This window comes from Bombus huntii, chromosome 13 (assembly GCF_024542735.1).
Source record: "Bombus huntii isolate Logan2020A chromosome 13, iyBomHunt1.1, whole genome shotgun sequence".
NCBI classification, from domain to species: domain Eukaryota; kingdom Metazoa; phylum Arthropoda; class Insecta; order Hymenoptera; family Apidae; genus Bombus; species Bombus huntii.
Genome location: NC_066250.1, coordinates 7080951 through 7369308, shown reverse-complemented (window position 1 = coordinate 7369308; position 288358 = coordinate 7080951). Strand labels below are relative to the sequence as shown.

General features: G+C 40.1%; 10 protein-coding genes, 4 long non-coding RNA genes and 1 other non-coding gene across 32 annotated transcripts in view; 6 read left to right on the top strand and 9 right to left on the bottom strand.

Moving 5' to 3' along the window:
• The first annotated feature begins 4050 nt into the window (after positions 1-4050).
• Positions 4051-11978, top strand: LOC126872434 (uncharacterized). 2 transcript variants are annotated; one of them, XM_050632384.1, is made up of 9 exons: positions 4051-9403; positions 9554-9795; positions 9890-10067; positions 10169-10311; positions 10389-10567; positions 10638-10749; positions 10820-11002; positions 11104-11346; positions 11458-11978. In XM_050632384.1, the coding sequence occupies exons 1-9, from the start codon at positions 6319-6321 to the stop codon at positions 11536-11538; spliced, it is 4446 nt and encodes a 1481-aa protein (XP_050488341.1). In that variant the 5' UTR covers positions 4051-6318; the 3' UTR covers positions 11539-11978. The 2 variants fall into 2 exon arrangements, with proteins under 2 accessions (XP_050488341.1, XP_050488340.1); XM_050632383.1 differs by having other exon boundaries at positions 4056-9415.
• On the bottom strand, positions 11922-16960 carry LOC126872444 (39S ribosomal protein L10, mitochondrial). The gene is given in 4 exon segments (XM_050632403.1): positions 11922-12012; positions 12014-12204; positions 12265-12771; positions 16791-16960. Coding segments are annotated over 4 exon segments (759 nt in total). The 5' UTR covers positions 16813-16960; the 3' UTR covers positions 11922-11973.
• LOC126872435 (partitioning defective 3 homolog) lies at positions 13035-16784 on the bottom strand. Its single transcript, XM_050632385.1, has one exon. The coding sequence runs from the start codon at positions 16231-16233 to the stop codon at positions 13348-13350; it is 2886 nt and encodes a 961-aa protein (XP_050488342.1). The 5' UTR covers positions 16234-16784; the 3' UTR covers positions 13035-13347.
• Positions 16961-17007: 47 nt separating the features above from the next.
• LOC126872438 (UBX domain-containing protein 4) lies at positions 17008-19557 on the top strand. 3 transcript variants are annotated; one of them, XM_050632392.1, is made up of 7 exons: positions 17008-17425; positions 17620-17754; positions 17827-18239; positions 18311-18586; positions 18667-18993; positions 19080-19312; positions 19399-19557. In XM_050632392.1, the coding sequence occupies exons 1-7, from the start codon at positions 17344-17346 to the stop codon at positions 19520-19522; spliced, it is 1590 nt and encodes a 529-aa protein (XP_050488349.1). In that variant the 5' UTR covers positions 17008-17343; the 3' UTR covers positions 19523-19557. The 3 variants fall into 3 exon arrangements, with proteins under 3 accessions (XP_050488349.1, XP_050488348.1, XP_050488347.1); XM_050632391.1 differs by having other exon boundaries at positions 19396-19557; XM_050632390.1 differs by having other exon boundaries at positions 17010-17425; positions 19387-19557.
• A 140-nt stretch (positions 19558-19697) lies between these two features.
• LOC126872443 (homeobox protein ceh-19-like) lies at positions 19698-29219 on the top strand. Its single transcript, XM_050632401.1, has 5 exons — positions 19698-22199; positions 22286-22405; positions 26359-26585; positions 28353-28489; positions 28546-29219. The coding sequence occupies exons 1-5, from the start codon at positions 22025-22027 to the stop codon at positions 28757-28759; spliced, it is 873 nt and encodes a 290-aa protein (XP_050488358.1). The 5' UTR covers positions 19698-22024; the 3' UTR covers positions 28760-29219.
• Positions 28063-28135, top strand: Trnam-cau (transfer RNA methionine (anticodon CAU)). Its single transcript has one exon. It is a non-coding gene; the product is annotated as a tRNA-Met (tRNA).
• LOC126872442 (cyclin-H) lies at positions 29087-31109 on the bottom strand. Of its 2 annotated transcripts, XM_050632400.1 has the most exons (6): positions 30870-31109; positions 30340-30564; positions 30103-30276; positions 29802-30027; positions 29611-29722; positions 29087-29494 (listed from the first exon to the last, which is right to left on the bottom strand). In XM_050632400.1, the coding sequence occupies exons 1-6, from the start codon at positions 30984-30986 to the stop codon at positions 29353-29355; spliced, it is 996 nt and encodes a 331-aa protein (XP_050488357.1). In that variant the 5' UTR covers positions 30987-31109; the 3' UTR covers positions 29087-29352. The 2 variants fall into 2 exon arrangements, with proteins under 2 accessions (XP_050488357.1, XP_050488356.1); XM_050632399.1 differs by lacking the exon at positions 30870-31109 and having other exon boundaries at positions 30340-30863.
• A 35037-nt stretch (positions 31110-66146) lies between these two features.
• Positions 66147-108357, top strand: LOC126872335 (uncharacterized). Of its 6 annotated transcripts, none has more exons than XR_007691946.1 (4): positions 66147-66900; positions 80141-81831; positions 90148-98913; positions 105139-108357. It is a non-coding gene; the product is annotated as an uncharacterized LOC126872335 (long non-coding RNA). The 6 variants fall into 6 exon arrangements; XR_007691944.1 differs by having other exon boundaries at positions 80141-89793; XR_007691945.1 differs by having other exon boundaries at positions 80141-90285; positions 90609-98913.
• LOC126872338 (uncharacterized) lies at positions 84565-104700 on the bottom strand. Its single transcript, XR_007691951.1, has 2 exons — positions 100128-104700; positions 84565-98970 (listed from the first exon to the last, which is right to left on the bottom strand). It is a non-coding gene; the product is annotated as an uncharacterized LOC126872338 (long non-coding RNA).
• LOC126872323 (homeotic protein distal-less) lies at positions 106707-220381 on the bottom strand. Of its 7 annotated transcripts, none has more exons than XM_050632141.1 (5): positions 218540-220381; positions 208780-209021; positions 133096-133267; positions 131466-131778; positions 106707-108917 (listed from the first exon to the last, which is right to left on the bottom strand). In XM_050632141.1, the coding sequence occupies exons 1-5, from the start codon at positions 219036-219038 to the stop codon at positions 108752-108754; spliced, it is 1392 nt and encodes a 463-aa protein (XP_050488098.1). In that variant the 5' UTR covers positions 219039-220381; the 3' UTR covers positions 106707-108751. The 7 variants fall into 7 exon arrangements, with proteins under 7 accessions (XP_050488098.1, XP_050488099.1, XP_050488101.1 ...); XM_050632142.1 differs by having other exon boundaries at positions 218555-220381; XM_050632144.1 differs by having other exon boundaries at positions 208780-209003; positions 218555-220381.
• Positions 220382-247973: 27592 nt separating this feature from the next.
• Positions 247974-250516, bottom strand: LOC126872330 (uncharacterized). The gene is made up of 5 exons (XM_050632164.1): positions 250149-250516; positions 249857-250041; positions 249599-249680; positions 248877-248970; positions 247974-248796 (listed from the first exon to the last, which is right to left on the bottom strand). The coding sequence occupies exons 1-5, from the start codon at positions 250195-250197 to the stop codon at positions 248727-248729; spliced, it is 480 nt and encodes a 159-aa protein (XP_050488121.1). The 5' UTR covers positions 250198-250516; the 3' UTR covers positions 247974-248726.
• Positions 250517-256106: 5590 nt separating this feature from the next.
• Positions 256107-260938, bottom strand: LOC126872328 (uncharacterized). Its single transcript, XM_050632162.1, has 2 exons — positions 260778-260938; positions 256107-258734 (listed from the first exon to the last, which is right to left on the bottom strand). The coding sequence occupies exons 1-2, from the start codon at positions 260784-260786 to the stop codon at positions 258006-258008; spliced, it is 738 nt and encodes a 245-aa protein (XP_050488119.1). The 5' UTR covers positions 260787-260938; the 3' UTR covers positions 256107-258005.
• A 4435-nt stretch (positions 260939-265373) lies between these two features.
• The window catches only part of LOC126872321 (glutamate decarboxylase), a 27367-nt gene continuing 4382 nt past the window's right edge, over positions 265374-288358 (top strand). The window contains exons 1-10 of one of the 2 annotated variants that reach the window (XM_050632135.1): positions 265455-265732; positions 266805-266890; positions 267221-267311; positions 271066-271302; positions 279015-279331; positions 279794-280045; positions 280640-280707; positions 286049-286127; positions 287856-288005; positions 288201-288358. The exon at positions 288201-288358 is cut by the window's right edge and continues 37 nt beyond it. In XM_050632135.1, coding sequence (XP_050488092.1) covers positions 266834-266890; positions 267221-267311; positions 271066-271302; positions 279015-279331; positions 279794-280045; positions 280640-280707; positions 286049-286127; positions 287856-288005; positions 288201-288358 — 1409 coding nt within the window. In that variant the 5' untranslated portion in view covers positions 265455-265732; positions 266805-266833. Of the gene's footprint in view, positions 265733-266804; positions 266891-267220; positions 267312-271065; positions 271303-279014; positions 279332-279793; positions 280046-280639; positions 280708-286048; positions 286128-287855; positions 288006-288200 lie in introns of both variants that reach the window. The other variant, XM_050632136.1, reaches the window with a different exon arrangement.
• On the bottom strand, positions 271320-278741 carry LOC126872337 (uncharacterized). 2 transcript variants are annotated; one of them, XR_007691950.1, is made up of 3 exons: positions 278159-278741; positions 277784-277955; positions 271320-271738 (listed from the first exon to the last, which is right to left on the bottom strand). It is a non-coding gene; the product is annotated as an uncharacterized LOC126872337 (long non-coding RNA). The 2 variants fall into 2 exon arrangements; XR_007691949.1 differs by having other exon boundaries at positions 277784-277921.
• On the bottom strand, positions 280717-286025 carry LOC126872336 (uncharacterized). Its single transcript, XR_007691948.1, has 3 exons — positions 284378-286025; positions 282631-282921; positions 280717-282042 (listed from the first exon to the last, which is right to left on the bottom strand). It is a non-coding gene; the product is annotated as an uncharacterized LOC126872336 (long non-coding RNA).

The window sequence follows — 288358 nt, the reverse complement described above, 5'->3', positions numbered from 1 at the left end:
GTTCGATCACCGCAACGGGATACAATTATTTCATGCCAGAAGTGCTGGAAGGGACATTGCCATGTAACGGCTGTCCTGTACCCGTTTCTAATAATCATTTGCGAACGACTACGGCATTTCATATGCAAAACGATCTGTTTCTAGTACAGACTGACACGGCTACCAGTGCATGTTTGTACCTGTATATCAATTTCTGCTAGATACAAATACATTTACGCACGATCGCCAAAAATATACTACATTTTTAACAGTGGATATATAATCGTATTTAATGAAATTTCACAATATTTCTTTTCGATTACACTCGATGGTGTGAACAGAAATCATTTCAATTATTAACTTTTATCGAGTCCCCACGCTCGAACTCATTGAATATGTCATTCATCCTCTTTGTGCTAATTAATATATAGCAAATATAACCGCGTGTTATTAATAATCGTTCACCTTTCAGGATGGCTGTATTGGAAACAAACGCACGTTCGACGACAAACCTGTGTGTTCTATCGACGATTCAACGAAGGACCGCATTTTACCAAATACGCTGGATAACAATTAATTTGATGACAGACGAATAGCAACGAATCGATCACCCCTGGTAGATTGCCCTGATGTGGATGATGATGCATGGACGTAACACGCGTGCTTCATCCCTGATTATTATCCGTGACGTGTGGAGAATCGTTGTTACTGGTAACAAACATCGGGATAATAGGCAGCCGACCTGTTTTCATCGGTAAATAGAACGAACAACGAAGATAAGGGTGATTACGTTCTCTAAATCGGCCACTCGTAGGAGGGATTCCAACTCCTCTAACTCTTGGATCGCTTGCACGATTATCAGGATCGATCTGCTACCGTTTCTGATAAATGACCATTCGGCCGTCTGCTGATCGTATGCGTTTCAGTTAATACTATTCGGGAGGACTAGTTCGGTGATCCGCAGGCGCAGAGCGTAAAACGCATTAAACCATGCCACGAGATTGAAGTGGAAGATTTACCGCGAACCAATTTCATAGCTGATCGGAGCTATCAATATTGTGGAGGAAAAAGCATTCGGAATATCGCACGAAAGATTAAGGCGATGCGTTACTCGTGACATAAAAATTTTATAAGATCCATCGAAATTTCTATCGAACGAGGATCCGAAGACATTTGTGAACAGAGGTTATCCGATTTGTTATCGATCGAGAAACAACGAAAAGAATTTAATAGAATGATAGAGTTTCAACAACGACATCGAATGTATACAATGAAGATTATCTTGATGGGAATTCATCTATCGATCTCTATTTGGCTGTGTTTAAGCCTGCTTTTAATATTATGCTTATCGAAAGGGTAATTGGTTGCCGGCCGAATGTGACAACGTTAAAACGACAGAGAAATCGAATTTCCCGTTGGTATAAAGAGGGTGCGTCGGCCGATACATAATTTATTTCGCAGCATCGCGAAACAAATTTACGCGGCAATGTAATTTGGCACGCGCGTATCAGCGATTATTTCGTGAATCCTCGGCCTGGCTAACACGCCAGCCAGCGTGTGTTCATCAGCGAACAACTGCGGATATTACAGAAACACGTTCACAGCTTGCCGTACGTATGGACATGGAGAAGAGAGAAGCCAGGAGTCTAATTTCACGAACAGTGGATAACTTCGAGAAGACAATCTAACTATCTTGCTCACGTACGGAACAACGGTGTAACTAAGGAGATAGCCAAAGGGTTCGAAAGGGCCAACACACAAGTCGAAGTCCGTCTAAGAAGTACTTTCCCTCACGTATCACGGGTCCTTCTGTTTCCTGGGTTAAGATGAACAGATCGTGCGAAGTACAAGGCTCCCAACCTCCCTTTTCCGCTCCTCTGCGGCTATGTACTTCAGGAAATATCGTTATGACGCAGTAATAACGTTGTTACCGAAATCCATTGAACTCGAAGCGCGCTGCTACAAGTTTTAGAAACTCACAATAATTGTAATGATAAAGCATACATAAAACGATATTTGGAAAATGACATGAATGTTGCGAAGTGTAAAATGTGAGATTAGTAACTAAACTAGTTATTCTTTAATATCGAATACTTCTTGCTTTTTTTTAAGCGTAATTGAACCAATCTATTTAGAATCTAAAACATCGAGTGGTAACATTGTATTTAAATATTACGCAAATCAATCTTCTGTATTTGTAACACAGCGTAAAAAGATCCCTACTATTCTGATAAAATAAAAAAAGGCAATAACGTATATGGCTTGCTTTTGAAAAAAAAATCGACCTGCATTAATCTAGCTTCCAAATAGAGAATATGAATACGCCGATATTGATCTGATGCCGTTCATGTGCTGTTAAATGGGCGACAGTCCTATGTGTACGTTATAGCGTGATAGAATAAAAGTAGAAAAAGATCGAACTGTTCAGACGCACGCCTTTTCCACAATAAGTTCCAGAGCAGGCGCCAATGTGATAAAATTTCCATATCGAACGTTCGCTATCTCTTATCAAACAATTCGAGAATTCAGAATCATCGACGGACGCGTTCGTTTGCACATCTCGTGCAGAAAGAACTTCACGTAGAACTAATGCTTTATATTCTAATGCAACGATAGAAAGGAAAATTTCGCAAAATATGCATACGATCAAATTACCGTGGATATTAAGAAAAATATATCACCAACTAAAAATATAATTAGCCAACCAATATATTTTGAAACTTATTGTGGTAGAGGCGCATGTCTGAATAATACGATCCTTTCCTTTTTATTACTTATAATTACTTTTATTTTATTGCGCTGTAGCGTGTTCTAAGTCATTCTAAGGTAGTCGTCCATTTAAAAAAGGCATCTTTTAATATAAAAAACTTTCGATATCATCAAGTATTTCCGCTTTAATCTTCATTCAAGGGGTCAAAACAAGAAGCGTCGTCTAAATGAAGCGACGTCGTCGCCGGCGATCGACATCCCATTTTACATGGCGGAAAACTTTTCGCCTAGTAAAGGGCGAGGAAAGTCGAGAGAGAAGGGAGCAAAAATTGTCCTGGATCACGATTAATTTGTATCCCTGTTCCCCGGGTAAGCACGACGTTGGCCCAGCGCGTACAGCTGAATAAAACATCATCGCCCGTATCCAACGGGTAACTAAATTTTAAGCAATGGCATGGCGCCGCAGCACCGACCTTTTGAAAGTTCAACGACACATCGTGGCTGGCCGCGACTTGTGGCGCTCTGCTGGGAATCTGGCATAAAAATTGTAAATCGCGGATATACCCGGTGCCCCGATACCGGAGGGAATAATCATGTATTACGATCGGCCACGAAACTTCTCCTCCATCCCCATCTTCGCCGTTTTGCTGGTTGAGTTATGCGAAAGAAAGAGAACTTGACTATGAAGAAACACGAGAAAGAAACCATGAAAGAGATCGAAGGTACAACCACAAGTGCTTCCTAAGGGCTTGGTGCTCGAACGGAACGGTAAGAGAGACAGCGAGAAGAGCCCGATGCATCGTTGACTTCTTCATTAATGGTAATGATCGCGTCCTGAAAGTCTTCGGGAAACTCGCGAAAGGAAACATCGCGATTTGTATTCAGGACACGATATGGCGTTGCTACGTACCGTGGAACCAGGGTTCGAGCCAAGCCGGGGCGGTGGGTGGATTCGCGAAATAAACTCCTGAATAAGAGGAAGAAAGAAGGAGAAAAGAGAGAAGTGGAGAGCGAGAAGAGGGTATACGGGGGTAGTAGTAGACTCTTGCGCTCCAGTTCGGCTTCCGACAATAAAAGTGAGCTAAGACCACGCACACGTTAGCATCGTGGCGTCGTTCGTTCATGAACGTATACGAGAAGTAAGTTGTGAGCGTGTCTAGGTTCCATCGCGTGGAGCACTCCAGGATGCCTTTTCGGAGACTTTATTTGGCGACGTCGTTCGCTATTCGCCGTCTCATTGCTCGTAATAATCGAACGAAATCGAGAACGAATGATAATTTTCAGTGAGAATGTCACAGTTTGGAGCAGATGAGGGAATTGGGGATGAGGGGTCGTATCAAAAACGCATAACTATAACGCATATTCGATATTCTATCGCCAACCTACATACTATTGTTATCGACTACTGTGAATGATAGACGATCATGGGGACGGTGTGCGAGAAACAAAGATAAGAGGGAACTCTCTATAGGTCAATTTAAACGCGCCGTGAAGATGCGAGTATGATCGCGCGAGAATACTGCTGGTTGCCGCGCGCACGGGGTTATTTAACAGTGGCCTTATTTCAAAGGCGTGCAAAGGGTATAAAAAAAATCATATATCTTGTGGTTCCTTTAAATGAAACCTCTTAACGGGAAGCGGGAATGCGGATAGCCGGCGATGCAACTTTGAATGTTGTCGAGTAATTAAATAAAATATAGGAACACCTGGCGTTTTCTACGGAGAGTATCGTCCCTTTTTCCATGGACGAATCCTTTTCACTGTACCCCGGTATTGTGTTTCATCACCGTTTGTGCGAGCATAGCGTAAATGCACGCGAGTGCGTCTGTAGAATCATGGCCGCGCGTGTTATGTTTTCCAGAGAAACCGCTTTGACTTTCGAGATACCTGCCGCGTTATAAACTCTTGAGCAAACATACTTAGGTTGGTTCCTGAGGCTAAAGGCCGCTAAAGGTTAGCTCTCGCTGATGTCTTTCTTCATACTCGGTAATTGTAATTAAAAATATTTGCTTGGTTGATTTCCAAACGGGACACCTCTTTGAAAATCATGTTATCACCGAAAAATTTCATTAACAGCGAGTATGCAGGAACGACACGCTACCATCCCTGGCGAAACTTCTTACTGTGGCATTAATCGCGTTTATGGGAAAACTAACGGCAAAAGAAGGAAAGCGGAAAGCTGTTATAGCGATCTTATAACAGGAGATTATCAGCAGAGAGTCGAAGCGTCAGAATGATCTAAACCAGAAGTTTATTTGGAACTATATCGTTTAACAGAAGAAAATGTAGACCGAAGTATCGTTTGTTTTTGGAGTTTGTAATAAGAAATATTACGGGAAACCGGACGTTATTTTTGGTGGATGGCAAACAAAATACGAGACTGACGAATCGTAAAGGAACTCTGTAGCTTCATATTTGGTCCAACATGTTTCGTGTCTTATATGTGTATGTATATGAACGTGGCATCGAATATCGAATGACGTGTACGTGAGTTTGGATATTTTTCAAAAAGACGACACTTATTTGTTCGTGAGTTGGTATCGGCTAACTCAAAAGCGAGACGCTGATCATCACCATGCTGGTCCATGCCCTCTCACGGGATTAGTCAAATCCCAAAATAATACCGTGGGCGAGAGCGGAGTTTGCATATACCGTGATACAAATCTCCGCGACGGTGTACATCGGATGGTTTAAGCTGTTTGTATATAAATCCGGCGCATGGCCTATTAAGTACCTGCTTCGTTCGTCATATATATTATACTCCTATTTTAGGATATGTCGTCTTTATGTCAGAGAACAGACATATGACAAAAATCTACATCCAATCGTAAAAATCAACTTCTCAAAAGATAATATAATACTTGGATATGTCATAGATACACCTGTTTCACATTCTATTCTCCTGAAATCTAAAGTAAGATTGTCAATTGAAATACCGTAAAAAAGAATCGTTTCTACGAATCGTAAGAATACTCATGAACGAAAGGTTGGTGCTCGTGGTTAAAAAGCGCGCGCGTACGGCCGTATTTCTCTGTTTTGATTTCGGACAGCGAGCGCGCAGACAGCAAGAGTGGACTTGAAAATAACCCACGGCAGGAGAAGGCCCGTCTATTAATAGTGAAGAGTGAGAGTATCTTTGTCGTGCGTGTTCGGCAGCGTCCCCGACGGTTTCGCAGCGAAATTCGTCAGTCGATTTACCGTTCCGCGATACATTCCTCGCACGTACACGCCGGGGAAACGCGTAACTCGATCGGAACACGATGTTCCGCGCAAGTTTGCGTCCGTACCCGGCAGCCGTCGTTGTCTGTTGAATTTCCCTTTTGCTTGGCGTTGGAGGATAGGCGAAAAAACATCGAGAGACCAGAAAATCTGATATACAGAGAGTCAGAGGATAGGTTGAATTAAAACCAAAAGAGAACGTACTGGTTGTAACGCGAAATCAAGAGGTGTGCTGTGTCGGATGAGAACGGAAGATTCTTCGAAGGTTCCACGAGTTTGGCTTTACCTATAGAGACGAACTGGAAGGAAGTTAAAACCACATTCGAGTGATTCTAAATAAAGAACTATGCGGAGCAGTGGATGAGCAGTGGGGCGGAGCTGGCTGCGAGAGGGAATATGCGGTGAGTAAGAATGGTACAGCGAGCCGCATGCAGCATCGAGACGAACACATTCTCCAATGGCGTACGGATCAGCGACCGGGAAGGAAGAACGTCGGACGTCGTCGCGACGGAAGCGTCCGTAGACCACGAGTCGCGTAACGTTCACGAGGCAGGACGTGGCAACGCGAGATTCTCCCTGTTCAAGTGGTTCAAACGGTCCGGTAATCGCGAATCAACGGTGGACAAAAGGCGAAAAACCATCGATAAATACGGAGATAATGAAAACGGCCGGCAACGAAGCGTATCGTCGAGCGCGGAAAGCGTAGACACGTTTTATAGTACCACCACGGTACGTAGTTTCGCCTTTCACACTGGCACCTTGAGCAGTTATAATGGATTATCGTTAGACATACTAGAACAAGCGGCCGAAGTTGGCCCCTTCGCGGCTGGAGCTTCGAAGGTTGCAGTTGGCAACAAAGAGAACGAGTTAGCGGATGTTGCCTGCACGCTACCTACGAACGCTCATTCTCATAGAAGAGACATAACCGCGAGATACTCGCTACAGCCGTCGACTACCTTCAATTCTTGCGGAAATTTACCGCTTCCCGATCGACGATTGTTGGAATCGTTGAGAAGGCTAGACGATCGAAAAAATCATTATAGCGTAAACTCCACCCGTAGAAGGGTACACGTGAAGGGGAAACGACGCGCACCGAATCCTCCAGTGACTTCGATCAAAGCAACAGAGGTAGATGCACGCGAAACATCGAGGAACAGCAGCAGGCGAAAGCGACGCGCGCCGAAACCACCGGAGAAGATCGTCGATAGTAATTCGCCTGAGAAAAAGTGCGAGAATCAGATTACCGATGGCGGAATGGACGTAGAAAAACCAGCAGACACCGAAGACGCGCAAACTCTGAGCAACGACACGCTAGTCCTTCAAGGAGGCGTTCTAATGCCGAAAAGGGAATTGAAACGAAGTACGAAGGAGAAGAACACGAAGGACACGAGTGCCAGTTCGTCGGACATCGCTGTTCTTCAAGACAACCAGACTGTGGCGCCCGGTATTGGGACTCTGAGCACCGCCATGCCACGACCTTGGTATAAACGGAGCGTCTTCGAACATTCTCGGGATTCCGGAGCGTCCAGGAGGGGCGATGTCCTCCGGGGGCCAACAAGCTCGACGATCGAAATAAAAGAAGAATGTGCTGCCACGAACACGGCTTCTTCCACGAGCTACTCCGTGGACGCGTCTTTGTCTAGGCGGAGCTTCTTCCATCGTGGCGGACAAACGGAGGACAGGAAGAAGGAAGCAAAACGAAAATCCGGCCTGTCGATTTTAACGAATATCAGCGAACTTGACAAAGAAGCCGCAGCGATCGTACAAGAAGAACAAGCACGAGCGAGGGCCTCGATGCTATTGAAATCTTCGAAATTCGTAGATGCTTTCGAAAAAAGGAACGATATGAACGAGGAGCTCGTTCAAGACATCGTCACGTCTGCAATGGAAAGTTCGTCGCCCAGACGTGGCACGCGAGCTCTGATTTCCAAGTTCAACGCCATCAGTAACATAACCAAGGTCACGGTGAATGCCAATTTCTTCGCAAGGAACGCCAGGGATCAGCAGCCGGCGAAGTTTGAACGAGACGTGGTGAGAAATGCGAAGGCCTTCGAGCATGCTAATGATTGGAAGGATCATCCGAGATTTTCGGTTCAGTCTGCAAGCGGACAGGCTAGTCACATCGAGAAAGATATATCTAGATACTTTCCACCACAACAAAAGACATCTAGAAATCGGTCAGAGAATACGGAAATGGGTGAGAAAGTTTCGGGAGCAAAGGGTAGTTCGATCAAGGAGCAGAGAGATCGACTGGTCAGTGAAACTTCCAACAGAATATCGTTCTTGCAGAGTCAACTGGCTGCAAATAGAATGAACGATCAGGTTGCTCAGAAGGATAGCGCGATGTCCGTAATGGAGGAAAAAATTAGATCCAGACAGGAAGTCTCCAGTGAAAAGAAGGAAAAGGAAACAAAAGCGAGTAACGAGGACCAACGAAGACCCTTGTTTCCTCGTAGCTCCGTGGAAGCTAAGGAACACACAACTTTAAACATCTTTGAGGAACCAAAGAAGCTGGACAGACAACGTATCGATGGCGTTCAAAAAGAATTCTCGGATATATTCGACGAGATCGACAAGCAATTGCGTATGAAAGAGTTGGAGCTTATTGATCGTAGAGCGGCCCGCACAAATGCGACAGCCACTAATCAGAGAAGTAAAGTTCACGAGGAAGAAGCCGGAATATCAAGTAAGGTAACTAAAGTGCTCGATATCCTAGTCGAGGCGGAGAAAGACGCCAAGACAAAGAGCGGCATACTGCCAGAAAAATCGATAGCCGTCGAGGATACCTTTCGTCCGACCGAACCGAACGCGAAAACGAAATCGACTAAGACCAGGTCACCGTTATTGAACACCATCGAGGATCCAATTACAACGGATTTAAAGGAGATGTTGAAGGAAATGAAACACTCGTTACCAAAGCGTTCGAAGCCGGGCAAGATTGTGACACGTAACACCGACGTGACTGAGAAACTGGCTCCGGAAAAAGAGGTAGCGGCTGGCCCTAGCAAGACTACGTATTTCGTTTCCGCTGTAACGAAGGTCGAGAATATAGCGCTGCAAAATGATTACGAGCCCGACAAACAGAAGGTATCGTGTTCCGTACAAACTAGTGGAAATATACGAAGATTGAATCAGCCTTCTACATCCGCGGAACAACCGTCCACCTCGGGTTGGAAACAAGAAAACGTCCTATACAAAACATCAGGGAAGAATTTAGGTGGTTCAGGATTGGTGAAAAATACGTTCCAGCTCATACGACCACGAGATTTTGCTGAAATCGAAGCAACAAAAACGACGAGAACACCCGCGTTCAACGAAAACACTTACGCTAATGTGATCGAGCAATCGATCTACGCGAATGCACGTGTTACTCCCTCGCCCAAACATACTGGTTCCGAGCGAAATATCGTTACGAAAATTGATAATACCAGTGAAATGCCGAAAACACCGCCCGTAATTGAACGAAAATTCATTACAAAGGAAGATACATTCGAAGGTAGTGAAGAAGGTAACTTTGATTTAGTTGATTGTCCTAGATAGTTGCGGGATTTTCTGAATGAATCATTTGTCTAAATTTATTGCTTAATGTCACGCGTTTTTCCCTGCTACCATTTTAACGCTTGTGCTTTCTCTCTGTTTGCGACAGATGACAATTCAGCGGAAAAGAATATGAACACGCTGGCCATAAACCGATTACTCAGAAAGCTAGAGGCAGCTATTGCATCTGGTCATCACCAACAAGCAGCTGGTTTAGCAAAGGAACTAGCACGGCTTAAGATCCATTGTTCCGTGATTCGGCAACGATCAGCCCGTCTCAAAGATCAGTTGATTAAAGTCAATATGTACATTGAGGACAAGCTTGCTCACCAGGGACCGATACCACTTCAGGTAAATAGCGTTACCTACTCAAATCAAGATGGCCGAGGTTTGCCAATCCATATGACGATATTAAATGCTGTACTAAGCCCAAATATAATAACAGCTGCCCAGCAGAATGACGGTGGCCGAGTTGAAAGCAAAGATACACACGGAATTCGAGATACCGACGAACGTGCAACGATGGATCATTGGTAAAAATTTAGCTGATCGCGATGAGGCGACTCTAAACGAATTACAGGCCGTAAATGGCTCTCCGGTATTTTTGTACCTCGTGGCTCCAGGTAATGATAATAATAATAGGTAAGCTAATAAAATAAATAGTAATAACAATAAGCAAACCAATAAATGTATAATGAAATATTTAATAATTAATTGGTTGCAGAATTAAGACCTGAAAATATGGTACGAGTGGAGAAAGATAATGCTGCAGAAGAAGTATCAAATGTGATAAACGATGATACAAGTACGTCTGCGGAAGTGTTACAAATTGTGGAAGAAGATCCCGAAGAAGTCAAAGAACCTCAGGTACTAAACAATTTCTAGAAATTTGTTTACCTTTTTTATATAGAAATCTTTTCTATAAAGTATAACAAAAATTGCAGGGGACAGAGGAGAGGAATACGCCAGTGGAAGTGAAGATGGATAGATACGAGGAATTAATTTCCTTGGAAAACTGTGACGTCATACCGAACTCCGAACCGATCGAATGTCCCGTATGCTTCGTTACATACGGTCCTCGTGAAGGAGTGATTTTGAGGGATTGTTTACATATGTTCTGCAGGTATACTATTAACTTCTGACTAAATTTGAAATAAAGTTATAACACATTATCGGCAAGTAATTTTTCCTAGGTCATGTATTGTTAATACGATTCGATACTGCGAAGAAGCCGAAGTGAAATGTCCTTACAGAGACTCACAATACACCTGTGAGTCTACTCTCCAGGAACGTGAAATTAAAGCAGTAAGTTAACCATTCAAATTTTGGTAAAAATAAGTGCTTAGAAAAAATTTAATACGATACGATTATTTAGCTCGTTGAACCAGAAATCTATCAGCAACATTTAGCCAAATCAATCGCTCAAGCGGAGAATAATGCTGGAAACAACGCGTTCCACTGTAAAACTCCTGACTGTCCTGGTTGGTGCATCTACGACGACGATGTGAACAACTTCCTGTGCCCTGTATGCGGCGCAAACAATTGTCTCACATGTCAGGTCGGAAAACAAAACTTAATAATTATACTTCGTTCATGAAAAGTGGAATTCAAATACTATATTGCATTAAAACAAATTAGAAAGAAATCTTTTCTCCATAGGCCATTCATACTGGTAAAAACTGCAAGCAGTATCAGCAAGAACTAAGATTATCAAAAGAAACGGATCAAGAATCGCGAAGAACTGCGGAGATGCTCGAAGAAATGGTGGACAGAGGTGAAGCACTCGCGTGTCCCACGTGTGCGGTTGTTCTGATGAAGAAATGGGGTTGCGATTGGTTACGCTGCTCAATGTGCAAGACCGAGATATGCTGGGTAACAAGAGGCCCGCGTTGGGGTCCAGGAGTGAGTAGTCGATACGTGACAATATCATCATTCGATATTGAAATATTAATATATGCAGTTGCGACTCGATTGTTTTGTTTAAATATTGATCGTATTTTGGGCGATTCGCAGGGAAAGGGAGACACGTCCGGAGGCTGTAGATGCGGAGAAAATGGAGTCAAGTGTCATCCTCGTTGCAATTACTGTCACTGAGAACCATCAGAAGATACAATTACCGCAACGACGTACAAAGAACGGTGCATATAATGAAACAAAGGGACTGCAGTGCACCATTAACCAAAATATTTTTATACTATTGTCGAAGTTATTGTATCGGGGCAAACCACTAGTCAAATGGGTTGATATGTATTTAATAACGAGTTTGATAACCGATAAATCTGATACTGATAAGTTACATGCGTATATGTCACACACACGCTGCTTGCTCAACGATTAACCTTATCGCGGAACCGTCCTTCATGGAACTGGAAGTAATAAGAAGTAATAAAGAGGTAGACACCTCAGTTTCCAACAATCTTTCTTATTTTTTGTAGTGATAAAGGGCACGGGAGAATAACTTGTACTTTACTTAATGCTTCGTGTGCATCATAAACATATAATAAATTATAGATACAGGTAGCTTTGCAATTATACAGGCACCGATTGTTCATTTCTTATCGTTGAAGGTTGTCTCATTTGTACCGATCTGTTCCAATCGTGTTACAAGCGTCGTCTGATGATGTGTGAGTTGTCGATTCAGGTTAAGGCCTCCTGCATTCTGTAATGTTTGAACCAAACCCAGCTGCGCCGTTATAATATCCATTTCTCCATATTTCAGAAAATCATCATAGTTCAAGACTTGTCCTTCCAATACTCCCCCTGCAAAAATATCAACTGACTAATAAAATCACTCTGCAATCATATTTCCATATTACGTACCCATTATAAACATTTTCTTGCTTTTCTTGATAATCTTTTGTAAAGTAATCACGTTTATTTCAGGACTGAACACAAACGAAGTATACTTGCTAACTAACGGGGCAAGAGCATTGTAACGTGAATTCTTAATGACATGGTTTATAATATGAGGCCCATAATACTTGTAGTGCATATTTTCCCTGAAAAGTGCAACTTGAACGTCGAATACATCCAGCTGCTTCATACTGTTTACGTGCAAGCAACCAATCATTTTAGAATTGTCAAACCAATTACGAACTTCCCTCGCTATTATTTGATCGTAAGGGCCCAACTGTTTCTCGGCTTGTACCTCTTGTGACTCTATACAAAATTGTTCCAGAGTTTTACCTTTGTTGGGATTGACAAAGAACGGCGTTAAAAGATTGTTCAATACTCTTTTCTTAAAATATATTTTCGGCTTTTTAATGTTTATCTTTCCCCTGTAACGCTTCTGTTGGTACAGTAATTGATTCGGAGTTAACTGAAGTGCTAGAACAGAAGAAACATATATTGTACTTGTAATGAAGATAAATTTCTTTGCCATCTATTTAATTAATGTACCATACCGTAACTCACCCAAGTTTGGCAACATGCTGTTTGTATCGAACATTGCTTCTCTTGGATATAAATTAAAATTTGCAAGAAAATTTTAGCGTTATAAAATTTATAATCGAATACATTTTAAGAGTCTAATGAATATCAATAATAGTTCCCGTTTCGTTAAATTATCGGTTATTCAACTTACACATTGCTTATATTACGTGCATAGTTTTATTTTAAAAATAGATACATGATCGGTACGAATTAAAGACAAATACAAAAATTATATAAGTATATATACAGAATAAATTTTTTTGTTTTGCAATGATATAAGGCACTTTGGAACAAATCATACATATTTAAGTACATAATATATATGTGTGTAAGTACATGTACGAGCGCATGTGCAATGAGTGTTAAGATGTGTATATTTCGTGTATAATATGTGTTTTCTAGGTGTTATGCACAAGTATGTTTATGTATATCTTGAATTCCGTATCTACGTTATAAATTCCCTTTTGTATATTATGCGATATAATTAATCGTTCCACTGCAATAATTACTGGATTCGTGACGAGCTTCTATACTATCACCAAAATTGAGCGATTTCCTATTCTTTCCTAATCGAAGCATCGAACGTATGCCACCTTTCTTTCGCAAACGCTTATATCGATCATCTAAAGCTGAATTGAGAGATGCTTGTTTCACATCCCCCCGACTATTTGGAAAACCCTTGCGATCGTCTTTAAAATTATTGCTACTCCTTATCTCGCCATGTACATCGTCAACAAGCCAATGTTTCCTCGGTGATGTATATTTATTATTACATCCAGGTATAGTATATACGTATTCTGACTGAGCAGGATCTACGGACTTTTCGTATCGTTTCATACTACTCTCACTGGCCGTTCTACCGTCAGTAGTGCCTTTATTTTTATTCTTATCATAAATGTCCGATTTACACCCTCGGTTAGTTGGATCCTCTGACTCAACCGATTGATTCAAATGTTTCTGATTGGTCTGTTCCTGATTCTTATTTTCGCGCCCTTCCCGTAATTTTTTATTTCTCTTATAAGTATCTGTGTTCTTGGCATCTAAGGCGGCGTGTCGCTTCTCCGACATACTCTGTCTACCTAAAGCGTCGCGCGAAAACTTATTGGAAGAGGAATTAAATTCTTCCAAGGATAATTGACTATCGTAGGTTGGGTCTCCGGAATACTGACTATCTTTATCATCTGTGTTTCGTTTAGCTTCATTGCACTGTGGGTCATTGGAGTCTTCTAGCAATACTGGTTCCGCGCGATCGTCGCGCTGTCCTATCGTAATCTTCTTCACGTTACTAGCAGATTCTATCCACGTTTTATTGGTAGCGATGCAGTAACTTTCGTTCCTTAAACTATTCTTATTATATTGTTCAGTTAATCTATCGATAACTGGATTCCATGGAGAGGCGGTCACACAAGACAATAATCCGCCGTTGTCCAAGATGTCTGACTGGGAATTCAAATTATTCTTTTCTTTTACTCTGCCTTCATTGCCTTTCGTAGAATCAGAAATATATATACTATTAGCTGATTCCAGTTTACAATGAGAAGACAAATTCTCTGATAAATTTTTATCATTTCCATCGTACGAAGATATCCTCCTGGCTATTGTAAGAGTGATCACCCCAGTTACAGAACTGTTTGTATTGAGCATCGCTCTTCTCAATGTCTCCATTGCATCTGAATTTGATAATCCTAATAATGACACCCCATTAACATTGAGCAATTGATCATTGGTCCTCAATCTCCCATCCCTTGAGGCTGCACCCCCATGAAGGACACTTTTAATAAAAATTCCTAGATCCATGTTAGTGTTTTCATCTGTGTTAGTAGTCTTTCCCTTAACACTAACACCTAATCCTGCTTTCTCTGAATCGTGTACTGGTATGTCTAAAGTTAAAATCATGCGATTTTTACGTGGTGATAAAACAATATCTTCTGATGTAGACTTCACTGGTTTAAAAGTGCACTTATCATAGTTATGGGTATTAAGTTTATCTTGCACTTCTGTATTCTTTTTCTTCGGTGATGTATTCAATGCATTCCAATATTTTGAATTATCTGTAGCTTCTAAGGCTTGACTCGTGGAAGTACCATGAGAATGAGAGTCTGGAATACTAGAGGAGATTTCTTCCTGGCGCGATACCACCATCCTTACCTTCCCACCAGGTAGAATACTTCTGAGAAGTGAAACCACTTCTGCTTGACTTTTACCAGTCATTTCTTTATTATTTACTTCCAACAGCCTATCCCCAGATCTTAATCTACCATCTTCAACTGCAGCACCTTTTGGTAATATATTTTTAATATATATCGGACAATGACCTCCTGCAGGATTATCGCGTGTTGTGACACTAAATCCAAGACCATTGCTGCCTTTTGTTAATTCTATCTCTATCATACGTCCAATCTTACGGGTGTTAGCTGTCTGTAGCAAATTGTAATTACTGCATTGAAGTCTTTTAACATTATCATCAATTTCCTTTTCTGACCCTCCACTAGTATTGCCATGATTTTTATGCAATGATTTTTCTTGCGGCTTCTTATGTTTTACTATGGAAATTTGCAAACATGGTTCTGTCATACAGGTACGAAAGATCTCTTGCACTTTAAAAAATGGTATATGCAATAGATTGTGTCCATTTATTTTAATGATCTTATCATGCAGGTCAATTTGCCCATCTCTAGCAATTCTGCCATTAGGCTCAATACCTTCGACTCTAAGTCCTTGATCATTACCCAATAAATCATAACATGGCACCACATGAAGCCCCAGTGGTCCTGCTTCATTCTTTATCACAATTTCTCTAATTTCTCCTTGATCTCCTGGTTCTATATTAGCATTTGCATACTTAAATGACACTTTGGCATCTTGTCCCAGTGGTTCTCTACGCCGAGATTCTCTGGGAAGGGACTGAGCAGAATATGTGGTTAAACAAGGTTCTCTGGTTGACAATGCATGCATTGACAATCTTTTGGTGCTTTCCCTTTTAATACCGCTTACAGAAATGGAGGAATGTGCATCAATTGTATAAGGTGGTTCTTTACTATCTGGATGAAAAAAGTCTGGGCTATTCGTGCCAACTGAACTTGCCCCATCACCACCAGCATGCGTAACATCAGGATTAACAAAATGAGCAACAATCTGTTCTCTGTCATCAGCTACATCACATAACCTATCATCTGGATCCAGGAGACCACCTCCAGTTAAGGAGGACAAACTATTTATAGTTAATGCACTATCATTTTTTCCAGTTGCCTTTTTATATCTTAAAGTAGCCTCATGCATTAAATCTTTAACCAGTAGGGTTCCATCCCCACAAGGAACCACCACTCTAACGTTGTCGAAACACACAGTTACCTTCATGCTCGTTCCGATTTCATATTATCTTGTTATACGTTTACGGGCACGTATTGATTATTTCTAATACAATAGTGTACTTAAAATTCTCTTTGAGGGTTTAGAAGTCGAATATGATGGATGAAGTGCACGTGTTGTAAAATATATAAAATTATAAACTTTATTTCGTATAATATGATTATCTTCTATTATCTGTCGTGTACTTCCATATTCCGATAATGAATCACCGACATCACACACTGGACACTTTATTCTTTTTATTGTCGGTTATATTTCTTTAAAACCTACGTATATACACGTAAATTAAGTAGACATACTTGAAAGAAAAAAAATTGTCACGACTGATAAGGCGGACGCGTACGCCCAACTTTATCACAACATCAAATATGCGGAACAGACGCACTCGCCATTACCACATTTTATTCCACTATTCCTTCTGACAAACAAACGGAAAGTAAGAAACATGGCGATACAAGCAGTGTGGCCAACAAAATAACCCGTACCGCTTCCAGTTTCCACATTCATCTTAACCATAATAAGGAAAAAATGGCATCAATACTTACCTTTCTTCATGAAATGAGCCATTACTTAATTGTATTATTCTCGAGACAAAGGCAACAAAATGGTTCATACATAAATTTTATATCTTTTTCACTCATTAACTCGCATCCTTATTTATACACTGGTCACACTACAATGGTTCATATCCACTGGTTCTTGTTTAACCTCTAAACTTAAAGGCTGTGTTACAATCAACAGTATTTTCATCGATTTAACAATAAGCTTACCTTCAATTTGCGAATAACTTGTCTACAATAGCGTTACGTGACACTGACTTGCATTTCACAAGGCTTATTTTTGCAAATTCACACAATATTATGGTTACAGCTATTTATATATACCTTACTGAATTAATGTAAAGACAAACGGACAATTATGCTCAATACAATGGACCAATTCATTAATACAATTCAATAGTTACCTAACCAAACCTTACGTAGATTTTGAAACGTCAAGTTCTACAGAAAATTTCTAGTGATTGAACTCACTTTTTCATTACGTCATTATCAACTGATAGCACAATAGAACACGAATATCCTTAACTTTGCAGAAAACATGAAGTGGTTTAAAGGTAGCATCAATGAAGCAGTGGCAACATCAAAATCAAGGAAAGCAATTTTTGTCGTTTTCATTGAAGGTATATATTTGTAATGTTAGGTTAAGGCATTATTTAATCTGTTATTACTTGTTTTTCGCCTAAATTGTTTTTCATTTCATTTAATTAGTAACATACTTACAGATTACCTTTTATTTTCAAATCCTATTATAATAATTATGTTTTGTTTGTATCATGAATGTTATATGATAAATAGCCTTGTCATCTATTTACAGGTAAAGATGACACATCTGCACAAGTCGCTGAAGCAATCAATGCTACAGAAGTTTCTTGCCGCTTGGAACAGGAAGATTTTGTAGCAATTCGATTGGAAAGTGGATCTGAAACCTACAGATTCTTTGCTCAGATTTGTATCCTTTGATAAAATAACTCAAGTTCAAATTTCAACAAAATTCTGTATTTTCCTAAGTATTTTTCAACAGATCAACTGGTACCTGTACCATCCCTATTCTTCATTGGTGAAAATGGTGCACCTTTGGAAATTATTGCTGGCACCACAACAGCAGCTGATTTAGCTACTAAAATTGACTTAGTTTTAACAAAAGTAGGAAAAAATAAAAATGCATCTGTCAATCTGATAGATGCAGAACAAAAAGCTACTGTGGCCAGTGGTGCTACTGATGCTAATATGAAAATTGACGTAGATAAAAATAATGATAACATACCAAAATCAAGCAGAGAAGTACCATTAACTCAAGCTACATCAGAGGATAAGGATAATAATGTAATTAAGAACGATATTAAGGAAGAACCATCCACAAGCTTAAAAACTAGCGAACCATCAGAACCAGTCAATGAAACAAAGGAGACACCTACTAAAGAACTAACACCAGAAGTATGGTTACATAAAAATTTTTTATTTAAAGCATTATGATAAAAAAAAATTAAAATACTGTGTATCTTTAGGAAAAACTAAAAAAAGCACAACAGCTAATAGAATTACAAAGGAAACAGCGTATCGAAGAGGAGGAAAAGAAAAATAGACAAAGTGAAATAGAACGTCGTAAAATCGGTCGTGACATGCAAAAAATGCGGCAAAAACAGCAGGATCTAGAAATGAAACAAGCTTACGAAGAGAGAATGAAAGAGAAAGCTGCTGATGCAGCAGCTCGGGAGAAAGTTTTACAACAAATTGCTCAGGATAAATTAGAGAGAAAACAAAAAGAATTAGCATTGCAGCAGGTTTGTATGTTCTTTTTCGGAAAAAGCTCATAAAATTAATTTTTTTATATATAGAAAAAATGTATCCTTGTCAAATGTAGCAACAAGGACAACAACAAGGACAGCAACAAAGTCAACAACAAAGTAACAACTCAGAACCATCTGAACCATCGATATCTACGGCAACTGTTAGTAGAATACAATTCCGATTGCCATCTGGCAATCCTTATATCGCGCAGTTTGAACCATCAAGTACTTTGCGTGATTTGCGTACTTACGTTGTTCAGAATATTAATTTACCATTCCGTCAATTTGCGATGTCTACCTCCTTTCCAAGACGGGAATTAATGCACGAAGATGATGATAAAACTCTTTTAGAATTGGAACTGGTTCCTACAGCAGTTATCCTAATCCTGCCTTTGAAAAACGTAATTTCAGTTTATACTTCGATGAAATATTCACATTCTTCATCGTATTCGCGACATGCTTTATTATTGTCGATTTATTATTTCAGTCGACCGTTACAACAACTGTGACATCTACACAAGATGTTGGTATTTTACCACGGTTCGTTTGGTCCACTTTTTCAATTTTCACAGCTGTGTACTATTACGTGATAGGATATTTTACCGGAGGTACACGCAATAAAACACCGAAAAAACCAAATAACTCTACTGAAAATAACGATTCAGAAGACAAAGCAGCTGGTACAGTTAAAAATCTTCAGAATGTTGCCAGTTCATCAGGGTAGGTTTCATGTTTATGAGGATATTTATGTAAGTGAAATACGGACATAGGCGATAACGATTTATGACATTTAGTTTGGTTAGAAGATATTTGGGTAATCAAGGAAGTACAACCATCAAAACTGAAGGAAATGTACATAGACTACAATCAGGTGGGGATGATAATGATGAGAATAATACATGGAATGGTAATTCAACGCAACAAATGTAGATTATTATAAATCAATAAAGTTCTAATGAGCTTTACTTTGTTTCACTAATCAGAATTTTAGATATGCAACAGAAACGATATCTTCGATAAAAAGTATATTTTATTAAAATTTTATATCTTTCTGTTCTGTCGCACTGCAATCAAGTGTTACGTCGTTACAATCACGATATCAATTATCAATTACGATAACACGTTAGGTACGAATCATTTTATTTAAACAGGAAAGTTTACTTATCACCTTATTAAATATTAAATCGATAATATACTTTAATAAGTTACAAATGATATAAGGACCAAACGCAGTTTTTCAACTACTATATGACAGATAAGCATACATCCTGAAAAGGATATGGAATATACATCCTTATATTCGTAGTACGAGTATTGAACTTATTATGGGTTTTAAGTTATATTATATATGCTTTGAGATTTCCTCTTAAAATAAAAATTATTTTGTTCTATCACATTAATCAAAGTTACGATATATTTTCGAGTAACAAGAATTGTACTAAGAATAGTGATCACGTTACGTTTTATTTTACGATAAAAGCAAAATGTATCGATTATATAGAAAGCTTTTATTCTGTTATTATATAAATAATAAAAATATATATATAAAATTTACACAAATCCTGAGTTTTCCTGTTGTTACACTCTGTCAGAAACATCTTAAGTTCATTGCTTTTCGGTTCTGTGCGGCGTGTAATTAATGGCGCCAAGTAGTTGGTAAGATGATACACGACAGTTTATTACAACGGTGAGAACATGGAATCATGACGTGTGATTTTTCGTCTGACGAAATATGATTCCAAAAATATGTTCAAGGAAACGATGGAAGACAAATGCCAGAGAAGTGTCTCGACCGTTTTATTTTGCGGTTGACACGTTCGAAGGAATCGATAATTTACACCCTTACTACCTTGATGCTATCGATTGTGGCACCAATTAAGCGTAAAATTAACAAACATTTTGGCTGACTTGTTTCTTCAAAGGTGTCAGCTTTCTGGCAACGTAACATATTGCAGAACATGCGAGAGGAGTGTCGTTTAAGTAATGTGATCTTACGGACACACCTACTAGTTCTTTCCTTTTACTGTCTACTATGTTCAATTACAATGTATTCCTCATACTTGAAGATATAAAATTCGAAGTTGTTTTATACCGTTCTTTCTTTTTTATTTTTGCACCGAATCAAAACGTAAGAAAATTAATATAAATCAAACGCGATGGATATAAATAAATTTGAATCAGAACTAACTCTAAGCCAATATCATCTGGTTCTGATTTATTCAGAAGAATCACAATTTGGCTAGCTGAAGTGCGAAACAAATTTCTGCAGTGTATTTCGTTGGTTCGCATAAACGTAGCCAAATTTCGCATCTGTCAACACTTTTTGTATCATTCTATCATCCCTATCATCGTTCTGTTAATATAAACAATTGTGCGTCTAATAATCTCATTAAATGTATGAGCGAATGTACACTGACCTTACCAAATAGGTAAATGACAAACTTATCGCTTATTTCGAATTACGGGAATTCAGATTTCTATAGAATCGTAATACAGGTCTAATAATACATTTAAGACGTTCAATTTATCATCCCGGTCATTATATGCAAATTTGCAACTATACACACGTATTACACATATTTTGCATCTACTATCTACAATTCCTCTGTTTTTCTTGTTTGAATATAACTCATCATACAGTCATCGAATTATTAGAATATTAAAAAGAAATTAATCGTTCGTATTTTCGAAATTGAAATGACGTTTGACATAATCAGGGTATTTCTAAATTCATATTCGATGCAGATGCAACAGATTGAAAATTGATATCATATTGCGTTCGCTTTCTGTTAAGACAGTTATTAAACAGCGTTTCATGGCGGTGACAGAAATTTATGGGTACCTCATTACCACCGTTTAGTGACTGCTACCGTCTCGCTGTACGAGATCATTAGGGGCTCCTTTCAGAAACGCACGTGCTTGCCAAGAACCGCCCAAACTTACATAGGATTGGTTGAACATACAATGACGTCATGAGCACGTGGCTTTTCGTCGCCGCCTCGAAGAACGAAGAATTTGACTTGGTTGCCAAAAAAAATATTGTTGGACATCGCGAGCAACCCCGACAATCAGTCGCTGGTTTCGACTCTAATCCCGCGAACGGATCACGGATATCTATGAATGATCTGAATCGATCTCGTACTTGCAACTTCATCAGTCACATCATTCTGTTTTTCATAGAATAAAATCAAAAATGTTTCGTTAATTACCGACGAATCAAATTTGAGAAGCATTGTACGAACAGGTAGTGATTGTGATGCGATGGTGATAAGCATAGTGAAGACATGTGCAGTGATTTTTAAAGGATCGGTTCTTAAAAAAGCACTAGATACGTATCTTTGAAATACTTTGAAGTGGATATCTAATCAATCGGAACATCGAACGGAGATCTAAATGATAGCGTCAGGCATTTGAGAACGATCGAAATTTAGAATGTCGGAAGAACACGCGAAAACATCAGAAACCAATAGAGAATCGATGGAATTGAATGAAAGTCCGAAAGTATGCTCGTTCAGTATCGAAAGTCTTTTAGCGCCAAGTAAGAAACCTGTCGAAGAGGAAACTCGCGTATCAATTCAGACCGAAACGTATTTGCAAGGTCACGAATGTAAGTTCGCCCAAAATTTCCGTTTCATTCTACGAAGATTAATGAAGCAAATTAAAAAAAAAAAAAAATGAAATTCATTTAAATAGCAAATGATTCGGAGGAACGGAAATTGATAGCGCCAGATTCCTCCATGTCCATGGCAGAAGAAATCGAATTTAACGATGTGGATCTGGTTTGCTCGACCCCTGAACCAGAAATGTGTTATGGTAAGCTGAATTGAAAATTTTATGCCCGCATTACAATTTATTTGCAATGAAAATTAATTGAAATGCATTAGAGCGATTCTACTGAAACAAAGAAGAACGTCGATTTTAACATATGCGATAAAATTAAATGTTTCCACAAACATTTATCAGTTAAACGTATCCAAATGAAATCATTATAAAATCGCGTTTGCGATACTCGATTTAATGGTAGACACTGTTTTGCAAGATTATACGGCGTAACTCAACAAATTATACAGGTGTTGCACACTTGTATTTGCTTTGTCAAATTACTTGGTTAATAAAGGCATATATATAGGTATATATATAAAGATATATATTGGTTATATATTGTATGAAAACACAGAGGTAAAAGCTCGGAAAATGTCTTAATTCAACAAACGGCAAACTATCGAGTTATTTCAGTTGAAAGTCTATTATTTAAAACATCTTATCGTATCTGTTGTGGTATTTATATTTCCTTAAATTGCACGGCCAACTAAGATATCTCAATAGTACAATAAAGAAGTCGGTATTAAAATAATACCGTGCCGATCATTCGAAAACACACGATGATTCTTTTAAAGTCTTAATCATTCGTTGCGCTGCCATCGTTTTAAGTTTTAATTGCTTCTCATTACCTAGAGATTCCTCATTAAAACTCTAAGTATGTAATCAGTAAAACATGTCGTAAAATCCGTAATATACGTTGACGCAAACATTCCGATGTCAACGCGCAACTCTAAAATTACTTTGTATCCCAACTTTACAGTTATTACACGTTGCGTAGTAATGGGTAATTGTTTCCACTTAATTCGGATATTGTTACCAACGTGAAAGGGAGTAATTGTTACAGAATCCACATGCTTTCTTCACGTGGTAACAAATTCGTAAGTTTGCGCGGACGACTGTGAGTTTGATCCATTACTTCCTGCAGGGTCCACGCCCACTCAATGTTCCTGCTCTTCGTTCACTATTTATCTGTCTCCTGCTAATTCTGCCATGGAAATGCGGCAAAATGTGTCTTCGTATCCCTACCGTACAGAATGTACAAAAAAAAAAAAAAAAAAAAGAAAGAAATACACCATGAACGGATAACATTCGGCGATATCTTATGGGTTGATTCTATTTGGTTTCCATTTCCAGCGTTAATAAGAAATTCTTTACGTATCTTAATCTCTCGATGCATCTTTTAGTTACAACCGTATTACGATCGTTACAGCGAATCAATTCCTTAAAGTCATAGATTCAGTTCATACAGAATATCCATTTACTGGACTGGTGTTATTATATGTCCACGCCATAATGTACGAAGAAGCATCGATAGCTGGCTCAGCTCAATTCCATTTTACCAAGAGTGTTTTAGATTCTCGACGACTAATTTCTACCAAGGGCCCTTGTCTTGTGTGATTTACACAACGTAATGGTCACCGCGATAAATCCGAGATCTAAGGAAAGGACAATTCTCGTTTGCGCCGTGCTTTTCAACTGAGATATGTGGGACGTCGCGTCCAACTACAAAGCCGTCAACGCGACGCGTAAATCTTTGCAAAAGCTGCCTCGCGAACGAGTAAAGTCGTCCAAAAGATATTTTCCTTTTTTTACCGGCTCACTTTTATGATTTTTAATAAACGATTTATTTGGTCGTTTCTTCAACGCATAATATATCTTGCAACTGTCTATCAGATATAGTAATTATAGTAGGGATATCACCATCGTTGAATACCAAACGTATAATGGTCTAATTCGAGACTCAAAATCATTTTCAATTCCTTGAAGAGTAAAACGAGACATCTTTCGTTGAAATCTCTGCAGTCTACGATATTAATCTAAGTGAACGATGGTTTAGATCATGACAAAAGATCTAGCCATCTGTCTATTCTAAAGCGTCCAATGGGTATGACTTACGCGTGTGGATTAATTATCCTGGTAGTTGGCCACGAGTGTGAAATCGTGCAACGCCGAACGAATGAAAATTAGCCACGTTTTATCGCACATTTCTACTCGTGCTCTCACCATTCATCACAGAATAATTAGGAGACAAGTTCACCGCAGCTCGCAGCAATTAGGTAAACTAGAGGGCGTGGTGTTCTATTTCGGCTCGCTGTGCTCCTCGTCGGCTTCCACCGCACGCTTCTTCACGTTTTAAGCTCCTTTTTGCACCGTAGCCTTCCACGCCAACCCTTTCTTCCCTCTTCTTCTTCTTCTTCTTCGTGGAGCTCGTTCGTCAATGCAACCGAGTCAGAAAGTCGACGACAAATGAGCCGCGCGAACACCCTCCGAAAATATTTTTCTCTTCCGCTTGTTCAGATCTTTTCCGGAAAAGAATGTTAGCTTTTCTTTCAACGAAAGGTGTGAAACCTCCGTTAGAAAAAAAATTCCCGAAACGTTTCGTTAGAAAAAATTACAAAAACTTTCCTATAGGTAATTCTGTAAAGAGAAGAGTAAGACGGATTTAACTCTTTATTAACTGCAATGTCCACAGGCATCGTGCTAATACAACAGATATAGCCGTTCAAATCTAAAATGTAAACACGTGCTACTTGTAGCCTTTGATATTATTATCTGCGCATACTGTTTCCCAGCACTCGAGTTGGAATCTTTCCTTAATTTACACGTGCACAAGCATGCACGTCGTACGACGTGGTTCACGTCGAGTGAATTAGAGGCGGTACGGTTTTAGCCGACGACTCCGTAGTACGGGAGAGAAGAGAAGTCTCGAAAAACGCGCGAGAAACGCGACAATTACGTCGCCATCTGACAATTAGTAGCCGGTAAACGACACTCTGCGGTCCCGGTAACCACGCCGCAAATACTTTTTTCGAGATATTTATTGCACCTCTGACTGCAAGGGTTGCTCGAGCCGATCCATTCTTCTTGCAAAGGAGGAAGCTTTTGTCATCGATTTATCGATGCCAAAATAACAGGTTCTCTTCACGTTTGATACAGTGATAGATGAGGTCTAATCTCTTCAACGTGCTTGTTCCAAGACATTCAATACAGATGAGATGCTAATTATATTCTAACGACACGAACAACCGAGCAATTTGATCCTGTTATTCAAGGGATTTAAGGGATTTAAGGGATTTTGTATTAATTTTCACTATACATATATATATATATATATATATATATATATATATATATATATATAATGTATTATTTCTAAAGGTGATAAAATAGGGTACAGTATGCGTACGCTATGACACGAATGGTATCGCTGTGTCGCGAGTTATACTTTTCTTTTTTGAAGTAACAGACGTATATACATATATTCAACGATGGAGCGTCGTGCTGCCAGGGTTTTTCGTCGGATGACGAATGGGCAGATAATTAGAAGATGATCCCCGCTACTTAGAACGCGATCCTGTTACCAGTCGACTAAAAGAGACCCCAAAGACATTCCTCATGGGCGAGGCGCGACGTCTTGTACCAGCGGCTTGTATGCCCGGGATAAATATAAATATAAACAAGTTCGACGGGGGGAAAAAAGTAACGAGATTGATGAGGAAAGAAATCTTAAAGGGGTAATTGGGTCTGGTTAAGTTAAAAAGAGACGGCGTTTTGTATCGTCTATGGTACCGATCTCATTTAAAAGCAATTAAAATGAGAACAGGTCGCGTCACGGCACATAAACCACCGCTTTACAATTAATGATAGGCCTTTGTCATCGCACCAGTTGTTTAAATCTAGTCCCGTTTATTCCTGATCAAACATCGAATACGATGTTATAGTTTATAATTCGTAGTTGTCTGCTATTTAATCTCGCATGAGCCACGTGTTATTAGAGCTCATTTAATTACGACGCGTTTTCATTCTGCTGAAGTAACATGACCAGCGTCGCGCAATTATTCGATAATTACACGATAAGGAAACGTGGCTTAATTATCATTTCTCGCCCGATGTACTTCACAATACATATAGAAATAGTATAATCCTTTCCACGATGTTACCAGAGGCGTGTACCAGCAGTAGCAGTGCCAACTCTACAACAGGTGTAGATAGAGACATTCAAGAAAAAAGTGACAGCGCTATTAGCGATGACGAAAGAAAGAAGAGGCCTCGTACGGCATTCACCGCGGCGCAAATTAAGTCATTAGAAGCAGAATTCGAGAGGAACAAATACCTAAGTGTGGCGAAAAGACTACAGCTCAGCAAAAGTCTGAAACTGACTGAAACTCAGGTACGTGTTACATAATTTATGTCGCTATTCATTCCAAAGATTTCCGGAACGGAAACTGATCTACCTAACGGTTTCACGCGGAGAAGAAAAATTACCACATTATATTTCATAATAATGAGAAGAACTGGAGCTACTAAATAAGATTTCCCTGTGATTAAAGGGAAACACATTTCGCTGAAGTTGCTTCGAACAAGATGCACACCACACAATAAATTGCGATAATGTCTGAGACTTCCGTAGCCTAAGGGCACCTGAAATAGTTTAAGTTCCATGTATCCTGAGTTTCTCAAATTCAACCGGGCATTGAATTATGGCTCTAAAGGTCACCATATGTATAGGCGCCAGATTGTGGCGCCATGGGGGAAGATCGCCCTTTAGGACCAATTAGCACTTATACGCCCTTTCTTCTCGCACGGAGAAGACGAGAACGCAAAACGATCGCCCCTTTCTTTCGCGGAAATCTTTAATTAATCATCGTGTTGCGTAGAAATTGTATTCTACCTAGAAATTCGATTCTTTTTACCTACTATAGGCGCCACATTTAAGCAACCCTCTGTATTGCTCACTTTTCTACGCAATTCGGTTTCTAATATTATCCTCCCGATCCGAAGTGCTCAGCTTTCAACGAAGATTTAGCTACGTAATCCTACACAAAGTTGTAGAAATGGATTGCGACAGTTACATAATTCTTCCATTTACTTTATAGGATGCAACATGGCTTGCTGTTGCATCGCTTTAAACTAATTAATTTATGACAATACCCTGGATATTTTCTGTTCGGTCGAGTTGCAATCGTCCAGACCAGTAATGTCGCGAACTGTAATAATTGCCAAAGCGGTAGAAATATCGCGGGGTACCGCGAACGAGGCAGATAATTATCTTTGTGATCACAGCAAAAGGCAAGGATGATCAGACGACGGATCAGAGGGAAGAAGGAGACGTGTCGTGGCGCAGACATAACTGTCACAATATTTCTCGTAGTTAACGAGCCAGCTCCGGGAGTCCCCTTCTTCTTGCTCTACTGCTCCTCCGATTCGTGTGTACGTTTCCAGCATGCCACAAGAACTAAGAATCTCGGGACAACGGATGCTTCGAAGCGACGGACCGAAGAGGCGTCGATTTTTTAATTAGGATATATTACCGCTTTGAACGTTCTGAATCCGGTTTAGGCATTCCCCTTCAGAAAATTCTGTAGGAATCGTGTCCAAGATGGTGACATCATTTTTTCCCGCGCTGCCTCACATGTTTCATCTTTTTCTCATGGTCAGGCTTGACTTCTCCTGATACTTCTCCACACAGGAGCTTCAGTTTGTATGTTTCCTTAAATTCATAATATCCCTTGAAGATTGTTGTATTTTCGCAATTATTTAGCATAGAACACAAAAACTTTTTTTTTTTTTTTTGCATAAATATATTTGAAAAGCTCAAGCTTGCGAGGTTTGCAATTTCAAATGTGGTGGCGAAAAGCTTCTCGAATGCCTCGGTAGCGCAGTAGGCAGCGCGTAAGTCTCATAATCTTAAGGTCGTGAGTTCGATCCTCACCCGGGGCAAATATTTTTTGATTTTGGTTACGAGAAACTCTGAATTTCTTTGATCTTAACATATTATACTTCGTAGCTTATGTTATTCACTTAATGTCTTATCGAATCAATGTTTCCTTCACCTAGATCACTTCAATTCTTTATTGAACATACTACTATAAACGAATAACATTTTCTAATACTCGTATTTGTTAATGAATTTTTGTGTCGTTTCTTATATTTACAGATTAAAATTTGGTTTCAAAATAGACGTACAAAGTGGAAAAGGAAGTACACAAACGACGTGGAACTGCTGGCGCAACAATATTACTCCAGTTTAGGTATTCCTGCACCTCGACCAATTTTCGTCGAGGATCGTCTTTGGTGAGTATCGATATTCAATGAAAATGTGACTTTTTATAAAGGAAAAGCTTTTTCAGGTTTTTTAATTATCCAGCGCAACTGCAACCAGGAGCACCGATTTTTCCACAACATTTAGCGACAGTTCCTTTACCATCTGCCTTGCCTATTGTTCAACCATTGCCAAGTAATTTAACAATGGGTCAACAGACAACGATTTTCCAAAACATCCCAACAAGTAATCCGACATATCATTTAAGCCAAAGATTAGACTTTAGGCATCAAGATTCTTAAATACGAAAATATTCCGTGTTCACGTTACATTAAATTAGTTGGTAAAGCTCATATGCAATATTAATATAATTAATATCGTGCAGGATTGAATCGTTAGAAATCTGGGTATGTGATACATATTTTTGAAAATTTTTAAATTAATAGCGTTTTTAAACATTCTAAAGAACGGTTAACATATTTGTTAATTTTTTTATTATCGCAATAAATAATGATACTAAAATGGAACCAAAATTCGTACCAAGAATATATCATAGTGAAAACATAATCCCCATCTAAATTGTAAAAAATTAAACAATTTCATTTGAATAACGATAGAAGCATAGAAAATGAACAAGGTAAACAAAAAGTTTATTAATCGCATTTATTATAAAGAGACACAATATATACATTAAATAATTTTTATAACAATTTCCTGATTTTAATGAAAAACTAACAAATATATTTTTATCTCGAAAAGGTATATATTGAAATATTAATAAATATTGTAACCCTTTCCTAGATTTTATTGATATAAAGTAATCAATTATTCATTATTATGTACAATTGACAAAGGTATAAAAAATGGTATCAATGCAATGTCAGAAATTGCCTTATTATAGAGCCGAAGGAGACAAAACTTTGCTGACACCCAAGATTTTCTCATCATGAGCTGCTTGATCTTGTATAATTTTAGCATATTTTTCATTGTCCTGTAAATCTTCCTCATCTAACATTTCTTGCATTCTCTGCTTATAACTGCAATAGTACATAAAAAAATCTTATCTTGTTGAAACTTATGTTGCCAAATATAATTTACATTATACTTAAAGTATACTATAAAACTATGCTTAAGACTATAAATATATACTTACATTTCACTGTCAGGATTATTTTCCTGATTTCTACATTTTTCTAATTTCTTTTCCAAAGCTCTTACCACTTCTCTTGAAGGAGGTTCTACACATTTAGCCATAGATCTTATTTCTAGAATATATATTATATATGCCAATTAAAATATATTGTAGATATACAGAGAAACATAAATCAAAGAGGATATATTTACTTCTTACTGCTTCTATTATACACACTAAATGTTCTTGAGAGAACAAAATATCAGTTACATAATTATCTAAATTAGCAGAGGCTCTGGATGCAGCATGTAATGTTGCAGCCAATGCAACTTGGCTTGGCGTATATAGTAAAACACTATCAGTCAAAAATACCCTTTCTAAAAATTCATCGATATATGGCCTCAACCGTTCTGGATTTTCCAAAGATGTATACCTCGTCTAAAAATATATTAATTCTATCAAATACATCAAAACTATTGAACTTACACTGATATAAAGGTATTAAAGATGTACCTTGATATCTATCATTAATCCCTCTACAGGTCTGAATGGATTGTGCACTGTTAAGTTATAATTTAGTTGCTGCATAAGGAGCAATTCATTATTAAGTATAATATCGGATGCCTTTTCTCTATCTCCTTTAATATTAGCAACAAACTGACATATGGATACATTAAATTCTTCTACCTAAAATCAACTACTGTGACAAACTGCAGAAATGTAATGACAATATGGAGACAATATAATTACTTTACAAGCCAAGTAAACACATGTGACTAAAATCTCTTTGGGATGATAATCCATAACACTGTTTCTAAGATAAAATCGTTTGAAATAATGCAACGCAGTAGCTACAGTGGCACGTGGCATTGAAGGTGTGAAGCGGCGGCAGAAGTCTCTCAATTGTAATTCATAGAAACGAAGTAATGTACGTTCCTCTATGTGGGATAGAAAATGTTCTTCTCTCTGCTCTGGCTTTTTAAAATATAAGTTCCATGTTATGTTTTGTGGAAATAACATGTGTATATCACAATGCAATACAAAATTATACTCCAAAAAACGAATTGAAAAATGACAAATAAAAAATTCATATAAAACAGTGTACATATGTATCGACATGTTTAGCCACAATTATCAATAGAATATACTTCAAATATCTACTTCACCAGTTTATTTGGAAATAATAATTTTATCCTTAATTATAATACGCACGATAACGATTTGACAATTAAAATACAAAATTTCATTGTTTACTTATCACTGCAAGCAGCATAACTCACCTTCATATTCGCACCATGCCTTTGGATAAATTCTGCATTGGTTTTCTCTCTTAATGCTGTTAAATCATTTTCATCGCTAAATATCCAATACCTTCTCTGTGAACTTTGCGGGAACATTGTAATTGTTGTGCTTTTGATAAGTATATTCAAATACGCTAGGCACAATAACACAAAACCCAAACTTGACGTTTACACTGTAAAATCACACGGTAAAAACAGGCATTAAATATCCAAGATGGCGTGCGATGTTTCGACCAGTCTATCGCAGAGGGCAGCATTAGGCGCACTTTGCGCCTATTCCTATGTCGATACGGTCGCGAACTACAAGATGGACGCAACGCTAACCTCTCCGCAGGAAAAGTTTTGTTCGCTAAGGAAGCATCTGGTTCGATTCAAAAGCAGCGGCAGAGGATGAGAAAACGCACTTGTATTTTTTTAAGTGAAGAAAATAAAAGCATGTAATATTTTTTCACAGTAGTATCGATACAATGCAACAATGTACGTAAAATTAACAAATGCGTTGCATTGTTACAGTTGGTGTTTATTTACGATGCACATGCAAAAATTGGTAGGCTGTTTGCAGAACAAGTAAGGTAACAGATAATAATTCAACTTCCATTATTTTATGTTTTTTCAATACATCTATGTTCGTCTATATTTACTTGACTGTTTTAATGATATTGAATAATAAGGATGGCATTAAGAATAAAGAATAAGAATATATATATATATGTATATGTATGTATAAGAAACATATTCTTGGTATTTTGAATTTCTATTTGCTATTCGTATTTATATTTATCTATATTCATGTTTCCTTATCGACTTATCATTGTTTTCAACAAAGGTTGTCAGTATCATTTTAGTGAATGTTATTATTTTAAAGAATGTTTTAAAGAAATAGAAATTTTCTAATGCATTATAGGTTATACGTTGTGGCAAATAGTTTAACACATAATATTGCGAACTATTTATATAGGATATACGTTACATTATTTATTATTACTATAGGAAAGATATATAAATGCATAAAAATACGGAATCATTAGTATAAAAATATGGAATGGAGCAAAATACGCGAACATAATAAATAAATACAATATAGTACACATTGAAGTTCGTACACACATTTTATGAACGACAGTATGTCTTGCGAATATGATGTTAAGAAATGATGTTCAACAAAGTTACGGCACAAAGATACGAGCTGGTGAGTACAACAGAGGTTAGAGTTTTCGGTAAAAGGGATCATATTTTCTGGTAACGTGATTGTACGTGCCAGTAATAAACAAGATCGGCGAATGGTTGATACAGGGTTAGAGGTGGGGGGCCAATTTTAATATGTACGCCCCCGCAAGCGGTTGCACGTCGGATCTGAGGGGGCGTTCCTACGACCCTTTGTCAACCGACGACGCCGCTGCATCTTATCACGATCAAGGCTCGGGATCTCCCATTCTGCTCTTCCACCTCGTTCAGCCCTCGAGGCCATCCCGGTGCTGCCGCTTGTTCAAGCAAAGACGTTGCCTCGACGTCTCGGTGGCTATAACTTTTTACTTTTTGCACATTGATTTATGTTTCTTTATGCTATGCGACGATACGTTGTCGCGGGTACAGTGTGGATCTCTTAAAATTTAGCCCAAGCATCTGCATCTTGTATCGTGGTGATCTTAGATGCGAGATAAAACAACTGTGTTGGAGTGTTCTTGAATTAATTCTTACACAAATAACAAAATATAACATTGCAAACGTGCCATATATACATATATGCCATATATGAACACTAAATAATTAAAGGCAACTTTCAATTTGTATGACTGATGGACGATGCTACTCGAGAAGTTTAATTTCCGACGAAATCTACGTCGGGAAACGATATGGCACCGAAAGTGAAGTACATCCGCCATTAATCTAATATTGCGGTTGCCGCCACCCTCGACTTTGCGTGCTGCACCCTTTCGCGCCGAAGCTTGCTCCCTTCGTACAAATACAAACACTAACACGTCATCATTGTGGACAAGCATCTATACGTGACCATCTATATATCAAGATATCTCGTGTATCTACGTGAACACGGAGGAAAAGGGAACCAATCGGTTCAGTTAACTGGTAACGATAATGCAAAATCAATGTCTGGCATGGTGTACGAGGTGTGACGAGTAAAGTGGATTACCATCGCACCCCAATGGTTCACCGCAATCTAGAAGAACTTTCTATCAAATTGCAGTTGTTTCTATCGTCAGATACGAAGCTCAAGAGGAATAGACGAGCAGAGGAGGAGATATCTACTTCGGAGTTTTGAAGTCGTTGCATCGAACAATGGGTATGAATGCAAAAATATTGCATATGTATGCAATTTTTTTTTGTATGCGTGACCTAGTGTATCGCATGACCGTTAGCATGCCGTGGTATCGTCGTCGGTTAACCCGCAAAAAGCGGTATCACGCCTGCTTCTAACACTCTACGTCTGATCGGCCAGGTATCTTGCACGCAAGCCTTCGGCGATCGAAACCTTCTCGTGTATTGTTCGTCATGATGGACGTACTGTTTGCATATTATATGAAGTTGGTGGTCACAATTCCTTTCTCTCGCTTAAAAATGGCCACCATTAGGCTGACCATATTCCTGGAGTTTCTCGTTGTGTCAGTAACGATGCTGTAATCGATTTACTTTATAAATTAATTGAAACGAGTGCATGAAATATAAGAGTAATGTAATAAGAAGAAACAGCAGAATACATCGTTAACTATAATGTCCTATTAAGAGAATATTTTTTAAAAGAATATTACAAATTTACTTTGTATTGGAATTAAATATATAAAAATGCAAAGACATATAAAATCGATATGTTTCGGCTTGTTTAATTATTTAATGGGGCCTCAGATTCGTGTTAACAGGCAGTATATCACTGTCTTCTGTATACGGCGTGCATTATCTGCTATCGAGTGTCTCGGATAATGTGCGTTCACTAGTGTGTGAAATGATTATATATACCGTGTATACGAAACTAAATTTACCAGAGAGACGTTGTTACGTAACAAACCATAAATCTCGCAGTCAGTGAGCGTACATAGCTGGAAAATCGTGGTACACTGACTCATTTCAAACGCTGATGCATTTCTACACACTTATATAGAAGATATTCACGCACGTTTATAAGCAAATAGCGTACGTAACACAGTCTCAGCGTCCAAGACTGATGCACCAACGTTATGTTCATCGATGATGTCCTGTCATATGAGTCATGGTGTTTATCTAAGATTACTACAATTTATCAAGGCTGCCACGGGCCCTAGACCATTACAAAGATTCGCAATAACTAACAATTTTATTTGGGCAAACCGGTAAAACGGATCAGCCTGGCGTACAATATTCCTTCGCAACTTCTTTCCTTTTCTGTTGTTATCGAAGTGTGCATAGTTATGATCACTTTTGACCAACAAAATGTAAGAAACTGTAATGCATGCAGATTGTAATTTATAAGATAAATACTGTGGAAAGTAGGGATAAGAAAACTTGCCGTGGAACGTGGCTCGTCCGACGGCAACCAACCACAGACGACCTGCTTTTTTCTCGAATATTAAATCGCGATACGAAATTACGATCACGCCGCGAAACACTGTTCAAGATGTGTATCTAGATATATATTGAAGTGATCGCGCGAACGGATCGCTGCTCCTGAACCAATTATCGTTGTACAAATATCCACAGAAGCAACTGATGCTTCGGGCATCGAAGATGCAAATAACGCGTCTGCTCAAGATCCAGAGTAGCGACAATATTTGTCCGACAATATGCGTAACCATGCATTTAACAGGAACGGATCATTAATTGAAGATTCGTATTAATCGCGCATCGATAAGGTAAATAAATAATTTCGATGCTTGTAGCCGGCAACGATCCTCTTTATTCGCTTTTGAATCGTGTAAATCGTGCACTGTCTGTGAAAAAGTGACGGACCGAACGGAGCGATCATTACTAAACAATAAAAGAGCAATGTAGTAAGTAGAACAAAGCAAACGAAACGAGGAGGGTGGAGCGGAAGAGCGGAGTCTCGAAGACGGCTGCTCGAACGCAACTTTGGCCCCCGGCAGGACCATGGTCGGCGAAACACGCGTTCAACAATAAGAAGCATCCAGTGAAGACGAGGAACGGTGGAAAACGAAGGAGAAAGTGACGCCAGAAAGAAAGAGCAAGACAACGTTCGGTTGTATACGGTATAATTACAGAGGGCAGAGCAGTGGCTAGACCCACTGCAGCAACTTATCGTTGCCTAAGGGGCCAGCATACTCGAAATCGGCGGGACTCGATCCTGTTGCGACTTGGTCCTAATTCGTATTCGTGCCCCAGGTGTAGCAGATAGTATACGTCTCGAAAAACGGCGGAAGGACTGGCAGGAATCTCCTATGTTACGCCCTTCCTCCCTATCTGCGGTTTCCTTCTTATCTCCTTTTAGCAATGCAAATCTCGATGGTTATCAGTAATCCGCATGCTCTATGATTCTAACTAAATTTTAAGAAAAAAGGTCACATAATGCTTCAAAGCCTATGAGAAATGCAAGATGCGAGCATTTGTGATTTGACTGTAACGTCGATAATATTGGTATTATGATAATTACAAATGAAATATGTGGTTCTAGCTTCTTCTCTTACGTTTGCGAATATGAACTCGTTCGTGTTCATCGTTTTCTTTATGTAAAGCGTAAGAGATCAGTGGTGGTTTTATTTTTATTCTTACCACAGGAGAGGAGTAGCGACCTCGAATCCTCTAATTTCCTTTAGCCGCAACCACCGATAATTAACGACTATAATCAGGGGGCCAGTTCACGTGACGCAACGAAACGTAACACGGCGCTTCGAGAACCCCCTACGGGTGAGGCGTGTGCATTAAGATGGATATACACCTACCCAATTGCATCCATGTACATATCGCGTATATGTAGAATATATCAACGTGGGCGACGCCGGAGAAAAATGTTCGGGCTTATCAGATGTCGCTAATTAGTTTATGACGAGCTAAGTAAGGAAAATATGCAACGGTGTTTAAACTATCTAAGTGTCATTCACCGGATCGGCTAACGGCTCATAGTAAATTACAGCCGCATTAGAGTATATTAAAGTTATTAACTAATTTCAGTGGAAAAGATTCCCAGTGTTAACGAAGATAAACAACGAAGTCTAATTAGAAATTTGGAACAGATCCATGTGAATGCTGTCGTTATTTTACCGCGCGCATGAAGAATCGCTTTTACAGCAGCGTGTTAGTGCAGTCTAAATATTTTGTTCTTATAATTACATGGTGCACGGTTGCGCCATAAATGGAAGACGACAACCTTGTACCAGCCTGCGTGAGAGACTCCGAAGCGCGATTACGTTTCGCGGTCTCGGCTTGCGTGCAGTTTCTTTTTTTCGTGCACTGAACACGGAAAGGAAAGAGTTCTCTGAATGCGACAGAATAATGCAGCCGTGCTATGCAATGCTAAGTACAGAAGATTCAAAGGAAACTTAATAGAACGGATTACCATTTAAATGGAAAGAACTGACATTTGTACCTTATTCGGAATTAAGACCGTTATCTTATCTTAGCTTCGACATGTCTATTTCTATTTCATGTGCAAATATATATATATATCGTATCGGGAGTGCAATATATAAAAGATAGCATTATCTGGAATGTCAAAGTCAATGTAAAATTCGATAGCGTTATTAGCCAAAATCGTCTTCATTTTTTGGAACGGAACGATCGAGCAAAGGACACATACATCTTGCTGGAATAGTACGCACCACGTGAGCAAAGATTATCCACTTTTGCGGTAATTTGTGGCTGCTGATGCGCATGCTGTATCGCGCAAGATGGCCGCCAACTCGCGATCGCTGATTGGCGATGGCGGAGCGGGTTATTTGACCGGCGGTTGGTGGTTCCAGCACTGCCTGGTGCGAGTAATTTTGATCGTGATTATACTAATTTCATAGTATGCCCCTTCTCGGTGGCTTAAGCATTGGTTGAGTTCACACGAGCAGCAGTACAGGGCAAGAGTTGCCGTGCTAGCGAAATCGAACATCATTTGTAAGATTCCTTTCGACGTGTGTCAAAGTGATTTTGTGTTTTCGAATTTACGCCAGGCTATGGATAACAGTTCGCAGAAAATTTCATGTTGGTAAGTGTATTGTACTTTTTCTGATAAACCGACAGCTTTTTTAGCTATAACGATTCAGCGTGCACGCGATAACGATGTCATGATGCATAAACCACGATTACTTTTACAGGCTTACATACGTACAGCGAATTGCTTCATTTGATACAACTGTATCGTACATTAAACGTTTGCATGTAACATTTCATATATGATATGTCGCACACGCTGGCTACGTTAAAAATACGGTATACGTTTTTAAAATATGTTTCACAATATATTTTTTTAGGAGGGAAAAAGATACGCTGAGCGTGTGAAGCCGCTTCAGCTATTGTTATTAGCCTCAGTTATATTGAACCATAATTGTTCCGTGTTGTTAGTGCGGCGTATTCACGGGCAAAAGGCCCCCGTTTTACTTTCCTCTTTTCCCGCCCCTCTTCTTCCCTTTCTGTCTCTAACATTTTCTATCTTCGTCTCTTTCTCTGTTACTTCTTCTATCTGTCTTTTACGCTCTTGTTCGCTCATTGCCTCTCTCCTCCCTGTGGCCAGCGAGTGGAGAATCGCCGCCACGGCGGTGGGGGCTAAATTACCACAATTTTGTACTTTTTATACCGCGAGGGAAAAAAAGAGGATAATTTTTGGTGGAAACGCAACAATTTTATCGGCCGTTGTTATGTGAGATCAGTTGGTGTCTACTGCCGCTACGCGTTACACCTGCCTGTCTTGTGTGCTCCGCTCTGGACTATGGATCAGCGGGTTCTGTTCCCTTTGTCACCTTATTTCCATCTAAATCCACGTTGTTTTGGTTCCGAGACGAATAACTCAGTGTCCCCCTTTCGATCTATCAAGAGTCATTTATATCGCCGCCATTTTGCTGACCTTGACTAAGGTTTCCTCGAACTCCACGTTGCCAATACCTTCTATTTTTTATTTTTCATGTATAAAAGTGACAGTTAACGATGGCAGTGCATATGTCAAAGTGTAGCTTCTAGTGTTTTCGAAAAATTGTGTATCTTTACCATCTTGACACTAATTTCTCGTATAAGTGATACACCATGTATTAAAATGCATAGTGTGATTGTGAATGGCCGCCATTTTGGTGCACACAATTCTTCCCCCCGAGGAATTCTGAATAGTGATATTGTAAGTGAACAGAAGTTCGTGTTAAAGTAGAAGATTCGTTGAAAACGATGATCTCATCAAGATGTTGGATTTTTCTTCTATTAGTACAATGATTTTCTTATAAGAAAAACGATAAAATACCGCAAGATATTTAAGTTATGAATCACGCCCGGGAAAAGTCGAATGGACAAATCTTTGATTCGATGTCTAAGTTTGATATAGTAACTTTTCTTGCGAAAAATGAACTTTGAATGGAAACAATATTGTTAATAAATATCTTAAAATAATTAATGTAGATACATTAATTGAAAGATGGCAAAATATTAACATACGCGATTTATATTCTAACCATTAACTACTGCGCAAAAAAATATTCTTCGTTTTGCTTTATCCTTCAGATAAATTCCTCTACTCCTCCAACATGCCGCTGGCCAGGCATCACTGTCACGGGAGATTTATACTCCTTGAAAACTACATGCTTGCACGTGCACACAATGCTGCTCACTTTGTGCATAAAACACTTGTTTCTTTATTTATCTAATTGTCCTTGGTCTTCTCAACGAAATATGTTTCGAACACATTTTGTACCCAGGGCTGGCGGTTACTGTTATTTAAATAAACAGATTAATTTATCCAAATATTCCTTAACGAGGTTTCTTCAAAATTCTTTTCTGTCATGTTATTTAGAAAGAATGTTCTTCGATCTACGATTGTAAACTTGCAGCTAGCATCGCAGAATAATGTTTTACCTGGTATAGAACTTGTAGATTCGCTAAGTGGAAACGGATTTTCTGTTTCTTGCGGTTCCTCATGCGGATCGTGGAATTGTTAAAGCCGTCGGATCCTTATTGATGCCGACGATATCTATCGCTCCCGGGCTTGCTGGACCAACGTTGAAAAAGGGGAAGAAAGAGGCAATAAAACTGCAAGGGCGAAAAGGACGGAGGTAAATAACGGTGGAGAAGGCGTGGTTGGCGCGATGCGGCGCCCTCAAAGCACGATCGCCCCTCGAGGGTACATCTTTTAAGAGTTCGAGGTACGAGGACCGTCGAAACTGGGAGCCCTCGAGATAAGATCCTCCTAGTTATCGAACGGACTCCCGTTCACGATCGATGTACCAGAACCCATCCACGATTTTTGATATACCCGCAGGCGAATCGATCCTTCCACCTTTTGATTTCATTGTGTCTCAGAAATGTGGCCTTCATCACCCACAAGGACGCTTCTTCCAAAAATCGTTTAGTGTGCGTCAGTAGCTTCTTCTTCGAACCTCCTTCAACATCGTCGCGTCGCGTCGAAATATTCGCAATCCAACGCGGTTCTTGTACTTATCCGACGGCTAGAAGCTACCGTGAAGTTAGTTCTCTTTCATTTCGACAACGAATTTAGCGTAGAAAGAATAGAAGGAAAGAACGAAGTAAATTATTCATCTAGTAAAGCCAGTAGGATATCTTGATGTTCCACTTCTAGGAAATCAGAGGAAACATTCGGTAATTCTTGAGGAAACATTCGTGCAAATGGGCACCTTTGAATTAGACCAGTAAGAGGGGCACTAATGACGATACGATGACCCCAAGCTGTGGAAACAAAGACCGAGATGTAAGAATGGAAGAACATACATCGTTTAAGACGTCGGTAATTACAGACTCTGTTCTATCTCGTGGGACAGCCGCGGCAGATGTGGATAATGATAGCCTAAATGTGCCGATGTGTCCCACTTCACAGAAGACGCATTCAGCTTTCTAGGATTTTGTCCTCCTCGATCAAAATTTCGATCGAATAATCGGTATAATCGCATCACGAATAGAATAATAAGAAGAACGATTCGCAACTCAAAAAAATTTAGTTTATTAAATGCATCAAGCAATACAGACAATTTTCAGAATTATAATACCAATTTGCTGGGTTGAATTCTTGGAATAAATTATTAACTTCATAAAATTTTTAATCTAGAAGCCTCATCTACATGCAGATTTATCAAACCGTTTCGTATCTCACGATGTTTCGTCGCTACTCCCAACCAATTTCTTTCCTTAAGGGTATAGATTCGTCGTTCGACGTGAACGAGACACGCTCTGCGTTCTTTCAGGTCTTTAATTACTAAAGAATTTTACGAGCCGCAGCGTCCATCTCTGTCACATGTTTGTCCAAGCCCACCTGAAGTTCCAGCTAATTGCTTATCTGCTAATTTGTAACTTTACCTATTAAGTAATATCATAGATCAGTCTTGCAATAGCTTCTTGTATGCTATATCTTCCACTCTTTGATAAATGCCGATGCAATGTCATTTTCTCCACATTTATATTCTATGTTGAAAATTGTTTAATTCCAAAGTTCAAATGGTTTCGTTTCTCTTTCCAATGTCTGACATTTCACGCTTTCTCTACTCTTGCGCCACGGGTACTGGAATTGAAACGACTAATCAAATCTGCAAGTGGCGCAAGTTTAAAGTTTTTCCTCGCTAATAGATTACATTGTGGACGTGTCGATGGTAGTTCTGTGCGAGAATAGAGGAGGTTTAATGTTTACCCTCGTCTTGTTCGCGGATTGGATAATTGTATCAAACTTGATCTGATGGGAACAACGTAATTCGAGGTTGTTGAGTGTAATCTTGACACCATACACTAATCATGACAAAACAATAGATACTATGCTTCGGTGTAATAATTATGTTATCGATTCGACAATTGCGCACGCGGGAACTTTTTATTCCTCGGCACACTTTATTCAATCGTGAAACATTCTACTTCAACACGGTAGTACAACTCATTCGCGCCTGGCGATATGTCCAAAGTAATCATAAGTATCAGGAACTAAATTCAAATTCTTCGCAAAACCTAATTTAGAGATACAACTATAATATAACAATTCAATTCTTTCTTCTTTCTAAAACAGACCTTCGATGTGGAAGATTTACCGCGTCATAGATTATTCCTATGGACCATTTCTCCAAGCAACTATCGTATCTAGATACCAAGGTGTAAAACTTAACACGTTAGAACGAACAAGGATGCTCGAGGCAGTTAGGTCAACGCGATGCTCGAACCGTGAGTGTCTCAGAGGTCCATTTTCGAGGTCACAGCCGGCTGTCTTTTTCGCGGTGGATCATGGATGGAGAGCGGATCGCATAAGCCAGCTACACGAGCCAGGACCGCGTAATAACACGGCAGCACGAAACAAACCGACGAATTAGGTACTATCGGGTTCTGCGAAAGCGGTCGACAGACGGACGTAGCAGAACGGACGGATGGACAGACAGCTAGCGCAAGGGCCCAGCGTGGCTAAGAACGAGGAACTGTTGAGGGGGGCATTCGGGGATGGGGAACGAAGGGAAGTCTCGAAAGGGCCTGGCCTCGTGCAATTACGGGGCCCCGGCAACCCCGACATTATCCCCAATTATCCGTGTGCGTTTTGAGGTTAGGTTTTCGGGGCCCCTCCGGGCCAAGAGGCGCGCGAGAGCCACCGCGGGGCATCGCGACCCAAACGTCCACGTAAACCCCTAAAGAAACAGGAGACAAAGAGTAGTAGGGGGCGAACTCGATGGAATGAGACTTTCGGTGTGTATATACGAACCGATCTATTATATGGCGTCTGGCGTCAGACACAAATCGATCCGGCACGTTTCGGTTTTCTGGGTTGTATGCTTTCTCGCGAACTGCACGACCGCAAGGCATGCGACCAATTCGCCGTGAAGGGTTGATGCATGGTTATTTCCGTGACCGCAGATCGGATACCACCGATGCAATCACGGTGGAAGGAAGTTGAGTGGTAATGAGAGTCAAGAGAAAACCGTTAGAGACGAATTTTCATCATAGAAAGGACGAATTCGTTCTTTTTATTGTATAATTTGGATATTTTTGTTTGGCGATAAATTGGTGAAAAGAATACTCCTTCCGTGTATTAAATACTTGTAATTACGATCGTAGGTGTTAGATTAAGTGAACAGTGTTCAGTGAACTTTCGCGATTAGAGTGTAAGACACACCGTCTCGGTCTTGTGTGTAATTAGAAATACCCTTCGCGGTACGTGATACCTAGCATTAACCGTTCCATCGAAGAGAAAGCGAAACCAAATAATATATTCATAACTGCCCAACCGAAACGGTCTAACCACGGTATAGTTTACCCTAGACTGACAAGAACACCTTGGTTTCGTTCGAAGGGCGTAGTTCTTCGCGGTATCTGCTAACCTTTCACTGATCGTTGTTACGATCTAAAGCACTTGGATAGTAGAAAGGGCGAGGGACGATAGAACGATGAAAATAGGGCAGTTTCGAGGACTCGGGCGGACCTCGTGTCGGTTGGCGTGCTGGAAAAGATTTACAGTCTCCGCACCGGAAAGGGTACCGAGAGGGCGGTTGATGGAAGAATGGTTTCCGGCGATAGCTTCTAGCTTTAGAAACTACACCTACACCCAGGTCGATACGCGTGCCAGCTTGAAATAGCAGTGATAACTAGCTGACGCAAATTTTAGTTCAAATTTGAACACTGTACAGATATTTTATCAATTTAGATTAGTAAATAAAAAACGAAGATCTTCGAAACTTTACAAATAGATAATTCGTAGAATTTACTTTTTTGTCATAAAGAATAGATGGTAGTTTTCTTTGATTTCAGTTTTCTCCCTTTTTGTCCTTTGAATCACGTGTTAGGTACCATTAGTACGTTTCTCGCATATGCATAATAATTCGTCATTGCATTCTGAAGTTACACCTTTCGAATACAATTTTCATAATGATATGCGAAATGTCTGTGGTATTCACAGTCTGTTGCGTGGCTCCACCTGGCGTACAGAATGAAATAAGGTACCAGCTGACCAATCCACCTAATATTATATGCTTTCCACCTTATATTCTTTCTTCTCAAAGTGAATATTTTCTTTCAGAAGCGTTGAATTACGTTCTTTTACCGCAATTGCGCTTGACTTTGATATCTCATGTTCGTGTCTGCCCCCCACCCCCTATCTTCTGCTTCTTGTTAAAAACAAAAGAATCCTTCTACCATGTTACTTGCTAAAAGACAAATTTCTCTTAGCAAGAAAATCACTACCTGCTCTTCTTTAGTTTCCATAATCGGCTGAGACTTAGTCTACGTTAGAAAATCATCACCATAGACAGCTTACATTTATGAATGAGGCAACGACATGCAAATTTTTCCATTATGCTTTAAAACGGAACTTCATGCCTCTAATTGAGGAAAGTACTGAGTTAGTTTGAACGTGGTTGATTTCTCACGCAAATTTCCGCATGTAGGAGTCGCGAGGCCGCGCGCATTTCTATGCAATGCATCTCGACTGGTTTCCCGAGCGCGTAAGGTCTCGAAATATCACGTTGCCCGGCTCTATAGTTCGGTGCCTATCAATCACTTGGCGCATGGTCCGGCAATAAGACTTCTCGAAGGAGGGAGCTATTATCCTGCCAGACTCTGGTGATGCACGACCTCCAAGCCGACGCTGGACCTTAAGCTGCCGCTGAACGATCGTCCGCCGCACGAAAATTCCGCGACTGCATACAAACCAGCAGAAATAAAATGGTGATCAGCCGAAGAAAATTCGTTCCTGTCACCCAGAAGCTCGCTCTATGCGCGAAGATTTACCTTCAGCAATTTAAAAATGTCCTCGTTGATTTATTTTATTAAGTTCTGCCGTTTAACACGGTAGGGAAATAGAAAGCAAACGATCAAATACGGTCGCCGAAATGTAAAATATCAAAGAAGTACAAAGGCACGAGTATGAAAACGTAATAGCGTGTATAAATCATTGATCGATGAAAAAGTAGCATAGCCTCGACGAGGGGGAGAGAGAATTATGACGCCAGGAAGCTGTACGTCCGTGTTTTATCTCGGACAGAATGGTATAATGAAAAATCGGGCAGTACACGTAAGTTAAGGCCTACTCGAGAAAGAAAGATCGAGCTCGTTCGCCTCTTGAATATTCATTAATCGTGGCTTGGCTATAAGTATACTGACAGGGTTGAAGGATCGAGCAGGAAGAGAGATTTTCTATTAGGGAATGATTGTATGGAATAGCAATCGTTAAGGTGGACATGATTCTTCGTGTTTTGTATCATAAAAAACTATAAAAAAGAAAATTTGACGCTTCTTTGATAAAATATAATACCGCGTGAACATAATGAAGGATATCCTGTGTTTCCTTTGTGAAATCTCTTAGAAATTCACGCCGTATGTCTTCTCCAATGAGACTAATGAAATTATCGCAAGTGTTAGAGGAGATTAACCCCGGAACGAAGTTAGATCGCGTGATTCGTGAATTCCCTGCGGTTGAGCTGAGACTTCGTTCCTTTCTCATTCGTGACAACAGAGCTGCTGCGATGCACGTGTACTCCGTGATACAGAAAAATTATCCAGGCAACGTCTGTTCGCGTTATGCGCTAAAGTATCCCCACGTAATACGCACGCTACTGTCTACATACATTCAACTTTTCCTCCCTTGTGGGTTCGTACACGTCTGGGTAACACGCGATCTCAAAGGATGAGAACAGATACTACTTTTACGATTTCAAGTTGAGATTTCATCGAAAACTTACTTTGTAGAAGTACATAAACATATGGAAATCGATATTTATCAAAGAATTATTCAGTATCTAATCGAATATGAAAAAATAGGTGACACAAAATCTTCGTATGCGGTACAGGCTGTGCGTTCTTTGAACGTGTTACAGCGGATTTGAGATGGGTGTAATCGCTTACGAAATGACATGCAAATGCAATGGGCATCCAAGGCGAGTCTGGTTTTTCAGGGCGTTACCCTCGGAAATTCTGGTCGGTTGGTTGGTCGATGGTGAACGTTGAGGGCGGCGCATCTGTCGGCGGAAGATTTATATCCCGAGGCCGAAGTTCCTCCACGGAGTTACCCGTTGCGATGTTACCTGACATTAGGCACGCCAACACGAAATACTTTCGGGTATCGTTCAGCCCCTTTACTATATCAATAATTGAAGTACCGAGTTATTAACTAATTGGAACCACTTCGTAGACAAATTAAACTTAAAACGCTTGTCCAAATATAATTACCGTAACGGTTATTCACCTTTTTTGTTATAAAATTAAAATTTAGACCTTTTTCATGTTACCAAATACTTTTCAGAAATGTATCTTTAATTGTGCCTGTATTCACTCTTGTCTGTATATCATATTTATATACTTTTATCGATGAAGGACGAAGTAAGGAATTATAAGGGATGATACTAACGACGCACGAAGGGATGAAATTCATCTATGAAGGCTTGATAGAATAGCATCGCTGATAATCAACCACTTTTATGACCATGATGCCGAGGTTACCGAGTCCAGGCTCAAAATGGAGGACCTCTCCGACACGGCGAGAAAACGATGCGCTGCGGCGCGATTATACTCGGCTGTGAGGGCCGTCCGGTCTATCAAAACCCGCTCGGCTATACATCAATGCCATCTATACGTATAATTTCGATGTCGACTGCCACTCGTTTTATTTGCCGCGTGCAAAAGCGAAGGCGTACGCAGTATGATTTGAGGTTAGGTTGACCGGCATTGATGATGCGCGTACTTTTAGCGATTCCATTCGATTGTATCTCGTTTGTCGGTTTCGACGGCGCAACATTTAGGTTTACGAAAATCTTGCTGCCAGCGAGTCTCGATGGAAAATACACGTTTCGAAAGGTTGAATATAATCTTTATCCTTTGTGTACTTAACCAACGAACGATGATGCGCTTACTTACCTAGCACAAAGTCATCGTGCGTATGATGAAAATGCGCAACGCGTATCAAATCGGCGTATCTTTCTCTCGTTAGGCGGCGGCCAATATTGGTACACGATAAATCGTTAGTTAACGTAGCGAGACGCTAAAGAAGATGCACGGTAATATTGGCAGTTAAATGACACGGTATTATCCGAAGGTAATAAATGTCACAATGCAGTGTAATGACTCTGTAATTTTGGTCACTTAACCGACGTTATACCATCAGTTATAGACATGCGAGCGCCACGTTGTCGATCTTCATTTACTCGTGTGGTAACAGGTTGGCCAGATAACGCGCGATATTTATTGCATTTTCCACTTAGATACGAGGTGTTGCCTGATGTATCTTACTCGTCGTCGGACATTTTCGTAATCCATCATGCGCAACAGAATACGCGGACGCGTTTCATGAGTACATTCGTGGTCGGGCAGGGGGCAGGGGCTACGGAATCGCTCTTTTATTGCATGCCTTCGTATTTCTTTCTCAGCCTGCTTTCTCAAGCTGACACTTAGGAATTAACAGATCGCTCGGTGGCAATTAAACCCCCCAAAGTCTAACTCTCTACTCGCTGGTTCCCATGGTTGCACTATGCGCCTCGGCTCTTTGGACGGCGAAAAAAAGACCGCGCCGAAATGAAGGAAACATGGGGATTCGAAGAGGTTAAGGAGGGAAGGGAGGGTTGGGAGGGGAGGAAGACAGACATCATCGACAACCCTGGTGAACGGGGTACGTGAAGTTCCTCTGGTTGCGCCGGGGTCGTGAGAGCAGCGAGAAAAAAGGCCCAAGAGAAAAGAAAAAGCAGGCCAGAAAAGATACTGCTCCGTTGTGGAGGGCAATATTTACGAGAAGGGTTGGGTTCTGCGAGTTCCAACCATGGGACGTAATTGCACCGGCAGACTACTCTGATTTATTGGGTTATTACAGATCCTGCGTAAGAAAAGTTCGACCCGCGTGGTGTATGGATTTCTTCAACCGTTTCGCTATCTTTGTAATTATTCAAGATGGCGTGGGAGTATAGAACAAGAGAAACAGATTATTTTATATGGTATCGTATGAGATAATTTTTATCTTTCTCAAGTTATAGTTAGAATACAAAAATAAAAATAGTAGGTTGTATGAGAAATGTTAAGAGTTGGCGTTAGGTTGGTTTTAGTCCGTTATCATTGATCGCGTGCTTGTTTTCAAACGCTGATTGTTTCGGGTTGTTGACGAGAAATGACGGTCGATATTTTCCGTAATACATTTATACAATGCGATTTTGCGTTTGAGCGACAGACTGCGGTTGGTAAAGTTCTGTTTCAGAACTGTAGAACTCTATCGATTAAAAAGAACACAGGAAAGATATGATAAGGTCCATTTTTTTTAGTTTCTAACATTATGTTACTTGGTAGTTAAAAAATGTTTTGATATGAAATAATTATAAAAGGGAAAACTTGATAAATTCGAAGATATAAGTCTTCTAGAAATAAATATAAAATTCACGTTGTTTCGTAAAAAACCAGTAATCTTATTTTGGTTATGTCAGTAATTTAATTAATTTTAGTGTGCACGAACAATACCATTAATATTTGCGAAATGTTTAAGAAAGTAATAAAAACACATATTCAGCCCCAAAATCAAATGAAAAGTTAACGATATATTGAATTTTGTAATTGCTTTTGTATAAAACACAGGAAATGTATCTTGTCATGTGTTTCATCTACAGCCATTAATTTCATTACACCTATGATAGCATTTTATCTAAAACTTTGATTGTTTCGAAAAAGCCAGTTAGTGCGGATTAGAAGACAAGTTGATAATACAAAAAAATAACATCAGGCTTTCAAAAATCTATGTAGAAAGTTTGAAGCCCTAAAATTTCATTCAAGTCCATTCTAAATCGAATTCCTTTTTTGTTTTGACGTTAGGCGATAAATCTCGAAACTAGTGGGCCTTGGGGTACCAAAAAGATATGAAAAAAAAATCAGGATACGAAAACGAGAGATGCATTTTGCCAATAGATTTACGAGCCTATCCATCCTCGTAGCACGCACTTGCTGCACATATTCTCGAGAAAAGCTCGCCCTTGTGTGTGTGTGTGTGTGTGTGCATTGTACATATATAAATATATCTAGGATTCCAGAAGAACGGTTCATTATTATAAGCCAGGAGGCGTAATTGTTTCCAAGGAACCGTCATGGCGAAGACCTTGCCTGGGAACGTCGAAGTGTTGGCAACCTTCTACAGGACGTTCCATCGATAGCGCCGCTAGTCACGACCATTCTACGTCTACCGATTCTAATACTCCTTTCTATGCGGTGGTACCGCGAACTTTCAGATTTCTACCGACGGTTCTGTCGGCGTGCTATGGTATACAAAGATGGTGTATGAATAAACTTGCGGATACGTGTACCGTAGCGAGCCTGTGTCGGTGTAGATCGAGATTAGATAAATTACAATTCGCCGCTGGCTTGATAGTCTACGGTAAAATATAGAATAGAAAATTAGAAGTAACATTTTTTCCTTTTCGTGCGCGCATGAAAATCGCGTGCACGCGCGCCTACGGTCACTCAGTTTCATAAGATCACCGTTAGAACTTGTCTGATATTCTTCCTTCTGTTTCAGGTGTTCGTCATTCGTGAGCTCATGACGCGTTCTTGATGGCGTTCTTCAAGATCTGACGACGAACCAAGAGGAAATGATATCCGTATTAAATCGATGTTTTTGAATTTATCTAATAATAAACGAGTATGTCTCTGCCTTTTTCTCGTACCTACGATGTTTATTATTATCGACTGGAAGATTTTTCCGAGGTTGTCTTTTCCGGTTCTTCTAGTTACATATTCGAACAACGGAAAAGGCACAGAAAATGTGATGAATATTGGACAAAAAATTTGGCCGCGAACGCTGAATAACGGCAATCTAGTTTAATCTTGACACGCCCATTACACACTGCACCGCGAACCTATTACATCATGATCGCACTAGATAGGGAGTCTATCTATAACGAACCCTGATTCTGTGCCTACCTGTGATACGTATAAGGTACAATTAAAATTCGAAAAAATTCCTGGAAACCAGTTTCAGCCTGGTTGAAATATTTCGCTACGGGGTGGCCACCCAGCAATGTCGATTCAGGATGATCACGTTTAATTACCGATTTCTAGTTATTCATCCAAATTTTCTATTCGTCGGTGATCGATGATTTATTTGGTTTCCCAACGGATAGAATTAATCGATCGTGTGCGAATAGCGCGTAAGATATATGAGAGACACATACTCACCGACCATATGATCACGACGATTGTCAGGCTCGTGATAGTGAAGTAAACAAATTACTTGATATAGGCTGATATCCATGGAAGCGAGTACATATATGTATAAATTATTATTCAATTATTATTATTATTATTCAATTTTGCAATCAACATGAACTGACCATATTCTTACATGGATGTTTACGATTTAACTTGCTGAACGTCAATTTGTGCCTAGAAGGGTGAATTTTATTTTGTAAGTACCACGCATTTTACAATGTATATAGGTGTATGGCGTGAAACAATATGATCGCACGCGAGTGCTGAGTGCTCGTGACTGATGTCTTCATGTACCAACTCCATTGTTGCGTCCATAGTCATTGTAATTTTCGCTTCACGCCAGAAAAATCAATAATCGATAGCTTGGTAATAACGCCGTTGTGTTTCCCGGAATGGAATATTGCTCGTTCGGCTGCATTTGCAGTCGGAGAATATATTTTCCCATTTTCACATCGTAAACAGGTCTCGTTGGCAAATCGTCAGTTGAGACCACATATATAGTGGCTTGATTCCATATTGCTTCTTGGAAACCAATTTTCTCCTACGAACGCAACGTGTTACATTACGCGTGGAAATAATTTATCGATTACTTTCGTATTTTACACTGTCGCGAATTTGAGGAACGACGGCCATACCGAACCGCGAGACACGGGGGGCATGGCCACCATTTTGAAAGATGGTGCATCCTGCAAGCCGTGCAACCTACACCCACGCAAAGGTAAGGCCGTTGAGAAAACTCAGACTACTACAACCACCCACGTTTGATTCCCATTGGCCGAGCCGTCCTCACCCATAAGATACCACACCACCCACGGCCTACGGACCCCGTGCAGGTCACTGCCAGTTCTCTACAGGGTGTCCCTAATATACAAACTTCAAATACTGTTGATGATTGATGATGAAATGATTGCCGAAATGCATCATACCCGAAGAAAGTTATCGAGAAAGTCTACGTCACAAAATGCGATCAAAAATATCCGTCAAAAAATAAAACTTGAAATTCAAGGAATTTGGCAAATTTGACGAGTACCGATTGAATTCGGCCGAATCAGTTGCCGATATGAAAATTCTAGTTGGTGAAATTTTGTTCAATACACGTGCTAGACGCACACTTAGCGAGAAGGAATAGGAAGAGAAGATCGAGAAGCCCTCGACACGACTTTGCCGGCGCTCGGATTACAGTGGGTTAGACCAGCGCTAGATTATCTCAGTGACGGTAAGTATAGGTTAGATCGGCAACTCTAGCCCATCTTGCGGCCATACCAGGAGCATTGCTTCCCCGAACACGTAAGTCCCGCACTCTCGGGGCACGTCGAGCCACGCGATAATTCATGGAACTTTATGCGCACCTCGTGTAATGCCAGTTCCTGTTTTTTTTGGCCGTCATGACGCGGCATAGTGAGCCACGGTGCTGCACGAGCCTTAAAGAATCGCATGGGTGGTACTTTTCAAGGTGAACTGCCGTTGAAAATCCGTGAGCATAAAAGACGGCTGGCCGAGTAAGTCGCTTCACGAAGCTACCATAATATAATGGAATAAATACAAGAAAATGAACGAACAAGTTCTTCATTTTATATATATTTTTATATGTTGTTTACATATGAGATCGTATTATCTACGTTTTTATTTTAATTACGCGCGCTAATGACTGTGGTTAATTTAGTATGAATATCAGGGTGAAATATCATCCGGTCTATACATTCTATATCGCTATATAGCTGTTAGAGCGCTATGAAATTGCATCACCTTTGATCGAGAGATTAAACGATTTTACTAGTTGCCAGATAAAATCGGCCAAGCTACTTTATATATACATTGTTACAGCATGATTTTGTATGTTTTAAGATTGTCAGCCGCTCGCGGAGAGATGGAATCTGTAGCGGCGCCTCGCATTAAAGACTACAATTTTTCCATTCCGGGGCCACTAAATTTTACTACAATTAACGCTGGCAGCAAATTGCTACTGCCGATCGCGGAGATAACCTAATTACTACATAATATCAGGTAGAGTTGTTGTTACGATGTACCGGTGTGGTAGGAGGGGAAATTTAAGTACAGCCGAGGCTTTAGCACCAGCGCGACGGTGGGATAATTTTTCCTCTGATTATGGGCACGTGCAATATTTCCATTAGTTGTCAATTTAGTTGTCGGCACCTGATGGACGTACGTTGGATATATGTACCTGCAACCGTTCCGGGAATAATTAACAATAAATTATCCACGGAAGCTATCATTACGGTAGCTAATCGTGACAAATTGACCGTTATATTATTAAACAGCTTACAAACGCTAATTGCGTGACTCGTGTGAATCGTTTGAACGAGAGCAAGTGGCTGATTGTAAGTGAATAATGGACACTCAGGCCGATCGTTTCGAATCATAGATCGAGTCGAGTAATTGACTTTCTTTCGATAATTCGATCCTAGGGTAAATAGCACTTAGGCCGTGATAAAATTTAATATTATAACCTTGTCCGATGAAATTCGAAGTGCGTCGAGGATCTACCGTTACTTCGTGGTCATTGGGTTCATTAACTATGTACATACATACATACATATAAGATAGAATCTCGCTTAATTAGGTGATGAACTACCGGACAGATTGCGAAGAAGCTTATATCTTATATAGCGTCTCTTCGAAAACTTCTTTTCAATTGGATTTTCCTGTAAGACATTGTTATGGAAGAAATTTTTTTCGTGCTTTATCAAAAGTCATAAAGTACTAAGGTGCTTAAGAAATTGCTGGAACAAGGTTGTTGAAAATAGTCTGAAGCACGACGTGGCCAATAATTTTCCCACCATTGGTAGCGAAGCGTTTCAGAGGGAGTCTTTCAGAGGACGCCACGATGCACGTCTAAAACGCAAAGTTAATCAACCTGCTGACAGATGGCAGAGGCAGTATCGCAAATTGTGGGTAAGCCTTTACCAAGTATCGAAAAATATTAGCAAATATTTTGACGTGTTGAATACTCGATTAACTAATGATAGAAGAGCAAACGAGCAGCCATTTCGTGCATCGATAATTTAACAAGAAAATACTGTAATATCGAATAAATATACATACATATAGAAAATCACCACTTGATGGATGTCGATTACACTAAAAAGAGTAAGAAAATGAAAAACAATAATGTCTTCTATTTAGCAAATGAACGGTTCTTTTACACTTCTACCGTTATTACTTATCGTGCCGCTGTTATAGCAGAGTAACTGAAAAATTAACTCGTGTAATTTAGAGCGGCGTTTAAGTTGATCGCCACGCTCTTAACGGATCCATTACGTTATCCTTGTTAAACCAACACGTACAGAGCGAAAACGCTTGTTCGCCGGCGCAACATGCAATCTTGAATTTAGAATTTCGATAACGCCACGCAATAAAACCTGTTTTTCCCGCATCGAACTCATCGATGCAATATATATTGAGAAGCATTAGTCCGGTTCCCAAGATGGTTCGTTGAACAACCTATACCTATGTAGGAATTCACGAGGTTCATCGACGAGACACAGCAAATGATTTTATGTTTTGAAGCGATTTCAATTTCTCTTCTTTCCTCTCTTGACACCAACGTTGCGAACGATTCCTCGTAATACGGGTCCCCGATCAAAGTGTAGAGCCGTTCACGATCTCGCACAATCGCATATCCAAGGGAGTCGAAAGTGCGAAGCGTTTACACCGGTATTTGAACTTCGCTGATGACGGTAATCACGCTCGCTCGACGCTTCAATTGCACGTTTCGTCGGGTTTCTGCGCCTCGGTTACTTTACGATCGGGAGTAACCCAGCGTGGTGGTCAGGATCGTGTCCTCTTCGTCAATCTCTATCCACAAGACCTTCTCCAACATCCTTTTACTCATTTTTCAGCTTCGCTTCTTTGACTATCCTTTCTCCACGTTTCGGTAAATTAACGATAGGCGCACGTTCCTGTCGAGTCGAGTAAATTTCTATATTTTTTCTTCAATGTTTACTATAAGACTGATTAATTGCCGGTGGAATTTACCTTTGTTTGCATTTTTTTTATCCAATTTCTAGTTAATCGACTGAGTTATACTTAGCAAATGTAAATTTAATTGTAATAAATTTGTTTGATGTTTACGATACACGAGTGAAATTATAATTGCAAATTAATATAAAATGATTGGTTTCAATAATGATAGGAATTAAGTAATTTAACAAGGCGCCATATAATATTTGTATATAGTACATAATATGAAATTATGTACTCCGCGGAGAACGAACGTTTTTGTAAGATAGCAAAACGATAAGACGGTGTTAATTATAAATAAAAGAGTATGGCAGTTTGATGAGTTTATCCTGTCATTAATCGTTACCAGGGTAGAAAATGCGACGCTTCTGGTGGGATTGCGGTGCTCTTAGTGTGCCACGGAAATTCTAGGATTCTCAACAACCATGCGGCCACGGTTGGCATTATTTGAAGTGTTTCTATACGCGGATGAGTTATTACCGTAAATTACTATTGTTACGACTTCCCTGGGCGCGCGTTACCGTAATCTTTTTGACACGTAGCGCGACACACGGTGCCTTTCAATTCGCCTGAAATTCAAATTAGCCGTGCTTCAATGTATTATCCCATGGCGGTCTCTCGCGAGCGCGCGAGCGCCGACTTCCTGATACCCGTTGACAACCGTAGAAATCACGCTGTCAAAATATTTTTCAGGCCGACCGCTTTTTCCAACCGCGTGTTCAATATTCACTGATGTGACAGCGATGGCCGCGGGATTGCGCATAATTTCACCGCGCGACGATTTTCGACTCGTTACAGAATCATCGCTAAGAGCCAACGAGGACGCGATGGCTAAAAATACCAAGAATATTTCGTTCGGATTCATTGTGTTTCGGCTGAATGCCTTCTCCTTCCTGGATGTGTCTCGGCTCGTGAGTCGTGAGACTTCGCTCGATCTTCTGGTCTAAGAGGAAACAAGAAGAAGAGAAGAAGAAGAAAAAGAAAAGAAAGAGGAAGGAAAAAAAGGAAACGTTCCATGGAGACGGTGGCGCGGAGACGCGGCGACACGGTCGTTCCACGGTGTTCGGAAGGATGCTGCGACATTATCCTTTCCATGTAGCGAACGCATCGACGACGAATGCACGAGGAACGCGCTTGTATCGAAAGGCTACACGTACGTGTATAAGTATACAGACACGAGTAGCATACAAGCGGAGATCGCACGCACGCGGCCAACAGAGCGCACCGGTTCGACCGGAATCGAAGCTCCGTCGAAGCCCAGCCAGTCTCCGCGGCTCGATCTCTCACGAGAGAGCCGTGAGCGCGTGCATGAACGCACGCACACGCAAGCAGGAACACGCGCGGAAAGTCGAAGCCAAAGCCCAGCAGTCGGTGGACGCTTTGATGTGGCCGCCGCCGCCGCTACCTTCGCCACCCTGAATACCTTTATATCTCGCTCTGCTGGCTCTCTCTCTTTCTTTCGCATTGTCCTGCCGCATAGTCTCGTCCCTCTTTCGCTTTCTCTGCTACTTTGTAGCTGTACCACGCTCTCGACTTCGTTCCGCAATTCATCTCGGTGTCCTCGCGGACTGAACTTCACCCCCTGTCGAGACAACCGAGTGTGACGATGCTCTAGCCTGCCTTGTGACACGATCAATTCCTCCCTTTCGTTTTTTCCATCGCCGAGGAAATCCAGATTCGTGGATTTCTAGGAAAAAGAAATGTGCAATGCAGGAGTGATAATTTCCTAGTAATCGTTAATCCTTATGTTCTAGTAAAATATCGAAAGCTTTCGATTTTAATATTCCCTTTCCCTTTAATATTCCCTTGAATCTTTCATCCTAATCTATATGGCAAAGGATTAAAATTCTTTACTGTCTAAAAGTACAACAAGGTTGAGACTTTAGAAAAAATGACCTGGATTTCATTCATTGTTACAGAGGATGTCCCCAATTTCTGGATGGAGATATAGTTTGGACGGGAGAGAAAACGGTTGCACAGTACGTATCGACACGTCGATCAAAGGAGCACGAAAGAGTGACGGAAAGCAAAATCCTCGGCGATGCCCGACGTGGCCGGAATGTGGGATGTAGAAAAAGTGGTGACGTCCCTTTCCCCCGCTTTGGCGGTACCGATAGCAACAGCACGAGGATATCGCGGAGCTTGCGTTCCTGCGGGATCAGGAAAGAGGACGACTCTTGGCCAGCACCTGTAGCACGTAACCGTGTGTCCATCTGTCCACCCGTACCATCGGTGGGAAGGCAAGGCCTGACTTCTTGCAGCGCAATCAATCGAGCCGCCGCCGTTGCCAGTTTCTATTCCTCTTTTCGTTCCCATCTTCTCTTCAACTTCATCTTTTCCGCTCACCACCTTCGATATCCTTCTGCTATCTGCTATCTAGGTGAGTTTAGAACCTCTTGGAACATAATCTGACTTCAAGTACCCAGGAATTTTGATTGCGTTGCAATTCTACTCTTGCCTTGACATTTTTTCTTTTCCTTCGGAGAAGTACGGTACTGGGGATTCGAAATACCAGGAATGTGACGTACTCGCGATTTGAGATACTAATTTTCTATAGGTTCATGAAGCCTGTCGATATTCTTGAATTTTGGTTTTTTCGCTTATTGCCATACCACTGTACCAACTGACACTAAATAGTTTATCTATGATTATCAGTTTGTAAATTTCTGGTTAAATAGAAAGATTGTGATCAGTTACAGCTGTAAACAAATTCTGATCATAAGGAGTCAAGGATTGAAATTGTACTAGAAATTTGACACAGGTGCTACGAATGCAAAATAGTAGAAATGTAAAATTACGATATCAAAAGCCGAAGGCATTAGGATTCTTTAAATTAACTTATCTTAGATTTCATACTTCGATAAGTGTGACGATTGCAAATACGACAGTCGCAACTCGCAAAGACGTAATTTCATTATGGGAAAGACACGGTCCAGCTAAAGGCGTAGTCGAATCGCGGAGCTCGTTGTTCAAGTTTTTAGCTCAAAACAGGTACCGGTGTTTTGCGGTGCGCGTAAAAGAGAGCCTCGTGCGTGCCACGTATGAAGAGAGTTACGCAAGGCTTCTTAATTTCTTTTCCTCGCAGTGAACCAGCGAAAGAACCATGGCCTTGATGATTCTACCGAATCAACGTTGAGATCTTCTCCGTTACATCATACCTTTGATCTTCCATATTCAACATTTTTTACGCCCTCAGAGGAAGCATAACGTGACAACGATGACAATAAGAGGCTGGGAACTGTAGCTCGCAGGACCAGAAATTCGCAACGGGCCAGAAATTCAAACAGGTCAAGATCTGCATACCTATCGACCGTTCCTTGGATCCTAGTTTCTATTTCTCTCGATATAGAAAACAATAGAACTAGAAGGCGACCAACGAAGACAAGACAAACGATGGGTGACAAGATCGAGAGTCACGCTTTCGACTTTTCCTATTTTAGTAACCGAATTATCGTAGCTTTTTTCTGACATGGTTCAGTGTCGAAGTCAAACTAAGATGTATATATTTTCGGCTTTTCTTCTTTATTTCAGGCGCGGTATTTTTTTCAGAAGAAAAAGAAGAAGAAAAGATTCGACCATGAAGATCGTTCGTTATCTGGAAGATAACGCGACTCGTTGTTCGCAGAATAATTAAGCTGAATGTTTGAATCGTAGAGCCGAATAATAATGACGATGCTCCACGCGGCGGTACTCACAGTACCGGCACAATATAATTAACAGTAGCCGTGTACACATACGGAGCAACAATTGCCGGCTGCTCTTTGAAAGAGAGACCACCCCCGGAGGCGATAATTTATTATTTTTATAGGGAGCTATTCATCAATGGCTGCGGTCTCTGCCACGGTTCCTATGCCGTCGTCAGGTCATCCACAGTAGATGAAAGAGAGGGAACAGGTGCCCAGATTTGACGAGGAGAAGCTTAATTGTCTTCTTCCGTAGAAAAAACTATCTCTCGGTATCTTGTTATTTATGATGAGAAAGAAGAGTGTAGTAATTAAATGTTAACTTGGATCGTGTAATAGTTTAGAGGAAGATTCCTTCATATAGCATTTCGTGGAAAAAATCAGTTTAATTTTCCGGTTAGATCTTCTATAAGTCTAATATCCTCTTTGATTCTTCAAAAATAAAAGAGGAAAGAGACGAAATTAGTTCATTCATTTTTAGCGACTCCTCTAGAGAATACATCGTCTAAACACTTCATTTTTAACTTCTAAACGATCATAATATAAATCTTTGATTTTTAAGTGTTAAGATAGGTCGTGTAATACTTTAAAGAGATACACACTTCTTTATGAAGCACATTTTACGGAAAAGAATCTTGTGAATCTTTTAGTTCGCTATTTAAGAAACTTTCTGTTTTTTAAAAAATGAAGGGAGAAAGAGGAAATCCATTTTCGAAGACGCGAACAGGTTTCCTCTAAACAGTTTTCGTTTATTTACATTGACAACATTAATATTTGACTATCCAATTAATCGTTTCTAATCTTGTCTTAGAAATGACAAAATGTGACCTGCGTCTCTTTGGTTCTGAGTATCTCGTTTAATCGACGCTACATTTTTCAAATCTAGATGGCCCTGGACATTTGTGCAACTCTGTAGACGAAACGATCGGCTGCCAGGCACGATTCTAATTTCCATCCACTGGTTTTTCATGGATGTTCACAGCGGTCAGATCGCTTTGCTCTATTTGCATTTAAACGGCTCGCTATGGTTGACAAATGAGGCCGATATTATCGGACAATCGATTGCCAGGCTGAAGGAATCGCTTTGCTCGCGCCCGCCAAGCCGGCAAATCTCTTAACTTCGCGAGCCCCGATTCAGGAAAGGGCCGGGAAGAGGAGAACAATCGGGCCTGCGACATGCCTCTACAAGCGGATTCCGTGTTCTCCGTGTCTGCCTGTTCTCTCTCCGTGTTCCTCATCCTCCTTCTTCGTCTCGTCCCCTATCCTTTTCCCCTTTTGTTCACTGTCTGTTTTTGTGTGACTCATTTCGTCCGAGACACCCGTGAATTTGCTGGTTCTATGGGAACCAACAAAACCAATAAAATGCATGCTTTCGCTATAGATCTAGCGAAGTTTACTGCTTCAAACCATTGAATAATAAAAAAAAATTATTTTTTTCTAATAGCGTCTTCATTTTTCTATTTTCTTTTTTTTTTCTTTTTTTAGATGTGGCATGTGAAAGAGTTCGAAATTATATATTATACTTTGTATTCTCTCTGTTGCGGACAGTATTGCTATAATATTTTGTGAATCGATTTGGAATTTTTAAAGTTTTGGTGAATAATAAGTGAAAGTAGATGACGACGAGGATGTATTAAATAGCTATGAAGTTATTTTTGGTCAAGGCCACGAGGTTCCTGAACCCCTTGGGAATCGAATCGAATAATGTTTGGACAGCGTACTATGTCGCAGAGGAAACTCCGCACGGGCAATTACAATATTTCCTACGTTGTGAAAGAGGATGGGCTTGGCTGACACTCTGACAGCCCGTAGTCAAATGTTCCACGCTCCCTTGCGTTCTCCTCTACGCCGCCATTGTATCTGCATACGCACATGCCTGCTTCCCTAACAGTAACTTCTCGTTTTCGTCTCGTCTGGTACACGTGTCGCTGCTAAACTACCTTTCGCTCGTTTCACGCGCTGTGAATTTGATTTTACCTCGGAATCACTCATTCGATCGTTCCTTCCTTTGTTTTCATTTTATTTGTGAAAATCATCAGTTCCCTTCCTTGCTCGCCCATAAATTATAGCGATATTTATTTGACTCTATCGCAAGATTATTTATTGTAATTTCCTATCCCTTGTTTTCCCTTTTCTCAATTAAATTATAGAACGATTTGATTGTTCTACCTACGTCATCCATAAAATTCAACTGTACTTCGAAATATTTCCATTATTAATCGAAATAATCAACTTTCAGATAATTGTTTCCAATATCTTATCATTCGTCCTCATTTTTAAAATCAAAATTATCTACCAGAACAATGGACCGATTTAATCATTCTCCCTCCATCGAATTCAGGACCATAAATTAATCTGTGCCTTAAAACAGTCCTTTTGTTTCCACGTTATTGACTAAAATGATGAACCCCGACAATGGGTTAGTTTAATTATTCTTCCTGGGCGATAGAACGCAGTCGCTATAAATGGTATACCGGTAAATTCACGGTCAACGAAAAGAAAGAGAGACAGAATGCCAGATCAAAGGAGAGGGTCTCACAGGTGGACGCATTGCGCAAACGAAAATCTCATTATCGCGAGACAAAGGTAGGACGATTAATCATCATCATCGGCGTATCTCTGCGGGCAGCGCGTCTGGCTCGCGGCGGAAGCGCGGGATGATAGACTCGAGGAGTCGAAACAGGAGGAGACGAAGAAAAGAGAGCAAGATGAGGAACGAGCGTCACCGTTGCGGTGCCTCGTGAAAGGTCCATGCGGAACTAAGTCGTCGTCCTTTTGTTCTCGCGTCGCTGGACCATCGTAGCCACCTACCAGACTTGTTTCTCCTTTTCCTCTTTTTTTTTTCTATCTACCTCTAAAAGACCATCCTCCCTATTTTCTCTTCTTCTTCCTTCTTTTTTCTCTTCTCTTCCTCTCGAAGCAACGATACCGCGACAGGGGGCTCGATTCTTTCACGATTCGTCGCAGTTCATTTGCGTATAGATCTCTCTGTTGGACGATTCCAAAGGAAAGAAGTCGAAGCTCGGTGCCTTAGTCTCATTCCATGGCCGTCGGCAGAACGCGTTAAATTAGTAATTGTGTTTATTACCAAGGCAGGGGTAGCCGTTTTCGATCGCTGCCACCTCGTGTCGCGTTCCTTTCGAAGTTAATCCGTGCCTCTGCAATTGCTTTTTCGCCTCGAGAAAGAAACGATTTCGTGTGTGGCGTTCGAAGGTATTGCGTTCCCTTCCGCCGTTTAAAAAGATGGAAAAATGTCAGTGTAATAGCAGCTTTTGTCCTCTTTCCTTTCGCTGTTCGCGTACAATAGTATACGCGATGGATTTTAAGAGCGAGACCACCCTTCTTGCGCTCGTGTTTTGAAATCGACAAACGAGTCGGTTATATTCTCTATTTAGGTGTGACAGCATGTAGGAATTTGCATAGAGAACTATCTATATCCGCCATGAAATTTCTATGAAACGATTTATCTTTCACTTAGTAACGTATGTATGTTTTACGATATACCATTTGCGATTCATTACAATTAGAGACCTGATTGATGAAGTCGCATTCGAAACTATATGTAGCATTCAATCTTCTCCGATAGGCAGCGCCTTCTCGACGTACACGTAAATTGAGATGTAGGAGAACTTGTACGTTCGAAAGATCCTGTCGCTAGAAGGATTCTAGGAAAAATTCTAGCAACGAGAGAAAAACTAAATTTCTCAGAAAAGTAACAGTGTGCGAGGATAGACTACAAGAAGAAAGAATGCAAAGATATCGGAAAAGAGAATGCAGTGATAAAAAGCAATCCAAATGCGTTAAACAAGGAAGCAAAGAATCACACTAATAGAAAGGAGCAGCATAGGAACACTAGAAGTGGAATTTAACGACAAAAAGAACAGCGACAACCTTCAACACTAATAGAAAAGCCCCAGAGTATCGGAAGAAATGACACTATTAGAACAAGAAAAAGATTCTACAACTAAAAATACAACAGACTGTAACTAGACAACAATCCAGGATGTAGCGTTCCACGTACAGGATAATAAAATGTCGTTCCGCCCAAGAACTCCTAATAAAGGAGCATTAATGACGTTTAATTACAACAATAATATTTTTTCCATGAACACGGTAGCCAGAGAAGCCTTGGAAAAACTGGACGACGCGACGGGCGAATTACGCTTCGCTCGGATTCGACCCGGCAGTTTCTCCTTTACCTGGAGTATCGTAACGCGAATCCGCGACACGATGGAGGATCGGAAAAAGGAACAAAGGATAGGAGAACGTAAAGTCTGTCGTTTGACTGGCTGGGTCGAACCGATCGAGCGCCTCGTAATTATTGGGTTACCTGAATGAGAGACGGTCGGTGTCGACAATGAAAAATTCTGGAAGGATTAATTTCCAGCCTTGCGGCACCACGATAGGTAGGATCCTCGGCTTCACGTTTTCCCCTTCAGGGGGAACATGGCTCTGCAACGCGCGGAAGTCCCATCGAAATTCCGGTGTGCACGTGGAGCCCATCAATCTTATTTATGCATATTAGAAATTACGCGTATATGTAAGTACACGGCACGGTACACGATACCACCGGCGAAAAACGAAGAATTAACAACGTTGTCGGGCATCAATCTCTGCCTCTGTTCCTGTTCGATGTCGCCGACCGGTTTTTAGGCGAGGCAACAATGTTATTAAACGCTATTAGAATAGGTCGTTTAAAAAAAGATCACTCCCGATCGTTGATTTTATGTACGATATTAAAAATATCGAGAGCACCGAAGGAATACTGGTTTTAACTCGGACGTACGACTGTTCGTTCTTTCACTCGTACGAGAGATCTAATGTTAATCTGGAATGGCGACGAATGTCACCGGAGGTGGTCCACGATGATAAATGCGAGGCCTTAGGCGGACCTCACCAGTGAAATGGTAGGTAGGTAGCCGGGTAGCCGACAACACGCAGCAGGGGTCTCTTCTCACCTCTGTCCGGTGGCAGTGCAGTGAAAGAAGGAACACGCTTCCGTTTCAACGAATCCGAAGTCAATCTGCTGCTTCGATCATTCCAGAACCAATCTGTTTTACGCTGTGTTCATAAACAAAACAGTCGTGATTCTAGAAAGATTCCTGACAAATCTATCGATTTCTGTATGAATGTAAGTACGTACTTACATAATGCTTCGCTTGATACCTCTTCAAACAAGCGAAAAAGAGAGGAAAATAAATTGTCGTGCACGTTACAAAGAAGGTAATCAACATTCTTTACGTTTGCTTTTATACTCTCGGAAAGATAATTGGTAGCACGTACATTCGAGTGGAGCCGGGAAGGAGGAAGAGGAGATTTAATATCGAATCCAGCGAACAAAGAGGCAGACAAAGGGCGAGCATCTCGACGCGGAGAAAGGAAAACACTTCATTCGCTTCTGTGAAATTATAGAAGGCGGAGAACGGCGTTTGCAAACGTCGAGATGCAAAAGAGGCGGCGACCGTCAGCAACCGGGTTCAGAGGTTAAAAATGCGACCTTACTCGACAAGAGGGAACCTTCATCGTCGTGCTGCGACAGAAAGCGTCGCTTTTACAAACGCGATCTAAAGAGACGACGCGTGCTTTGTTCTTATATGAGCGTACACATCGAGCCGGCGAGGCTTGAAAAAATTGCTTGATATAAACAACAATTAAGTAGGAGTGCCGTGGATACCTTTCACAGCGTCGAGCCCCGTGGGAGAGCTGGTGCACGTCGCGACGAGAAAAAAGAAGTCGAAAGGTGCGCGGTGCGCATAGAAGAACGACTTCCTCGCGTAGGCGATCCTCGAATCCTCCATACCAAAATTGGCCAGAATAACTCTGCGAAGAGCGAGTAATTAGTTTCGGAAACGATTGCAATTGTCCTTCGATTAGGAACAATTAGGCTAAACGAAAGAGAACGTTTTCGACTGAAACGTTTATGAACGAGTTATTAAATCTGAACGATTTAATTCGGCTGTCTTTTAATTAGTTTGTCGATTCATCGTATACTCGACTGAGAATTATATTCTCGCGTGATCCGTTACGGTAGATATTGATATACGAGATTATCGAATGGACGATGGAAAATCTGCTAAAAGGAACGGAAAGCCTCTGCCGTCGATCGTTTTCAGCGTTGGTTAAGCTACGTTTTTAGACATAGATTGGCTTAGATCCTTATCTTGGGAAATCCTCGTGCGAGCGAGATCCTACAGATAGATAATCGTTAACTTTCGTGAGAAATCATTGGCAGCGTCTAAACGTGGTTGAGGAATTTTTAGAGCTTCCATTCTTCCAGTTCCCTGTCAGATTTTGTATTTTCTCTTTCGTGAAAATGACGATTGTATCTTTTAGATTTTACGTATTTGATTGGTGGTTTCTGGTTTGTTTCGTTAGTCAAAGAGGACTATTTTCGAGACTCCATGCGCAGTTTGCATGGGGGTTGCGAGTTGGTTTAAGGGGGCGGGTCGCATCCCCATGACAACCGTTGGCCTCGCTGATAAATCGACTTCGTGCGCGGCACATCGGTACACCGTGAAATGCGATTCCAGATTACTTCGAAAGTTACGATCCTAATTAACGATCCACGAACGCACTCGTTGTTTAAATTACCGCTTTCGTGGGTTCATGGTTCGATGCACTGGGAACGAGTTCTGTAATTCAACTCTTCTGATAAAGTTTCTTAATAACCAGCCTTTAAATGACTTTATTATAAATTAATAGTTTTGACGATTCTCTAAATCGTTGGTTGCCGCGGCAACATCGTCCGACTTTTCTGATCTTTAAACACATTTTCCACCCGAACGATACAATCGTTCGTCGTCGTTGATTAAAGAACCATGACGCTGTAAAACGTTGCCTGGCAAAAACGTAACTGCTTCAGCCAGCCGTGGAATCGTTCGATCAGACACTTTCAGCAATAGTGGACCTCGACACTTCTCTCTCTTTCTTTCTCTCTCTCTCTTCATCCCCGTGATGTTCTCCTTCTTCATATACATAGCCACGACAACCAGTCGAGGTTGTGTCTGCCTTTCCAGAAAATTTTCCGCGGAGTTGGATGGAATATGAAGTCGCGTGCGCTCTTGCAAATGTATCGCAAATTGTCGTTGCGAAGTGCTTAATGCAGGAGGCGAGGTGGTGGCCGTCGAGGTGGCGGAGGACGAGGACCAGGATTGGGGCGAGGAGACGCTCTTATAGACGAAGGGAGACGAAGCCATTTCGCCCGTACCCGCCCACGCTGGAATTCGAAGCTCGGTTGACGTCAGAGGCGTAGCAAAACTGTCATCTGGGCGAGGAGTCTGACGACTAACGCGACGCTCCTCTAATGGTCCCGGTAATGTCGCCCGTAAAGATAATCGACCGTGAGATCTTCGACCGTCTCGTGGCTTTCTTCGTCGTGCGGATTTCCATGGGACCGCGAATCGCGAAACGATTTTCCGGCCTCCGATGAACGAGCTGGTGCGCGAAGCGTTAGCAATTGTGTAGATGTGCAGGTGCAGGCTGTCATCAAGGGTGCACTTGGTGATGGAGCGTTCTTTGAGGTCGGTGACGTTTTCAAATGTTTTCTCTCCTTCTAGATTTTTCTCGCAAATAAAGACGGAATGGTTTCGTTCAGGATGGAGACGGAGATTTATGGGTTTTATTCGTTAATGCGGGATACGAGGATTTATATTTGATTGCGTGCTTCTTCTATTTCAGAATGTAGTCGTAGTTTTCTTTCTGTACGTGCGTGAAACGCGTGAAAAATTTGATTGCGATTTAATGGCGTGCAGGAGTTTATTAAGGTAATTTATGGGCAACTGGTAACGAACGTGGGTGTCGTTAAAATTTTAATAAATATTTGTTAGTTTGTTTTAACGTTTGTACGAGGTGACAGAGAAATCTGCATCGATGCATTCGACGCGAATGTAGAGTCGCTGCGATGCAGTAACATAATGGCCCCAACAAGCCACGAGGGGTTGGGTCGGTGGCTCGGTTGCCCTCAAATCATCACGGGGGTGTGAGGCAAATGACGTTCGGCCACGCGGAAGTAACGCGATAATGGCAGCTATGAAAGGCCCCACCACGATATCTGATGCTTTGATGTCCTCTCCCAAAGCTGCTCGCTTCAAAATCCATTCTTTTCACTAACACTTTAAATTCTTGAACCCACACACACTGCCTCTGTCGATTGCTTTATTACGATCCGAAGCGACGCGACGTAACGATCTCAATAAAAGTATCCTCCCTCTGCATGTAATTCCATACATTTATTCGTAGTACTTACATGAATCTGCTACTAAAATCTATGGAATAGTTTGTTGAAATACAAACTGAGATTAAAAAGTGAAATAGGGGAAACGATCTGTAAATAAAATTAATTGGCGGTTTAAAGGAGATAATACACTGTTTCTTAATTAGGGCACTAGACTCTGAAATACGCTTTGAACGGCTGGCTATTGCTTATTCCTATGTTTCTGACATCGACAATGGTGCAATTTGAGTAGGGATATAATTGGTTTAATAATGTCTACTTAACACATTCACTGTTATTTACATGCATATTTTTTTTTTATCAAGAAGGTCTTTATTTCAAGATTATATTATACTATTTTTCGCAATCCATCGAAACGTACAATCTCAGAACACACAATACTTGCTTCAACAGTATCATTTAGATTCTAAGCTAGATATTTGAGCTGTTCACACACCACATTGATTAACTCCATAAATTGAAAAGTAGGAAAATATAACGTTACAAACACTATTTTTTAATTGTACGTTATACTTTACTATTCATTATGTCATCCTTTTATAACAACTGAACCTATGAAGTAAATCATTTGTTTCTCGACAGTTGAATATTAATCGCGTACTCGTGTCATGAGATTAATAAACTGGTCAAAGGTGCCGATTAATTTGATTCCTGAAAGGATAAACAATAAATCTTCCGTAGGATGAGTACATCGCGAACACGTTAATACAGACTAGTACAACGAAACGATAGATACGTATATAGCATCGATGTTCAGAACTAGACAAAAGAATTCTGTGCCTTATAAAGCAATCAAAAACTGCAATTACATATGACAACTATAAATCAAATCTCCATATTCCAACGACCAAAATTGTAACGAAAAATTACTGAAACTTCCCAAGTTCACGAGTAACTCTTTGCCGTCGCTTTCAGCGGATGTTAAAGAAAACGAATCCGCGACATTGGCCCAGGTACCACGAAGATCGATTCCGAAAAGCAGTTTTTAGCGGCGAAAAGGAATAGCAGGAGGCAAAATTACATCTCGAACGGCCTGAGGTCGCAGTCTACCGGAACAGAGACTCGTCCGTAGTCGCAGTTTGTCGGCCAATGGGACCAGACAGAAACGCAATCGCAATGCAGGCCAATCCCTCTGCCCCGTTCGTCCACCCGCTCGCTCGCCCTCCCGTTCCCGGTAATGACAATCATTACGGGGAATGATTGCAGCGTCGGGTCCGCCAGCGCGCCAGCCGCTATTGGGGGATGGAAACCACCTTATAGAGTCTCTCCTCGGTCCTCGATGCGAGCGGTTTGTCACATGCTCCCGACGCGGCGGAGTGTTTCCTTTTCGTCGCGATTCCTTACGAATTCGTTACCACGGTGAAAAAATACCATCCTTTTCGCTGAACGATCGTGTAAGATGGACAGACGTTGAGGACGCGATCGTTCGAAGTATGGCCGACGATTTCGAGCCTCGAACACGTGGATTTCTAGAAGATTTCTATCATGGAGAAAGGTTTACCGAGATTGGATTGGAATTTTTGTGGCTTTTCGAGGTGTTAATTTGAGAAATGGAATTGGAGTAATGGACTGCGATGTTGGATCGAGAAAGTGACGAATGGAAGACGCGGACGATGCGACGGTCGCGTGATGGAAACGTCTCAGTGCGATATGAGTGCGTCATCGAATACTCAGGGTCAGGATGATGTAATTACTGGAAGATTTTTTGTATGGCTCGGCGAATGATGGAAAAGTCTTGTGATAAACATAGTAAAATGTATGCAAAAAGTCTATACATGAGAATCATCGAGATGACGGAAGAACATGGCGGTCATTCGACCACGTGACTGTTTGTGCGACCATTTTCAAGGTAACTGACAATAAGAAATATGTATTCATTTCTAATAAGACATCTGTCAAACGTTCAACATTTTTACGTCTGACCGTATAATATTTTCCAATTGATTCGCCTCTACCATGTAATTTAATCGTGACAAATAAGTAAGGCAATTATATCGTATCTCCGCTTAGCAGCATCAGTCACTGGAGATTCGCCAAGTTTGCTGAAACTTCTCTGTACAACGGAGCCACGAGGTTAATCGCTAATTGTCGTTTGAAAACCGATCGATTTCTGATGCTCGGTGAATTCCTTCGTCCGGATGCAGGTGGAAAGAAATCTCGAGCAGGCATAACGGTAAAGTGATAACGCGTCATTGATAGAATGCAACGCGTTGATTCGACGGATGCGCGTAATATTCGTCGAGATAGGAGAGAACGGACGGGTATCAATTTCAAAGTCGATAAAATATCAATGCTTGTTAACAACGATGAAATATGGTTCATGTCCTATATCGTTATGTATCGAACGTGGAGCATAATGACCGGTGATAATCGTTCGTAATAAGAGATCGAATCGAAGTCCTCGTGGTTCTAGGAAATTATGGAATCGATCACTTCGCGAGTTATCCGGATCATTCTTGCGAAACCCTGATTTCTTTGGGGGCAAAAACCGCGGTCGCGAGACCGGTTAGAGCTTTAACTGGTATCGAAAGAACAGATTGCAGGAAACGCTTGGTAAAAACGCGGCTGCGCTTCGCAAACTGAGGGATACATCGCGGGGGAAAAAGTTGAAATTGCCGTCCGTTTCAAGAGAGGAGCTTCTCAATGAACGCCGGCACACATCTCTCGCGATTGTTTCACCCTTCTTCGACGAATCCTCGATAATTGTACTCGAACATAAATAAAGATTCTCGCGAATGAATGGGGGGTTGGCGAGAAGAAAGTGCAACGCGGGTACAATGTACTTAATTGCACGTACAGTATTTGGCTATTGAGTTGGGAAAAATTTTACTTTCCTAAAGACGACGCTATAAATGGGAAGTTGCACTTGCTTGTTCATAGAATCGGTACATTCGGCAATTAATTTATTACTACACTATGTCATAGAGATTTTTTGTAAGCAAATGGTTACAAAATTGTCCTTTCGTGGTCAGACAATTTATTCAACTTGAATTTTATTGAAAATATCTGTATTTATTATCGATTATTATAATATCCGACCTGAAGACGAGGATACAAAATGTCTAGCAATATAACGAAGACATAAAATAACATGCAAACAGCAGTGTATACGAAATATATTAAAAAGACTACGAGCTATAACGAATACAAACGAAGAAAATAGATAAATTTTACGATCTCGGTTTAGCCGGCCTCCCAATTTTACTAAAGGTATGAAAAACATTGATTGTTTTTGGTATTCGACGAGACTGTAATCATCACGATAATCGAATAGGACAAACTTTTAATTCTAAACAGATTACAAGAGTTTGCATAATAAAGCAGACGCCACTAACTTCGCGGTGACTGGATTGCCAATCGACCGCGCAAGATTTCCGAACGTAAAATCATCGTACCGACTGCAGCCTGTCATAATACTAATCATCCCCTGAACGCAAAAAACAGATCGATTTTTCTCAGGCAAGCCCAGATACGCGTCCCTCCGCCCAATCCAGTTTTCCTCGCAGCCTGCTTAATCCAGTTTCACCGGGGCTGACTCTCGTCAAAGTATCGGTTACAAAGTATCGAATCGATGCTGGAGGTATATTTAAAGACGCAGGAAGAAATTCGACTGGATGGTGACCGGATTCACCCATACTCTGATACGTTCTCCATCTGGAAAGAGGCACGGTATTCAACGTTTGGTCGCGTGTGTGCGTATTTCTGGGCGCGTTCGCTCGTGTGCGCGTCCTTTCTCGCCGCGGAAAATATAATGATGGCGAGCGAACGGAGCTGCGAGCGTTCGTTCGGTCGAGACTCGCGTTGGAAACCGGCGATAAGGAGGGAGTGTCTACTGCCGCCATAATGATAGCCCTGAGCGGCTCTCTGACTCCGGTACACGCTGCACCGAGCTGTTCTGTGCACGTTGCATCGACTATACCGTGCGTTTGTACGCGCTATGTGCACATGCACCGAGCCGCTGCACGGCATGCAGGCACGCATGCACGCGTGCACGCACTTTACGTGTCGCCAGCCAGACAGCCAGCCAGCTAGCGAGGAGAGTCTCGAGAAGGAGGGAAACAATGAGCGTGTTCCTTGCCGTGCTATACCTCGTTTCTCCAGGAACCTTACCCTTTTCCTCTATCTTCATGCACTCACCGTAGTATGCTTGAACCTTTGTGTCTGGCTACCCACGCGGTGCATGCGCGACTCGCATGCGTTCCGGTTTCTGGGGGTGAGGATCTGTTTATTTATGAGTTGTACGAATTGTTCGCCAATTGCTGTCATTTAAAATTTAAACTCGCCTGATGAACAAGTTAAAACGGTTATTAGAAATCGAAGTATAGGGTGGAGAAGTTAATCGTAAGGGAAGAGACTTTCTCATACATTGATTAACATTGCTGGTGATATTGTTGTAGGTTTCGAAATAGAATGTGTATATATATAGATATGTCGGAGATGGAAGGACAGCGGGATTTCCCGTCCGGAATGTTGGGAAAAACCCCAGTACCCTAGTCCAGACTTTTACTATAGCTGCACTTAAGTAATAAAAATAAGAAATAGTCTTAATGTTCCATTCTGACTTTATGACGATGGGTTCGGGCTCAAAGTGACATAGCAGGTCACTAGACATAGCCACGGTCACGGGAGGGACGTGTACCTGACAGAGGTGTGAAATGATTATATGGCTCTCCTTAAAAACAAAGATTGACCCGAGAAGTGGGGACAGGAGTATATAAGGGCAGTTTCGTTTGGATTACGGGAGAGTTAGTTTGTTAGTTAGTCGTTGGACGAATTGCTGATTGAGTTATCGAGAAGTTACCCGAATCGAGTAGTACGTTGATACTTGTCCTCCCGTGGACCGTGGATTCGTTATCGAACCTGAATTCCTTGTCACCATCATCTCGACCATCCTATTGCCATTACTCATAGCCTCTTGTAGTGTCCACATTCGTGCTGATAAATATTAGCTACATTCGCGACGGTAAAGTAAGTAAAGGTTCATCGAACGCCCCAAAATGCCAACCTGACTCCGACAGATATATATATGTATATCTTAGGTATAGAGCATAGTGGCTGGTTTATATCGCGATACTTAAAACACGAGTAAACGATCCACCGGCTCGCAGGGGTTAATCTTTCCATGGAATCTTGTTCGGAAATATGTTCGAGTCGATAAATTAAACTAAAGGGAGGGGAAGGGGGAGTTAGGGCGTTGCGTAATAACCATTGGAAATTTCGAAAAAATCGTGCGCCGCGTGGCCTGTCGTTCGCAATTCTCCGATCGCAGAAAAAGAGGAGGATTTCTGATCGAACGGCCGCGCGCACACACCACACCCCGGGTTTCTGGTACCGCGGCATTGCCACGAGGGTTATACCGGGTTCACCAGCGGCGTATATGGGGTTCCGCCATTGGTCGGGTCGGTTCAGATTCATTAGCACGCGAACGGCGATTGGCCGGCCGCGAGGCTATCGTCTTTTTGCTTTCTGCCCGCGTAATGACGTGCTGCGCGTCTCGGCTTATATGCAACCGAGCGATCGTGCATGGCAGATAGGTTTTGCCGGTGTCTGCATGTGCATCGTCGAACCACAGGCGCACTGTTATACGCGTGTAGCCACGTATACGGTCGCACCAACCTTCGTATACGTTCACACGTACAGGAAGCGGCCGACCGAAGCTGGAAGATACCTCGAGGGGGGTGTGGAGTTACCTGCATCGCAAATGGGTCTCCGCCACGCAGCTCAGCCTCGAGTCTCGAAAAGGATACACATGTATATATACGCCCTTTCTCCTCGCACCCTCGACGAATCGTCGATCGTCGAACGGGGGAAGCCGAATCACCTGATCGAGATCCCCAGATTTAGCGAAAAAATAATTACCAGAGAATCGGTGAAAGATAGGTAGACGGTGTTGAAATTCGATTCCGAGGGGATGTGCACGCGGGCCGCCTCACCTCCATTTTGAATTCTTGTTAACCGTGGCCCGGGGGTGGTTGATGGTAGTGGTCGCGCCAGAGAACCCGTTGGTCGAGCACATTACAATAATATCGATATTAGAATGCAGATCGTTTCATGCGCGTGACTTCCACGCGGCGTCATACGGATTGCCAAGGACGTGTCTTTTTCTTCTTTATTTTGTCTCATTTTTTTGTCTCGTTCGATACTTGTCTTTTTTACCGTGATTTGCTTCTCGTAAGTATTAATTAATTCACGATGTACGTAACTGCCTGCCAGCGGAAATTAAATAAGTTTCTCGTATTCAATTTGCGGGACGAGATCGGATACGTGCGTATGCAAATCGTTCAATTACGGCAAGGTAGACACGTATGCAAAGTGTTGAACGATGTTTTTACTCCCGTGTCGTCATCGTGACACGTGATCCGTACGTTTCATACTCTGCTTTCCGCTTTCGCCAGCGCAGTCGCGATTGTTCTGCTTTGCCCATTCCCTCGTTGTTTAATTACCGATCCAGACCGTTGTTTCCTCTTAACGTCATAATCGACTCGAGGGCCGTGACTCTTAAATCGGTCCTCGACGACCAATGCACAAGTGTCGCGACAGTACACCCCTATGCGTCGTTGAAAGGGCGGCTGGTTACGTGTGGAGTGAGTTTGAGTGCTCTAGGAATGTGTCGAAAGCACTTCGCGTAACATAGAGACCTTGCGACTAATGCCTTGGAAAGAATGGAAGAACTTGGAAAGAATCTTCGTCATCGAATTTGCTTTTCTGTTTGTTTATTTAATAATATCCAAAAATTTTCTTCGTCGAATCGTAGTTACCGAATTAAGTATATTTCTTTCTGCTGAAAAATGATTTCCTTTTTTTTTTTTTTGGTAAGTTTCTTAGAACATTACTTGGAACATTCTTCTAAATAAACGCTCGAATGACAGCGGATACGGTTCGTCAAGATTACGTAAACGCGGCTAATTGCACCGTGGATTGCATACAATATTGTTTCTAATCATCACTTGGTCGTTCTTTGTTTCGAAAATTCGTTCCCAGACGTCCTTGTCACGAATTATTATCCGGTCTTCGACATGTTCATTATACGCTATGGAACTATATCTTCCATGCGACGTGGTGTTTCCTTGTCGCTTCGCTATTTACATCTTCAACGATGTAATTCCCACATGAATCCACGTTTGACATAATGACAACGTGGCTTAAATACGTGTCATTATAATACGTGTCATTACGTCGAATTTTCTCTCTGTTTAGTAAATACCTTTAATTAAAGCGTAACCATCAATGGATGATATATCCTCTATTCTTATTTAACCAAACTCATAAATAGTCCAGAGGTTGACCAGAGTTTTTCCCTGAAAGGAAGTGAAATCAGACGAAGGCGAAGTTTTCGCGAGAAGCCGAGGACCCGTTCTTTCTTGTCACAGCACAAAATGGCCATTGAAACGTGACTTCGCGTTAGCAGATATGGATCGCGCCTTCCCCGGAGGTCGGAGGGATCGCTGTAGCGCACGGGGGAAATGGTGAACTGTCGGAGGACGGGGTTGGTGTCGCCATGGCAACAACGATCCCTCAGTAGCCGAGCCCACCTACACCCTTCATTCAACTCTACCACCCCTGTAATCCGCTCGAACTCGAAGACAGCCACTACGCAATTTTCATGAGAGGATACCGAGTTCGCGACGCTGACTTTCGGGGATCGTAAGGCAAATAGAGAATCTGTTTAAAGGAAGCGACAATCGTCACGATTCATCGCCTATCTTACGAAATAACACGCGATATTTTGAAAAATATCAACTTCAGCATTGAACTTCGAATATCAGACCTTTTGATCGGCCATCATTGACAATCGATCGACGTCCTAATGTTCCGATTGGGAGAAGAAACTCGCGAGAAAAGACAAGTAGTCAGCTCGTTCTTTAACGACGTCTAATTAATGGAGGAAGTTAAAAAGGGCGCGGTTCACGGCGACCGTTATTCCAATCCTTTGTCGGGAATCTAACGAAGCGACAAAACGTCGCTTTAATCGGCAAGTTGGTCAAGTCTGACCCAGATAAATATTCATGAGCTTTCACGAGCGACTCCTTGCTTCCCTATCAAGAGCACCGTCTAGCGCTGCCACGTCTCACTGTGAGCTCTCGGCCGGCATTCACCACCGTGTTATTTCATCCCCTTTGTGTTCATTAATTATTTTTCGTCAACTTATAATGCATCAGCGACGAACAGCATACATATATGCATACGTGGTCGCGAATATGGGACGAGTAGGCGAAAAGTCTGGACGGGATCGGCCTCCGGGAACAGCGTGGCGATACTATATTGTAATATCGTCGGCTCGATTAACATAATATCTTTGCTCCTTTCGTATTCAAAATGGGCCACCACCAGGGCCGTATAATGGTACTCTCGATCCGTGTTTATACTAATGCTAGGTTCCCTGGGACGAGCTCTAAGATCATAATGAGGCTTCGATCGAATTAGGAAGGCGGATGACTCCTCTGCTGGTCTCCCGTTTCTTCGCTTATCCGTATCCTCTTACGTTTTCGTCTTTCCCTTTCGTTTTTTACTATTTTCTCGTTTCGGGAATCCCGATATACTTTTCACAGGCAGCATCATTACGCGAGGGCAACCACGATCTATGGCAACGCACACGGTGGACACGTTCTTTTGCTCTTCTTCTCGCTATGGATATTAAACGGCGTTTCAGGGAAGCGTCTCGAACCCTCTGATATTAGACGAGACATCGTTACGTTCGGTTTTCTAATTGGTTGAAAAAAACAACCGACTAGAAAGCGGATCGTTCGACGGTCTTCGATCCGATTACACCTTTTCAGGGCATTAATAGGCGTGGCGAGCGAAGCGTGTATCGAGGAGAAGGAAAAGAATCTTTCTTCGAGTATGTGAAACACGATGTCGGTGTGTTTAAATTTTTCATTTCCAGTAGATCGGCATAGAAGAGAAACGCGGACGTTCTTATACACAGGCTACGTGTCTCTTCGTTTTATACTTCGTATCAAGCTTCTTGTTAAATATCGATTCTTCGACAATACGAATGGAGAGGAGCTGGAAGGGTAGCGAACGCGAGAAAGTAATTTCTCGTTCAAGGAAAATCAACAGTTTTTCCGCGAAACGAGCTTAAAATCTCCCCCTCGTTGGTCGGAGAAGTGCCATTAGCAGCGGCGGCGAGTACTTTAGAAGCTTCCAGCTTCCCCGCTTCGTTGCATCGCCGAGCTTTCGAGTACAGCAACATGATGTTCGTCGTTGGTCGTTGTTCTCTTAGCGCTTTCGTGATATTGCATCCATTCGGGCGAGTTCCTACGGAAAAGGGTGGAACATCGATTCCTCGATTTCTCCTATTTTCGAATTGAAAATCTCACTAATTCCTCGTTTCACCCTTGAAAAAAATCTAACAATTTTTATTTCCTTGTTTTTATCGCGGATATATCGTGCTAAAAAAAGAAAAAAAAGAAAATTGTATTGAAAATTCACCTCGATGATTTTCACGGGAAGATAGTAATCCATTCCCCTGAAACGGAGGGGTGGTAAAAACCAGGAGAAGCAATAATGCGCGTGCAACGTGTGAAATCGCGCGCCGGGAAACCGAGCGCTTAAATCGTACGGGTCCGCACGAAGCGACCGGCCCGATCCAAGGCGAATTCAGGATTAATGCGTTTTTAATAGTGACATAACTGCACCGCTCGTCCGCCTTTTCCCCCCTCATCTCCTCCTCTTCTACCCTCTTTCTCTCTTTTTGTTTCCCGTTCTCTTTCTCTCTTCCTCTCGGTTCGTATCGCGGTTTTTACGCGGCGAGTGTCGGTCGTGTACGTCGTTTCTATCGCGAAATACACTTCGCGGAAAGCCGAAACGCGCGCTTTCGGACATTTTTAACGATCCTCCACGCGGTAAGGAGAGCAACAGACAGTGAGAGATGCAAGGAAGGAGGGTGAAGGAAACAGAACGACGAGCAGAAAATCGCGTGAATACATTACAACGAGCGCGCTCCACTTTCTTGCCGGCGGAATTGCGTTTTGCAAGAAAGTCGGCACGCCCTCCCCTCGTTTCACACAGAAACGTCCGGAATCGGCGGATTGCGCGGTCAATTTCAAGCGTGTCGAGAGAAAGCTCCATCGTACCGATCATCTGTCGCGGCGTTTTGCAAATTTTGCTCTTATACGATGCCAGTATATCGTTCTTGTATAATGTTTTCTTCGATATGAAGCTTTAGGGATGTGATAGGGACGGACAAGAGAAATCAAATTTACAGGGGGAGAGCTGTGACTCTTCCCTTTTTATCAGAAAAAGTTAATCTTAAAATAGTTTATAACAGAGTATATATCTAAATATACCATACGCTGATAGAAGTTAGAATTAAAATGATGTGAGCCAAGTTTCCATCTCAATAATTTTACCATCTCGTTAATCTTACTGAAATGGTCTGCACGTAGAAACGCAAGAAATTTGAAATCTACCACCTCGATAGATTACGTTCTACTGTTCCAATTGTAATTTTTTGTTTGTAACTGATCGTAAAATTGTAAGTGTAAAAATTGTAACTTTGGTAGTTCTACTGTTAAAGATGGTTAAAGATCCCAATATTTTATACGACACATAGATATCGAGTGTTACAGTTTCGTCCCAATCGCAACCTCCGAGCCATTCTAAAATCCCTTCAAAAAGACATTCGAATGACTATAAAAATTACGCTAAAGATAGGTTACTTTCAACTATACCAATCTAGCTGGAAAATAAATCTAGAAAGGCGAGCACACAAAGCTGATAGCACCTATGGCTTTCTTCAACTGGCCAATTGTTGAAATAATTTTAAACCTTCTCTGAAATTGTTACACTTTCGCCACTCCTTTTCCTTTCTACGAGATTATGTTCCCGATTCGATATGAGCGTAAATTGCTTGCCGCGCCATCGGTATCTTCCGCGACGATTTTACGGGCGGCCATCAAACTTAACGCGCCCGCGTACACATTAAAAGTTGCTACGCCCAGCCCGGGTCATGAGATAATGAACCGGCCGTATGATTATTAGAATCAAGCGTGTCTGTCGCGCCTACGACTTGTTCATTTTTTTACTGCAAACGGGCAGATTCTTTTGAGGTTACGCCGATACGAGGCAGGTGGGGAACGGGCGCGATACCGATCCGTATCATAGTTTTATTCCTTCCACGGCCAAGGAAAAAATGTAATTGGCCTGACCGAAATCTATCGCATGGATAAGGGGGCCACGGGGGGAGAAAAGGAGCACCGAGGGATGCAAGGGGGATGAAGGAAGAAGAAAAAAAGCACGTGTGCGAACGGGCGACCGCTCGTAATAACAATGATTAGGACGACGAACGGAGCATGAAAAAAAGTAGAAGAGCAGCAGGTCCTGCCTTGGATCCATCTTAAGATGGCGGCCGGGGGAGCAAGCCACGTGCAACCATCCTCGGTCCCATCTGAGATATACGAATTCCTTCGAAAAGTATGAGAAAATATTCTATCTGAAACTTTCTTTATTTCTTCCATAATTTAGAGTAACTAACGTATCGCGCAGAAATTTGTTTATTTGCAACATCGTGTCAGGGTGGTCGAACGTATACCATTCACCACTCGTGGGCCAACGAGCAATCCGCTCCAATCCTTTCTTATCTGCGTATCTTCGCGTCGGTTAAATCGAGGGTTAACTCCTCGTCGTCGTTGACGTCGCTGTCCTCTACGTTCATGTGCGATGCCGCCCGTGGAAAGAGTTGCTGGAGGAGAAAAAGATTGTGGCGGGGGAGGAAGAGGGTCCAGCATTGTTCGCGGACATTGTAAGCATGTCCGGAACAAAGAGCGGTAATCGACCCGTGTAACATTTATAACGTAATGGGAGGGCCTCACCGGCCCATAATAATATCAATTACGGGGCAACAGGAGAAAGTAAGAGAGAGAGTCTGAACTGTGGCGAGAAAGAGACGAGAGAGGGACGGAGGGTGAAGCAGAGGGCTTAGATCGAGGGAGCATATTCGCGACGCGGATTCGCGAATCTGTCGGCCAGAAAATTGACCAACGAAACCTTTCCAGCCGACCAGCTGTCTTGGGATAGGAAGAGAGCGTCGTGACGTTCTCGTTAAGTCTCGTAATCAAGCTCGAGGGTAACGAGATTTGTGTATCAGAGGGATGATTCGTAGATCTTTAGAAATCTTAGAACGTATAACATTCCAGGTTTTGGACTCGTTCGACTAACAGGCAGCGATTCATGAACTTAGTATTGCGTACATACTTCCTATCATTAACTTTCTCTAAGTTCACTGTATTTTAATTACGAGTTAGGAAATTTAAGTTTCATCTATTTCTGTAGTATCACTTAGCGTAGGTATACAGAAGAACTAGTATCCACGCCTAACAAGTTCTTCCTTAAAATTCTTTCTGCTCCAAACCTATTAAAACAATGACATTATTTATATTTAAATATACTTACCATCGAATAATTCTACAGCCCCTTCGAGTGCAATATGAGATCAAATTTTATTTTTGCTTTCTACGGTAGGAATCCTTATAGAATCACTTTGCGCCTCGGTTGAAGCCTAGGAGAAGACAAAGAGGAGACGAGAATAATCGAGTTGAATTGACGGGGTGCGTAAGTGAATCGACACGTCGCGAGGCAATCGCAATTGGCTTAGAGGTACCGAAACAGTGTCGGGGCAAGGTCGAGAACGTATCGAGGAGGGCCTGGGACCCTTCGTTTTTTAATTTCGCTCTCTTCTCGCAAGGTTTTGTTTAATGGCGAAGGCGGTAACCGCGCACAGACCAGTCGACCAATGAGAGCTCGACTGGAAATCATACGCGGGATCGCCGGCCGCACGGCGGCCTCCGAGAGTGGAGGTGAAGTTAGGTTAGGTGAGGTTATGTTCGCTCCCCGCGTCTCCTTAACATTCGACGGGCCTGTCCCGGCACGGCATCGCTCTCGTAAGAGGTGGGGCTCCGTCTCTTCGATCGGCGTTAGGCATTTCTTCTTCTTCTTCTACCTCCTCTTTTTTTTTCTATCTACACTTTTTCTCCAACCTTCTCCTCCTCCTCTTTCTTCTTTTCTTCTTCATCGCCGTCGTCGTCTTCTTCTTCTTCTTCTTCTTCGTCTGCTTCTTCTTCTTCTTCTTCCTATTCTTCTTCTTTTCCTTCTCTTCCTTCTCCTTCTTCTTCTTCTTCTTCTACTTTCGTCGCTCCATCATCGACTCCTTCGCCCCTCCAATGCTGCTCGCTGTCGACGAAAGCCTGTCCACTATATACTTAGCATTGCCTTCGTTTTAGGACCACGTGAAACGCCAAGATAAACCGCTATCGCGAGTGTAAGTGGAGGTGGCAGAGCTAGTTATCGAAACTTGGTTATCTTTAAAACCGCCTCGTATGTTCATTGGAAGGTTTTGAAATATTCATTCTATTTTGTACTTTTGAAAAACCATCCTACATTTATTTATAGGTTGGTTCCAACATTTATAGTTTGCAGTATGAAGACGTTATTAGTTGATCGTTTCTGAAGATCTTCGAGGGTTCGTGATTACGTAGGAAAAATGATCGAATGTGGCTGAAAGTTCATTCTAAATTGCAACTACGCGATAACCTCGATGTAGCCACATAGTTTGATAATTCCCGAGATTCGATTGACTTGCGAGCTCGGAGGAACCGTTTCGGGTAGAAAATGTTTCTATCGATGCCTCGTTACAGGCAGCAACATCGTTGGCTTGGCTTTTCACTTCGCAGCAGCCTCTGTTGCTCCTGTCCTAATAATCGGGTTATCGGCCATCGATATGTCGAGAACTCTAATTACATTCTTCTGTGTTACTGCTTAACCGTGCTGCGCGCAATCTCCTTCTCCTCTGTCAATACCGAACAAAGCGTTTCGCAATTCCTTTCGAGTACAAGAAATTACGGGGTACGTTGAAACACGTGGGAAGTAGAAGAGCTCGTCGAAGACGAAAAAATTTGCGGGATTGTCGATACCACGGATCTAACCATTACAGATAATTATCAATAGCGAGGCTAATGATTTCACAGAAAATTTGGTCAGACAAAAAAAAAAGGGAACAAAAAAAGGACCTGATCTATCTCATAGTAGCTTTACATGACGTTACGCAATTCTGCTTGTAATTCAAAGGATAATTATCAACATTCGTGAATCTTTGTTGAATTCTAGATGTAACAAAGAGGATAAAACGGAGGATTGATAAACACAAGCGACAGATTCCTCCGGCGATTGCGTGATTCTGTCGTTTACTCCGGAATAACAATCACGTGACAATGTGTTTTTCGCGTGCCCCATCCTAAGTCCGATTAATCCACACGATCTCTACATGGACGAGAGCATTGATACCGTTAATTATTAATTAGATACAACGGTATCACATTATTAATCAACGTTTCACACACTGTTACGATCCATTAAAAGAATTGATTTAACGAGAAACGGTACACATCGGAATAGCTTCGAGTACCAAGTTTCTGTTCCATTTCTGCGAAGTAGAATATGACCGCGCTCGAACGGCAACGCGAGACGTTCGTTGAGGTGATCGTCGCACCAAATGCACCAAAACGAAGCCGTGAAGGAAAGGAAAGGAACGTAGCCATTGATGCAGTCCGCGCAGGAACTTCGTTGATTCCTTTTTGCGGCTATTGATCGATGGTGACCGTAATTTTCAGATCGCGTGCCACATCAGCTGCCACCTTCCTCTTCAATGCAAACCAATGTTATCGGAGCGCGCGTTTTTCCTCAAACTCGTGCCTTTCACATTTCTTCTTTTTCCTTCTCTTTTTTTTTTTTTTTTTACTTTTCACGCGGCCAACGAGCTACGTGTTTTCCTGCCGCGATATAAGACAGCGATTAGGGCTTGTTTGTAAGTTCATGACCAATTAATTTTATTTTTCACAGCATGCGGTAATGAACAGTCCTCCTCTCTGGAAGTAAAAAAGAGGAATATTCTGGAACCCTTGTTTTGCTCTTTTGTCTCGTTAAAGGATATTTCTCTTTCTATTTTATTTTTGCTTTATTCTCTCCTTTTCGTACTTCATATTCGTCGTTAGCAGACAAAAAGAAAAAATACAGAGAGAGAAAGAGAGAAAGAGACGTTGCATGTGCAGGGCGCCGACACAGCAATCACGTTTCCGTGTTCTTTCCTGTTGCAGGTGCAGCACAGGGACAGAGGAAAAAAGAGAACGAGAACCTTGAACCAATCGTAAATGGCGTGGAGTGAAAGCGGTCGGTCTCCGCGGTTTTCCCAGAAGAGCGCGAGCCACGAAATTATCGACCTGTAAATCGGAACGTAGGATCTCGTTTCTTACTTACCAACGTGGGTATGAGCTCGCTCTCTGTGCCAGAAGAAAAAGGAAATATAAAAGAGAGAACGAAGATTGAACGTAGACGTTGGTCCCGAGACGAAAATCGTGAATCCGGTGCGTGCTACGAACGACGATTCAGACGTTACAATTTGCTCCTCGCCGCGAACAGCTTTCTGCCACGTCAATCCTCGCACGTCGAAACATGGCTCGGTGTTCCCTACGATTGATTTACATCATCCATTTGACGGATTACGAATAACGATGTTTAGATGTTTCAGAAAATGACTGGCGAGCCGGGTTTGAAGATTTCTATCGAGAACATTATTGCACAACGCAACCGAGTGATTGATGGAGAGCGTGCACTATTTTCTGACATGGTTTCGATGAAAAAAAGTGTCATTTATTTCCCCCAGTGATAACTCTGGGAATCCTTCCACTTGGATTAATGACTAACCATTATCGTGCAAACTGTGTATCATTTCTTACACTTTAATTGCGAGTAACTGGAAAATAAAGCGGTAGCTTCGCCCACGAAAAACCAGAGAGAAAGAGAGAGATTTATTCTATGCCATTATAGTAATCAAAAAACGAGAAAAGGAGCTGCAATAGACGAGAAAGCGTCGTTGGGTCACACCTTACCCGATCGAAAAGGAAGATGAGATTGAACGGTGACACTCGACGGACAATACCCCGTGACTCGATTACACACGAGTACCGTTAATCATCCTAATAGCGTGCGCATAATGTCAGATACGATCTGCGTTCGCTTGCTACGGTAGATTCGTGATGCCACGCTCCTCCAACGATCGTTCGGCCCACGTGCGACTCGGCGTCGCACAGGATGAGTCGAATAGAAAATGAAATCATGCTCCGCCGCTTAGAAGTACGGCTTTAAGATCGTGAATGGGCGTACGGAGACAATCGGAGACGCTAGGCGCCTGAATTCCGATTGGACGTTGCCTTCTAATTGAGTCATCGTGTCATTAGCGTTATAATAATCACGGCTCGTAACGAAACGATCTCTCTTTGTCGACTGTACGCTGGCCTGGAACGCCACCGCCGGGAAAACACACAGATCCACCCGAAGATCGTACGTAGATCGATGGCCAATTAAGCTCAATTACCGACACGGATAATCGGCCACCGTCGGTGAAAGAATGATTATTCCGCGAATGATCGGTTAGGATATCGACCTTGGCTGATTTTGCAAGATCGATTGCAACGATAAAATAGACAGAGGGAGGAATTCTTGACCAAGTAGGAAGAATGATTGGATGGAGAAAGGAGTTTACGAGGGAGGAAAGAGAATTTCTTAAATTGAATTTGCGATTACATTTGAAGATATATTGAAATAATATTGCTAGATTTTATAGCTATATCGTACTTGTCTAATGTATTGCACAAGATAGGAATTATTCTGCAACGAATATGAACAACGATTGAAGAAAGAAGATCGAAAGGAAGGATAGTTTCCTGAATTGAATATTCTTGAACGAATATGAAAACCGATTGGACGAAGAAAGAAGTTGGAAAGAAAGGTAGAATAGTTTCCTGAACTGAATTCGCGATCATATTTAGAGGTATTAAAATAGAATTGGTATACTATATCGTATGTATTCGTCGAGCCGCCTATTTCACTGGAATCCGAACAAAGAGGGCCTCGCATTTTCGGAACGAGTTACCGGAACATCGCGTGCCACCGAAATATTCTGGAAATATGCTAATTACCAGTTAGTCAGTCAGTTTCTTGTGGCATTGCGCCCGTTTCTACGATCGCTATTGCCTCCTTTCCACGCGGTTCACCTTGTCGAGACGTTTCGTCCCTTCTTCCCTGACTCTTTGTCCCGGTTTTCAGGATTGTTCTTGTCCTTTGTCCGCCGCGTTCGATTGTCCCTTCGAACATGCGACAATTTGACGCCGTTTATCTTTCATTCTTTTCCGTTCGAACAGAAGGTTTAGTTTCTTTTTTTATGGAGAGTTTTAAAGTCATAAATATGGGTCAAAGAAAAATTGCACCTGTGTCCAAGTGGGTTCTTGGGAACTTCATGCCGATCCTTGAATTTTTTTTAATTACGCAAAGGAATACTTTACTTCTGTGAACCCTTTCTTAATAATCACGAACATTTGTCTTGAACTTTTTTGATAGATATTACGTGACAGACGAGTGATTTATTTAAAGATTTTTGAACTAGAAGCGAATCGATTGAACCTTCTCTGTAATTCTACCGTTACTGTCTGACGAAGTCTATTCTACTTCGTACAACTTCAATCCTCCATAGCCATACATTTTACAGACTCTTTAGACGGAGTGGGTCGTTTATATTCAAGTGTAAATCTTCTGCTGTTCTCGATTTTCAAAAAACGTACAAAACTTCTGGAGTACTTATCAGTGTTTCTATCTTATTATTATACAACGCTACGTTGAAGCAAATATTTGAAACCTTTTTTAATAAAAATGAAAAATCTTTTCTCAAGAAAATTGAATTGTTCTCGATGGATTGAATATGTAAGCGTACAATTCTCATAGAACCGGCAAGGTTAATAAAACTTAATTTTCTATTAGCGTGACAGGCAAAATGTTAATTTCTAGTATTATGTACTATATTTTTCTTCTTATCAGAAATTGAAAGATTTACGAAGAGCTAAATATTGTGTGCAGCCACACAACTTTCGTAGAAACAAGAGGGTGAAAACATAAGTTCTTAACGCCATTGAAGGCAAGGTGCTAATTTGTAATTATCGTATACTATGTTTTCCTTTTTATAATCGAGCTTTCGACTCGTTTTTCATCGGCAGGGATCGTTGTCATTGAGAAAGGCCGGCCAACATCTCGCCAATGTGCTTTCTTGTCTCTCTGTTGTGTGCAGTACAAGCGTGCATACTTTCTGTCTTCACTCCCATTAATTAACCACACTGTGTACGCGGTTGTTCTCCTGTTTCGAGAATGAGGAGCGACCCCTGCGCTGTATCGCCGGCCTACAACATCCGCCCTGAATTAATTGAATATACGGTTCGCGTTTACACGCGATACGGAGCCAGTCTTTGTGTGTTGACTAATACGGGGCTTTGGTACGTTGGGGAAAATTAAAAATTCATCGGAAATCGCGCGTAGGACGGCCTACCTCATTCCCGCGAAACCGTAGGGTTTCGTGTGATTCGAGACCCGAGCCGTGGCACCCACACGTCCAGCCTTCCCGCGAATTCGTTCAGAAAAAACAACAACCTTCTTGGAAACCTGTATCATGCGAATATTAACAAATAGAATGCGAATTTTTATGCATTTATAAGAAATTTGAAAATACAAAATTGTACAGAGCGCGCGTGATACGTAGAAAATATATAAAATATCGAAAATATAGCGCTTTGTATGATATCGATAGTTGGAATAATCTTCTACGGAGATTGGCAGAAAATGCGTATACGAATCCCAAAATATTATACGCGTCCTGTTCACTACCAACATATTTTTACGTGTCTCGTTCAACAATGATTTCATTATGTTCTCAATGACGTGAATTTGCATGGAAATGCAGTCAATTAATAAACTTCGAACCACGTTTGGGAAGTGGTTCTTCCAAAGGTACGGCTCTGACTTGATGGCAAATGCGAAACGAACGAGTGAAATCAGGAAAACTGGACTACCATAGTCGTTGTAGTATTCCACCAATGTTTTTCTCCTTCGATGTCTGGTTCATACAAACTCGTCACACCATTTTCTAAACTTTGTTCTCGAGCATGTTCGAGTGGTAAAACCGTGACGTTTGCACCTTCGAGTGCAGCATCGACGGCGGCGCGTAGAGAACAACCGGAAACGAGGGCAGGTCTATTATCGCCCCGGAGGTTATACGAGCTAGCCGAAGTTTCATCGCCGTGGAGTTCCAGGTACAGCAATATGTTGTTTTATGGTGCAATCATCGGCGCGGTAATAATCATTAAATCCGTTGGCCGAAGCTGTGGGCTCCAGGGTCTCGTGGTCTTTGTCTCTTTCTCTCTTGAACGAGCTCGTCGTTAGGCTCAGATTAATTCGTTGATCCTGATGTTTCGCTGTTAAACGATCAACAAGAATAATCGTTTGTTCTATTAGCTGAAAACAAACTTTCTTACGAAAGAGAATTTGACTGAAAAAATTGCCATTCAAAGAATTTCTTAACTTTAACTAGCATTAATTCTTTCATAGAGAGGAATCGTCGGTGATACTGTACCGAAAAAATTTTCTTTCGTTCACCTTCGTATTAGGGAAAAATACGAGAGATTCCGAGATAGTTGATGGGTTAAAAACAGATTGAATTTAAAAAGTTGTAGCTCAAACACGGTTTTGCGTTTAATTCTTTCGCAAAGAAATTTCCCCAATAGGCTAAAGGCGCCGGCTATGATTGCACAAAAATCTTTTCTCGTTTATCTCTTCTATTAAGGACAGCATAGGAAGGGAGAGAAGTAGAAAATCAGTGAGTTAAAGGAGGAAAGAAGGAAGATCGTCATTCAAGTGATTATCTTACTTGATATTTTTGTGCAGAAATTTTTCATCACTCTAGAGGCGCCAGCGATGGATACCAAAAAATCCTTTTTCTATATCGAGAAAAGAAAAGAGAAGGGAGACTACGAAAGGGTTAGTTAGCGAGTTATATGATGGCCATAATTGCGGTTTATTGTCTCAATAAATATATATTATACGACACACCCCGGCTATGTATCAAGGCAGAAGCAGCTTGATCGAGCTGCTTCCCGGGATTTGAAATCAGACGGCATGTGTCGGCACATATAAGGCGCAGTTTATGAGTCTGCTTAATATGGTTTATGGTGTTTTGTCCGGCTCTTGTCGACTCCCTACGGAACCGGAAGATACCTCCTAACGATCTACCGAGAGATGATGACGAGGATCAAATAACGATGAACCATCGACAACACGTGTTCTTTATATTCAACGAAAATTATGTATGTTTTAAACGTAATTATAAATATGGAAAATATTTTACAAAGGAGGAATAATTTATTCCACAAACATCATGTTACATTTAAGCAGACGATACATCAATTATGCTCACCTTGTGAATCGATGACTGAAATTACAGCTTTTTCCAATGATGATGTCAATTTACTAAAAAAGTAGCGCCAAGAAACAATTTAACGTCTTTATGCTTGATCGATTGTTGGCCAGGTTACTGATTCAAACGTACTTACACTCGTATATTGTTGCATAATATGCAATTAAGGAGACAGGAAGCGTGTACAATTTGCTATACGTGTTAGCTTCCGCTCTGAATTTATCGATCCTCGCCGTGTCGATTGATAATATTTACCGATGAGTTTTACATTGCATAAGTTACTATTTTCACAACGGGCATGTATCGTCACGACAGAGCTGTCTATTACGCAACGCGAAATAATTAACTAAATAAGCGACGTAAACGTTCTACTTTTCTAATCTTCTCTATAGTCGTTTTATGCCTACATTTCGTCGATGAGTGCCCATTAGAAGTTCATTATTCTTATCTTAATTACACCAACACGACGGTGGTTCAACATTGTTGTGCACTTGCTCACCGTGAACCCACAAGTCGTGGGATATCGTGTCATTCCATTGGTATAATCTAATAATAATTCATAAAACGTAGCCCGTGTCGCGGACGTGACGATCGGAAGATAACGAAAATGATAAACTATACCTGTAGTATCTAGCAATGGAAGCCAGAGACGAAAGCTGAAAATTGCACAGTTGTAACAAAACTGTAGATTTTTATTCCTTTTCATCGTAGTATACTTATTCTTTTTATCTTTGCCTCTGTAGTAGCTTTGTACTGCTGCTAGCAACATGTTGAATTTTTATTTCAATCAAAGATAGATGATGTATCAGGAAGTTCATAGGTATACGTGCGAGTAGACTGTAGATATTTAGGAAAATTTATATTTTTATATAAACACGATCGAAGAAATGAAACCTAAGTAAAGATTTCTTTCGACTACTTAATATTAGAAAAGGTAGTGCACTTTGGGCATTTAATTATGTTTTTGCGTGCTCTCAAATTTTTTATAAATACATAAAAATCAACAGTTGAGTAATCAGTCTGATCTTTGTGATAATCGAACCATCGATGTGCACTATCGCGCGATGCAAATGCAACTCCTAAATATTGTTTGTTCGTTTAGCCTTTGTATACAAATTAAGACGTTGCAGGAGAATCGGAACGAGTGGTTCATTATAGTAAACGCATTCTTCCAGATAGCGTAAAAGCGTTAGTCTTGCTGCCGGCTAATTCCGCTTGAATTTAACGGCAAGGACAGCCTAATTGATCTATGCAATTACGTACCGGTGGCGTAAGTGGTGCTAAGTGAATACCGTGGTAAGCCTTGGTTTCTCGTAAATTATCGGACAGCAATTTGGTGCGCGGAAAACAGAAGTAAAAAGACACCGATGAATCCCTTCGATCGACAGAAATACACAGCGTGCGATAAGCCTTTTTGCGCAACTTTTTCGCATCGTAAACAACAGTTTTATTATCCCCATTGGCTATCACGCTGTTATGGTTTGCCTATTTATCAGAATCTGCAATTTCAATACGATCCGCTATCTTTCATTTAACATTCGTAATTTATTTTTCTCAATTTTCTTGTTATATTCTTGTGATTTGTGTTTCGGTAGTACATGGCGTGCTTGTGACAGTCCTTTGTTCCATTGCTGAGAATTTTGGAACCGAACCAGTTCCACAGACCCCTAACATTAGAGCTCGCCTTATTTTCTCGTAATGACAGTCCATCGAGGACTGTCTTCGGGTTCGAGATTTGGAGGTTGAAATGAAAGACGCTCCTTGGATCGTCCGATGATCGTTGAGACTCTTCCTTTACCATTATTTATTCCGAGAGTTGTACTCGTGTTTGGAATTTTCTTCCGTTATTATCGTGTTAAACAGACTATTTTTGTTTATTAATATTACCGGGAATATTAATTTTTCTGTTTCTTTACTACGACTATGTATTTTATTTATTCGAACGAATTAAGCTCGTGTTAATCGTATTAATGATAATCGGCGCTAAATGCAAGAACTTAGCAAGAAAACAACACCATAACGGGATGAGAAGAATAATACATTAACCATCGCCGGTCGTCGCGTCGGTTGTCTTCATTTCACGGGGCTTTTTCCAGTAAACGGCATGATGGATGCGACGGCGAGAATGCAGTCGACGGGACAAGAAGAAGTCCAGATGTACATTCTTACATAACAATTGCGAATTCAGCTAATAAATTATAACACGTCCTAAGTGTCTAAGCAGCGAGCGTCTATCACAAAACCCTTGCGATATCGCCAACCGTCGGAAAAAGGGAAACGTTCACCACATATGGAGCAAATACCATTTCCCAGTCAGAGGCCGAAGAAACGAAGAGTGAAAGGGAACTTTCTGAAATCCTTTCATTTCAGTAAAATTGCGGTTTATTGACACTGATGATCTAAAATTCGCTGCAGCGAATCGTCGCTAACAAAACGACCGATAAACGTTTTATACCTTCGCTTCGTGCTTTCTTCCAGTTCCCCCAGGAAGTAAATCCAACTTTCCATCCTCATGTGGAGGAACCTAGTTCATAAAATTCGATAACCAGAACATTTGCATAGACGCACGATAGAAATGGTCTCTCAATAACGCAACCGAATAACACACTGCAAATTCCGATCTGATTTAAACGAATCAGTCTCTCGGAATCAGAATCAGAGCGAACATAAAAGGACGAAGAGCGGACGAGTGCATCGCGAGATACCGCTACGTCGAGTTTTAGCACTATCCCGCGTACCGGGATTACTTTCCTTTCCCCCGAACGATCTTTTTCGCGAACGGTGAACGGCACGATCGATGGCAACGGAAAAAATGCGGTCGATGCAGCAGGAAGGACGCAAGGTGGACACGGTCGAAGAGAGGGTGCAGCAGGGTCGCTGCTTTCCGTGAATGCCGGCGGCTTCGTTTGATGGTTTTTACCGAGAGTCCTGGATACCGCGCGTTCCTATAGCACGATTGGCTCCTTCCATGGGCCCCCGTTCGGTCATTGGTCCTTTCCAACAGGATCGTAGGTGCCCGTGGGACGACTTTAAACAGACGTCGTCGCCTTCTAAGTTGCTCTCCGCCGCGATTCTTTTATACACGCCAGCTCCGCGATGTCGCCTATACGTGCACGGAGAAAACGACCGTCGACATTCTTCGGACCTCTCGTCGCGACCAATCTTTACCAAGTTCGACTATGGCGAAAATGAAATAGTGACTGCGTCACGTTAAGCTTTTGACTTTTATGGGACACGGATTTTCTCATCGACGCTGAGAGAGACACTCGAGCGTGGTCCCTGCTTTCGACGATTTTGGTCAATGAGCATGTGGACACTTATTCGTAGTGATCTAAATCGACGATAAATTTCATTCTTGGAGTATTTATTTAACGGTGGAGTAATTTGAGCCTTGGACGAGGCTAGCAATTTCTCTATGGAGATATGAATTACTTTCGTTGGTGATGTGATTTGGATCTATTCGAATATATTCTTTGTATCCTTTCGAAATACTTGTTCGGTGAAGTGATCTGGATCTTGGCTGTTGTTGGGTGAAATAGAAATTTCTTTGTAAATATATACATATGATTTTATCGAAGTATTCATTCGATGGAATAATTTAAATCTTTGGTGCTGCTAAGGAGGCGCAGAGATTTCTCCGTAAACATATAATCGGGTTTTCTTGAAATATTTATTCTATGGTATACGCAATTTGGGTGATATTGGGTGAGGCTGAGAATTTTAGAAATATATGAATGTCATTTTTAACTTTCTCTATTTGTATTAATATACCAGACTTTATGCTTTAAATTAAAGTTTTCGAACGTAAAGTCTCTCATGTAATTAAAATTATCGATGGAAAATTTGATAGTCGAAAAGTACGATATTTGTTTCATGGAAGTTGATTATATTCGGAATAAGCGTTCGAGCGGTTCTGGTAAATTGTAAACCGCTTGATATTATGAAAAGGAAGTACATAATGAGGGTTATTGCTAGCAATCGACTACTCGATATTCCGTTCTGCATTAAGATACGGAATTATGTTTAAAATCGAGGACCCAATTAGCCGAGGTACATGCCATTAGGTCCATTCTGACGAATCAGACGAACATCCTTCGATTCTGAGTGTATAAATCGTAACGTTAGAGGTTTTTTCGCGATACTTAAAATGCAGTTTCGTTAACGAAACTTCGATCAAAGTCTCAGACGCGAATATGACTCGTATACGCGGGCCATGGTACTTGGAGGTTTTATGGAGTGCCGTATAAAGTGGGATAAAGCCTCTGTTCCGCCGGCACGAACCGATTCTGGTATGCACGAGAGTTTGGTTCGCCACTTCCTGAAGAGATGGCGCCACCATAGCGGTCGATACGTCTTTCATAGTTCTTCGTGTACCAAGGTTAAAGAAACGGAACTGCCTATGATGAAGACATCGACGAAAATGCTACGATCGTTTAAAAATAACGAGAATTAATAGTCGTAAGTGGTTGTTCCACGTCAAAGAAATAATTTGTTACATTTTAATCGCGATATAATAAATATTACAAGTCGTACGATACTTTAACATTATTACATTATATGCATAAAGAAAGTCGATGTGAACAGATCGCGTTTGATGTTTTCAGTTTCCATGTTGTTTATTTGTTTTCGCGTGTGTTCAGCTAATGGCTGGATACACGCTTGATAATGCCTTTATATGGCCCGATAAAGCTCATATAGCTTTTAGCAATGAAATCATAATCGCGCGCGATCGCCCGACACGATGTATTAACTACATGCCAGCCCTGTTTGTAGCTACACGTAGACGCATAAACGGTTCTATTAATTATGTAGATGATGCTGTTGCGTCACGGATCGACGCTGAAAACACTCGACCGATTCCCATATACATCTACATGCGCGATATACAGAAGAGAACGACGCCTGATATTCCACCGAGAGAAATGGCTTGAAGAAGAAGAGGATTACCAGGTAGTTATCCCTTAAATGAACAGTTTTATAACAAAACTCGATATCAAAAGTGGAAATCTTGGCTAGATGTTCCTAACGTACATCTTCGTTTCTATCAATCGAAGATATCCTTAGATAATCCTAAGCCTCATTTATGTAGTTAATTGACAGCTATCAATTTATGAAATTGCAATATAAAATCTAGGAACCAGGTACGTTTCAAGGAATTCTCGATGATACGGAGGAAGACGGTAATATGTCAATTAGATTTTAATGAAAAGCCTTGAGAATTGATTAGATCATCGGTCTTGAGAACTTTACGTATACCAACGGTTGGTTATCAGGTATTTTCAATTCGAGATGAGCAACGTAGACGTAAATCAAGCTTGAAGCTTGAGAATTTTGTTGGACGTCAAGTTGTTACGCGGAAAGTACTAAACACGTTGATGAAGTGCTTACAAAACGTTGTCCAGAAGAGAGACATAAAGGTAGAGGGGAGGAGGAGGACTCCCCTTGCTGTTCCTTCAATTCAATTGAATTCTATTCCAGCGTGCAGTTGATATCATTGAGGTCGCCACTTAAATCCTCATTGTCGTTCGTCGCTTATTGTTTCACCCTTCGTTCGGCTACCAACGAATGTACATACGTACGTTTCTCTTTCACATCCGTACCCGCACCTCTAACCGATCTAAAGGAGAGCCAGACTCGAGGGTCCAACCAGCTAAGAATTGAAACTGTCGTTGCGGATCGGAAAATGGCCGCTCTGGATAAATTACACGGGTTAGGAACACTGTTAAATGAATTTAAAATTGATACAGATTTCATTAACCTACTGAAAATGTTATGCAAGACAATTTTTTAGAATGTACAAAAAGTTTTAAGCAAGATTAAAACACAGAAGAGTTTCATTTGATACGATAACTAGTAGTTGTGTTAAAATATTCTTCTAAATACTATATCAAAAATTCCCTGAAAAAAAAAGAAAAACAAAATAAAATAAAAGAGAATAAAACATTCCAGTAAAAGATATTTCATACACATATTCGGTAATTGAATTTATTCCAAAATATTTCTCCCACATTTGCAACTTAGACAGCGTACTGTACGTGACTGAAAACACCGAACAATAAAGTCATTTGCACAGGCGATCCTCCAATTATAGTGAGCACCACAACACCGCAGACTCGTAATCCGAATCACGCATGAAAAGTAGATAGAAACGCGGCTAACGAAAGGACGACGATGGACGAAGAAGAGACGAGCCTCTGGCGGTAACCAAAAATTTGGTCACCCAACCCCCCCTGTCTGCTTGAAGGGCTTCCCTCGACTTCATCACCGCTCGAGGACGCAGGTAGCGCCATCCGACTCGACGCTACTTGCCGCGTAGCGAATTTCAAGGAGTGCACTTCAGGGTCTTTCAACAGTGGCCGGTGCGCTGGAGAACCCTCTTCGTGTACCGTGAAGGCTTGGGTAGTTTCTGGCTGCGATGTTGTTGGCAACGGGGAATACCCCCGGCACCCCAGCCACATGGAAACGTGGACGGAATAATGGACGAAGTGAAGTGCGTCGCGGTTGCTCCCGAAGTGGGCATTGTTGGCCCACATGCTCGCTCGAACAAACCAGGTTGATCGACTTCGTAGGAACACATGGGAACGTCGACCGCTACTCTTTCTCCTTTCCGTCTCCTTCTTCCCCTTCGTTCTATTTTTTCTCACTTCTATTTCATCTACTTTTGTTTCGTCTCTCATATGTATATACACGTATGCACGTCTAATCTAATTGTAGCAGTATTACGACCACTTTCAAGAGTCTTCTATTCTACCCTTCCCTCTTGGTTCCAATCCAACAACATCGATTCCTTCGCGAGAACCTTATCAATGGGGATCTAGAATCGTACAAATGCATCCGCACGATATGATTTGCTTTTGGGGGATCAAAGGAACGTTGAGTTGGAATCGGTTCTCTGTTGGGATAAGACTGGAGAATCCCGCAGTGGCTCGTGACGATCATGTAAAGTGAATTATCCTGTCTGATTATATCGTCATTGTCATTAGGTCCTGATCTCTATCGCCTTCTCTCTGTCCCAGCCACCTACGGTGCCCCCGTTAACAATCCCACTTGATTCCGTCATTGGCGACGTTGGAGTTCCTGAATGAGTTCGTAACGAGATGCACAGCCAGAGGGCTGGCCCACGTCGGGGTTGCCAGCACGTGTCCTCAATGGACCAATCAAAGCTCACCCTCTTCTCTAGTCTAGTCTCTCTTGCCGACTCCCTATGCGTTCCTCTCTTCCCAAGACCGGGCTTTATGTACATTAGCCTAATACGATCTGGCCACGGAGGATTTTGTGGGTCGCCGTTGGGATCATCTTGTCATGGTGTGACTCCTCGTTCGTCTTGGGATCATTTTCTCACGTTTAGAAATCCATTCTGAAATCTTAAAAGAATTAAGTTTACTCGTATTAATCAAGGTATCGTTTATAACAAATTCCACAAGAAATTTCCTTGTTTCGAAGAAATAAATTTTTCAAGATTGACAGTTCTGGAATTAATTTCCATGATTAATACCATTATGTTGGTCTTTATACCAACAATCATAGTAAGATAATACGTTAATGAATCGAGTGCCCATATTAATTAAGTTAAATTAAGTTAAATAAGTAACATTTAATGTAAACTCACCCCCTTTTTCAAAGGAATAAATAAATAATTTTCCCAAACCTAAGAACTCCATTAGAACTACATTAATAATCATAATAAAATTCTATTTCTAAATCCATCCCTTTTATGAAGCTATTGAATTTTCTAGATTTAGCGACTTCGAAATTAATCTCGTCAACTATAGTCTCTATGCTAATGACTAACGATTATGTGAAGGTATTGCATCAATCTCATCATAAAATACTTTCTAATGAATACAGTAATGGAATTGGAATTAGAGGAACGAAATGACCAACGGATAGAGAATTGTGCACACACGTGTGATTATCTGTACGCGTTCACGCGACAAATGCGTGTTCGCATAGAGCGTGAATGCGTTTGAAGAGAATCTGATCTTGGAATCGGGACTTGTCGAATGGGATAGTTTAATTGCCGCAGGAGGGTGACATCGCGTACCGACGACGTTTCTGCGGCGACGAATTCCGTGGGGACAGCGCGCGATTCCAGTTCAGTGCATTCGTTGGACCCTGACGCGTGGACCACCAAGTAAGCGGGCTTAATTTGCGATTTGACTTCTATAGCGACTCATCTCGGGCTTGTGGCTATAAAGTCGTTATTAAGATTCTATTATTACAAATCAGTGGAAATAAAGATTTTCTTGAAAATAAGACGGAGATAATATTTAAAAGGGTAGCAATAAGTAAGCAACTCCTCTTTTTAATTCCATATCCGTTCTAATTCCACTAATGTGTATAAATCAACGAAAATCAACACAGAATCAGTCAAAATCAAATGACTTCTTAAACGCGCTATAAATTCATAGCCGATTAATATTCGTAGTGATAAAGATTTGCACTTTTGAATAGGAAACCTATAGCTTTCTTTTTCCTCTAATAAATACGATTTAAATACTCGAGCTGCTTTCTTATCGTTGTCAATTCTTCAAATTATTTGATTATTTTTTAAATTGTGGAAAAATAGATGGGAAATATATAGAGTTTTCGAAGCGGCTCTATTAAGATGGAAATTAGAATGTAGAAACGAGAGCTCTCTAGCAGACGTTCCAAGTTTGAACGCCCCCTCCTCGGTTCCAAGAATAAATAATTGAACCTAATTTGCCCCGGCTGTGGTAGTTGTACGCGTAAAATCCGCTCAACGCGAATTTAGCCGGCGGAATCCGCAGCGTGACTGCAAAAACGAAAGAATGAAAAAAATAACCGCACTCGCCAGCCGTAAACCTCGAAAATTATAATTGCCACGCGGCGTAGGCAAGAACGCAATAACGCGAGTTCCAGTTGTAAAAGCACGTGGACACACACGCACGTCGCGTGTACACCAGGTAGGACGTAATACGAGTTCGTATATTCAAGAGATTACGGAAAGACGAGGAGTTGCGCAGTCCAGGGCTACAGCAGCACAGTGGCTCGGCCGACCACGATTGCGACACCTCCTTTTAACAACCACTCTCGACATCCAGGAGAAACTTGTGACATCAAAACTTCGGGCCGTGGTACGATTGCAGACTCCGCAATTCGACGATCCCATGAGCCGTCGAATGTCCTAGATTGAAAACCCTCGGTTCATCTCCTTCTCCAGATATTCACCTTACCTTCACGAATTATAGCTATTTTAGTCGAGAAGTTGCGTCATTGCGAATTAAGAAATTTTTCAAAAGATTATTTAGAACTTTGCGAGATTTAATATTTTCCAAATTTCTTAGAAAACTCTTCAAAAGTCTTACTTATCTGAGTCTTATTTATTCCTTATTCAAGGGAATACTTATGTTAACCATCCTCGCTAATACTAATCAGCTTAGAACTGAAAATCAGCCCTGAAAATTAGAAAATTTCTTAGACAGTCTTTTAAATTTCCTCGAGATTTACCACGTAATTCAAAACATATTCTACTAGTCCTTAGAATCCTTAGAAACTAAAAATTCCTCAAAAGGTTCTCTCTAAAATTTATCTTGTAGAAACCAAAGATACAAGGATCGTACACAGCAGCGATTCCTCGACATTTCCATCAACAGCGGAATACCATGACGATGGGCAACGTCCGCGAAAAGAACAAAAGCACTTTCACGTGTTGGGGGATAGACGCGGCTAATTGAAAAAATCTCGACGGACGCTCCAGTAACAAAACGTGACTTTCGGCGCGCCGCAGTTCGTGGAACGAGAACGGATTGGCTCGGGTTTCCACGGCGCGAAATAAAAGCCGCACGCGGAGTAGATTCAATCAGGCTACGAGGGGTTTGATGAGGGGTCCAGGGGGTGAGGGAACGCAGCATCGATGGGGAGAGTGGTGCGCGAGAAGCAGTCGGTTGAAGTGCAAACGCGAAGGGCTCCGTAAATGCGTTCACGCACATATACGGCGATGGGTTCAAGTCAGTACATCGAAAAAGGATAAACTATCGTCGCACACGCACACACATTGTTCGTTCGTTCGTACGCGCTCTCCCTAATATCATAGGGTGCATTACGCGTTAAGTTAAGTTACACTTAAGGATGCTCGTTGAACAGGATTACGTATGTACATACACGTTAATGCACGCGTACCTAGTTGAGTGCGTATTGTCGCGCTGGAATGGGAATTAAACGAGTTTTATCTCGCGAATACTAATATCAGGGTGTCGTGTAACTTTCAGTTAATGCGTCTGAAAGTGGGTTTCTTTCGATGACGACAAAAAGTCTCGGCTATTTTTCTACTGGTAAATTTTGTTTTAATTAGAGATTAGGATGGATCTTTGTAAAGTTTCGGGAAAAAAGGAATGAGACGTTTTACAATAATTTAAGGATAATTTTATAACGTATGATAAGTATCACGTTAATGATCGAGAAATTATAATTGATGGATTTTTTGTGAAACGATGCAAGTACATGAAATGATCCACCGTATGTGCGATGTGTGTATTCGTACTTTCCTAGAAGAGGGATTTTTACAAAGATTATTATAAATCTCCAAATTTTAACGTCTACGTAAGACAAGGTATTTTAACTGTTCGAAGTGATATCTTGAATCTGCTCCGATCATCGATTCTATTCGCGTCTATTCGTGTAAAAAGATAGAGGTGCAAAGGGTTAATGTTCGAAGGCATACTGATTTCTATATCACAGTTTAATTACACTCACGCTCTCCTCAAATTAAATATTTCATCACCTATATCACTTTCCCTTCACTGAACCCTTCAATTTGAATTACTCCTGAATCTTAACGCCAGCCAATTTGTCGTAACACAAAGTAAAGGCTGAATTAACGAGCAATCTAAATCTAGAAACCTATGTTCGCACGATTCCTCGGCTCGTTTCTTGTTCTCGTTCCACCGCTTTTTCCGTGAAATAAATCGCTGTTCCAACAAACTAGTTCGAATCAGAGGAAAATACGAACTCGGATAACAGCGTTCCTCTTCAATTTACTTACTTCGTAAGCTATATTCTCTGGATTCGCGTGGAGGTAGGATAGTTTTCTTGGTAACGCGAATGCACGTATACTTTTTGTGGCTGGTACGCTGCCGGCTATGCTGCAATAGCATTAGGCCGGCCAATTGGACGCATCTGTTGACTGGTAACCGGGTGACCTCGCCTCTTATCAAATGCGTTGACACGATAGAAGTCGAGAGGTCCATTTGTTGGGCGTTAACGTTGCATAAAAGGATAAAAGGAACCAAAGCAACCGAGGGGGAAAACATGATACTGATTGCGCCAGCCGATTGTCTCTTCAAGATCGACGATATCGGTTCTTCCTAAGGGCTCCTTCTTTTTCCTCGTTTTCCAGATCACACGTCAATTAGACCATTACAGACTTGTAAGGAATAGCTTCTTTCAATCTTATCTCACTTATTCGCTTATACATGTACATGCGAGAAATTAACGCTAGAAGGATCGACGATTAAAATGGGAAACTTGCGTAAACAAAATATCAGAGTATATATGGATAAAGAATAATGTGCAGTGTATATCTGCAATAGAAGAATTATAAAACTTATATAACAAATTACGAATTAGTAATTTTAACCACTTTGATTGTTCTGATATTTTCGAACATCGGGCGAATGAAATGTTTTGTTTGCAACGACGATAAACACAAATTTTTTGTGCTGTCAGGCCAAAGTTCCCAACATTGAGAAAGAAAAAAATTGATATATGGTCGAGATATAATATTTGGCCCATATATCCGACAATGTTATAAGAATTTTATTTATCGAAGAGAAAGGGATGAAGGATGGCAATATAAAATTACACGAAACGCCTGATAAGATTAATTACGTTTGCATCAGGCTCTCGTGAATATATTTCTTCAAGCGTTTCCGCTCTTCTTCGCTTAAACACAGGTAGACATACACTTATTTCGCGAAATTTAATTCTGGGTTACACTGATGGAGGGTAAAGACAGCCATGATTAATCAGTTCCATCATTGAAGGCTGTTCGTCGTTAAGACGTCGATGCCCGACATTGGAGAAGGGGAGGTGGAAAAGAAGTGGACTCAGGGAGTCGTTAATCGCGGAAATTCGGTGAAACCGTAATTAGCAGGACGATCGCCGTTATGGCGGGGCACGAAAGTTCGCCGGACCAGCAGCCTAATGAACTCGTTACATATTTACACGTTGTTCGTGCCTGACGGTCGGTTCGGGGAGCTCAGAAAACCACATCGAATTAAGAGGTCCTTTCGCAAATTGCAGACGGAACACGAGAGAGCGATTTAACCTTATCGATCCACGAACGACTTTCTGATCTGTTTTAACACCCACGTCCTGCCGCTAACGTTCTAGATAATGATACTGGACACGCCTGTTAAACCGCTAATTTGAAACAATTTATATATGTGTATACATTTATATATATATCTATATATCTATATATATATATATATATATATATGAATTAAACTGGCCTGTAATTTGCCACCGTGGTGTTCCGTTGTTGGTCTGCGAAAATCGTCGGATTTCTACATTTTTCGATACTTGACAGGCACGTGTGTTTCTTCTCTTCGCTAAAAGCGCGAAGCTTCGTTCGTTTCCTCTCTGATATCTTGGTAACGTAAAAGACATTGAACTGAGTTAGTTGTTCGAAATTTTTGCGAAGTCAAAGATACAATTATCTTGTCAAGCAAAGATCTGAATTTGGAGATGTGTGGTTATATATATTTGCAGTGATGTTTAAAATGAGAAGTATCTAACTTTTGCGAAATTAAAAATATTATATTAGACGTTATAGAGCAGGGCATACGATAATCGTAGGAAATGAAAATTTAAAATCAAGAAACTAACTTAGTCGATAATTTATGAAATCCATATTTTTGTGAACATGACAGGATCTAGATATTTATATTATTTACTAAATATTATGACGAGTACTTTATTTTGTGTATTTTATAAATACAAACCACACCTTAATCATCAAACCCATAAACTTCAAGAACTTAAAACCTAAATCGGCCATTTAAAACATTTATAATACAATACTACTGTAATTCCCAGAAAACTACATTCTCTTCGACGATTTCTCCCTCAAACCCGTTTCTACGATCTAATTGTCGTATCTGAGATTCAATTCGCCCCACCAGCCCCGTTTCTCTACGATTCCCTCACGAGTACAACGAGGTTCGCCAATTTGTCGTGGCATCGGTCGTGCTTCGTTCCTCGACCGAAGCACTTCGACCACTCGACCGACGGTCCCACACGTGCAAACGCGTCCGCGTAAGCATAGAACGCAATACGCGTGTGTGCGCGCGTATTTGTGTGTCGTGGGGTTAATTGAATCAAGCAGCACGCAACCAGCTCTGTATACACTGCCGGGTCATCCGAGGTCAAATCGGTAATGGGCTGACCCTTAATTCGCCATGTGGCTGACCACCGAACGCCGATACATCGTCGTCGCTCTGGTTCCTTCGACATGCGACCCATCCTAGATTCCCGCTGACCTTGAACTGGAAACACCGTCGACGACACGGTGGATCCATGCCAGCTCGTCCGGCACGAAACCCACCCCCTCAGGTGCTATCTCGAATCCTCCGTGTGCTTGGATCGATTCCGATCTACCTTCGAGAATGTCTGGTAACAATAGGAATTTTTTTATTGAATTCTTAGAGTTCGTGGAATTTTTTGAGAATAAATTTGCATGATCCTTTTAACAACAAGTAGTTGGCAAGTTGATTTGGGATATTTGTAGCGATTGAAATAAGAGCGAAGCTGCTTCCTTTTCATGATGATACAGGGAAATTTGTTAACATCAGGTGCGCTAACTTTCTCAAACCAACGGACTTCAGATTCTTTGTCTGTGTAATTGATAAAAATACACAAGCGCTTTTGGGGAAATTGATATTGATTTTTATTATCTAGAACGTTGACCTTAAAGATTGACAATTCTTATACTGCAACTGAATACTGATCTTACGGTCTTAAACATTTATGCACATGTTGGTGTTTCTTATCAGTACGCGATATCAGAATAACACCGGTTATTTCTGCCTTTAGGTGTTTCTGAGAATATCGGGTGATTTGTAATGAAACCGACCATCGTTTGCGAGCTCTAAACGAAAGATCGCACAACCGTTATACAGAATAAAATAATACATATGGGACCGAACGATTTCTTATAAATAATTCGCTGAAAAGAGGCACATCTTCCTGAACAGTTAGCAACATGTTAGCTGCTCGTTCCTCGAGAGAACGTTAAATCGCGATCAGACTTTTTATCCTGTAGCCAGACAAAAATAAACGAAGCCGAAGGAACGACGTTAAAACTGAATGACACCGAGGTCGATCACGCTCGAGGAGGAGGATCACATGGTACGACGACCATTTTGTATATACAATATATATATATATATTGTATATACAAAATATATATATATATATACCATACGACAATGTCGATCGTGTTTCGTACGGTATCTTAAACGTTTTACAAGAAAGCGAGTCGTAGTCCGTGGAGCAACCGCGAGAACCGTGATTTTAGGGGCGGCGATCATCCGTGAGGCAAGCCGATAAAGAGCACCGCGCTCAATTCCGAGAATTGAATTACCGAGGCGTGGCGCGTAACATGTTTAATATCTTCATGCGGCGGAATTCCGAATCGATGGAAAAAAAGAATGTATACCGGCTTGATCGTAACCGCGGATACAATGTCCGGGGAGGAAATTACATGTTGCTATACATTGTATTACATGGTATCTGACATTGATTCCTCGAATCTGCATGCTTCGAACCTCAATCATCTGCCGAATCGACACCGTCTCCATGTGACATGGTTGCGTTACGTTGTATCGCAGGAGAATACTGGCTACCACCTTCTGGAGAACCAGGTGAACCAACCAGTCGAGTGTGACCAATAATTCTTGATTAGAAAGCCGACTCTCATCGGATGCGAAGGCGTACGTTCTAGTGGTGAGAAGAAACTGCAAAGCAACCACAGAAGAAGAACTGTGAACGAACGTTAGGAGAAGAGAGAGTGTGGCCGAGTCTGATTCGCCGGAGAGACCACTCGGAGAGAGGATCCATCAATCACGAATGTCCCGCACCTCGAGAGTGCTGCTTCTCGCCGGTAGCAAGAAGCTGCAGAATCTCGTAGCTTTTACAACGACGTCGCGGAGGAAGTCAGAATCCATCGTCGAGAGCCCGGTTGTTCCAGGGTCACGGTGCAAAAACCGCGTAATAATCCGGCTGGTCGTTGTGTGCTTCGAATCGACCGGCAGATAATATTGTTTCTGTTTTCGAGCTATATAACAGAACTTGGTCGGAATCACGCGAAACTGGGATATCTAAAAAGAAGGAGAAAGTTTCGACACGGTTTTTCTCTGTCGCGTAGGTTAGCGATGATCCACGCTGCAACTTCGAGCTGTTTGATACTTTGTATCTCAGGGGAAATAAGATTCTAGTAGAGTTCTACTTATCTGAATTCGTTAGCGAGCAAACAATTTACGTAATAGGATTTCGTTAGTTCTTCTCGCTATTCATCTTGTTTCGGTCATGTAATAGGATCGGTTAGTTCAATAAGCAAGAGTTCGATTAATCTGGCAATAATTTGCAGTATATTGCAATGTTTTGCAGTATACTGTACTTATTTTTTCATAATTCCATAGCATTCATTTTGTGACATAAAATGTTGTATAAATGTAATGAATGTACAACTAGGATGACAAATCACGTAAAATTGGTATTGCACGAAACATGCTACGGGTAAACCTTCTAGATGAATTTCACATAAAGTTTCTCTTACACCACCGCCATCTTAAATGAGAAAAGTAGTCCAAACACGTTTCTAACGTAAAATCGATCTAAAAAAATAAGCGTCGTCGTAACTCTTGGCACAAGAATAAGAGACCAGAGGGTCTTTTAATAGCGTATTCTTTTCAATTGATAAATGAGGGTTCATGCTGCAGATAACTGCGCCTTATTGTCGGAAGGATTAACCTGGTCACCGGAATAGGAGAGATTTTTTCACCGTGACGAAAGGATCGAAGTCGTGGACAGAGAAAGCCTCGATGTGGCAAATGGAAAAAGAGGAAAACAGGAAAGGTGAGGATGGTCCAATGTCGGAGGGAAGGAAGACGAAGAGGACGGAGGCCGACTATCTCGGAGGCGAGATTGTGTGTTAATGTATGGCTGGCATTCGGACGACAACCGTGACAAATTGCTTTATTAGGTTGGCAGCCCGGGAGCCTTTCCACTCGCGGCTCGCACCTCAGGGCCGCTACTCATCGTGATTGTACGCTCTATTCTCCTCCACCTCTGTTCCTTCTTCTTCTGCGTCGCCCTCTTCTTTCAACACGCGGTGGAAGACCAACGTAACACGCGGCTGGATGAATGGATGAACGAGAATCCTCGCCGCGGGAGGCCGATGCTTTTTTGAAATCGAACCGAATCACCTTATCTCACGGTCCACGGCTACGCGACTCTATTTCGCCGATTTTGCTGTTTTTCAGGGAAATCAGACGATCGAGTCGTTCCCCTTTCCTCGTCAAACTAATTTATTCAGTATTTATTGCCCTGATTTACATTCGTTTTGTTCGGAGTATCATGCGTTATGGGTGGATGTTACATCGTTACGAATACTCAGCGACTACTGTGTAGAATATCGAAGACTATGCGTATCACTGTGGAATAAGAAAATGCTTGATGTTCAGAGACACTTGGAACATCGATGGATTCCTTAATGGAAATAGCGAGACTACTTCTTAAATTTATAGCAGAGCAGTTGTATAGAAATAATTAGCCAATTACTATTTATATAACTATCGTATAGTATAAAGAATCATGAAATATGAAGAATATAGTTGTGAATAGAGAATAATGGATGACAAAGAAGCAGCAACTTCCAGCAATATATTATATGTAGTAGAAAATATCACATGGAATTGACTATGGGCAGTACTAATGCACCTATTCAATCCGATATTCCTTACATAAATCTTGGAACAAGGGGACAAAAGTCTCGTAATTGAAACAATATCAAAATTTATATAATGACTATTTCAAACCTTCTGCACCAATATATTAATCGATAGAAACTTGATTATTACAACGAAACGATATCTACTACTTCCTCGTGTATCGTGTAAAACTTGAAAAGGGTCAACTGATTATTGACTGATAGTTTCCCTGTATTAAGGGTCCAGCAGCAACAGTAGTCATGGAGTCCAGGAAGCTGGGTCGAAAAGATCGGGCCACTATTACGTCACCTGGCCAAGGTTGCCACCTTGCAGCTCGCGTCCGCACGGCAATCGAGGCGAAGCTGCGGATTATTAATGTTTGCGTCGGGTCGTTAATGGATCGGGGTCTCCCATTCGAACACGGGGAACGTAGAATGCGGGTCCAGCTGTGAACGCGTTATAAGATCCTTTTTTGCGCGGTACAATGTCCTGGCGACTCCCGGATGCGGCATCATTAAGTCACCTCCCTCCTTACCTTTCCCACTCGCGCCCCCTTTTCCTTCTTCTCTTCGTTCTGTTCCGCCACTCGGACTTTTGTAACGTGCTTCGATGCCAGCCCGGAGAGATCCCCGGCCAAGTAGAATCGAATATCGACATGCCAGTCTCGTGACCTCCCTCGGCTTCTTCCTTTCGCTAGGTTATTAACTCTCGCCGGGATAATTAGCCACCGTTACTTAAACCAAGTCAACTACCTAATGATCTATCGTCACCTTCGCCTGGCTCTTCTCTTTCCCTCTTGCCTTTTTACCTTTTTCTCTCGGGCCTCGTGCTTCTAGAAGTCTAACAACCACGAGCTCGTTTCAGGCTACACCTCGGGCTCGTTACGTTGCCTTTATTCCACCTGTTAGTCCAGTCTCACCGAATTGCCCGCTCGAAATTGACGCGAGACTTGTTTGAAGATCATTAACGGTTACCTTGCTGGACTCGAGGCGACCGCCTTTTCGGGCACTGTGCGGAGCGCCAGGCATTTTGGCCAGGGCTTGACGAACCGTCATGAGCCGTCTCTCCGTCCTCGAAATTTCCTCGTATACGTTAAATACCTCGTACGCAATCTATTGCCATGTTTAATCTTGTGTTGGTATTCTGTGCTATCTAGTTGCAACATTTGTGTTATTGTTTCTTGTTCTAATTTATGTTATTTATTTCTTTCACAAACAAATGGAAATGAAGAATTTTTCCTTTATTTTTTCGTTAATTATTGGCAGTACATTGCGTAGTTTATTCTATCTATTTCTTTCATCTGTATCGCTGACAGTAATCAACCCAAATATATTACGACATTCTGTCGACAATCATTCGACAATCATTCTGTCCATTTGTTAATGCTTGGAAGTTTGTTATTTGTTCCTCGAGTTCCTAGTCTTGTACAAATAATATCTGCTTAGATAAATATCACATAGTTTGTTCAATTTATTTCTTTCGTTCAAAGTGCTGAAAGTAGATAATCAGCGCAAATATATATTTGCATATGCCCGCGAGACCTAGGTATCATCTGGATCATTTTGAATTTGTCAATGAATGGGATTTTGCTATCTATTCGACGAATCCACATCCACTGAACATCCCATAAGTACCAATTTAAACGTGGAACCTAAAGTCGTAAGCGCATAGATCATGTTTCATTTAGATATGTAGCCTCGCGATTTTCATTCGTGACGAATTGCAGGGCTGATAGGGATGTTTGCGTCAGTAGGATCGAGCCTGGTGTTGATTTTAGGGCTATCAGACATCGTCTAAAGTCAGACGCGTGCGATTGGACCAAATGCTATAAGTGGAACATGGGAACAGTCCGGATTTCTGGTCCACGATCACGTCGCGCACGTCGGGCTCGTCAACGAATAGATAACGAAGGAGAATGAGCTAGTTGAGGCGGTTTGATACATCGGCGACATCGCCGCAACATTCATCTGCATAATTCATTCTTATCAGTACGATTCCCTCAAGCAGGGATTCTCAACCATCGACCAACAATTCCTATTGAAAAATTAACCAAACTTTCATATTCATTTACTAAGCTCGAAAGATTATCGCGCGGGGAAGTTAAACAGGAAAGAAACAGGAAATTGACAAAACTAAGCAGTCGATCTGTTGAACCTAAAATCGATATCTATGTGTAACAGGAAACAGTGTTCGCTTATCCTGTTCGATTCTAGAGTAATAAGCGCGGACCGGAATAAGAGACGAACGTTCCAGTTTAGCGAGGCCTCTTTCGGTAGAATGCCGGCGTTGTTAACATCGTTAAACTCGGCTGAGTCTTGGTGGACAGGCAAGCTGGTCAAAGCGACGCCTTTGACGCGATGGCACGATATATTAAGAGTGGTTCACAGGTCGCGGGATTCGCGTTCTCCGCACGTAAGAATAAGACGCCCACCGTATTTACCCGCTCTGAATTCCTGAGTCGCGGTTCGCCCCCTCGCGAATTGTTGCGCAGCGCAAACCCAAACTCTTAACTCTTAAGCTCGCATGACTCGCCCGCCCGCCAATCTATAGGGTGTCCTTTAATCTCTATCTTGTCAAAATTTAAAGATCCTCGACGTATTATAGCTTAAGGAGAAACTAGGAAATTGTTCTCTTAAAAATATATACATTTCTGACAAAAATGTCAAGTAATAGGTGTTTTTAAAATGATCCAATGATTCTTCTAAGTACGTCTCTGTAACGTAGAAAATTAATGAAATGACATTTTATAGCTGCGTGTTTGTATCTTTCATTTGGTCGGATGTTCATTATGATCGCTGAAAATTGATGTCCAGTTGTGACAAGATTTTTATTTTCCTTTCTACTTTAGGATGAATGGCGTCGTTCCGGCAGGCCGAAGATAAATCGAGATACTTCAAGAACACCCCGTACCTACACAGATGTTTAAGAGCTAAGCAACTACTCAGAGCGAGTGAGTTGATGCGAGCCGCGTATCACGAGAAGGAAGTTCAATTTAACCCAATAAAGGACAATCAGAGGCCGACGGCGACCAGAGACGAATACCTACTACTCCTCTGATGGCTAAACGGATCGACCGAGGGACTTCGCCTTCAGGTCTTTTCGGCTCGGAAGATGGAAAACTCGTCGACGTGTTCAGACATCGTACCTACCAACGTCTTATCGCAGACATCCTTTCTGTTAGGTTCGTGCATATGAAATATCTCTTTTCCGATGTGGTACTGTTATCAGTGTTTTATTTTATCGTTAATTATCGAATATAATAAAGAAGCAGCAATTTGCTATAAATCATATTATTTAATCCTGAGTGGGTACTATGCCATAAAGAAAAAAAAAAATTGATACGTCATTATTGGCTGTCAGGAGTAACTAGAGTATTCGTATGATTTCCTTACGTGAGTTTCATTTTGGAAAAGGTACCCTGAAAGCACTTGAAACAAGTGGAGAAAGTTGAAGATACTCTGTGTCCTAATGAAACAGTTAAATAAGTTTAATTGATAATAAATTATTCTATAGAAGAAATCGTAACAGATCTATTTCAAGAATCGTCGAATTTAAAAATCGGTAATTTTTATAAATCTGAAATAATGTACGTCGTATATGCATTAAATATACAAAAAAGAACATATCCACTAACTTAATGTTATTCAATTAATTTATTGATTCGAACAATAGCATAATATATTTCTTCAAATAACGTTGCACGACTGATCAACAGTTTGTTTACCGTTTAATACCACAGATCCATCTGTTGTCGATATCCAGGCTACGTTTTCCTTTTATGCAACTAGAATAGTTCGCCAGAGGAGTTTTCGATTGGCAAATGGGTATTACGGGCTTAGGGAGTTAGCGAAAATGGAAAAGGCCAATTCAGTTCATTCTTCGGGTTCGCCGCTCCGCGAACGACAAGGAGCATCTAGTTCACGATCCAATGGACCGTGAAGTCTGTGACATGGACCAAGTGGAATTTTCGGTCAGTGTGTTTCTTACAAAAGGCCGCAAAAAGCCCGCAAAAAGGCTGCAACGATCCGCTGTGAGAAAGGAAAGGGAACAGAATGGCTCAACGACGGGATTTGAAGCGTTCAATGATGCTGATTCGTGATCGCTGATCGGGAACATCGATTTTGACAGGGTAGGAAAGTGGTAAACAAAGCGACAGATGATTTACAATTTCGTACAGTTTCTTAAAGTTTTATTAATATTAATAATAATCGAAGGTAAGCTGCAGTTTCTTTATTTGCAGAATTTATTATATTTTAAGTTACAAATAGTACATAGATTTCTTAACACATTCACTGCTACTAGTGCGTGTGGTGTACCGATTAAATACAGGCAAATTATCGCTCAAAATAAAGAAATTTCTGATAGAGCGAAGAATGTAACTGTACGGGCAGGTGAGTGTGTTTCAGTAACAGGAAGTGTGTCAGAGGGGTAACATTTATTATATATTTTTTACTTATACCATTAGAAACAGAAGAGACTCTTATTTATATACATAGAAGCTTGCATATTCTTTCTTCTAAAGGGACTTAAGCTTCTAATTATATTTTATATTACACTTGTAATTTAATATCTCACAATTCTTTATCATTATTTGAATTTCATTCTTATTTTCAACCCTTAACTATACATCTCCGTATCTTTACGCGAAGCCTTTTAGATTATCTAACATTTTATTTACTAAATCGTATGTCATAAGAGTTAGTCCAATATATCTATTAGATAGTTTAAGGTTTCTTACAACTGTTCGAACTTCTTCGTCTCTAGTTAACGCTTTCACAATCCTCGAACTGGCACGGTCTAGTCTATAATATCTCGCGACAATATTGCCTAACCCCCTGAAACATGGGTTGACACTCGCAGCGAGACGCAAATTAATTATCATGCATTGATAACAACGTGTTACAAGAACAGACAATCGGGGACCAACGGTGTCTCCAAAATCTCACGGGGTTCATTCACGGCGTCGTGGAAAGAGCGAGGGCTATCTATGAAATTAGCGGGGGTTCGGCTTTAACCCTCCCCATGGATGGATAAGGGGGGTTGAGCATTAGCGATTATACGCACCGCGGAGTCCATACATCGGGTGTCTCCGTGTGGAACTAAACAGACAAAATGGCCACACTACGGCTCACCCTCGATTCCGTTTTCCTTTTACGAGCCACAGTGGCCGTCTCTTTTCATCCTTTCTCCCTTCCTACGAGTTTCTCCTTTTTACCTACAAGGCGACAAGGAAGAGGCGAGTCACGAGATTTTCGAAAGTGCTCTCTCGCCTCTTTTCCTATCTCTGTATGCAGTCGCGTCTGTGGAAAGCGTACTGCACGCTCCATCAACGTGTGGTATTTCTCCTCTGTTGCATTTTACATCTCGATATCGTCGTAAGATCTATCGAAAGGCGCATTATTTGCATTTTACTGATGTGAATGGAATAGTAGCGGGAGATGGATGATTAAATTACCCGGAGAGGGGTTGCTATTTTTCCTGAGATTATCTCGACCGATTATCTACTGCAATAATGTTCAATAACGTGATATTACTTGGGCAAAGTCGAGAGCTGTGTGCAATGTTTTTATCAGTTTTATGCGATTCAAAGATTGCCAAGTGTCGAAGGAAATCCGGTAATGAAATTAGAAAAGAAAAACTTCTTACGTTGGTTCTTCTAATCTGGTTGTTGAAACGATTTACAAAGTTTACAGTCGCGTACAAGACTCGTGAAGTCGACATAGTGTCTTTTCTAGTGGATTTCCTAGTTGACTGCTTTTCAAATATTAAAGATTATAACGTAAAACGTACTCGATAAGAACATTAGAAAACGGAACTTTACCTCAATTTTATTGATTCATTTGATTGATCGCAAAATAGATGCTAGTAATCTATTCCCTATCTTTCTTTTATTCTTACATTTATTTTTACAAAATCAGCTTTTGAGCGAAAGGCGTGCCCATAAACACGAAGCAGATACATGAAAATATTCTAAAACGTGTACACATTTACAGTCCATAAAATATTAGGTACGTAAATTAATTCTTACATCTGAAACGAAACTGATTTAATCCATGCAAACAGGAAACATCAGACTTCAAATCAATTCTTATATAGTTATACACAAATGATAAATATTTGAAATTAAAACACAAATGTTTAAACGCGAGCTCTTTTGTTGGTAACTCTCTTCCATCGCGTCTTCGCTTCGTTGCTCTCGCAAAATCACGTTTCAAAGGAGCGACGGGTCCATCAAAATGGGGACATATGTTGGTCGACGGTCCAGAAGAATGTCCCGAATGGGCCCTTGTCACGGCGTGTTGCGGTATGCATCGACAAACGAAAGCAGCTTCCCGCGGCGGCTAGGATCGGTGTCATCCCCTTAAGTGGGGACAATGGGGCCAAATCCGATTTTCGAAATGATCGCGTTAAACGTGCCCAGGGATTTACGGAGGGCGGATGCGCTTCTCAATAGCCGATGTTTACCGGTCCCAATGGAAAGGGATTACTCCGTGCATATCCATTGCACGGGGAAGAGTGTGCTCCGATGAACTCCCGCGGCGCCAAAGAGGGGATGCTCGAAAGTCCGCGCTGCAGGGTGCATGAGGCGTGATCTTGTGCAGTTCTTGGGATACCTTCTCCATCGAGCTGCAATTTCAACATACATAATAAAATTAGAGCAACCACTGATTATCTCATATGAATTTTTCTTCTAAAATAATCCTGTCGTGGCGGAGGTTTTAAGAATTCTGTCATCGTTGCGGTATATATTGAACGATATATAGGGATTTTTATTTATACTCTGGGCTCAATTTTTGAATTAAACTTACAAAGATAGGGAGAATGTTTACTTTTGTTAATGTAGATGGAATTTATAATTGTCAAAAAAAATACAAATATTTATTCGTTATGGGCTGATTGTCATACCACTCATTTCGATTGGAACGTAAGAAACGAACAGTTATATGAATCAATACAATTGTTAAATAAACAGCGGTCAGTTGCGTAAACTAATGCAATTTTTTCATTGGATGCGTGGTTTGTAATATTCATCGCAAATATTGAAGTATATATTGAATTGCATCTATATCTGTGTAATGAATTATATGAAAGTTATTTTTGGGGTATTTTTGGAAATGTTTATGAAAAGAATTTTACGTCTATCTGTTAAATTAACCACGACCTTCGCGATCTTAAAAAGTTATTTGATATTTAATATACAGATACTTGACGATATTTTGAGATCTTTCTTCCAGTAACGGAAGAAATTCACTCATTCCGTAATATTAGAATCTTCAAGTAGCAATACAAAACAAGATTATAATCGTAACATGTATTATTTTTGTAAAGCAAATATAAATATAAGAACTATGCTACAGTTACTTAAATTAAAAATTCCGCTTCGTTTTATGTCGTAGTTGAAGGGAAGATAAAAATCGAGCGAATTCCCGATTAGCATCCAGAGCAGTTCTTTGAAACAACAAGAAATACTACTTAGATGAGAAAGAATAGAAGTTCACTAAATTCGTATAGAATCCCGTGATATTTTACACTGTCGATAACGTTGGACGATTAACCGATTCCCTAACCACCTTTTCGTCGTTCGAGTTCGAGAGAATATCGACCCAGCTCGTACTGGATGTCAGGAAGTTCATTCAGAAATTAAGACAACCAGCGTACGGCCTTTGCCGCGGCGACTTTAATTGTGGCTAATTGTTACGAAGGTCGGAAGCGGCCTGTAAAGACGCAAACCCACGCAATTGATGGTCACACCACGCGATAATACTGGGTGATCGAATAGTAACGAGTTACCGCGAATCGCGTCTTGATTACTAGGTACGTAAAACGAGTTCGTATTTAAAAGTGATCCGACTGTATCGGCGATTCGTAAGTGTTATTTTCATCCTTGAACGTGGTCCCGTACCATAATTCTCTATCGGACAACGAAACGTGTAAAAGAAGGAATATCGTTCGTAAACACGTCGAAAATATCAATCAACGATAATTTACGTCTCTGGTAAAGCACGCCGAGTCTTTGTAATTACTTCATCGGGTTCTGGAATTCTAATCCATCATTGTCAGCCAGTTTGTCCTCTTAGTCCATGCTCGATACACTAAGGAAATCGATTATAATAAAAGAGCCCACGGGTAAACGCATCAACACACAGATTCATATGTATATGTATAGTTAATGTTCGGAGTAACAACGCGCAGTCTATGGAAAAGAGAAAAAAAGGATGGTAGTTGCGTAAGAGATGAAATCACAGGAGACGGTTTTCCCGAGAACGAGCGGATTTTTCTCAAGAAACTAACAAGGACACGGTTACTTAACGCCTCATCGATCGACTTTTCTATGCTAGTTCTACACGTGGTCGAATAAGACGGACGAGTGCAGGAAATTTCGTGACCATTTTTCATTTGGTCAGACAGGGGAGAGGGTAGGGACAGGCAAAGAAACGAATGGCAGGCACGAGTATGAGAAGGAATGCGAAGGGAAAAATTCTAGCGTGCATTCTGCTGCACACATCGTACGTATTCGTTCGTCTTCTTTTACTCTCACCTCTATCCCACGTTACCGAAGGAACTCGCGAGGTCTTTCAAGGTTGCTGCTTGGCTTTTCGTGCCAGCCACGCAGACGCAATTTGCCTTTCGGCCATTGTCATTTCTGCACGATACGCTCGTACATGGCATCTCGTGCGTCTGTATCACCGCGTTTCCTTCTTTTCTTCAGCTCGGCCAGTGGATTCTGACTTTTAGGAATGTTGTTCGACTGTTGTCGATATTCTTGTACGTCCGCCAGCGACGTAAATTTAACCCTACCGTGCTCGACTTTCATTTCAGTATTTTAACAAGTTAAATCTCCTGTTTCGCAGAACTAGTCTGAATTTCGGTGCATCGTATCTTATCTACAAATAGAGCAGAACAAATTTTCTATTGTTATCGTATTCGTGTTAGAAAAGAAACTTAGCGCGGAGCTTGGAATAATTCATCTTTCACACATCATACGTTATTTGGGCTTGCTCAGGGATCAAATAAATAACATTTATTCTCATAAGCAAATAACCATATTAAGTTCAATGAAAACACTGTTACGAGAGAAGTACAATAATACAAATTCTCTTTTCCTTTAGCGCCGTTCTGTCAGTGTTAGTGAAGAATGTCAATTCGTGGTATGTTAAGTAACACTGTTACTTCTGTCAAGGAGATAGAAAATCATTTTCCTCGTTTCCACAGTTAATTTCATTCAGAGAATATATACGATTCCGTTTAATGGATTATTTTCTTTGAACTTCCAATTCCATTATGTTTCCTCTGCCACAAACTCGAACTTCATTTTACACTTGTAATTCTGATGAAATCATAAAGGACAACACAAAAGCGTTCATTGAGAAAACGATGGAAGAAGGAAATCGAGGAAACCGAAAGTGTTCCATTCGATACCCATTGATATAGTAGTTTATTCGAATACCCTTTCTAGAGTCTTTCTATCGAAAATGCTTTGCAACAACGCCAATCAACGGTCGCCCTAACGACGAGCATTTAGTTGCACGGTCACGAAGGTGATTCCGTGGAATCTCGGCTAACTGATAACCAACCTGGCAAGAGCAAAATGCGTGGCGCGATGTCAGGCAACGAGGAAGGGAAGTAGAGAAGAAGATTCGCCGTGTTATTAAACTGGTCGATCATCTAATTACGCTCGACTTGCGGTCGTCCTCGTTAGATCGCGATACGAAATAACGGAAAGCAAACTGACGAGACAATCACCCTCTTGAACTTCTCGACTGTGTACGTCTTGCAACAAGAAAACCATAGAGAAAGCAAAGATGCAATCGCTGGAAATGAAGAGAGGGATATAAAGTAGTCGAAGAGGAATAGTTGAAACCGGACGAGTTTCACGATTCTCGTTCGCATTTAGAGCGAGCAAAGGCAAGAATTGTAACATAACAGGCTGGGGCAAATTTTATTTGAAACAAGAACAAAAAGATAGCTGTTTGATATTAATGAATCGTTCCAAAATCGTCTAAAATAGAATCGATGAAAGTAAAACGTCTTCAAATAATTTTCTATTTTAGTCAATTTTTTTCAAATTTAATATTAATTTGAGTGTTAAATAGCGTATTGTGTATACATTTACGCCATAAGCAATATAGCCGCTATAGTATTTGTTGTTAAAACTATTTTCATTTCGATCACCTTTGAGTAATATTTGTCAAAATATGTGTACATCTAGGACAGTCGATAATATTGAAACAACAGAATTAAAAACTATTTGAATTATCGCTTCAAGAAACACATTACACTTCGAAAGAAAATTCCAAACAAAGTTATTTCGTTCTATAACTAAGTAATGGGAAATTTAATCGTTCATTTTTCAAACATTTTACTCGAACAACGTCCAAGTCTGGAATATTTATAACGAGAATAACCAATAAGATAACGTGGATGGATGGTGCAGCAGGCGCGACTCCAGCTTGCGCTCAGGTATAAGCTGATGGGATTCTGGGATTCATTAGCGTAATTAACGGGTCCTCATTAAGCGTATTATGGTATGAACGGATCGTCGTTACTAGCAGAGTCATCGAGTTTGCTTTCTGCAAACGGAACCACGCATCAATTACATTCGAGTCGCGTGCGCTACTCTCGTTTTCTCTGTGTGCTGTTTTACGTTTGTCCTTCCCCATTAGCTTGGATCCTGTGAAAAGAAGCTTGCGCGCTGTTTTGTAGCAATTAACCCTTTCGAGATATGCCGAATTTAATGCCTCCGCGTGTTCCTACCACTTTAATGAATTTCCGACAACTGAATATTAAACATTGTCCCGTCTTCGGTCGCGTTCCTCGTATTTCGAGAAACACGCTGCCACGTTCCCGGTATTTATTGGGATAATGAAATAAGAGGAATCATCCGTGGGATCGTTTTTTATTTTGATAAGGTAATAACCGCGAGCTTCGTTCCCTTGTTTGGTCGAGCATGTCGAAATGAGCTCGACAAAACACGCGTAATGGCGCTCGTGTGTGACGGGAATTTTAATTACGAGCGTGACCAGTATTTGATACACTTTCAGTATATGTATACAAGTATTTTTGTACGCTAGATACTAATTGCAGAAAAAGAAATTGGCTACATTCTTCTATTTTTAATTATATCGAATGTAATTCTTTTTTGTTTAATTTTTTTTAATTAATGCTTCATTCGATACTACGCATTAATTTTGTTTGCTTCGATAGATTTTTAAAGCCATAATTTTCCGGCGTAATGAAATTCGGAACTCATCTACTTCTTTAAATTATTAGATTCCATAGAATCACGTAATGATTCCAAACATCCGATGAATAACCACTTACATTTTTCGCTTCATATTCCGAAAACGATATAGAAACAAACTTTAACCAACATTAGACACGAGGGTACGACAAATAAAAAAACAACAGTATAACTATCCCTATAAACTATAGAAGATTTTGCAATAAATGGGAAACATCCCCAAATAGGAGCCAAGAAGGAGGATGAATTTCGTCAAATTCTTTTGTTATAGCACATTAATAAGCTCAAAGCCGCGCTAATCTCCTTGCCCTCCAAATTCGAAAATAACAGCTTGTGAAATAAAACGCGCGATGCGTGTGCCGTAACACAAAGGTCGAAGGGCGCGGCGTAGAAGAGGGTTGACGCGTGCCACCCGAACCCTGAAATCGGAGTCGATGATAGGTTAAAACGGTGATCCGCCGCCGTATACTTCCGACAGTTTTGTTATCATGGTGGTACAAGGGAGATGCTCGTACGGCCTGTGGACATACGAACGTTAATGCCCGATTCACTGATAGTATCGGTGTTTATACAACACGTTTTACGTCCAGGCAGCCTGACGGCATTATCTTGCATAGTCTTATAGGCTTGACCGGGTGTATCGAATGTAAACCATTTGTACGAAGTTTCAAAGGATGTCGCGAGATAGGGGTACGAGGCAACACGTGTAACGTATACTTGTTATAAAACTCTTGGATACCAGATGTTGGTGACGGTATGTTGCAGACGTGTTTTTATTGATTCTGGTAATGAATCTTATTTGTAAAGATATCGACACCTTTTGAACAGGTATTTCGAAGGGAAGATGATGGTATTCGATCCTGTTAACTTTCTGTATTTTTAAAGCTAGTAATCTATAATATATTTTCTAGAATAAATATAGTAGGCACGATTGATTATAATTGTGTCTCAATATAAACTGAACGTTTGTTTTAATGAAAATACATTGTTTACATTCGAAACCCGATATCTATCAGTTTGATGTGTACGATAGCCAGGTGTTTTCATTGAAATCAGATAAGTTGGAAAATAAAAGACGATTGAATTATTTTAACACTAGAACTACCGATGGCTATAAGATACCTGTATACGTATAAAACTTATATGGCTCGTAGAAATCAAAATGAAGGATACTCGAAGAATCGTTCAACGCAACGAAGGCCCTTGTTCCTAAATTTTAATAAAAATTACTCGAATCTCCAAAATACACCGTGATAGGTCTATAAAATTTCTATTGAAAGATACGAATGAATCATTTGGATTAAGAGTCGAGTTAAAGAAAAACGTTCATAGACGTTGGAGGAAAAAAGTTGAAAACATTTCTGATAGGCGTGGCGCGAGAGAGGGTGTCGCCAGGAATATTTTAGAAATTAATGTCAATACGAACGACGATATCCAATTACACCGGAAGCACCCGGTACAAGAGGCCGACTTACAGTCGGGGGTTGCAGGCGAAACCGAAAGAAAGAGAAAGGACAGAAAGAGAAAGGAGGGAGGAATGTCAGGGTGAAAAAAACTTACTGTGGGGGGTGGAGGAGGGGGGAGTGAGCACCAAGTCCTCCCACATTGTAAAGTACCCCTGCATTCTAACACCGGTCGGCTTTTTCATCGCGCACGCTTTTTTTTTTCTCTTTTTTAACCCTCCTCTCGATCGCGATTGTGTCCGAGACACCGGGGGCGTGAACTCGCCGATGCCGGCACTGGCCTCGAGGCGTTTTTCGCATTTACAAGCGCCCCGAAGAACCGTTGGTGCTCGCGAATAGTCCAGCTGGCGACTCGCTCAAGGAGATTTGTGAGTTTGCGTTTCAACAGGCTATGTACGTGCGTTTTACGCGCGGATACGGTTGAATATTTCGTACTTAATGGAAGAACATGAGTTTTGCTCGTAAAGGTAGCTGACAATTTCTGTGAGGATGCGCACATAAAAAGGAAAGCGACATTAAATATTCTGACGGGTTTTTGTATCTTCTATTTCTCATTTTCTTTATATATATAAGAATAAGGAAAGATAAAAAAGATAAGAATAAAAAAGAAGTATAATCATACATGATACTTTAATTACGTTGCTCAACGCCATTTATTACATACGCTTTTCAGTTCTATTTCTTGAATACATCTTTCACTCCTATTTCTTATCTCTGCTTATAATTCCGCTTATCAAACCTATTTATTATTTCCGTTTATCAAACCTGTGGTTTAATTTATTTTTTTACTGTTGTTTTTCAACACCGGTTTTTTGTTTCTGTTATCTCAACTTTATACAGCTGTTTGTTTTTAATTGCATTTAATTACTGTTTTATAATCCTCTATTAATACCTATAACATTTTATAAGGAATGACGAAGCTTTTTTACAGATTAAAGTTCGAAATTAAACACGTGATATCTTTACTTGCGAGGTTCTGCTTTATTTTGCTCATTCTATCCGTTAGAACATATTGATTGATATAATAGCTTCAATGAAATATTATTTTGGACTAGATGATTCTCCGCATGAAATAATAGACCTCGCCGATGATTTCTTCGATTGTGCGACAGCAATTGCTCGCTAAAAAATAATAAAGGAGACAGAATTACACATAATTGTCTTATCCGATGTTTCCTTCCTTTGATTTGATTCACAAAAAAAAAAGTGCGGCGACTTGCCTAACTTTCTCGATCAATTATTCAATGCATAATCGTGCGTTCGCTTTCCTTTCCTTTTTCCTTTGAACCCACGTACGATTTTCAATCGTCCAACCTTCGATAGCTCTAGCTGGAGCAAGAGAGACTCTTAGGGTGCTTCTTTGAAGTCTATAGAACAACTCAAACCAATGTGTTCACTTCACGACTTCAAACCTTTCGAATTTGTTCGTGGAATCGGCAATCTACGACCACCATATGTACTCGTAACGTTCATTGTTATGGATATTATTTATTTTCTCGTTTATATCTAGACGCTTCATCAAGGACGAAGCAACCGGTAAATTGTAATATAAAAATAAGTTAATTGTCATTTTAGAAAAATTCTAACAATTCTTTTATACACCGTTACGATAAAAAGAGATCTCAAGAAAATATGAATAAGAAATTATACGGATGGCGCAAATGTCCAAGAACAAGGAAATTTCAAGACCACCTCGAGAACGTACGGCACGTTCTCCTCACGGTTGAATAATACATGAAATGTTGCCTTTCTTAACGTCGTTCGCGGTCGTGCGACAAAAGAAGTATCGACAAAAGAGTGGCCCTCGGTATATAGACTCATACGTTCAAGCCTCTTGAAACATGCATGAAAAACAAACAGATGCATCCGTCAATCTGACACTGCTAATTTATATATCGCTCGATTCCCTACGATCCTATAAAAGGGTTAAATTGGAGCAGGAGAGTAAGTGGAACGATGAGAGGAAATGAAGGAAATTTTGGCTCTTAGCTCATCGAGCAGCCGATAATTCTGTCCCTGTTCGTCGACGAGATAAGGATCTAAGATTACCGCGGTCCTGTTAACGTCAGATTAGTGTCACCAGCCCTTTTCTAAAGTGACCCCACTCGACGAGAGTGGGTCAGAGGGTCGGACGCGCGCCCGCTGTCCAATGGCTTTTAAATTCACTCGGCTATACGACTACCGTCCCGTTGGATAAACGTTCCTTCAAATCTGTTTATTTTTGCGTGGCTTTACTCGACAGGTAGCTCCTCCGAGTCTACCTTTTCCCGAAGCAGCGTGCCTTTAAAAGAGGACTCAGGAAGCCATCCTTTTGGTCTCCTCATCCTAATCCCCTTAACCCTTCTTAACGTCCCGGAATAAAGGAAGACGTAGACAGATCGGTTCAGCTCACTTGACTTTTTTTGGAAGGAACCTGCGAACGTGTTTCTGCACTTCCATCTGACTTACATCCGAATTTCTAGGGTGGATTTTTGATTTGGAAAATTTTTAACGAGACTCGAAGATTTTTTAATTACAGGAATTTGAGATTTTGTTTAATCGTGCCTCTAAATTGCATCCAATCTCAGAAATAATAGATAGTTAATTTATAATGGATGTGAAATAGTAAAATTTGCGGGTATATTATTGTATAGATTCCTTTTTAATTGGACGGTTTAGGGGGATGACAGAATCCAAGTATTATAATCTGCAATATATGTTCGTAGATATTGAAAAATCACATGTCGATACTACTGTGAAAAAACATTTTTGCAATTTTTTTTTAAATAAGTACAGATTGCATATGAGTTTCCCACGATCAAAAGACAAACTGCTCAACTTCAGTCTCCGTAAATTTTTCCATTTCATTATCTACGTACGTAATTAGTGTTCAATTTCTCAAAGACCAAATAATTTAATTTCTTATATCCATTTATCTCATTCTACCTTGCATCCATAAAAGTGAGTGGCGTAATATACCTAATCGTAAATTTAAAGATAAAAGATATATAGTTCTAACGCCATCATTTTCAACTACTTTTCAATTTATGGAATTGTTGGATGGTTAGTACATTTTTCCCAATATTTATCTAATTTTTCCAAAATGTGTATTTGTACTGTATCTTCGTTCAGCTCTTCGATTGATTTCTTTGGACTATAAGCACATAGATATACCTAGAAGAAGAACAAGCTCTCATAAATTGTAGAATTGCTACCAACAGTAGATTCGATAAAGAAGCAAAGGAGATTACGATTGAATGTATCGTGTTGTTTTATAATGCGAGAACTATAGGCTCTACGAGAATGGAAAAGCAAAAATGCACGCGACGAAGGAGTACAGGAAACAAGGAGGAGACTGAGGCTTGATACACCGGGATTAGCTCTGGCTCCTTAATGAGCGTTAATGGCACGTGATTTCTTAATCACCTTAACGATCACCATGCGCATAACTCGTCGCCGTGAACAGTGGGGATCAATAAAAACCAATTTATCCGATATACTCAGCGCGTTGTACCGATTCATCTGACATTATTTTATTTTTCGCCTTTTACCTTCCGTGACACAGCAACCATTTCTTTTTTCACGAGTAATTATTACTATGTACATTTTTGCAACACTATAATTCTTCTTGTACATCACGATAAGCAATATATTCGTATCTCTGATCTGTTCATACTGAAAATGAGATTGCCGATTTGTAATAATTTTTATGTCAACTCCCTCGCGATTTTGGATAGCTGAGATATTTCGTTATCGTAATGTCGTTTATGCAAGGCTATACAATGCATAAATAAAATATTATAGACAAAATATTTCACGTGATTTTATTAACACGCGAAATGTCTCGTTAGAAAATTTAAAATAAACAATCTATTGCGTTAGTTGGTCGCGTCATGATTATTACCATTATAATTAACGATTGTATTCAAGTCAAATTCTGTACACACACACAGAGGTAATCGAAGAATCATAACATCGAATTTGACACGACTCCGGCAAGGAACAACGGAAAATCCAAACAAACGACCACTATTTCGTGCGCATTTCCGTGCCTACCGTCTGGATGATAACATCGCGTTGTTGCGCGTCGGAATTTCGGGAATCTTAATCGCGTAGTACATAACTTTATCTCGTTGCATAATTTCGCCTAGTCCATTCGTTATTTCGTTCAAATCGCGTGTGTATTGGTAGTGATTCTGTTAATCGCGAATATTAAAAGACGAACTAGAAATCATGATCTATCTAAGATGGACCAAATTGCCTTCAACTATTATTTTCACGTCGATTTCAAAGCAATGGCCACAATTACATACGATGACTTCCTACATTCGTCATACTGGTAAGCGAGATGTAACGTTATTAAACACAATACACTTTTATTTCTATCTTTAGCAAATTATTTATTATTTCGTAGATATCGGCTATCTTTGATATTCTTCCTGTGTTTTATTTACATACATACGTATCTCGAGTGACCAAGATTGTTTGAAAACTGCGTGCACTTTGAGCTCTCGGTCTCACTTTTTTCCAATTTAAAAGAAACTGCTCGTTTTGCGTTGAAGCATTTAATTGCTCCATGCATCCGGCATCCATCTTTTTCTTTTTTCATTTGTCTTGCTTCATGTTATTTAATATGTGCGAAACGTCGTCTACCCGTTTAATTTCGTATTGAATATTCATATGGGCACGGTCACACCGTTTCCAGGTATGTAATAAGCACTACCATTTCCATGTAAATTCGTCTCGGTTATTGTGTCATCTCGAAAGCGAAAACATGATGCAACAAGCGTTCCCGGCCGATTGTTAGATTATGTCAAGTTCTCGTTTTGTCGCGTTTATTTGATTTACCAAGGACGCGTGCGTCTTTCTGCCACGTGGCTTCAACCCCTTGCGAGACAAACGATCCGTTGGGCGGAGTTCTGCGTTCATTTCCTTTCGACCTTTGTGCCTCTGCGCTATGCAACTTCGCCAGCTGGATGTCCAGAAGGCGACGCAACAGTTCGACGTTTAAAGCCGTTATGTTATAGTACACTAACGGCGGCGTTATGCTCTCTTTGTAAACGATTTGACAATGCTTGATATTTTATAATCCCGATCGATTATCGTTTGTTTCAGGCGTTATGAAATAGATCGGATTAAATTTAATCGAAATTATTAAGAAAGAAATGATAGAGTATTCTCGATCATCGAGTATTATCGAAGTATTATCGATTTGATATTATCGACTATGTAAAAATGTATATAATGTAAAAAATACTTGTACACTTTAAAAAAAAGTAGTTAAATTTGTTATTCAGGAAATTGTAGGATCTAAGTAAGAAAAGAAATAATATAAGGAATCGCGATTCTTTTTTTATACCTACGGTATTAATATACAGATTAATGTTAATTATCTAATAAAAAAAATTGCGAAAGAAATATCACATTAACGTAACGTCGGTCCTTGATGAATCAATGTACGTCAAATTCAAGAAATAGACATTATAATTTCTTCTTTATGAATTATTATTAATGTATTGGAAGTAATATTTATACAAGGTGTTGCAGAATATGTAGCAGCTAATCGTTTAAGAAAGAAGTTTATGCAATATCCTCATTTGTAAATTAAAACGTGAGCATAGAGCGTTTAACACGTGGAAGAAAGATGTATGAGAAATTTGAAGACGATCACCTCATTACAAATTAATGTTATACGTTAACGAAGAAAGACTAACACTCGACTATAAATTCTTTTCTTGTATAAATAAAAACAGAGTGAAGCAATTAGCGGTTCTTTTATGGACGAAATCTAACGATCCCATAATAGAATCATCTAATAAATAATTCTCAACCACATATCCATTAATATATTCTAATGAGATTTCAATAATCAATTACGCGTGTTCCCATCATCTCGAAGGTTCTGTATCATCGCAAAAGCAACACTGTCGCTTTCATTTGGTTCATAAACATCGTTTTCTCGAGCTGCGGCCTTCAAGGCCGAACTCATTGGTTTTCATCCACATAAGAGAATTATGAGATTAACGCGAACGAAGTTCGTCGAGAGAAAGATGGCAGGGGCAGCCAGAAGGTTAGGGTTGCCCGACAATGTCGCGCAAACGAGCGAGCCACCCTATGCGCGAGCCCGCCACGCCCTTCTTGCTGCGTGGAATCGCAAATTGGCACCCCAACCTGACCACCTCTTGCTTCGACCACCTCTAACTTTCCTCCCCTAACTTTTCCTCTTTTTCTGCCCGTCGTTACCCTTCCTGGTTCTCCCTTGTAGACTTTCGGTCATCGAATTCGAACTTTGATCACGATTAATTTCACACATTGGTGCTGTTCGTGTGTCTTCGGTCGAAAATTTTATCTCATACGCGATATTGCAATTTTTTTATGGATCAGCATGAGGTATTTAAATTTCCAAGTTTCTAAATTTTATACAGACCATATTCGATATTTAGATTTGTTAATTTCTTAATTTCATATCACGTTAAATTTCGAAATTTCTTCACCTTATTGCTGAATTTCTGTATCGTGATAAGCAAGTTGAAGTGGCAGAAGTTATTTAAAGTTCATAGTTCAGCCACATCCCCTTCGTAATAAAATCCACAGGACAGAGAATGGAGCGGGTTTAGATTTCTAAATATCTCAGTTTCGTATTACAAATTTGCTAGAAACTATTCTAAATCTGTATATCGCACTAATAAGGGGGAATTTGTCAAAGTTCATAGTTCAACCGCAACCCTTTTGTAATGGAATCGCCGAGAACAAAGATTGAAACGAAGGACACATTTATCAGTAGCTTGTCACCGAGGTTGTTACGATGTTACATTGTCCCAAAGACAATCTAGCGAAAGAGAATGGTCTAACAGCGATGATCCACGGTTAGATAGAAGCGACGTATGGTGGTGGAAGGAAGGGACGAAGTAATAGAATTAGTTCGACCAGACGAGGAGACCTCCTCACTTAGCTCGCTATAATACGAGGCAAGTTCCGTCACGAAGACCTTAATATCCGCCACTTCCTCCGCCTCCCACTCGTTCGTTTGTTTATTCGATATCGTCCGCCGTCTTAGCAAGTCGTGGCTTGTTCTTCCTGACCCCTGCACGATACTAATTCCTTTTCCTACTCCGTTATATCCTCTATCAACGAGTATTACACGTGTCTATACTTGTATCACGTTTATCATCGATGTTATTAAGGAAAGAGATATCTTTCCTTTACCTTCGATGTCACTTGATCGACTGAATTACAATCTTAAACGATAACAACTATACGAGGCCGAACAGTTTATCTATCTGAGAAGCACATAGAGATAAGTTTAGTCATTTAAGGTGGCTGAAAAAAGTCAGGATTTGTATACCAGTAAACTTTAGAATATTAAAAATAAATTTGAGAACTATTTTTTCAATTATTATTAATAGTGACACGTGGAATAGTTTATAGTTGTCGCAATAAATATTACGATTACTTTAGAAATATTGCGAAAATAATCAAACTTTGGAACGTCTAATTTCAAGGTACTATGGATCAATATGTGGAGGATAGTTAGTACGTGAGGTTTAAAGGACGAGATTGCTTGTTGTTGAAACAGTCGAATATATTTAAAATAATAAATTAATGTACAGCCGTATACGCGAGTCGTTAGTACAAGGTATAAATCGCAGAAGAAAATCGCGGAATAAATATTCGTTAATGCACGTCGCGTAACTTGATAAATACTCGTGAGATACTCGGAGATGCTCTGTTAGATACTCGATATGTATAATACTATCCGTTCGCGATCACGTCCGTTTATTTATACTGGTCGGAGAGAAGTGGGAAAATTTGAATTCGTTTGAAAATTTTATTCGACGGTTGCATGTAGCGCCGACATTGTTTTGCCCGGATTTTGTTTATCGTTATATTTCTGCGTCAAGGCTGAGTCAATGTTCCGAGGCAAAACAACAGCATGAGTCGCTCTCGACTCGCGTCGTCCTTTGACTCCTATGCCACTGCAAATAAATTAGCTTTCTGAATTTCGATCCATCCTCTGGAGTTATCGAATTTCTTATTAAATTTTAGATTACTACGAGGTAACTATATTCTTCCCTTTTACTTTCATTTTTTTTTTTTTTTTTACAAATGACTGAATTATTTCTGATATGAATTTCATTTATACTTCGCTCGACCAGAGAAATTCGACACGATTAAAATGCTAATTATCCGAAATCGAGCAATCTAGTTAGCTAGGGTGGCGCGATCTGTGGCCACGATAAGAGGGAAACTACACGAAGTCCGCGCGTTCCTCTCGCTCACCTACGTTCCGTAGAAACCAAGATGATCGTGATGCGCGATACTTAAGTTCTCGAGCACTTTAATAGTTTAATTTTCTGCTCACCTCCTGTTTGTTCTCCATTCTAGATTCGGATCTCATCTTCGAGAATGCAATTAAAGAGGTGGAAGAAGAGAAGGGAGGCGGCTGGTAGGCCTTGAGTAATAGAATAAGGGGATGTTGAGGGAAGTTGAATTAAACGAGCTGGTTTATACAAAGGCTTGCTTCGACCGTGTTTGTCTAGAACACGATCTTCAACGCGAATTTGATTAGACGGAAGCAGTTGTTAACGATTGACGTGTATCATCTCTCCCCCTCTCGTTCTCCTCTTCGTTAGTTTAACGAACTTCGATGGCGAATAAAATTGTAATTAATCGTATTACTTTTACCGCGTTATCGCTCTATATATCCATAGAAAGGTCTAATCTCGTAGGGTCGGTTAGTTGTCGTTAATTGTGCGCTGCTATTTGTCGAATGTAAATCCGATCCGTGAAATGTGTCGCTATAAATTCATTTTATCGTGTAGATGATAAAGCGAGATACTAGGACAGAATCGAAAGGCTGGCAAAGTGGTTAACATAATGTGATAACGTGGCATACATGCAATGAACTCGTTAGACCTGATATAGGTACAGGTTAGTTCAGAATCTACGGTGTGCACCGATTGAATCTCTCGAAAATGAACCCAGCCGATCGAAACCAATCTACTGTAAATGCGTCGAGAATAAACAGATTTTCACAAGAGGACTATTATCTTTGGCGTAAGTGCACAATTTTCGAGGAAAGAATGAGCCGATGAATTCTGAAATTCCAACGATCATGCTGAATAAAACAGCACGTAGTGGTAACTGGAAAAACGAAAAGAGGCAAACATCCACTCGACATAATCTTTTCGAAGGTACACCACAATGAATACCGGCGCCTTCCAGTCGAAGGCCCACAGTCGAGATCCATCGACCATTGTGTCCATTATAGGTTTTTGTCCCCCGTTTGCGAGGTTTCCCTGTGCGTCTTCTGAGACTTTATGCCGCTGCATTGTCGTGCCACGGTGGCCTATCTCTCTCCTTCTTCCTTTTCCTCGCGCTTTCTCCTCTCTTCTTTTCCTCCTTCTCTCCTCCCTTTGCTTCCCTTTTTTTTCGCTCTCTGTCTACCTTTTCACCGAGTATAAGTTTACGTTTGGAAACCGCGGCAGAGGCGCGCACACCGCATTCATCGAGACATCGGTACACCTTTTTCTGCCGGTGGTCCCGCACGGACGAGCAAGCGTAGTCGCGCGTAGCAAACGACTGAGTGCCTGCGGAACATGGCCGCTTTTGTCGGGAAGAATGGCCTTTGTCTCGAGGAAAATCAATATCCAGATAAGCGTACGATTTAATCATCGAATAGCTAATTGGCTTATTAAGCTTCGTCACGATTATTACGATCAGCCGAACGGATTATAACAGACGTCAGATCGATTCGCTCTTTCTGCAGATGGTGGACGAGTTTTGGCTTGCGACTGCTCGGACAACAGCGTCGCGAATGTAATCATTTTTCGCTTATTTCGAGATCAAGTTTCGAGCTTTGGATGATCATAAATATCAGAGAAAGAAACGCGAGCATCCTTGTTTTTATTGTTAATTTTGATACGTTTCTTGGGTTATTCACGATTATTTTCTCTTTAAATTCTTACATTTGGTGTAACTATAGCTGAGAATCACAGTGACGTATAAGTGAGTATGTTAGAAATTAGAAGTATGTTACGCGTAATCACAATCCTCGAAAGAATTATTCGTTTAATTTGATAGTCGACCAAATTGTAATTTAATTTTATATTGTGACATATTTTTTTTAATTTTAAAGAATATGTATCGAGGCCTTTTAAAATAATGAAAGTAAAACATTTTTCTAGAAAAGTAGTAGTATGACTCACACGAGTTATTGATTACGATTATCAGCTCGCTATATGATATAACAGTTGTAGATAAAGTTTTTCGAAAAATCCAAGACCTGCAGTAACGTTAAGGTATAGAATACATTCGATGAAATGGAATAATACTTACACATTTATCGGATAATTCCATCAAGAATATTGTCAGGATATTATTCGAGAGAGAGATTTTTTTTTATCATGAAACTTATTATTCTGTGAATTTTCCAGCTCTTCGAAGACACCGTGTAGACGCACCGAAGACACGGAATAGTCGGTGGCTTCGCTTTAAGCGAGATAGGAGTACAGTTATCCATAAAAGTAGAGCATGCGTACGCCGCCTTTAAAACGGCAGGTGGTGTCCGCTACCGGTGAACAAAGAGAAAAGGGAAAGAAACAGGAACTCGAACCTACCGTCAGGACATTGGAATCCTCCGTTCTGCAGTTGCAGTTCCTCAGAAACCATCGAATAATCGCTCCATTTACTATCTAATACGACAATTTGTGGAACATCTTTGAACGACCTCCATTTTATTGCATCTTCATCGTATTCTCGAAAACTCGAGAAATCACGAACAAGGGTAGCAGAGTAAGTACGTATATAAGTCGATGCGATTTAAATTGAATTAATTAGTTATTATTCATATTTTATACAATAGTAATCATAATTAAGGTATTTTAGTCCTCGTAGTATCTATATTCGTACAAGGGTACTCGATAAAATTGATGAATTGGGGTCTGCCGTGTTTTTATTAACCTATATGTATATAGACGATTTCTGGCTTTCTATCTCTCTCTCTCTCTCTCTCTCTCTCTCTCTTTCTTTCTCTCACAGACACTCTCTCTCGCGTTCTCTCGTATCTTTACACATCTTATCACAATATCGTATTATACACAGATTTTTTTCACTTGTTTTACGGCTTACGTGCTAACAGGGGTGGGCCCCGGTGCAATATTTACACGCACCAGAAGGGATCGATCATTTATAAATCTGTTTCACGCCGCTCGATTCGATCCCCGCTTACTTGCACCGGGACTAGTAACGCTAGTAAATTCTACGGACTCCTCTCTTCTCGTTTTCTTCGTCTCCAATATATATTTATCATTTTCTTCTCCGTTATTCCGTATGATGTTCGTCATTCCATTATATTTCTTCTCATCTCGCGCGCCTCTCTTCGTTTTCCATCGCGTTAAAGTCCGTTTCGCTCGTCCTCGGCCAACGTTCTATTATCCCGCGAACTCGACGAAAGCGTGACAAAGCTAAACTGCAACACGTTACGCTCTTGCAAGTGACCGACACACTGTCACAGGGCGCTTCCCTCTTCAACGTTCTTTTTCTCTTCCTTTTTTCTTTTTTTTTTTTTTATTTTATTTTCTTCTTCCTTTTACCTTCTCTTTCTTTTTCTTGCCGGGATCTTGGGACGAAAAATACGCGTGGAAAAAAATTGGAATAACGGGTTACAGGATGTGTCTTTTAACGCGTTTGCGAGAATCGCCGGGCAAAACACTTTCGTCCAGTTCGCCGCGCGAATCGAATCGTTTTACGCTGTTTTTTCGCAATTCACTCGCTCTACACGCAATTTAGGAACTGAGGGAGCTTCGTCTTAAATTATACACGCACACGCCTCCTTATTGCACCGAATCTAAACGCAAGAACCGCTGTTCCGTCGCCGTTCCGCGCCTCGCAGCCTCTGCGGTCGAAATCTAACGGCACTTATTAGTACATATACACGGAGGGAATCGTTGTTCGTCATCTCTCGTCATCATCGCGCTGAATCCGGAGCCGTGATATCGCGTCCAGATTGTCGAACGACAACGACGAACACGACGGGTAAAGCCGCGACGATGGGAAAAATTTCGACCAGGATAGAAGATACAAGGGGAGAGAAAACACGTCGACGCAGATCTTGCTCGTCGTCGGTCGTTTCCCTTCTCTGCTCGTTCGCTAGCTTCAGGCTACTTCTTTCTCGCGGATTTCGAGGTAACACGCGATGGCTCCAGATGTCCAGCGGCGTGAAACTGGCTTTGTACTCTGTTCCCATGTCGAGAGTTTCACGATGGGAAAGCTCGAGCGCGCTCGAGGAAATATTCTAACGGAGATCGCCGGGGAAACACGAAACACGTAACTCCGTCGGAACAAGCTCGAGACTTGTTTGTCGTTTACGTTTGTCGATCGAAAGATGAATTTTTCTTTAAACCGAAATAGGATTTGTGGATATCGATCATAAAAAGAAAACCTTCGCAGTAGAATTTGGATTCGTCGATCACAGAAAATGAGTCGTTTAAATTGAATTTGTATGTATCGATTACCAGAAGGATATCATTGACACAGAATTTGGATATATTGAACGCGAAAAATAGGTTGTTTAAGTAATCATCACAAAAAGCGAACCATTGAATAGGATTTGGAATATCGACGATAAAAAGAGATCTATCGATTTGAAATGTAAAACGATTCAATTTAAATGTAAAAGGAAATGTAATAATATAATTTCAAGACTAAAATAGATGTCGTAGTTGAGATTGGACATCCGAGAAAGTCGAGGAGATTTTTTCGACGTAGTTTTGTTAAAGTTTCGCGATTCCTCGAGTTCGTTCTCGGCCAGAACGGTGGCATCTCCGGAGGCGAAAAAGAAGGCAGAATGAGGAAGTAAAGGGACCGTACGAGACCGCGTTCTCATGAGACGACCATTGTTACACCGACACGCCGGAGGATTTGGGTCAGCGGTGGGGCTCACCGACCCTCCCAGTTTCCCCTAGTCGCAAACCGCAAACGTTCGTTCTCTTTTCCTGCGGTTTCGTGGCGTCTCTTTGAAAGCTAGCTATATCGTTGGCCGGTGATGGCAAAGATGGCAAAAGGGTGGAGATCTTCAGCATGGCCGACGGGAAACGGTAAAAACAGCGTAAAACCCTTTTCGTTTTCTCGATGCATCCTCTAGGTATGAGATTGAAGGTTGTTCGATGAAGAATTACGAACAGAGAGGGCGGCAGGATTTATTCCCGAAAGAAATCGAATCTTTCGAACGAACTATATGCGGGTCAGAGGAGAGAAAGATTTCACGAGATCGCGGAGACTGTCTCCGCGACAGATGTTTCCGCTTGATGTTCCATCGAGCCACGATGGACCCGAGACCGTGCTTTCACGAATGTTTCGTTTTTTCTTTTTCCCCTTTTTTTCACGAATTTAATGAACGCGCACTTGTCAGAACTGTCCGTCGCGTCGTCGACCGAGATAATGATTTTTTCCACTGACTGTGCACGGCCTCGGGTTTCGTGGTAAATCGCGCGTATCTCTTCGTGTCCTCCGCTCCTTTTCGGAGGAGGGTCCACCGCGTTCGGTTGCTTCATCCGGAAAGGAGGGACCGGTGATTACAGCGCGCCACCGTGATTGCCGAGATCGTTTGACTCACGAAAATGTCATTAGGATTTCATTACTTCCAACCGCCTTGAGGAACGACTGTTTCTCGACGACGAGTTTGTGCAATATTTCTTTCTTTCTCTCTCTATCTCCGTAAACCGTCTTTCTCCATCTTTCGCCCGTCTCGTCTCTGTCCGTCCTTCTTTCTGTCCCCTTTCGCGGTTACCCTTTCTGCTTCTCCGCCTTTCTGTTCTCTTCTCGCTCTGTTGCCGTTTGATCCGACGAGATCCAGCTTCCAGAGCACGAAGTGGGTCAGCCGCCTCGGTTGGGCAACTGTCACAAAGGATCGACCGATCTAACGTCATCTAACAAACAGATTGACATTTACGAAGGAAACCGAGGAATCGTTGTGAATCGTTTAGAACGCGAAACATCGTGTCTCCTCCTTCAGGTGGCGAAAACATCCTTGGTCCGCGAGAACCATCCGATGGATAATTTGCCAACAGCTCGACCAAGAGCCGACCGCTATCTTGACATTTAACGAAGCGGCGGAAACTGTTCCTCATCGCTTTGTTAATCGTTTCACGATCATTGAAATTCTATCGATAATTCAGTCACTGTTAGATCGATCGATCGTCAGCTGGTTTTGCCTGGTTCCGTGCGTTCGACGACGAAGAGCGATCGGTAAGCTCGCGAGGCGAACGCGGACGATCTGCCGTCGATCTCCGATCGAGGAGATTCTATTACATCTATTCGATGATTCGTACGTCGTCGTTATCTGTCGTGCGATTTTTCGGCCGTCCTTTTTCCCTCCTCTTCGATGATTTCATTTACAGGTAAAGCATGAATGATCGTTCATCGTCGTCGATAGACGTTTCATATAAATTCCATCGACGTGAACATCGAGTCGTGCATCATTTGCGAATCGCTATTCGCGATGCATAATCGTACGTGAATTCGATTTTCTACCGAACGTTTTCGTTTCACGAAAAGTTCGTTCATTCTCGTCGATGCAGGACAACTGCGTTCTTCCATCTTACTATCATCGCGATTGGTTCCCTATAGATCGTACGATCGCGACGCTTTGATTTTTCGTCGTAACGACGGACGACCAATTTGTCGTTGACCGGTCGGTGAACACGCGGCTCTCGTTAAGAGATAGAAACAATTTATTAACATCGAACGCGAAGTCCATCGCGACAGGTGCTATACGTATTCACACTTTGGGGCAGGGGCGCTGGCACGTCCGCGGTGCTACGAAGAAGCGGTTCCTCCTGAACACAGCTCGAAGGACATCTTCGTTAAACCGCCGGCCACACCCTGAAAAAATACGACAGACGAACGAGCCATTAGAACCCAGCCCTTCGTGCCACCCTACGTGGAAATAGAGGGGGAAGAATGTTTCCCGTACACGATTTCTTTGGGTCATTCGATCGAGAATATCGATAGATCAGGGAACACGATTTAATCGTTGTATCTTCTATCTGGGAGTAGATGTTGGAATTATTGCTAAATTCTCTTCATCCGGGCGTACATGTTGGAATTATAGATAAATTCTCTTGATAAGAATGTCCTTTATTTTAATTTGTATAATGCAATGAAAGGAACCGATGTGTCGTTGATATTTAAAGTTTCTACGTGTATATATATTTACGTCGGTAAATGTTACGTTCCTTTTAACTTCGTAACGCTGTAACTATATATTGAACAATGAAAGTTAGTTCAAATAATAACGATTACATGGAACAAGTTCAGTCGGGTTAGATTATTTCGGAAAAATTATTAGAAAACATAAATAACGAGTTATTTCATCAATATTTAAAATAGTCGAGAATTTAGAAATAGTTGAAACAATAATTAACGAAGAAGTATTGCAGGATTAAAGTTGCAACGGATTTTATTTACGAAAATCTTTACCCGAAAGGAATGTCACAATGAATTATGAAGGATTAATGGAACGCGTTTCCGTTAGAAACAACGGTAATATTCACCTAAATCTCCTTACTATAAATCTTCTATATATATTAATCCATAAATTAATCCATAAATTAAATAATATCTACAAGAAAGAAACTCCTAAGTCCTCATAAGTCCACTAAAATTTCAAACTATCCAACTTCGTCTATTATACCGTGCATTAATATCTTTCATACCCTAAATTCAGCGTCCCCATTAAAGCAACCGATCAAAATGAAATTTCATTAGCATTGTAATGAAACACTACTGTCATGATTAAATTGATCAAATTTTAGACCAATCTGAAACATGATACACTAGTATACAAATTAAAGATACAGCATGAATAGACATCTTAAGTTTCGAATAAGTATTAAACACAGTCTTACTGAATATTGAGGTTTATTTATTATAATAAAAAATTTGCTGTTCGAATACTTTCGTGATCTCTGTGGGATATAATAGTTGTACTGAATATTAGATTGTTGCAAACGTTTCTTTCGTTTCATAAGGACATAATAGATGCGCAACAGTTTTAGTTTTATATTATTTTATTGAATTATATATGATCCATTTTGTTCTATTGGAACAATACTATTGGATCATACATAGTTCAATAAAATAACAAAAATAATAAAACAAAAAATGCGCATCTACTATTTCCTTGCGAGAGGAAAGAAACTTTTGGGATAAGCCAATATCATATAATTGTTGCATATACATATTTTCGTATTAGTTTAAAATTTTACCAACATAATCACAGTAGTCGAGTCTCACAACAGTGTCGATGCAATTTCAAAATGTTTCCTACGGCACACGGTACACATCCATAAAAGATCTCTACAAATGTTGAAATACTTTCGTGAGCCTGTGTATATTATAGCACTCGTGAAATATCGTCCTGTGGACACGGTGTATCGTGATCGGTTAGTCGAACAGAGTTGTCCAATGAATGCTAGAAGTACCACTTACGTGAGTAGTCCAGGATTAGGATCCGCTTGGTACCAGGAGTACTGTGGCATGTAACCCGCGTGGTGCGGCGGCGGCGGTGGTGGCGGTGGATGGTGGCCAGGCGTATGGGGGTGATGGTGAGTGTGCGGTGGCGCGTGCGGATGCGGATGGTGCTTCATCTCGCCCGGCCAAGAGGGTGCGGGCGGGCTCTCGTTGTGCTGAGGCGACATCTCGCTTCCGGGGCTCGAACTGCCGGGGGTGTGACCCCCTGCGCCGCCTCCCATGCCACCGAGATAGCCCGTCGTCGGACTGCCCGACACGGAACTTCCGCCTCCTGAAACAGTAACGGAGAACATTCGAGATCGATCCTCCAGATATAGACTTATCTTGAACGGAACAGAACGAGGGGGTGGAACATTTCGATTCGCTGCAGCGTTCCATTGACGCGTTACGGGGATGATCCAAAGTCGTTCGGGGGTGCCGGGTGAATTGATTTATCGAGCTGCGAGGGAATATTGCGGGAGTCGATGAGGAAAGAGAGTCAGGGTTTTGTATCTTTAGAAATGGAATCGAGTTGAAAATATCGAGATTGGTGGAAGAAAGGGGTTGGTTTTAGACGATTTGATGGATGAAAATTTAGGGCTGGGGAGTGGGGATTTATTTATTGAATTAGGTTAATTAATAGTTATAGTAAATAATAGTTTATTGAATTAGGTAAAGATTGGATCGATTTATCAGACTGGGAGGAAATATTATATGATCGACAGTGAGAAGATTTGAGTTTTCACGAGAATTTGAGATTTGAGAAATTGCTTTAAATTGAGAATATCAGAGTTGGTGGAAGAAGGGGATTGGTATGTCGATGGAGATTCAGGACTGGTTTATTAAGTTATGTGGAAACTGAGAGAAGAAATCGTGGAAAGAGCGCGGTTTGGTAATTGATCGAACCAGAATATCCAGATTGACAACAGGAAGAAATTGATTTATAAGTATTTAGAAATATGAGTATTTCGCGAATCAATGTTAATTGAAATTAAAATATAACTTAGGATTTACATCGGTTCTTAGAGATGATTTCATCGAGGAAGATGTGAGAAAATACAGCGCGCTGATAATTCATTGAACCAGTTGTAATCTCGAAATCGAAGAGATATGTATGTGGATCGACAAGGTTATCGAACGGTTTTATGCCACTGGCATTACGATTCGATCTCTCTAATTGATTTATATCTTCTGAGTTGGTATTCGTGAGTAGCACTTGCATCGTGAAGAAAATTGCGGCATGGAAGTTTTTATGCCTTTCTTTCTTATCTTGATTAACGCGATCACGTATCACGCATTAAAATCATCTCGTTAAGGCGTATTTCTAAGTAAACTAATCCTATAATAATACTAAATACTACTAATACTAATAATAAATAATACTAATACTAAATAATACTAATAATACTAAATATTTTTGATCTAATTAAAAGTGTATAGAAATTGCTTCCATTTTGACGTAATCGATGTCTATAATATGGAATAGTAATTAATTGGAAACATCGTGTGATACCATTATTTCCACGGGTATTTCAATATAGCCGATCAAAATAGTGATAAACCGATTTTTTGCTCCAGATTACCGCGTAACCATTATATGCGAACACACCTCCTTGCATGAGACTTCCTGGTTGACCCGGTTGAGGGGATGGTCCTCCAGGTAGAGCGGTTCCACCGGCTAGAAGGCTGCTGTGTTGCCCTCCGCCGCCACCGCCGCCCTGCTGCGCCGCCTTCATCATCTTTTTGTATTTACTTCTTCTATTTTGAAACCAGATTTTCACCTGCAACAAAAATCCGACGAGGGAACGATCAGGTCAGGTGGAACTTGTTTCGCGAGTTGTCAGTAGCTATTGGCGAAAGAGACCGAAACGATGAGGAGAAAAACGAATGAAGAAAACGCGGCCGCGGACGAAAAAAGAAAGAAAAACGAAGAGAACCTGCGAGTCGCAGCACGAGGTTGATGTACTATTTAACGTGGACCGAGACGGTGTGTACGGCTGCGGTCGCCAGAGACCAGCAATTTTCACTGTCTCTGTTGCCGCTGTCCTTCCGTCCGTCAAACATCCGATAATTACAGAGGCCGATATGAATTTCTGCCAGTACGCACCGAGCGTAATGATACACGCTTGTTCGGCGTGGCATACATATATATTTTGCAAGAGGGACAAGCGTACATAGTGAGTCGGAGGAGAGAGGAGGAGGGGTTTTTATCGACGTTGGTACAGCGACTGGACGGATATATCGATGATGAAGGAAGGATTGTGCAGCTTTCGATCGTATTCAGCCACGTTATGAAGAATCTACATAATACCGTCGTACCGTAGTCGCGCTACTGGGTTGCAAACTGACGTCGACGAAGAAGAACGAACGAAGGAAAAAAGATGAAAAAATAAGAGAAAAAGAAGAGAGGAACTGCTCGTTTCGTAACTATCGTTTCTTTTGCCTGTTTCTCTGCCTACACGCCGCGCGCGGAACGTCGAGTTCGGCCTGTGCGGCGGATACTAATGCGCTTGTGCCGCTGTTAGGATTGCACATGCGGTATTTTTTTGTGTCTTAGCGCGATCTATACATGCGCCGCGTGCACGTGACGCGCTGCTCAATCTTACGTAAGCATGGCTCGGCTAGGCGAGCGCAAAGAGCGAGAGAGGAACAGACATCGAGCTGAAGCTCTACGTTTCGTATGTTTTGCGAGTACCAGGTAAACGGTGCGCGTTAACCCTGCGCGTAGAAAAAATTCCGGAAGCGGAGGGCCGGCTTTTTTACCACATCTACGTTACGTTTTATACGGTGCTTCCTTTTCTGGGAAATCGAGAGTTGCAACTTTGTATGTAAATTTTCTACGACAAAACACTGGGATAAGAAAAACACTGATTACATGTAACATGAATAATTGCTGGAATTCTTGTGTTCCTGTCCTGTAGATTAATTCAAAAGCGTAACGAGGAATCTGGATCGTTTTTGGAATATATAGAATATTTTATATTTCATTCCCTTTTTGAGCTCTGAAATCTTTAACTTCTTACGCTTGATTTTAAAGAGCCACGACAAATCGAGATCATTTATAATGGTTATAAATTATCCTATTTTTGTAATATGAAATCAACATAGAAGTTTCGAAACGTATGTTTCATTCTAAAACGTTATAAAAAACTTAGATTCTTTTCAAACTTTATCAAATATTCAAATCTTCGTAAATGCTTTATGTTTCGAAATCACCGTGTATTTTTTAAATTCACGCTTTTTTCTAAGACTTTACGAAAAAGCTTGAATTATTTCTGACGTTTATAAAATATTTTATCTTCATTAATTCCCAATTGTAAGAATTTCAGGTTCTGAAACCTTCGTAACGTAGAACATAGGAAACTCGGATACCGAGGATATTTTCCCCGTAGAACCTGCTATAAACCGCACACTCAACTCTCGAATATTAATCAAAGAAACTGGAACTCTTATCAATCACCGGAGAAGACGCTTCTTGTCAGTTCTCTGTGTCAACCCTCGGTGATCCGCCATTGCGTAACCGACGAGCGAGCGTTGGGTGTCGGATACGTACACGAAGTCTACGACTTTTTACGCCTTGGGCGTCAATCAAAAACCGTACGGTTACTTTAATTAACTAAGTCGGCTCCGTGAAGCACGGAGCCGGAGGCCAGCGGTGAACAAGGGGCAAGGGACGATGTGGTTAGAACGACGAGCAAAACGGAGAAAGCAAAGAGAAAAGGGGGAGGAGGTACGGGGAGGCATCGTCACGTCAAAACGAGTTCATTAAAACCGCAACAGCGGGTTTGTCTAACCTCGAAAGAAATACTCGTGGCCGACATTGTTTCACGTTTCGTGAGGCGCATCGGTCCGTTGAAACTCGCGGTTCTTTACTTGAGTACATGTGTTGCAAGTGCGCGTACTAGTCATAGAATACACGCGTTAAGAATGCACGTGTCACTACGTGTGCATTGTATAAAATGGTGATTGGGCGGTACGATACGCGTATCGGCCGAAAAATATGTTGCTAGTCGAACACTCGCGAGCTTGCCTCCTTCTCGCAGTCTGTCTTATTGGCAAGCGTGTGGCTGGCGTGCCGGCGCAAATAAATCTCTTTCTAATTGCTCGGTGAAAAAGCGGAGCGTGCTTGCGCGCAGGAGATGGCGCCCGACAAAGGGGCCAGAACTAAAACCTCATCGCGGCGTGGTTTATTTCATTGTCGGGGCTGGGCTCCGGGCATTTGCCCACTGCCACTGGCTTTGTTTATTGATATTTACAGCCAGCGTGACACACGCGGCATACGAAGAAGAACATTGGAGGCCCCTAAGGGCTGACAACGTCGGGGTTGTTCGCTTTTGTCCATGAGATATTCGCTCGCGAGTTACGTCCGCCTTTTTTTGTTCGAAGACCACGGTATGTTGTTGTCATAGCATGACGCAGGTGTAGATTCTTCGACGCGAAGAGATGGTACGTTGGGTCGCACGGGAGAAAACTTGTTGGCTATTTAGAAGAGTTGTTTTATAGATGGAAAACAGTGAGAACGTTCGCGGCTTGTCGCGTAACGAAACTGTCTAGAGACGATCTCTCCTATCGCGAATAAAGTATCGGTTCTCGAAAAGAAATTTTCCGTTTAGACATCGATTGTCGTAATCAGTCTAGCCGCGTCATGGCGGGACATCCGTAACCAGACGGCAGCAGGAATTCTCGCAAAAAATGCACTGACCACAGCTCGAAATGTATGCAAATTCGCGTGACGAGTCAGCACCGCCTCGCGACGGAATACATAAGGGGTAGAGGAAAAACGAAAGGACGAAAGAGGGAGAAGAAGAAGAAGAAGAAGAGGAGGAGGAACAAGCAGGAGAAGAATATACGAACAAGGAGAAGAGTACGAAAAATACGAAGAAGTAGAGGCAGCGTGTGCGAAGCGGGTATAACGCCGATGGCCACTAGAACGGCACGGTGGCACGCTGTTATCTCTTTTCCTCCAGCATCCTGGAGAATGTATAAACACGCGTACACTCCTGGTCTTCTATGTGTGAGTGGTTCTACGCAGCCACGTCGAATGGCCGCCCCGCGCGAGTGCAAAAATTACTCCTGTCAGCCGGTGGTCGCGCGCGAACCTCCGCCAAGGGATAAACAAAGAGGGAACAAGATAGGATGACCTCGTTGCTGGCGTCGTTGATATTGCTGGGACCAGCAACGGCTTCCGACATCGCCCAAGGCGAAACAGCGAGGCACTCTGGTAACAGCCCCCGCCTGTCGATATCGCCGATGCATACTCAATGAGCGACAGATCGTCGCCGTAGGGTGAAGGGGGCGTGAGGTATATAGAGGGAAGAAGGAACAGGGGTACAGCGGCGGGCACAGCAGCCCGGCAGCAGCCGGGACAAGGTTCCAGAGTAAAAAGTACGGCAACGTTTCGCCTGCGTGAATCCGAGAACGCGCGCGCCGCCTGTTTAATATTTATGAGAGAAGCATCTAGGAATAATCTACGTCTAAATGAAAACGCTCCCACCGATTCGAGCCGCGATCTCCAAGAACGCTCTCTCTCCCTCTCCCCAAATCCCCGGGCCAGCTGTTCGCCACTATGTTACTGATGGATTGTCCTAGCACGATTGGAATCGCGATGAAATCGTACGGGGTAGCGGGAATGTTCGTGGTTTGTGTAAAGTCACGCGCATAAGCCAATAGACATTTACTAATGTTAAACATAATATTTATCAAAGTTCGTTTATGTAATATGATGTCGAAACGTATTACTATTTTGTTCTCTTTATGATACGCCGATAAAACGGCGGTCCTTACTCTACCTCATTTTATGATCAAAACGTTCATCTTTGAACGTTTACCGTCTAAATGTTATGTACAACGATGTACAAAGGGGATTCTTTTGACACTACGTCGAATGGTAAAAAATTAATTGAAAGGAATTTACTAGCCTCAGTGTTGCTATACAAATATTAGGATTGGGAAAGATTATACCGATTTTACTTATGTTTTATATTTTAAAGTACAACATATAACGGCGTTATTATTATTTTTTATATTCGTATTAACATCATAATTACTTATACAATAAAATCATATTTGCAAAAATGAAATCCAAAGAAACGAAGGATTATTTCATTACCAAAAGGAGATTACAACGATTTACGTTGGTGATTATGTCTGATCACAGATGGTCCTAATTCTACTGGGAACCTCGGACCGTACGAAGTATGTTACAAAGTTTTGAACTTTGGTCTACGATCTACATGTTGCTATATATATACACGTATGTATCTCTCAATATTCGTCACTTAGTGACGTATGACAGACATGGATACCGTAATTGGTGCTTGCAAAAATGTAGTCCTTGACTTGATAATAGCAGTCGATAGCGGCACGCCGTTTCAGCGCAGTTCTGCTAACTGTAGTTACAACCTAGTTATACAATGGCGGGAGGTATGGGCGATAAAACTTTCGGAAGGTTTCGAAAGGTTATGGTAATGCGAACGTAAAAACGGTGAAGTTCCGTTGCATCTGACTCACGCGCTTCCTTGGGAAACATCGGATCGTTATGCCGGGCTAAACTAGATACCAAATTTATTTCTGTGTTTCCTCCGTGAAACTCCGTTAACTTCTTTTTTTTTTTTAACAATCAATCATGATACGTCTACTTTTTCTTCAATCTAAAAAATACGAGCAAAATAAGAAACATCAAAATTCATTTGATTGGCAATTTTTATTTCACGCAAATTACATATGCAAGATTAGTTTCTAGAATGAAATATCAGTTGTAAAGGACAATCTATTTCCTCTCTCTCTTTTTTTTTTTTTAGCGTACAAGGAATTTAACTTTCATTTTGTAGAAGCTACGTATGAAAAATCGATCGTTACAGTAAAATATTGAACAGATAAATATCTAAAAGCGGCTATCTTCGACAAAATTCGCGTCACACAAAAGTTATCTATTCCATTAACAGACTATGCTGTATCATTCCCCGAATAATCGAAACGGGGGCTGGACAATTAAACGCAATTAGTCTAATGGCGGTAGCTGCGTGAGCAATAACACGATATAAAACCAATAGAGTGATGGCTGCTAGTCATAATTTCTCTAGGCATTGATAAGACCGCGCGCGGCTGACATTGTTCCACGTTTTTAACGCATTCTGTTTGACCAATGGCTACGATGTTTATCTACGTATAATTACTTTGTTTTTCAAATAAAACTCAACGGCAAACCAGTTTAAGCGCATACGAGTATGCAACGATCGTGGACGCGAACGCTAACAATATGTCTGTCGTACAACTGATTACTAATTATGTTCTCGGTACACAAGATTAAATACATTTCATGAAACATTTTTGTTACCATATTTCTTCTACTGGTCAGCTACTTGAATCACACATTATATATTTTTAATTCTTCGTAGCATATATCTTTAATATCTTTAATATCTAAACTTACAATATCTTTTTATCAAATTATTCAAGGTCAACACACGAAATTCATTGTATCTTTCTTCATTTGTTTTTTTGATATTTATGCGAAACTCTGCGAATATGTGAATAAGTTAACATCAGCACGGGTCACAGCTCGACAAGGCGCTTTTACTATGCGCAATGTCTTAGTTCATATTGCATCTTATAAATTAATCAAGGTATCGATATGAAAATTTTCAAGCAGAGAAAACTGAGAGACATAAATCATCACTTCTGTATTATGTATCTAACACTACTTAAATTACATACCACTGATATATTTACATCTGATATTTGCATACTACAATCTGACTATATTCTACATAAGATCTCAATTACCATACTCCGTCGTTAAAGCGTTAATATGGTTATTACGTTAATGCAATTATTCTTCAATATGTGATATATATATATATATATATATTCATATATGATATATATGAATAAAAATATTTTATTTATAGAAATGTAGTATCACAGGATTTAATCCTACAAGCTACTCCTAAATCTCATTTTTCTTTACAAACATGTGTCTAAAGTGTACGTAAGAGAAGTTAAATTACCTAAATATAGCTGCGAATTATTTCACCAATCATCACGTTTCGTTCACCTCTCCGTTGACCACGTGCAGATCTCCGCTGACACAAAATTGGAGGTTATATCGCAGCGGTGTATCGCCGATTGGATCGAGTTATATTCCCGTGGCGGGTCGATCCTTGTCCATATAGACAGGGACCCCCATCGGCGTGTTCTGAATGATCCAATCTGTCCGCACAATAAATAATCACGCGTATCGGCACGGCCTACCTGCGCCCTCCGTTAAGCCGAAAGCCGTAACAAACTAATCCGTCATCGGTACCGGACGACGGCCACACACTGTACGTCGCTGAAGGGTTTTTCAACGGGCTGGCAATCAGCTACGAATCGATGGAGATGGAAACGGGGACGTTGAAGCGAAGAGCCTCAAATTCTGATAACGAGTGGCGGCGAAATGAGGATATTTCGATCGATAAGGGCTGTTAACGAGCAACTTGTCACTGTGAAAATTCTCCCGTGTCTTTTGAAAGTAGAATATTTGTTTCTCTACAATTCTACAATTCTGAAAAATTATTGCTTCTGTTGCTAGTACGAGAATCTATCTTAAACAGTTAAAGATTAACCCCTTTGTATTTATAGACGAGATATCTCGCGACGTATTTATCGAATACTATAAGCGAAATACTTGATATATCTGTTTTATCATTTTTACAATAGAATATTACTTTGTACAGGTAAAAGAAAACTGACAGAAACTTTTATGTTGTAACATTGCTATGTTTGACATCGTCAATTCCTTCGTGTTCACGGGGAATAGTATATTCGAAATGTGGACGAGATATCTTGCAAATTAATTTTTATCCAAATCTATAGAACATTATTCAAACATCTCGCGTCATTATACAAAGACGTACATCATATCTCACTTATAACGTTAGTGATCGATGTTATAGCGTAAAATATCTCATCCACATATACCAAAGTGTTAATCGAATCTTCCTAATCTTGAATATCACACGAGGCATCGACAAATTAAAGCATCATTGCTCCCAATCAAATCGAAACGTTCTAACTGCCACCGGGTTGCAACCAATGGTTCGTGGGAACGATAGAATCACCGAATCGAGGGATTCGAATTCGACCACGATTTTTATTAATGTATTCAAACAAGTATATATACGTACGGACGACATATGTCGGGTTTTCCGAACTGTCTCGTCTGTCAGAGCATGTAAGCAGGTATCGTAGGTACCTACGTTTCCTACCTAGTTGAGGGTGGTAGAGGGGGGTGGGGGACAGGGAAGGGGATAATAACAGCCGTGTAAATGCGTCACTAGGGCCCCGTTCGTTCGCATAATGCTATAATGCCTTTTTTTTATTTCGCTCGCCCGCTCACTCCCACAATGCAGCGTCGGGTTCCCCTGTTCCCTCAGCTCCGCTACTCCCCCGCTCCATGCCCCCCTCGCTGCTTCGGCGATTCCCACTTCCTGCCTGGCATCGGTGATGCGCAGTGCCACCTTAACAACAACGAAATTCCCCAGTGGTGCAACGGCCCCCTTGCGTTTTGCGTTCTTCATCGTTGCGTTTCTATGTTATTTTCTACTTCTTTCATTTTTTCTATTTCTACTTTTTATTTCGTTTGTTTCTAAAGTCAGGATAGTGGTTCGGCCGTTCTAGGACGTTACGAGTAAATCTACGATGTAAGAAACCCTCGAGGAATTGAAAAGATACCGTTACACATTTCCTCCGATAGTATCTACCGTTTGGTCAGCATCGAAAAAACAAATTTAATGGAGTTTCCGTTTACGGACGAGCCACGTTCCGTGGCTGGACGCGTTAGTTAGATATCAATCAAACGTTCGTGCGATGTTCTCGCCTACCTGTTTTTCCCATTTTTTTATCTTGTCTTTTTTTTTTATTCTTCTTTTTTAATCATGATCGCGAGAAACATTTTGTTGCTCCCAGCGAGTACAATGGAGCACGTGCGCCGCACGTTTGTTTGCCGACCAGAGGAATCTTAATCGGAAACGCGATTATCACGAGTGTTATTATACCTATTCCCAACGACCAAGGTTCTCTGTTGCTTTCTCTCTATTCCCGTGTTTCGTTTCTCTCTGTGTATCGAACAGGCGAAAAATGGTTATGGCTGAAATCGAAACACCGTTTTACACCGCGATCACGTACCGTGTGGAACGAGTGAGGCTGCGACAGCCGGAATACGAGCGGTACACGCGCGTACCCTGTCACCGTTCCTTTGTCCCGGGACCATTTGTTATTTTGTACATATTCATAACGCCGTTACATCATCGCGTACCGATGCATTCTCTACCCGGCCTTTTCCTTCTCTCTTTTTCCCGTCTCTCTTTCCACCTGCGCGGACACGCACACTTCGTGCCGGTTACTGTTCATCGATACCTGCGCTCAGCCTGAATTCACAAGAGGGATTTAATATACAGACCGCAGCGAAATTGAGAAACTTTTGGAAGATTCGAACTCTCCGTTGTTTGGTTCAAACAATAATTGGCACTTCGAGGAAGTTAAAACGGAAGATTGTCCAATTGCAGAAATAGTAATTTTTACTTGAAGCGAGAGATAATCTTACAGATGATCGAAGAATTTGTAGGTCAGACATTCTTATTGTTACAGTGAGACACAGAATTATTGACTGGGTCGGAGATTTAGCAGATACTTGAGAATTAATGATACATTAAATGGGATTTTTATATTTTTCTTTTCTAAAGCGTTTGCGTTATGAGAAAAATAGATTAAGATATAGATCGTATTACAGTTACGAGAAAGCGATATGTAGCATTCAATTCGAACGATTTAACTTATTACAAGACGATTCTCAGGAGTCAGTTTTCTGCTGTTTATATCGAAGAATAAAATAAGCGATACATCTGGTCTGTCATCGACTACGAGTAGGCTGATCAAAAGAACAGATATCAGAGTATGTGTCTGAAGTCCACTGTTACGTGACTGTGGCAAATGTGGTATATTTCCACGAATCATAGAAAATCCTACTATCTCAAAAATCTGGGAAATTTTGAAAAATATCAAAAACATGTATCAAAAACTATTGTTGATTGAATATAGAGAACGAGTGATATTTCGTATATCATTGGAAGTGAAAAGTTTGAAGAATGTCAAAAATATGCTTAGCTGAACTATTACTTGAATTGAGCTACTACTTAAACAGAGAAAACAAGTGTATTACGTGTATCATAGGAAATGCTGATGGAACGAAAGCTCGGAAAAGGCTTGAAGGATGTCGTAAATATTTATGTATGTATCAGAATGCGCTGTTAACTGAACACAGTGAATAATTAATATCTCATAAGAAGCTCTAATAGAGGAAGGAGCATGGACAAAGTTTGAAAGTACACGAGGACGAACCCGAGTCCCGTTATGCGTTTACGTGGTTTTATGATAAAATGCAGATGCACCGGAGCAAACGTTGAACCACATCTCTCTCTCCTGGCTACATGCAGATCCTGGCTTACGTGAGAAATCTTAGGGAACCGTTATTGTATATCGTACTGGCTGTCGTTCGCAAGACACAAAGGCCCTATTCATCCGCATGCAATCGCATGCATAGGAACTGATCCTGACTTCCAGCATGCCTCGCATCGCTTCGCGCCATCCTCTTCGGCAAACGAGTACCTCCTTGCTCGCTCAACCTCGTTAGATCGTGGTAAAAGAATAATATCCGGCGTTAGACCCCGATGTTCCACTAAATGATATCCCGATTATATTATGCTTCCGTGGCTTTCACCGAAAACGTTCACTAACATTTATCTCTGTTGTTCCATCAGTATCTGCCATATAGGACGATGGATCATCAGGTTTTAGTTTAGCCTAGTGATTCGTGGATTACTTTCTCTCCTTCACTTTCTGTTTCAATATTTTTATTCGCCGGAACTCTTTATCTTTGTAACGATCTCTGGTGTTTCAATAAGCAGCCTTTTATACATAGTACGGGTAATTTGGATATGGCTATATGTTTAATCTTTTTTTTTCATTTCGAATCGAATTTTCACTTTCAGCGTAAATTGTATAACACGTTATCTTTGCTCCTTATCGGTGCTCGTTCAACGTGTCCATGTAAGTGTGTACTTTAGTATAGGATTAAAAGAGATATTAATTATTCTATTTGAAAATGTATCTCAGTCTAAGCGAAAAATTCAGATTATTTGATATTTCTTAATGTTATTTGGTAATACCAAATAATCTGAATTTGCTAGTTCATGGCGGGATAGATTTCTAAATAGAATGACGAAATCTCCCGATGCTCAAAGTTCCCAACTAAATCAGTGACCCAAAGCTTTTACTCCGCCAATTTAAAACATTTCTTTCTTTTCTAAAAAAAAAAGCAATCTTTTGCAAACAAAGAAAATTCAAAATCTAGTATTCCACCTATCCAAAAACTAATCACCCCTCCGAAAGTTTAACAAACATCCACTCAATTTACTCCACACCCTTCGACACGTATAAGAGGGGGTGGGATTCGAAACCAGGAGCCATCGCGTTCAACAGCTCAATCCTGCGTTTCAGCCGGTTGTCATTGGCATAATTAACGAGACGGGGCGAACTCGGCTCGGCCGATTCCCATGTCGGTATTCGCGAGTTTCCACGAGCTGCTCTCGGAATAAGTCCTCGTTTGTAGGTGGATACCTTCGTCACGGTGAGCGGTTCGCACCATGGTTTACCGGACAATCGTGGTGGACGCGCTCGAGGACGATGAGCGGAGACAGGACAAGAGAGAGAAAGAGACAGGCGGGGAAGGAAGAGTGGAAAAAAAGACGCGAGGAAGAAGTTGAAGGCGGAGGAGAGGAGAAGAAGCGAGAGGGAGAGAGAGAGAGAGAGAGAAGGAACCTTCTTCTTGGTAGCGGCCGCGGAGGAAGAAAACGAGGGACCACCGGGAACAGAGAGGCAAGGGGCAAGGAGAATGTCGTGCTGTGCTCATCGAGGTGTAGATCCTCGTCCCCTGGGTCGTTCCTACGCCGTGGTCAGCGTCCCACTAAGCCACGGTCGCGTTTACATTCGCGTTCTGACTGCGTTTAAATTGCAGTCGTACATAGAAAAATGAGCCTCCGCTGTTTTGTCTTCGTTGTTTAGCCCCTTTTCACTCCATTCTTCTGTGAAAACAACAGGAGTACGCTTTTCTGAGTAATTCTTCTTGTTTAGAACTTCCTTCTCCTTATGTTCATCCGATAGTTCACATAGTTTCTTGTTTTTGAGTATTTCGAGAAGAAGACTTACAAAATCAAATAGGACCACAAGAATACAAATATTAGGTACAGTCGGTGGAATTTTGCGACGATGATACGCAACGTATTTGATAGATATCTCTTTGTAATACATGTTTTACCGTTTCTAATTCAGCGCGCATGAATATATGCTGCATTAACATCGGTAGATATGCAATGTTTTCTGGGTTAGTGCTTTTTGCTTTAAGATAGTGTTGCAATTCCACTACTTTGTGGAATAAATGAGAAATATCTCTTCTGAGTGCATTTTTCTGAGACACGAGATAAGCAAACGAAACGATAGCTATGTATTTAAAGTATATGCTTTTTTACAGGAATTCATTATACATTTCAACGTTTGTATGCATACGATGTCTAATCACTGTTATAACAGCGTAACGATATCACACTGGTCACATCCATCATCTCTTCAAGGCTATACCACTACAAACAATAATTTCTCATCTACTTCTCGTCTAATATTAAACAATAAGACACATGCAATTGCATTTGTTCCACATTATCAATTAAAAAGTAACTGATTATACTGTAACATTCATTCCTAACGGGAACAACGTGTCTTTCGTGTAAGAATTAGATAGCACAATCTCAAGATAATCTGCCCAATCAATATTCCTCGCGCAAATATTAATATCCCTAAACACTGTGCAGCCGCATCATCCGATAAGATCGAGCGTGTCGAAGTTTCGCTTGGACGATCGTTTCGCGCCTGGAATCGCACCTGTTGGTACCGTTCTCTTATCCAGCGGCAAAGTGGAAGCGGATACCACGATACGACCAAGAGCGTGCACCAGTCGTGGTATCTTCGAGGGGACGCTGAGTGCACGGATTAAGATGTAAACGACACGTTGTAACGCGGCGGCTAGGCCGCGATAGGTCGACCGGTCGGCCTGGGGTCCCTCTTTATTTCTCGTTCGTGGAAACCGTAAAGTCCATTTGAAGCGCGCTCAGTTCGCGCTCCGATGGGCTGCGAGAGCGTTTCTGGACTTTTACGGAAATCGGGAACCTGGGAGCACCGTGCGCCATGTACAGTGCTCGGCCTATGGTGGCGAATGACCTAGCCCGATCCATAAGCGTATACCTCGCCTCGAGAGCACCCTGCTTTCACGCGTTTTAATCGCGAGCTCTGTGTTCCGCGGATGACAAAGATAAAGATTGTTTCTGCTAGCTAGAAGAGAGAGATGGAAAAGAAGGATTGAGATATCGGGGAATGAGCTGATAAACGAGCCGATCGGAAACCTGTTTCCTTTTATCAGAAACATGGTCGAGCGAATATCGTTGAGATAGCCTCCCTTTGAACACGTTCCATGCTTCTCGTTCGATTTTCCTTACGTTAGATGAGGAATTAATTGTCTTTTAAAGAGTTGCAGATAAATTTCGACAAGTCTGTGTTGATGTAACATAGTATCATAATAGGGAGTTGATCGAAATTTGTTCTTTTCTTTTTCTTTTTTTTTTTTTTTGATGGAAAGAAGTACTTTAAAGACGTCTAGTTTCAGAAAGGAAGATTTAAGAACGGAACGTTTCTAGAAATTTTGGAATTGATTTGTATTTAAATAGCCAATGTTTACGCAGTATATAGTAATATAATTGAGGCTTTAATTTTTCTGTGGGGGTGAAACGAAATATTTCATAATTGACAAATTGCAAAGACGGAGGATCTAAGAGTGAATTGTTTCCTGGAATTGTAGAAATGAATCTGAACTTTAATAGTCAATATCGAAAACACGAATATTTCTTGAAATTTCATGTTTTTAATGTAGTGAAACCAAAAAACTTTATAGATATCCAATTCCAAATATGGAGAACTAGAAAACAACTGTTTCTAAGAATCTCGAAGAAATATTTGCATTTTAATGATCGACATTAATAGAACTTTGTGTCATAATCCAAGGTTGTCTGGAATATATCCCCTGCAGTAGCGTTGTATAAAATACTTGAAAGATCATCGGTCGCAAATATGAAGAACTCGAGAACGAATCGTTCCTAAGAATCTCTAAGAAGACCGAAACTTCGATGATCCGCATTCATTTCCACAATGAGGCGGAACAAAATAATTGAGAGACGTGTGCGACAACGTAACACAGGAAACTTGGAGCTTTATCAAACATTATCAAAGTACCGTAATTTCGGAAGTCTCCTTAACAGGTTCTCATCCGGTAAGCTCAAGAAAGATTAATCTGGGGCTGCGATTAAAAGAATGACTGCAACGGAAAGCGTTGCGCGTATGTAAATCGGCGGCGACGTGTCTCGAAGCAAAAACTAGACTTCGTCGGTCGTGTTTACAGTAATAAATTACAAGGAGACAGCCCTGGCAATGTCACTCTCGCGTACTCCGCGCCGTGCACCTCCGCACTCTCGGTACGTGTCGCAGGATGATGAAGTGGACTCTCTTTCTTCCAGCCAGGATACGCATTATATCGTTGCTGCCTATACACACGACTGCTTCTCCGTTGTGTATACACGGCCTTTTATAATCTCATGCGCATCGTATGCACGTATGCATTATTCTAACCTCGAAGTGTGACGCAGAAACGGGAGAGAGATAAAGGCTTATCGCGAATCCGCTGGTATACCGAAGCATCGAGTATATCCACGATCTAAAGCCGGGGAAATCCCCGATCTTCATTAGCATAGAGCGTTCCGCGCGTAAAAGAAGAAAATTTCCATTTGATCGCGCCGATGATCGCGACGGTACACTAACCTGATTCATGTCGGGGATCAAGAAATTCCTTCCATCTCCTTGTGTACGTATCGTTTCCTCTTTGAAACTTCCCCTTCTCGTCGCCTAACTCGGTTCTCTAGCGTTTTCATCTCTTCCTCTCTCGCTGTTTCATCTCTTCCTCTCTCGCGCGGAATCGCCGATAAAATCGCGTCGAATTAAATACCGACGCGCCGGTTTCGTATAATCGAGATGCCCTGGCCTGAAAACGCGCGAGCTACCTTTCGATCCTTATCAGACACCGGTGTGATTATCGTCCCGTATGAGCAACAAGGAGAGAGATAGCAGATCAGCGCGTTTGCCGTATGAATTTTGATGATATCTGATCGATGACTCGCGAGCAAAAATCCGGCTCGTTAAAGGGAAATTTATAACCGACCTATTCCAGTTTCGTGCCGCAGATTCTATGGACGGACGTGCCATCGTGAAACGGTAAATTATATGCGGAGGCTCGCGCATGCACTTTCCGCCGGCGTCGTAGCTTTCGTTCCTTCTCTCTTTTCTCGGTATCCGTTTATCCATGCGCGCGTATCCTGCATCCAGAAACGCACAGGAGCCTCGATGGTGTACTCCATAGCTTGTATGGTCGATATAAAAGTTTTTTGCACCGTGGGGAACAAACCGAACACTTCTGACGACGTTGCGGTACTACACGAACAACGTCGGGTACGCGTGTGGAAAAAGTCGACGAGCTTCGACTTTCGAGGTATCTACGTGCATTCGCCTATGAAATTATTTATATGAACATCGTTTTGAGTTGTTAGATTCAGTCGCTGGATAGGCTAAATGGTGGTAAAAACGCCTTATGGTCGTGTAGATATGTGGACGTCTTGGTAGAGTAGCTTGATTGCAATGGGGATATTGTGCATTCTTCATAGAATCGACATTTTTTTGCTTTGCATTTAGTAATAGGGGAATTGCGTGGATATTGAATTTAATTGGAATAGAGACAGAGTAAGAGCATTAGCGTTTAGGGCCAGAATCTTTGGATCATTTGATAAATTCGTAGCGTGCAACTTGCTACATTTCTATAATCTTCCAATTTTTCAAGATTAAATATTTTAACACACCGATCATGAGCCACGTGGAAATCACGGTATCCTTATTTCGTAGAATTAATAATAATACTAATCAGAAATAATAATAATAACGACGAATAAAATTAATCTTTAATTTGATATATAAAATTAATGATAGTTTCCACATTTGGTAGATAAAATATTCTAATACACTTTGGTAGATAAAATAATATGAAAAGTCCTCGATAATTCTGCGTTCAAATCAAAAAAAGAAATCCCTCTACCAGTATCCAAAATTATCTGATGTTCTTGAGAAAAAAGAAACAAGAAAAAGATCTTCATAACGAACGGAGTAAATACTTGCCCTATAAATTCTCGACACAGGCTGATCGTGTACAGGATCCGTAAGGCGGTTGAGAATTATCCAAAGTACTCTTGGGCGTATAGCGGGGCACGTGCAATTTTCGAGCAGTTTCCGCGAGCTGGATATCGAAGAAAGAAGAAGGGAGGAGAGCTGCAGGTCGAGAGAGGCGAGAGGAGGGTAATTTTAGCCGGGTTGCCGGTAATTTCACGCTTTTACTCGGGAAGGTTAGCAAGGCGCGGCTCGTTCTCGTGGAAAATGTCGTCCTCCTCGCGTACTCGCCCGTACATCAGGCCTTCGAGTGGGTGCACACACGAAAACCGCGAGACCGTACATCCAGATAGTTACGGGACATGACTTCCTCGCTCGCGGGATTTTATCGCCCCAGAAATCTGCTGCCGTGTGCATGAACACTTATGTAGCCGTGCATGCATGCACGATGGTACACCATCGTAAGCCGTTTCGCGTCCCGAACTTGCCGCCGTCGAAGATTTGCGACTGTTCACTTGCCGCTTATGGCTTGTCGCGAACCGAGGACACGCGAACTTCCGGGGGAAATCGTCGATGGCACAGAATCGTCGATTGTTTGAGAGCTATAACATGAAGTTTATAGAATTTCGTGTCGTATTTGAACTAACTACGGAAGTTAAAGATCTAAAAAGGAGATTAATTTTTCATGAACATGGTCGTTCTTGTGCTGTGGGAAAATTTGTTTTTTCAGTTTATGTACGTATTGCAAAAGCATGATATAATTCAAACAAGTTTTGCAGGAAATTTCGGGAAAAACTATTTGAATAATTATTTATTGAAAAATTATTTATGTATATTAAACGCATAATGTTGGTAGAAATAGTAGTCTCTAGGAAATAATGGTCAAATATTATTCTCTATAATGACGCATAAATGTAAGTACACAATTACGAACTCGTCGAAAAATGATGATATTGTTTCGAGTAGTGAATATCATTCCAGATTAATGAAAGGTTATCGTTTTAGTCAGGAACGCATTTGTAATTATAAAAGGTCGTACCTATTAATTGCGAGTACACGATGTGACACTATGTGTCTTTGATATCAACGATATTCGCAATGGACAATGTGTTCCTTCAAGGAGAGGCGTCACAGTCTCACTTTAATCATCCGATGCACCCTGTCATTCTACAAACACTTTCATCTACTTTCCTGTCACAGGAAAGAGGCAAGTTAAACTATATGTATTCAATGATCGATTACACGATCGAGTAATTCTTCTTCCAAATTTTTTTATCATTTATAGATATCTCTAATGATAGAAACGACAGAAAAAAGCTTTTCATAGAATTATTCGACGATTATATTTTTGTCTATCTTTTTTCTCATGTTGGAAAATAATTTCGCTTGGATCGAGACTTTTAAAAGCAGACGCAACGATAAAAATTATTCGAAGGAAACTTTTTATACAACTACGTATTTTATGCGTTGACTGGATATTCTTCCCTTTTTTTTTTTAAATATATTGCTCCTGTTTACATTTTATAATAGCAGACGCATTTGTAATCAGTTGTTTCGAGGAATTATAGCAGGCTTTGTATAATATTTTCTTCCTCCTCCTTTTCTTTATGTTACATTCGTGCCGGTCGCATAACGGGCAGATCCACGAGGGTGACCTGCACGTTTTACTCACGCACTCGACTACGAAGCACTCGTCCGGGAACTCAGGCGAGAGAGGAAGGTCTGTTGTTGCCCGAAGTCAGCGTCGGCTGTTGGCTCGTCGGAGGCTCAACTTGAAGGAGCAATCGTTTGCAAGGAGCAACGAGCGATCGTTGATAAGGGTATAGATGCGCCCCAGGTGTAGGCGTAATAAATTGTTTGCTGATTCTATTGAGCCTACACGATGAAAACAATGGGGCAAATGAGGGACAAGGGGCGAACGAGAGATACCAAAGAAAATGAAATATTGCCGCGATCGCGGATGTCGCTGACGAAACACATTCGATTTCTAATCCGAATTTTTCCACCGTCACACACGCGACAATTCTTTGAATAGTGGTATAAAATATTGCAAACATTTTTATCCTATTATTGCTTGCCAAATACATTACAAAATATATAAATTAAATATATATATAAAATATATAAAATGTTGGATATCCACATAAACGTGTAGTTGTATAGGACACTGTGCAAATAATTCACGATGCTTTGATATTACGTTGAAATCATGTTCAATTCATGATGTCTTAATTAGAGAATTTTATTTTTCTTAACCCCATAAAACATAAATGACTAAAATAAAGAGATAACAGAATGACTGTATAATACACCTTTTACGAGTTGTACAGATATTTCAGTATAAGATATGGTAGCTGAAATCCATAAAGATCAATGGCTAAGATATAAACAATCCATGCTCGTAATGAGAAACTCGTAACAATAATATGAGCACCGAATGAGAATTATAAATCTCAATCTCCACGCAACGCAATAGGATGATTCTAATAAACTACGCCCTGTAGCAATGTATTTATCTTCCAACGTTAAAGAGTTGCCAAATTTTCAAACAGAATCATAATTACCCGTTCCATTAAACTAATCAATTTTATCAAATCAGCTTGTAATTACGTAATATACTATAAAAAAAAAAAAAAAATATCGATTAAAATTTCTCAAACGTCTAAATCTATTAAATAATATCTACTGCAGTGATGAACCAATTTGACAAAATCCTCAGAATATCCGTATCAAAACAATTCTATTCCACTTTATACAGAAGACAAGTATGACACGGTATTTTCCTGTTTCACACAGAAGACAACTATGACACAGTTCTTTTTTGTTTTACACAGAAGACAAGTGTGACAAAATCCCTTTCTACTCTCCTCAGAAGCTACGATCCCCAACGAACAACAACGCTGAGAATCTGTCTTAATTAATCTGTGCGAATTAAGCGGATAGATGGTACCGAAACAAGAAATCAGCGGTCGTGGCCGCCGCAACGAGCCGCGACACTCGACAGTCTCTCGGCTCGTTTGTCACGGATCGGCTGGTTGGAAATGTCACGGCGCGAAAACGAGCGTTCATCGTCGATCCATTCGCGTTCTATGTCGCTGTGAATCATTAGAGGAGGCGGCGGTCGAAAGAACCCGCGGATAGAACGTACTCAACGATAGCGGAGAAGTCCGCTCCGGGAGTTAGGCACCGGCAAAAGATCGCGTATCTCCGCCACCTCGCACTGTCTCACGCGAGAGCATTGTTTCACGTTTAACGGCAAGGTGAGGTTATGCAATCCCTCTAGCCGTGGAGGCGCGAGAGAAGACGAAGAGGACGAGGACGAAGGCGAAAAGAGGAAGAGGAGGAGGAAGAAGAAGAAGAAGAAGCGAAGCAGAGGAAGGAGGCAGGAGATGATATCGCAGCGTACGATCACCGTGGTTAACTATGATGCGCCGTGTATGTGTATTTACGTGCACCCGCCTTTACCTCGATGCTTCAAGACTCCCTCGACCTTTCCCCAAGCATTTAGGAGTGGATAGCATAAAACGGGAGCTGAGATTTTTTATAAAATGTAAAAAAGATTATATGTTTTTACGAATATTCTGATTGCTATCGACATTTTGGAAGGAAACATAATATTTTGAATAAAATATAAATTTCAAAGTAATTCGCATGATTCCTTGAAAATATTGCGATAAATGCGAAATTCAGAGAACAATTGACAGAAAAAGGTTCTGCCATCTTTTACTTGTCGTCAAAATTGCAGAGCGAAAATTACTATTTTCGATGGTGTACGAACTTGAAAATTCCGACGATTTATCGTAAATGTTCCAACTGCGACGGAATTAACATTTCACAAATGACCATATTTGAAGTAGGTCAAATTATCATTGAAGAACAGAGAGTACAACTCGATGGAGCGCAAAAAGGAAGGAAGAGGGAGAGAGGGAGGGAGGGAGGGAGAAAGATTTCGTGTGCATTTCTTCGAATGGCGACTGCAGGCAGATGGAAAGCGTGACGCAAGGTTAAAGAGAAGTGGGTCGTATTTTTGTGAGACCAAAGTTACAAGAACACCAACACGCAATTAATAATACTCGGATCGATCGATCGGGACTTACGATCTCGAACAATCCTCAACGTCGTGGCACAACCTTCTGTTTCTTCTTCGTCGAAGAATCTCGAGGATATCCTGCTCGTTAAGCCCTCCATTTAAAGGCACGATTTTCGCGCGAAGACAATGCGCAACGACCTTAAGAAGCTTCGCTGTTTTCCCGGCGCCTATAAGGCGCACGTTCATTAATCTCGATCGGTGAGTCACTCACCGTGAAGAACTTTCATCGAGGCGTGGGCCCCTGCTTCTTAACTCTCTACCATCCGAGAAATCCGACAGAAAACCGACTACCATAAACTAGCATACATTCGCCTCTATCTATCCTACATTCCATTTGAAATGGTACAAAAACTTGATAGAGACAGGATATACTAAGATCCATTTATACCAGCGAAATTTTAATTGATTCAGGTTTAAATTTTTAGTCGTCGACACAATCGAACGTAATTTAGAACAAGTTTATATTACAAGATTTTGATCCATGTATCGTAGAAATTTATTCCTTCTTATTGTAAGAATCTATACGTATAAATTAGTAAGTGAAATAATTAAAGAATTTGTTTTCACTTTGGAATTGAAACCTCATGAAAATATAATCGGCGAAATTAATTACATATCATAAATATTGATCGAACTTCTGACTATCTGTTCGATCTACTTATCTGAACGTAAATTTCCATTATTTGAGAAATCATAAGTAATAAGGAAAATCGTTAATGAATTCTAGTTACCTAGATAAATGAAAGTCTATTATGGAATCGTTTAACTTTTGGTATTTAAAACTTCTTCGTAATTCCGTCGTGGCCCTCAAGTTTCTTAAAAGACTTTTGATATTTTAAGAAAAAAAAAACAAAGAATCGAAGAAAGGATGAAATATCCAAACTAAATGAAAGGAACACCCCTTTAACTATAATTCTATATCAAATATTCCATTAATGATCGAACTGTGACTTAAAAAGTTTCAACGTATATTAGTTAAACATGTTCAATTACGCACATATTGCTACTAATCTTGTTAATTATTCAATGTTGCATATATCGATAGTAGTTTCCTTTAGCCCGATAGATTTCCGGCTAAAAATTTTGTTAATCTATTCTATTTCCTGTTAAATTCCCAACTTTTATAGAATACATGGTGGTACCAAACTTTTGATCGGTCGTATACGTACATAGCCCAATTCTCGTCATGAGACACCATAAAGAAAAAAGAAAAAACGGAACGCAGACAGAGGAGCCGTTATAAGGTGGTGGCTGGGAAACGGTTAATAGGACAAATTATACTAATAAAAGGTAACAACGTCGGCCGTTTTCACGGTAGAATAACAATGGGTCTCGCAGGTCCATTTGAATATTTCCCTAATGCCCGACCGGCCACGGTTGTGGCGGACATGCGCGCGCTTTTTCGTACGCATCAATGCCCCGTAGGTCGGGTTCCGTTGGTCGTCTGTCGTCCGGAAGGGTAGGTCCTGCCTACCACGAAACTCCGTTCCCGATGTCAGTGTCTCCTCTCCTCCCGGGGGAGAGCGGCCAGCGTGTCCGACGACGTGGCATTAAATTCGTTCTGCCACCCTGGCCATTCGTCTGCCGCGCTGCCGACTGCGTGTGCGAGCTGAGCCGCGCGTATATCCGCTCACGGTCGCACGCTGCCCGCTCGGAATTTATTGTCTTTTGTAATTGGATTATTGAGCTGTAACCGGGCGCGCGTAACACGTGACGCGTTTGTTTTCTGGTTATATATATAAAGATACGGTGATAATCGTTATATCGTTCGGTTTTCATGGGAGTTTATGGGTGTACGTTTATGGGTGTGTGAGAATGATGGCAAGATCGATGGGTAAATTTTTTCAACAGTCGTTGTGATACGGGAGATTATCGAATGGAGCACGTAGTTTTTAGTATCGTTTTCTAAATTTTGTTCGTTCTTCCCTGTCGAATTGATACGATGATAAACAATCAACGCAATGAAGAGATAAATAGTTTTATATATAACTTCGCAAGTTTTTTATTGGAGTTATAGTAACGAAATATGTGTACATTCAAACATTAGGTCATCATTCCGCATGACTGTTTATAGGATTTTTAACGAGCAGGATTCATTGCCTTTTTTTACGTTTACGTTACTACGTGTATTATGTTAACGTATGGATCTAAAACAACAAGAGTTAAACTTGGATTCAGTTTTTCTGTAACCCAGTAATATTCCTTTTTTATCTCGTGATCTAAATTTCGTCTTTGTATAACTGTTCGAGAATTATTTGTGAAAATAAAATTGGCGAAGATAAATTTGAAATGGAGGAGTATTGAACGCGATGGAGAAATGTAGCTGGAGAATACGCCATACTTCATCGTCATCGGGAACTACGTCGCTCCGGTATTGGACGAGGATCGATTGTCGGTAGGGCGCCTGTCGAGGGGGTTCCTCAAATACGGGGCTGCGTTAAAAGCACGCTTAATTTCACCGTGACACGGAGGTATCGCGTTCCGGCCAATCGGAGCATGGAACGATCGCGGTCGAAAAAGGAGAATGCGATGACTGGAGCCGTACGGTCTTTCACGAGGCATCGATGGATCGAAACCTTCACGGTGGCGAGCACACGACCGCGTCCATCGATTCCATCATGGTGTCTCCTGCTTTCAACATTCTCTATTCCACTTAAACGACTCTCGATATTTATTTCGATTGCCCAAAATATCCACTCAAGATATTAAATGAAAGGAATATGTAATTGTTTGTAAAAATTTAGAAATTGAAAAAGGTTGGAAAAAGTTGGTAGAATTTGACTGAACACAAAAAGTATACAAAAGTAGAAAATCACAAAAGCGTACAAATAATGGGGAGAATTCATTATACGAGATCGTAATATGAATGAAGGCAAAGTAAAGAACTGTTCTTCAGACTAAGTAACTGGAAGATCGTTAAGTATCCGTCACACTACACCACAATTGAAATAAATTCACTGGGTCGTACTACTCTTTTCAAAAATTAACATTTTATTCCCATTCTCTTGAACCTAGTAGCGAGGAGAATCCACGCTATAAGATCACAATAAAAGCTAACGGTAAGACAGAGCGAAGATGCTTCATACCAGGTGATTTCAAAATAGTTTAATTAAATTAAATATCCATCACGATGCAGCATAATTGGATCAAAATCACGAAAACATTCTATGCAAACGAATCTTTCAACAAATTCCATTTTGCAAAGAAAAAAAAAAAAGAAAATAGAAACCAACAATGAAGAAAATACTATTAAAATGCTCCATAATTAAAAAACATCGTATCCAACTAATTTTTCACCAAACTCCGATCTCCCAAAACAAGTGTCAAAGGAAATCCTACTAAAATGTACCACAATCGAAAAACATTCACAAGGACGTGGTATCTAACAAATTCTAACATCTAATCTAACAAAGATACTTCCTGATATATCCTGAATCTAATAATAAACAAGACCTACAGCGCAGAATCGCAGCAAGGATCAAGACAAAGCAGAGATCCGTTGCTCGCGCCACGTAACTCCGGAACGGTTAAGTATCCTTATGGAAAAAAGCGCACCCCGAAGATGTAATTCCCGAAGCGTGCAGGCCACGTCCGTGGCTCGTTAATTTCAGCGTGTGGAGGAGCGGATGCACGAGTCGCTCGTTTCCAGGCCACTTTTCACAAGCTCCGTACCCTTACACGAGTAAAGCCTCTCTTCTAACGGCGATCAGGTGTCTTCCTCGTCGAACTCGAAACACCGACACCGGTGGTATCGTGGCTGGAGGAGCGGAATGGGCGTGTATGGAGTCCCTTGGAGAGCCAGTGCCTCGACGACTCACGACGAAGGAGAGAAACCATAAAGTTTCCCCCTTAAGTTAGCGACCGGCAGCACTGGTAGTAAAAGCAGCCTGGATTTCCATGCAGCGGGCTGAAAACGAGCGGGCTTATGCGGCCAGGGGAACGTAAAATCGCGGCTTTCCGACCCTTTCGCCTCTGCACCGATTGTAAAACTCGTCCTCATCCTGGACCAACGTTTTTCTGCTTCTTTCCGCCGGTTTCTCACCTAGCTGTTCCGCTGCCGCCTCGCTAATTCGCTTTTTCTCGGCTTTTGTACCGAACCCTAGACACTTAGAAAGGGAAATGAGATACAGGGATCTCGGCTGAAGCTAGCGTGGAAGTTTTTTTGCGTTACAAACGGTATAAACAAGAGGAGTTGAACTTGCGTATGGAGTTTATAATTCTTTTTGGCGCGTTCTTCTTACATCAGCGTTTTATCGTCTCGGAGTTAATTGTTTAGAAACTTTATGCGCCGATGCTATCGTCCACGTAAAGATCTTGTATAAGTAAATGATGTTTTTAGATGAATGATTATAACGTTTCACTTAACGTTTCTTCCTACCGTTTTCTTTACGCCGATCTAAAAACAAAGTAGTGCAACTATATAACGTAACAATTTACGATCACTTTCCTGTAGAAGCTCGAGATATGCTACGTAACACCCCATTAGAGACTCTTAACCGATCTCCAAACCGAAAGGATTTAAGTAACGAAACAGTCCTGATACGTGCGGCTAATAGAATCATAAGGAAACGAGTTTTCGATTAAATCGGGATGGCCGGTTCGAGAGCTCGTTAATTAAAGTTTCCATCGTGCAATCTCGCCAAGAAAAATAAACATTCCGGTACCTGTAAATCCTCCACGTTATTAAACGGTCCTGTTTCACGGTTCATCGAAGTACGACGAACTTGCCGTTAGCGTATCGGTTAAATCGTGAATGAAAATCGACGGAATTCGATCGACAGAAATTCCAGCGCGTCTCGTTTTCCATCGGTTGAAACGGCGATATCAATGAGTTCGAATCGCGAGTGAGAGTGTACGGAGGCGCGAGCGGCGGTCGGCACGATTTTAATCGACAGGTTGTAACCAGGCGGCCTCATTAACTCACTCTGTTGGTTACAACTTTGATAATTACTCGAGTCCAACTGCCTACGGAGTATATCTCATTGGATCAGCTGTGTCTCTAAGCTGTGTGTCTAGAAAGAATATCTCGAATTACCAAATCGATCATTGTTATTTTCCTTTATCTTTTGCGTCCATCTTTTGGTTTTCGATTCGATTTATCTACCAGAGATTTTTCCATTGTCGAGGATTTTTTGCTTTTTGAGTATCTGCACAGATTATCTGCTTTTAAATCCCTTGCGCGAGTATTAGGACGGTTGTGTGACAATTATCTTTGAGATGAAATTCCTACACCAAACATTGTTGTTGTAGACATATTCAAGCACTTTCAATGCGATACATCTATTTTCCTTTAGAGATTATGTCTCTCATCGTTTTGTCTATCGTTGAGAGAGCAAGTGTCGCAACTTTTATTTTTCTTTTCTCATTTTGTATTCATTGTAAGAAATCACAATTTCTTTCAACGTGTTACAACTTTAGTCAAAAATTTTCTCGATTCACTGTTTTGTAGTCTTCAAGGTAACTCTTGATCCAAAATTTTCCAAATAATTTGATAATTTTCATCGAACGATTTTGCCTTAAAGTATGGGGCTCTTCGATGAAAATGTCAATCTTCCCCTCAGCTTTTGACACCGTAGCTTGTAATTTTCTCCTGGATGTAACGTAACCATAAATCTTACTCGCGGTGGATGTAAAGTTCTTGTCCCTTAAAAGGGAATCGTCATGGAATCGGCATTCCCAGTGGCCGAAAAGTTCGCTCCCTTTTTTTTTTCTCGCGGGGCTGGGAGTTGGCGCGAAGTCTCGTCTCGGTTAAAAGAATCACGTTGAACGGACTCGGCATGAAAGTAAGATAGCGATCCGACAACTTTAATTAACTTTGACATTGCCGCTATAATTACGGGCGTCATTAAAGCCACCGGCATTGTAATTGAGTTAAGAAAAGCGATTTACACCGGGAGCAAACTGGAAAAGTCTTGGCCTGCACGGTTGATTCTACTTCTAACGGTTGGCCAGCCAATTCTTCCACCTTGTGTCGTGTGCCCACTGTCATCAACATTTATTTATGACAAATATTACCAAACGGTGGCATAATCGAGGAAACTTCTCGGTTCTTTAAGCGCTACGAGCGATGATTTACGACGAAGTCGCGGTTTTTCAAGGAATTACGTGATTCTCCAGACTTTAATGGCGCTCGACGTTTGTCAATAGCGATTACTTGCAGGAAATATCATAGAAATATTATAGAAACAATATCATCGAGTTCTTAATTTTTCTTTACGGGCGGCACCGAAGAATGTAGAACAGAGTTACGCGGTTTTTCATCGCGCGATTCTTCTTCGCACGCTGCCTCGCAATCTGGCTTCGATCTTCGCGAGGTCAAGAGATTATTTTATGAATATGCATACGTGTTACTCATACATATACATGGCCGAGTAATTCATAATGGTCCACTCCCCCTCGACGTGCAACGACTCCGCATTAATATCTAGTTTACTCTCACATTTTGCACGCCGTCCTCGTCTGGGAGAAACACCGGCAGACCGTTTTAAGTGGCTTGTCGACACTTTGACAGAAACACGGTTACCACGAAACTGATATAACGTCGTCCAGCGTAATTTCGCTTTATGAATACTTATCGCGCGGGAGTCCGTCACCCAACGAAGTAAAAATAAGGAAGAGGAGTGGAGAGGAGAGGAGGGAGAAACGGGACAAGGGTTGCGATAGTACAAGTTTCACGCGAATAAATCTATTTCGCAATTATTTTAATTTACGATGTTGCGCCTGCGTAGCGCCACATTTTTCCGATATTTTCTAAGAATTCTTGGATAATGGTTCAGAAGTGACTCCTAAATGAAAATCTTTTATCTTCTTATATTATATTCCTGAATTATTTCCTTTTCTGTTGGAAGGATAAAAAGCAATTATCTTTCGCTAGCTTCAATAATTCCATCCTTAAAGAAGTTAAATATTTCTCTCGTATCTTGATCGTGTTTGACTTTGCTATTCCATCAATCAGAAGATAACATCAATGGGACGACCATACAAAATGAAATATACAAAAACTCAGGGAACCTTTGCTAAAGTCCCAGCGTGCTAATTTTCCCAAATTAATTTTGCAAGTCATGAAACGGTCGACCTAAAGGTAATACCAGAGAGCCACGCCAATAGACGTAGATTAAAAATCGAAAGCAATCGAATTCGAGCGAACAAATAATGCTTTACCCGCATATATTATACTTTACAAAAAAGTCCATCCATACATCGTTTACAAAAAATCACACAAAATCTCAAAGAATACACAACGTCCAATATCCAATACACCATGTCTTCGGAATTTCCATAAAAAGTTACAAATCGGCCATTCGATCGCCCTGTTACTCCTTTTAATCGTTCCATCTGTCTTAATCGTCAAACGATGGAATCACCGTCACCAAGAAGACCAGCACTGGTTGGAGCAATTACTAAGAAGAAAATCAACCGCTACCATCTCTCTATCGATTCTATATCTTGAGCGGTGCATGCGGCTCGTGAATTAAACATGACCCTTCACCCGATCCCTTCCCACCCCAATACGCCGTGTACATCTCTCTTTCCGTCAAAGCTCACCTTCTCCGTTACTTACTCCAACATTCCTCTCGTTCCCTCTTACTCATATGGCGACAAGGGACGGTGGGGGTAAACAGGAAAGCGGGAAAAAGACAGGGAAAGAATGAGAGAGGAGAGAAGGAGCATGGGCGAGCGCTCGGTATTGATGCATAAAACGTGCATATTTACGGAGCCTGTTTTCACGGATGTGAACACCCGGTATGCGCCGTTCGAGAGAGGAAGGCAACCGGGCCCCGGACTGCATCACGAGCGCCATTTATTTATTTTACCCCGGCGGATGGATAAAACTTGTTTACGGTACACGGACACCGGAGCGGCGTGCACGCGTGTAGAAAAGTGTGTACGCTTGGCCAGAAAGCGCGGATTTGCTCGTAATGAATGACGACAGCATCCGACCTGGCTGACGCGCGAGTTCTCGTTTTTTTTCCGAAAGGCAAAGAAGAAAGAAACGAAACGAGGGGAAACATGTGGTTCTATGCATTTAGAGCAAACTAGAATATCCTTACTTTATTACAGTAGAACTCTATTTATCCGAAGTTGTCGGCTGACAAGCAATTTATGTAATTGTAGTTGATATAGGTAATTCCTCGCCAAATTTTTCTGACTATATGCTATCTCTCGTTTCGTCATATAATAGATACTCACGTGCAGAAAAGCGAATTCAAACAGTAGAAGTTCAGTTCAATCGAGTGTTAACTGAATTTCGTTTCAATAAATAAATGGTGTTCAGATAAATGAAGTTCTATCGTATAATACGATAGGGTTGTTCGAGTCACTTAGGATTCAACATCTTAAAATTCAATCTTCAATTTTGCACAGAATACTTAATCAAATTTGCTGTATAATTGTGAGACTTGATGTTTGATGAAGATGAAAATTTGTCGTATTTAATTCGATGTTTTTATTGCGCCGTTAATGACAAGTCAAAAAATCGTTTATAACCGAATTTAGCGAATTGCAAGGCAAATTACTTAGTTTGACTCAAGTAACCCTAGTTTATCCTACGTAATGGTACGTAACTCCGAAGTAGTCGCGAAGTCGAGAGAATGATTCAATTCGGATGATGAAACGACGAAGAAAACCATTTGTACGTAGGAAAATGAAAATCATCGCGGATACTCGAGGAATAACACGTTTATGTTTGTGTTCGGTACTGCCAGAATGATTGATCTCAGGTTGATACGGAAATGCTGGCCTCTGGAAGATTGATTATCAGCTTGCACTAGCAAGGATGGAGTTGGTATACATAATCGTCGCGATTTGCATGAGCTCACCGTGCGTCTCTATCGTGTCTCTAATTAATAATTAGTCGTGACTAAAGCGCGTGGATCCGCTGATAGATCTATGGGATAGAGGTTTCGTCTCGTACTTTATGTTTATCCAACTTTGTCTCGTATACGATACACGGTCGTGAAATGTTGAAGTATAACATAATTACAGTTATGAGCGTTTAAATTTAATTTATCGTTGGTTTACCGGCAACAAATATTTCATTTATGCCATTTTATTGATGTTTTGCGATTTCATGGCTGTCGATAAACGAGGAAGTGAAAAATGATAACGTGGTGAAACGATAATAGGGAGTTAAATATTTTAATAGCTATTTTCAAGCATACAATATTCTACTACTAATAAATAAAACAAATAATCAATATTGAACAAAAATAAATAAATTTAATAATATTTTTTGTAGCATTGTAATAAGGCATAGCTGTCATGATCGATCAAATTTGAAATCAATGTAAAAATATATAGAAAAATTGCAAGATATTTACTACAAACGCATATTTAATATAAAATTAAACATGGTGAGTATTCACCATGGACAGCCATCTGAAGCACATAATAAAGATTAAATATGGTCCCACTGAACACCGAGTATTAAGCGTTATTGAATATTCAATATTTTAAGTGTCAAATTGGTTCCACTTAATGTAATGAATAATATACAATAATTAATTGTTTACACACTTTTGTGATTTCTGGGAAATGGGTATACTTGTACTAAATATCCTACGCATTCTATATAAATTTCCAGATTTGTATCAAACTTTATCAATTAATAATTATGATAGTCGTATCTCGTTACAGCGCTAATTTTCAAAATTTTTTCTGCACACATACTGGGTTAGTGTGAGGTGTCTACAAATGTATTAGCAATTATCTATACGATACAAGTTGCTCGTTCGTTTTCAAAAAACGAAGGTTGAAGATAGAATCAATTATAACGTTATATTTCCATTTTCTCTGTATTTTCCAGTATGTGGCCATCAAACCACTACACAACGATATATCATACGCGTCATGCGCGTGGGTAACACGCACTTCCTACGCGTGTCGTGCACAGCTTCCCACGTATCTGGATCGACGTAAGTACGTGTCACGAAGGATAAAATTCTCTGTTTAATGTCACGCATCACGATGCGGGATACGACGAGACGTTTTGCATCTCAAGCGTGACCAATCGATCTGCAAAATCAATTTTCCTAATCGGAATAATAAACTGTATCTCCAACTGCGTCACTCAGGCTACGGCTTAATTCCTTCGCAATTGGATATCTACATCGTAAATCGTGTAATAGTCAGTCTTCGCTATATATACGGCGAAGGGACGAATATAATGGAACGTTTGGAGAATAAGACACGCGAGGATCGAAAATGAGGAGACACGTTCGATTGATTCGAAAAGAGAAGAGATAGATGGTGGCGTGTGGTACCTTGGGTGCCCACGGACACGCAAACGATGCTTCCATGGCAATTCAGAAAGTCGAAAAGCGCGGCCACCAGCCGGCATAGCCAGTTGTCTGTGCTCGTCAGTTGCCAACTGTTGCCGAATATTCGTTACGTCGTTGCTCCACTTCTATTGTTAGTGATTCGAAAATTGTATAATAATTGGATATCTTGCATACAGTTAAAAATGGTTAATATAGTGTACGAAAGAGTTATTGTTGAAATTGAAGAGCTTTATGAATAAAGGGTTCATAAGGCAAAATGGTCAACTGGATAAATTGAGGTGGATTGATAATTATGTGTAAAGGATGTTGACGCGTTTATGAGAAATTCAAAGATGCAAACACGCTTATTGTGATACTTAGCGGACAGAATACGTGTATTTATACAAATCTAATTTCTTTGTGTAAGTTCCGCAATTAGATTTTCTTTCGTGGAGGATGTGATAGATAGAGTAGATAAATAGTTAAGATCGTTCACATGTCAAGGTACCAAGCTTCATTGTTGCAACAGGGAGAGGAAATAATTTTCAGCACGTCCTTGGAGAAGGGGGTATTTGTCCTCCCATCCGCCGACGGACTCTTAATGGGTTTTTAGCCGAGGCCGTAAAACGCATTAAAACTCGTACCGATGACGAAGGAGGAGGTTCCTCCTTGCCAAAAATCAGGCTGTGCATCAAGGTTCCCCCCAGAAATTCACGGCAGCACAGTGGTACTTAACACTCGTCACTTGCTTTACTCGCAATGACCGACTAACGAGTCGTCAACTTTTTTCATTCGACCCCTTATTTTCCTTCTATCAAAAATTATGATTTGTCGGTTCATCGATCATGCAAATGAATAAAATTTTCTTCAAAAAATTTATGCATTATTTACTACTAAAATACGTAAGATAAACTTGACATCTTGTTATTAGGAGACGAAAAGTTAAAGATATTATGATTTCAAGGCTCTTTCAAACAATGAATTTTATATATCGCGTGAAATTTTATAAGGAAATTAGCTTTTATATTTAGAGATTCTATGGAACCAGGGACGTTTGTGTGTTAGTATAGTATTGTATTGAGAAACACTGGCAGGACCATCGTGGGCGTACCTCAGCACATCCCATATACCTATACAGGTTATATACTGCTATTCGCTTTTCGTGTTTAGGCGCAGTACTGCGGCCTGGTCGCTTCCAAAAACTACCGCCGTAAGATGATACTAATTTTCTATTAGGGTGCAAATGTGCAAAAACCGCCGTTATTAGGTGACGAAAATCGATCCCTGTCCGCACCCTCTCTCAACAGGATAGCACGTTTCCGTTTCCCTTGTTAGAAAAACAAGACGTTCACTTCACGTGACTTCACGTGACTTCACGTGTCCTTTACGTCCCATGTGCTCGTATAAGCAACTTCTAGCCATTTTACTGGACGAGGTCATAACTTATTTTATTATTGGGAAATAGTGATCCGAAGCAGGTTGCTGCATCGTTAATCGCAATATTTGACAGTGTTAGTCCAATGTATAAATACATAAAATTCTACTTTAGAAGTAACGTCATAAACTCGAAAAAGGATTCGAATTACAATTGCATTAATTCAGAGATCGGTACAGACTCTATTCTGCACACCATCGTTACATTACCTAACCAATGCCACACAACTACCAGGAACCTGGTAGTTATCTAACAATTATCAACTGTACCAAGGCCGCCGAAACCGGCCATTTTCAGGGGAACTCCCTTTATAGTCCTCCTAACCTTCCCTTAAAACCCTGAAACTCAAACAAAATCCATCAACAACTCTTCTAATCTCTCGTCTCGTTCTATAGGCCTCGATATATTTCATAATATAACAAGTTTGATTATTCTATGCAGAATTCAAGATGGAATTTTAAGATGTTGAAGAAGCTTCACTCAAATATGCTGTAGAAAAGACCTGTTTAATATAGCTTCGTTTTTATTAATTCTCGCAAATTGTTAATCGCTGTAACATAACTTGGCGAGCAATAATTACGCCACGAAGCGGGCTACGGTTGAGCCGATAATTTTTTGCGACGTTCTCATACGTACTTCCATTTTCTAGAACAGCGGTGATACCGGTCGCTCGGAAAGTAAAAGGCAAAGCAGTCGGTAGCAGTTCCGACGCTCCACATGCGATTGAGTTATAAAACCGTTCGATCGGCGAATCGTCGAGCACCGTTTAACAGGAAATAAAGCTGTGCAAATTACGCAGGTGAACGCTGGTTCGGGACAAGGCAGGAAGGTAACGGAGCCGAGTATTATGGAGATCCGACGTATCGTGGCTGTTCGTTTAACGAGCAGTTAACGGGGTGCCCGGTTAATTACGCGCTGCCAATAACGTAACTAGTTATATTTTAGATTAACAGCTCAATAGATCGGCAAGATTTTCTTGTATTGGTCCAGTCGCATAGTCACATTTTGTCAGATCGATCATAGTTGACTTCTGTTTATTCTTGATATTTTTGCAGAGCTCAAACGTTGCATAATGAAACATTTGCATCGAAAAATTGGACGAAAGTTGATTTGAAATATTTTACATAAGCACTCGTCGTAAGAAAATTTTTGGTACTGATCATAGTTGAATATACGAGAAATAATGCATCGATATTTCATTTCTCGTTCTAAGTAAACCGGGTAAAATTTTTAATGTCGAATATAGTTGAATATGTGAGGACTAATGCATCAATATTTCATTTTTCATTTAAGAGCGCATGAAATACTGTGACTCGCCAACAGTTAGCTAAGAGTTTTTTCCATCACGCGTTCCATTCGTGGAATATGCGTTCTATAAAACATCGTCTGCTTATTAAAGATTTTTATATGTTTTAAAGGAAATTTGTATAAATTATGGAAGCTTCGAATGCGTCGGTTCTAGATTACTACTAATCTAGAAAATAGAATATCTTGAGGGATAAAAAGTTTGATAATTGAATCCTTAGGAGATAATTAAATGAAAACGCGGGAAAAATGATTTTCTTATGGGATCTCGAGAATGAGATTTAACTACGATTAATGATCGAAATGATTAATGATCGATTTTAACTAGAAACGTTTCAATTGAAAAACTGGCATAGGATAATCATTCGACATTCACCAAGAAAACTTTTCAAACAAAAATTGGATCTAATCAAACTGTAGCCATTGACTCATCAAATATAAAGATCAAAATTTACGAAGAACTTCGAATTTTCCAAGACTAGCTATCCCTTTATTGTATCCCTTGCCAATGGCAAAAAGTGATTATTATCAATCATAGATTGATAATTTCAAACTTCGATTAATGCAAATATTACAATTATCAATCCAAATACATCAACATGACATGACTGATAAGAATTAATCACCATGAGCGATTCGATATGAATATCCTATTTCTACGGAGAAAAGATAGCGGCCTCGAAACTTGTAGTTCGTGCAAAATCAACGAAGATAAGGAAGACGTATTAGATCGTGAGCCAAAGTAGCAAAGTAAAGAACCAGTTAGAACGAAGTAGAGAAGGAATTCGCGTGTAGCCAAGAACGTAGGCGGGTCTCGAAGGCTTTCGCCTCTATTCGAGTGCACAGGTCCAAAGTGGCTTTCACCAGCGGAAGAGGATCACAATGGTCTAAAGTCTAAGAGGTTCCCGTGCAATTTTCTCAGAAATATGAAAAAATCGTGGTAAAAAGTTACGATTCGAAAAATGTTCTCCTTCGATGCATCGATGAAAGATCACGCTCTGTGGATCTTGATTGTTGATTACGATTATCATTCCTCGTCGCTCTTATTTACAAGTATCAGGATACTTATAAAATATCGACTAAATCTAAATAATTAAGATCCTGTAAAATGATCTTATTGAAAATCTTATACTGTGGCGAATTTATAGATTTAATATCACGAGCATTTCATCAATTATAGTCGAGTCAAATTCCCCTTTTGTTCGTGTATTTCTCGATAACTGTGTTAATTAGTCACCATGCGTGTCATTAATTTTCATTGTAAATGATTCTATAAATCAGATTCAATGTGTGGTTGGAATTTTCCAATTTATTCACTTCGAATATTTTTCAACGAGATTTAAATCATCATTATGTATTCTTAATCCACCATTTTTTGTACCAATCGTTTTCTTAGTATTCATGTCAATTATTACATCTCGTACGTTAATAGGTATCCCCATAATTTCTGAACGTTTGTAAACATTTTCTACAAACTTTATCTTATTCGTTATGGAACCACGTTCTTCCCCTTCCATTTCCTCCATCCAAGCGCGAGTTTTGGTGACGATAGCGACTCGCTAAATCGAGCTTGCGCGGCCTAGCTATTTTTATTTATCATGCTTCCTGCTGAAGTCTAAAGAACGTCCAACTATAGGTAACAGCGGAAGCGTATCGATTCCGTTTGTGACATTCTATCGAACCGCGTGCTGGGCACGTTGCTCTTCCGTTTAAAATGTCTGGGCGAAGTTTGAAGAATGTTGCGTGTCTTCGTGAAAAGAATTTCGTAAAAATAGAATACTTTAGGCTTCCGAAGGAAGAAGCGTATAGATAGGAAAAAGTTTTGTGACTGTACGTCGGTACGCCAGAGGCGCACGAGAAAACCAGCTTGTAACAAATTACATAAAAGACAAGAATCGCGAAATAAACGAGTGGGGAGAACGGAGAGAGAAAGAGAATGGCAGCCAGGTAAACGTGTAAATTGCACGCTGGCCACGCGATATCGATCTAACGTGGTCCTGGATAGCGCTGATTAGAACGCTAACTAAAGCCGATTGAGCAGCACCGATCGATTCGATTCACGGGTATAAATCAGAACTTCGGCTGGTCGAATGATCTGGTACGTGGCAAACTGCCGACTTGCTTCAACTGCCTTACGTAACGCGGATGCGTCGAGAAAAATCGAGGATCCTTTTCCTTCCTTATCTCTGTCCATCGAGATGCTTAAGAATCTATTTCGACCGAATCGAATTCACTGAAATTTTAATCGTCAGTCGAGAACAGTAGAAAGCAGACAATATTTTTCTCCGAAATTTTAGATATCAAGATATTAAACGATAATAAATGATTAAATTAGATGGTAAATGGCAAATAGTATCGATAATCCTTTTTATTGTATTTTATTTTGAGTGAACTATCGACTCGTTGGTTTCTATAATTTCCATCTTTTTGATCGATTATCGCAAACATCTTAAGCATATAACAATGTAAGCGTTAAGTATGGCCCCTGAATAGCGAAGCTAATTAATCTATTGGATAATAGTTAGGTGTTTAACTTACTTTTGTCACCCCCATGAAATATGTACATATGTGCGTGTACTAAATACTTTCTAATTTCTATATGCATCTTCATATTTGTTTCTTTACCATTGCGATCACAATCGAATTCCAAACTGTTTCATACAACACACATAATATATTTATAAAAGATTACTATTATATTATATTAAGATTATTGTAAGATTATCGTTATATTATACTGTGCAAACTTTCTTAAATAACGCGGCCTAACTTTTCCATCTCACTGGTACCAGGACCGTGCGTCGATAGATTTGATTGTGCTTCGAGCGTATTGGTAATTTGCGATCGACGTCGCGTAGGCCGCTGCTCTACGGAAAAAATCGGGCATTACACGCGTGGAAGGCGAGCAGAGATCACAGATAATGGTGGCAAAAGGTGAAACGCATAAATCACGACACCGTGGCCGTGTGATATCGATCTGTTTCGACGGGCAACCGATTGGTACACGCAGACCGATTGAGCGGCTCTGATCTAACCGATCCGACTCGTATAAATCAGATCTGGTCGGTATCTCTTTTTCCAGAATGCCGCGGATTTCTCGATTGGCCGCGGTGCGATGCACGAATAGGTGCGCGCATAAATATTCAGCATCGACAAGGTTGCTACACGTGTACACGCGCGGAAGCTAGAAACCGCGCTAAACCCGAAGATCGCATCGTTTTTTCCTCTTGGTCGCTTCTGCGGTTCTATACGCTAGGACCACGTGTACGAATTGTGAACGCGCTCATACGCACTTTGTATATTTCTTGTATCTGTTTGTTACGAATAAAATGTACGATTTAATATTCATTCGTTTCTTACAATGTTACAATGTTACGAATGACTGATCTTGTAATATTGCTAATGGCAATATTATCACATTTGCCGTAACCAACTGCGTCTATGGTAAATATAAAATGTTAGATAATTATAGTAAATATAGTAACATGGTTGGTTGGAAGAAGGTAGCAAGTTTTTGTTGCGGTAAAAATAGGTGATCGACCATCGAATTATAATAGAGAATTTGGCTACAGTTGAAGTAAGTATAATAGAAGTCTTTTTACAGGTTTATTAAACACATTTGAATTTATTCGTAGAGCGATGAATGTAATTCATACTGAGTTTTTAATAAGCAACACGTGTCATGCGTTCGCATATTTATATCGAAACGAAGGACTCGTTCTACGAAAGGTCGTGGATACCTTATGTCATCGAATAAACGTGTCGGGTCTCGCGTTAAATTTTATCATTACGTAACAAACATTCTTACCGTCTAGTCGATAAACTTATTCGTATTTGTGAAAAAGTTCTGTAGCAATTAAAGGCATGTTACGAAGGAACGTAATCTTCCTGATGAAGGCACTTCTTATCAAACGACACCGTGCCTACTAGAAACATGCAGCGCATTGTCGACAGAAAGGGGAAACAACTAGATTTTTTTATCAAGTGGGACACCGATATATTAGATTACGGTAGACACAAAATGTCGTACGGCTCGAAAAAATGACGGACGTAAAACAGGTACCGGTGTCTCGCCATTATCCATGAGAAAAAGACAACCGATTAATTGTAGTGATAGCCAATGTTCAATTAGTTGATGAAAACAATTTATGTCGATCTGTCACGATATGAAATTTCCATTTCATCCGCGCTAATCAGTCGATTGAACAGGATTTACGATTGATTCCACGAAATAATCCATAACTCAGGAAGTGGTTCTATTCGTGCATTAGACGTCATTCTTAGTCTTCTCCTGATAAGATTGTTCATTTATGCTGATCGTTGTAGGTACAATAGAACTGTGTTTTTCTGCGAGCATTTGAAAAATGAGATAACGCCAGATAGGACATTTTAATTAAGGATGACAAAATAGATATTCGCATCGATTTCTCTACTATTTCTTTTTCTTTTGTTTTCTTTTCATAGAATTTTACGTTCAGATAACTAAGTACGTTAGAAGTTCATTAACAAAAATTCATTTACCAGCTAAAATTTCGTTCCAGTAAATGAAGCTCTGTAACCGTGTGCTCGTTAAAAGAGAAATCATTTTACAGTTAACAAAGTCATTATATGATCGGCTTTCTAGTGGAAGGACTCGCGATCTATCGCGATTATCGTTAAAAGGTGTAGATGAGACTGCAAGATTCTCGTTTATAAGGATAAGAAAGGAGCTTAATTTAAAACAAATACCAAGATTCTTAGCTACAGCTAATATCCTTGCTTTCGATGATTGTTCCAAAAATCTCGTTTCCAAGATATCGTTCTTACTAATCGTTGAAAGCGAATGTTGACGCACTTGTGACATCCTTCCAGACATTGAATTATTGATTAATTATTTACAACGTATAATAATTAGATCGTTTCCATGCAGGATTAAATCGTACTTGGAAAAAAGGAGGACAGATCTGTGGAAAGAGGAAAAAAGTCAGAATATTAATTACTATTCATTATAATACCATGATTAATAAAAATCTCATGTTAATTGCGCAATCAGTGATATGCATTTTATCGATACGATTCGAATGAGAATCAATTACCATTCGTTAGGTACCATTAAACAACTCCGAGTAGTTACACATGTTACATCCTTCAAAACAACGATTCTTTCCTCCGATTTCTAGTATCTATGGTAAAAGACTCGACTTTTTACATCTGTCGAGTCGCGTTTCACGCTGTATACTTAATGGATCTTCCATCGAATGTTCCCCTTGGCAATATATTTTTATACGAAACAATCGATTCGATTTTTCCTGGCAGTATGTTGTGTAAGATCGTAACGGACGCATAGATCGCCAATGCAGATACGCTACTCTGAAAAACTTTCGACAAAACGAGCAATCTTTGCCGAATCTATCAACGTTCTTAAAAGATCGGTTACATCATACCGAAAAGTTCGTCGAAGATCTAATCTCCAAATATCAAGAAGACTGTTTTTAATACTAAAACGACTTTTTACAGATTGTGCATCCGATCGATATTTCTACCATCAAAGATCGCTCAGCAAATATTCGTACTAAAATAAACTAACAACTATCTAACTAAACTAAAATAAGCTATCTATAGCTGAAAGATAAGTTTTCAAGTATTACGGAACAGATCAATATTTTCTCCTGTATTTTCTATTTGTACTATTTTTCGTTTCAGCGTTTAAATCTACCATTGAAAACAATCAGCATCATACAGAAATAAACGATTAGAGTGGTAGCGATTCGCGATGAGCAAGCGACTTGCTGGAACCATCGACTAGTCAAAGGACTTCCGGTCCTTCCTATGTGGCGTCTGAAAGGGCCGGATGCGTCGAAGTGTACTAGTCGGTCGCGATCTCTTACGCAATCGCGTATTACTACGTGTCACCGTGGACGTCGTCATCGTCGGCATGTCGGCGATAGAGGAACGTGCGCGCGCGGGAAAGAAAGACAAGAACGGACGGAGGACAAGAGGATAGACGTCGCGACGTCTCTCGGTTGCAAGTGGGGAATCGCTTACGTAATTTCTTCTTCTTGGAGCAACTCGCGACGAACACACTCAGGGAAACCACTACTATGCATCTCTCTATACGTGAAAATACGTCGAAAGAGGAAGAAGCCGCGTGACCGTCGTTGCGTATATCCATCGTTTCGTAGAAATCTGACAATTCGTCAACGGTTCACCAACGCGGCCAGCGGTGGCTTTTTGTTATTCCTTCTTTTCAACGACAATAGAATATTTCTCTTTCTCTTTTGTCCCTTTTTTTTCTTTGTTATCCTTTGTATTCTCCAGAGAATTCTCAGGAGAATCACAGTAAGAATCATCGATTGCTAGCAGATTCCACGGGACACGGAGAACACGGTGAAGCACGGATCATTAACTAAAGCGCGATTCGACGGAAGAATTTGTTGATTCATCGACGTTAGTGGCACAGAAACGCGATATAGAGGAGGAGTATTCCATCGTACTTGTATATGCGTTTACTTCGTAAAATCGATCTCATCCTTCCATCCTCGTTCCATCCTCGTTCCATCCTCGTTTCATCCTCGTTCCATCCTGGTTGCGGAACGTCGTTGCACAGATAATCTACGGTTAGCCGATTCCTCTTGTTACCAGCCTGATCGTTAAGCCTCTTTTTTCTTCAGCTGTCGGCATTACGGCGATACTCGACCGATGCCTTTTTTTTTTGCCAACATTCTTCCGTCGCTGGAAAAACACATTTATGCGATCGATTTGCGAGAAATGAAAATTCAACACGGACAAAGAGAGAAACGACGCATTAGATACGATCTATTGCGCGAGGATTACTGGACATCCTTGCGTGGCGCTGGTGGCAGCGTGGAATTATTTTTCGCCGCTTTGTGCACCACATTCCTCGGCTAATAAGTCATTGACGCTCGCCGTCACGTCAAGTATGTACCTATGACTAGTGTTCTATATGTCCCGCGCGAACCAGAGCTCGTTCTTCTAGCTTTCTATCCGTTCGATGAATTCCCCTCGTTCCCGGATTCCTGATGTCGGAAATTCATACCGCACACAATGCTCTACCGCATTGTTCCACGTTCCTCGATCCCGCTCCCGCTGTCAATTATTCTAAAGCCACCCGAGTCCACAAGAAAGAAAAACCGGCCGATTTTTCCTCATCTTTCCGATAGCTAGTTCGACTGCTCGCTTAATTCGAGTTTATCTGGGAGAGTTGCAGCTGGTACTCGGCGAAACATTCGACCTCTAGTCTCGACTCGATTTCGAGTTCGGTTGCATAGATACATAGATTATATATGGAAAATTTGTTCTATTTTTTGTTAATCTTTAAGTTTCTGTGCTGTGAGGTTTATCTGTGATCAGATATCGCTACATGTCACTTTATTGTAGCTTTGGAGTTTCATTCGTGTGCTGTTAAAATCCAGTTTTCTTTATTGCGAGGCTCGGAAATGCTATATACCGTTTATGATGGAAGGAACGAAATTTCTAATTATAAAATAATGCTGGCAGTTTGAATGAGAACTAATTTATAGCCTATTTTGAAGATTACCATTATGTTAGAAAGTGGAAAGTTCGAAGACTTTCAGATAGCACTGTATTGTCAATAACAGAAAAAAGTGTGAAAAATGACTGAAAACTAAAGAATTATACTTAATTACTAACTTCAAAAAGTTGACACTTTTCAAAAATAGCTGGACAAATTAATTACACAGCATAACAATTAAAATGGCATCATGCACTCGCACCTGCTTACCCTTCGATTTGCTATCTTTGGATCGTTGTTGATTCAACCATTTTGATCAAATTACTTAATTATAAAATACTTTATTTTTATGCATACCTTGTGTTTTAGGCGATAAAGATCATCAACGGTATTTATCTCGCAAATTAAAATTAATTGCTCTAAAATTGCGGAACTTAATTTTAAATGGGCCCAAATTATTGCTTCACCTATAGAACCAGTTTTTAGCACTAGCATTACCGACCTTTAATACGTATCCCTAACTATATTATAGATTGTCAGTTGCAATTAGAACAACATGATAAAAACAAGTAAGTATATGCACCTATATTTTAATCTCAATAAAACAATATTCTTCATGTTTTTTTTAGTAATTACAAAAATAACAAATCTCGTGCCACTTTGTCCGGCTTGGTACTTTATTGTTAATTTCTATCATCCATAGATGACCATGATTCACAACAAAAAACGAAACGATCCGTGAAAGACGAGAGGGATATTAGACATCGCGGTTTACGATGTTATTTCATAGGATATATAATATAAATTAAAATTACGAAACTTAATTTAGACCGGATTCAAATTATTGTCACTTATAGAATCGTCTTTTAATTTCGATCAACCATCTACATACAACCAACAGGAAGCGAAACGCTTGATGAAAGAAGAAAAGCTCTATCCTATGGTTTAATACGTTGATCGAAATGTTACCATTTCATTATCTCGCAAACACGGCTGTTAAGGATGGCGAACGCGAAGATCGCGTTGTTATTAACGACGACGCATTTCCTGGAGAACTGGAAGGGTACCAGGCAGCTCGCCAGCTACAGGTGGTTCTGTAACATCGTTCTCCTAGCCTGTTACCGATCGCTGTTACTTGTTTCGTTCCCTTTTGCCTCTTTTCTCCCCTTTTGTCGCGGCTCCCGTTTCCCTTGCGCGCGGTTTAATACGCGCCACGATCAAATGAAAGCGCCGCTCGCTCCTGCGTCGTAATTGCTTGGAATTGCAGCGGGGCACGGTCAGCGTGATAAAATATTTCGCCTATAAAAAGCCAGTCCGGATGCTTTATGGAATATTGAACCGGCGCTGTTTATTACACAGCAGGGACAGGTTGGCGCGTTTCATCATGGAATCGTTTGATTTCGCAAAACCGTTGGCACGCGCCCTGAATGTGATGATATGATAATGTAACGATAATAGGATGGAGATCTTGGATAGTTAGGTGGAAAAATGGTGAACGTAAATAATGAAGTGGTAGTACCGTTGTGACATTTATAAGCAGTTTAACATAACGAATTGAGATTGAACATACACTAGAACTTGATAAAATATTTAATGCGCCAAATATTAGAATTATAAATAGTACGAATGAATAGTTTATGAGACAGATCAGTTGTGATATCTTAGAAGAACATTCATGTACCGAAGTAAATTTCAAATACAGATATAGTAATGTTGAACATTGAATGAAGAGATAAATTTTCTTGACAGGATATCAATTATTCAACTGTTATCGAGCTACACACTATTTAAAATAAGTTAATCATTTTTGAAATCACGAAGTGTAAAAACATGCTATACGTGTGTAGTGTACTATTTTATTCGTACAGGTTCCGGGGCATTACCATAATCCTATGTTGCGACTGAGAAATGTACTTGAAACTTTAGTAAGTTGCGCTATTCATCAAACTACGCTTGAGTCACGCTGAAGCGACACTCAGGAATGTTGGGCTTCTTATCAGGAAACTTATTAACAATGTTGCCTAACCGAGACAATTGAGGCTACTCGTACTATTTACGGCGACAGGAAGTTACTGCATAACAGAAGAAGACTAGGAAAAGAACAAAAGACAGCTATAGACTTACTACTTCCAAAAGTTTCATACCTACCTTGGATTTTCTAAATCACTTACTTTTACTATAAAAATATCTCTTGGAAAGGGGGAGGAAGACAATAGATTCCTAAGAATTTCTATAATTTCTATTCAATTTCTATTTCTATACTTATTTATATTATAAAAATATCTTCTCACAAGGTAGAAATAATTAATCCCTGGAAATCCTTAAACTTTCCATTCGTCAAGATCAACGATCTATAATAAACGATCTATGGGTCCGATATAATCTTCCATTTCTCAAGAAAAGATCATGAATCGAATAGCACCAGAAGTCCATCAAAATGCGACAGGAGGCTAATTAAAATGATCGAATCGAATCGATTGTTTCGCCTAAATGACCAAACTCGGACCTCCGTCGTTGTCTCAATAATTAAGATCGACAAGATCCCCAGAGTAGATGCTCTTTATACGTCAGCATTAAATGACTATATTTCTCACGTTGTAGTCGAATCTTCCCGCGATGCGTATGCACGCAGGAACGCGTCAGACCTGGAAACCTGGACGATTGTAAGGCCAGATGCCGACGTGCGGCTTTGCATCCACGACGAAGAACGACGACGAAGAAGAAGAAGAGGCGAAGAAGGAAGCAACAGCAGCAGCAGCAGGCTGGTTCGCATAGGTGCGTCGTAATGACTGCAGCTCGGCGAGCGGCCGATGGATCGCTCGAATACCATGGTAGCATCGCGAAGCCGCATTTTTCGCGTAACTGGAAAGACTACGCGACCGCGGGCGCCCTTTTCTCTCTAGAGTGCCCTGGTGCCTGGTAAAAGCAGAAAGGAAGAGGCAAGAATGAAGAGAGAGGAAGAGAGAGAATGAGAAGAACGGCAGGAGAAAAGGAGGACGACGACGAAACGCAAGTAGATGGAAGAGAGAAGGACAGAGATCGAAGGTCGAAGAAGGAAGACAACCGTGACTATCGTAGTCGATTACTAGGGAAGCAAAAGGAAAATTCTGACTCGTAGGTGGCATTTTATCATGATTAGAAAACCTTTTTCTTCTTCTTCTTTTTCTTTTCCATCTTCTTCTTTTCCTTCCTCCTCTTCATGTTCCTTCATCGTCAAGCGGACGCTGCCAGTTTCTATCCTCGAGGCAAGATGGACTGCCACGCTCGAGGGATCCTCTGACGCGTCGCATCCGCAGCGACGGAATTCTTACATAACCCGCGCCACCTCCCGTTCCACGTTATTGTTGCCGTTGCCTTCGTTTCTGTCGTTTGCTCGAAATGCCGATGTCGTCATTCCACCGGCGATTCAGCTGGCGAGGAGCTGAGAAGGAGACAGGGGGGTCGATGGTTGCACCAGAGACGCGAAATTGATTCTGGCAAACCAGGGAGAGGGGATTTTCTTGGTCGAACTTGTGGAAAATTAGTAGAAAATACATTGGAATCTTCACCGTTAAATCTCGTTGCCCATCGAACCGAGTTTTCCACATTCAAATATTATACAAGAGAATATTTTTATATGGTTACTTCAATCGGCAGAAATTTATAGTGTCATATGCCTGAGGCAAAAAGATGATTCTATAGTCGAACAGCGAATTTTCTTGGACGATCTTGTAGGAAACTAATAAAAAAAAATTGCATAAAACTCTTCATCATGAATTCTACATAATTATCATTGTTGACATTACCATTACATTGCTAACATTAATATTGAAATGCCTAACTTTTCCCTATTCTAAACTTCATACGAGAGAATATTTTTATACGATTACTTCAATCGGCAAACACTTACGGTGTCATGTCTCTAAGGCAAGAGAATAATTCTGGCGAACGACGAAGAGTGGATTTTCCTGGACGAACTTGTGGAAATGCGTCGAATGAAAATCTTCATCGCGAGTAGTTAATAGTATTTACTCTTTGCTATATTTCGATATTCATATCATGAATGTATAAGATGCACTGTAGTGAGCGGTTACTTCAACCAGATGCTTATAATATCGCGTCCCTGAAATGACAAGTTGATTCTGATAAACGGAGGAGGAGGGAATTTTCTTGGACAGACTTATGGAAATTGATGCATAACGCATTAAAAATCTTCGTACGAATTTTTTCATTAATTGAACATTAAAATTTCAACTTTTTCAATGACCATGTCTTACTCCGGAGAACACTGTCGCACAACTATTATAATCAGAAGATAATCAATAACAAAATAATAATTTTTTCCAGCCGTCTTATAACAAATCAACGGAGAGCGTATTAAAAAAATCTTCATATAAATTTTTCCATTCTATAAACATTAAAAATGTCTATTCTTCAATGTTTATATTTTATGCATCGTCGCGCGGTTACTTGAACGAAGATACGGATATAGTGTCGTGTCCCTGAAGAGTCGATTGAAACGGCGAGTGTTATCGATCGACAGCCAGGACGAGGGTAAAAAGTGGAACGAGAGGAGGCGCCGCGGCCTCTACGAGGCGCGAATCTCGCGGCATGAAATCGCCGCGACGGGAGAAAACCTACGGGGCCTTATAATAGGCCGCAGAGCTGGTCGAGTTCTCAAGACGCGGCCAGGGAGAAAGAGAGAAAGAGAGAACAGGTGCGTGACGTCAGGTGGGCAGCACCTCAGGGCCGCGCGAGTGAGGCCCCTTACTACTTTTCACTGAAACAGATCGCTGGTCAAACGGCGCCGCTCACAAACGCGCGCACTTCCACACACGCGTTCATTCCATATGCTGAATAATCCGCGAATAGAACTGATCACGCCTGTCGCTACATCTTTTGAATCTACCTTCTGTTCGACATTCCAGAATCCCTTTACGTGTAGATTGATCTTAAACTGTAGAATTAATGATCATTAAAGTATAAAATTAGTATCAAAGCGATGAAAGGTATGTGGAAAAATATATGGCAACGAAAAGTCACAGAGAATTCCTAAGAGTGCAGCGATTCAAATTGATAAGATCTCTATGAAAAATTAGGAACTCGATATATTTTGAACACTTTGGAAAATAGATAACGACGAAGAACACCGGAAATTCTTAAAATCGCAAAAAAAAAAAAAAATTGGTTATTTTCGGCAGTGTAATAGTTCTATATGTCCAGCTTTTTAAACTACTTTGTAGTGTATTCGTTAATTTACTGTGCGATAAAAATTAATCTAACGTAATTATAGGTTTGTTCAACTAAAGGCATGTTCAGACACTGAAGTCTTTAACATCGACTAAATTGTGGTACCAAAATAGTAAATTTCCTTGTAAAGCGAGTGGTTATAAATTAAGAATTCTTTTTTTTTTCATTCCGTAAAAATTTTCCAACAATAGAAGTAGCAATCCTGAACCACGATAATCTGATCCAAACTACAAAACATTTTACCTTATATTTTTCCATTATACCATGACAAAGAATCCAAATTAAATGAATCTCTCTTCGAGTTACTGTTTCACAAAAATATAGGATCCTAAATGGAAAGTAAGAGACTCATATAATGACCCGGCGCGATCGTAGAAAGCATGAAGCGGATGGCAGCTTTCCCGGTTAGAAAATAAGGAAAATCGAGAGTCAGGCGGAAGGATGGAACGATGGCAGCGTAAAAGTAGTCTCGAGGGTGAGACGAACGATCTCTGGGGTCTTTGACGAGCGCCGTGTCGTAGTCGATCGTTGAGAACAGCGAGAACGTTGAAGCTGCAGCAGGAAGGAAGGTGAGGACAGAGAACCGCGCTTGTAAATTATGTATGAGAGTGTACTCATGGGGGATTACATAATGGCTTGTTTACGGCCGCACGTAAACAGCAATCAATGAAGCCAGCCACAATCGCCCGCGCGTTTCGTCCAGAAGATCGTAGGTTCGATACAAGATCGCGAATTATGGTAGGTGTATTGACGTAGAGTATAATGCAAAATCGAGTGTAACACGATGGAAACGGAGTGTCACAATATGGGATCCGGATCGATGGGTTTATTAATTATTTATGACGATTGGCTGTCACTTTCATCGACACGCGATCGATCGTCCATTTTTGTACAACATCACGCCTTCTTGTCGCTCCACTTTTGCCCTTCGAAGAAGTAATTAAACAATTACCTTTACCGTGTCTTTGGCGTTTTTGCTAATCATTTGCTGTGAAACGTGAGATTTGAAGACGTTGATGCGTATTTTATTTCAGTCTCAATTCTTTCTCTTGTTTATTCTTTCCTGTATGTATTCGTAGGATTGAAATATTAATTTACAAAGATAATTAAACGGTAAAATATTAGTAAATTTTTTTCGAAAATTAGTGAGATAACTATGTAACGCTCTCATCTATCTAGGGAAATTTTATAATGAATCTTCGATGTTATATATGGTAGGGAATTTTAATGTTTGGAAGCATATAGATCTTCGTATCAGGATGTCTTTAATATAAATTATTGATTTAGTTTTCTTATATTACATTATTAATTCTCATTGACTTCAATTCAAATTATAGACCTCTCTCTTAAGGCCTTCAATTATGTGTAAATCTTCTGACCCACTGACTACTGGCACAGTAATTGATTAATGACACTACAGAACTTGAAGTTCGTTAATCGAGTGTAATACGATACACGATCGATAAGATAGAAACAGTGGCAGGGATACAAAATCTTCCCGATGATTACAAGCCTCCGCAACATGGCTCCCCACGGTGGCACGGCGCGTTTGTAAATTACACGAATTAATTCGACCGTTTCTTTGAAGACTACCAGTCGCTCTTAACGAGCGTTTAACACAACGCGGCCCATGTGAACGATTATTAATGACGGCGAATGTATTAAGTACTATATGAACGTCTCGGGAAATCTATTTGCATCGTGTAAGCTTGTAGAGATACTTCTTCTTGTTTTCACCTCCATTTCCCCTTCTTTTAGTCGTTCTCTATTATTTCGATGATAGTGTCACTCAAGGTACATCGAATTAAAACTTCATTAATCACCTGATACAAAATCTTCTACGCATGAGACCATTTTCCTTAGAATCGTTCGATTTTTCTACCCAGGCAGGAGCGATAAACATAAAGATGTAATGATAAAACGAATAACATAGCGTGTTCTTTCTCCAATGATAACGCCATTATCGTTCTTTCTCACGTTGAGACGTCGGTTTATCCAACGATTCTCAGGATCTCCAGTCTTTCCTATGCCCTCGACCAACCTCCTCCTCTTTCTCTTCTTTCATTCTTCTCTTTCCCGCCAGTTCCCGATGCAAAAATGTAATTAAAGGCGTGCGCTCGCGCGGCTCTCGCGCGTTCACACACACATACACACACACACACACAAACGTACATATGTATAATGAAAGTGGATGGCAACCAACCGCTCTGTGCGAGTGAATGACGCCCGAAGGCCACGAAGGTGCTGCAACATGTGTGCAGTTGCAGTGGTTACGTGCACACGAACGCAAGAAGCACACACGGCGTAGTACGTAAGTGCCAGTTAGACGTTCAGTTCTACGCGAAAAACGCCTCCCGTCCCGCGGAAAGACGCCGCATCGATTCGCCATGGAGGCCAAGGAGAAAAAGGAATCGTTTCGCGGCCCGTGCGTTTGGGTGACACGCGGATTCGCGAGAAATCCATCAAGAAACAGTAATTTTCTGCCTCTTTCACTTGCTCGTTTCTAAGAAACGACCGAATGAATGAAGATATACCGAGCTTTTTATTTTATGGAAAAGAACTATCGGAAGAAAAATCCTTTTCCCATTTTCGTTTCTTTGTGCAGTGAAAGGACAAAGTGAATTTATCTTTTTAAATCTGGTGGTTTATTGGGATTTTATTATTTGTCATTAGGTTTTAAAGTTTCCATTCTTGAATTCTATTTAGTTGTACGAAATTTCTTGACTAAACGAACTCCTGTCCATTGGATTTATTTAATCCGAACGTCGATTCTTACTCTGTGAAACAAAACAAATGATATACAATAAAGGAGAATGAATAGACTTGTATCACATGAATTGCTTGTCCCCCGGCTGGTTCATGCATTATAAATAAAATTTTACTTACTAATAATACGCAGATGTTTTCCATAAATATTAACGTTGATTTTTATCAGGATAGGAACATGCTTATACACATATATGTACCCATTTATTTTCATAATACCACTTAAATCATAATTAGCAACGTAGAGTGCATTCTGTTCTGGCGTGAAAGAATCATTTCTTATATAATAAAGAAGTGTATAAACGGATGAGCGTTTTGGTAAAAAATTGTCTGCAAGACACGGTAAAGGAAGCTAACGTGGCTCGTGTCGAAGAGAAGAACGATACCAGGCCGTAGCTACTTTCCACGTGTAATTGGGTTAGATACCACTCCCACCTTTCCTTTTTTTACCCGCGAGATTTCCCATTATTCCTTCGTTGGCTGGCGATCCTTGCCACGACCAGACGATCGATTCCGCCAAGGCGATCCCTCGTTTGTAACCGGAAGACTGGGAAAGGTACCGAGAGAAAAAAAATCCATCTCTCTCTCTGCAGGTTCAGAGAGCCGCGCGTTGACTCCACGCTAATAGGCAATCTCTCTTTCTTCCCTCTGGTTCCCCATTCCGCGTCTCCTTTTTTCTTAATCAGGTAGACACAACCATTATCTTCGCTTCCTTCCCCCGTGAACGCGGCGTGGAGAGCTCGTTGGTTTGAAACGCGCGTGTGATACACGCAGGGCCCTGTAACTTTTTCGAAAAATCCTATCTTCCATCATTCGATTCGCGATGTCCCTTTTTCTGTCATCATCGTCGTCCAGCGAATCTTCTCATATTTTTTTTTTTATATATTCGTTTTTAGCGTAGAAAGGAATAAAAAATATGATTGAAGCAGCTTAATAACGTAGGAGGGGAGTATATCATGCGATGAAACGTCTGTCGCGCGGGCGATCTGGATCCAAGCGGGAAGAGCGTGTTATACCGGCCGCAATGAGAAAAGCAAAGAAACGATGCTCGTGAGGCGTGAACGCAATTAACGCGATAGTTTCTTCTGTTCAGAGCCAAGAGGTAATTGCTGCACGTCTTGCGTTCGGTTTTCCATCAGACCGGACCGGGATAGCTTTTACGTTCAGCTTTCAATCTATTCGCGTCGCGAGAAAGCACTATTTAGAGGGGAAAATATGGACAGAAACGGTCGTCGAAGGTAATTGAAAGAGAAAGATGCATGGGTATTTACCGAGTTATCTTGACCCAAATGTCATAGGTCAACAAAAATGATAGATTATGCAATTGAAATATATGAAACTTGAATTATCAAACTCTTAAGCGTTCAAACAAAATGTAAATGTCTATGATGGTTCCTCTAATGAGTTATATCAATTCGAAGATTGTAGATCAGTACTTTCATCGTCAGTATCCTGGATTATTAATTTGAACAAGAGAAACGTACGAACTATTAATCAACTCATCTAAGTCAGGATGCTAAATACTTTTTAAAAATCATCAAATACGAAGATGCATTGGTGTGGCATTTTACCAATAAAGTTTTTCAATCCAAGAATTATACATGAATATTTTGATCATCGATACTTCGATTGGATCGATACTCTGAGCGAAAAGAAATGTAATGAAGGATATTAATGCGTGAAACTCGCGCCATGAAGATTCTAAATATATTTTTAAAAAATGGTCAAACACCCACGCGATTAGCCAAAACAAAGGCAAGAGGCCGTGAAGAGGAAGAGGCACAACAAGTTAAACATTTTTTAATATGAGGATGCAACTAAACGAGACGCGACGGAGTTGCTTTTGTTTTTGGAGGTCAGAACGAGAGGAGAGTGTTGAGCAGCACTAATTGACCTCAGGGGCCCGACTGACCCGGCGTGCGTCCGAGCTGACAGCCCGGACCAGCCGACGATTAAACTTCCCGTTAATATTGCTCGCTCGTTCTCTCTCTCTCTCTCTCTCTCTCTATCTCTCTTGTTTTCACTCTGACTTTCACATATATACATACGCCGTTCCTTTCTCCGTTGACCGTTTCCTTTTACCCGCGTGGTTCGTCCTTATACGCTTATCGTATTCGTCCATCCGATTCCTCTCCTTTCTTCCACGATTTCGTCCCTCTTCCAACGAGTTTCTTTTCTAACCTCACCTCTTACCTAGCCACCTACGCCTTCGTACGGGATATCTATGAATATTTATGCCGGTGGTGTAGAGTTTAGGGGCACAACTACTGCAACGAGTATTGTCGAAAGTTGGCGAACACAGGGGTGGATAGAACCACCCCCTTTCGCGTCGAGTATCTGCTCGCTCTGCATTCGATGCGATGCATCACGCGATTGCGTCATTGAAACGACGCGAAGAGGAGTGGGTACCAAGTGTATTGGTCGGGTCGTGAGGTTTTGGAAGCTCGTCGATGATATGAGAAATTTAAGGGACCTAGTTTTGCTTCGCAAGGAATTTCGCTAATATTAAAATTAATGTGGAATCAGCAAGAAAATTAATAGAAAGTTTAAAATTAATATTTGTATATATGGGTATATCAACAACTTCTATAGTACAAATTATATAATTGCTTTGGTCAATTGTGATCTTTGTAAAATTATGGCGTCCTTCCGTACCAATTATTCTTTAAATTTTATTTCGTATACTGCTCAACCCATTGGCTTGCAATTTTTCTTTAAACACGCGTAAACTATCCACGATTGTAATACCAATGGATACGTCTAATATTGAAACATGAAGAATAATATTTGTATTCTATAGTCCTCGCCAAAAACTAGCAACTAACTTCAAAGTGAATTTGAAACTAAGTTTTGTCCCAAGCGTAAAGCCTGTTTCCATCATACCAAAATCACAATCCGTGTCACGAGAATGCTAAAAATATTCCATGCCAAACTCGATAAATCCTATTTATCCCTTCTCCTCGTGAACTTGTTATAATTAGCGCAGTAATTAAAAAATGTTTTGAATGACTCTTTGGACAACGATCAGCTCATAACTGTCCATCGAGCCCCTCTCAAAAAACAAGTGTTTACGATGCACTTGCACGTGCTCCGGCAATGTTCACGACGCTATACGTAAAAGAAGTACGCGTCTCTTCCGGTCCCATTAGTTGCCGTTGGTGCGCCTGGAATCGTTCGGGACTTCACGGTTCAGAAGCCCCCTTCGCTCGCGATCTTCGAACTATTTCCTGGCGGACCCTGAACCAAGGACCGGAAGTCGAGAACGCTATCGAACGCGCGTAAAGGTGAAATTTTGTGGTGAAGAAAAGTTTTCGTGGCCGTTTCCGGATCTGCTTGTCGAGCGCCTGTCCAGACTTTAGAACGAGCGAATGAGCGAGCACGAGCACCGACGCGAGGGACCCCTGTCATTATTTCCCACAGCCGCCGTATGTTTCTACGGTTCCGCTAGGCTAATCCCAAGACACGGCGAGAGGAACGATAGAGGGAACACGGGGAAGCGAGCGAAAGAGGGAGAAAAGAGAAGCCACTGTGAGAGGAAGGAAGGATTCCTCGAGGGGCCCCGCGTACAACCTGTCGTGTCCGCCTTGACAAAACAGCAAAATTGCCTTGGGGGATAACGGCGGCGGCAAGCACGGTCAAGAAGAGCAAATTCTTCTTTATCAAATGGAGAAAGAAATTGCCGGCCGGAAAGCAGCAGTTTTATGAAAGCGGTGATAGACCTTTCTCACGGACAGCAGTTTCTGCTTTGAGTCAGATTGTGAATCTCGGTACAGTTCGGTGTTGGGGTAGGATTTCGAATTTCTTCAACGAGGTCTAAAATCGGGAACTGGAAATTGTATAGAATTATACCGGGTACAAATATGCAGAACTTGGTATGTTTTATATTATTCAATGATGTTCAATTCAATTTATCATAGGATAAATAATAATAGATAAATTCCTTACATACAAAAAGGCCAACTTGTATAATGAGGATTTAATTTCAAAATAAATCTTTGGGATAAAACTCTGTCGCTATTCTTGAAAATACATTTTTCAAACTGGATCTTGTGCAAACGAAATATACTGTCAAGGCGAGAATTTGGAGTCAATTTTCATAAGAAATTAGGGTGTTAAAGACCAACCAAGATATTGGATAAACGCGACGAAATGTGTCTTGGAGATATTTTTCTAATTTATTCGAAAAGTACGAAAAAGAAGGTTAATATACCAATTCTGTAGAACATGCGTGCGTAGGATAGTCATTTTATAAAACTGAAAGTGAGATTTTTTCGTTCTTGAATTATTTTCTATTATTTAATCCCTCTGCATTATCGAGTTACAATACCGTATCGAATTGCGTTAGAAATGAATCTGTTCTACAACTTCGCCTTTCGATCAAAGCCAGGATAATTAACAAATTAAAATTCCTCAAACAGCAATTCGCAAAACATTTTTCAAGCCTTCCAATCGCGTTCGATAACAGAAAAATGATTGAAACACAAATTACAACTTAGGAAATTCAACCTTGCGGCAATTAGACCGCTCATTGTTCCTCGAGTACGCGAACATTGCAGCTCGACCGTAGATTCATCTAAATCATTCAACATGAAGTTACACACCTGAAGTAGAAGTATTCCATTGTTTACGGTGTAGGAATTATCGTTTGATTTTTCGCCGTTGTACGACTATTTTGCGAGCTAGACTCTTACATACGCTCATGAGGACTTGATGTGAATTATGCAGGTGAAGTCAGATATGAAAGCTAGGTCGCCGGGGTTCGTAGGTTCGTGGACGGCATACCGTGGTGCAGCGGCATCCTGCCTTTGTGAACGTTTTTCTACGTCTCTTCTTCTCTCTCGCTCTTTACCGCTCCATCATAGTTATTTCATTTTCTACTTACTGTGGTAACGAAACATTTGTCCCGGAATAGCATACAGCTTGCCTTTGGTAGCGTTAAAAATAGTACATTCGACGATAATTGCATGAAAACCCGAACTCGATTGTCCATTTATAGAAAAACCGAAGGCACTGTTGAAGGAAACTCCAAAGTCAGGCATAAGTGTGTCGACGTTTCCTATGAACGGCGTTCGATAGGGGAAGATCGATGCACGCTTATATCATACGAAAAAAGAACGAAATAAATAGAAGTACGGAGGTATGGTGAAATAAATCCAGCACGTATAAGCTTGGTGGTGAAAAGTTGTCGAGTGAAAAGTTGGTCAAACACACATAGGGGTGGTTATCCGGGATTATTTAGGAATGTTCGATCCCATTCCTCGAAAGGGTTCGTCAGATCGGTGTCACTCGCGTGTAAGTTTCTACCAGCAGCCACCAGGTCGACGTTTAACTCCTTAGTATGGGTTGGTGTATCGACCTAGTAGAAGCATGAGTTAATAATAACAAAGAATCTGGGCTCTCATTTCGCTGTCGTTGCTCACGTCGCCGCAGAAGGGGTTCGTAATGAAACAAAGTTCTAATCGTTAGCAGGCGTGCCTATCGATCCTCATCATCGTTCCTTGTTGCTACCGGTGTATTGGTGGTGATGGTCGTGCAAGGAAAAGTTTGCCATTTAAATTGCCGGATAACTTGCCGCGTATAACTTGTACGACCGTATACAGGCTAGCCTTTGATTGTTGTACGTAAACCGAATCGAACCAAAGGAGGACTAGAATCGTCCATGTCATTCCCAATCGTTGACATCGTCTATTCTGCGGGTATATAGTATTCTACGAAAGACACGTAGTGATTTCGTGCCAACTTTTTCGACGCTAGAACTGGAAACTATAGCGTCACCGTTCGATGAAGTTCAACCGACGTTTTTGTGACGTTGACGACGATAGGATTATACTATATGAACGAGTCTTTTACAACGCGTTCATCAACATTTGTTAATCAGATGTATTCGTAGAATGAATTTAAGAGGTTGAGGTCTCAGAATGGATGGACGAATTATTTGAATTTGAACTTCAACAATTTATCAGTGTAAACGTATTATTTACTTGTCTTGATATATGCTTTCAAGGCTTTTTTCTTTCTTCTCATTAGTCAAATGGAGAGCTAGTTTTAATAAAATAGTATTTTGTGTTTATTATCACATGAAATTGACTATATTTTTTCAAATGATAAAAATATATCGTAAGAGAATAGATGGTAGATTTATGCGATTGAATTCAAATTCTTCAAAACTTATTTATGTCACTATTATCTTCATTGTGATTTTTCCAGTAAATATTTCAGTAAATATTTCCAGTAAAAATTTCAAGTGTTTCTATCTTGAGACTCGTATTTTTTCCTGATACCGGAGAATTATTCGAAATTAAACGTAGCCAGAGCCGAGATGCTCTTTGCACGCGACCATTACCAAGTTCGTGTTGTAACGACAAAATTAACGATCCGTAAAACCGATCCGACTTCGGCCACGATCTGGATCAAGCTTATCCGTAAACTTAGCATTAGGATTTTTACATTGCGTCGGTCGCGTTCTTATAACTTTGTAACGAAACGATAGTCATTCTGAGTCACGATAATATCTACCACGGAATCGTAATTAAATTTGCGTGTACGATATTAAAAATTTCATGAAAAAAGGTACTAATTTTGTAATGTTATTTCACTAGTGTTATCGTAAGAGATAATTCAATGTATTTTCGAGTTAGAAAAAGGAAAAAGAGAAGACTCACGATGGTGATGATTCCTAATGTGTAATTTGCAGTATTTAGATTGCCGAGGTTCGCGTACAAATTAGGACTACGTGTTCCAGGATTACGGCCTGGTTAATACGTATACCTCTTGAGAGGTAACACGATAGCACCATCGCGGCCCGATTTACAAAGAGGATCGATCGACAAAGGGCATCTGATAGAGGCTATACCGGGATCTTGCATTGAATGGATCGCGGTCGGTTCGTGGTGTGGTTTACGCGCTTCCAAACGCGAGTGGTATGATACCGGGGTGTAAGGCTGTGAATCTTTAAGCCTGACTTACACGTGCCAATTTAGAACAATCCAATACGATCATCGAACAGTAACGAAGAAACGTCCACTCTTAGTCACGAATGCTAATAATAAAAAAGAGCAAATCTGAACTTTTGAAAATTTTAATTTTTCCACCGCATTATTACCGAACGATTTTTATATATATAAATCTTTGTAGAATATTACTCTCATCATATAAAGTTTTTCGTACAGGAGTCTTAACCCATTCGACTGTTACTTGCAATCGTAAATATTTTTACACATATTCGCAGTATGTTCGCAATATGCTCAAAATATTTTTTCTCGCAAAGTAACGAGCGAATGAATGAAGATAATAATTTTATGAATAATATTCTCGATATAAATCGATTGAAAGTTAGAGCTATTCTCATTGGAAGATTAATATTTCAGAATACTTCGTTAACAGGGTGTTTCAGGAGGAACTAGAAAAGATTACTTTTAAGTAAATCGTTATAACATCGAACAAATTGAGGAAGAAAATCGAAGAGCATGATTTTCAGCGGTGTGAGGGGGGCTTAACGCGGTGGGGCCCGATCCTACGGTTTTGGAGGAAGAGTACAAAACGCAAAGGGCTCGGAGCAAAGACGAGACGGTGGGCGGGGCGCTTCTCGAGCTCCAAGGCGATCCACTCCGACCTCTACCTTCTTACTTAGAGAGATAGTAGGCGCGCATCAACGCGTTACATCTTTCATGAAACAGCAAATGAGAGTTAGAGATTGTATAAAAAGCGAAGCGATACGATGTGTGCGTATGCATGCGCGCGCTTTTACGGCCGCGTGCTGTCGGACGATTCACGGGAACAACGCAACAAACGGCAGCTGCTTGAGATACCATCAGGATCGGCGAAGCTGTTTGATTCTGACAGCACATTAAAATCACTCTTTTTTTCGGACTTCGTCCAGTTATAATAACCAACGCCCGAAATAAGTCGCGGATATTGCCAGGCGCCAACCCGCCAGTCAAGTAGACAATAATTATGGCCACAGGGCTTCTCGAGCGACACTCGTTAAGCTCGGTATAAGAAATTTGTTGTCGTGATGGCGTTCTTAAGAACGATCGGTATTGACGTCCATAATATTGATCGGTGACGGCGAGCCGTTTTTATTAGGAGAATACGTGGAATTACATACTAGGTTTTGCCGTTGTACAAAGCAAAAAGATTCGATTTAACGGAAAATTCAAAGTAATTTTTTTATAAGAATAGTCAGAATTCATAAGATTGGGAATTTTTATTGGGAGAATACGTGGAATTACATACTAGGTCTTGCCATTGTGCAAAGGAAAAGATTCGATTTAACGGAAAATTCAAAGTAATTTTTCTTATAAGAATAGTTCGAATTTATAAGATTGCGCGTTGATCGTGAATTTTACGATTCGAGACGTGGAAATTTAAAACGATGTTTTAAAATTCCAAATACGAAGATTCAAATCCAACAACTCGTAGATTTGAAAATACAAGCTGAGAGATGTGAAGGTTTAAATACGAATCGAAGAATTCGAAAGTTCAGATACAGGCGAAAAGATGCAAAGGTTCGAATCCAAGTTGGAAAACTGAAAATTCCTTCTGTAACATGTCACACATGATGACAGACACGAGTCTATCATCCGTGAGTTCTCGGCATCATCCAATAGCATTCATATCGACATTTGGAGTAAACACTGCATCGATACTATACTCGAGATATTTCTTAAGATATTCTAAAGGTTAATCTCGTCGGCGATATTATGATTATTCTCGTTAGACAACACGCATTACATATCAAACAGCGTTCATATCCAATGTCGGGTCGACAAAAAATCTTGACGATTGCCGATGATGTCTAGACGATTCAAATTCAACAAACATCGCGCGTTCCTTCGTCGAATATTTGTTCTTGACGAAAATTGACGGGCGTATCACCGCGATCAACAGGATCGTGATAGCAAACAGGATTCGACGGAGTTGTTGCAAAAGATCTGGCGAAGTGCTGCACGTCTCTGGTAAGAAGAAGACGTCGGTGAATCGATCGATCGGCGATCGATGCCGATTGAGACGTTCCTCGGGGTGCAGCGATGCCGCCTCGTTCTTTTTATTCTTCCTGAGCTTTGTGTGCAGAAACGGATTGACGAACGATGTGTCAGCGGTGACAACTGGCGCATGCGCACCCTGAATACAAAATGAAGCGGACGTTTGGTTGTCCGATCGGCTTCTGCGCCAGCTCGCCCCAAGCCCACGTGTCTTTGCCTGCTCGATTTTTATAATGTACCGAATGAATAATCGATGCCGTGGCGGACGATGGCGAATTCATCGGTCGACACATTTGTCATCGCCTTCGGAATCTAGCGACACTTTCTTCGAGAGACGATTCAGGTTCCTGAATGGCCGAGCAGCCTGGTTTCTTTTGTTAGAAAAAAGACACTAAGAATTTAGGCGAAGAAATTAATTAACTATTGACTACACAGAGAACGAGGTAAACTAGGATTGTTTTGAAGCGAACCTGTTCCACCACCACATAAAATTCGAAGGCACAAAATAAGATCCTAAAGAGGCTCCTGTTTTTCTGTATTTTCCGACAAATGACAGGCAAAAATTAGTTAATTGCACGAAGCAAGTTATAAACTGGTTTATATTTAATATAAAATTTAACGTGACGTATAAAATTTAAAGTAAATGGACTGTACTCGCTACCGAGTTAAGAAAAAGGGAAAGAGATGATAAGGAAGAAAGAAAAAAGGCAAGAAAAATGTTGGATGAAGAGATCATCATGCAGAGGAACTGGTCGCGTTTGACTGCAGATGCTCATTTTCCCTTTGAGATACTATATAGATACCGCGTTTTTTCGTTCAATTAACGCTGTTTCCGGAAGCCATTGCCTGCACCACTGATCGCTGAGTATAAATCGACTGAAAAACGAAATGTATTCACACGAACCGCGAAATCTATATTCGGGTTAATTTGTTTCTTGCTGCGTCGAATAAAAGCCGCATGCTTAGACCGATAAATTGAATCGATATACATAGCTTGTCAATCAAGGTCGTGCCTCGCCTCACGGAAATTCTCACAGTAAAAATAAAACGTCACGTAACTCGTCATTACGTAATAGTACACCTGCTTGCTCAATGATCCAACAAAAACAGCTGAGCTGCAATCTTCGAAATATCCCTCGAAATACGTCTTTCATCCCTATTCATATAAATTAGTCGATAACCACCCATCTAATTAATCAAATATAATATCGTACATCGTTAAGCGAGTATGTCTCATAGACTTTATTTTTGTTACTTGTTCTTGTCACTTTACTTTACAGCTCGTCACCTTACATTGAACTCAACTTTTTTATGACATTTTTTAAAACCATACAGTTTCTTGCTCTATTTGAGGTTTAAATTGAATGCAATAATTAAATTTTTATATCGTTGTTGGCTAGTTTTAAAAAAGACTATTCATTGGAATGATATTTCATAGAGTGAACAATACTGCAAGAATTGTAAGATATGGAGGACGATAGTCATATTACGATCAACATGTAATCGGTCATTTTATTTAAATACAAATATTCAGACACTTAACAAATAAATATCTGATTAATAAATAAAAGGTGTAATAAAGAATGGTATTGTGGGTTATGTATTGTTGGTAATCCTAATCTAACATTTCAAATTACCACAAGAAGAAAGATTTCTAAACCCTCATAAACATTACCTCACCAATAATTATGACTTCAATAGTACAATAAAAATTTGTCTACGCCAACCAACGAGGTAACAAAGAGTGTCTTCACATGGCAGAAAGTAGGTGAACATCTACGGAGGTCGGCACCTTCCGAGATCGGGACAGGGTTGTAAAACGAGGCCCGGCCCGAAGCAATGCCGCAACTATGCGGTACATAGGGTCGCCTTGGCGGCAATAGAAGGAAGGGACGAGAAGCTTGTGTGCAACGGATCGACGGATAAGTGGAAAGGGGAAGCAGAATGAAGAAGGACAGGGAGAGACACGAAGGGGAACCGCCATGAAACAAACGAATACCGAAAGGGCTGACCTGCAAGACTGACTGAGAACGATAGCGAAAGAGAGTTGCTCGGTTGTCGCGGCAGAGAGAAGGGTGAAGGAGGTGGATGCAGAAGAAGAAGAAGAAGGCGACTCGGAGTAAGAAATCGAGAAAGCAAAAGCGCGGGGACGCTGCCACTTCAAACGACCCGCGCATTCGTCCTCCCTCCACTACTTCGTGGTGGTTGCCGCGGGAGTAGAACGGATTACGAAAGAGGAAGAGAGACAGATAAAGAAGGAAAAGGACGTAATGGTGAAGGAAGGGGCTGCCAGGACGACTACTCTGGATTCCTATAATTGTTCATTTTTGCAAATTCCCGAGTTTTTGCCCGGTTAGCCCGGGAGTTCGGTAACCCCACGGCGATCCAACCGTTTCGTGGCTCTTGGCCCGGCGTTTTCGATGTCACTTTACAGCATATCTGTGGCTCGTTCAAAGAGAGTTTCTGGGTTTGGTGTTTTGTTATTGAATGATTCAAAAGATATCTTTTGAAATACAATGGCTATAGAGAGTATTTAAAATTTGGACATCCCCCTATTTTCTAATGTTGGCTTTTTTTTATCTAATTCTCTATATATTCCATTTTCATTATGTAAAGTTTGCGTAGTCAGTGAAAGGTACTAGCAGATGACGCGAAATTTAATATATTTGGACGGAATTAGTTTGTTTGTAATTAATCAATTAATTGATTCTTGTGGATGTTTGGTTTGATAAACTAGAAGAATTAATGTAACACAATAAATAACTGTAATGTAGCGACGATAATTATATCTTAATATTAAGACTGTTTCTGATATTGAAGGACTATCTGATTATCTTATATTCAATTGTAAATCTCTATAACATCGAATCATTCTGCATATTGACATAAGAAGATCGATATAATAAGTATGCTGCACATGGTCGTTAAATCCCTTCAGGGAAGAATTTATTCAACTCAGAAACAGATCATTGTTTCTCAGTTCATTTATATGTATTTATTTAAAACATATGTATTGAATACAGAAGAATAGCACACACATATTGCTATTATATCTGCATCTTTTAGAATCATGATTAGATTGAATAATAAATGGGAACACACACATATATAAACGCACCCTTAAAAAGAAAGTAGCGTATTAATTGCCAATAGACATCGAAGAAATGATTAAATATAAAACATATCCTATCAATCATGAAACATATCGATAGACAAATGCTCCTTCCACGATTTCGCGCAAAACGCATAATTCGATCGTTAAGGTGCCATTAAAACTTCCCCAGAACGTTCCCACCGACTTCGACACGAACTTCTCTTCTTCTCCTTCTTCTTCTTCGTTTGAAATCCTTCCTAGAAGTCGTAGAACGGCGAGGTGATACTCGCAACTGACCCGATACTAGTACGCTCGCGTGCGAATCGCGAACTGGGACGACTCGTTACCGGCAAGCAGAACTCGCGAGTCTTCTCTTTTCCGTTTGTCTTTCTGTATGAAGCCAATATAGCATGGTTTCGTGGAATTCCCTCTGTGAGAAAACGCAAGATAGTTGGAAGCTTCGAGTACGAGGGTCGTGAAGCTTCCAAGGGGAAAGAAATCTCGGAGGAAAATTATAGTTTTCACGTCACGAAATCTTGCCTTCTCCGTCGCTTTTCTTCTTGAACTTTATGGAATTGATGACTTAACTATAGTCTCTATGGAACTGTAATTTTCTTATAAAGCGATAGAACTTTGTATGAAAAGTTCGAATTGTTATCTTGCCAATTATCAGGATCGTAAAAGGCTTTGAGAAGAAATTTTCAAATTTCCCGTCCAAAAAAAATCAGTTTATCGAAATACTCAACTATGATTACTGTTTGGCTTACTATATACTTACATCAGAAAAATGTGAGGGAAATACGTCATATGAACGGGATGAAATCTAATTTAAAGTTTATGGTACAGCGTATACCGAAGCTTATTTCAGAAAATTTCCATTTTCCATTAGAGTCTCTATTGGCAAAAGGAAAAATACATAGTGTAGATTAGCATTAAAAGATGCAATTGTAATTAGTCTAATTATTCCAAAAAGAATATGAATCGTTTAAAAATTATTAAATATAAAAATACCTTGCAGAAGTATACAAATAGTTCTATGATTCATCCTAAGTACAACGCCTCAGGGTCAACCTTATACCATCTTCTTCTTCTTCCACGACAACTTTGAAACGCTAAAAAACTCCCTATTTTGCGCACTAATGAGAAAAAGCCTGTCGATACATGATGTTGCCCGAATTCTTAGATCCTTTTTCGATCCTGCGGATCGTGCGCGAATGCCAAGAGAGAGGGCTCGGATTTACCGGCGAAATGTTGGATTTATTAGATCGAGATACGCGTGGGCGTGCCTGGACGTGCCCCCCTGCCCACCCCTTTGGCCTTACCGTTAGCTACGTGCACGAGAGACTCTGCGAAGCTCGCGATGCACAAGCCAAACTAACCTAGACACATCGGAGAAGAGCACACCACGAGCAGAAGGAACACGCACACGCGTAGGTTGAGCCGAGAAAGTGAAGGAGGATCATCGCCAGCAGACGTGGCTTGATGAAACTTTGAAACTCCTTCCTCGAGACGTTGTTGTTGCGCGTCGTTCTAGGAATCGAGAGAAAAAGAGGGAGAGAGGGACGTAGGTATCGTGAATTCGATCGTCGGCGCCGAACGATGATTTATGGACGAGTAGAGCGAGAAAGAGGGTGAATTCGTAAGAACGAACGACGAGGACGAGGAAGAAAAACGGAGGAGGAAGAAGAAGAAGATCGAAGAACCGAGGGAAAGCAATATGGAATCGAACCCGCGTTGGGGTTACTATACTATCGTCGATGGAGATCCATACTAGTCGTGGGAATCGTGAATCATCCCCCTTGGACGAAGAAAACGCGTGGAAGCCTCTTTCTCTGTTTGAAAATATTTGCCGCAATGGTCGAAGGAATAGTCAAGTGACGATGGTGGATTGCGTGTCGTTAACACGAAGCGTTAACGAGATGCGTAATGTCGGGAAAGAGGCGAGAGCGGAAGTCTGGTGCCTATGGTTCTGGCTGGTCTGTATGTGGTTATATGGAAGGGAAAGTCCATGCAGGGTAGCACGGTAGGAAGAGAATGTCGAGACCTAACTACGACCTATCTAAGACCGATTCACCAACACACAAAAGCGGTACTAGAGGAAGCCTTTTCCTTTACCTCCTGGCGGCAAGCAACGCCGCTGCAACTCGCCAGGTTATTTACAGCTTCTTGGCATGGAGGTGAGCTCTCGCAGAGCCCGACCACTGCCAGCAAGAAGGAAGTAAGGATGATTTATATCCGCTGCTACCAGTGCTGCTCCCAACCCGCGATAATACCAATCATTATCATCGCTTAATAACAGGCATTACTGCCAACATTGAAATAATGTGTGTGTACCCCAAGCTGGCTCAGCCATGGCTGACCCATTCCTACACCATCGCGAAAGATACTCCCTTTCTCTCTTTCTCTCTCTCGCGATCTTTTCTACTTCCATTCTTCCCTTGTCGTTTCTTTGTTACACACGATCTTCACCACCACTATCAACATTATGCTTTAACATCGCCACCTACTCTTTCTTCCTGTTTCTCTATGAATCTCATGAACTGACGTGCATATATATACGTGGGTATACAGGGGGCACAGAGGATCTTCGCACAGACGATCTTCATACAGAGGATCACGGGTTGATATCGTAGGCTGGGGCGCCCTTTTTACCATAAAGTTGGTCAGGTGCAAGAGCGCGCGCCACAAACGAAACGCATTGCGCCGCCGGTGATCTTCCTGAAAGATCTTCGAAGAAGGCGGGGAACGGGAGGAGGCTTTCGTTCCCTTCTTGGTGCAGGGATTCCTCGCACGAGGGAGGAAGGAAGAGGGCGCGCTTCTGCCGGTCGAAACCCCTCGAGCCTGTTTTGCGCGAATTCTTTTCGACTCCGCCGTGGTTCTCCAACCCAAGGGACCGCGTTTGCTCATCTCCTACGTCCAGATATTTTTAGTTTCGGCATCGTAATAATTTCTCAGAAAGTCGAACGCTCTTTCTTTCACCCCCTTGTTCACGCTTTTTATCAAGCTCGGGGTGAAAAGTTTACCATTTGAAGAATTATGAAGTTAAAAAAGAAATATGGAATCGTGTGGAAGATACAGAAGCATAATTTCTGAGGTTAATAAAAGGCGACACTGTGATTCTTGTTTAATTACATAGAAGGCATGTTTATTCATCATCCCTGAATTGAACCTTCTTTATGATTACACTCATTAACCTTCAATTGGTATGGTGAAATGCTGGTTACGTAACCAGTGGGGTAGTGTCAATGTGATAAAAGAAGTAGGTTAAACGTACGCTTTATCTAGCCAGCCATACCATTGTGCTCGTGTTAATGTCTGTTCTATAACTTGCTATTAGTTTCTGTGTTGAAGGAAGAATAGAAAAAGATCAAAATTCTATGCAACTATTTCGAATTTGTTTAATATCACTTGTCAGAAATCATGATATATAAAGTTCCACGTTACTATCATGACTTTTTGAGTCACGGCTTCTCCACTGAAAGAGTAATAATATATTTGAAATATCAACAATTTTCAACATGTAAAAAAATTAACTTTGTAACTGAGTTTGCTTTAAAATGTCACAATTATTCGATAAAATTATATCGCTTAATAAGAAGAATATTTAACTCTTCTTTTGATAATAAACAACAGACATGAATATTTAATTTTATATTTTATTAGAAGCTTGCAAAATCCAAAGACTGTTGGCTAAAGTGTAAAAGAATCTATATTTTTCACTGCTAAATAGTTGAACAATGAATAATTCTTTACTTCGAACCAACTTCAATTCCCTGAAGACTTAGTCACACACCACTTTTCTAGTGAACCTATCAACGATCTAATCTTAGGACTCTAACGAAAAAAAAAAAGAAAAATAATTTAAATTCTATCGAACTGTTGAAAGTCTGATCACACATATTTAGACAAGAAATCTTCGATATCGTTATTATAGCGGAAACAAGAGAATCTTTGAAAAGCTTGAAGAAATCACGATGTACACGCGACCAGAGTATTGGGCGAAATAAAAGGCGCCCCTTATTCGTGGCGCCCCTCATAACTCGTCGACACGGTGGCGCTAATTTTCGCGTGGTGTACTAAAAAAATCGTGGCGGACTGGCGTTTCTGCAAACATCGAACTCGTCTGCCGGTAATTATTGGTATTTGAGGCACTGTGGGAGGTCCCGCGAGGCACGCCAGCTCTTTCGATCCACGTACATGAACACGCCGCTGCGTGAAAATAATTATCGGCCTTCTCCGGTTCTTCAAGAGTCCGGACCTGCCATCGGTGAAGAGAGAAAGAACCACGCCAAGGGGAAGGGGGACACCTTGGCAGCCATCGATAAAGGAAAGACGAGTTTCCGCCGCTCTTTTACCTTCCTTTTCCTTTCTCCCGATTGGAAAAATGCGATCGCCTTTTGTTTCTTTTCTACACTATGTTTGAATTTTATCTTTGGTACTTTAAAATTCGAACGTGATAGAAAATAGTTTTGCTAGAATTTTATTTGATGCATTTATGAGAAATTGAAAGGTACAGGAATTCACAGAACGCAGATTGACATGCAGACAGAATGCAAAAATTACACGTTTGGATATGGAATAGTCGAAGTGAGAATATTGTGGGGAATTTGTATTAATATTTTCATAAAGTCCCGTTCAATAATTGTAGATTTGTAATCGCAGACGGATAATCGCGTAAGTCCTACAAATGGATAAATTTTCTTACGATTGAAAACACCAATTACTAAAAAGCTTTTCCATCCCCGCAATAACAAGAAAATTGAAATGTCGTGCTGTATCCATCCAATTCAACCGAAACGACAGTCGTCACGAACCTTAAACTCTTCATTGTGATCCACAGAGCCACAGAATCGAATAATTCGTTTACAGTTAGTGGAAGTTTCTTTATCAGTGAGAGACAGTTAGCAGAAATTCCACAGTTCGTGTTAATATTTGCTCGGTCGCGGGAAAAAAGAGTTGTGGTCGCAAGATTCGACAGAACCGTAAAACGTTTGAAAGAGAAAGATTAACAAGAGCCGGTGGTTAAACGGGAGGTGGAAAAAAAGTAGGCAATTACTTCAAGGATAAAGATTTGCTCGGGTTTTACAGGCGTAATCGCAAATCGCCGCGGCGGATTTATTTTATTTTTATTTTTCGGCCCATTGAACACTATTAATTACCTTCGATATTTTCCATCACGAGGAACGGAGTAGCACGACATGATTACGTCAAGCGTGTATGACACGCGTGAAACGCCAGGCGAAACAGTGCACGAGTTTCGTAGCCTGGGCAGAAAAACTAGTATTACTAGATTCGCTTTTTTATTAACCGGGAACGGTTAAATGTGTTTCCCTGACGAGGACAAAAAGTAACGCGCGATTGAAAGCATCAAATATTAACAAGAACGTCGAACGGCAGTGGCTGATAACGAGCGTGAAATTTGTCTTTCGTGAAAAAGGAACAGACTCCTGGTGCTTCAAAGAAAAAATCAAGAAATTTTATCGAGTAAAGTATTATTTCAAGCATAAATTTATTTCTAGCTGGTATCACTGTGATATCGTACCAAGGTTGACAAGATGCACGATTTATAAACGTATGAAACGTATGCGAAAGAAAACTCGACTATTAAAGCAATATTTATGTGGAACGTTGATCGAGTAAAAACTGTCGGGTATATCTGGGTGAAGGAAAGTACACAGCAAGCCCGAAGACGTATGATTATAGCGACAACGCAGGCCATTAGACAACGGAAACATCAATCCTGTAGCGCGTTGCATCGTGTACGACAACTTTCGTCGAATCCGAGGGAAAGTTTAAACCGTGTCGTTGCCGACGACGATGCTGTCGCCGGACATCGTACAATAAAACAGACTGGACACGAATAAAGGGATGCGCACACGCATAAAGCGATTCAAACGTACCAACAGTGACTATAGTGATTCGTTGCGAGCCTCGTTTGGAGGAACAAATTACTCGTTTCCTCTCATCGATGTCCTATTCGAAGGATTGTTATTGAAGAATTATAGGCTGATAAATATTTTCAAAATATCTCTTCCGAGTCTGCAAATTCTACTAATTATTTCTGTACTAATATTTTATAAGATGATGTGAGCGTTATTTTGGCTTTTGTGTGCCAAATCAAAGGAAAACAAGTATTTTTACTTAACCATAGAATTCTTTACCATAGAACTCTTATAAAAGAGATTCATACTAGAAGAATTCGTCACAAGAAGAATCGTCGTTTTCTTTTATTTCTCTGATTTAGGATATTCAGATGAACCAGCGAAGATAGTTTTTTTTTCAATAATGAAAAATTAGCTGTTAATAATTGATACGAACTAGACATGGGCCATAATCTATTGATTGCATTTAAGTTTTTTCAGAATTATACGCAATTTTCACTACTATTAAACATTTTTGCAACTTTAGAAATTTCATCACTGTTAAAATCTCCAATTCCATTATAATTCGCTAGTTCCCAAGCCCAAAATGTAGCTCGGAAATATTTTTTTCGACAGTGATGCTTTAACGAATGTAGAAGGAGGAAAACAAAAAATAGATAATGCAACGGGTTAACGAGCCATGTTAGATAACAAGGCCAGGCCGGAATAAAATTGAATTAAACAATGTCGTGCACGATTCACGTGGATCACGGGTGGATGTACGAAAATACACAAGGGCGCGCGTGTGGTCGCACACGAACGTTCCGCGGAATAATAAGTCGTGCCATGCCGCGGATCGCGTGCCACGCCGCGAAACTTTCCCATTTGTAGCCGGTGGTCGACAGATACAAGCCGATAGCGAGACACGTCGCGTCGGTCTGCAGCCTCTATTAGTTTTATTGCGAGAATACACCGATAACGCTACCGAGAGGCTGGCAAACGGGGATGGCGAAACGTAACGCGGAGACAAGAAGTTTTATTCGTCGAACATATCCTTATTTTGACTCGCACGTACGTAACTACCGCGTCGATCAGATAATAACGCGATAAGCTGCGTCGATATCAGTTACTTTGATAGAAAATAGGAAGAAGCATGAGATTGGGAGGATGGAAAGAAAGATTAGAGCGAAGAGGAAGAAAGTTGTTTAGATCGAAGGAAAGAAAAGCAATGAATCGGTTAATCGGTTTCCTTGTAACTACGATGGTAGCTGTTTTATGTCGAGTACGATTCAATACAGTTTTCAGATGAGTTGGTTGCCTTTTAAGGGTATAATAGTTAATCTTCGATTTCTGTTCGTCGTACGGATTTATTAGGATTTCAGGATACCGAGATATTTTATTTTTAAAGAAATTATATTACATATTTGAGATCTTAATTTCAGATATTATGTTGAACAAGAAATTCTTAATTCTTAATTCTTCTTTTCATCACATTACTAAGGTAGTAATATATAATAAATTAGTACCGTTATATATACATCGAATTATATTACAATCTGACACATACTATTATATTATGTTCATAGAATTGATGTGTTAATAGTTACTGAGAAATATAAGGTCCATTAGTCTTTACTATGTTGTCGCATTTTTCATTAAGTTTGCATTACCGCCTTTATAAAAACTTCGTTATTGGACTCCTTCGTAGAATTTGAATTTTTTCTGTTCAAATAATTTTGCAACAATTTTAATCACATAGTGCTAACAACAGATCAAATGAATATAGTGAATGCAGCATAAATTCTAAATTTAATTCCTTTATTCTTTCCTTGATATAAAACTATCACACGACGCATTTTTGTCTTTTTTTGTTAACAAAATATCGACAATTTGTCAAGATATACTTGCGGTCGCAATACACACTAAAATACTAAACCATGAAAATAGAGGAATAAATCGTAAATACGTGGTCCAAAAGAATTGTCAAAAAATGCCAAAGTTGTGCCAAGTAGTTTCTTTCATGAGACAAACGAGTAAATATTAATTACTATTACCATACGAACCGCCTAATGCCGTGAAAGACAATACGACTGACATTCGCGTCCAAGCTGGCGCACCACTTTCACGCGGCCGTCGCCAAACACCGGGGCTGAACAAACGGTATTCGCCTAATGATTCATACGCGAGTCCGTCCAGCAGAATCATCAATTATATTCGAGCCATTGTTCCGCGACTAGAGACCGGGCCCCCATTATCTAATACATCTAACCTACAAAACTCGTAGCTATGTCGAGCCATACTCCGCCATAGTCGAGTTCTACCACGAGTCCACCTTTGAATCTGATAATAAACGTCGAACAGAAAGAGAGAGAAACGGTAATATTCTACAACTAGTTATATAAAACTCCTAAATCAAGTAAAAAATTCAGGGACAAAGTTCTACTGCTTACAAATCGACTTATAAGAATTTTCATCTGATTTTCATGTTTGATTTATAGCAGGCGATCGAGACGGTAATTATTAATTAATTGATGGTAATAAACATTGAACAGAAAGGAAGAGAAATATTCTGTAGCTGTATAAAGCTTCTAAATCAAATAAAAAAGACTCACAGACAAAATTTATCTGATTGTGAATCGATTCATAAGAATCTTCATTTGAATTTTACGTTTGATTTATAATGGCTGATCGAAATATAATAAGAGTCATTAATTAATCGTTTCATTGTTCCTTGGCGAGAAACTGAGTTCGTTATCTGTAGTCGATCGGTATTGATAAGTACAGACGAAAGGCTCGCCAAAGTAGCACCGGAGGCATGTGTACGACGCCAGTGATAGTCAGATAAATGGACGCAGATAAACGAGCGGAAAGCGAGGGAAAGGTTGGAGATACGGGGCGGAAAGACACATGTACGAGCGGTTATTCGCGAATCGACGTCTGTTGCGACCACGTTTCGAAAGTGATCCGGTGTTACGTAGTGTTCCGGTAGCTAGGAAAAGATAATGTGCTTTTTTGTTACATTTTCTTTTTTTTATCATCTTTGCCTTTTGATTAGAAACCAATCGTCTCCAAAGAATACTTAATTTTATTTTACTGCTTTGGTCTTATAGGAAGTTTTAGAAATTTCTGCACATAAATGCCTTCAATAAGTAAAAGAACAAATAAGCAAGTAGATTTGTCATATACCGTGTTAATTTTAATATCAAAAATAGTCGTATATAATTTATTACAGTAAATAGAATTATTAAATAATCTGAAATACTGTATAAGTCTGTGGTAACGGAAAAGACGCAGACAATTAACTACTTAAAACATGGTTTTCCGCGTCACATTGATTTACATACCTATCACGTGTGTGCCCGTACATTGTATTTTAATGATCGTTTTAACATCAATTTTTCTTACAATACTGTGCGAATAACATGTCAATCACTCGAGTTGTGAGACCTTTTTGTTTCTATTTGCTTGGGCGTTGTGATAATATCATAGTAGCAATTCCGTAATTGTTGTGTATCAAAGCTTGTAATATTAAACCAGAGTAAAGAATATTTCTAAAGAGAGAAATTTAATCTAACATCTTGAATAATCAAGAAATTCAATTTTAATTTGTCTTTCACTTCTCTATAGTATTTCGCTAGTAGAATGAAAAATATAAAAAGGAAAGATAAACGAGGTTTCGCTTGTCTATTTGAAAGGCCTCTTTTCCTTCACTTCGAAATCTTTCTCTCTTTTTCCATCCGAAGATCACGTCGATCGATCAATCGAATCGAGAAGCCCGAATCACTTTTTCTTCCATGAGCAAAAGATCGTGTAACGCGATCTTCATTTTTCATCCTCTTAGTTCCATCTCCTGCACATACCAACGTCTCAAACTACATACACATTTACGATTCACGTTTGGATATATACTCGCTCATGCATGAATAATAATTATTTGCACGTTAATTTTCACCTTAATTCCCACGCCTCTCGGATTTTCTGCAAATGCATCGCGTGTTGCATCAAAATTTTCTGCGACCTTGATCCTGATGCACGAACGGTACCAGTCAGTTGTTTATTAATCACTGTCCAAAGGTGTTGAGGATATGTGGATAAAGGCAAGAAGAATTCGTTACATGAAACTCTAGTTAATCCTGGTTCATTCCTATTAAAGAATGTTGGCATACGAATCAAAGAATAAATCTTGCATTGCAAACCGTTCCTGTTATAGAAAGTTTCGTTGGAGAGAATGGAAAAATCTCGTTTGAATTCTCGAAGTTCCACGCAATGGCGCGCGGATAAATGCAGCGAAAGGCGTTACACTGTCGATCGATCGTTGGTTTTATATATCGCCCTTTGAGTGACAGCATTATCTTATTCCCGGAGCGTACAAAGTGATCGATGTAGAGGGGTAGTTCGGCTCGATCGTTCACCGGTCGCCGTAATATCGATATCGAGTACTATCTACGTCTTTCATGCCCCTTTCAATAATAAATAACAGGAAGTATAGAGGATGATCCACCGGTGCGTAGCTTTCGATGGCCACTTAGAGAGGTGCTGGAACTTGCGAAGCGTGTTAGACACCCTTAAGGAAACCTTACGTAAACCTTGATAAAATATTTTCAGAATATCGGCTAAATATTTAACATACATCTAAATGAACATTTAATAAAAGCATGGCTGAATTTTTTGTGAATATTGGACAAAGCTTTGCACGAGTTTCGAGTGAATTTTGGAATGAATTTTGAATGAGACCTTGGGTATTAGACGAACTTCGGATGATTGGTCGGAACATTGGTCAAACTTTTTCAGCAGCGTTAGTTTCAGAACAGTGAATAAACCTCTGAGTGAATTTTAAGTAAATCTTGGATAAGTATTGTAAACAACTGAATATTAGACAAACTGTGGATGAAATTCTTAGGTGAAATTCGCACATTAGATGCGCACATTGAACGAACCTTTGAATGATTGTTGAGTGAATTTTGGACGAATATTGAGCGAAGGTTGGGTGTACCCTGGATACCTCGAATCTTCGGGGGTAAACGTACTTCGGAACATTCAGATTTCGAATTCACTCGGCGTGCGGTTCTTCCCTTGGTGTGCGCGACTTTCGAATCTCGTTTCGACGCGTTGGCATTCCCAGGGCCAATGAGGAGAGATCGACCACGTTGGTCGGCGAAGACGAAGAAAAAGGAACCACCACGCCCAAGGTACGTGGCAGGAACGCAGACGGTCGTGTTGGTACCTATGTAGCCGCGTCTACGTGTCTATCCCCTTTGCACGTACACGTTCCTGCCCGCGACGATGTGTACTTCGCGTGTACAAGTACTCTCTATCCTTATTGCCTGCTTTCTTTCTTTCTCTTTCTCTCTGTCGGTGTAGCAGCACAGCGGCACGAACGCGCTACCACGTCCTCAAATTGAAGTCTCGAAGAAAAAGAGATGCGTGGCCTCACTTCTCTGGTTCAGATCTCCTCCACCGTTCTTTCTTCTTCTTCTTTTCGTATCGTCTTCGTCGTTTTCCGTGGCGAAGTTGAACACCACGAGCAAACCAAAGGGCAACCGAGAAGAAGGAAGGAAGGGAGAGGGAGGGAAAGGCGCGGATAAGAAGATGTCGAAGAAGGGACGACACAGAGGGAAAGAGATACAAAGAGACGAAGCGGTTTCGAAGCGAGGAGGAGGAGACCAGCAACGAAGGGAAGATGGAAGAGTCTCTGAAGGCTCTGTAGGCGCCATGTTGCTGGCGATGACAAGAAACCCGATGCGACGGTAGCAGGGCCAACGGAGCAGGCACAGGCGCTTGCTCGAACGCCTTGATTGGCCGATTACAGATTATACACGGTACACCCTGAAGAGATGCATCGGCCGTAAGCTTCGTCGGGATCAGCTACCGCGGTGCCGCGGAGACTTGGTCGAAGATGTTGCATCGAGTATGATTCACGAAGCATCGCAATGGAAACTACCCTTGTGTGGAAAAGAAATAGTAGAAAATAGAGAAAGATATTGAAGAAGCTTTAGAAATAGGTACGTACCTTCGCTAAACTTGAGAATTCTGAGAATTTAGATTGACGAGGATAGATCGTTGTTTAATACAGTAATTTTATCGATCGATCATTTTTTCGGGAATTTTTCTTCTTAAAGTACAGTTCAAGAATCAGAAGCTTTGTAGTGGAATGTACTCTTATGATGAAAGAAAGGGGCGAAATATGGGCAATACCGAAGAAATGCTAGGAAAAGCTATATAAAATTTAATAATTCTGTGAATTTCGATTCGATGAATGTAGAAATCACTGTGTTAATTTCCTTCACAAATTTCGCACGTTGAATTGCGCTTAAAGACTCGGAAGCTTTGTATTAGAAGCTGACCTCATATAAACAGGAGAAGTGAAACGTGAATAATATTGAAGAAACTTAAGAATTCCGTGAATTTAGATACGGTGACGATTAATCATTTTTGCCAGCGATTTCCTCCTTTGAATTATACTTTTCATATTTCTTACAAGAGGAAAATATTGACATTCTTCTTTACGCGTCAAATTTTGTGACAGTGCAAACGAATTATGGATAACTCAAGACTTTCTAGTTCTCCCTCAAAGTAACAGATTGAATTCAGAAATGGAAAATTCCGATTCTAGAGTCTTCTGTTGAAAGTCAACCAGTCGGAATGCTCTGTTCCGTGTTATTTTGCAAACAACCTGACACGGTGCCGCGATTACTCATCAGCCTGCGTCGAGCTCGATTCTCTGGCAGAAGGAGAAAGGGGAATAACTCCCGCGGAGCTCAGACTAATGAAATTATCCGGTCCGGGACCCCCTGCAACGACATCAGCAACCTACGACAGCCAGTTATCCCGTGATTACGCGATACGCAGTTACGTATCACGATGTGTGTACCTATGAGAAAACCTCTAGCCTTTTGACATCTATTGAACCCCCGGGGAAGGAAGGGGGGGGGCTAAATACAAATAAATCAATTTGGGGTCAATTTCCATTGTGAAATCAGGGCTATTATTTGACATACTTAATATATACGACCAATAAATCATAGTTTAACGCACTGATTGTATCTAAAGTACGTATTGCTATTTCTCTGCGGAAGCTGCACACACTTTTTATCAAACGTCTTTCCTTAGTTATCTCTGGTATGTTTGATGTAATTAATTATATTTGTTTCAATTGCACGGTTTAATGTTTTGTTTCTTTTTCTGTTAACTTTTGTGTTAAAAATCTTCATTAATATCTAGCCTCAAAAAATCCAATGATTGAATTAGTGGTTATTTTTTAGAATCTAGTAGATTAATTTTAGATAAATGAGACGGCGCAACGTATACGTCACTGGCAGGGAATGCGTAAATCAACGAGCAATACCGATACATCCGATTTCACAGGGAAATTTTTGAGAATATTCTAAGAAAATTATGCGTAATAATACAAAAAGTCTGATAATTGAAACAGGGGAGAAATAATAGTCTTATAAATAATTGAATAACGAGAAAAAGATTCTTCCATGATTTTTACGATAACTCAAACCTTCCACATGAATTAATCGTAACAATCAATCACTGCGGAGCTGATCACTATAATCTCGCACCATCTATATGGCATTGATAAACGCAGTTGAAGGAATTTTCCCTCGGTTCGCTTCTTTTTCCAGTCGAAAGTAGTCAAAACTTAATTAGGGTAACCGGATTCAATCGAAGAGTCGTAAAACTGACAAAACTTGAAGGATTTCGCAAAATCACGAATGCAGCTTTAATCGAGTACATTGCCGACATAGCGCATAAATCGTGGTCAGAGATATATCGAAATTAAGATTTCGCAAGCGGGTACGGTTCGTTTCAATTAGCTCGAAGGCGCTATCGCGGTCTAATAAATCGTTAATTGGGAGTCGTGGGATTATCCGCAAGAAATTCATGACTTCGAAGAGACCAGCGTCAATTAGCTTTTGACCATAGGTTCAGCCTAATAAATCGTTAATTGGAAACCAAACCGGATAATTAGCGGAAAGCCAGTACCGATGTCCACCGTGAAAAACTAAAAAACTTCACGATCGTCCGGCTACTGGAATTATTTATGATCTTCTCGTTAGTGTCTCGCGGCTGATTTTCTCCCTGTTGACGATACGCTGCACGTTAGTACTGGCAACCCTATCCTCCCGGTGTCCAGGGCGTGGCGGATCGGTGATTTAGTAAAGTCATTTGTGCCGATAATGCTGACAGATGCTGTCCATCGAGAGTCCTGTTACCCTGGACTCTCCGTGCAACAGGATCTTCTCGTGGTTTCGAGGGGTGGACGCGAAACATGACTATGTTTCGTGGATACCGCGCGGAAATTTGAAGAAAAGTTGCACACGTGGGTTAATTATAAAAATAGAAGGGTTTTACTAGTAAAACTTCGCGGAAAATATCGTACCGCGTTTGAAGATAACTATAGTTTCGAATTTAGAATGCAATTTTGGGAGATTAAAAGGCATACGACACGTAGCTGTCACTTGTGAATATTACACGGAAGTTTGAAAAAAAGACAACGTATATGGATTGATTAAAAAGTACAAGAATTCTATTAGCGGAGTATTATTGGAAAAATTTGAGCTGCGCTTGAAGATTATAAATTAATAAGATTGTAGCTTCTGATATCGAATGCAATTTTGGAAGAGTCAAGTCGGAAAATGTGAAACGTGAAAGATTGCCTTTCGTGTATATCGGGGGGTAAAATATTTTGCAGATAGAAAAATTGTTGAATTATATACAATTGTAAGATTGTGGAAAAGTTTCAATATGGGAAGATTCAGGGGGAGAATACGGAACGTGATCGCGAATATTCCAAAGAAGTGTCTTTAGCACGTGGATTAAATTAAATCTGCACGACTCGTGAACTAATCATACTTTAAGAATTCAAAGCTGGTCAGTTTCCTTCATGGAATGTAATTTATTTCAGCGATTCAGAATGCACAATTGTACAATTCGAAGAATGCAGACAAGCCATGACAATCTGTTCGGTAAATACACGCGGTAAAAATCCACTGAAGAAGAATATCTTATACAAATTAAATTAATTTAAACCAACATTTGCAGTGATTCTCAGGGATTATACCAGAAATTTTCCGCGCCTTCCTCTATCTTAATGCAACATCCGAGGATATTACGAGCGTTCTTAGAGGAATTTTCTTGCCATACGAAGCTGAACGCGTACCGAATGAAATTTTCATGGAAACCTCGCTTAATTGCCAGGAGATAACGTGAAAACGCAGTGGATTCCAGGCGTAAGAGTCACGGAACAACGTAAGCCCCGTGTTGATTCGCGTGACGAGTGCAGCGTTCATCATCCCACCGACGATGTAGTGCACGTGAATTTCGTTGTACGTGAGAACAACGTACGTCGTATTAGTACTTCCGTGAGAGAAAATTGATCGCGAAAAGAAAGAAGAATTAAAGAAACAAGCACGACAAAAAAATAAAAAGAAATATAACACTTACCTGGGTTTGCGTTAGTCCAAGACTCGCCGCGAGCTCCGCTCTTTCTGGTAGCGCGAGATATTGCGTTCTCTGGAACCGCCTGTTAAGCTGTTGCAACTGAAGGCTGCTATAGATCGTCCGTGGTTTCCTCATCTTCTTGCCTTTACCGTTTCTCAAGGAACCGCCGCCACCACCGCCGAGCTCGTCGACGAGACTGCCACCCTTGTCACCCAATGGCGAGAGGTCTGCGAACATGCACCACCCTAACATCAACTTTCAGAATCCTCATCACCGATTGTGTACGAACTAAAGAGAAATTTAACGAAAACCTAAACAAAACTATTCGACAGATACTTGATTTATGATACATTTAGAACGATAGAACGATTTAATTATCTGATCCAAATTCGAAACGATTCGTTGACGTTTGTGGGAAGAGAAAAGAACGGAAGAAATGGAAAGAGAAATTAGTTGAACGCATTATAACATCGAAAGAAAAGGATGAAAGGCTTGTCGAAGATCGCGACAAAGGTTCGGGCGTAGGTAGCCGCGATAAATCATGATTAATCTCGTGTAATTTGCCACGTGTGATCGCTATCGTGGCGAACAATATCGGAGTGCTAACCATAGTGTAATTAATTAAAAAAAATTGTTATAAATTAATCATCGAATAATTACGCACCGACTAAATAAACGCATCGTGCCAACCCGGCGAACGCTATCGTACGTACGATCGCGCCATTATGTTTATACCCTAATTACAATGTAGCGTAATACGGCGCGCGGTGTGAATCCTTGAACGTAACACAGTCATTTAGAAATCCAAACAGGCCAGCCTTGTCATTTTCCACCTAATGCGGCGCGTTCAAGGAAATGTCATCCTGGAAAATTCACCATGTCTATGTGTGCATGCTATGAAAATCGGCATAGTAAAACATACATCAACATGGCCTCCATCGAACAGGTGTAGCAGAAAATTCTCGAACGTGGCATGGTTGATAACAAAACTTGTAATTACCAACTTTTGAATTAGTAATTCGAAATTTCTAACTACTTGCGCGCGATCTTCTACCTTTATGAAATTTATAGCGATCAGTTGGATATGCATACGACGCGTGTATACATACATACGATATGATTTTTATGATTTATTGCTGGCCATGTCACCAGTAACGGGGGCGTGGAAGACTGACCCGTGGATCAACGAGTTTCAAGATCGATCGCGGAACGACACGGAGATTTTGATTACGCGTAAAATGGCAGATATTAACAAGCAACCCCTGCTATACTTGATCTTTTCTTGCCAGGTTATATATGTACGTACACCATACTTGGCGGGATATTTACGATACGCAATCGCGTGTTAGGAGGAGTTACGGGGTCTTTCCATCGGCAAGGATTCTTCCAGAAGGCGGTGTCCTTCGTTTAACGAGACGTTTTTGCGCTGTCGTGACCGGTATCGTCGAATACATTAACCTACACGATTTTATGTCAGGTTGAACGCGATAATGCTTATTCGGTGTTTTATCGTGGCAGGTCAGTGGAGCCATGATGTCGCCGAATATAACGTGTCATTTCGAAAGGAATAATAGCCGTCCCGTTATCTTTACGCATTTTTATGCAATGTCTTTGACATATAGCGACGCGCTATTGATAGGACGCACTATGTTTCTGTGGAAAATATCGTAGCTTAATTAAATACTGAGAAAAACTGTCTTTTTGCCGCGATTAATTAAAATTTTCAATTTTTAAATTCAACGTGTTAACCACTACTGGTAAGCAAGTTCATGGTACATTTATAATGTAGCATATTTTGTGAGAATGATGGTAATCGAGCTTTCATTCTATCTGATTTCGGAATTAGATATGCGCTTCTTTTATTCCGATGGATTTATTACCTGCTTTTGAAAAGGTTTATATTTTTTGAACCTAAGCAATAATTTTCCTTTCCTATTATCAATTTTAATATAAACTTAGAAAATCTACAAAAGTTTCTTCATGCTTTCCTCTTTCGTTTGAAAATCAGGGAAAATATCGATATGGTAAAAGAAACGGTGCTCGAAAGAATTTCTATTTCATCATCGATTATCCATAAATCCCAAGAAACATAAAACTAGAACACACTGACACTGCACACCAAACCGATACGAATTACCATTTCTATCATTAGATTTCCAATTTTTGTACATTTATGGACAGTCTAAAATGCATGAAATATGCAAAAATATTGAAAATATCCAAAGTAGAATCTCCACTTAGAATGCATTTCTATATCGAATCTTCATAAAAATACAAATTTACATAAGTATCCGTCTAAGCACAAACATCGTGAATTACGCTATAATGGATATACCAAACACATTGCCAATCATTTCATTGATTATGAATGAATCACCGCGATAATCACAACCTATGATGCAACATCGCGGCACAGAAGTGCATAAAAGCATAAAGTTCAGTGAAAACTGTAAGAAAAATCGGGAAACGAAGGAGAGGCACGGTTTTACGATACATTTTTCTCGGGAGTGCTTGTGCGTTGTAAGAGCTCGCGGAGTCATTAGCGCGACGGTGTATGCAAAGCGGTCGCTGAAAACCGCTCCGGTCGCGGTGAAACTACTACTTTAGCATAATTCGCGCGGCTCATTTGCGAGCGGTCGTGCGTTCCCTGTTTCCTTTACGCGCGCGTTCCCTTCCCGATTTTCGCGTGTACGCGATCGATCGATCCGCGGTTGCCTGTTATTTCACCGGGAATAACCGTTCTCGAAGAGGCAATTTATCGTCCTATATATCCTCGATGCAGATATAAAAGCAACCACGATACCGTAAAATATAATTAATACACCATTCATCAGAACCAAGAGGTTAACGTTTCGCGAGTGATCAACGATTCTACGCGAGTTTCTGTGAAAAATCGTTTGGTCACGGATCGAAAAGAACTGTGCTAAGCCTCGATGCAGATGAGCGGCGCAGTTGCGATTTCGCTCAGGCGACGATGTATAATTCGATGGGTTTGTGCTTCTAAGATTTGATACAGACGAGCGAGTTTCGTCGCGTGAATGCAGTGTGTTGAATTACGTAGGGAAATATATGTGAGTGAGCGCATTCGCAATAATTTCGCGCGAATTTGCGATGCATAAAAATCGGGAAGCGCGCAGTTCAACATATTTGTATTTACTATATGCCTAGACATATTCGACTGTAACGTGCGAATTTTCCTATTTTTAGCGATTTACGTATAATTCGCTGAATACTAAAAAAGTTGCGTTTATGTACATTGATGTCTATGATAATTTAAGTGACTTCGAAATTTGATAGATATTGCCTGAACACTTTGAATCTAAAATATATATAACTTCTAATCACTGATAAACTTAAAATAATATTTGTGTAAGCATAACAAAAATCCTTTACTTAACTTCTACAGAAAAAATGAAATAAGATATAAAAAATGTATTCCTTAAACAATTATCAGTAATACCGTAGACAAAGGTCAGAAAAGAAAAATCATATATGAAAAAAAAATTCCCAATTTCAGAATTATCTGCGAAGATAAAAATATTCGTTGAAAAATGAAAAAAATAAGAATCCTCATACATATTATCACATGTCCGACAATGAGCGTTATTATATCGCTATATGTGCATTGTTTTCTGTTCGCTAACGTTGCATGCCTGGCAAAAAAACTCTCACGAGAAAAAAACCACTCCTCCGTATCGAGCCTCGTATTTCTAATAACACAATGCACATGACCATGCAATCCAGCTATTCGACGAATAAATCTGTCAAATCTCACACCATCGCCACTAAAAAATCGCAACGTCTCTCTGTGTCCAGCTCTAGCCCTGTCAATGGAATACGAAGTCAAGTCCGAGTGGAAAAACAGCAGAGTTAGAGACGAATAGTTTATCGTCGATCGCAACAGCTAGCCGCGACCGGTGCACTTTGCGTGACGACCATTCGAACCCCACTTTTCTCATTGTCAGCTGGGGGGACGAACCAGGATCCGGTTGAGTGGCAGCCACACGATATCTACGGATGTATCTAAGCCAGAGAAAACACGACTTCCGTGCAAAATCTTCGAACCTACGAGAAGAGAAAAAGGGAAAGAAGAAGAAAATCCATCGTCGCTGCCATCATCATCTATAGAGCAACTTGGAATTTCCATCTTTGAAGATCTGTCGGGTGATCCAATAGTGCTCCAGGTCGGTGTTCCTAATCCTTGTGAAAACAACCGTTTAATACCTAATCCATCACCCTGGCCGTAGACCCCAGAACTCTCTATCCAAAGGGCGCATTGTCTTTGAACCGTTCCGGATTAATTTGACCGGTGGTTGGTCGCTGCCAGGCCCGGTGACTAATGTAGAGTTCGGTAAAGGTAGCCACGCTAATTGGATTCTGGTTCCCGGGATCGTTTGCTTCGTTGCGACTCGACATGGATGGGCTCAACGTCGATGACAAGGCAACGGCCAAACCGAGAAGAAGGCTCGGCCAGGGACGATGTTAATGGACGGTTCATTTGTCGCAACCGATGAGATTGCTCGTTGATATACGGCTACCACCTAACGGTGCACTGTTTGCGCATTGTCGAGTATGAGATCGGTACGGTGGTACACGATTGTGTACACGATATGAGATCGTCCCTTCTTTCGTACTCTCTTGATTCTGACAAGTCGTCGCAAGTAAAGTTTCGGACGACTTCATTAATCCTCCTTGGTTATATGACTGTTCCGATGTCCAATTTCTGATCGATGTTTTTCATGTTTTCGCATGAGATGGGAGTGGAATGGAATTGGGAAAAGAAGATCGAAAGAAGTATAAAATAACATTAAAAAGTTAACAGTTACGATTAACGAAAAGAGATAGCGGTAGAAGGAGTTACGAACTTAGAGTTGTAAAAGTATTTCTTGAAAATTTATATTGCTACATATAGGCTGAATGCATTAAAAGAAAAACTGCGACGCCAGTGTATACAGGGTGGTTGGTAACTGGTGGTACAAGCGGAAAGGGGGTGATTCTACGCGAAAAAAGAAGTCGAAAATATAGAATAAAAATTTTTTTTTCAATTTTCTTTTTTTTTTTTTTAATTTTTCCATCGAGACAACGATCTACAGTGAGATCCGTTATAACGTACCGCACGCGTACCGAGCAAAAATTCAAAGTCGATTTTCTCGAAAACAAAGACTCAAACGAAAAATTTGTATATTGTATATGCATTGACAGAAGTCAAAAGAGAATAATCCACAATGTCGGTAGTTGAATTAAAGATTAAGATCAATTTTAGAACAGACATAGATAGATTTTATAGTTTCATTCCATATGGAAATATATAAATGCAGCTAAACTACGAACAGCTTTTAAAAATAACTTATTAAATGTGAATTACGAAACGTTACACGTGACTCGTAGCATGAAGTTGATGGAATGGTATTCAAATATTTCATATATTTCCTTCTTCTCTAAGCACATTTGACAAGGGTATTAAATTGGAGGTGTCAAGTATTTTGCCAGAAAGGTAGTTGAAAGGAACGACACGCGGCAGGTGGCCAGAGCCCGAGGAGGATGTGCAAACAATAGCGTGCTCCTTTGTAATTAACTCGCGATCGCGATTCTAAAACGATATTTATTATTTAATTAATTCAATCGCTTTCATCAGGCTCCGTGCCTGATTCGCAGAGGATTACGAGCAGCAAAGAGCAACGGGCAAATTCTTTCGTCGCAATTTGTCACACGTGTAAACGAGCTTCTCGTAATGATTAATCACAAACGATCGGCACACGATATGTTCGAATTAACCAATTATCGCTGTACAATTACGACAAATCGCGCGTTACCACGCGGAAGAACGTGTGTAACTTTCTTTAATCGTAAAATACGACAATAAGAACGAAGAAGAAAATGGAAAACGCTTAAGAAAAAGAAAAAGCATTACGATGACCGAGTGATCTACGAGGATCGACGGAGCAATCAATAATCGACGTAGCAACACGTGGCTATCGTTCGATAGATCAATTCTACATTATCGTAACCACTCTCTGAGAACGCTGTTAATGGAGGCAGACATAACGTTACGACACGGCAATCGCGATTTGTCGCCATTCGTTGGAAACACAACGACGAACTCTCTCCTCGAGCAGAATTTTCTACCACGCTAATCCGGTTCTTACGCGAACTCGTCATAGTTCTATCCTGCTGGGGTCCGTTCTAATGGTTTATGAAAACCGAGCACGAAGAAATTGTCATCCTAATGAGAGAAAATGACCTATAATCTGAACGATTCCGTGGAATCGTGGAACCCATTCGAAAGAACGCATCGTAGAACATTTGCCCATTACCGATCACGGACCCTTGGAAAATACGTTCGTTTCTTCCTTCCCATCGATGGTCAAGTATTCGCAATTTTCCAAATCGAGAGGAAAGGAAGGAAGGGAGAAGAAATTGCCGAGAGTCAGAGCCCTCGATCGTTTTACTGGATTCTTCTATGCAACGATGGGTAAACGTATCGTGTAACGTGCGAATATCTCGAGGGACGAACCCTTTTTTCATATACTTCACCATCGGGGGATTCACCGTTTCCTTTCTATCCATATTTATCTATTTTTTTCCTACTCTCCTAGCAATTTTCGACAAACTCACCGATTCAAGATTACCTATAACCGATATCCCAGTGCTTCGAATTACGGAAGGGGTGGTCCCAAACAGGCGAGAACCTCTCGTGGTTTTCATAATGCAGGAACGTTGGAACGTGCACGTTTGCGGCGGTAAAAGACAGGTGGAAAGAAAGAAGAACCATCGGTCATTATTAATTTACGCGATAGATAGGGTTCGCAAGGGAGGTTGTCGATTGTCCCCTTCAGAAAAGACAGAAGCCTATAGCGAGTTCCCGTAGAGAAGGAAAAACTCGTGTAAATTCCTCTTCAATTAATTTAGGATTTTATCGAGTGTCTTCCGTGTCGGGAATACCGTCGCGTCTAAAGAACTAAATATTGCACGTTTCTATCGACGGCAGCGACGATATCGTCGCTCGTGTTCGCCGACTCGCGGTTGACAGCTTCATCAGCAAAGCGATACGATATACCACTGGTATTTCGAGCAACAATTCTAAAAATGACGCATCGTGCTGATCATTTCTTTTCAATCGTTGTAACGACGAGCTTACTTAGCGAGGAATCGATGCTGATTTTTCTTTCGCGGCACACGGTGAGAAATTCATAGAACGTTTCCCTTTGTATATGTCAGAGAAGCGTCAGGAATAGAGTTGTGGGCATTTGCTAGATCTCCATTGAAATGGCCATCGCTGTGTTATAACGACGGTACGGCCTGATATTACGAGCATGAACACTGCCGATTCGACAATCAACAGCGGCGATTAGGCACTCGCGACGCTAGTGATAATGGTCTCAGGTTCGATAACGAATCCGCGGTCAACGGGAGCATAGATATACTTGCTCTAACTCAAACGTGTACTGATGGTAAGGCGCTATTCCCTTCCTCGATGAGGTCTCAATAAGGAATGAATCTTCGTCCCAGCGACGCCACCGAGACAAACTCTGGTGGGGTGTCTAAGTACACAAGATCCTCGGATCGACGTCGCTGTCGATTGTTCGATTTTGGGACACAAGCTGCCTGTCCGTTTGCAAAAATCTTAATTGCCGGAAAAACCCAGGTTTTATAGCGGGTCCTCGGGCTAACTGGATTTGTGCTGTGTACGTGCCTCAACAGCAGGTATTCATTGTCCGAAGGAATCATTGGCATGGTCAGATACCTCTATGGGTATTTCCTTCAATGAGGGTCATACTATCGCTCCATACCTTTGACCGCGGCTACGTTCGGCGGATGATCGCCTTGAGCCCAAGTTTATTATCACCAATCGCCAACAAGTACAATTGTACAATGAAATAAAATTGTACAATAAAGTTACAACTGTAAACTTTAATTACAATCTTACGGATTTTCCCGAAGTTCCAGAGGGGAGGCTCCGGTGGCCTTTCGTCTCCGACATATATAACAAAATTTGGAAGATTTGAAAGAAGTTGATGGAATTTTGCAATTGCTGATTGAAAATATTCGGAGTACTCTAAACTAATTTTGCAATTCGCAAACCGTTATACGTAGCTAAATAGTTTTACATGTAAGGGTGAAAATTGTGTGAATTTAAAAATAATTGATTACAAAGGACTTTGTAATTATTGATCGAGAATATTAAAAACATTTTGCGAATGTTTCTTTTCTCTGAACACATTGGTGTGTGAATAATTTCATACATAAGACGAAGGTGAAAATATGTACGTGTATCTAACTGTTTGTATTTCAACTGCCTGCATTTACATATTGAATAAAAATTTCTGTGAATTTTTTAGAGAGCCAAGATGATTTATGAGAGAAACAAATTGCAGTTTCACGGAAGTAAAATCTTATCAGAAAAAAAAAAGACAAAGATGAGAAATGCAAAGATGTTTAACGAAATAACAAGCAGCTTTATATATCTAATTGCTTGGCGTTAGCCAATATGTGAATATAAACTAGAAAAAGAGGACAAGATGAAGAAAACATGGATGCATGATTGCATGATGCACAATTGCATATATTGGAATTTAGTTAACTGTATTGAAATATACAGTAAAAACTCGCGTGAACTTCAAAGAAGTTGACGAGGAAAAAACACACGAAGAAGAAGGCGAGGGAAATGTGCAAAGAAACGATGAACAGTTGCGTATCTGACTGCTTGAATATCTAGCGACGCTTTTCGAGGACACAGGGAGGCCGCGACTATTCTCATTCAGCCGGGGGGCTTTTTGTTTCGTTCGTTAGCCGCTTTGCGGGACTTTTTCGGATCCCAAGAGGATTCTCTTTCCTAGTCGTATATCTTATTCCGTTTCTCGGCGTTATTGTGCCTGCCCAGGCCGTCGACCGATCCACTACCTGCTACTCTAGATTCTCTCTTCCGTTTTCGTTTCTTTTTTCGTCGAGCGCCTACCTCGCCAGATGCGAAATCAACGAAAGAAGTTTACGATTTTGACTTGGCGTCCGATCGCCACGCGAACGCGCAACCATAATGTATTTCCAACTATCTGACCTCCCACATGTGAAACGTTTCAGGATTAGATAATGGAACTACCAATTTGTGTTAAAAATATCGCAACATCGCTTCTATGTACTTATCGACGAATTATGCGTGGAATTGTAACGAGTATTCGGTTGAAATACGTTACGAGTGTAATGCGTTTTAAGTAGAATTCTACCGCCGGGATCAGACATCCGACTCTTGGGAAATTTAAAAGTATCGTTATCAGAAAAAGTATCACAATCGAATATAGTAATAGCGATAATTATACGTCTGATAACGATTCTTTAAGGTATTTCTAGTTGATATGGTTTATGAAAATATTCTATTACTTAAAGAACTTTATATTCTAATCTATGCTAATTGCTACTTGCTTTGAAAGACTCACAGCGAATCTATCAATTTAAACTGTTCGACAGTATGGTTATTAGAAAATAGTATAGTAAGCTTCGCTGTAAACCTTCCAACAGCTCTCCGTTCCAAGGAATTACTCATAGAAAATCCCTCTTATACACACTTTAAGCTTTTAAGTCAGCTACTTTGGTAACTTTTAAGATCAGCTGCAAACAAGATTAGAGAAAAGATTCACTGGATTGTCAACGTACAACCATCGCCGTCTTCGTCATAGATCGGCTCCGATTTCCAAGGAACGAGGAGCACAGAATTAAGTTAACTATCTTTATTCTAATAGTAGGAATAAAAAAGGCTGCGAATACATACAGTTAGGGTACTCACCGTCCTTGGGCGGTGAGGGGCACTGGGGCGCGTACGATCCCAGGTGATATCCATAGGCGTTATGCTGGTGCATGGGCGCGAACGGATATCCGGCTAGCGCGGACCTAGGACTGGGGAATCCTGCATCCGCGTGTTGCTGGTTCCCACTGCCTGGTCCGGATGTTTGGTGACTTAGCGCGCCGACTTGATGCGGGAATTGATGAGCACCAGGCACATTGTGTCCTCCGGGATAACCACCACGTAGACTGGCGGGATTATACAGATTATTATGTTGCAATTCGATGAATGCCGATTTTCCACTTTGTGAGACGGGCGTGCTCGATGTTGTACTATCGCCACCGTTTCCACCGGGTGGTCCAGGTGTCACCGAGCCCAATCCCGTGTGATGAAGATGCTGTTCCATGTCGGAACCACCGCCTCCAGCACCTGCACCACCGCCACCGCCACCACCGCCGCCTCCAGACGGTCCACCGCCTCCCGACATACTATTCGGGGTCGGGGTACTAGACGGACAGGGGTCGCCCGCCCCGAATGGGCTCCCCAGGTCCGTGAAGTTGAGCGTCGTCGTGCTGCCCGGACGCTCCACCTTAGTCGCGACGTCGATGCCGCCGCCACAGCCTACGGTTCTCGCGGACAAACTCGCCGACGACGTCGTCGCCGCCGCCGTCGCGCGAACGCCGTACGGGGCCCGAATCTTGGGGCCTCTGTTTCACGTTTCACGACTGGTCACTATCGATTAATGGATCGCTTATCGGTACAATGTTAATTCCCTATAAACAGGCAACATTTGGATATTCCTCATTTACTTCGTTCCAGATCGCGGACGGTTTTAATGGCTTTATCGGTGTTGCTATATTCGATAGATTTATGAGGCGATGATTGATGAGGACTGTTCAAAGGAGTTGATTTAGGTGATCTCTTCACTGCCACTTTAGAACGAACTGTAGTATGATGTTCGAATTGTCACTAGATTTAGTTAATTGTTTCTCTCACGTGTTCACAAATACACTAGTTTTGTAATTCTCCGCCAAGTAGTCTGTATTAGCTCGGTTACAGTTAGATCACTAAGCACTTCACCCGCGTAGCCTTTACGGAACTGAATCCAATTTCATGGATCGTATATTCGAGAAGATGCACCAAAGTCATGCACAGGTAGTTTTGTAAGGGTCAGCCCGATCTACGGTAACGTTCTCCGTGATCGAGTAAACTGCCCATCGGAGTAATGGTTCTTTGCACTGCGACGGAGCGGGCGTTTCACGTTCTTGGTCCCGTCGATCACTGTTCCAACAATCGTCACTGTTAATCACGTTCCGATCGTGCACCACCGCGAGGATAGTCACGATACCGGGCCGAAATCCGTGGTATACGATCGTCCTGGGTATTTGGAGCCACACTTGGGATATCGCACGATCCACGGTTTGGAAATTTGGTCTAGCTTCTCCGACGGAGATCCGGTAATCTGTCGGTCGAAACTGTGGTCCTAGCGTGACAGTACACTCGCGCGAACTGCGTGATTTAATTGTACGTCGCCGATGACACAGAGGCGTGCGCGCGCGCGCACGCTCGCTCTCGTTCAGCGGCAACCAGCAAGTGCTTTTTCCACACGCGCGTATGCCGTGATTATTCGACGCCGATGAGCATCGTGGCTCGGCCGACGTGGTTGTCGACGAGAGAAAACGGTCACGACGATTCGCCGATCACCGTAGGGAAGAAGAAGAAGAAGAAGAAGACGACGACGACCGACGAAGAAGAGAGAAAAGCACACACGCGCGCCTGGCCCAGTAACTGCAGTGCACACCGCGCGGCGCGGACCGGTATAATGATACATAATGAAGCCGAAGCCTCTCCCCGGAGCCCGGTGCGCCGTTTCCGAAAGTCGCCGCGGTGGCGCCACTCAAGGCCACACCCACGTTGGCCGTTAGCGCGCTACGCGATTGGCCGTTCCACCATTCCCCCACTTTGTGTCTGTGACGTCTAGCCGATCGATTGGCTGTACGGAGGCCATTATGGTGTCCGTGTAGGAGTTGACGAAATCGGGCCATGCCCACGGTTTACCGACACCCTCGGGGCACCTTCGCTCGTGGAGGTGTTTTCTCTACCTGTCCGGGGACCCTTTTCGTTCGTAGTGCGCGTACGACGCTGCCACTACTCCTGACAGACTCTGTCGGGGGTATAGCTCCGGTAAAGAAAGCCAGAGACCACGCTCGACCAGCGACGCTTGTATGCATGGAGCGCCGAGTTTCGGGCCGCCGCCGCCGCCGCCAACGACGACAAGAGACTCCCCCGTTCCCCTATCTACCGCCAATTCGATGGGAATCGAGGGTTGAGGGTGACGCTGACATCTGGGACGCGAGTGAATTTCCCTTGCCGAAAGATTGCACGTAGTTTCTGTTTCGCTGCTTCGAATTCGAGTATCTAGTGAAGACTATTCTTCCGCCACTTTTGCGCTATCTATCGTAGAATAATTCGAAAATGATACGATTTGGCTTTTCGAAGTAATCGAACAGGTTATTTATTATTGATATTCGCGATAAAAATTAGAATATACGATATCGCCTATTTCGGATCATGTAGATTGTTTTCTTACGATTTTATGGCTTTTGAGATTACATCTAGACGAAAAACTCGCGAAGATGCAACAAAAAACAGTCGGACGTCAACGTGACAGTTTGGCAACAGACGTCCTTAGCCCCGCCCATTAGCCCACCACGAAAGGAGTGGACCGGTGACGGAGGTGGAATACCTAGGACGACACGTTTTTCCGTTCTCGTGTACACGCAACTCGATTGCTAATTACTCGGTTCCATTTTTCGAGTGAAGCCTTCTACTGAACACATTCGATACTGCAATTTTTCATTAAGGTCGTACACACACGAAGTTTCCTCGAATGGTCATCCACTACGTCGCAGACCCAGACTGATATCGTAACAAATTTTTCTATCTTCTCAAAATAATGTTTTCCTCGCTTCTTTCGCTTGTTTAATATTTTTTTAAAATTTCACAAAACTTTAGAGTTAGAACGTATACGCTGAGGACTGCACGCCGCGAAAAGGCACGGGAACAACGCGTCGAGCCGTGTGACCTAAATTTTCCTCAAAAGATGCTAATCTGGCTGCGGTGGTCGCATTATAGGTAATAGAATTTTTTATCGGAACAATTTCTCGCCGGCTATACAGGAGTTGGTAGCACGGACGCGGAGTAGAAAAAAATTCAGCCAGTGAGCAAATTTCGTAACGCGCTTGGTCTTTTTGCTGATCGTATCTGCGCGAATGCAGCACGGTAGACAGGTGAAGGCGCGGAAAAGGATCAGATCCCATTCGCGGATAATCCGAAGCGTGGTTGTTCGCCCACGAACAACCTTTGTCTCCTTCTTCTGCCCATGCAATTAATTAGTATGCGAATAATCTTCTTTCACCTGCAATTTCGCGACCATATTGGAGAATCGACACGAGTTTTGTCGAAATTGATCAAAGGGTTGATACGGTAGAAGGTTTGGCTATCGGAATATCGATTAAGAGAATAATCGATTAACTAAAACGTTCAGCAGTGGTAAATTTGGAAATGATTTCTTCCAAGAAAGATTGAAAAACAAGAACAGAAACGTAACGAGATTTGGTTGCTATTTTTCTTTTCTTTTTTTTTTTTTTTTTTTTGCATATTCTTATTCGAAAATGTTATTATCGTAAAGTAGCTCACATTTTTGTTCAGAAGCTCTTGTTCTTGTTTGATATTAATATTTCTAAAATAGTCTAGAATGAATGATTGTTTCTCGTATGAAAACAAAGTGATTCCATTTGGTGCATCTCATTCAATCAATGTTTCACTGTATTTCGCAAGCTTTTCACGCATCAAAAATACTACCATAAATCATCAGGTCACGCTTTATCACTCAAATCCCGATATCTTATGAAACGTGTTCGTGTCGTCTTGAAATATCTAGTGAACGACCACAGTGTTACGTGATTGCGACTGGGATGCGCGTTATTGGCGCCCGTTACGGGGCAGGATTAAAGCTGACAAAATCAGGACGACAGCAAACGTCTAATTAAGTCGAAAGTCTTCGAGCGGCTGGGAAACGACACGTTCCACGCCAGCCAGTCCCTTATCTGATCGTTCCTAATCGTCTTCCCAGAATTGACGTTATTTTTTTCATCCGCCACCGTCGGCAATTTTTTTTCCATCCTCACGTTTCCAGAAAACCATTGTTTCCTACATAAGCTTTAACTATGAATGACTCTGGTAAATTTACCCAACCACGTAATCGACTGATCATAATTTTAATTATGCACAAGTAAGATATATCATCGTTATACGTACCTATAGTGATATTATAGGGATGAAAGAACGAGAAAGAAGGAATTAGAATCGGGAGCAAAAATAAAATAGTGTATTTGATAGGTAATGCCACCATGACAGCTAACACGAGGACATTTCTTCGATCGAATGATAATTACACCTAATCAGCATCGCTGGGCACAATTACCGACTATGCAGCGTGTATCGTCTGCAATGATACTAGTTGCCGGATAATATCCCGTTCATTAACATTGCATCACGTTCCAACGGCGCACACCTACTCGATGCTTCAATTACACGAATATTTATTCTTGATGCGATTGCCTGGACGACGTGAGATTAATTACACAATAACCTATCGAGATAGAAAACTATGGAAGAACTAATTTCCGCGTAAACAGCGCCGTGTAAATTGTACGACGATAATGTAGTAAGAAGAACGAATACTTGGGGGTGGTGGAAATTGGATATTTTTCGCCTCGCTTAAAAAAACTCATAGAGAACGTAAAAATATAAAGTTCTTAGTAAAGAAATATATTATGTTCATTTATTGGAAATCTGCAAGTTCGTGCTCTGGGGATAGCGAGCCATCTTAAAAATAATTCGAAGAAACTGTGCACGTGAACAAATTGCGGAATCGAAGAAAACCAAAACAACTATCGCAAGATCGTACTATATCAGAATGGCAACTACACATTGACTTTAATAATACACATACTGCTTTTAATAACCAATTAAAAGGAGATAAAAGAACAGTTCATAAAGGATAAATGCGTAGTTCCAGTTCTAGTATGTAATTATAATTTTAATAATTTTCCACGTATTCGTGAAGCTTGATATTTATTACTACAAGTGGATTAAGAACATTTTCCAATTCCGAGCATCGCCGAAAATGACCACTCTCAAACTCTCAACCGTTCTGTCTGATCCAAGCAAAAGAGAGTAAACGACGTTGGAGGAGGATTTTTAACCAGTAGGTCAAAGGCTCGAGGATAACCAGTGTTCGTTTAAAGGATCCGTTTCACCCATCAATGGTTATAACCGGATGCAAAAATAACCATCGAAGTGCCGGCGGTGGAGTACTTAAAATCGAATTTTTCTACGTCTCCCGAAGAAAATCACTTCCCTCTTGGTAATGCAGGGGTACCGATGCGCCCTCAGGTACGGTACTAGGCCAAAAGAGCGTGGCACGCTCTTACAGCGCGAAATTACATTGGGGGGCTAATTGCACGGCGGCGGTAGCGCAAACACGTGTCATCAGTTGACCACCACCACCAACACCAACACCAACAACACAACGAACCACCACACACTATCATGGTTCGGCATGGCCATCACCATGCAATACCCATGGTGGGTAGCTGCGCGGTCGGTTGTGTACGGTGAATTACGTAATTGAGGTAAATGGCGGCTATCCAGAGTGCGGGGAACTGTGCTAAATAAAATGCCATTCAATTAGGCGACGAGAGGACCCGTGTCGACGTTCCTGCTTCAGCGTTGACTGCCTCCGACTGTGACGAGCCACCGCGCAACTTTCCTAAAGCCGATAGATTCTCCAACCGAAACTTTCTACTTTAAAAGGACCCAGCGATGGTAAGAATCGACGGATAATTGGGCAGACGTAATCAGCACGCCTTGTTGCTTCTCTTTCGAATATATCGGTGAACCTTAGGATTGCTGGTTGTCGTAGAATGTTGAAATGTTTGGGCAAAGTCGAATATGGTAAGTCAGATGGAGTTACGTTCGGTGATTTTGTAGATTCCCATTTGTTTAAGTGGAGAGAAAGGATTTTCAGTGATCCAATAAATATTCGTGTGAGATGTTTCGATGATTATGAATAAGAGGGACGAAGGTTCATGATGATGAAAAGTATGTTGATTATGGTGGATAATCAGGCAGATTTATTTAGCAAATTTTGCCTTTGAAATGTCTAGTTCTCATTGGGAAACTGAAGCAATAGCGTAATTTTACAAGCTTTCAGTATCAGTAGATTTTCTCGTATAAGAGTAACAAGTTCGAAGCAGATAAAGTTTGCAGGTGAATTTTACAAATTACAAGCTGCGATAATTAATTGTTATATTCGGCGTAAAATTGTAAGATTACAGGAACCGTTTGTGCAAGTCAAATCCGCAACTTCAAATTTATCATCTCTCAATCGATTAATGCTATTACAATTAGTAAATTATCGTGCAAGAAAACGTTAACAGAACTTGAAACTACATTGAGGTACATGAATAAAGTCGAACATGAGGATCTTTAAAATCTTTCATTCAAGCAATTTTCCAAGCTTTTAATTTCAATTCCAAGTTTCAGTGGAGAGAAAGGTATCTGAATGCTTCGACGAATTTGCGCGTGAAACGTTTCAAAATTTCTACTTGCTTAAATGGAACGACCGAGGGATGGAGCGAAAAAAATCGACGGCTAGATAGACGATGCTCCATTCAGCGATTTCTTAACACACCTTCCTTTTTTTATGGACCAATTTCGCGATTCTATGTTACGAGAGGGGAAAACAGAGAAGCAGAGAGCCGTTCTCCGAGTGGAAAGTAGAATATAAACAGTGGCGGCGTGGAAACTCGTGCACGAAAATTACACGGCGAAGTGGCGGTTTTATTCTACTCACGGTTCTCGTTTCCCCGGCCAAATCAAAACGACGTAAAAATATTTCTAAATTACAGCGCGAAGTAACACTTTTATCGCCCCGGTGTAATTGCGCTCGCATCTCGCAAAACGAGAACTTTCTCTTGCCTCTACTTTCGCAGTTTCCGCGATCGCCACTTTTCCATTCCTTCTCATTTCCATTCCTGCCGATGATACAACGATCCTGTAACCCGATCGTACAAAAACAAATTTTATAACGTGTCTTTAGACGTCGTCGAATTAACCAGATGAAATCATCCCCCTATTATTGCTACGTTGGTAGGAAGTATGATATAGAAGATAATGTATTAATCCTAAAAGGATGATGAAGAATAATAATCTCAAGAATTTCAGGGAAGCAATTTTTCTATACTTTGCGATTTTTCCACCAGCATTCTCGCTATCTAATATTTCGAAGGCTAGCTAACAGTGATACGAAAGTTTAATTAACACATTAAAGTTATCAAATAAGAAGAAAATGAGATTATGAGAGAACATCACAAAAGATTCGTGCATAAAATTAAGTACGAAGGATACTAATTATAGGATATTAAAGAAAATGAAGTTTTAATGAGTTTAAGAACTCGAGCGAACAAAAACTATCTTAAAGGAATGGGAAAAAATTGTTCTGCCATTTCGAAAAAAAAAAATCAAACTGGTTTTAAATCGTAAAATACAATGAAGAAAGAAGAAAAATTAGATTAATAACTAAAAATGAAAGAATAAGAAATTAAATGAATCTTTAACATCTTTTACTCGAATCCATAAATAAATATGAAAAATTTCCAAATTCTCTAGTCTCGTCTCAGAACAAGATCTTTTTACAATCGCGATTACAAGGGTACGAGCAAACTTCCATCCGATGGCAGATCTCAGAGCACTCCTCGATGCCCGAAGCAGTGACAAGCTCCGATCATAATTTTCGTTCTTTACTGCCAGGCAGTAAAAACCCGGACGAGTATGGGTGGGCGTTGCCCGCAAACATTGCGTTTGACCGTATTCTACGCGGTATTACCCCGTCCAAAATCGTTTCCTATATTTAGCCACGGACCATGTCCCACCCCCACTTTCCAGACACTTCAAACACCGTTCCACGCTTATGAAACTATCGTTGAAATTTATTAAACCACTGAAAAACTCTTTTCTCCATGCAAATAACACGCTATCGAATCTATCTCATAAGAATCAGTCTCATAAGATCGCTGTGAAACAAATTCATTCTATTTTGGAATGCATACACATGCAGTGTCTTATATTATACGTCAGTTTATTTATATTATACGTCATTCTTATTTCTGTCTACTCTTTAACAAATTTTCTGCCGCAAAATTAAGGCACACTAGAAATTTTCCAAAATGCACTATCTTCATAATTCATCTATATTCAATCTATATTTCATAATTCATCTAAGTAAGTCGATCTTCGCTCGCAATCGGTGCTCCAAACCGCTCGACCCTCAGTCAGACGACGGAAGAATTCTCACTTCCACAGTGCCACTTATGAAACTACCTCAAACATCGACAAACCAAATCTATCTCGCATCGCAATCTCTCGTTAAAACAAGTTTATCCTACTTCGAATCGCAGAGAAAAATATTTACACACACATTCGTGCGCGTGTGTATTATTTTTTCCCGAACGCGGCTACCTGGTGCATGCAGGCGTACAGACGTATGCGGGTATGAAATTATAGATCAGGTGCACCAGATCGCTGGAACATCCGGCTCATTAGAATTTCAGTTTCGTTTAACTTGACGAGGTGTACGCAGCTTTGTGGATCTCGGGCCGAGAAATACAAAAAAAGCCGCGCTTTTAAGGAGCACGCACGCCGCGGGGTGAACTCAAACGTCGGTGTCGAGCGAATCGTCTCGTCGATGTTCGATGAACCGAACAGTCGTCACGCGAATGAACTCGAAACTCGCCGATTGAAATTCATTTCCACGGTGACTCGGGGTTAAAGAGCTGCTTGCAGATTTGCGGAATCAGAAAGGGGATGGAACAAAGGGATGTTTGGGTGAGTCTACTGAGAGGAGGGGAAAGGGGGAGGAAATAACGAGCTCGTGGAGGGATGTTAGCCAAGGGAAGGGATGAAAACGTGGATTCGTCTTGGAGAAATGAATGGCGCACTTGTGACGAGAATGTCGATGAGAGTCGAAGATTCATTGAGCTTGTAGAACCTCTAAAGAACGCGTCAATTGATGGATGAATATAAATGTATATATATGTTCTACTTTATTTATAGAAAATATAAGAATCTTATACATACGAGGGATTGATTGCAAGAAAATTATTTAATAAGCTCGAAATTACGGAATAATTTGTAATTTACAACATGTCGATAAATATCTTGGGATTAAAATAATGTAGAATCTGATGAGTAACGTCGTCAGAACGACGCAGAAAAGCGAAGGACGAATCCTAAATTGAATGTTTCTCGTTCACCTCGCTATACAGGTTTTTAATGATCGGCCTAGAAAATCGATCCGATTGGAGATTAACCGACATTTCCCACGTTAGATTCGATCGAGGAAAAAGAAGCAACATCCGCCGGCACCTGTAACCTCTCATTGAAAGGATGTTTCTTGGCTGAGGAACGAACCACACCCTTTACGGTGGCGTTCCTTCATCCCCATTCTAGGCGATCGTCACTTTCTCTGACGTAGCCGATGAAACGCGGCATCCTTTTGTTTCTACCGTCCATTCACCTAAACTGGCAACCACCTCGAGGATCGCCGTTTATTCTCTCCTTTTTCCACGTATCTGGAAGAAGAAGAGGAAAAAAGGAGAAAAATAGAATAACGCGGCGGTATCGAAGGCAAGACTCAAGGAAAAAAGGACAAATGGAATGGAAGGGTAGGAGACAGAGTAGGAAACGGGCCAGTATAATTACAGGGACGATCTTGGCTAAGCTGGATGAGTGACAGTGGAGATCGTCTTTCTCAATCTAGCGGCCCTTCCGTAGAGGAAGTGACATTCTAAAATTAACCTGAAAAATAGTATTTCTCTGTAATATGATTTATTGTAGCTTTTCGAAATGTTCTTAGCTCGTACACTGTAAATTATTTGAAAATTCAGTTACAGACGTACAGATTCTTTTGTCTTTTGGTATAATAACTTTGAATAAATAACCAGATAGAGGAATTTTAGGAATTACTCACTCGTATAATTGGTAAAAAAATTTAAATAAGGTTCTTTATATCCAGTTAAGGAAGGGTAGCTTTATGAGCATAAAAGGCAAGTGAAACTATTATGTTATAAGTGCATTTTACGGTCTATCTTTGCTAAATTCAATATTACAATGAACTAATGTATTAGTGTTCCTATCCTGCGCTACCATCCCAAATATCGATAATGGAACAAAGGATCTCGAATAATTTATGTAAAGTTGTTCAACGTTTTATAGCATTCATTTCTTTGAAGCCACGAAGAGTGACTTTATGACCGCAATACATCAATGTAACTATAAATTAATTAAACATATTAACGTCTCTATTCTTTGCTACTATCCTGCCAATCGATATTCGAGCAGAAAGACTTGGAATAATTTGCGAAAAATTGTTTAAATTTTCAATATCGCCTATTTCCCTGAACCGATGAAGAAAGGGGATGATGACTTTGCGGTTGTGAATCATCAGCATAATCATGGAAAATTAACTGACAAATTTATCAATAGAATCAAGTCCATATTATCAATCAGTAAAGTCAGGCGATACAAATTAGAATAATTTAAAGAAATTGTTTGAATATTTGATATCGACCGCTTCCCTGAATTCAAGAAAGAGGGTGGCTTTGTAACCGTAAATCTTTGTGTTAGCATAACCGTGAAGTAATTAAAAATCAACCTACAAATTTATCAGCTTCATATTACCAAACAATAAAATCAAGTAAAAAGAATTGGAATAATTCACGAAAAGTTGTTGAAACTTTGGATATGATCCATTTTCTCGACTCCGTAAGACGGGAGAAGGGTGGTTCCATGGCCGCGTACAAAAGCGGGAAGACAATGAAGGGCGGAAAAAGGGCGCGCGCGAGGAAAAGAGAAGGCTCCAAGGGAGAGTGTATCGAGAGAGAACGTCAGCTGGCCGCGTTCTCGCGTGACGACTCTCCGAACCGTTGGCTCGGCTCCCTTCGTCGCCGAGGAAGAACCCGCCTCGTGTATCTCTGTCCTTCATTACTATTCCATGTGTCATGGTGGAGAAGTGCACGCTCCCTGAGCGTATACGAACAAGCAACAACAACACGGAAAACTGGCCAACAATCAGGTCGTGTGCGTGCCTAAGCCCGTGCGTGCACGCGCTCGCGCACGACCGAGTCTCTAGTCTCTTCGTCGTGTTCGTTCCCTTTTCCAGGAGAACCGCACGGGTTGTTCTCGCAATGTGCGTGTTTAAGAGAGAGAGCTGTGGCTCTAGCCACGCTAGCCCGCAGCGTTCGATGTCAACTCGTTGCCATGCATCTGCCTAACCGGCCTTCGGCTGTCACGCCATCACCGTGGAGCCGCATGATCTCGACGTGTTGCCCTTGTTCAGCCCTGGTTTCGAACTGGTATCGTTGCGCTGAGATCACGAGATCGATGGCGCGAACGTTTGCCGATCCTGGGTGTTGCTGGTCCGTGTGTAAGTTCTACTTCAGCTTAGATAGTGTTGAATTGGATGAAATTTGTTCTAGAAAAGATACCATGGATTGTATTTCAGATCCACATATCGATTGACCTAAGATTGATTTCCAGAAAATGAAATCCCAAGGAAGAGAGTAAATGCTATTGAATTGGATGAAACTTGATTTATGGAAAATACAACGAAATGCGTTTCGGTATCTGAGATTAACTGCCAAAAAGTGAAGTATGTAGAAATATACAATACCAGAGAAGAGGATATTCATTTTTATATATTTCATGGGGTTTTCCGATTCGACAAAATTCTACGTTATGAAATTCTGTTACACATAGGTATATAACTGTCGAAACCAATAAGGATATAAGATGTTTTCAATGGGAATGATTTTTCGACGTTTTACCAGCATCGTAGTCGGATGATTTAGGAACCAAACGACACATACGATCGGTATGCGCGCAATATATTTTAATTCAACTTACATCGCATACAACGTATTCAGCGTACTTAACACACCTCATATATTCAATGCACATAATCTATTTAAAATTCTAACTAAATCCAACCAGTATTTAACCAGTTTTTAACACAGTTAAATTATGTCATAAACAATGAAAAATTCACTGCTACTGTAACAACCAGTTTGATAGCTTTCGACTAAAGATCTTCGAGTAAAATATTTTCAAGAGAATAACTTCAACGTCAGTATGTGCGAAGTAGCGTAAAAGGAGCAACAGTTAGCAGAGTATGAAGTCATCCCATCAGGTGGTCCAAGATCGTTGCACGGTACCGTTGATTGGCACGCAGCAGCAAGTGTAGAGAATCGCTGCAGGCAGAAGGGAAAGAAGCGCGAAGAATCGTCGCGAGGGGAACGTCGAGGGTAAAAGGAACTGCGTGGAGGGTTAATCCTGTTGGACCCTAACCATAGAATCTCTGTAGCATTTCTCTCTTTCCCTTTTCTCCTATAACATAATTGGCCCCTACGCGATCTCTAGTCTGGTGCCAGAAGGGATTTCTAGGAGTTGACTCGGACTGGTCCAATCGCACCTCCCGTTTATATTCCACCGACGAACCTTTGGGCTCCCATATTTATCGGTGATCCAATAAAAGTCAAATTCGATAGCTTCGATCGTTTCAAAACACGATTGTATTAACAATTCGATGATTTAATGATCGTGAGAAACAGTAAATGGATTTTGAAAACAGTAGCGCGTGAATTTTACGATCTTACCTCGATAAAAATGAAGAAGGATGCTCATTAGTGTCGAGAATGGAATAGTATCTTATCTCGATAAAAATGAGGATGAACAGTGGCGCGTGAATTTCGTAGCCGGTTCATTCTATTTTTAAAATATAGACGAACGTTCACTAGCGTCGCGCGTATGATAGAATCGCGCGAATTTTACAAAAGATTCATTTTATAATCTTACATTGAGCAAAAGTGCAAAAGAATACATTCACTGCTGTCGCGAATACGACAGTAACGCGTGAATATTGTAGACGATTCATTTTACAATCTTATCTCGATAAAAATGCAGGGTGATGTTCATCAGTATCGAGGATACTCGTTGGAACAGATCGATGGAACGATAAATTATTTCAGGTAGAAGTATATAAATCGTATCGAACGATAGTCTTCTGGTCGCGACCGAGAACAAAGGAGAATCAGTTCGGGAAAGGACAGAAACAGAGCCGATGAGAGGGTAGCCGAAATAATTAGCGGTAAGCATGAAGAAGGTCGGGCGGAAGGCCGTGTCCAGGAAGCGGCGTGGGGAGTCCTGTGATCTTTGGGAAGTCACGGGTCAGCTATGTGTGCTTTGGCTCGTTTTTGCTGGCGAATATTACCGCGAGCAATTAGCCGAGGCTCATTAGTTACTGTCCAATCAATCAAACGGACGGACGGAAGGAAGAGACTTCCTTGTAAAATTGTTACATGGAAGTGGGAGTCGCGACAGAGACCGGTTTCCTGGAAACTTAAATCTTTCTTTCCCCATCTATGCTCGTATCGCTCATCCTTCATTTATTTCTGAAATGAGGAAGAGCTTTATTCAAGAAGATAACCATCGATGTAAATGAATATTATTTCCAATATCTCCATTAATTTCGCTTGCTCGTTGATGGTTCTCAGAAATCGAATTAAAAGGAATACATATATCGAAGGCAAGAGGCAATATCGCGGCGCGAACGGCGCAGCATCCATCTTCCTCAAGATCCACCGGTTGACCCTTTCCACGGGAGTTTAAACGAAAGCCAGGCAATCTGCCGGCTGGTTGGATCCCGCAGGTTCATTAGTCAACAGACTAAACACTGTTGCCCCATGCCGCTAAGTAAGCTGTAAAGCCTGAACTATCAGGCACCGGCAAAAGGACCAAGCACATCTCGGTGAGGATGAACTCGATTGATCGTCGCCGGATGATCGCGCAGAAATCGCTGTCACGTGGCTGTTAGATTCTTTCCAGCAGCTGGTCGTACCCTTAATGGGCCACTTAAAAGTCGATTAATTACAACCAGAGTAGGTTACCTTCTTCGGCTAGTCCATTTTTACTTCCTGCCCTTATCCTGAAAACTACATGAATCCAACGCGCTTCATGTCTCACTCATAGGTTCATCTAATTAAAGTGATATTAAGGATCAAGATAAATTAGACTTAAGTTAAGTGCAGTTTTACTCCTTTAGGGTTGGAATATCCAACGATTACACGTAATTGTAGCCTGTCTCTACGTCTTTCCAATTTAATACACTAACATATACATATAGGTATGTTCATTCTCTTAGAATTGATAGTGACAAACTTTTCCATCTAAGTAGTGTGTCCCTTAACATGCTGACTGTTGGTCAGATTTTTTATCTTGTCTATAGTGGCAAAGTATATCTTTCTTGCTACTGAAATTTCATCTTCTTTCTCTAGGAGCGATACGTAAAGGCGTGAAAAACCCTGATGGTTTTAGAAAACACATTTTGGAACAAAAGGGTAAGGTGAAGGTTTAAGATGAAAACAATCGATCTAACTGGAGTTTGGCAAATAGTATCTCGAAGTGCAAATACAAAAAGGTAGCACGTGGTTGGACACAACAGCTCCGGGGGACAGTGTACACGGTGGTGATGTGTGACGTAGTCTGACACGATGTCGGGGCATCGAGTCCCGCTCTGGTCAGAGCAGAGGTACATCGTGGTCGTACATGATGTATATGGTGCGCGGGAATAGGGGCGGGGCGGAGACAGATGGGCGTGCGGAGGATCCCTTTGAGGCTGCCGCATGCGGCGCCAGTGCCTCTGCCCTGGAAGTTCTTCTTTTACCTCTTGCTTCCATCGAAAACCTGCGGACGATGCTTCGAGGCCCGAGCAAGCTTCGAGCCTTTCCCTGGCGCCACTTGGAAACACCGTCGTCGTTGAAACCTTTCGGTGCAAGAATTCACGCAGCTTAGATTTTGGTAGAAACGATTTCGTATGTATATATAGTAGCTACAAAATGTATTGCCATGTCGTTGTATTTATTTTATTTATTAGTGAAAATGAAATGCATAGAATTTGATAGAAAAACGTTTCGTTAGAAAATAATGGTGTATGCCAATACTTTATGTATTAAACCAAATATGTATTTTTAAACTAACAATGGCATGAAATGGATTAGCTTGACTTTCCCTCGATCCCCAGCTTTAGCAGTACATATGTCGAAGCAATCAGATATACATACTATCGTGCATAAGAATTAGGACTCCTGATACATAGTACAGATTAGATTATATGATACAGATTAGATTATATAGTATATATAGATATATATAATGCAGATTCGCATTACATGTATTTTGCAATGTAAAGTACTAAATGAAGTAAAATTTATTCCAACTTTTTAATAAATTTAACAAGTAAGCATATATACAATTGTACGAGCATGTTCATTGCAGTCTTCAGATGTTTCATTCGTCACAACGCTGGTTCATCCGCATAGTTCATCCACCGTAACTATTAACCCGAGTTAGTCTATTTATGTCCATTGGAAGCGTCGATGAAATTTGTTTTCGATCTAATGACAAGCCAGTGTTAATGTGGTCGATTAAACAGGAAGGATGGGAAAGTGATTTTTCTCTCTTTTCTTGTAAATTCACGTTAGATACACGCGTACTCCTTACGTAGATCAGAAAAGGATAACGTTGCAAGTGAGGCCGGCCTGTAATGCGAATGTAATTACTCAATTCATCTTGCGTCCCGACTAATTGCGCGTTCTACGTGATCTCGATTAGCCGGGCCAGCGGTTTAATTGCCCGGCTCGATTTTACGAGTCGCGCGCGATTCGCGTGTCTTGTAATCAGACCCCTTTTGCAGAGTGGAGATTGATTACGGAAACGCGCGTTTCTGCTCGGTTCCGTTCGTTTCATGACACTTTCGCTGCTCGTTATTAATGAACTACACCCTAGGAAACGACTGTAAATGTCAGCCAGCCTGATCGTGGATATTCTTCTTCGTCGAATGAACATCACGTATTTTTTCGTGATCCCTTGCTTTTTGCTCGTTGATAAAACGCCCGTTTACCGATTATATAATTGGATACGGAGAGGAGGCAACGAGCTACGGCTAACTCTGCGCTCGATAAATGAAAAGAAGACGAGAGACTCACTTTGGTCGGGAGGTTTGGGCCGTGGATCAGGCAGAAGGTAACGTTGCCCCGAGGCGACGAGAGTCGTTTTACCAAGAAGTGTTAGGAGATGCCCGCGTGGTATAGAGAGGAATTTCCCGCGAGGCTCGCGTGTCCCGGATTTCAGGATCGGGGGCCCCCGTGAATCCTCCGGCGTCCTCGATCCGCTCTCGCTCAAAAAACCCCTCCTCCGGGGGTTGACTAGCCCGGCTAGAATACGTTGCGAATCACGCGAACCCCGGGGCGACTGAAAGGTTAGCACGGAAACATCAGCTCGCAGATCTTCTTTCTTCCAAGCCTTTGTAGACCGGGGTAGCCTCGAAACTGAATTATGACCGCTGATTACTGTCGTTCGACCACGGTGCCCCTACGCTGTTTTATCTCGCTTGCAAACGATCCTGTCGAATGTTCGAGCGGCGGGCTTTGTAACTACCAACCGATGAAATTCGCGTTTTGGTCTTGTACAATAACATGAAAATTATATTTACATCTGAAAACGTGCGTTGTGGCTAGCGGTAATTTGTGGGTCTTGTGATTTCTGTGTGTAGCGAGGTTTGCATTGGTATTAAAGGTTTAGAGATAATTCGGTAAAATTCCTGCTTTATCCTCGTACAATAAGATCTTTACATCTGGAGACATGCGTGATGTCAGAAGATAATTTCTAATCCCTGTGATTCTTGACTAGAACAAAGTTTCCATTCACAGAAATGATTGTAGAATAACAATGTAATTCCATAAAATTTCCATTTCATTTTTGTACAATAAGATGGTAAAATGGTACACCTGAAGGTATAATACCATGATGTCTGCTACGTTCGGTGACTCTTTATGTTCGAGGCGGTCACCATAGGGGCTGTGCATATGGAATTAAGCGGATCGCAATAATCCTAAGAAACAGTCGATCTTAAGGAATCCTTAGGAATAATCCTAAGGAACTAAGGAAGGAGGCTCTTTGACTTAATGTTAAGGTCATTAAGTGTCATGAAACATCTTCGAGAGGTTCTTTATGGGTATTGTTCCATCAGGTAAAGATTGGGGAAATTTCGGGATTCCAACCACGAGCGACAAGTGGTGCGGCAATTAGCATCGAGTAAAAGTTTTCCTTTGTGACAACATCGTCACCGAACTTGACTGATTCATCATCTTTAGAACAGTCAACATCTCTTTACCGCGTTTTTACCCTTAGATCAGTCACCTACTTCACTTATATCTACGCACAAGCGCAACCATCTTCTCTACAAAGTTGTTGGAAATATATATTATCTTTGAATTGTTAATCAAGCATTCTACTCATTAAACCACCTCTATTATCCTAACCGAAATAAGGGATCGATCAGTTCGTGGCGTCGATTGTCTAATCGTAATGGAAATTTACGACTCCCATTGACGCGCTTTCTCGCGAGAATTGCTATACTATCTTCACATGATAACATCTTAAAATCTATTTTTATAATGAAGACATCCGTGATGCTTGACGATCGTGTTCTAGAAAATGTACCAATTCTTGCGCTTTCTGTTCATAGCAAAATTTTCAACAGTAGAAAAGATTTTGAAGAATCAATAACAAATACATTAACTTCCCCATTTATGATCCGCGTCAGCAACCACCGGAGGTCAAATCCATTTGATTTACAATCTTCTTCATGAATAGACGACACAGTCGCGTGGCAGACCCTCCAAAAAAGGAGAACACAATGTCGCAGGTAGTTGTTCGTCAGGACACACCTCCTATGATCGGTCGTCTACCTAAACACGAAGCATTGTCACCTCTTCAAATTGCCTTCCTAGTTTATACAAATGCGTAACCAATTCCAAAGATAGAGATCGGAAATCAGGAAACAGTTTGAATGGGTTTAGCAGCCACCAAAAATGTGTAAATATTTAATGCAAAAAACGTGTCTTGTCCGAAGATTCATGTCGGCTGAGGCCACCGCGTGAGTCAGTCGGTGTCCTTTATAGAGGTGAGGTAGGTCTTTGGCCGTGTTCAGCGGCCGACCTTTGTAGTTGGGTCTAACCTCGTTTGTGAAACAAGCCGACTACAGGCTTCTTTCTTTCTACGCGATAGACAAAGACCGCGCCGCTTGTTCGTCCGACTGTTTAGGGACCTGGTTATAATTGCTTTCGAGATTTCCAATATATTCTAATATTTCTTCGGATTAGTGTTCTTTTATTATACTTCTCCTTCCCTTTTCTCTCAATGAATCAAAACTGTTTGAAGACCGGCACTTTTGGAAGAAATCGACGAAATCTTCTAATGTCCTATGCACCTATTCTACGAACGCATTTATGCATCCAATATAAGCTATCTTTGTGGACGTATATATGCGTTTATCGATTTTTTCGATAGTGTATGAGATGATACATGTACATTTCCTAGCAACGGCAATAAACAAAAAGAAATGAAAGTCCGTTTATCTTCTGTATGTTTCATGGAGAGTCGTAATTTTTGTTACACCACGAGAGTCGTGATTGTGAGTAATATCCCTTTGCACTCTGTTGTCGCCGCTGTGGCGACAACGTAAGTATGATTGTAAACAATGTCGGAGTAACTAGTAGTCCGTAGTAAAAATGATTCGGAGTTTCTGGGAAGTCATCGAGGTGCTCAGAATGCAAAGGGATATTATAGTAGTGGCATATATAAATCATTATATTATTTTCTATTTAAAAAAGTGTTCCGTCCTTGATGATCGCAACCGATAGGCGCGTGCCGTCCACGCGGATTGCTACCGCTGGGAATATTCAGCATTGAAAGGATTAGGAATAGGTGATTCAGCTGAAGTAGTAAAGTTGCATGGTAGTTTGAAGTTCTCAAGGGAAATATAAGAAGGACCTTGTCTAATGGGGTCTTTTTCGGTTCTTTTGCTTCGATTCGATTCGGTACGTGAGAAAGATCGATCGATCTTTGGACGGAATGGCACTGGAACCTATGGTATATTTCGTGGTCACGAGCCACGAGAAATCACAGGTTAGTCCAGTTTTCACAGCCTCCATTTACTCTTTACGAATCGTCGAACCCTTTTCCTGCTCGGAGCGCCAGGCGCCAACGTTTCACGCCTTCTCAACGGCCCGTTTCAGCTCTTTTTCTTTCGTACGGGCGCGTAGTTAAGGATCCTGAAGCATCGTGCCGCTTGCCTTAATGATTTTAAGTCTCTAGGGAATGGTATCCCTCGACTCGCCCAACAAAAATTGTTAACATGGTCGTAAGAATAAGATATGAAACAATACAAATACATACATTCTCCTTCCTGATATAAGAATTGGATTTTTTACAGAAAAGAATACTTTTTTTTTAAGAAAACAAGACCATATTCCTCTATAGATTCAAATTTATCTATTGAAAATTGTTAGCAATGACTACAAGCCCATGAATTTCTACGAATAAATATAAAGTACAAATATTATATTTTTCTTCGTAACTTGAAATATTGATTTTTTTTTCAGAGATAAAAAGAGAAAATCTTGTTCAGAAATACTAGTTATAACCTTCTATAGATTTCGACTTGTTTAGATAAAGGTTATTAACGATGATTACATCAATGAAACACTACGAAGAAAAGTAAGATGTAAATATTTTCATCTCTAATATAAAAACTGTCACTCTGTCAAAGAAGAAGGAGGAATTTCACCGCCACTCAAAAAAAAAAAAAAAAAAAAAATGAACCAACTTGCCAGAGAGACCTACAGTATTATAACTACATCCATATTACAAAGTTAACGAAAATATTGCGGCGAAACAAATTATCCTTTCCAATCTATATCCCTTCGATATCCGGCCGTATTCCTCTTGTCTGCCTTTCTCTGTCCTACCCATTCACTCTAAGTATTCCCTTTTCTCTGTCTACCCTATTCACCGGCCATTTCAGTGCAAGTCATTCCGGAATAATTTATAACCCGAAGGATCGAGCTAAACGGCCGAGCTAAGTTAACTAAACGCCGTGCTAATTTCATTTAACGCCTGTATCTGGCGAGCACGCCGCGGGGGGTTGTTTATCGAGTGTCCCTTACGACTCGTGGCCTCAATCACCCCTTCCCGCTTGTTCCCTCGCACTTACCCTACGTCGAAACGAACACCGACAGCACCGCAACCCTTTCACGATACGCTTCTCCAGGAAGTCAGAAACGTTTCTTTTTAGCTCGTTTTTGGGCGGTGTCCTAGTCGTTGGATGGTTAGTGCTACTTCTCACGTGAAACGATCGAGATACACGACGACGGAGAGAGAGGCAAGAGGGAAGAAACGATGCCAGACGATGGTTTCTTTCGCCACGGCAATCAAAACGAATTCGATGGCCTCGTTAATGTCCGGTTTTATCGATTTGGGACGAGCGTAAATTCCGCGGCGCGACACGTAACCTCTCTTGACTTTTTATTATAGACACGCCGTGTTTCACACCGTGGAAACGCGCTGATTTAACACCCCACGGTCCTATTGAAAATTACGACGCTGCCTGGTCTACATCAAGAAATTCGTTCGGCTTCCGAGTCTGTGCTCCGATCTTCTGATAAATTACGAGCCAATTTCTGGCACGCTTCTTTCGCATCAAATCGACCGATCTATTAACCCTAAGGAGGTCGCGATACTCTCATGGAGTTGCGTACAAGATCGCGGTTTGTTCGATAGATACGTCGATTTAATATCTGCTCTGCAGTTGTTAACTTTGTGGAAAGATTACACGAATATACGAAAAGTTTCATTTCATCGAAATATTATATATGTTCAATTGATTTTGTTATTTTCAAAGAGAGAAGCAAGTTGATAACTTGTAGAATAAATTAAAGAACGTACACTTATCGTTCGCCTCGTATTAAAACCTGACTAGATTTTATTAACTTCGGCTTTATCGCTATTTCTAATACTAATTATCGTCTTTTACGAGGAACAAAATGTCTTCGACTGAAGGAAGCAATAAGAGAGCTAATGGTTTGGTATCATCACTGTCAATATTTGTTATATATCCGTGTAGAGGTTTATTTGCTGTAATTCTTTAGTAGTGTTTAACGCTTCAGTAGTTACTCTTTATCTACAAACCATACATCTATCCATAGATGTTTACAAAATGATTTCATACATGTTTGTCAGCTTCCATATTATAGCCTCTGATGTAGTGGAATTTCATATGTAATATTTCTTTTCTCGATAGCCAAAAATGCGTTAAGAAGAAGGAAGGAGAAACATCGAAACCGAAATCTTTGGAATAGAAAAGCTGTCTCAACGATGACGACCCCTGTCTTTCTCCATTGACAATGTGTACCAAGGGATTCTAACTTTTTCGAGATTAATTACCAAGAGCTCGATAATATCGGCACGGTAGCTTCGTTTCGACCGACACTTTAATGGCCGACACATTGATTCAAAGAACAGGACAGTGGAAAGAAAGGAAAGAAGAACGAAAAGGGAGAGACAGGAAGGGGAAGGAGGGGAATAGATACAGAGAGGAGACGGTAGCAAGGACGTCTTTTATTTCTTTCGTCTCCTCTCGGTACTACCTGGCATGCTCTTTCTCTTCGTTCGCAGGAAGATAAAGGATGGTAATTGTTTTTTTCTCTCTTTTTTCTTTTTATTCTCTTCTCACTGCTGTTCCTCTCGTCGAGTTTCTGTTCCTCTTGGAGCGCACAGGGCGTCGCGTTGCCTCGCCGTCATTACACGGCATGACAAGGCGCCTCTGTTCCAGGCTCCTCGACTTCTCGCCACTTTTTCTGCTCCCCATTCTCGTACCACCTTTTCACACGGCTTCTGAACGGCAGAAAAGACTTCGAACGGCAGGAAGCGACGTCTCTCCTTGTGCACGGCCGTGATAACCTTTCAACCCTCTTCAAAAACCGTCTTCGCATTGTGAACGAGCGGCTCGAGTTAGTCGGGGGAGGGAACAACCGGCGATAAAAGTCGATGATGACGAAATATGCTATCTCGCGATTGTAATACGCTCGCTCGGCCATGTACGCTGTGTAGCTCGCTTCGTTTCACGTCGCTTTGTTTAGACTTCGGACATTTCTACACCAGCGGTTTGTTTAAGACGTAGAGTTCGTTATATTTATTCTCTTAATAACATTGGAAAGGTTTGTACTGGAATTGTATTCGCTCGAAAATGTTACAGCTCTTTGTATTAAATTCATTAACTGATCAACTAATTTTAGGAAACTTGTATCTTTCAATCCAACAGGTTATTTCATCGACGAATGAAAATTTCATTTTCAATTATATCTTACCAAGATTCTTCTGATTAATTTCTCTCGCATGATTTCCATTTATGATATCAGAGAATTAAAAGTATTAAAGAAAAGAACATTAGAGAAAACAACGAATATAGAATATTTATACACTCTAGTATCACAGGTTTAAATGAATGAACTATCGGTGTTGTTCCAAGAAAACCGTCCACTGTTTTTGTCGTGGTACATTCGTGGATTTGACTTGTTCTTTCACACGACTCGTATTCCGAGGGAAGTCGAGCCGGCAGGTCTCGCAGGTTTACGAGGTCCTACACTTGTACACTCGCCTAATTGATCTATGGCCGACCGTCTGTTCTACCTGCGGGGATGAGAAGGCGGTAACACGGACAGAGACACGGCAGAGGCAAGCGTGCACACGCAGAATATCAGAGTGAAAGCCAACGAGTCTCTCAGGGTGGAACGGAGCAGGAACCAGGAACAGGCCCTGCATTTATTGCCAGCGAATTACTCTGTGGAAAAAGCTTGCATCCTGCCGAAGAGAGGCTGCTCCTCTCACCTTCCTTCGTCTTCTGATTTAGCAGCAATCCTCCTAGACAAAAATCTTTTCCACTTCGTAAATCACAGTCCTCGTTTGAAAACATTAAAGGAAATTTCAGAGAACCCTTTCTTCGAATAAAGGTTTAACGATCTTTCTTGTGCGATGATTAGGGATAAAGATTTTATAATACGAAGTGAAAAATTAAGATGAAGCCTTTAAAGTACAAACTGATGAACTGAGATACAAATTTAGAAATACAATGGTTTTTAAATACGTACACAATGATATTTCCATTTCCATTATTTGTGGTTTATCATGGCCCCAAAAAATTGACAAGTTGTAAATTAAATTCTTACAGAAAAATTGTTGAACATTTCAAATTAAGTACAAACATTCGCGCACGAACAGGTGATTTTTTCAGCCAGATAAAATCACGTGAAAGTTCCAGATTAATTGGAATGCTCAAACATAAAGACGCGATCGTCCTCAAATATAAATTGTTGATCATTTCAAACTACATCGAACATTTAAACACGAATAGATTATTATTTCCATTCGGACGAAAATAAAACAATTCTCCTGCATCTTATCGTGTAATACACATCACTAATACATCTCCGGCATATCTATCAGATTCTCGCAGGCCGAATTTTCAATCTTCGTTGCAACAAATTACCCGAAAGAGCTTAATTCCTATTCTCTGACTTGCGATTGAAGAAAGTCTCCTAAAATCGAGCGCGTCCCTAATTCTCAAAGCAGTAGCAGTTTTATCGCGCGGCGTGATCGATCCGCTCCCATGTCCCTGGTGCATGCGAATGTCACCGCACGAGAGTCTCGCGGTTCCCAGTCGATCGTTTGTACAACGGGTGGCGAGGCCAGTGGGTCGAAATGTTTGGCGACATGGTCGAATTATCCTCGATGCAGACGTGACGAAGAGGGTGAAGCACGATGACAACGTGGAGGGAAGGCGAAAGAATAAGAGGAACGGGGAGAGAGATTCACAGAGGATGGCAAACAGCGAGCAACAACAAGTTGCTCGTAATAGGTCGCCGATCGGGCGGCGGTCTCGTGAAGCCATGGGTCGAGGAGAGAGCGAGTCCGTTGCATGCCACAAATTGGCTCAAATATTTACGCAATTGGCATGATAACCGCATTACGTGATTATGTACGGTTGTTGCGCGCGATCCTGATGCTCACCCTCTCATCCCATCATCAGCACCACCCTTCTCCCCTCCGCACTGTCCCGTTTCTCTCCTCTCTGTTCTCCATTCTCTCGTCTCTCTCTCTCTCTCTCTCTCTCTCTCTTTCTGTTATTCTGTGCTCCGTTCTCCATGACCTCCCGTATAAACGGCAAATCAGGGTTATTAAACGACCAGTCGCGAGGCACGCGCATTGTTCCCGCCGGCCATGCAACTTCCGCTTCGACGTTCTTCCGGTTCTTTTCGCCGATCGCCTACCGATTCGCCCCTCGCGGCTCTTCAATCTTTCTGCGGACTTCTGCGGAGAAATCGTCGCAGTTCCTGTTTATGAAAGTCGAATGATTTTTTATAAATACGTTCGATTAGAATTTTTCGATAGACCCAACCTGTGTAAAATTTTGTAGTTCTGGGATTATCATGTCTGCAACTTTCTCTTGTTGAACGAATAAAGGGCCTTGTACTGTTTTAGATTATCAGTACTTGTTGTGGACTGTGTTTCAAATGCTTCTAATTGGTTGCTTACTTTGATCGTAGTTGGAGTTTCCTCTTTTTGTGTTTATAAAATCTATCACGCATGATTTTTTGAACTTAATAGGTTATTAAATAATTGAGTAATAAATTTTAGCGTACTATATCTTTCTTACAAATATGACAGAAAAGTATGTCTCTGTCTTAACTTCCACACAGTGGAAGTTGGAACATTGTGGTCAGGAATGTCAAATGTGTTATTTTATGGCGATAAAAGAGGCGAGTTAAGAAACTTCTTATACCTATTCCTTGCTATGAAAATAAGGAACAAAATTCTTCCTACAGTTTGATAGAATAATAGCACGTGAATGTAAATGAAATGTAATAAACGTGAAATATCGAATCAAAGATTAAGAAAATCTTTAGCGTCATACTTAATTCAATTTCAATTTTACTCAAACTTAAGAAGTTCTCTTAACGATGAAAAAAGGAGAGTTTTTCGAAAATTCGGTTTAGAAGTAGATGTTATTTTTGTTATTCAATAATATAGGTAAAGAGTCATTCTTCTTTTTGGAATGATTCGTTTAAATGATCGATGATTTCTTTTAGTCGTGTTTGCATCTCCAACGATTCCATGTTAATGCAATATCGTGAAAAATAACGTGTGATTCCTTAGCTATGAAAAACGTACCACTGGCGTACCGCTTCGTTTCCACGAGTAATGGAAAGAGAAAAAAATAGCCGCCGCTATAATTAGTGTCCATTTGAATTGATTGTAAAATGCGAAAACGAAGTAATCGCAACCGGTGTGTACTCAGAGACGATAGAAAAATTATAGGCGTCGCATACTGAAGAAAATATGAGAGTATTTCATACCAGGTTTTAATATCGATCTCTCATTAATGTCCTTAGCCTGTTCATGCTCTGATGTACCTTGATCGTCTTGAAAAAATTATACCTGGAGTACTATAAAGTGATAAACAGCCGTGAATTATAGTACGTATAAAGTACTCAACGTCGAGGATCGTTTTATTCAATTAATGATTCAATCGACTTTGCTTTCGTCTTGCATTTAAATACAAATTCAAATACTTCCATTCGAAATCGAAATATTTAAATCAACATCTAAATATCGGACTACAAATCCAAATATTTAAATTCATATTTAAATATTAAAATAGAAACTCAAGTATTTAATTTCCAGCTTAAGTAATGGAATTCAAACAACGAAGCGGCAAGCTATTTTCTAAGAAAATAAACCATCGCACAGCTCGTACCTGATATTTCAAACGCAACCTTCTGCACGCATCAAATATCTAATCAATCTGCAAGCAGAAACAAACACATCTTGCCACATATCTGATTTGCATACAACACTGTAACATTCCTCCAACACGTTTATACTTGCATCGTCTGTAAGTCTCTTCCAAAGGAACTAATCCTTCAATTATTCTAATCGATGCATCGATGCATCACCTTCTCCACATACCTCGTCCTCACAAGCAAACTCAACAATACAATTACCATAAAACCGCAGAATATTGATTTTCATAAATGGTAAAAAAGATTCCATATATAAACATTGACAGCTCGGCAAGCATAGTTTTCAGCTACACAACTTCCACATAATTTTTACTCGTCAGAACATAGGAAATTGTTCACCTAACGTTAATATCATCGGTTGCAATTATAATAATTCGTTTTTTTTTTCTCATTCAATCAAAGACTAGTAGTATTTCACGATTAGACTGCGAATATTCATGCAAAGCCATATTTCTACGAATATAATTAAAAAAAAATGAGATTTAAGTAGAAAATTGTTTTACCCACTAAATGTCATACAAAATACTATTTCATATATTTCATATATTTCTGTTTGTTTCTGCATCCTAAAAATTCTCACAAATAGAAATACATAAGAATGCAAGCCTAACTGTAACATACAACAAGTTTAGCTACTCTGCGCGAAGTTTAACGTCGAATTTGAAGATGTTGAAACTCAGGTGGCCCCAAACAACCCTACGCGAGTCTATCGAAGGGCTTGAAAATAGGAAAATGGGAGCCGAGGATCGTCATCCCTAGTCCCGGAGGCAAAGTTCTGCTTCGTGATTTTGCCACGGCCACGGCGGAGGCTGCTTCTTCTTCGAAGATACAGTTACTCCGGCCGGCGATCTAGCGTCGATCCGTTACGTAACACTCCGTGGAAACGCTCCGTGTCGACTTCTCTTCGTCTCTCCGCCTCCTCCGGCTGACGGTGAACGCGCGTTACGTGCGGTTTCCGTAAATTGCTACGTGCAAACCAGCCAGGCCCTGGTTCACAGTGGTGCTCTCGTCCTCGTATACTCTCTTCTGTCTTCTCCTGGCTCATCTCGCGCGCCAGAAAACACACCAGTCGGTGGGAGTCGGCCCGGTGGTTGATGTTACGGAGTTCGCGGAAACGCGAGGGTATTCAACGAAAAATCGGTGCCGCGCGGCGGCTAGCTAGCGCACGGAAAGGTGAAAACGTCGTACGTGCGAATTATCCGTTGGCACGAGAGCAGAGGAGAGCAAACGAAGGAAAGAGAAAGAAGGTACACGTAGAAAGTGTAAGAGAGATAAGAGCAGATATTCCAGGACGAATACTCTCCGATACGTCTCTCCTCTCTTCTCCGCCTTCGCTGCCACTTCTTCTGTTTCGGTGCCGTTGTTACGGCAGCCGGTTCACCACGGTAGTCATTACTTGAATTAAATAATACTCGGTATAATTATTTGGAAAGTTTATGCTGAGATGTATGGGTCGCTCGTTCGAGGGAACACGGCCGGGAGAGCGCGCGGCTTTTAATTACGCGGCTGCTGCCAAACAACGTTTCTTCGAGGATTGCGCGCGCTCTATGGCCTGGCCCACGGGGTAATTAGCCGATGTTTAGAAAGCTGCACGACTCTATCGATGACGGGAGACCGTGTGTCGTGTCACGAATCTGGGTCTTCGAAGGATGGATCGTTTAAGTGCATGGGAGCATTGTGTCGTTCATTGTTCGGCCCGGCTCGTCACGTTGCGAATTATCGCGAACGGTGAGAAGCGGGAGAGAACGAAACAGATAGATCCACCGAGAGAGCACCGCTTCGTTGGTAATGAATTAAAATTACCAGTTACGCGGCTGCCTCCGCGTAAACACCGAGCATTGATTTAAACACCGAGATTATTGTAATTACAACAATTTATTGTCTCGGGGTGCAATCGGAGAAGGCAAGGGAAGAGAGGCAAGCGAGAGCGATCGGTGGCGATATCTCTAGTTAGGTTTGCGAAGTTGGTGTTACGTTTCAGGCGCGTGGCGCCATCTTTCCATCATTCAGGAAAATTGAACGTTTATTTAGAAATTTATTTTAAATATTTCTTTAAATAAATTTCACATATAAATAGTGGGAAACAGTTCCGTAAATTTTATTTTCATCCTAAGTTTGCTTTGTTTTCGATTCACTGAATTTGTAGATGCTTCACTGTCGCTTACTATGGTAACAATGTATTACAAATTATGTTTCGTAGCGTTAATAATTGTTATAATAGTAGGAAATTCGTATACGAAGAGCGAATGAAAGTTTTATCGGGGAAAGAAGCTGAAATTATACACTTTGTTGTTGAACAAAATATGTGTTGTTTCGAGGGTTATCGACGGTAGATGAAGGTTCCTCCAAGGCTTCTATAAAGTGATACCGAAATGACTTCTCCTCGAGGTTCGATCCGCCCGCGTTCTGACCAACAAGTGTTGCAAACGATCACGTGGCTGATCGAGACACAGCCCCGTCATTATCATAACTGCTTCTCGAGTACTAACTCTAATGTCGATTTTAACGAGAAACTGTATGCACGGTCGTGACAACCCGAGGGTTGACATGACGCGTTCTACTCTGCAATAACTAATAACGACGCATACCTATCTTCCCTCTTTTAAAAAGATCAAATAAATTTTGATACAGATGATATTTTTATTAACGAATGAAATTGGATGGATAATAAGATCAAAAAGAGGTTCTAAAAGCGGTATCTTCATCCCTTAAAAACATATATATTTTTATATTTAGATGGAAATGGTTTGTAAATTATTGAATTAAATGGGATGAATAATGGACAAGCAGTGGAATTTTCGTCTCTTAACAGTTTAAAAGAAATTGGAATAAAAATGAAATTAAATCAAGTAAAGTGGGTGGATAATAAATTAGGAAATATTGTCAACCCTTAAAAATCTCTACTAAATTTATATAGATAAGTGACTTTTATATCATCCATTTAGATTGGATAAATAACAAATTAAAAGGGGTAGTTTCATCCCTTAAAGTTAAGAATAAATGTTGGTAAAAACGAGTTTTGTGTCAGGCAGTTAAATTGGATGGATAATAAGATGAAGAAGGAAATAGCTTCTTATTTCGTATATTTTTCATGGTGACTGTACCCGATGTAAACCTTCGCGATATTGTGACCCTTCCCTCCAGTGTCATTTTTTACGTACGCCACGCGAAATCGATAAAATCGACAATTACGGGAGAGTTGGTTGTCATGTAAGTAAGTACTTACATACGTGTACGCTCACGTTTCGAGCAACGTCTAGGAAAATTATCTCCCATATGACGACTGACAGAGGACGCCTGAAACTGCAATTTCGCAATTGTGCGATCCTTCCAAGAACTGGCGCCGGCTATCCTATTCCTTTTTCAGAATCGACATATGCGTTATGTTTATCAGAACCTCCTAAATATACAATGAAGCACGAAGTAGATTTTCGAAGGCGAAAATATTACAATTTCTTTTCTCGTTTATTATTTAAAATTTTGTAAGCGATCTTTTACTAAGTCGTTGAAATATTAAATATCTATTCTGTACTTTCAGAACCGAGGTTTTGCGGAATTTGGAGAAGAAGAAATTATTCCTTCGTCAATGGAAACACATTTATTCCAATCTAATGTAAAAAAAAAAAAAAAAAAAAGAAATGGCACGATACAATAAATTTCAAAAACTCTGAATTGCAAGATTTAGGTGATATATTACACGTACGAAGCAGAAGGTTCATAAAATCGATATTACTTCGCGCGGTTCGATTGTCGAACAGTTTGCACGCAGATGCGTCAAACGTGTCAGTCGTTTATTTTTCTTAATGTCAGCGATCGATGGCATATGCAAAACCATCTGCCAGTGAAATTTGGCAACGAAATTTTTCAGATTACATGTTGTCCTTTGTTCGATATTCCATGATTGGTGTTAGCAATTTTCCTCTTGAATAATAGCTTTAAGCACACTACTAGCATAAAGAAAAACTTGGTAAAAACGCAGACGAGAGAAACAGTTGTGCGACAAATTACAAAGAAACTTGTTCAGCATATACAATGTTGCGTTTGCAGTTAGTCATTTGGGTAAAGAGACACAAAAAGAACATTTTAATTCTACAAAATTAGCATGTGTCTCGCCAAATCATAAAATAAGGGTTTCATTCGAAGTAAGAGGAGAAAATGACGTTTGAAAAAAGAATACATCTCCTATTTACATATTTATTGTTCTCGATATTTAACCCAACACCTTACACCGACAGCAATCATTAAAGTATATTCATCCGTAGGCACAGCGACGTCATCATCTCGCTTCTTTAATGCTAATTATCCTCTGAAATCACAGGCTCATTTCCCGTTCTCTTCTTCCGTTTCCATACGTCGTTGTCCACGCTTTTTATTAAACGAATTAACCAAACATTAAACCAACTATCAACTAGACAGTTTCGCACTGATAATTTTGAAAAACGTACTCATCTGATGTGTCTTTGGAATAGCCAGCCAAAGTTCGCCAGAGTTCTCGAGGTCCTTCTATCGCGAGGGGAAAGTGTTGCCAAGCCCAAGCATCTGTTAAAACGGTAGGAAACGTTTTAATAAAATTTTCAGAATGTGTGTAACATTCATTTTCCTTTCCTTTTCTTTTTTCGTTTGTTGGAAGTCTAAATTTCGATCGAAAAATTAATTTTTTTTTAGAAAAAATTTAATATATTAATTAAAACTTTGTATGCTGCTACTTATTATTCCTGTCGTTTAAATAAAATAATAAGTTATGGACAGTTGTTAGAAATCAGAAAATTTCTTCCTTTTCTTTTTTCATTTGTTGCAAGTCTAAATTTCGATCGAAAAATTAATTTTTTTTTTAGAAAAAATTTAATATATTAATTAAAACTTTGTATGCTGCTACTTATTATTCCTGTCGTTTAAATAAAATAATAAGTTATGGACAGTTGTTAGAAATCAGAAAATTTCTTCCTTTTCTTTTTTCGTTTGTTGGAAGTCTAAATTTCGATCGAAAAATTAATTTTTTTTTTTAGAAAAAATTTAATATATTAATTACAACTTTGTATGCTGCTACTTATTATTCCTGTCGTTTAAATAAAATAATAAGTTATGGACAATTGTTAGAAATCAGAAAATTATTTTACGATTATCCTGACTTAATCGAATAAACGATCGTATAAAATTGATTCGTTACCATCAATCGAAGGATAATCCACGCGTCTCTTTATAGGTCTCGAGAAAGTTTTGTCGCTAGCATACGGTGCCCAGGATTCAGCCTTAAAGATGAAGAAAACACACGCTAACTTTATGTAATATAACTAACAATTACAAAAGCATTGAACATTCGCACGAGACAGTACTCTAACCAATACACCGTCTGATCGAAATCGCTTATTCTACTGTGCGGTATAAAAAGTATGAAATTAAGATACTGTGTCTCAATTATTAATACCTGTGCACGACTATTATAGCCTGAGATCTGTGGAATGTTCCTTCGAGACTTCAAAAAATCATTATAACCCTCGCTACGTCCTACACGAGGAATGTTCTTGGCAATTTTCAAGAAGAATGCCGGTACCTCGTCTGCTTTAGATAGATTTTCACAAGCCAGCAATGCCAAAACGCCAACCGTAAGAGCTAAAATGTTTTAAAGAAGAAATTCTCACGAAATTCACTCTTGATCACTATAAAAAGGACACTGCACTCTCGGCACAAAATATTCTTCATTTGAAAAATAAACTCACCACCAACGATAAAACGTCGTGAAAATCCCAAAGATCGCAAACTCGTCATCTTCTCGCTTTGGATCTGCGAACGAATCGATTAATTCTCGATCAGTCTTGTAAAACAATTAACTAACAAAACACTGTGACTTTCCAACAAATTTTATCTAACGACTATGTTCGCTCGTTCGATCATGATCGTTGTCTGCGAAAACGTATCGTATACTCGAACAAGCCAGCAGAGCAAAGTGCACACGACGCTGTTTCCGCGACTGTATGTGGCAAACTGAGCGATTTTTCCTAGGACTTCTTCCATTATCGCTAAGAGTGGACAGAATACTCCTGCACCGTGGGCGAAGGAATAGTAGAGTTTGCACGGCAAAGCCCCATTGCATTTAAATATTCCCGATGTTTGTGATGGCATCTGCGCGATGATCACGCGTGAGAAATCTTCCCAACGTGTACGTTCCATTACGTTCTCGTTGTTTCAGCCGACGTTGAAACCGAACTTGAAGATCTAAGATGTTCATTCTCGATTTCTTTCTGCGTGTACGTTCGCGTAAATACGAAGAAGAAGGGAATGCACGATAAGTGTAATTTTGTTGATTTTCTGATTTTAAAGTTACGTTAATATTAAACAGAAGGGTATTAACGTAACGATTAAAAACGATTAGAATCTCGTTCGAGGATATAAATGTTGTAAAAGTAGTTGATCGAGTTTTATGTAAAGGTAACAAATACGACTATTAAGATTAGCGATATTTTAATATATTCGATACTGTAATATCAAATGACTATAATCTGCTAGGCCCAAACATGTGAGTCATTTAAAAATAGCTGATACGTTGACGAAGTTTTATACAGGGTGGTTGGTAACTGGTGGTTGGTACAAGCGGAAAGGGGGTGATTCTACGCGAAAAAAGAAGTCGAAAATATAGAATAACAATTTTTCGTTTGAGGCTTTGTTTTCGAGAAAATCGACTTTGAATTTTCGCTCGGTACGCGTGCACTTTATCGCATTTCGTTATAACGGATCTCACTGTAGATCGTTGTCTCGATGGAAAAATTAAAAAAAAAATAAAAAAAGAAATTTTTATTTTATATTTTCAACTTCTTTTTTCACTCCCTTTCCGCTTGTACCGCCAGTTACCAACCACCCTGTATAAAAGTCAAAAGTATACTTACAAAGCTAAGATTTTTAACACTAGAAATACCACACCAGTCAAAATAACTGGTTCTACAATTTTATAAATATGTCGAGTCTCGTTTAGGAATCATGGTCCCTAATATTAATAATACCAAAAATGTACTACACAACATGGAATTGCTTCTGTAAGAAAGTAACAAATCAATAAATATAAAGTATTCTATTATTACGTATTTTTTAAAGACTGGTTTTGGTAAAAATAGCTTCGTGTTAACTATCGGTAGTTCTAATGTTAATATCCTCATATCGTAATATTATACGAGAAACAAACTTTGAAATGTTGAAGAGGATAGGAAAAACACATGTTTACGATGGAAACAAAATATAGAGACAATTTTAGTAACACGCGATCGACTAACAACGTACTGAATTCTAAAATTGCTTCCTTGTGAGATATAGAAAATGTGATTTATAATGTTTCTCCCCTACATTCTTCACATGTAAGGAAATGTATGTAAGGTTACGGTGTATCTGCGGAAGCCAGAATAAAGAAGAGAAAATTGAAACGCTTTCTTGGGAAGTTTGTTCTGCACGTGTCACTTACCTTCCCGTGGTCACGATACACTGAACAAAAATTGTCAGCTATCCTTCTATTTATGCAGCGATTTAGAATGCATTAAGTATTTCGATCAGGTTGATTTTAATGTGAATCGATGCTGACACTTGTTGCACCCCTATCCTCTCGTCGAATGAATTTGAAGCTGAATGTTTGTCGCTGAATAATTTTTGTCTGTGGAATATTTGAACCGTCGCTTACGTTTCGAGTATACCGCGAAGATTTTCTGAGATTGAAAATTTGTATTTTAAATTGATCGTCAAATCTTCTCATTCCAGATTTCAATGTTTTTTTTTTATCGTCTTATTGTAATTGAAATTAAATAACTCGTGTATTATATAGGAAGTATTAGGTTGTCTGAAAAATGTCTTTCTTTTACAGACCCGTCTTTTACAACGATGCATCTTTATACAAACATGAAACCTAATCAGTCGAACGTTGTGATCTTCATTTTGATAGAACAAAATGGATCATACGTAATTCGATAAAATAATATAAAATGGAAAATATTGTGTATCCATTATTTCCTTATAAAATGAAAGAAACTTTTTGGACGACCTAATATTTAATGGTTAATTCTTAATTCTCTATTCAATAGTGTTTATCTGTCGTTGAAAAGTGTATTAAGTTTGAGGAAAATATTCAAAAATTGTTTTATTATAATTTAATAATGATGATATAATTACGAATGATCCTTATTTGGTTTTAATTTTAGATTGAAATTTTTCTCAAAAGGCTGAAAACCTTCTTGTTTGCTAAAATGAGAACACGAGTGAAGGATAGAAATTTAAATGTTGTATTATTATTAACGTAATAAGATGTTTTCGTTATTAATAATATATCTCTGTAAAAGGATAATACGCTGTTGAAATTTATCGATGATATTTTTAATGGATGTATTAAAGATTAAATTATCGTGAATTTCAAGAAGTCATTGATTTATAAGGCAATTATTTTCCTGTTTGTTTTTAGGAAACTGTCTTTGTCCACGCGTAAGCGTAACCCTTATTCCACCAGGTGAGTGATACGTGCTCCCCATATCGAATCGTTCGATCTGCATTTCAGATATTGGATAGTTTCGTTGAACCTCTGCTTGCTACGTAAATTATTTAAAATTGGACACTTTCTCGAAAAGACGCATTCTTTAAATTTATTTTCAATAATCAGATAAAATGATTTGGTTCTATATAGAATTCAGAAATCATAAAGTAAGAGACAAATTCATCCATTTTTGCAACATAGAATGTTTAATGCGTGCAAATGTACACTTTAATATAAATTCTTACTACTTGTAAATTATCAATAATAAAAATTAAATAATTATTCAATACAATACATATTATAAGTTAATATTTATAATAATAATATAATATTTAAAATAATAATAATAATATTTATATCAAATAAATATTATAAATATTATATATTATTCAATTAAATAAATAAATATAATTAAATAAAATTCAATAATTAAAATTGAATAAAAATTAAATAAAATTGTCGATTTCTTAAAAAAAAATAAAAGAAACATCTGGACATAAGAATTTTACATAAAAGTTACAAAGATAGAAATTATCAAACCACCGAATTAATGTCAGGAAACATTAGATTTTATTATATTGTAGTATCAGAAACATGTATACAACGAGATTAATTGAAATCTAAGCGATATAATTACAAGACGGCGAGTGATTTGGACGATGCGACGAATCTCAAAGCGTCAGAGTGATTGTTGAACTAGACATTGACATAGTTTGGCTATCTATGTATTACACGTCGATGAAATGATCAAGCAATAAATATTAGCATTCGGCGCATTCAAGTGAACCCTGGCATTTTCAATATTTTTAGTTGGAGTCCTGACGTGCCAACCAGGCGTTGCATGTTTCGCTGACGGTTTCGCAGACCGATGACATGGCTCGGCTGATGAGTTCGTAATCTATGGAACATTCCATGCAGAAATATCATTTTTGATAGAAATTGTCAGGGAAACGACAGAATAATATGGAAATTCAATACGGTTAGACGTAAGATAAAGGTAGTGGGGTGTCAGATGAAATTTGATCGAAAGAGACAAAATATAATGTAACATAAGATAAGAATTAGTATAAGAATTTAAATATAAAGAGATATTAAAAATTATATAAATGAAAATTTGACGGAACGAAAGAATAATATAAAATTCAGAGTTTGGATAAATATAAAATAAAATGTACTATTGGAACTTAGAAGAGCATAAAAGAAATCTGAAAAATTCTTAATCGCGAAGTTCTAGAAACAGAAACACTTCTCATTCTTTATAGAATAATTAAAAGATATTGTAAATTTTTATTTTACCAGTGATAGCGTTGGATCGCTTGCCGAAGATGCTTCCGTTGAAGGGAGGCTTCCTGTAGGCGGCATCCACGGCGATGGCGAGGATGAAGGCGACAACGACGATGACAAGAACGAAGCGGGAGAACATCATTCTGACGGTTTTGATTTGTAGACTGCTTGAAATTAAAAGAACAACTATTTGATAAACTAAGAATATCGTATAGGAAGAAGAAACTAAAAGTAACATGGAACAGGGAGTAAAATTTGCCAAATAGAATTGTTTAATATATAAGGGAAAAATTCTTATATAGAAATGGTCAGTTTACTTACAAATGTGGAAACGATAGAACTTGTACGGTAGTTGGTCAGCGAATGTTGCAAATAAGGCAAAAGCTCGGAGCTTTTATAGTAGAGAAATGAACCGAAGACAAATGTGCCTATCAAGTACAGATGGCCTACATTATTTGCAAGTGAACTCACCAAGAAGTTTGTCTAAGGATGTATCGATTCGACGTAATGTTCAAATTCCTCGTACAACGACGACAATCAGTGGAAACAATAGAAAGATATGCAAGCATTTATATGAAACTTAAAACGCAGAGTTTAAAAATCATGAATTATAAAAGAAGAATAGTATATAAGTTTGAACATTTGTGGAAAATTCTAGAAATGATTCGAGACAGCTATCTGAATTTTTCTTACACCAGAATGTAAAGAAATTTTATTTTCTATAGTATAATAATAATGTATTTCTAATCTTACCTAGAGCTGGAAGATCTTCTTGGAGAGAAGGATGACTGTGATCTGCTGTTTCCGAAAGAAGATTCGGCTTTTATAAGAAGCCAGACTACACACAGAGATATGTGCTGTAATATTGTTATAGAACAATGTTACAAGCAATAGCGTACGAAACTTAATTACAGACACTCCTGATTACCTTTTACCCCAAGGGAAATGACGATCTATTTACGACACAGAAGATATTTTATATAGATATAAAAACAATATGAATAATGTTACGTCAGATTACAATATTATTATATATTGTATTTAATTTTGCAAAACACTGTTTCATCATTTTGTAACATAATATTGCTAAATGTACTATTTCCTTTTTTTTTTTCTTCTACAAAACTATGAATGTAAAAGTTTCATAGAAACTTTTGTGAATATAGATGGAAAATTTGTTCAGAAACGTTAATATTTTTTAAAAATATTCCAATATTGGTGTAAGCTGAGTAAAAATTAATAATTTGGATAATTTTTTATTGGTGTCCTATTTGACCGATTGATGATTAGAAAATTCTTATTTTTATCTTTAAATTTCTGCGTTATCTACCGAAGAAATAGTAGGATGCGATCATTGATTAGACATTGGGGTTTTATCACAGCAAGGTGCGTACATACATTTACTGGATAATTTTATCGCGATACAACCGACGAGGTACAGAATTAGTCAATGGAGACACTACAGACGAGTATTATATATATACCAAACCAATATTATATTGAATCGATAATGTCAGGTTGACCCTCAAAACGTAGAACTCGAAAAAGCATTGCATGTCACGTCTATTCTGTATCTCGCCAGTGGATACATCGTGACACTGAAGCACGGACATGTGGAACAGAGACGATATAGAAGGGACCTGATATTTCAACAGAAACCACGCATTTCAGCTGATAACACGAAGATTTACAGTAGGTAAATGTCGATAAATTATCTTCAATTGTCTGAACAAGCTGTAGATGATAAAGAAGGAATCTATAAATTTCTTTTGCATTTATCTCTTACCGATCATTTTCCAATTTTTAGCTTGAGGAAAATATTCTTCGAAATTATAAATAATGTTTTTTAATACACTTCAAACTTTACGAGAATTTATCTAAAAGTGCATCGTTTAGATTACAATATTCTTTATTTATCGTATGACAAAACATAATGCAAAGATTATTTACTTATACGATATATACATAATGTACAATCACAAACATAAATAATACAAATATATTAGAGACACGGATTAACTCGTAAATATGCCGATAAACGAGCCTTTGAGCGTAATATTCGTTAATACTAATAATATTAATATAATTATAATTATAATATCGCTTAATTATTTTCCATGACTGCTTACCGGCAGCAACCACATACATTTTTTACGTGTAGGTACATATCAGAATACAATAACTCCATGTAAACGTTAACAACGATTAAATTGTGCAGATTATATTCTAGATTTGTAAATTGGTACCCCACAAGTTTTGACTCCTCGATATTATATCGTTAGTTAAATAAAATTTCCGATTATTCGTATTTATATTTACAAAGCAATTACTTCACTTACAACTATTACATAGCCCAGATAATAAATTGCTGAAGTCGAGTCTTTCGCGCATTTCCTACTATTATTACGGAACTATTTCAATGTGTAGATCGATCCTAACAGAAAAACCAATTTTTTACTGTTCGCCGTATTTATTATAACGTAAGGACGCATGATTCATACAGAAATACATTTTAACTGTATCTTCTTTTTTTTTTAACAGATAGATGTATGTGTCGAAAGTGCGCGAAAGACAAAGTTTTGCATCGCACAGGCATACTAGAATCTACGTCTTATTGTCGCGTCACAACGTTTTTTTGAACGGCATACTATATAAAATGAACGAAATGAACGTTTCGTTCTAAGGAACCCGATGAATCGTTTTACAATCACCATCGATTTCCCTCGAACCGGAACGTGATCGCGTTCAAAAAATAATCGCCTAAATAACAACTACAACAAGTACTCGCATGCTTGCATTGTTCTGCTCGCCTGTCGGATTATTACATCCGATCATGTTCGAGGCTTGATTATACGCGAAGTATGAAGGAAACTACGAAATTGGAAGACATGGATTTTGTTTCATTTCCCTTAACAAATACCTTAAACTATTGATATCCTAATATTAAATACAGCATTATTAATTAAGATACGCCGGCGTTGTGTAAAAGATTATTTATTACAACTAGAAGAAATCTTAGGAAACTAGACGTATATCGACGCGCGGGTGCACGCGTTTGTTGCACCGCTGCCACGTATAAATATCGTTTATTGCATAATACACACATTGCACTTTATTGTCCTGTTCACACGCCTCTAGAACGATGCTCACAGTGTTCTTTATCGTTTCCCTGAACTGTAAATACCGTGTGAAGGATGTGTCATTTTTATCGTGGAGAACGGTCGATAATTCGTGACAACGAAAAGCCTCCTTTGTCTCGAAGAAAATCCCTCTATTGCGGTCTGATAAAAAGTTTTTTCCCTGGTCGTTAAGCTCCCCCCGTTGAGCGCGTGAACCGGACCTAGCGTCTAAAGAAGTCTCTTAAGCCTAGGAAAGCAATTAAGCCATCTAAAGACCGATAATCGCAGATTGCGATCGTTTCGAAAAAAATATTCCACTACAGTCTTACATTGTCGATATCTCGTTGATCGGTAGATTAACAACGAGCAGCTGGGTCGAAAGCATCTTCAGATAAAAGACACGAAATACTTTTTTCTTATCCGCCGATCGCGATTATTGGAATTGTATACATGAATCGTAATATACGATCGAATCTCGCCCCGACGAGGATTATCGAGGAATATACATAGATTAGGAAAAGAAAGAAAGATACACGAAATAAACGGTGTTTACGTGTTATCAATCAAAGAAACTAACCTTATATCTATCGGTACCATTGTTCCGACTAACCTACGAGATATGTAAATTCGTAAATCTGTTGCCTTCATCGTCCGGAAGCCCATCTTCCTCTTCACGGTATTATGTCACAGTTACAAGCGCTTCCACCCTTACCGTTGTCACATTGGTTCATACACCATCGGTCCCAGTCTACAGATGTCTCATCCGTGGAATCTTCCTTGCGAGAAGCATCATCTTTGGAGCCTGGTTTCTCTAAAATACCAGTAGCAGCATCTTTAGGTGTCTCTTCAGAGTCTGCTTTATTTAAATTGTCGGTATCTTTAAAGTCTGCTTGGATTATATCCTTTTCCACTTTGATCTCCGTGATGTATCGACGAACATCTTTGGTCTTTAAACTTTGACCTCGAACAATCTGTTGTTCGCCCGCCTTCTCCAACATCCTCGTTACATCGGTCCCCTTCAACTGATCCTCTTCGAATTTCTTGACTGTCGAAGGATTTTCTTGGTTATTCCTTGTTTCGCCATAATTTAGGTCGTCGCAGGAACAACCGTGATACTGGATAAGCGTCTGTCGAAACGTACGACAGGTATGGGTGTTGTCGAAGACGAGCAAATCCGACGAACCATGACACGGGGTCAAGCAGAGCCTGAAGAGACGGTGAATCGGGAACCGGCCTCCGCTGGACTGAAGAACGAGTTTCTGCTGGTGCTCGCAGCCTCCCGTGATCTCGGGGCTGGTGTTCCGTGCACGGCAGAGATAAACGCATGCGTGCTCGACCGGATGCGCGACCACCATGGCCAACAGCAACGCCAGCAACACCCACCGAAGTAGAGGCGTCATCTGAAAGTGATGGCTAATCAATACGAAAGCAAACGAGGAACTTGCCGCGTTCCGATAGCCGCCGGAGGAGGAATCGGAGGGATTGGTTATGACAATCGGGAATTTCCTGCAGCTCTCTTTCTCTTCTGGTATGTCTCCAAATGATATATAGGGTGACTCGCGTTACATAGTGCATGTAGTAGAGGAATTTCTGGGAAGAAGGCGAATAGAAATTATGTGAAGGTGGCTTTTGCTATTATATCTTAGAATTTGCCCGTTGTTTTTTCATGGCTTGAGTGGATGCGTTAAAATATAAAAGTATTGATAGGATACGAGCTGAAGTTGAAATTTTTAGGAAAAGAGGACGGTTCTCCATATATTTGCGAGTATAATGATCATTTTTTAACGATCAAAGTGAATAGTTCGGAGTATAAATTCTTAGATAAAAAACAAACAGAAGATTGTTTGTATATCTTAGAACTTTAGCTTTTTTAACTTTAGAACTGATCATTGTTTCTTAATGATTAAAGTCGATGTCTAAGATTAAAGAGCGTTCCAAACAAGCATGCAGATTTTTAGTTACATAACAATTCACAATTATTATAGAGTTTGTATTTTTTTTCTAAATATAAAAGGAATACAAATTTTTAACAACTAGTATAATCATCAATTGGAATATAGATGATATTAAAACACTAAAACACAAATACTAGCAATTTATCTAATTCATCGCTTTATTTTTTAACATTTTTTTGAAAAAACTCCTCGATTATGAAAGTATCCAAACAGTAAAATTGAATTAAAATTAAAATTATATTTTGGAATTTGACAATAATTTCTGTTGACGATTAAGACACATATCTGAAATTCTGAAAAGATACGATCTGGAGTTGAGATTCTTGGAAAGGCAACAAACAATAGTATGTTTCGATAAAAGGAGATTATTCTTTTGTTTTCGATCGTCGAATTTCTTCGTCGAATAATGGATTGATTCGGGTATCACGAGACACACTATATCCTAGAAGCTTCGTTGGCACGCGGAGTGAGTAATACCAGGATCTTGGTATCCGTTATCGGTTTTGGGTGCCGTATGTCGATAACTGGTGCGGTCGTCCCCAGTTTGGAACGGGCAAACTTTACTAAAATTCCACTAATTGTCATCAAAGGCTCGTGCCTTCTTAGATAATCGGTAAGCCTCTATTTCCTAAGTTGTTTCGAAGGTTTTCTCGCGTCGATGATTTACGAGTAGAAGCTCGATGGAAACCGAAGAATTTCTTCGCACAAAAACCGCGATCGATTCCATGTGCAGTAATGTGCACGATACAATTTTTAATTTTAATTAAACGATAGAAGCTACAAGTTCTGGCATTTTTATTTTAATTGACATAATAGCAAACACGCGATGACACAGAAGAGATATACCAATTGCTTTTCAGTTTAACGAATAAAAATAATCGATGGCGATTGCTGGGATCGTGAAGCCAGCATTGAGATTCCTTTGTGTCGAGAATGTGGCACGCAGAAATTGAAATCTGCTCCTGACAAAGGACTTTGTGAGCTTATTTCGTGAATCAGAACGACCCTGTTTTCTTCCTCTTTTGTTATTAAAACCGGAACATGCTGGCGATATTGAAAAGAAATTTGACTATTTGTTTTCTTGAATTTATATAAATTAAAGATTGTACAGCACAAACTATATTACTCAAAATTTTTGCATTCTTGTATCGTGATTCGTTTCATCAAAATTGATTTCACAGAGATCTAATTTGTAAAATGCACGAACGGAAGCTTGTTTTTTCTTTCAATTACATATTCCTCCATAGGCTTCTAAATTTATATTTCTTTGTTCCAAATTTATATCTGTTTCGTACAAATCTTATAATTTCTTTATTAATAGTACTAGTGTTAATCCTTCAGAAATCAAATAGTTAACTTTCATAAAATTGTCGAATTTGTCCTCTGCATGATTCAATTCGAAAAATAACAATAATAAATAATTTTCGATAATAACAGCGTTTCAAAGCCAAATATCTATAATGTAAAAGGCATAAAATGATAACTTACCTTTAACATTAAACGTAAATTAGAAAGAAGACTTTATAATCCGACAACAGGTTGATCGCGCGAAATGAATGAGAGATTTGAAGCTTTACGACGCACGCCACTGGCTCGACTGTTTGATCACCAACAGTATGTATCGCATTAACTATCATTGGCTGTATCAACTGGTACAGACTGATTACGGACAAACGTGTCCAAGGAGCGTAATGAAAGATAACACAGCGGATACTTTTCCGTTCACGTTCGTTTCTTTTCTTAAAGGGTCACTGACCTATTGAAGACACTCATATTCATTCGAGAAACACGTAAATCCTATCCATCTGTTCATGGAAACAGTCTGAACACTCGATCTTATAGACTTCGATCGATTATCTATAAAAGTTCATGTAATGCTTATTCCTGGTATTCCTTGGGTCTTACCGATAATCGCGTACTCCAAGCAATTTCAATCTTTTCCTTGTAAAGTATGAAACAGGAGTGCAATCGTAAATACAAGGAATCAGTACATGAACGAGGGCGATTAAATTACCTGTATCTTATGTCAATGATGAATGATTACGTTTACGTAATAACGATAACCAATGAAATCAGATTACTGGAGACAAGAAACAGAGATTATTAGAAACGTGAAAGAAGTTGAGTATCGCGTGGGATTAACTTTTTCTATTTTCTTATCTTCATTCATAAGGAAATGATGTAATACGGTGTAATAATTGCGATAATATCGTAAAACTTTAATACTTGTGAAATGATATATACGACAGGATGAAAATCATTATAAGTACAATTTTCTGTCATGTTACTTTAAACTTAGGCATATTCGTCGTCCATGGGACGTTATCACGAGATGCTGATAACGATAATCTGAAACGACGCAACAGAAAAAATGTAAGATCTCCGTGATAATACGAATTAAATAATGCTTACTTGTGACAAATGTTTTCCTCGACGTTACAAGTGGAATTTTTCAATTCCAAGGTATAGGGGCAATATCTCGTGTCCGGCGAATAAAAATTTTGAGGCGACTCGTCCCTTTGGCATTTATATTTTCCCAGACATCGAGCTTTCGAATGAAAAATGACCTCGCAACGAGATAAATGCGTGGACGAACTACGCCAGGTTTTCAATCTAGGTTACTCGAAATTCATTTCACGAGACAAACGAGCTCGTAGTCTGCCACCATGAATATTCACATTCACGCGTAACCCATTCGCGTATGCACGTACTGGCAAACGCGGGGGATGTATACTACGTCTCATACGTCGAGTATCGATCGTTGTCGCGTTTCAATCATGTCTTATTTATTAGCAAAATTTTGTCCTTATGAGCAGTGAAATAAATCATTGTCGTTGTAATTTGTATAGATTCAGCATATTTGATCGAAAGTTTCTTTTTTTTTTTTTTTTGACCCTTGTCTATTCTTTGTGTTTAGTTAATTCGCTGGAATAAATGTAAAAATTGGTATACTTAACAAATACCTTCAACATTTATGAATAGTCTTTTCATATTCAATTGAAAAATTAAAAAATTTAACTATTATATTATTTTTTATTTTGTTGGTTTTTTATCAGTGTATCTTTATGATACTAAGAGATCAATTATTCCTATCACGCTCTTCGAATTTTTATGTCAATATTTTATTTTTGTTTGAAGAAATAAAGGGGCCTGGATGATTAAAAAAGATTTGAATGTAAAATTCGTTTCGTGTATACTAACGTAATATTTTAATGATTTTCTCATATTTTCGTCAAATTGAGAAATTATATAATGGTAGAAAAATATGCCTGCGTTAAATTTAATTCAAAATAATTTCCGGATAGCATTATCTACATCGGGAAATTAAATATTCTAACTATGAAGATAAGTAAAAATAGATGATTTAAAAACGTAATTTGATTAGCATAACAGCTAACAAGCGTATGTTTGCTACTCAACAGTTTATTAAATCATAACTTATAGTAATAATTAACATTTCTTATGTTCTATTTTAAAAAAATAAGGAATAATACAATACCTCGCTATAATATTCCAGGGTTAAAATTCGTCACAAAATTGATATTCGTAGATAATACAGGATAATACACGACATATCGCGTTCCTGCAGTATCAAGGATTAAAAATTTAACGCATTTCATATCGACGTCTCTCTAAATCAAATAAACAATGTAACATTCATAACGGCGCCAGTGTTATCAGAAAATGAGCACGCACTTTATCTGTTTCATCGAGATAGTACTTTCATGATTTTCACGTAAAGACAAAGCGAGAAAAAGTGGAAAACAGCCCTCAGGAACAGCGGAGGAGGAACTTGGACACAAGTAATTTGCATTCTCTGGGCCGATAGCACCGTCAAGAAATTTATCCCGAGGCATCCGAGAATTCTTTTTCCGGTACCTCCGGGCTGCATCGTTTCAATTTAAACTTTCTGTGCGAAGTAACAGACGCGAGAAGCTGTTGAATCTCCTTCCACCAAATTCCAAATCGATTTCTCGTACAATGACACCGTTATTCTGATATATTGAAATGTCACCATGATTCTGTCTAATTGAATTTTTAACTTTTGAGTTCGAGCCCGAATATTCGTGAAGGAATATAGGAATATTCAAATCAATTGATGTTTACGTAATTGCTCTTAAGTATTATATCCGATCGTACGAATTTTCAATTATCCAAAGACTATTCTGGTCCATTCATCGAATTAAATCTCCTTCTGAATATCAAATTTAAGGTTTAGAGCAGTTTTCAAATATTTTTAACGAAGCTAACTGTTTTCTCAAGTAGGTAATACTAAAACTCTAATTAAGTAATTACCAGATTCGATGTACTAATTACTAAAAAAATCGTCAACTACGTTCTCAACAAATAATAGATAACTGCCACTTGAAATTTTATCATCACGAGACTCGTTATGTTCTTCCTGTAACAAGATAATCGGCATCGCAGCTAGAGAGCCTTCAACTACATACTTAAATGAAGAACGTTCCAAATTATCAAAGAAAGAAGAAATGAAAAGAGATCAATTTATATACTCTTCTCATTGAGCAACCCTTCATTCTCAGAATGCACTTTACTGACGATTTTACACAAAAACAAGTAACTACAATGGAAAAACAAGGGGGATCGTTAGCGAAGGAGAAGAATTCATATTCTCTAGTACATATAACGGGTGTCTGAGGAACATAGAGGCAAGGAACTAAGTGTATCGACCTCAATGATGCGAATACGTACACTCGACGATGGATTGTTACGTTCCTGGCAGTTTCTGGGTCTTGTCCTGTCCTCCACCCTCTCACGAAGGACGGAGGAAGTATTGATTAAATTCACCGTCGGCCATTTTGTCCCGCCATCCGATTGGCTGCCGTCCATTTTGTCCTTCCTACCCTTCCCTATAACCTCGCCTAACCTCTACGTTTCTTCCTCTTCCTCCGCTTGTCATTCTCTCGAAGTGTATCCCTCGTTTCCTCTCTTTCCCCTTTCGGTCGGAAAGTCCTCAACCCTCGCGCGGCGAAAACTCCAGCCACGAGACGCATGCGTCGCGACATTTTTCGCGAAAGAAATCGGCAATCAAATTTTTTGCGTCTCTTTCGCGTCGCACCGTTGCTTCTCTGTCTAAGAAACGCAGCTGGATGCTGAAACATCCGACGTCAAGAATCGGAGATTCTACGTAGGAGTCGAACGAGTCACGGACGCGCCGTGAATTCTTAGGAAGCTTCATCGGCAACGATTCCAATCTCTTTAAGCAGAGAATGATTTGAATTCCTCAGGATACTCGTGACCAAGAATCCACCGATACTCCAGAATATAATTTCTATTCCAAGCGTTCAATACAATTCGTATTAATATTTATAGGACCGTGTAGTTGTTATATCGTAAATAATTTTTTCGATCCGTTTCAAGAGTTTCTTCTTCTAGGATAGCAAATTAATCAATTATGCATATTATAATGATATTATACAAACATTTTATTTCTCAATCCATTTCAAGGCTTTCTTTTCCTAGAATCCCAAATTAACGAGGGTTTTCCCAGAAGATTTTTTCCTACTTTCTAGAGAAATTTTCAAATTAATATAGAAGTACTTCCAACGCGTTACTAAAAAAAATATCTTCAACGATATTAGGTGATACAGTAGGAAAAGAACGGAGGTTTATTTTAACCTACCGGCACACGATAACATTTCGCAGGATTTTCACAGGTGATTCCTTTGTTCGCTAGCTGAATAATTTCACACGTTGTCGATAACGAGTGGCGCTCAAACGATGTGGAGGAGCCCTGCTCGAAAAGCTCGAGTACCTCCGATACTGTCTCTCCAGCGTGTATCTCGGCTAACGGGCAAGCGTGCCGGAGATTTCGCGGCTAAGCAGCTCTCTTGGATCCTATCGGTTCCACATTTGGAGTACATTCGTAAACATATAAAAGGAGAGACAGTGCACAGGCATCTCTGTGGCGAAAACCGCACGCGGTGGAGTCCTCGTATCTGCCTTCGAGGCTAGAGAGGAAACAGAGATAAAGGAGAGCGACGAACGATACGTCATACCACTGTCTGACGTCAGCATGACGTTCGAACAGGGATTGGCTAGAGTTCGGCACGCCTACGTAACCACCCTCGTACGCGGGTCCCTTTCAACCCTGTGCATACGACGACGTTTCGAGCTCCGCCCACGTGAAAACAACCCCCGCCAGCTGGGGTAGTTGCGTGGGTTGCACGAGAGAGAGAAACTGGGTCAGGCAGACTCGAGGCAGGCCGAGTCAGGCCGAGGCTCGAGAGTCGTCCAGGCGTTTTCGGCTGGAAGCAGTCCCTTGGAAACCACCCCGAAGCCCGTCGTCGCTTCACCAGTCTATCGTCGATCCATCCTCCAGTCCTTCTCTACCGTTTACAACAGCTTCATCCCCTTGCGAGCGCGAGCGAGATCGAAGTATTCGTACTCCAACTATCCCACGAGGAGATAGCAAGGAATCGGTGAGTACTTCCTTGGTAATACGAGTTTCGTTGCAACCGTTTCTCTTCTTGATCATCTTCGCTTTCTTCAGTTTTAGTCGTTTAAAGATACTCGAGAAGGTTTTGAAAATAGAACTGTATTTCTTCAAGGATGGTTTCTATTGGGGTAATGGAAGAATTATGTTTTTGGGATTGTTGTGGAATTTGGTAATGTTTTTTTGAAACCCTCTCGGTTCTTGTTTCGAATTACATGTCGCTTTCACGCATAACTCATTCTCGCTCCATTCGTTCTTCTCAATGTCATTGTGATGTATCCCGTGGATGGATTTATTCAAAATCTGACGAATAATTCGAATAGTATAATATTATCTTATTTTCTAAAAGACTTTAATCCATACCTGATTCTAGAAACTTTGTACATTCTAGAAGACTTTGTATTTTATTATCTACGCGTACAGAAACATACATCGTACGTACTTCTAATATTATTAACTTTATCTATTTTATCACAATATGCTACATTTCGTTAGAATTGTATTCTACATAAAAATTCTACATGCCTGGATACCGCTATATTTTTCCCCCGGCATAAATCACCAAATACCATACATACGGAAAATCTGAATGAAAGCTGCACGATTCTCTACTAGCTTGCACTATCTTCCTCCTTACGTAATCGTTTCTTGCCACGTTTGAATTGCTCTCTCTCAGTAGAGTGATCCGTGGTTTCTAATTTCTGGAGAATGATCTATCGCTTACATTTCTCACGCTCCAAGGACCAGTCGATCGGTTCAGAGAGCAACGATACGATTTCAAAGAACCTGAAGTTGAAAGTTCACTGACAAATAAATGCAAAACGAAAAGAAAAAAAGAAATCAGAACGAAAAAGAACAGACAATGCTCTCTGTCCATGTTTCTTTGGTCGCTCGGCCTGCCGTGTTCTTTCGGCGTATTTTTTAATAATTCTCGCTTCGCAGTTGCGCAATTTCTGTCAGGCTCTCGCTATGGATAATAGAAAAGATACGAAAAAGCGCGAAAGTGTGTTGTTCGAAAAGTTCGACACTGAAGCGGACATTGTTGTTGATTGTTGTAGGGACTGAGGCGAGGGGCACAAGCAGAGACATGGACAATGTGCAAATGATCGGCACTAAAATCACAGCGATCAAGGAATACTTATATGTAAGGCATTCCCATCTCGTTTCATGTCATTCATCGTGTCTGTCTCTAGTTCTCGTCATTTTATGATCGTTTATCGTTACGGTAGCTGTTCATTTATTCTGTTTCTTTGGTTCCTTTTAGCAATATTTCCTTAAGAAAGATAGTAATTTTTGTAATCGTTACCTGAGAACGGATGCATCCGTACCTTCTATGAGCTTTCACTATTACCAATTTCTTTCATCAACAGATTTCGTTAGATTTTCTAAGAAATGTCGGTAATTTTTGTGGTGAATGTTACGAAATATATATTCATGTAGTTCAATAAGTACAGGTATTTATTGTAAATTTCAGAATTTCGCCCGGACACACTCACCAACCAGACTAATGAGTTCCGAAAACACGTACTCGCTCTCTAGGGAGCACTGTAACTTGAAATATTCGGGTAAGTTTTATTAAAATGTTTTCTCAGAACTTTTTCAATATCACAGCATGCTCTGCTCTTCAGAAATTTTATGTGAAATTAATAGAATGAGCTACAAGTGTTCCTTTTAATGTAACCATAACCTTAGCTTCTCCTACATGTATATTGTATCTTTTCAAACTTTCCCTTAATTGTTTACGTTAAACTACAATAATGCATGCCAATATCGTAGCGTATAGCTGGAAAAGTGATAACAAAAATCAGATTGTTGCACGACAGAAGCTAGTGTCTCGCGTATCCAATTTACTCTATGTCTGACCAGATACGTTCCGTATCTACTGGCCAATATTCTACTGTGTCACTGCGAATCCAAGCAAATTATTGTTTCTAAAGTTGTTTCGGAGCATCTCCTCGTGTGTGGAAGCAGCCTTGGCTTTTCGAGAATGAAATCCGGGAGTCACAATATTGCCCTGATTTCGCGAGGTTCGGAAGGGTGCATAATAATAGCGGATTTAGAATTGGCTTGAAGAGGCTCATAGACGACGAGTGGCTGAGGACAGATTACACGCCACAGAAAGGGCGGAAGGGTTTGTTGTAGGGAATCTGTTTACACTTTGCCAAGTGCTAGATACCGATAAGAGCAGCTTCCAAGCTAAAAAAAATAAAAAAGATCGGTTAATATTTTTCTAGTCAAAAAATGAGTCGATTTTAGTTGACATATTTTAGGATATTGATAACAGTAGAGATTTATTGTAGAAACGTAACTCTAATCTCTTGAATCGATTTTCAATCTTTCAAACTTATTAAAATTTTGATAGAAGTTAATTATAGAAGATCTTTTTATTGCAGAAATTTTGTTATAATTTTGATTGCCTAGAAAAATTTTATCGGGAACTCAAGTAGCCTCGTGTTTCTTCCGACTCGTTACTATAAATTAACCCCGTAATCCTGCTTATAAATCGCCAGAACTAATTGCCGCGTGTAACAACCCCTAGAAGGCGCTTTGATTAAAGCCACGAATAGAGGGTTCCGTACATCTGGTGCCAAATGACGTACGAGTTCCACGTAGATCAAGCTAGAATCTGTAATTCAGCCAATCGAAACAGCATGTATTCGATGCCTCCGTCTCTTGCACGATTTAACGGTAATTACTAACTTTATTCCTCTGTGTACATTGTTTTCACTATCGATTGAATAACATTCGAGTCTGATGAGTAGTTCTATCGGAAGCGCCGTAAAACTCGAAAAAAGGAGACTTTGACGGTCTTTTCAGACGTTAGATTGATAGAGCTGGATTAGCTGAAGCAGAGCCTCTGGAAGCCAGGGATTTCTCTTGTCTAACCATGGGCTCAGAACGATTCACCATAAGGTTCCACGCTCCCTTCTTTTCCCATTCGATTCTCATTCATCGTTCTCGTGATTATTGAAAAATACACTTGCTCCTTTAGAATAGCTTTATACTACTCTTTCTGAATACATCTTTATCGTAAAATCTAACTGACGTAACTTTTGAACGACAATTTTTCCAAATTTAAATGACTTAAGAATCGATATACTCGTATTAATTAAGTTGGAATATAAAGCATATTGAATTTGAGTTGAAATGATCATCTTTTCAAGCAAGATTTTTCTATTAAGAAGTTCAGTATTCCTTCATTCTATTCAGATAACAGAAAAACAGTGACTTTAAAACATAAATACTAGCGAATTTCTGGTCTGTTTATCCATGGGATCTTCTTAATGCAATGGGAAACGAAGGGTGGTTTATTCCACAGGATGCTTTATGGTTACCCAGGGACTAAAAGACAGTTCAATCTACCAAGGATTTACCACGAGCACATTGAAATGTCCTACTGTAAATAGTTTTTGTTATCTGCGTCAAACCAGAGCCATAAAATAATCAAATTACTCGAGGTAAAGTTTACATTTTAAATTTCAGTCACAATAAAATTCTATCTCTTAATTTATCCATCTTCCATCTTCCTTTAAATTCAACGTCACAAATTTTTGGAAGACAAATATTTTCAGTGTATCTGTACTCATAATTGTATTATATGCATTTTCGTGTAGTACGATGAATGACTATCGCATGAATGTTCCTGAATAGCAAAACAAGTCACTCGTCACTGGTATGACACGTAGAGGAAGACGAAGAAGAAAAAGAAGAAGAAGATGAAGAGATGATGACGATGTGAGATGGTGTCATCCCACCAAACAAGTGAGAGTGTGTCAATATAGGTCTATACTTTCAATTGTTTGATGAGGTGAAATCATTCTAATAATTGACGTTTTCTGCGAAGGAGAGCCGGCGGTAGGTGGAAACGGCGCATAGTGGGCCCGATCGCGATTCTAGCGGGTCAAAGGTCCGACAACAAATTGTATTCTGCGTAAGAGATAAACGTCTGTTTCAAGTCTGTGTAGTATGCCGGATAAATTAACAAATATGTGGATAACAGAGTCAAGAGAGCACAGATATGAACAATCAAACTATAATTTTTTTAATCTCTCGCACGTAGGGCAGTATTCGTTTAACATTCGTGCTGTTCTTACATTTTTTAAACTTGTCTTACGACTTAAGGATTTTTTCGAGAGAACATGAATTGTAATCAAGAAGGTACGCTTTATTAAATAATTCGTCCTTATAGGTACACCCAGTAAAACAAAGGACGAAAAATATCATAACGTTATATTAATATCAAAATCCTCGTAACAATTACATTTGCAAAAAAAACTTTGCAAATATGCAGCATGTAGTACAAACTACACTTAGTTCGATTTTAGCGGCCCATTCTCGCTCGCTTGGTAGTAATATAAAAAATTGTGATTATTTAATAACACGATGAGATTTAAGGAAGAAAAATGTCTGCCACGGGTAGGAATTGAGCTAATCCCAAAGTTCCATTACATATTTGAAAATATAACGTCTAGAATTTAATGAGAAAAATATAAAATCCTACTAAAAAAGAAAAACCTGTATTTAGAACTATAATAACGAGCCGTTAAAGAAACGTTGAACTTTTTCTTCAATTCAACGAATTTTGGAACGAGCAAAGGTACTGATTGGATTTGCACGAAGTGCGTTCTATTTTTGGTCCGTTAAAATCGCGATCGGGCTCACTGTGCGACGGAGCGCCAAGGAAAAGACGGACGCTCGATAAAACGGTAATCAAATCGATCGGTGTCGCTGTCGTAGAAGAGATTTCACTTGATTATAACAATTAGAGAGTTGCCAGTAGGCAATTAGCCACCACTACGGTTCATTAAATTCAAATTACTTCGATCAGTGTCGTAGCTTGTATGATTTAACAACATTTTTGGTATCTTCGAAATTATACAATTAAGAATAAGAATTCGATGAATCGTGTTTATAGCAACATTCAAATGTTACAATTCTGAATGTTAATGTTATATTTACGATATTTACAAGAATATTCAACGAATATATATTTATATATATTTCCAAGCATTTATAACGAATTATACTTATAACGCTATTGGAATTGTAAGATTCAGAAAGAAAATATATAATATCTCTGAGATTGTAAAGTTAGTTATTTAAATAAAGAATTATCACTGAATAAAATTCAGCGAAAGGTAGAATGTATCTCGTCAGTTCAATATTTGCAGTATATACCTAGAAGAAACAATTTTATATAATAATTTCGAAGATACTAAAAAAACAATATGTTACAGAATCTCTGTATAGACAAGAATGTAGAAATCCAAAGAATGGTTAGACATCTATTACTACAATACTCAATTTTGTTGCTCTCAGATATCCTGCCGCAGAATGCCGAAGGTTATCCAGCAACCAAGGAATTCCTGATGAAGGTAGTGGATATTCTATTGGATTTCATCAAATCAACGAATGACAGGACTGCGAAGGTACTCGATTTCCATCATCCTTCCGAAATGATGCGCCTCCTGGATCTCGAAATTCCCGACTCTGGTTTGACTCTTCAGCAACTTCTCATTGATTGTTCCACCACCTTAAAGTATCAAGTTAAAACTGGTAAGTTAACGTTAATCTGTACAACAAGTTGACTATTCAAACTCGTGATTATTACTTAGAAACAACAAAAATAACTTTTTTTATGTTTTAATCGTTGATTATTAATTAAAAGTAAAAATTCTGAATTGAATCAAAATGAAGATTGTTAAACGATTTTTCTTTGTTTGTTAAGTATGGATAAAAATTATCTAAACGAAAAACTCAAGGAAAATTGAAGATGATGACTAGTAGAAAATCGCTTAACACTGTGCTATCACATTTGCTTGCATTCGGGGGGGCGATAAGCCACGTAATTTCATATTCAATTTAGCATACGCGCTCTCGGGGTCGGAGATAAGGTGGCTAGAGACACTTCCTGCATTTCCGTCGGCTACAACCCCCGAAATATACACGTTGCCCTTGTGCACGTGATAAATGAGCGAGGGGCTGCTGCTAACTGAAATAAAAAAACCGTATTATCACCTTGCACTATCTTGGCTATTTTTCTCTGAAAAGCAGTGATACAGTTTCGAGTTGTATAAGGTTCCATTTCTTTTAATTGTAAAGGAAGAATCAAGTGAAAAATGTGTACGATAATAAATAATCAATGTTGGATATTAATCCTATTATTCCTACAAAATTAAATTCCATTTATTCCCACAAAATTAAAAATCTCTCCAATTTAGTGGACAAATCAAAATATTTCATTTTTGTATTAAATTTCAATACTAAAGTTCTCACTGAAAATTGTTTACCTCTTACATTTACAACTAACGCGATCGTAGAATTTTACACTGAAATGTTAATCTAATCGTGGCTTGAAAATTCTATCTATCAAAATATTCAATATTTGTCTCTAATTTTAATTTCAAGATTCTTATCGAAAATTTTCAACTCCGTAAAACAACTAGTGCGGTCGTAGAAGTTTGCACTGAGGTATTAATTTAGTCGTAGCTTGGCGAATCTATAGAGTCTCTCGGTGGAGGAAATGCCAAAAGTCAACCGCAAATCCCCCGCGAAAGTTCGCTATCTCGGCAGGATTCGATTACCAGCTTGAATAGATGCTAATGCACAATGGAAGAGGGCAAACCGAACTTAGGCCAGAAATCAGGCTTGTCTGGTAGCAAACGCCGATGGAAAGGATCGTGGACAGAGTGAATGACGAGCCACCCCCTGTGTATAGAGGGACGCGTGCACGATGTATACGTGCCGACAAAAAGTCCTTATTAGATTATATTCCACGAAAGATTCCCTCTTCGTAGCGATCTGACTGTCATCGAAACCGCGAAAAAAAAAAGAAAATATCCACCCTTCTGCAATCGAATCGGTTGATTGTAGATACGTTGAAAATGCTTTTTTGGGGCGTTGGATGATAAGAATGCCGATGATAGTCTTTTGAAATATGACACCATAAAAAGAATAAAGATATTGAGGGTTGTTAAGAGGGAGACAGTGTTTTAGGGAGGGAAATTGTTTATGAACGAATTTTTGCAGAATTAATATAAATTTTAATACTACGATAATCAACTAGTCTCAAGTAAAACTTCATATTAAGAATTAATGTGATGCTGAATATGTATTTAAAAAATGAAATATTATATGCATAGAAAAAGATTTATGTAAAATCAGTCAAATTTATGTAAATTATCGCTGAGCTTGAAATTTACACTATCATGTATCTCACGATAGGAGGAAATTAATATCGATTAATATCGAGATACGTACGAAGATCTTGATTGATTGCGGTGAAACTGGTGTCTCGACGTTCGTGATTGATTCGTATTTATCAACAACGACATATTGTCGACATATAGAATGTCTATACAATCACGAAGACTGAGAATTTCGAAGGTCTGACACTGGAAAGAAACCCTGTATGTTTCCTGTATAAAGCTCTTCGTCGATATATAAAATAGGCGCTCTAGTTGTTTCGACCTAGAAAACACAATCTACATGCAACAACAATATTTCGATATCCTAATGTGAAACTCGGTATAATTACAAAGAGATGGAGAAATAATTTTCTTCAGAATTATAAACCTATCAATTATATTTTTAAGTTAAAATTACGCTTTACCAGCGTAGTCTGAGGAAGACAAACATATAAAATTGATTTAAGATCGAATAAAGTTGTATAAATTATCTATTTGAATTTCACACCTTAACTGCAGTTATCAACGTTTATTTCCTATAGAAAATTGAAAATATATATTCCTTATATCTGATATCAGGAATATAGAACATTTTGAAGACAAAAGAATAATTATTTTCCAAATCGTTCATCCTGAATTCTTCGTCATTTTATGAGGCTGCGAAAGGCTTAACAGACAAAAAAGTTGCCAATTTTCAATCGAGAACTCTCGTCCCAATTCCCCTCAACGTGGATCGAAGTTACGATGGTTTTTTCTGCAAAAAGCTATTGGAATTCGAGTACGAATAACCAAAAAAAAAAGGGGGGGGGGAGGGAAGAACAATACAAACTGTGCCCATCGAAAAACACGGTTGTAGCGTTAGCGCACGTGGCACCACTGCGCAGGGTGGTGAATTCAATAGGATCGGTGTAATTAAGAGCCATTTCTACACGATTTTCCCTCGCTGGGGTCGAGGGAAATAGTAAATAGGGGCGAGCAAGCGGGGGTAGCTACGGGATCGCTCGTAGTTTGAACCCTTCGTGAACTTTCGGCACGAAAGCATCGCCTACACCCATTGGAATTTAAATTGGCATCGATAGCCGGCCGTGGAATGTAGAAATCGTTTCGTCATGGAACGCAGAAGTTGTTACGTCATCCATTCGGTAGAAGGCGAGAAGAATGGAATTCCTGCACCCAAAATCATAACTGTTCAAATATCATGCCTACAAAGACAAATGGAAATTCTCATAAACGATGCTCCTTTTCTTTTTAATTTAATTTGATTGATCATTGAAATTGATTTAAATTTTAGAGTTCCTATTGTCTGTGTAAATTATGGTTCTTAAAAGATTTGGGCTTTAATTATTTTTAAAATCTGTTGAATATTTAATTCATAAAGATTATATATTTAAAATTGGTTAAATATGTAGTGTATGAAGATAAATGAAATTGTGGAGTTAAAAGTTACGTAAAAGCTACGTAAAAGAAATGAAATTATGGAGTTTCTCCATCGAAAGGTGAATAATGCTATTCGCATAAGACGTTTTCTTGTGCCGTTACATAAGTCTGAGCTCAAGACCACATTCGAAATGGTTTTCTTTCTAGTGATATGATTGATTGCACGGTATTAGCGTTTAGCCAGGGTTACACACTTCTCTTCATACAAATCCTAAGCCCTGTAATATATTACCGAGGCCTGCATCGAGCAGGTTCTCCACGTTAAAATTTGTTCCGTTTTTCTTTTCCACGCGGGAAATGAGAGCAAATTAGTCGGAAAGTGATACCCTCCGACGTTGTAATTGCTCGTAAGAGCAACCTAGTGAAAGGAACAAATCGCAGAATCTATCGTATCGGACGTACAAATACCAGTCTATTTATGTCCTTCTATATCAACTCCACAAATTACGAGAAATTAATCAGTATAAATCTGTGACAAATATTCTTTAACAAAATAAGTAGAAAATATGAAAAATTTATTTTGTAATGTTCTTTGTTTTACTACTTTTTTAAATATCTTTTTTACGAATAAAACAATGTTTAACAAAGAAAAAAAGTAGGAGTATAATGAAATTGATATGAGAAACCCAGAAATCGTGAGAAAGCAAGTAACGCAAACCTGTTATAAATATGTTTTAACAAAATAGAAGGAAAAGGAATGCTAACAGATTGCCATGAAAAGATGACAGTATATTTTTCTTTATTTTACTACCTTCTTCAATATTTCGTTATAAATCAACTATAATGATTGTAACACAAAATTGATATAGAAATTCGATTTACGCAAGAGTGTAAAGGATCGCAACAAAAAGAAAATCACCGTCCATTAGTTTTAAGGGGGCAGCGTCTATTTTGCTATTACTTCGTGGCAATGAAAATGAGTCTAAGGGGATACGGTTCGAAAATCCCTGCAGCTCACAGCAAAATTAACATACCCTTAAATCTACATAATACGGCAAACCTTCCTGGTTTATCTCGATCCGCGCGTTGCACTCTCGTGCGTTTGTTTTTCGTATCTTCCTATAAACTACGCAAACAAAACGCTCGCTACCCATCATGAATGTTTAATCGTTGTTGCATTCATTTCTGGAACGTTTAAAATATTACACCAAAATATTAAAATCTTTTAATGTTATATTTTGACGAATATTATAGAAACGGCACTTATTTCAATTACAGTGAATAATATCGTTTTGGATAAAGGTTGACTATAATTGCATCAATTAATAACAATAATGGTGAGAAAACTGATATTGTGAGTGTACTAAAAAAATATCGGAATTTTCTGATAAATCGATGAAAGCTTCAGCTTAATGGTGGTGAGATAAATTTACCTAATCCACTTACAAAGAATAACGAAGCAAAATAATTCATATATTATTGATTACATAGATTTTATATTAATGATCTGTAACACTCTCTTAAGAAACGCAATCTAATACGTCCAACTTCACTTTTACAACATTCCTCTCTTGCCAATAGAAAGTTTAACTAGGTTCACTTAATCATCCCCCACTTCTGCTCTGAATTCATTTTCCACGTTCAATCTACAAGCAATTGCACTGATGTAATAGTTAAAACTTTCTCAATTTGTCCCAGAAGATAACGCAAGCTTGCCACGGAATAGTTACGCTGGCGATTCGCATGATTTACATCAACCTGTCTCGCCAGTTGGTCGAAATAGTTTGTTTTTCTTGTATCATACGTCAGTTTGAGAGCCTCTGCAAACAATCTAGTCGCGCAGCGACGCGTGTGACGCGCAAAATGCGGGTTCCTCGGACCATCGACCCTCCACCACCCTTGGCTGAACCGCTGGAGCTCGATGCTCTTGGAAAAATCGGGGGAGAGACAGAGAAAGGGAGAAGTCTTGTTGCACACCCCAGAACCGGACGCGTGCCACGATCCACGGACCAAGATAATTGCGAATAACACTGCGACAAACGGCTCAGATACCGCTGCCCGATATCGCATTTTTGGGGTGGAGACTCTTATGTCGAGATATACGCTCGTGATTCCGGAGATTTCGATGTTTCACTGGTGGATCTACTAAATTTAGTTTGCCATATAGGGAGAAAAATTGCGATAAGCGCTTGTGGATATTTCGATCATTGCTGATTTTTTTCATTGGAAATTCTTTGAGGTTCTTTTTTGGATATACTGAAGGCGAAATAATTCGAGATAAGTAAAAAACGACCGAATGACTAGAGATCGTAATTATTCGTTAGAGTTTCAAGAATTTGATTTTATTTCTTTAACTAAGTTAAAATATCGAAGGATGGAATAACTCAAATTAAGGAAACAAAAATAGAAAATTAAAATTAAAATTATTAAAATTATAGAAATTTATTATTCACTAATTTCACGAATTGTTATTCCAAAACTTTCATAAAATATTCTTGAAGATTACGAAAATTTGTGAGGGAAATCATGATCTCGACTTCGCGCTAGAAAAGTACTGAAGTTACAGTTACAGATGTGCCAAGGGGAGCACTTAGCCCTCGATAGACTGGCGTCATACGTCAATCACTACGTAATACCGTGAGATTAAAATGTCTAGGCGCCACCCTCGAAATACTCATTCGCGTCTTTAGTCTTAATATCGAGGGAGCAGAATTTTCGGAAAAACATAACGCGACTCTGGAGGTTTCACGCAGAAAACCTTCCGACTATGCTCATTGGTTATCAAAGGTTGTGAAGGTTATCGTACACTCGGGGGAGAAAGTCTTTTCGTGGCCGGATATTCAATGGAGTGAATCCATCAATTCTCGGGATCAAGGGATCTACCTTATTTTAGAGAATGATAGGATATAGGTTTCAAGGGTGGAAGAAAATCCTGCATCACGGAAACATAAATTTTGCGGAAAAATGATATCCATGACTAAATAAAGGATTTACTTTATATAAATAAATAAAAATCTTCTAATTTATTGTTTACTCCGTAATCTGTTTTATAATTACAGAATTAGGAGTTAATAAGAATAAGTCAAACTCATTTAGGTTGGTTGAATAGTAATACTTACGCATATAAACACATAATTTATCTTTAACAAGAATGAAACAAATAGAAAAAAAATAGGAAATATCTAAGAATCAAAATTAACAAAAGACAATGTGTTTAACAAGGTGATGAATGTAAAAGTCTTTTTTCAACCCTGAAATATTATAATAAGGTGTTAGTTACTTGTTACTCCTAAATTATTATCTTTCTCCATTATTTCTTGTGGATAGCTTAGTAATAATTCTGAATTCGTTTAAAGTACTTCTTATAGTGTAAATATCATTAATAGACACCAATGCTGGTACATAACAAAAGCTGGTGGCTCATATATCCTCTTTACTCCATCTCTAATCACAAACGTTCCGTATCTACTTACCGAATTCTAGCGTTTTCTCGGTTCATCTTGAATTTAAGCAAATTGTCGTTTATATCGAAACATTTCCACATGTATTCTAGGTATGAAAGCAGCCTTAACATTTGTAGAATGGAATCCAGTAATCACAATATGGTTGAGCTACAGAATTCCCCGATTTAGCGTAAACGTAATTCTGTATAAGCATTATTATACTTCCACATTATCTATATATTAATCTTGCAATATCTTACAAGTGTAATATCTTCGAATTTATATTTGTTAAAATCATTTATTTTTTAAATAAATATAAATAAAACTAACAGACTGATTCGAAATAAAATTATTGATTACCAAAGGAAACGAAATACAAAAATCTAACTTGATACAGCAGGGTACCTCGCGTATAAGAAACAGTAGAATCCGAGCACTTGTTCCCCCAGTCGCATCAGAAGGCAGACTCCCATCGAACAGAAGCATTAACCCTGATCCTGGCGCGATGTTCAGCAGAGCGGATGACAACGTACTCAGCCAGTAGCTTAAAGCTCTCTCTCTCTCTCTCTCTCTCTCTCTCTCTCGCTTTCTATTCGCGTGTCTTTAACGTCCGACCTCGCTGTTTGGCGTTACGAGCGTTGGCAATATAATTTTTGGCCACGTGCCACGTCGGTGTTATTAATTACCCCGCCATTGGACGCCGTCTTCAAACAATCACGATTTCAAAGGAATTAGAACGTCACCCTGATTCTTGGTGGAAACGATTAATTTGAATGCCTCCTTCCGTGGCGAAAGGATTGTTTCGTGAATTTAACATAGGCATTTGTTTCAAGTATTTCAATACCATTGTTCGATCGTTAACACTGCAACTACTATATCCGTCAAACGATTTTTTATGTTTGCAATTACTAAAAACGCAAATTCTTTGGCAAAGTTAATATTGATTTTTATTAAGATTAAAGAATAGTCAACATATTACGGATGTTCATGCATTTATAGAAAATGTAAAGATGCAGAACTGCACGAAATGCTCCAAAATATATAATAAAATATTCAAACTATACTTTACTTAAAGTTATATATTATATAACTATTAATATATACGCATACCTATTTCTTTTCATTATACAATTCTAATTATAATCATCTACGTATGGTACATTTAACTGTACAGAATATAGTGGCATAGGTCTATACTTCCAATATTAAAAAATGTGAACTAAAGTAATAATTCCATTTTTTATTTTGCGATTTTTTTCAGGTCATCCTCATTTCTTCAATCAATTATCCTGCGGTCTTGATATCGTCTCGATGGCTGGTGAATGGCTGACAGCGACAGCCAACACGAACATGTTCACCTACGAAATTGCGCCGGTGTTCATTTTGATGGAGCACGTGGTGCTTCAGAAAATGAGGGAGCTCATTGGTTGGAACGGTGGTGATTCTATCCTTGCACCAGGAGGTTCCATCAGCAATCTTTATGCTTTTCTCGCTGCTAGACACAAAATGTTTCCCGCTTACAAGGAACGAGGCCTCGCTGCTATCGGGGGACAGCTAGTTATGTTTACGTCTGACCAGGTACGCCTAATTCTATTTATAACATTTTCTATAAGCTCCGCGATAAATCAAACTTTATTCTTGTATAAACCGATATATCTTCGTATCTTCTTCAATTTCTATATCTTTGATTGTTAGAATACATCTTGCTTTCTTCTTTAAGAATTCTTTAATTCACAATTCTATAAAAGAATCTTAATCGCGACTCATCTTCCTCAAGATGTATGAATTTTTCTATTTATCTATTTTTTATCAATTAACAGTGGAAGTTAAAATCTTCTAAGATAGAATTTCTACAAATTTGTTAGCTTAGAAAGAAATCCTTTGCAATGAATTTACTTTTAGAGAACTCTTTGATTAATAATAATCGTATAAGAAAATTGCTTTTAGAGAAATTTTATTTATGATTTCATAGTAAAATTATAACCGCCATATAACCTAGCTAGAAATAAAAATTTGAGGTGTGCTTAATTTGTCGCACAGTGCCATTATTCGGTGAAATCATGCGCCTCTGTCTGCGGACTGGGAACGGACAACTGTGTGATGGTTCCCAGCGATGATCGAGGACGCATGATCCCATCGAAGTTGGAAGAATTGATTCTGGAACGCAAGGCTAGAGGACATATCCCCTTCTTCGTGAACGCTACCGCAGGAACGACCGTCATCGGAGCATTCGATCCTATTCCAGAAATCGCTGATATTTGCCAGAGACACAAGCTCTGGCTACACATCGACGTGAGTGAAATCAATTAATTCTACCAATAATTATAATAATTAGATATTTGTACAAATTGATATGTTTATGAACGCAATCAAAGAAGTCGGACCTAGTCGATGAAATTAGTTTTATCTCTTAAATATAACGATTATTATACTGTGAATATTTTATACAAATTAGATCATTATGTGTATTTTTTGTAATAATCGCCAACAATAATTTTATCGATGAGAGAAAATGGCTCAAGAATAGGCAGAATATTAAAGTCGTTGTAAATTGTAAGAACGATCGATCGTTTCCCGTGTATCGCGCGTGTAAAATTAAAAAATATATTTGTTCGACTAATGTAATGAACAAAACCGAAGATGAAAGTGTTTCGAAGCTAGAATGGGACGAGAGAGATTTTCACTTAGCCAGACAGCTTATTCAAATCGGTTTAGCGTTCGAACGATAAATGCCAAACGCGTAAGAGTCTTAACGTAAATAATAGATGTGAGAAGCGTCACGTAGTCGACGGCCAGTTTCGATGGGTTAAATTGAGGGAAAATTCGGAAAATCTGGGCTTTAAGAGTCAACGTTTACAAAGTCTTCACGAAATATTCCCTTTTTAGGCGGCTTGGGGTGGTGGACTGCTTCTTTCAAGAAAATACAGACATCCCCGAATGACAGGAATCGAACGGTGAGTGAAAAGAACAAAATATTTTATTTGTGTTATTTTTTTACAAAAAAAAAAACGTGACGTAATTTCATCCTTAAATTGATCCAACTTCCTTGACTCGCCTCTTTTCGATCAACCAGAAACACCTCCACGCGTGTTCTATAGAGGGGCGGCTTAATCCACGTACTTTATATGTAGTTTATTGAGGCTTAGTTTGATGGAGTCACTCAGAAAGAAAGCATACGCACACGCGTGCACGGAAGATAAAATCGATAAAGCTTTTTCAATGTATTCGAGATGAGAATAAGACATCTTAAACCTTAGAAAAATCACTTTGCACGGGAATAGGATAATTTCTTTTAATAATGACTGCAAGACTACAATAATACGAACTATAGTATATTCTGAAATTTAGAAAAATGTAGGTTAAATAGGATTTTTTAAGTAAAATAGTCCCATTCGTAAATTGATATCAATGACAAATGCTATAATTATTCCACATTGCGGATATTTATACAATTTCGCATATTTTTGAGAGCATAGCTAAAAATGAAGTTTAAATAATTTTGTTTCATCTAATATATATTATTAACAAATATATATACTTTGAATATTTTATATATTCATGCACAGCTTTGCATTTTCAATCCTCTGCGTTCCTCGGCTCTTTTTTCACTCAGTTATGTTTTCTTACTACTAAACAATTTCTCAAGTAAAAAGAATTCAATTTTATGCTAATAATGAAATTGAAATATCGAAATAGGAATAAAAATTTAAGGAATGCAGCAGGGTTAAGTTGTTCATAAAAATATATATAAACCCGGCAATTGTTATTGCCAGAAATCTTTCTAAAACTTATTTTGGCATTCTTTCATTAACCGCGAAACAATTAAAGGAATTTGTGAAATATGAAAAATCTATAACAAGATTCTCTGGCTAAAAATTAGGATAAATTAATCGACGCGAGAAAGAAGATACCTGCCGGATATTTCTGTACAGTGTCGTAATCCGTAGAATCGAGGGGCGACAGAAAGGAGTGACTCCTGTCCTCGACACATGCGAACTTTCGCATATAGATTCACAGAGGCGAGCGATGTCCGACCCCTCGCGCTGCAATTGGGGGTCAGGGATAGACCGATTCGGGGGTAGCTCAGATGGGGTTGGCGAGATTAATCCACGATTTGCATCCGGCCGCATCTGCTCCCTTCATTCAACGCCAGACAGTCCGTGACCCGAAAAAAAGTGGCACGAGGCCTGCCAGGAAAATCATTTTCACGCAAAAAGTCGCCGGTTTCGAGCAATTTCGAGTATCGTCATTTGTTCTTCTGCATCGTGGCATTCATTCGGAATTTTTCTCTACACAGAGAATGTTAATATCACATGTTATGAAGGAAGTTTACTATTGTGAACAATAGTTACTATATATCTATCCTTTTCACGCAGAAGTAAATTATTATTCTAATTTTACAGTATGTTTTTGTTACAAATTTTCGTGGCACGAAGCTTTAACTCTTTATGTCCTGAGGTTTCTTTGTAGTAATTCGCATCAAAATTATCATGAATTAAATGTTCTTCGAATTCGATTGAAGCTTATTAAACATCGCTATACAAAAAATGAAATTTTATCGTGCGCATATTTTTTTTCTTTGTTTTTAAGCTGATACAAATTATTTCGTTTACTTTCATGATTAATTTTTACAATATTTCATGGCAATATTTTTATACGTTTTACATAAGTGAAAAAAGGGGCGAAAACAAAATTCATACGAATTATCAAAATTATATTTTCGAATTGTTACTTGTTGGTATTGCCATATGTATTTATATCTTAGTAATACATAGATTATACAGTAATAGCATGCAAACATCGAAAACATTATTCAAGAATCAAATCAAATCTGAAAATCGCAGTAAAGGAAATATGATACGTAATTCAGAACTTACAAGATTAAATATTGACCGATTCCACGATGATGTATAACAAAGCTAAATAAAGCGAAACACACGTTATGTAGAGTAAACGCGAGTAAAATCCTCCACTCTCATCGCTGTGTTGCTGCTGGTACAGACTGTACCCCAGGACTTCCTTCCTGTGAAAGTCTTGATTAAAATGGCAAACGAAAAGTCCGAAGGACGAGCAACAGCTGGATCAGTTCCCTGGAGCGCATTTGCAGAACAGAACTCTCCTCTTTATATATCGACACGCCGCCGCATCGTACCGTGCCTTCCGCGGGCCTGAAATAAAAGACCGTGCCTCGACAATGCTGGATTAAACTCGTACAAAGGGAACATCTTCCCTCATTCTCTCGTTGTCTGTCTTCTCTGTCGCCCCTCTCTTCTCCTCCTCAACTATCGTTGGTTCTCCCTCGAACAGTACAGCGCAAACCCTTGAAAAGGAGCGACACAGAGAAAGAGAGAGGGAGAGAGAGAGAGAGAGAGAGAGAGAGATAGAGAAAAAGGGAAATCGTGATTCCACCGTCGCGACAAAGTCAGGAATGATTACGCATAAAAGATTCTGGGGAGGAGAGCAAGGTTTGCAGGCGGAAGTGAATCTGATAGTTCGCGTCCTTCTCTCGCTGGATTCAACAGATTTGTCGCATACTCGGCTAAGCTCAGCTGCTTTCACGTGTATTTTTCTTTCATATACACTTCCCTGAATTGTACCGAGAATTCTCGATTCTCTGGAACGCGATTATTGCGATCTCGTCCGGCAATCGTTGCAAGTTATCCTTATTTTGGTGGAACTAGTTCCTCGTTCATAATATGAATTTTTCCAAGTCAATTTATCCCTCAGTGTCAACTTAACATAATGATAAAAGAGGCAATATAAAGAGAAGGTAAATAATTAAGCTCGCAAAATTTGTTCTTGCAATGAAAAATAATTAAATTGATATGCACGCAGGCATTAAAGTTATTGCGCAAAATCATATCTTTGTGAATGTAATTAATGGAACGGGAACTAAGCAGAGGTTTGTTCGTAGCGAGTATCATACTTTAGATATTTCATACATTTTGCGTATCGTGTGCATTTTATGTATTTCTGAGTTTTAAATTATAAATGGATAAACGCACACAGTCTAATTACTAGGCATGTTCGTACACAAATAATAAAGTGATGGAAAAGCCATACTACTTTTTTGCATTTGAATATGAATGGATACAAAAAATGGATAAGCGTTAACATTAGATGAATCTTGTTCCTCTTGTATCAATCCTTCTTTCTCAACGCATAATGAATTTGACAGTTCCAGTTGAAAAGTAGCTGCTTTCCTCGCCTACTTTCTGGGGGGGGGGGATAATTAGCAACCCTCGTAATATATATTGCGCGGCTTTTGGAGTTGGCACCTAAAACGAATTTAAGAGTGAACGGAGGGGTGCTGCACGCGCCAGCCCCAGTTGCGAATCGCATTAATCACTCGAGCTTTATGTACAGACATTATGCACACTCTTAGCGATATCTTTTTAACTAATGGAAAATCAAAACACCTGGGAAACTTTCCATCGATTCCCTAAAATGAAACTATGCTCTATAAAATTATAATTTCTCGGTTAATTAAATCACACATTAATTATACAATAAAATATCAAAGCAAGCTTTATATATGATCGTAAGCTTTATGAATACGAAACGTCGAATGGGAGAAAATGCTGTCGAAAATGTTGGTGATACAACAGTACGATAAACTCGTACGTTGAAGAGGATGCAGAAGAGTGACTAATGGCAAACGCCTGTCGTCGACACGAATCTCTTTCCCTGGCCGTCTCTAGTACTCTCACATCATCCACAGCACAGTCAACAGACAGTAGGGACAGTTTCGCGATATATGTGTCACTTGCCAAGTGTCGATAACGTTTGTCATGAAGCAGACTGTACCGTGCTCGTCTGCACGTGTACATCTGATTCTACTTGAACCGAGTTAACTGATGCTGATTGCATAAGCGAAAAGCTACACGTTCCGAATTATTATTGTGGAATATGAGTACGATACTGATGACTATCGTTTAGAATATCTAGTACTATCAAGTTCTTTAGCTACGTTCTTTTTATTCTACAAAACGATAATCGAATATCGAAAAATCGTTTGACATTCAATTAACGTAATTTTAATGTATTTCATATTTATATTCATATAATATCTTAATTTATTTTTACAATAAGCTAAAAATATTTAAAATTTTATTAAAGTTCTATATTACTCATAGAGATTTTCAGTAGATTATTGTCAAATTCCAACACTTTATAATGCAATAATCTTTTTATACAATAAATCCCTTGTTGTGCTGTTTTATTTATCTTAAAAATAAATGACATCGTATTTAAATTTGTAAAGACCAAATTACAAGGATTAAAAATTTAACCGTATTAATTTCTAATTTTTTAATTACAAAAAGCTCTGATTAAGAGATTACCTCGTTAAGAAATCATGTACAACCTATCTGATGCATATTAAAAGGACAGTGGATTATTTTAATGGGAAGGTAAGCGACACTTGTTGAACGTTTCGAGTGCATCGCAAATTAGTGTCATGTAGTATACAGGTTCTCGCGTTTCGCCGCGGCAAGGATTAAGAAGGGTTAGGAATTTTTACCGCAAGGGTGTGTCTCTTAGGAGCAGAGGGTTAAATCCAATCCCGTGGCTATATTAATAGCTCTTCTCTCGAATTGATGGACCCCCACGAAGCAGGAGGGAAAATAACTCATATTTTATCCCCTATTGGTCCCTTCGGGAGTGGATAACCGTTTGACGACCAGCTGAGCTCCTTCGCCTTTCTCAGCCATATTTACGTCACTCTTTTCGTTAGATTACAGATAAAATCTGTTCCACTCACATTTTTCAATTCATTATCTCCTGTTATTAAACCCAAATCCGAATCACAATCCTATTTTTAACATATTAAATACTTTCACAATTTCTCGAGAAGATATACTATAGATCTTAGTTTCTATATACGAATTTCTCAGAAACTAAGCTGATCAATTCTACTTTTTATAAATTTCTCAATTTCGGTAGGGACATGATTACTGTTCAATTCTCAAGAAAAGAATGATTTACTTTCACAAATAATAATAGTACAATAACTTTTGAGATAAATTTTAAAAAGTAGCGTTTGCGATATATCATCACGCTTCTATACTTTTCTATTTGTAGAATTACTCAATATTCCAAACAATTCATATACTCATTATCACAATATCTTTTTTCAAATGAAGAATTATTTTCTTTCTGCTTTCAGATACCCAAAATTCTTTAACTAGTATCTACATATAATATCATTCAACTTCAGATTCTCATAATAATTCAAATGATATTTGAATAACAATTTCTATCCAGATATTCTTCATAATATGTCAATGTTCACAGAGCCGACTCCGTAACCTGGAACCCGCACAAACTCATGGGAGCGTTGCTTCAGTGTTCGACGATTCACTTCAAGGAGGACGTAAGTCAACGAAACTCATTCTATTATTCGTCTTACTGTACGTAGAATTATATCATGATCCATCTTTGCGACGTGTCTCATACACGTGGATATACATCATGTTGAGCAAATCGACAGCTCGAGGTCGTGGACCGAGCAAAATTCCGGTCTCCTGGAAGGGTGATGACACAACAGTAGTTGCATTCCGTGGGGCTAGACGTACGCGTCGGAACGCAGCACTGCAGGAATTTAATTAAACTAAGAGATAACATATGTTGCCGGCCGTACCGCGACGGTTTGCCCGGGGGTTTATCCTTCTCTCCCCGCGCTTGCGTGGTTATTGCTAACTCAGAACTTCCCCTTCGGATATTAAAATTCCGTGCGCCGGCTGCCGAGGAACGTTTCGAGGGAAATTCTACCGAACCTTTTCCTTCTTCGTCCTTATCGTTATCCTTGCACGAGCGTGAAAAATCAGTTCGAACAACCCCGGGTTTAAAAATTGTTGCAACTTGCAATAGACAAATCAGGATCACGAATTATTTCAATATGAATGATAATCGAAACTGCTATGAATGTTTTCACTTGACATACGGTGAATAAAAGGATAATTGCAGATAGTATAGTTCTACGGAATAGAATTGTGATTGATAATGACTGCCACGTATAACAGTAATAATCATGTACATGAATATCAATTTTTAATTTTCTCTTGTATGTCACTATATGTTACACGGTTAAATGATCATTCTCTCGCTTTATGCTTTTTCCCTTTTATAGCCCAGAAACGAGAAAAATCCACGAGGAATATGTACATATGAAATATACGCGTGTTTGATCAAGTACAGTCAGTTTTTACTTACTCGCGTGTTATTCGTTTACTCTTGAAAAAGTGAAGCTTTTCAATGTCGACCGTCTATAATTTTATGCTATTATATGTACATAATGCAAATACAGACAGTTTTATGTATGAAATAACCGTGCGTCTGACCAGGTACAGTTCGTTTCTACTAATTCGCGTATTAGCCACCTATTCTTGGAAAAATTGAATTTTCTCATATCAAACGTGTATAATTTCCTCCTATTGCGTGTGTATGCTGTTAATACAAATAGTCTATGTAATTAGTCTGCAATTATATGCATTTTAATTGTGACTAACTGTGGATTTAAAGGTGGCAACAATCGTCAGAGAAATTCAACGTTCTAAATATCTATTTCTTTAGGTTCTGACGATTTATTAAATTTATAGAACTCATCAACAATTCTCAATGAATTTTCAATGGATTTTTAATCATTTTTCATTTTCCTGTATTCTTTATTGTCTCTCTTACTGCAATTCTCTTCTCATCCTATAAAGTCAGATTAACTGCGAATCACGAGAGGCGGATGTTTAACGGCAAGCTTTCAATTAACTTTTAGGATGCGAGACGCGTAGAATCGCAGGATCATGGGTGTACAATGGTGGCTGGTAGGGTGGCGGAGTACCAGTCGCCATTTTGTAAATTCAATATCCCTCAGTTTCCCTCTTCCTGCGCATGAGTTGAATTCTCATATCGACCGGGACCCGTCTCTCCGTGTTTGTTTCTTGTCGCGCCTGTCAATTAGAAACTTTCTCGAACGCGCTTCGAAACGCTCATTGTGCAAGCTCCATAAAATGAACTGAAAAAAAAACAAACGAGAACTGGTAAACAACAGGAGAGACGATGGTTTCTCTCCTCTTTTCGCGATGTTCTTTATGTCTTTATGTTACAGGGATTGCTGATTAGCTGCAACCAAATGTCCGCAGAGTATTTGTTCATGACAGACAAACTGTACGACGTGAAGTACGACACCGGTGATAAGGTGATTCAATGCGGACGTCATAATGACATCTTCAAGCTCTGGTTGCAATGGCGAGCCAAGGTAAATGGACGTAGCAATCGAACAAAACTGGAAAACGTAGACAGAAGTTATTCAAATTTAGAAGAGATTATCCTGACGTACTTCGTAAAATAAATTTCAGAGAGTAGATGGAATGAATGGTCAAAGAATATAATTCAGTTTAGAAGGATATTTAATTTGTATGATAAAGTTGGGCAAATTCGGTTTGACGTACAGGGTACAGAAGGATTTGAGAAACACATGGACCGGCTGATGGAACTCTCAGAGTACATGGTCAGGCGGATCAAACAGATGCCTGATAAATATTATTTGATACTGGAACCTGAAATGGTGAACGTCTGCTTCTGGTATCTTCCAATACGCGTTCGGAACAT

Coding starts and splice junctions, on each gene's coding strand:
- LOC126872434 (XM_050632383.1), top strand. CDS start 6,319: ATGGTACAGCGAGCCGCATGCAGCATCGAGACGAACACATTCTCCAAT. Junction 9,796..9,889: donor AGGGACCGATACCACTTCAG/GTAAATAGCGTT, acceptor ATATAATAACAG/CTGCCCAGCAGAATGACGGT. Junction 10,568..10,637: donor TGTTTACATATGTTCTGCAG/GTATACTATTAA, acceptor AATTTTTCCTAG/GTCATGTATTGTTAATACGA.
- LOC126872435 (XM_050632385.1), bottom strand. CDS start 16,233: ATGAAGGTAACTGTGTGTTTCGACAACGTTAGAGTGGTGGTTCCTTGT.
- LOC126872438 (XM_050632390.1), top strand. CDS start 17,344: ATGAAGTGGTTTAAAGGTAGCATCAATGAAGCAGTGGCAACATCAAAA. Junction 18,587..18,666: donor AAGAATTAGCATTGCAGCAG/GTTTGTATGTTC, acceptor TGTCAAATGTAG/CAACAAGGACAACAACAAGG. Junction 18,994..19,079: donor TAATCCTGCCTTTGAAAAAC/GTAATTTCAGTT, acceptor TTATTATTTCAG/TCGACCGTTACAACAACTGT.
- LOC126872443 (XM_050632401.1), top strand. CDS start 22,025: ATGTCGGAAGAACACGCGAAAACATCAGAAACCAATAGAGAATCGATG. Junction 22,406..26,358: donor TGAACCAGAAATGTGTTATG/GTAAGCTGAATT, acceptor CGATGTTACCAG/AGGCGTGTACCAGCAGTAGC. Junction 26,586..28,352: donor TGAAACTGACTGAAACTCAG/GTACGTGTTACA, acceptor TTATATTTACAG/ATTAAAATTTGGTTTCAAAA.
- LOC126872442 (XM_050632399.1), bottom strand. CDS start 30,708: ATGTCGATACATATGTACACTGTTTTATATGAATTTTTTATTTGTCAT. Junction 30,028..30,102: donor GATTAATGATAGATATCAAG/GTACATCTTTAA, acceptor ATATATTTTTAG/ACGAGGTATACATCTTTGGA. Junction 29,723..29,801: donor TATAATAGAAGCAGTAAGAA/GTAAATATATCC, acceptor TATATATTCTAG/AAATAAGATCTATGGCTAAA.
- LOC126872323 (XM_050632141.1), bottom strand. CDS start 219,038: ATGTCGGGAGGCGGTGGACCGTCTGGAGGCGGCGGTGGTGGCGGTGGC. Junction 131,779..133,095: donor AGGAAGTCTCATGCAAGGAG/GTGTGTTCGCAT, acceptor TTACTGTTTCAG/GAGGCGGAAGTTCCGTGTCG. Junction 108,918..131,465: donor CCTAATCCTGGACTACTCAC/GTAAGTGGTACT, acceptor TTGAAATTGCAG/CTCGATGGAGAAGGTATCCC.
- LOC126872330 (XM_050632164.1), bottom strand. CDS start 250,197: ATGACGAGTTTGCGATCTTTGGGATTTTCACGACGTTTTATCGTTGGT. Junction 249,681..249,856: donor GCTATAATAGTCGTGCACAG/GTATTAATAATT, acceptor TTCATCTTTAAG/GCTGAATCCTGGGCACCGTA. Junction 248,797..248,876: donor TCCAAAGACACATCAGATGA/GTACGTTTTTCA, acceptor TTTAATAAAAAG/CGTGGACAACGACGTATGGA.